Source organism: Vulpes vulpes, chromosome 2 (assembly GCF_048418805.1).
Source record: "Vulpes vulpes isolate BD-2025 chromosome 2, VulVul3, whole genome shotgun sequence".
Lineage (NCBI taxonomy): Eukaryota > Metazoa > Chordata > Mammalia > Carnivora > Canidae > Vulpes > Vulpes vulpes.
Window position 1 is genome coordinate 26,207,619 of NC_132781.1, and position 275,652 is coordinate 26,483,270.

A 275,652-nucleotide genomic window follows, 5' to 3' on the forward strand; every position below is an offset into this window, starting at 1 on the left:
TTATTCATGAGAGACACAGAGAGAGAGAGGCAGAGACACAGGCAGAGGGAGAAGCAGGCTCCGTGCAGGGAACTCGATGCGGGACTCGAACCCAGCATTCCAGGATCACGCCCTGGGCTGAAGGCAGGCACTAAACCGCTGAGCCACCCAGGGATCCCCAGAAGTCAAATTTTCTAAGGGCAACTGAGTCTGTTCAACCAGTGGTAGGTTGAAATAAAGAGACTCAGCCCTTGAGGATTGGAGCTCCCAAAGCACTTTTTAAGGCAAATGATCTCTCTATATGGTTTATTTATTTACATGGAGTTGCTTTAAATACTTACACAAATAGAGAGATATGCCATGTTGTTTACTGAATATCAGTCCATCCCAAAGTAAATTTTAAATTTAAAGCAATCACAATTAGAAATCCCAACAAGATTTTTGTTTTTAAAGCTGCATAGAAAAAAATAAAAAAATTAAAAAAATTTTTAAAAAAAGCTGGGTAAAAATGATCTGAAAATGCATATAACAGGGAAAAAATCAAAAAAAAAAAAAAAAACAGGGAAAAAATCAAATTCATATGGAAGGATAAACGTCCAGGCATTGCCAAGAACACGTCATGAGATTAAAAAAAAAATAGCCACAAAGGTCTTGTCCAACCAGATATTATAAAGCTCAAAACAGTAGAGCATTGTCATAGGCAGGTATCAATGGCACAAAATAGAGAGTCTGGAAACAAATGCAAACGTATGTGAGTCTTTTTTTTTAAGATTCTATTTATTTATTCATGAGGGACACAGAGAGAGAGAGAGAGAGAGAGAGAGAGAGACAGAGACAGAGGCACAAGCAGGCCCCATGCAGGGAGTCTGATGTGGGACTTGATCCCGGGATTCCAGGATCATGCCCTGGGCTGAAGGCAGGCACTAAACCACTGAGCCACCCGGGGATCCCCTTATATGAGTCTTTAATATATAGCCAACGTGGCATTTAACTTCAAGTCCATCAGGGGCACCTGGGTGGCTCAGTTGGTTAAACATCCACCTCTTGGTTTCAATTCAGGTCATGATCTCAGAGTCATGATATTGGGGTTTGAGATCAAGCCCCTAGTCAGGCTCCCTCTCAGCAGGGGGATCTGGTGGAGATTCTCTTCCCCTCTCTCTCTCTCTACCCCTCCAACTGCTGGGCACTCTCTCTCTCAAATAAATAAATCTTTTTTAAAAAAATAAAAATAAAGTCAAATCCATCAAAAGGGGAGTGGTTGAACTAAACGAGAGTGTATTTATGCAATGGAAACACTACTCCAGAACATTTTGCAGCATTAAAAAGAATGAATAAAACTATATGTATTGACCTGGAAAAAATGTTATATATGGTCAAGTAAAAAATGCAAATTGCTGAGTAAGATAGATGCAGGAAACAATCTCATTAATTTTTTTTTTACTTTGACATTATTTCAGACATAAAGAAAAGTTGCAAGGATAGAAGAAATAATTCTTGGATACCATTTACCCAGATTTCCTAACTCTTAACATGTTACTACAGAAATATAAACATATTTCTCAACTATTTGAGAATATGCTACAGACACGATGCCTTTTTATTTATAAATACATCAGCATGTACCTCCCACGTATGAGGAAATCTCTTACATAACTGTAAGACAATCATAATCTGGGAAAATCTTTAGAGAAAAAAACAATTATATCCATGTATAATCCGTAGACTTACTCAGATTTCATTAATTGCCCAACATGATCTCATATTTTGGAAAAGAAAATAGAGAGAGGGAGGTAATAAACACATATATATGTTTACATGTTTGGTTTTTTAAAATTTTTGTTTTTTAATTTTTTTAGAGATTTTATTTATTTACTCATGAGACACAGAGAGAGAGGCAGAGACACAGGCAGAGGGAGAAGCAGGCTCCATGCAGGGAGCCTGACGTGGGACTCCATCCCAGGTCTCCAGGATCACACCCTGGGCTGAAGGCAGCGCTAAACCACTGAGCCACCGGGCTGCCCGTGTACTTTGAATATTTGTATTCAAAGGTTCACTTATTACCTTTGTAATAAATTACAATGTAGAAAAATTTTAATATAAATAAACAACAGATGAATGAATAAAATTACCATATGTTGGAGAGAAACTTGAGATCAAATTCTTATTCTGCCAACTTTGGACTCATGACCTAATCTCTCCATCTCCAAGACTAGATGTCCTCAATCATAAATTTCTATCTATTGGGAAGCTATATATATTTTAAAGATTTTATTTATTTATTTGAGAGATAGCAACAGAGATAGTGAAAGAGAGCATGATCGGGGAGGAGAGGGAGAAGCAGACTCCCCACCAAGCAAGGAGATAGACTCAGAACTCGATCCCAGGATCCCAGGATATTCAATAAATGTCTGCAGAACCAATAAGTGAGTAAAGGAAGATAAATTTGATTTCGTCTGATAACACTACATCTTTATCCAAGACTTCACAGTTGATCTCAGTTCTTGACTTTGACCCAATAAGTTAAAAATTACATCATCCAAAAAAGACTTTTGCCCTCCGCTTCTTATGAAAGCAAGGCTTTCACAACCTTTGGCAGCTGCTAGGATTTTAGCTTGTTTAGCTTTTTTTTTCAATTTTGTGTTGCCAGTAGGAAAATTGTGATTGTTTTAAGGTTATATCTTCCTGTGTCTGCCATCAGTGATCACTTGTGATCAAAACAATGTTACTTTACGTGGCAGTTCAGAAGAAGTTCCCAATTTCTGCTTTCAGAAACAGCAATTTTTATCAGCCTTGTTCTTTGTTTTCTTGTTTTTGGTACTGGCTACCAGTTCTGACAAGGCAGAGTGTGAGCATTATGTTGTCCGAGGGCACTGCCATCCCTTCTTTCAAAATGAGAATCCAGAGGCACCTGGTAGAGGCATGACTCTTGATCTCAGAGTCATTCAAGCCCCACACTGGGCTTGGAGCCTACTTTAAAACACACATGCACTCATACACACATACACAAACGTGTGCACACACACACAAAATGAGAACACTTCCTCATCCTTCTCTTCCTTTTTCTTTGCCTGGGCTGCTAGCAGACTCTACTCCCCTCCTCTCCTTCTTAAGCACTGCATTTCTACCCAGACAGCTCCCACCTCAGACAAACAGTGAAGAAGATTCTTTAAAAGCGACATTTTTCATATACTATTTGGAAACAATCGATTACAACAGAGATGTATGAAAAATTATACCAGGGAAGAGAAATTTGCACAAGGTCATTGAAGAAAAGACAGCAGAACTGGATTTCTTCCCCAATCTGACTCCAGGGCTGATTGAACTGATTGCTTTGCTGTAAATAACAAACAAACAAAAAACAAACATATTAGTTCCTGTATATGATCTATGGTGCTCATCAAGAAGCCTGCTAGTAAAAATTTTTATTAAGGGGCGCCTGGGTAGTTCAGTTGATTTAGCATCCCACGCTTGATTGCAGCTCAGGTCATGATCTCAGAATCACAAGTTCCAGCCCTGAATGGGTCTCTGGGCTGGGCATGGAGCCTGATTAAGGTTCACTCTCTCCCTCTCCCTCTGACCCTCCCAACCCATGTACATGCACTTTCTCTCTCTCAAAAAATATTTTTTTTTTTTTTTTTTTTTTTTTAATTTATTCATGATAGTCACAGAGAGAGTGAGAGAGAGGCAGAGACACAGGCAGACGGAGAAGCAGGCTCCATGCACCGGGAGCCCGACGTGGGATTCGATCCCGGGTCTCCAGGATCGCGCCCTGGGCCAAAGGCAGGCGCTAAACCACTGCGCCACCCAGGGATCCCCTCAAAAAATATTTTTTAAAAAAATGAGTTAAAACATACAGAAGGCACCTGGCTGGATCAGTTGGTAGAGCATGTGACTCTTGATTTCAGAGTTGTAGGTTCAAGCCCCACATTGGGTGTAGAGATTACTTAAAAATAAATAAAATATAAAAGAACCAACCCAACATGTACCCTGTCTTAGGAAAATAAAACAAGAAAAAGGCTTTTCTTTTTTTTTAAACATTGATTCTCTACTCTGCTCTTCTCAGTCCCATGCTCCAAAAAGAACTTTTTTTATTATAACAAAATAGACATAAATAAAATTTACCATTTTATTTTAGCCATTTTTAAAAGATTTTATTATTTATTTATTTATTTATTTATTTATTTATTTATTTATTTATTTAAGAGAGAGCACACACCTGCACATGCACAGCACGAGGGAGTGGAGAGGTGCAGAGAGGGCGGGAGAGACACAAGCAGACACCCCGCTGAGCACAGAGCCCTACATGGGCTCAATTCCAGGACCCTGAGATCATGACCTGAGCAGAAGCCAAGATCGGACACTTAACAGACGAAGCCACCCAGGTGCCTCCTCATTTCAACCATATTTAAGTGTACAGTTCATGGCATTAAGTTCACTCATTGTTATGCAACCATCACCACCATCCATCTCCAGAACCTTTTCATCTTCCCAAATGAAAACTCTATACCCATTAAACACTAATTCCTCACTGCCCCTGCCCCCCCCCCACCCACCCCTATAAAATCATCCATAAAATCTCTTAAGAAGATTTTATTTATTTATTTATTCATAGAGACCCAGACTGAGAGAGACAGGTAGAGATACAGGTAGAGGGAGAAGCAGGCTCCTTGCAGGGATCCCGATGCGAGACTAAATCCCAGATCCCAGGATCACAACCTGAGCCAAAGGCAGACAACCAACGGCTGAGCCACCTAGGTGTCCCCTCATTGTGGTTTTGATTTGCATTTTCCTGATGACTACTTTCATTAAATGCCTTTTCATTTGCATTTTTGTGTTGAGCATCTTTCTATGTGCTTATTGGCCATTGTATATCTTCTTTGGAGAAATGTCTTTTCAAGTCCAAAGGGAATCATTTTGAATGATTTTAACCATTTATGCTTTGCCTTCTGTTATTTGCCTCTAAATGCTATATGTATTTGGCCATTTCTTGATTTTGTTTGATAGGGGAGGATTTGCATAGCCATGTCTCTTCCCCAAGACCTCCTAATACAACTTTATTGTTATTTTCATACATAGACTGGTTACCTGTGCAACTTTAAATAACATATTCCTTTATTTCATGTTCCATCATTGATAGATAGGATCTCTTGATGACTCAAATTAAGGTAAGGGTTTCTTCCTTCCCCCTCCATCTCCTACTTTTCCTTCTCAGCTTCTACCACATGTGACTTCCCAGGTATGTAGCATTTACCTTCTGTTCCCTATCTGCGATGAACTCTTCTGAACTTTACTTATAGGTTGATACTAAGAATTTTTTTAAAGATCAATAAATGGGGAGTGCCTTGGTGGCTCAGTTAGTTAAGTGACTCGTTGACCAATTTTGGTTTCAGCTCAGGTCATAATCTCAGGGTCATGAAATCAAGCCCAAGTTGGGCTCTGCGCTCAGCACAGAGTCTACTTGAGATTCTTGCTCCCTCTCCCTGCCCCTCCTGCTTGTGCTCGCTCTCTCTCTCTCAAATAAATAAATAAATAAATAAATAAATTAATTAATTAATTAATTAAAAAAAATAAATGGCATTTACATTTTGAGTGCATTTTTGAAGCACGGAAGGGGAGGATATGGCAAAGGGGAGGGACTAAGGATTTTCTTGGAGTTGCCAGTGGCCTGAGCAGAATCAGAGGCACCATAAACCATGCAAATCAGGTGCTGGGTTTGGGCAGAAAGCCCCTTGGGCAGCTGTGCAGAACTGAGTTGGCTGAAGGTAAAGGGAGGAAAGTTATAGGGACCAGTTGGCAATATGCCCTGCCCACCCCTCCCTCAAAGTGACCCAAGAATTCAGGTCAATAGACTCAGGAACCCCCACATTACATATCGTCACTTTGTTTCCTCCCAGATGTTCTCCCCTTTCACAGAAGGGTTTCATCTCTCAAGGATTTGTAGAGATGAAAAATAATTCTTCCTCCTAAAAAAGATTTGCAACACTGAACACAGAGGAAAATCTCAGAGTGTAGACACAAGAGGAAGGAGAAGATGGAGAGAGAAGCTAACAATCACCGAAAAAGGGTCGAGTACTAGTTTTGTGTCACCATACCCAATCCTTATCCCACCCCTCTGCATGCGGCTGGTATATAGTCCCCATTTTATTTTATTTATTTATTTTTAAAGATTTTATTTATTTATTTGAGAGAGAAAGAGAGAGCATGCATGAGCAAGGGCAGAGGGAGAGAGAGAAGCAGATTACCTACTGAACAGGGTGCCTGATGTGGGGCTTGACGTAGGGCTCGATCCCAGGACTCTGAGATCATTACCTGAGCTGAAGGCAGATGAAGCTTAACTGAGTGAGCCACCCAGACATCCCCTATTGTTCCTATTTTAAAGATGATGATGGAGGCTGGAGAGGCCCCATGATTTGCCCAAAGCTACCAAGTGAGTATGGCTTGAGTCTTGGCCTGTGCTCATTGTGTTCACCTTGACCTTGGGCGAGTAGCTAAACCTCCCTGGGTCTCAGTTTCCTTTTTCTTTCCTTTCTTTCTTTCTTTCTTTCTTTCTTTCTTTCTTTCTTTCTTTCTTTCTTTCTTTCTTTCTTCTCTTTTTAATTTTTAGGTCATCTCTATACCCAATTTGGGGCTTGAACTCACAATCCCAAGATCAAGAGTTGCATGTTCTACCATGGACTGAGCCAGCTGGCACCCCTCAATTTCTTCATCTATAAGAACAGTGACACATTCCAAGACATGCCTGTTCCTTGCAAGGTGATGGTGAAAGCCAGAGATAATGGCTTTGAAGAGTCTGCCTTGTGGAAGATATCCTGAAACTGGCAGCTGTTATTCTCTGGCTCTTCCATCTGAGAATTCAGGGAAACCTAAGTATGGAGAGCTGAGGCTAGAGCCAAGTTCAAAGAGGAATTCATCCTTCGCTTCTCCCACCCCAACCCCACCCCGGACTGATCCTCAAACTAGCAAGGAAACTAGAAGTGCCTGGGAGAGCCATATCCACCCACCACTTCACAAGCCCAGGGCCACCCGGCAAGGTACTGGCAGAGCTGATCCCCTGGACCAGGGATGTGTCCCAGGGCATTCCATTCCTAGGCCAGGCTTTCAGAGTCAGCGAGTGAATCTCATTAGGAAGGTGTGCCCTTGCAACCTCAGTTCCTCATAATTTCTCTGCTCCCCTATCTTCCTTCCTCCCCCACACAACCTGAAGTGTGAATACCATCCCCAGGAGCCTGGGGTTCAGGGAGATCTGAGGTCACTCTCAGGATCTAAGGAGGAGCAGCATAGTTCCCTTCTCAGGACCTCAGTTGAGAGAAAGCCAGACATTAGGACAGATCTTCTAGGGCCAGGCTCTGCCCCTAACCAACCTTTCTGCTTGGCCCAGATTTTCATTGCTGCCCCTGGGACAGGAAAGGGGAAATCTCTTTTTTTTAAAAAAAAAATTATTTTTTGTTGGTGTTCAATTTGCCAACATACAGAATAACACCCAGTGCTCATCCCATCAAGTGCCCCCCTCAGTGCCCGTCACCCATTCACCCCCACCCCCCGCCCTCCTCCCCTTCCACCACCCCTAGTTTGTTTCCCAGAGTTAGGAGTCTTTATGTTCTGTCTCCCTTTCTGATATTTCCTACCCATTTCTTCTCCCTTCCCTTCTATTCCCTTTCACTATTATTTATATTCCTCAAGTGAATGAGACCATATAATGTTTGTCCTTCGATTGACTCATTTCCCTCAGCATAATACCCTCCAGTTCCATCCACGTTGAAGCAAATGGTAGGTATTTGTCGTTTCTAATGGCTGAGTAATATTCCATTGTATACATAGACCACATATTCTTTATCCATTCATCTTTCGATGGACACTGAGGCTCCTTCCACAGTCTGGCTATTGTAGACATTATACTGCTATAAACATCGGGGTGCAGGTGTCCCGGCGTTTCATTGCATCTGTATCTTTGGGGTAAATCCCCAACAGTGCAATTGCTGGGTCGTAGGGCAGGTCTATTTTTAACTCTTTGAGGAACCTCCACACAGTTTTCCAGAGTGGCTGCACCAGTTCACATTCCCACCAACAGTGTAAGAGGGTTCCCTTTTCTCCGCATCCTCTCCAACATTTGTGGTTTCTTGCCTTGTTAATTTTCCCCATTCTCACTGGTGTGAGGTGGTATCTCATTGTGGTTTTGATTTGTATTTGGAAAGGGGAAATCTCTTGGCCAAGGCCTTCCTCCCATTGCTCTCCTCCTTCTCCTTTGGAGGAAATGGCAAGAGCGTGTGAAACTGACAGGTGTGCCACTCTCTGGTGCCAAGTGCCACCTTTCCTAGTCAGGACCAGAGCTGGAACAGGCACGGTGGATTGAGCCTCTGTACAGCTGCTTTGTATTCATGCCTCCGGCAGGGCATAGAATTGTGTCCTAGGCTGGAAATAGCTCTGGCAGGTGGGGGATGAGAAGCACAGGTTCCTGTACCCGATGCCACCTTACACGATGCACTGCAATGGGTCAGGGCAGAGGCCCAGGGTGGGAGGCTGCCCGTGGGAGACGGGGGTACGGACTAGCATCCCTTTAGCTGACTCCTGGCCCCGAGGGGGCTCGCCCACCGCACTCTTGTCCTGGCCACCTCCCCACCCACCGCGGGTCCTCTGCTCCATCTGGCACGCCTCGAGGACACTTTGTGCCGGCTCCCTTGGCTCCGGCTCGCAACCTGGGGAGGTAGAGGAAGCGGTCCATGGCCCGCGCGCTAAAGTGGCCTTGGGGGATGGACGCGTCCAAGCTTCACCTCCGGCCTGCAACCCCCCTCTACGAAATCAACAAACTGTTGGCGCCCTCAAACCTAGGCCCCTAGTGGTCGGGACGCGAGCCTGTCCTTGGACTGTGGCCGGGGCCTTCAGATCCGGAGGGAAACCCCCTGCACGTCTTGTGGGTGGGAGGGGAGGGCCGCGGGTACGAAGGGAAGGTGGCCCCGCGCGCGTAGCCGCTTCCTCCACGCCTCGCCCCGCCCCGCTCTGCCGGACAGAGTCCTCCGCACCCCATAGGCAGAGGCAACCCTCCCCGCCTCCCCGCCCGCTCGGCTCGCCCCGCCTCGGCTCACTTTAAAAGTTTCCTCGGGGCCGGGACGCGCGTAGAGAGCCCTGGTCATCTACGTCGGGATGCTGCGCCTCGGGAGGCTGTGTGCCGGGACCCCAGGGGTGCTGGGGGCCCGCACCGTCCTGGCCCGGGGTTGGCAGGAAGCGAGATTGCAGGGCGTCCGCCCCTTCAGGTAGGCTGCCCGGGGAAGAGGCGAACGACCCAGACTTAGCCACCCCTCCAGGGGAGTTTGGGGGAGGGAGGGGTCCTGCAGAGCTTGCCTAGGGGCCGATCCTACTCTGGCTGGCGGGCCGGAGGCTGCCGCACCTCTGGATGGCACGCGCTGGGGAGCAGATACTCCGCACCCAGCGCCTAGGCAACAGGAAATACTGGCCTGGCTCGTGCAGACTGAGGCTGCAGCTGGTGGCTGGCAGTGACCCTGCACTGACTCTGCGTTCAGATCCAGGACTCCTAGTCCTTGCCATTCATGAGCACACAGAGGACCAGGAATGTAGGCCTTTGGCGGTCTAGCCCAAGAAAGAGGGGCAGGGGTAAGGCTCTAGCTTCAGAACACTGTCTCTGAGCTGGACTCCCTTTAGGGATGCACTCACGCATCTTCGGCCTGTCTTGCAAGGCCGCTAAGCTTAGCGGTCTCCCCTCTCCTCGTTCCATGCTGACAAATTCTGCTTTCGAACCTTGGTACCTGCTGGGCCTATTTTCTTCTGTCCTCAGTGCAAAAAGTGGGATGGGGCCTGGCAGGTGCCCTTTCCCAGTAACTTTGCTGGCTCCTAGCAGTGCCGCTATCTCCCTATAAGATTGCAAATGTGAACATGTGCTGGTTGCTTAAACAGCTGGGCTCCCACTGATGTTATCTGTGATGGTTATCTTCAGCAGTCAGAGGGGGTAAGTCTGGGCACCACTGAACGTGCCCTGCCACCCAGATGGGCCAGGAATTAAGTGGGGAGGAGAACAAAGGGGCTTCTCCTCTGGAGAGAACTGTTTAGTTAACAAAAATAGGATGGGGTGGGGGATGGAATTGGAGGAAACTGCAAATTCCTCTTTTGGCTAAACTCCAAGATCACAACGTTTTGCAGTGTTTTGAACTTGCTAGTTCCCAAAAACTAGAATGCATGCAATGCTTTAAGATGGCTATGCCTGGTTTTCTGAGAAAACCTGGTGGCTCAAGGCTGATCAGTAGATGGGACTGTGCCTCCCTAGGCAAGTTCTGCAGTGGCTAACCTGGGCCTCCAAGCCCCACCTCTAGACTCCTCAGTGAGGGCCCTATTACAATGTGAGGATCCTTAGGAAAGTTACTCCTTTTTTTTTTTTTTTTCTTTTAGATTTTATTTATTTACTTGACACAGAGAGATTGAGAGAGCACAGGCAGGGGGAACAGCAGAGAGAGGGGGAGAAGCAGATTCCCCACTGAGCAAGGAGCCCAAAGACACGGGGCTCGATCCCAGGACCCGGGAATCATGACCTGAGCCAAAGGCTGTTGCTTAACCAACTGTGCCACCCAGGCGCCCCAGCGAAGTTACTCCTAAAAGCATCCATGTTTCATGATGCTAAATCAGGCCACTTCTGATCACATAGTGACATTCCTGACCTTTGACATCTTTGTGTGTAAACAGCAGGACCCGGTACAGGCCTACATACAATCTCAGGTTATGGGCACCAGGTCTCAGAGAAATTCTGCCTCTGTAACCAGGAGGAGATCTATCTATCCAGAGAGAAGGTTTCCTGAGCATTTGGCCTAATTCCTTCCCCATCCTTTCATTCCCTTGCGCTTGAACCCTTTTCTATTTGGCCTGATTTCACTCCTTTCCCCTTCAGAAACCCTCAAGAGTCTTAAGCATTCAACAGAATTCCTGAGCACCTATGTCATGTCAATTACCTGGTGGGTGCTATGGATATAGAAGCTGAAGAACCCAGTCTTCCAGAGACTTGAAGTCCCAGTGGGGGAAAAGAGAAGTCACATGATCACTACTCGTGTTCCAAGCATAATGATATGGAAAGCTCTTGGACTTCTGTTTTCTGCTTCTTCTGATCTAGTTACACATAAAGCCTGCTTCTCTGCCCTGTAGCGCCCCCCCAAACCCCCCTGCAGGCCTATTACATATTAGATCCCTAGTTTTGCCTGTTAGGAAAGAATAAGAACTTTGAAGCCAGACTGCTTTGGGGTAATTTTATAGCCTTGGATTCTCCACCTACTGACCATGTGACCTGGAGGGCATTACCTAACCCCTGAGCCTGGTGAGTTTGTCATTAATGCTACCTACTTGCTGGATTGACAGTCTTGGCTCTGTTCAGCCTTTCCTTTGGGGCTGGTCTGGTCCCTGAGACCTTCAAATGGTGTGTGGGTAGGAATTCCAACTGATTTAAAAGTAGAAGAGGAGAGCCTGGGTGGCTGGGTCAGTTAAGCATATGACTCTATTTCAGTTCAGGTCATGATCTCTGGGTCCTGGGAGAGAGCCCCACACCACAATCCTCCACTTTGGGCTCCATGCTAAGCAAGGAGTCTGCTTGAGGATTCTCTGCCTGTCTCCCTGCTCAGGTATATGTGTGCATGTGCATGCGTGTGAGCTCTCTATCTCTCAAATAAGTAAACAAACAAACAAACAAATAAAAAGGAGAGACTCCTTGTCAGTGGTTTCCTTCTTGTTCCCGGTTCTTCCTTTTATCCAGTTGCCAAGATGGTAGCCTCTGCCCAGCCACAAGTCCAGATCTGGGATCTGCCAGACATTTCCCTCTCCATCAAAGTTGGGGTTATTTAAAGCCTTTTTCCCCAGAAGGAAAGAAGAGGCTCTCTTATTGTTCACCAGATCTCCTGAACCACCAGCTCCTTCCCCTTGTCAACACATCCCCTTCCCCAAGGAAGATGGATGGGCTAGTCTAGGGCTTCAGGGAGTCTTGGACGGAAGATTCCTTGATGAACCTGAAGAGAGCCAGATTCCTCCAGACCACTGAAGCTGGCCTGGGGCTGCCTCACAGTTGCATCTTGGGTGTTGGGACCACTCAGAGCAGAGAAGGACAGAACATTGGCTTAAGCCTTCAGAATTAGGAATGATATTCAGAACTGGAGCTCCAGTGACTCCATGCTGATAGTAGGGCAAAGGGGTAATTAAACTTCATGGACAACCCTCTAGGTGAATGGCTATAATTAGGTGGGACGAGTATCAGAAAATATAAAATGTTTTCCCTATATGAGGGGATTGCATTAAGCCAAGAAGTGTTTTTGTTGGAAACCATAGTAATTAGAAAAAATAGACTCTTCCAGTAATTCCCCAAAGATGATTAACAAGCCATCTGGTAATAATATCCCTACACATTACACTGGGGATCCTCCAGTCTAAATGTAACAATGGAAAATAAACTACAAACTTGGATATTGTAACCAGTGAATGGTAAGCATCAGTTTTGGTTACCCTTTCCGCTTGCTGACTTCATGCAATAGATGTGCGGTCTCCTTTGGAGGCTAGAGAGGGAGTATAAAAATGAATGGCCTTGTTTTTACTGAGTTCTTTGCCTAAAACGGATCCACAGAGGAAGATTATAGACTCTCTCATACAAGGCAGAAAAGGTGCTGCAGTCCCTTGGAGGATGGCAATCAAAGCAGGGAAGAATCTAATTAGTGGAAATGGGACTGGGAAAGACTTTCTGATGAGGCTGGAGTTTGAAACTGATCCTATGGAGCCCATATCCTTGCATAAAACTGCCTGTACTTGAACTCTTTTGAATCCTGGGTATCAAGCCCTCCCAGCCTCCCCACATTTAATTTATTCGATCTATAGGCCGAAACTTTGAAGCCAAGCAGATTGGGTTCAAGTTTAGCTGGTAGCTTTGGGGGTTCATTTTAGCTGGTAGCTTTGGGGCTAAATTGAACCTGACCTTAATCCTATTTTTGAGAGTTTAATAAGGTGATGTTAAGAAAATTTTTAACTCAGGCAGTCCCAGTGGCTTAGCGGTTTAGCGCCGCCTTCAGCCCAGGGCCTGATCCTGGAGGCCTGGGATCAAGTCCTGTGTAGGGATCCCTGCATGGAGCCTGCTTCTCCCTCTGCCTGTGTCTCTGCCTCTCTCTCTCTTTCTCTGTGCTTCTCATGAATAAATAAATAAAAATCTTAAAAAAAAAACTTAAAAAAAGAAGAAAATTTTTAACTCAACAGCCTGATACGAAAGAGATCTTCAACTCATTGCAGTGATGAGCTAGTATTATACAGGTAGTGCTTGGCAACAATGGGTTTGTGCATTCCTGCAATGACTTTAAGGCCCACAGTTTAGTAACTTTGTATGGAGAGTAGGTGGGAGACAGTTCTGGCAGGGCAATTGCCTATACCTAGCTGGGCTGCTCCAGGTAGGTAACATGCCTGTGCTCACAATTTTTTTTTTTGGAACAATTTTTGTTTGTTTGTTTGTTTATCATATGTTGAGCAAACCAAGGTACAGGGCATGATTTCATCTCTTGAATAGGCCTTGCTAGGGGAGTGTCCTTATACATGACAGGTACCCCATAATTCTGCCCAATAAGATTTCTTGCTTCAGACATAAGCAAGCTGTGTTTCTAGCTTACAAATCCTGTCTTGTGAAACCTTGTTGGTGTGTATGTGTTTCTCACTGTGGGAATCAGATGACAAGAGAATGAATCCCAGCCCTACCACTTCCCATTCAGTAAGGCTTCAGGCAAGTCACTCAATCTCTCTGCCCCTTGGCTTGTTTGTAAAATAGGCCACTCGGACAAGAAGCACTCTACATTTCTGCAGACATTCTGTGATTCCTAAGGAGGCTGGGCTTTGAGCCTGATCTCCTAATTCAAGAGTGCTGTGATTGAAGTATGAAGCCTTCAGACTCACAGGAAGTCTCACTTGTGCTAGAACCATTACAAACTCCTCCTAACCGCCTGACACCTTGTAATTCTCTCTCATCCTCCAAGTGAACAGAAACATTGAGGGTTTTGTCTCTAGAAAGCTAAGGTCGTAAGCTAACCTCATAGGTAACTTTGTGATCCCGTCAAGGAGCAAATGTTCTGAATCAGCTCATACAAGCTATTTTCTTGAACAATAACTGTATGTTGTCACTGGTATAAATGTGTCAACTATCTAGGCAGGTACATAAAAATTTCAACTTTATTTTGGGACAAAACAGCTGTTACAGGTTCAAAGTTTTCCCCTCCTACCCTAGCATTGGCCGTCTCTACTCTCATGTATCAAGTGTCACTCCCAGATCAACCAACAGCCTAGGTCTTTGTACAAATTACAGAGAGGAGTGGAAACAGCCCAACCATGCGTGGATCCATGAGTGGTCCAGTGGGCTGGAAGAATGGTGTGTTGGATAGTTATCCTCTGAATCTTGGTGTACAAGGGGGACGGAAGAGGAGAAACTGCCTCTTCTCCACCACAAACTAGAAGATGCACTGGCACATTTCACTACAACTGTGTCTCCTACAAGAGGGAATGTGTTCACTATGGAAGGAGGCTTGCCTGTGAGTATAGCCCGTGAACTTCAGAGAGAGACCAGGGCTCTTTCTCATTGCATAAATGTTGGTCATGACCCAGCCTCTCACGTGATAGAACCATTGAGTCTCCCTCTCTCTATGGTGCATCATTTGAATGTTTGCATTCAAATGTTGCATCATATGAACTCCCAAGAAGGGCACCAAGAAGGAGTTCATCAACCCTCTTGTATTTTCCTTCTTTTTTTAAAGATTTTATTTATTTATTCATGAAAGACACAGAGAAAGAGAGAGAGGGAGAGGCAAAGGGAGAAGCAGGCTCCCTGTGGGGAGCCCAATGTGGCACTCGATCCTGGAACTCTGGGATCATGCCCTGAGCTGAAGGCAGATGCTCAACCGCTGAGCCACCCAGGCATCCCTTATACTTTCCTTCTTAAATATTTCATATGGAAAAAAAAATGAACCACAACCACAGGATAAAATAATGAACCCCTAGGTATCTACCACTCCAAATTAACATATAGCCATACTTGTTACAGAAAATTATAAGTAAGAGAAATAAAACAATAGGGATCAAGTTCAAGTCCCTTTTATAACCATCCTACAGTCTGACTGTCACTGAGAGCTAATGTCATAAATTGAATGCATGTCGTGTCTAAGTGGGTTTTTTGCTTTTAAGCTGAAGGCAGATGCTCAATCGCTGAGCCACCCAGGGGTCCCTCAATAGTACATTTTAAAGACCTATTTACACTGACACTATAGATCTATATTCTTTTTCCACCATATAACTATGTCTCTAGCAATGCAATTGCTGTGTTAAAGGGTTGCCATTTCCAGTTTTTTTGGAAATTATCCTGGAGAGAATGTGGCACGGTGACCACCAGTAGTCACCAAAAGTCTTGTGTCCCCACATCCTCGCAAATGCTCAGTGTTGCCGAGTGAACATTAAAACATTTGCTCCTCTGATAGAGGCCAAAGCGTACCTCACTGTGGGCTGAATGAACATTTCCCTGATTAACAGTGAGACTGGGCTCTTTTGCAATGTCTTCTGTGAATTTTCTGTTCATACTTCTTGGCCCATTTATTATGTTAGATCACTTTTCCTTATGGATTTGTGAGTTTGTTTGCTTTAAATCTGAGCTAAATATGAATCCTTGGTCTCTAACATACAAAATGAAAGTTGTAAACCAAGGCAGCTGCTTGTCATTTAGCTTTGTTGATGATTTATGTCTTTCTTAGGGCCCAGGGACCAGCCTGGCATCAAATGTCTGTGTGGGGGGGGGGGGTGGTAGGGGGGAAGGGCAGAGGCCAGTCCATGACTTGGAACAAAAACAGGCTATTGCTTTCAATTTCATTTCTAAAGCTTTCTTGCTGGCATTTCTTGCTGCCATGGCACCTTGCCCAGGAGAGCAGGGGTCTGCCTCAGCTTGAGGGGTATCCCTGCAGTTCCCTAGAGCCCTCATATCTTGTTATACTCCCTGCTTGGTGGCTTCTGAAAGGATTAAGAGTTTTGCCCAGGGTAACCTGGCTAATTCCTGCCCCCAGCAAGGACAGGATCCAGCTTCAAGCCTCTTGCTCACCTCCTCCCAGAAGGTAATGAATGAGTAATAGGAGGCAAGGGTTTCTTCCCCAAGTGGACTCTGCAGACCTGTTTACTCATATGCCCCAATTGTACCTGCCTCCACAGACTCCTCTAGGACCCAACTCTGACCCTGTCAGGACTGTGTGATCCTGGGTGCCTATGGTAGCCTCTAGCCCTGACTGTAGTCACCAGCCCTGGAATGTCTAGAATGCCATGGGAATTCCCCAAACCAGCCGGCGGGGCCAACACTGGGGCAGAAAGCTTTCCAGCTTGGTATCATCAAGAAACTGCCTCTACAGTTATGGGGCAAAGCCACTGTGGTTGGTGCCAGGAAGAGGGAGCTGGAACATGAGAACAGGTTGGTAAGATCAGAAGCAGTGAAGGTGAATCAGTTGCCACAAATAAATCACAGAAAAGGATCAGTGTGTGCTGGAGGTCTGGGAGGTGGGGGCCAAGTGGGGATACTTCTCCATGTACCTGTGGCATTCAGAGGGCCACAGGTTTGCTGCTTCTGACCCCATAGATCCCTCAGAGAAGGCCGTTTAAAAATACACATAGATAGGGGTCCAGGGTTTTCCACCAACCAGATTTGGAACCATGAGAAAATAAACCTCTTGCTTCTTCATTCATAAAAAAAGAATAATCCTTGTAAAGGTGCTCCAAGACTGATAGTCATCTAACACACATGTGGAAGCCGTCTTTGAGCCATAGGGCTCTACAGAGATTCACTTTGTATTGTATGGAGGCCTTGGAAGTCCTGGATTTGAATACCAGCTTGGCCATTTACTGGTATTTGAGTTTCATTCCCATGTGAAAGTGAGTATGTACTTTGGTCAGGGAGTGTCTCTGAAGATCACAAGAGATCATACGTGTGGAGAGTGTAGAAGAGAACCTGCATGAGGATACATCAGTAAATGTCAGTTCACATTGTCCTGAAATGTGCTTTTTACCTAAAATGTATCAGACATTTTCCATAGAGGTAAATATAGAGAGTATCTCCATTTTAAAAATTTTTTAATGGCATAGGGTTCCTTTGTACAGATGCCCTGTACTTTATCTAATCCCTTGCTTCTAGAAATAAAGTATTTTTCTCAATTCTTTGCTAAGCAGCAATTAATGTCTTTATTCATACCTTTAGACATTCGTTCGTTTTTTTGTTGCTTGTTTTTTAGGATGGAATGGCTGGCCAAAGGATATGCACATTCAAATGTTTTTTTTGTTGTTGTTTTATTTATTTATTTATTTATGATAGTCACACAGAGAGAGAGAGAGAGAGAGAGGCAGAGACACAGGCAGAGGGAGAAGCAGGCTCCACGCAGGGAGCCTGATGTGGGATTCGATCCCTGGTCTCCAGGATCACACCCTAGGCCAAAGGCAGGCGCCAAACCGCTGCGCCACCCAGGGATCCCATGCACATTCAAATGTTAATAGATATTACTAAGTCAGAAGGGATCCAGATTTGGGTGTTCTGAAGCTTGTATAATTTGGGGTGCCGTCTTTATAAAAAAAAGCCCACAAAATTACAAAAGCCAAATTTAATGCAAATTAGATATTAATGTGCGAAAAGAATTTGCGTGTACGAATTGCTGGGTCCTTGAAGATTCAGATCTTTTTCTTATGAGATTTCTTTAGGCAGTTTGCCAGAAATGCTGACACAGAAATGCCTCTTGATTTGCAATCAGCTTCCCTCTTTAACTCCCAGGAAGCCCCAGCTCTAGGGAGCGGCGAGGGATCCTGTAATATAAGCAATATTATGGGTTTTATCCTTACTACCCTTTAAAAACCTTGTGCCAATTTACACTCGGGCCCATTTCTTCACATCCTTGCCAACATTCTGTATTATCAATCATTCTTGCTTTCATGTTGAGATTAATAATCATGTTATTAATCTTCTCTAGTTAGGGAGCTTTATTTAGGCAATATTGAGGGTAGCGTTATAATCCATGGGCTCTCTGCTGAGTACCCCCTGGTCTTTATTCTGGGATAAGCTCCCATACTGGCTGCACAGAGCTGAGGATTCCACAAATTGGCTCCTGTGGCAGGGGTGAACTGCTTTCCAGAATTGCCTCGGAGTATTCTTTGAAAACAATACCTGTCATGGAATTTTGAAATTAGACTTAGACTCCTCTAGAAAGACAGCAATCTTTGGTTTGGGCAGATAACTGATTTGTTATATTTTGTCCTGTAATGACTTTGTTTATTACAGAATCAGACAGACTGAAAAAAAAAAAAAAATATATATATATGATTTTTGAAATAACAGCTCTTGGGGCCCGGTGGTATAATAATTCAGATGAATGACCAAAATGATTGAATTTGGAATACCAGATGCTTTCTTTTCAGAGGTCCTTCTTTTACTAGGTCCTTTTTCCATATCCACCCTTTCTCTTTCTATAAATACACACACATGCCACACACACACCACACACACCATGCCACACCCACACACTACACACACATGCAACGTACCACACACACACACCTCACAATGCAACACATACACATACACTACACCACACATACACCACATACACAAACACCAACATGCACATGCCAACCACACCACACATACCATACCACTTATACCCCCCACCCCTACACCATACACATATACCACATGCATATATCACACATACCACACACCAGACACACACACCAGCACATATGCACCACACACACGCCACACACACATACATGCCACATCACACCATACATACCACACCACTCACACCACACAACGCGCCACACACCACATGCCACATATACACACCATACACCACACACACCACATATCAGTCACATACACATCCCAAACACCAGACACATACTTCCAGACACATTCCAGGCACACACATACACCATACACCACACACTAGACACACACACACACACACACACACACACACACACACACACTCCATAGTTTTTTGCCACCACTTGCAGACATTATAATATCAGTGTTTTCCAGCTCTGCTGATCTCTTGGAAAACAAATGCCTCGTGGTTGTTTTGCTCTGATTTGTGATGCGGACATCTTTTCCTAGATCGTCCTTTGTCCTTGAGTTTGTGGCCGATTTGTGTTTCATGCATCAATGCCACTTGGTTTATTTCTGTAGAAATGCTCTTTGTGATTGAATGATGAGGCATTTTAATCAACTTGTATCGCAGCATCTTGGATAATTTGCTTAACCTCTCCCTCCTCCTATAAAACAGGGACGGAACAACTCAAGACAATTTCCTTGAGAAAACCAGCAAGACAGCCTTGCAAGGCGAGGTACTTGATGTTCTCCTTCTACCTTCAGGTCGCATACCCTGCAGGAGATATACCGTTACTGCCCTTTGCCACTTATAGTGCTCATCTTTTTCATAAATCAGAATCACCCCCACTCCTAACTCATCATTAAAGACATTCCTGAAAATGACATTGTAAGGCAGATGGTTATCCGGTGGCTCTGGTTTCCTGCTAGAGCATTAGTATTCCAGTTGGGGGCTGCCTACTGGATCACAGCCTTGCACCCAGGAAGCCATGTGTGTCATGCACTGTGTCATGAGCTGCTCTGTGCTCCTGAACCTGGGGAACATGCATCCATGTATGAAACAGGTTGGTTGGGCCAATAGTCACAGTGGGACCATGAATTGTACAGAGGACACATACACTGCTTTACCATCTGCTGGAGTTCTCAGGAAGAAAAATCCTGCTACATTCAAAAAAGAGATTCTTTCTTTGAGTAATTTCCGGGACAGGGATCTCAAACAGATGTTGTCTGGTTGACTTACCCAGCATTAGTTATTAATGTATGGATGGATTTTGCACAGAAATGGCACATGCTGCTTTTATTGTTGTGACAAAATGGTAAATAGATGCCACAATCTGTCACTAAATTTAGTTTATAAATTATGAGTATAGCAACACTAGCTTAATCCCTAGGAGAGGGATCCCTGGGTGGCGCAGCGGTTTGACGCCTGCCTTTGGCCCGGGGCGCGATCCTGGAGACCCGGGATCGAATCCCACGTCGGGCTCCCAGTGCATGGAGCCTGCTTCTCCCTCTGCCTGTGTCTCTGCCTCTCTCTCTCTGTGACTATCATAAATAAATAAAAATAAATCTTAAAAAAAGAAAATCATTAAAAAAAAATCCCTAGGAGAGTTTTCTTTTAAATTTTGCATTGAAGCATACCATAGGTTCAGAAAAGGACATATAGTTTAAGTGCTTTGTTGAATTTTTGATGAACTGTGCACACCCATATAACTAGCACCCATTTGGCTACTCTCCTGATTTCCAACAGCATAGATTAGTTTTGCCTGTTTTGTACATAGAAATGAAACCAGACAGTATATACCTTTTCCTTTTTGGCTTCTTTAATTTTTTTATGAGTTTCACTCATATTGTTGGGTATAATCATGATTTATTTGCTGTCATTACTATATAACATTGAAAATAACATATCACCATGTATTTATCCATTCTGCTGTTGAGGGGTTGAGTAGTTTCCATATTGAAGACAACACAAAAATCCTCATACCTGTCTTTTGGTGAGCACATGCATGAATTCTGTTGGATATAAACTTAGGAGTGAAATTATTCATTTTTTAACTGTACAATTAAATAGTTTTTAGTACAGTCATGGATATGTGCAACCATCACCATGGTCAATTTTAGAACATTTTCTTCACCTCAAAGAGAAACCCCACCCCCCTTAGTTATCACCTCTGTATCTTTCCCTCCCCTCAGCCCTAAGCAACCATGTAATCTACTTTCTAAATCTATAGATTTGCTTATTCTCAATATTTTATATGCATGGAATTATACCATATGTGTCTTTCTGTGTCTAGTTTCTTTAGCTTATAATATTTTCTTTTTTTAAAGATTTTATTTGTTTATTCATGAGAGATGCAGAGAAAGAGAGAGAGGCAGAGACACAGGTAGAGGGAGAAGCAGGCTCCATGCAGGGAGCCTGACATGGGACTCGATCCCAGGTCTCTAGGATCAGGCCCTGGGCTGAAGGCGGCACTAAACCACTGAACCACCGGGCTGCCCATTATTTTCAAGGTTCATCCATGTTATAGTTCATCCATGTTATAGTGCCCATTATTTTCAAGGTTCATCCATGTTATATATAGTTATGTCAATACTTCATTTCCTTTTTATGGCCAAATAATATTCCATTGTATGGATATTCCACATTTTGTTTACCCATTCATTAATTGCTGGAACTTATAGGTTGTTTTCATCTTTGGCTGTTGTAAATAGTACTGCTATGAACATTTATGTACAAGTCTGCATTGGAGCACCTGTTTTCAATTCTTTTGGGTAGCTACCTAGGAGCAGAATTGCTGGGTCATTGGTAACCTCTATGTTTAACTTTTTGGGGAAGCACCAAACTGGTTTCTACATTGGCTGCACCATTTTACATTCCCACCAGCAGTGCACAAGGGTTCCAGTTTCTCCACACGCTCACCAGCACTTGTTATTTTGGGTTTTTTGATTTGAGCCTTCCAAGTGAGTATGTATAATGTAGTAGCTCACTGTGGCTTTCATTTGCATTTCATGTGCTTGTTGACCACATATCTTCTTTGGAAAAAGTCTATTCAAGTGCTTCACTCATTTTTTAATTGGATTGTTACGTGCAATATTTATAATTCACTCATCTGGTTTTTCCACTGAGCACCTCTTATGTTCTAGGCTCCATGAAGCACTGGAGATAAAACCATGAACACATTAGTTGCCAACAATAAAAGGTCAAGAGAATTCTTTTTTTTTTTTTTTTTTTTTTTTTTTTAAGGTCAAGAGAATTCTTAAAAAAAAAAAAAAAAAAAAGGAGGGGCGAGGATGACTGGGTGGCTCAGCCAGTTAAGTGTCTGCCTTCAGCTCAGGTCATAATCTCAGGGATGGAACCCTGTGTTGTCTGGCTCCCTGCTCAGCAGGGAGTCTACTTCTCACTCTCCCTCTGCTCCTCCTCCCTCCTACATGTGCTCTTTCTCTCTCAAATAAATAAAATCTTAAAAAAAAAAAATCTTGTTTCCTGACAACAGAAGTGGGCCTGAATTCTCAAATGCCAACTCTCTGAGAGCACCTTGAGGTGGGGCTTTGTCTCCATTTCATCATGGCTCCCACCTGGCTGACTTAAGCACTTTAGGATGCCCAACCCATGTAGCTGGAGGCATCACTAAATGTTTACAATAGTCTCTCCTTATTCACAGGGGATACGTTCCAAGACTGCCAGTGGAGGCCTAAGATCACAACCAGTACCCAAGCCTATATATGCAAAGCTTTTTCCTATCCATATATACACCTATGATAAAGCTTAATTTATAAAGTAGGCACATAAAAGATTAATGACAACAGTAATAAAATAGGACAACTATAATAATATACTATAATAAAAATTACATGAATGTGGTCTCTCTCTCTTAAAATATTGTATGCTCCTATACTCACCCTTCTTGTAATGACATGAGAAAATAAAATGCCTTCATGATGAGAGAAAGCGAGGTAAATGACATAAGCATGTGATACTGTGTTAGGCTACTAGTGACTTTTTTTAAAATATTTTATTTATTTATTTGACAGAGGGAGAGAGAGAGAGAGAGAGAGAGAGAGCATAAGCAGGGACAGGGGGAGTGGGAGAGGGAGAAATGGGCTTCCCACTGAGCAGAGAGCCTGATGTGGGGCTGGATCCCAAGACCCTGAGATCATGACCTGAGCTGAAGGCAGACATTCAACTGACTGAGCCACCCAGGCACCCCATGACCTTCTGACTATATGTCAGAAGGAGGATCCTCTGCTTAGCCACAGGTAACTGCATATGAGGGGGGTACTTTTGGACTTTACTTCTTTGAGTTGGGAGCCATAGGGACTGCTGGTTCTCCTCCTCCTGCTCCTTAAGCTTCCCACTCAAATTAAAAAATAATAATAAGGGGCGCCTGAGTGGCTCAGTGGTTGAGCATCTGCCTTTGGCTCAGGGTGTGATCCCAGTCCGGGGATGGAGTCCCACGGCGGGCTCCCCGCAGGGAGCCTGCTTCTCCCTCTGCCTGTGTCTCTGCCTCTCTCTGTGTCTCTCATGAATAAATACATAAAATTTAAAAATAAAAATAAAAAAAATAATAATAACAAAGCCAGAACTTTTCCTCAAAGCAAATCTCTGTTGTCTTTTTCAGGATTAGTTGGAATGTATGCCACTTGGTTTAGTTACAGAAAAAGAAATGGCTGCCTCTTTCTGCCCAAGGCCTTTGGGGTGTGTTCGAGGAAGGAGGAAAGTAGAACCAACTGTTTGCCCTTGGGGTTTGGAACCAATGGGTGGTTCTTTCGTTTATGAACAAAGTGCATTCATCCACATTTCTAGGTCCCTTAAAGTCCTTTGGAGGAGCCGCCTCTTTCTACCTCAGTCCAGCCCTGCCCCAATCCTGATTAAGGTCAACCAGCAAACAGTTGTGGAAGAAATAAAATGGAGATTAGATAGTCTGGAGGATACATCCAAAGCCTAAGGAATAGAATTGGCTACCCACTTCTCCCTGATTTGTGGGGGTTGGGGGATGGGGGATGGTCATAGCTCTCCTTTGGGGGGCAGTTGTGTTGAGGTCTCCACTTCAGGTCCAACTACTACCAGCCGAGTGGGCCACTTGGTCTCTTTGTATTCTTGTTTCTTTACCCAGAGCATGGCAGTTCATGCTTCCTACCTGGACTTTTTAGGATTAACTTAGTGTGTCACAGAAACCCACTCTCACCAAGGCTTCAAGTGGTGGCGGCATGGTATGGTATGCCCCACTGTCAAGCTCCAGCCCAAGATGAGAGCTACAGTCTCTCCCTATAGCAGATGACATTCCACCCAGTGGAAAGGACCAAGAGATGATGCCCCTTCCTTTAAGGGAAGTGCACATAGTACCTCTCCCTGGCCAGACCACCTGCAAGGGAAGCTTGGGAATGTGGTCTGGATTCCATGTGTTCATGGTCAGCTAAACACCCCGAGTGAGGGTGGTTTATTAAGGACAAGGGCCTCCTGGGGACCTCTGTCGCAGCACCTATCAGAGCTGCCGTGAAGATAAGGGATGTAAATGTAACACATGTGACAACTGAAATGGATTTCGTTTGTCTTTTGTTTTGTTTTGGTATCTGTTTGTTTGCTGCACATAAATCAACCTGTTGATTTTCCAACTAGAATTTCCAGGAGGTGACTATCTGGTCTGAAATCCATAGCGAATGAGTAGAAGCACAGGTTCCAAACTAAATAGGACTCCTGGTCACTGTGAGAGTAAGAAGAAGTGTGTTGTCAGGTTCTGTTGACCACAAAACCATGAAAGTGTCTGAGATTTGCCCTTTGCTCCCTCCTGATTCTGCCCTGGGCTCCACGCTGATCGTGGAGCCTATTTTTTTAAAAAAAGAAAAGAAGAAAGAAAAGGTTAACCAGGCCATTTAGGTAATATCCCTTCCACTTGAGAATAACCAGTGATCCAGTCCTAAAACTATTCATATATGGGTGGGAAAGCTGAGGTCTAGAAAGGCGAAATCCTGTGTCTTTACTTGGATTCCCCCGAGAATGAGGACTACAGGTGGTTTGTAATGGTAGGAAGCAGGAGTGAGGAGAAAGAGCCTGGAAGAGAAGCTGGTATAGCGTGTGATATTGAAGTCACAGCCAAGGCAACCCCCAGGACCTCTGAGAAGGTCCAGATGCCTCCCAGATCTGTCCAGCTGCAGAAGGGGAGAATTGAAGCCCCCATGCAGATAGAATCTCCAGGGAATTGTCCCAGTAGCAGAAACCAGAGGTGCTCCATGGAGGTGACCTGGGACACCAAAGGTGTCTGCGGCAGTTGCCCACCCAGCCAGCAGCATACCTAGGATGAGATCTCAGACACCTCCTCCTCAGACCCTGTCCCTGATCCCAGCCTGGTGCTCACCTGCTCCCTACAGAGCTGTAGCGGGTGATTTCATGTGTGACTCCACATCCTCTCCCTGGTCCAAAGCAGCCACCAGTCCGGGTGGCCTCTCCATCCGCCTGCCTTGTGACCAGCCCTCCTGCAAGATGGCAGCAGGCTCCTTTCCCATTTATGGGGCCACCCAGTTTTGCTCCCCTCTGCCCTGCATACCTTGTTCTTCCCAGAAATTTTTCCCCCACAAGACCTAAGCAGTCAGACAACAGAAGATACACATGGTCTTTCTAGCATAGTAGCTGCAGCAGTGAATGGTCAGAATTGGCTTTCAGGCCCCACACTACACCCTCTCTGATGAGAACAGGGTCTCAGACCTGTTGCACTGAACCTTGTGCCCTGCCCCCACCCCCGTGAGGCCTCAGCAGGAGCCCAGCCCCTGTCACCCAGAGGAACAAGAGAGTGCATGCAGGCCTAAGCTCACCATGTGATACTTTTACTTCTGGAGGCCTATTTGTTTTTGTTTTTAAAATAATAGATTTTTGTTTGTTTGTTTGTTTGAGCACAGTTTTAGAGTGACATAAGAGCTGAACCTTTCTGTTGGGTCCTGATTCCTGCAGATGGGGCAGGGTCAGGCAGTTTCTGAGGTAGTGTTGTGAGCAACCTGCCTCCCAGCCAGGTGTGCCAACACTTGGTGCCAGAGAGGCCTGGCCTGGCCTAATGGAGTCTGTTGCCTGTCTCCCCACAGTTCTGGAGAAGCGGATCACACTGTCCTCCTGCCCACTGGAGGCCTCAGCTACATCCAGGGCCCCACCAGACATAGCCTTATCCACAAGACTGTAGGGCAGTGCCTGGAAGCCACAGCGCAGAGGATGCCTGACATAGAGGCTTTGGTCATCCCCCATGAAAACATCAGGGTGACCTTTGCCCAGCTCCAAGAGGAGGTGAGCCCTGCTCTTAAACCTTCAAAGCGGGCAAGTGCTACCCCCCAGCCTGTGCAGGCTTGGGGGAGCTGCAGGAGCCGTACCTGCTGTGGGACAGGGGGATGGGACTGCCTGAGGACCCCAAGGGATGGCAGGAGAATGGGACAGGGCAGAGACAGAAGGGGCCTGATGTCACCTGCATGGACCCCACCTGGGATACTTAGCCCCGGGCCCACTGAGGCCTGGGAATTGACCTGTTCCATGTTCCCAGGGTGTTTTGATATGAACCCCTGGGCGAAGGGCTGAGGTGGGAGTCACAGGCCCCTTCCTGCTTACCCGCATCTCACCCCTGTGCTCTGTCTGTTTACACCAGGTGGACAAGGCTGCTTCTGGGCTCCTGAGTATCGGTCTCTGCAAGGGCGACCGGCTGGGCATGTGGGGACCCAACTCCTATGCATGGGTGCTCCTACAGCTGGCCACCGCTCGGGCGGGCATCATTCTGGTGAGCAGGGGCTTGCCCGACACAGCTGGGTAGGTAGGGAGTCCACAATTCAGGGGGGAGTCCCCAGCTCCTTGGCCTCCAAACCATCAGTACCCAGCTGGTTTCACACAGGATGGTGCTTTCTCGTGAAGCCTACCAAGGAGGCCCAGAAGTATAGGACACTGCCTCTGATGACATGGCGTTTCTGTGCCCCCTAAGAATGGAGAGGCAGCGAGAGGGAAGGGGTCTAGCCGAGACACTGACCAACACACCCTCACTGTCTCCACTAGGTATCTGTGAACCCAGCCTATCAGGCTATGGAGCTAGAGTATGCTCTCAAGAAGGTAGGACCCCCTCCTAGGGAAGGGCCCTGGCCGGCACAGCCAGAGAGCTGATGGGAGGGAGGTTGGGGAGGGCATGCACAAGTGGGTGACACCCAGTGTCTGTCCTTCCTTGGGTCTGTATGGGTGGGAGGGGAGGGTGATTGGTCAGACACAAGGCTGGTGTGTGTGTTGAGGTGGTACACGTGTCTTTGAGGGTGGTAGTGCATGTGTGAGGTGGTGTGTATGTGTGAGAGAGCAACTGTTAGTGATGACTACCCTGGAGCTGCTGCCTGGGCTTCCTGCTAACTGTTTTGGGTGTGGGGGGGCTCCACCTCCACAGGTAGGTTGCAAAGCTCTCGCTTTCCCCAAGCAATTCAAGACTCAGCAATACTATAACATCTTGAAGCAGATCTGTCCAGAGTTGGAGAAGGCCCAGCCAGGGTCCTTGAAGAGTCAGAGGTGAGGGTGTCCCATATCGGAAAGGGTGCCTTGTGTGGCCCCTTGGTATCCCCCTGCCTCCAAGCCCAGGGATGAGGCTCCTATCAGCCTGGGCCCTGACTCTCACGACCCTCCCTAAACCCAGGCTCCCAGAACTGACCACACTCATCTCGGTGGACGACCCTTTGCCGGGGACCCTGCTCCTGGATGAGGTGGTGGAAACTGGAAGCAAAGAGCAGCATCTGGCCCAGCTCCGGTACACCCAGCAGTTCCTGTCCTGCCATGATCCCATCAACATCCAGTTTACCTCGGTAGGGCAGAGGTCTCCAGGCTCCACATGCAGGCTAGCATGCTAGCCCCTCCTCACCCCTGTGACCCTTCCACAAGAACGAGGAGATGACCGAGGAAGTCTGGAGTGCAGACACTCTTCTCCTGGGGCCAGCCCTAGCTATCCTCTCTGCCCTGGAAAACATTGGCCACTGGTGTCCTTGTCCCACACACACCACCCTCTTCCCTGGGTCCTGTAATCCTCAGCACAGGGGCAGATGCGCTGGGCCACCAAAACCAGAGCTGATAGATCCACCTCCTTATTTAGCGGATGAAGAAACTGAGGCCCAGAGTGGGAATCTGCTGGTGGGCCACAGAGTTCTCTGAGCCATATTTATGAGGGGCATAAGGACAGAGACCTTTTCTGCCACCTTTCTGGATCCTAATACCCGGCACGTGGTAAATGTTTGCGAGCACAGACTCGGAATGAATGGACCTGAGGCAGTAGTCTTGTCTCCTGCTGCCCAGTTCCAGGGCTCTCCCATACAGTGTCCCAGAGTGGGAAGGAGATGGGGAACAGGAGGCCAAGCATCACTTGCTTGTCTTCTCAGGGGACAACAGGCAATCCTAAGGGGGCCACCCTCTCCCACTACAACATTGTCAACAACTCCAACCTGATAGGAGATCGTCTGAAGATGCACCTGAAGGTGAGGGCGGCTAGCCCAGGCCCTGCTGGGGATGGGGAAACCGTGCAGGCTAGGGGCACTGGCTCCTGGGGCTTCTGGCTCCAGAACCAGCTTCCTGCCTCTATCTCCAGCCGCCAGAGGAGAAACGGATGATCCTGCCCAGCCCCTTGTACCACTGCCTGGGTTCTGTAGGGGGCACAATGGTGAGCGTGATGTATGGTACCACCTTAATCCTCTCTTCTCCGACCTTTAATGGCAAGAAAGCACTGGAGGCCATCAGCAAAGAGAGGTGAGCATCAGTGGGCAGCCCCCTGGGGGCTGATGAGCCCCTGATACTTTTCAGAGCCTCCCCCACCTTTAGCCCAGAGAAATGGAGACCAGGGGTAGTGGGGGACGCCCAGGGGAAGACCAGTCCCTGCCTCCAAAAAGTTCATCCTTCCTGTTTCCCACATGGGGGGTCTTGGCCCTTACTGCAGGTTCAGGGTGGGACAGGTGAGAGAACAGGGAGTTCCCTTCCCCTTCCGAGCCTGATTTTGAGATTCCTCCCCCACCTTACACAGAGGCTCCTTCCTGTATGGCACCCCCACAATGTTCGTGGACATTCTGAACCAGCCAGACTTCTCCAGTTATGACATCTCGACCATTCGTGGAGGTGGGATAGGGCCAAGGGTGGCCAGGCCAGGAGTGGCCTGGTGAGCTGAACATGTGCCCAATCTTTTATTTAGGGGGCAGTAAGATCCATAGAGAAGTGGGTGGGAGGGAGGCAGATCCTCAGTGTCCCTGGGCACTAGCCCAAGGCTAGCTGCCAGCTATAGCAACAAGGCCAGGGTCAGGGGTGAGAGGGAAATGTTCTTCCCTAGAAGGAGCTATAGGTGAATGGGGATCTGCTGGGCCTGGGAAGCTGGGAGCTGTGTCAGTCCTCTCTCTGATTCAGGTGTGATTGCTGGATCCCCTGCACCCCCAGAGCTGATCCGAACCATCATTGACAAGCTAAACATGAAGGATCTGGTGGTGAGTGGAAGGAAGCCGGGCTGGGGCTGTGGGCAGGGGGCAGGCCAGGCCGGGGTGAGAACAGACTGGTGGGTGTGCGATGAGCTCAGGCCGGAGATCTCCACAGAAGACCCTCTCGGCTGGCCCTCGTTCCAGAAAGCAGATGTGAGAAAATGCAGTCTGCCCTCCCATTAGCAGCTTGGCGAGCCATAGAAATAGGTGACAGGAGAGTAAATATTACACATACATACATTTATATTTATGAAAAATTGGGAAAGAAGTGCAGCACAGTAGGGTATGCGGCAAAGCACCAGTGTCCTGCTAGAGTGTCCTGGCAGGCGGCGGGAGGGGAGGAGGGCTGTCAGACTTGGGGTATGGGCTCAAGACCCTTTCTGGAAACAAGGGGTGGGGCAAGGATCTGATGTTTGTTTCCAAATGGCAAGGTCTGGGGAGCAGAGGAAAGGAGGATTATGGAAGGGTGGCCATCCTGATGGCCACCCTGTTCTGGTTCTGAAGGACTTGAGGTCTTGGCAACAGCTTCTCTGAGAGGAGCCATGGCAGTGGGGCCAGGGGTGATGGAGCTCTCACCATCAGGTGGAGCTGGGTCTGTGCCAGAGTGCCTGTGTCCCCCTGCCAGGACATGTCTAGAAGTGGACAGCTCTGTGCGCCAGCAGAGGCTGTGAGGAGAAGGTGGGGGTCAGAGGTGGGAAGGTCAGTAGTTTCTCCGGCAGAAGGCAGAGGCCGGTCACCAGGACCAGCTGGGTCAGGACCTGTGGAGAGGCAAGGTTCGGTGTCAGGATTCCAACTACCCAGACGAGGCTTGCAGAGAAGGATGGGAGTCCCCAGCACTGTCCATTACCACTTTAAAGGGAAGCCCTGGCCCTCCCTGGCCCTCCCTGTGCAGATGGAGGATCTGTATGCCCGTCTGTGGGGACACGGTATCCCGGGACACCCTCCTCCCTTGCTAGAATCTCCAGAGAGGGGAGTGGGGGACCCCCCCCCCCACCTGTTTAGTGGCGGCCGGCTTTCTTGGACCTCTTGGTGGGGAACTTGCAGCTGCGAAAGGCATCTGTGTCCCGGATATGCTGGCCTTTGAACTTGGCAGGTGAGGCACAAGTGGCATCAGGGCGGGAAGTCTTGGCTTCCAGCCACCTAGAGAGAGAGAGTTGCTGGGCTTGGGGAAGAGGTGTGGGAGTGCTGGGGGAGGGGCAATCGAGCCAGGGGGGTCAGGACGGACTTAGCTCTAGGACAGCCTGGAACCGTCATCTTCACGTCACAACCCCCTAGAGTCCCACCCCTATTAGGTAGCAGATCTAGGAATTATGCCCCTGCTGTGTTAGTGCAGGGCCAGTGCATCTCCACTCCATCACATGAGAGCGGGTTCTGGGAGGAAGTGTGGGGGTGCTCTCACCTCCGAAGACCCCGAAGCTGGCAGGTGCACTTCCAGGGGTTGTTGGTGAGGGTAAGGGTCTCTAGGCTGTCAAAGGGGAAGTTGGAAGGCAGCTGGTTCAGGCGGTTGTTCTCCAGATGGACATGTTTCAGTGTGGTCACGCCCAGGAAGGCACCGTCCGAGAACTGGAGAGTGAGGGGGACAGGAGTGAGTGCCCAGCCTCTCCCAGCTCTGTGGCCCCGGAGGGCAGGGTCCTTCCCTGGATAGAAGCAGCGGCTCCTCAAGGAGACTGAGTTCTCTCTGGTGATCTGATCTGTACATCTACATATTGAGATAGGTGGTGTCATTTCCAAAATGCAGATGTGAGGGGCAGTCAAGTCTCTTGCCCAGGGTCACACTAGCAAGTAAACAGTAGCGGCAGGACCACACCCAGCTCCTCTTCCCCCTGGCAGTGCACTCCCTGCACAAACACTGGGACCAGGGAGGCAGCCAGAATTTGGTTCCAGCGGCCCAAGTTGGCACACCATGAAGCTGGTCAGTGTTTGGTGGGATGGGCAATGGGCCCAGGCTCCCCGAAGCCCCAGGGTCCTAGGACTTCCCCTAGCTCTGTCCTCACTGCTCCCTCTCTTACTGCTTGCCAGCGGCTATTTGTGGAGCCTCCTTAGTGGAACCTTTGGCCAGGCTGGATGGCTCCAGAGGAAACATTCTATTGGTGCCCACATCTTGGCCCAGTCATCACAGTGCTGCCTGGCCTCCCCGGCCCCAGATCAGTCCCTGCTGCCTCCTCTGCTCCCTACTAAAAGGCCACTCTGGCACTGGTGGGCCACAGGGACCTCTGGCTTTATCTCTAGAGGGACCAGAGCTGAAGGAGGGTGGGCTCCATCCCCCCAGACAAAGATTGGCTGCCATCCAGGCATGATTCTGCCCTCAACTCTGTGCCCATGGATCAAGGAGGGGTGTGAAGTTCCCTGGAACCACACTGTTCTGATGATGGTCTTCTACACCTTGCCCTGGTCCCCGCCCAAACCTCCTGGCCAAAGCCCCAGTACCAGAGTGATTTTCCAGTTCCGAGAAGGGATCCTGCCCCAACCCAAGGCAGCCCCACTGGGTATCCTATAGGGCAGAAAGGACTAAGCAGGGATGCAGCCAGGTGACAGGTCTGGTCGACCAAGGTGGGCAAGGGGCAGTAAGTGGTCTGGGGGACAGTGAGGCACAGCCAGTCTTCCCTGCAGGGAAGACACCTGGAGTCTTGTGCCAAATGTTGACGATGGTATGTGGCTCTCGTCTTTGGCCCTTCATAGAGCCCATAGGTGTCTTCCCTGCAACCCGGGGAACGCCCTGGTTCCCGAGCCCCACTCAGTTGAAATGGACCAGGGAATGCAGTGGGGTGTGTACGTGGGTGAACTAGGGGAGAGGGAGAACATTCACCAGGACCTCCGGAGGACATGGAGGAGGTCTTCTTCCTCAGCTGTTTGCTTTCCCCTCACCCCCCAGTCCCCCACCCCACCTCAGCACACATGTACACCCCCCACCAAGAACAGGGTCTCTTTGTGGGCCTGATTTGCACAGCTCCTCAGGAAAGCTTCTCAATAAACAAACCTTCCTTTATGGGGTGGTAAGTTTACTGGAGACAGGAAAAAAACAGCAGAGGAGGGATGGAAGGTCCAACAGGAAGAGGTGGCTCCTGCCCACAGCAGGGGGTTTGGGAGCAGTGGACATGCCTCCTAGGGGCCATTGGCGGGGCCAGGGCAGCCCCAGCTCCGTCTATAAGTAGGAATCCGAGGACGGCAGTGGCTGAGACTAGGGACTGGGGCTGCAGGGCGGGATTTAGGGTGGGGATGAGGCAAGATGAGGGACAGAGTTGTCAGAGCTCTTTACCTTAGAGATAGCCAGAGAGACAGAAGCAATTTTAGAGGTGAAGGGATGGTGCCCAGCCTCGGCCCCGGATCCCCGGTCCTCTAGGCAGAAAAGGAGCCAGGACAGAGCTCTGCAGCCAGCAGCTCACCTTCTCCAGGTTGGTGTTGTCCAGCCAGAGGGTCTCCAGGTATCTGCCGAAAGACTGGAAGGCGTTGTCAGGAATGCTTTTCAGGGGGTTGTGGGACAACTTCAGCTCTTCCACCACCCGCAGCTTGCTTAGAGCAGCTGCGGGGTAGCTGGACAGCTGGTTCCTGTCCAGGTAGAACTTGGCCAGGTTCTCTACGTCGTCCAGAGCGCCGGGCTGCAGTGAAGTGAGCGCATTTTCCGACAGGTAGAGCCAGCGCAGGTCCTTGGCGCCCTGGAAGGCACCAGCGCGCAGTTCCCGAATCTTGTTGTTGTTGAGCTGCAGGATGAAGAGGTTGACGAGCGGGGAGAGCAGCCCCCGGGGCAGCTCAGTCACCTTGTTGTGGTCCAGGTAGAGGTAGGTGAGCTCGGTCAGGTCATCGAAGGCCCCGGCGCGCAGCACACGGATGTCGTTGTGGGACAGATACAGGTAGATGAGCTGCTTGAGGCCGCGGAAGGCGCCCGCAGCCACCTCGCGGATCTGGCAGTGCTGCAGATGCAGCGACACGAGGTTGGGCATGGCGCGAAACGAGTTGGCAGCCAGCACCGGGAAGTTGTTGCGCTGCAGGTTGAGCAGCTTGGTCTTCTCTGACACCTTGGGGATCTTCTGCAGCCCCACCTTGTCGCAGATGACGTGCTGCAGGTCGCCGTGGCAGTGGCAGTTCTGGGGGCACGCGGCCAGTGCCGGCAGCAGGCCGGCCAGGAGGCCGAGGACGAGCAAGAGCATCGGACGGGCCATGGCCGGGACGCCTGAGGCCGGGGCCGGGGTGGGGGGCGGCAGCGGCGGCGGGGCGCGGGCAGCGTCGAGTCCTCGGCACTCGGGTCTCCCGCCCTATTTATACGGCGGCCCTGACCGCAGCCGGCAGCCGGAGCCAGCTCCTACGTGGAGCATCCCGGCCACCGGGCTTAACTCCCTCCCGCCCGGAGATGCGCCCCCGCCCCCGACGGGGAGGGGCGGGGCCCTGCCCCCTGCCCCCTGCCCCCAGCTGGCGACCGCGCGGGGCTGGCGCCGACCCCCGAGCCCAGGCCCCCTCTCTCCCCGCGCTCCCATCCTGCCCCCCGCCCGCCCCCAGCCCCCCAAAACCTCCTCTCCCCATCCTTCGGGGACCGGGGGCACGGGTGCGTCCAGGGCCCCGAGTTCACACCGGAGAGAGGAGGCGTTCCCGAGCTTGTTTGTTTGCTCAGGTTCGCGCCCCCATGCCCCCGCGCCCCTCTCCACCCGCTCGGCGCGGCGCCCTGGCCCCGGGGAGGCAGGAAGCGGGGCCGGACAGCCGGACGCGAGTCTCGCCGCGGTCGGCCGGCCGGCGGCGCTTTAATGGCACTCTTGTGCGGCGCCGGCGGAGCGTGAGAGCCGCGCTGGCGGCGGGCTCCCCCTTCCGGCCGGACAGCCGGCCCACCCCAAGGCCGCGGGCGCTGCTGCCCCCCCCCCCCGCCCCCCCGGGCTGGTCTCCGCCCTCCCTCCCAGCGCAGGGCTTGAGTTCCGTCGGTCCCCTGCACTCCTGTCCCGTTGTTGCACGGCTGAGAGCTAACCAGCAATGTGGGAACGGGGAGGGGGGTGGGACGACCCACAGAATTCGCAGACACACCTGAAGACCGCAGGCATGGAGTGGGGACAACTGAACAGCAGTCTCACCGTTTCCCCCTTCCCACCTTCCCCCTCCTTAATCTCCCTAAAATATCTCCATCTCCTCACCCGCACCCCCAGTGGTCAGGACCTGCCCCTGAGGGGTCTCTCAGGGTGGCGGCCAGAGTGGCGCCAAGGTGTACTTGGCAGAGGCCACACCTGGGCAGTGGCCCCAGGACTCTGGGGGTGGGGGGGCGGGGTCAGGTTCTGGCTACCAGGGACGAGCCAAGGCAGGCTGGGGTCCTGTGGGCAAGCCCTGCCCCAGCCGACCAGGTCTCTGTGTGTCCACTTGCCAGCCACGGTGTCCGGATTCCTGTGGAAAGGGAAGGGGAGGCAGGCAGGGTCTGAGCTCTGCGCTGCCAGGTCCGGGTTGTTGTCTGTGTTTGAGAGGGGGAGGGGCCAGCCCCGAGCAGTGTGCCAGCTAACACAGAGGAAATTGGGGGTGGGGGTGGCGGGGGTGGGGGGGGGGGTGGGGTGGGGGTGGAGAATGGAGGATGAACAAAGGTCTGTTGTCTTTGCTGCTCAGGAGCCTAGAATACAGGGTAGCTAGCCTCTCTCCTAAGACCTTTCACCCATTGCCTCTAGAGGGGGGTCACAGTTGGCTCAGAACATTCCCTGGTGGTATTTAGGCTCCTCTAAGGCTGGCTTCTGGTTTTCTGTTGCTCAGAATGTTCCAACCACTAGAAGTGCTGGTGGTGAGGGTGCCACTGGCTTTTAGATCCTTGCTTTGGCTATATTTTAATTCTGATGGAAATAAATTTACAGGAAAAAGCTTGGGGATCACCCACCCCAAGGCCAGGCACTGACCCCAGGTTTCGGGTGGGTGGATGGGCAGGTTCTATCTGTGCAGTTCCCAGTTGGGCCGAGGCGGGCTGGCTTTCTAATCAAGTTTATGGGACCTTCAGTTTGGAAGGAAGGGGCAGGGGATGTTGTAGTCTGAAATCAGGAAGGGGGTGGTCAGACAGCCTGGGGGTGAAGGAGAGAAGGCTGGGGTATTGGTAATGCAGGGAACCACAGGCTCAGGCATATGGCTGCTCCAGGAAGCAGGGAAAGAGCTCTGGCTAGAAAAGAATGGCTTCCTTGCTCTCAATTTTAATTTAGACCTGGGGCCCCTGCCAGTTGAGCTAGTCTGCTGGGCATGCAGTGCCTCTGACCCCTGACCCCTGGCCTCTGCTCACATGCCTCTTTTCCCACCATTCAGCTGCCTTCTACTTTCTCCCGGGTTCCTTCTCATTCCCCTTCCCCCTGCATCCTAGGGTTCCCTCCAAACAACCCTTCCCCAATCCTCCAGGTGGCTTATGGAACCACGGAGAACAGTCCCGTGACCTTCATGAACTTCGAGGAGGACACTGTGGAGCAGAAGGCAGAAACTGTGGGCAGAATTCTGCCTCACACAGAGGTGAGCCCCAGCCCTGGCCCTCTGGACCCCACCTCCTATCATCCTATCACTCAACTAGGGTGCCTTTCCTGAGGACGGTTATCACCTTCAATTAAAAGAGCCATACACTCGCTCAAGGTGTGCAGAGCTGCCACCTCCCTCCCCCGCACCGCCCCCCAGCTGCAAGGTCCTCCTCTGGCCTGGCCTGGGGCTTCTTCTGTGGGCCGAGGCTGGAGAGGGAAGAGCTGGAGCAGTGGCTGTGAGCAGCTGCCAGCTGAACTCCGCACCCTCCCTTCCTGTCTGAGGTGTGTTTTTGCCAAGCCCCACTGTCTGTTTCAGGGCAGCCAGGACAGCCTCAAAGAGAAGCCAGAGCACAGAGATTTTTCCTACACAGCTCTTTCTCTCCCATATTTCTCCCCTTACTCCCCACCTTCTGCAGAGCTCCTCTGTTTGCTTGGCGTAAACACTTAATTTCCCAAGCAGCCTGTCCCTCCGAGGGCCCCTTACACCTTGAAGGCTGACCCAGAGCACCTCGCTCTGAAATTCCCAGCTGGGGTGTCTTTCCTGCGCCAACACTGGTGCTTCATGCCGGCCTGCACCACCACCACCACCCCCTGCCCTGTGGGGTCACTGCCAGTGTGTCCAAGCAGCCCTTCTCCAGAGGCTAACCACTATCCTCTGTGCAGACCTCTCCTGCCCTGCGCCAGGGAGTGAGTGTGCAGTGACATTAGCCCCTTCCCATGTGTCTGACAGTCTCACTGCTACTTGCTGGGATGCCCAGCTGCAAGGTAGACAGGGGCAAGCCAAATTCTCCCCATTTCACAGATGCAGACACCGAGGCACACAGACTAAGTTTTTCTTGCACGTTGGCTGTGGCTCCTTTCTCTACCAGGGCTTTCAAACTCTGCCTCTCTGCCTCCTCCTGTTCACATGTCTCTACCACACCACCTCTTTGGCTTCTTTATTTACTGCTTAATGGGAAATAAGAGGAGACTCCCTTCTCTTCTGCACAGTTTATAATTCGTCAGCTGGCCTGCCCCTCTGCGGCAGCTGCTTCGCCCTCTGCTTCCCCAGCACCTCCTTGCCTGGGTTGTTCTTCCAGCCCAGCTCAGGTGTCTAGCCGGTGATGGATCCACTCCAGTCTTTGTCTCTCCCTTCCCTGGATTGGGATGGGCAAAGCCAGAGGGTGGAAAGGCAAAGCTCTCCCCATCCCTGAGGGCCCCCTCATCTGAGGTGAGAGGGCAGGAGGCCCCAGACTGAAGCTACTTGGTCCCAGGCCCAGATTGTGAACATGAAGACAGGAAACCAAGTAGAGCTGAACACACCCGGAGAGCTGTTCATCCGAGGGTACTGTGTCATGCTGGGCTACTGGGGTGAGCCCGAGAAGACCAACGAAGCAATTGGACCAGACAAGTGGTATCGGACAGGGTGAGAAGGCAGCTTGGGCTGAGGAGAGGCCGGGGGGCGCGGTCTGAGGAGGGGAGGTCTGAGGCCAAGCTGGAAATATTAAACTAAAACAGGGAGAACAAAGGGGCACCTGGGTGGCTCAGTCGGTTAAACATCTGCCTTTGACTCAGGTCATGATCTCAGGGTCCTGGGATCCAGCCCCACTAAGGGCTCCCGGCTTAGTGGGGAACCTGCTTCTCCCTCTCCCCGTCCCCTGCTTGTGTTCTCTTTTGATACCTCTTTCTTTCAAATAAATAAATAAAATCTCCCCAATGGGTAAAATGGGGATGCTCATGCCCTCTGCACAGGGACCCTGAAAGGATCAAGCATAGTATGGATGAGAGTGCTCTGGACAGTGCTGTGGCCTACACCAGCGTCTGTAAAATCTGAGCCAAGGCTCACTCATCTGTCAATTGAACAAGTTCTTATGCACCTGTCATTTGCCAGCCCTGTCCTGGACGCTGGCCGTCTGAGGGAAGCCAAGATGAGGAGGGTCCTGCTCTTATTTTCCGCATGTCTAAATGCCATGAAAACAGTAAAGTAGGGTCAAAGAAAGTGGCAGTGGTGGAGAGGGGAGCTTCTCTTAGACTGGGGGGAGTCAGAGAAAGCCTCTTAGAGGTGGACATGCCTGAATTGAGACCTGAATGATAAAAAAATAAAAAAGCCAGCCACGAAAAGCATATATATAGAATGTCTTGTTCACGCTATATCCCCCAGACTCTAGTGCGAGACACACAGTAGGTGATCAATAAATGTTTGATGAATAAGGGACCAAGCCAGTTAGATGAAGCAGAGGTGAGAGGCCATTCCTGGGCTTTCCTTGCAGAGACATTGCCGTGATAGACAAACAGGGCTTCTGCAAGATCGTGGGCCGCTCCAAGGATATGATCATCCGGGGCGGGGAGAACATCTACCCCGCAGAGCTTGAGGACTTCTTTCACAAACACCCGCAGGTGCTGGAAGTGCAGGTGGGTCACCCAGCCCAGGTGAGCCAGGTGAGCCCCCAGGATCAGGAAATCGGGATGGGCATGGCCATATCTAAGATCTGTTTCTGGTGCTGGAAGGTGGTGGGAGTGAAGGACGCTCGGATGGGGGAGGAAATCTGTGCCTGCATTCGCCTGAAGAAGGGGGAGAAGACTACAGAGGAAGAGATCAAGGCTTTCTGCAAAGGGAAGGTGGGAACGAACCTCAATCCACCCCAAGCTGAAGTTGCTTCATTCTCCAACCCGCTCTCCCACCGTCCCTGTCCTCACCTGCACCCCGTCTCCCTAAACCTATGACCTCGCCCAGCCTCACACTTTATCTCCCTCTCGTCTGTAGATCTCCCACTTCAAGATTCCTCGATACATCGTGTTTGTCACAGAATACCCCCTCACCGTCTCAGGGAAGGTGTGTAACAGAGACCAGAGAGGGGCAGGGGAGGGGGGGGCAGGGGGCTGGGGTCCTAGGTTCCCAGAAGGCCAATTGGCCCCACCTATGCTTCCCTCAGTGATGGGCAGAAGTGTCTCTCCAGGCTAACAGTAGGGTGACCACACAGCTCATCCTGGTTTGCCCCAAACCTTCCTGGCTTTACCCTAAGAAACTCCCCAATCCCAGGCAAACCAAGCCAGTTGGTCACCATTGCTGGCAGAGGCCCCGAGCCTGGCTCTCACTCTGTTCTTTTTTACCCTAGATCCAGAAATTCAAACTTCGAGAGCAGATGGAACAACATTTAAACCTGTGAATAAGGGATTGAGGGGTCCTCACAAGCCCTCCCTGCCCTTCCCCCACATTCCCATCTGTCTTTGTGACTTGACATAAAGAGCTTCTCTGTTTTCTTTGGTTGGTCTCTTGCTGGCGTGCTCTCTTGGCAGCTGCTGTGGGATGGAGAAGGGATGAAGCACTTTCAGACCTCCCATTCCTTGTCACGATGGTGCTAAGCACTTTGGCGTTCATTATCTACTTAATTTAATCCTCACTCACTGGATCCCTTTGAGATACCCACCCAAATTTTTTAAAGGTATACTCATTGCTTTTTCACATTGTCAGATTACTCCAGCAAGAAGTATTCCCCCCCCCCCTTTTTTTTAAAGATTTTATTTATTTACTCATGAGAGACACAGAGAGAGAGTCAGAGACACAGGCAGAGGGAGAAGCAGGCTCCACGCAGGGAGCCGGGGTCAGGATCCTGGATCTCCAGGATCACGCCCTAGACTGAAGGTGGCGCTAAACCGCTGAGCCACCTGGGCTGCCCAAGAAGTATTCCCTTTAAAACAATAAAAGCTTTATTAAGATATAATTGCACATACCATCCAATTTACCCATTTAAAGTATCCCATTTAATGGTTTTTAGTATATTCATAGATACGTGCAGTCATCCCCAAAGTCAATTTTTTCATTGAAGCATAGTTGACACACAATGTTACATTTGCTTCCCAAAGTCAATTTTAAACATCTTCAACACCTTATAAAGAAACTCCAGGAGATCCCTGGGTGGCTCAGCGGTTTAGCGCCTGCCTTTGGCCCAGGGTGTGATCCTGGAGTCCTGGGATTGCGTCCCACCCACATCAGGCTCCCTGTGTGGAGCCTGCTTCTCCTTCTGCCTGTGTCTCTGTGTCTCTCATGAATAAATAAATAAAATCTTTAAAAAAAAAAAAAAAACTCCATACCCTATAGCTATCATCCCATATCCTGTTATTCCCCTACCCACCCCCCACCCCCAATTTTTTTTTAAATAGATGAACCTGGGGCTTCCTTGATGGGCTGGGCCAGATCAAGCACACTGGAGCTTGGCCCAAGAAATAAAAACAGCTGGGTTCCAAAAGGCCTATCAGTTTCCAGTTCATAGAGGCCAAAACTTTCCGGCTGCTTTCAATACTTACCTCCCAGTGTGTCTGTCCCTTCCAGCAGCAGCCTCTTTACTTTTTAGAAAATCCAGGGCCCTTTAGGATGTTCCTAGTGCCTGGCACTATGCTAGGTGCTTTCATAGGCATTTTCTCTACCATAGTCCCTACCAAGTAAGCACTAGCCCCATTTCACAAATGGTGAGACTGGAAACTCAGAGAGGTTCAGAGTCTTATCCAAGGCCACACAGCTTGTTTGGCTCCAAAGCCCATGGTCTTTCCACTTTATCAGACAGTTCTTCAGATGCCTGCTTTCCTGGCCTTTCTTTCCTCTGCACCGCATCTCTCTCGGACATACAGCATCTTTGAGTCTCCTCCCAGGTTGGCCTGACCCAGGAGATGACAGCTTACTCTCCTGGCCAAGCCGGCTGCCCCTGGGAATTTCTGCAACTTCGACACCCAGCCCAAGTGCCCTCTCCTTCTCCCCTGACTTCGCGGCCCTTGTAACTGCCCGGCCACACAGCACAGAGCACATTGCCTGGTATCCAGCAGATGCTGGGTATCTGTCGCCTGCCGTCTCTTCTTAGTTTGCCTCTCCCGTCTTAGGCACATGTACTGAGATCTGGTTCTATGCATCTACCTCCCCAGGGCTCAGCCCTGAGCCACGCACATAAAATGTGAAGGAACTGATTGAACGGACTGAGAATTCCTAGACGGGCCGGGGAAGTCGCCCTCTGACAGGGTGCAAAAGGGGGGCGGTTCCGCCCACAACCCCGGTGCCCTGCAGGGGCCCGCAGGCGGCTGCCGGGAGCGCGCCGGTGCCCAGCAGGTGGCGCCGCAGCGGCGAAGCCCCGGGCCCTGCCTGCCGGTCCGGGAGCCGCGGGGGCCCCTTCCTTCCGCCGCGGCGGTCCAGCCGGCCGGGCTCCGCGCGCTCCCGTGCGCCCCGGGCGCGTGTCCGCCGCGTCCCCCGGCGCCGTGGCGCTCCCCGGGGCCCGCGCCCGAGGCTGGGCGGCGGCGGCCAGAGCGGCCCGGAGGCGCCGCCGCGCGGAGGGCGCGCGAGGACCCCCGAGCTCGCGCGCGGCGCTTTACGTGCACGTGAGTGGGGCGGGGTGGGGCCGGGTGGGGGCGGGGCGGCGCCCACGTGGCGGCTGGCCGCGCAGTGAAGCCACCCGCGTGGGTCCCGGCGCGCAGCCGAGGTCTGGGACCGGACGCGGGGCCCTGGCAAGGAGATGCCGTGGTCCGGGGACCTGAAGTCTGGGGCGCTCCCCAGATCGGTGACCTTGACCCAGGGGCTTCCCTCCGAGTCTCAGTTTTCTCCTAGTGAAGTGGGGGCACAGTATTCCGTGTCCCATCTGCCGTGGGGAGCCGTGGGGAGCCGTGGGGAGCCGTGGGGCTTAGACGGCATAGCCACTCCTGAGGACTTGGGGGTGGGGTGGGTGCGACGGAACCCGGCAAGTGGCCAGGGCCACTGGGTCACCCCTGGCCCGGCTCGTCTACCCGTCCCCAGTGGCCCTACTGCGAGAAGCGCTGCAGTTACTGCAACTTCAACAAGTACATCCCCCGTGGCGTGGAGGAGGCCGCCGTGCGGAGCTGTCTGGTGACTGAGGCGCAGACTCTGCTGCGACTCAGCGGCGTGCGGAGGTCCGTGCTGGGCAGTAGGCTGAGGTCTTGGAAGTTGTTTCGGGGAGTAGCCAGGACCGGTGCAGGCATCCGGAGGGCTCCTCCAGGTCTCCTCTTCTCCGTCCTCTTTCCCCAGAGTGGAATCTGTGTTCTTTGGTGGGGGCACCCCCAGTCTGGCCAGTCCCAGCACCATAGCCGCTGTCCTGGAGGCGGTGGACCAGGCAGCTCACCTGCCTGCAGACTCGGAAGTCACATTGGAGGCCAACCCCACTTCGGCTCCAAGCTCCAGGCTGGCGGCTTTTGGGGCAGCAGGGGTCAACAGGTTGTCCATCGGCCTCCAGGTAACCCATCTCACACAGGGCACCCCAGAGCACCCAGGCCTTCAGTGCCATCTCTCCTCTGGGCACATTCATTAATTGGACAAACACGTATTGACTCCTCTGGGTGCCAGGGCCCAGTAGGCAGTGGAAGGTGTATGGTGAGGCTGCTTAATTGGTGCTGTGCTAGACCACAAGCTTCATGAGGCAGGAATCATGTGCGCCTTCTTTTTTTTTTTTTTTTTTTAATCATCGTATTCCAAGTACCCACCATAGTGTATGGCACATAGTAGACACTCAGAAAAATTCTTATTATGTGATTGGAGACACAGGAGGAAGCAGGCAGGTCATCAGATCCGTGCAGTATGGTAAAGGCTGCCAATAAAGGGGGTCTCAACAGAAGACTTTCAGAGTACAGCCTGAAGGGCATCTCAGTCTGATGAAACCCTGGAAACCGTCCTGGAGGAGGTGATCTTTGAATGAAAAGGAGGACTTCCACAGGAGAGAGGGTGTGGCAGGAAAAGACAGGATATTGAAGAGGCTTGCATATTCTGGGTAGCTATGCGTCATTCTGTCACTGGAGAGGTTGGAGGCAAGGCTGCACAGGAGAGCCCAAAAGCCTTGAGCATCATACTAGGGAGTTTGGGTTTTTGCCTAGTGGTAATAAGGGACCTGTTGAAGGTTTTGTAAGTAGGGGAGAAACACATTCTTTTCAGTTTGACTCCTGGTATTTCCATATCCAGTATTGTCAACCTTTCTAATATATCTACCACTTACCCTAGAGTTTGGAGTCAGGGCTTTGTCCTAATGGGATGTACTGAAAAGAGATATTCTGAGATATTCTGGCCTCAAATGCATATCTTAAATCTAATTGTGAGGAATCACCTGGAGAATCTAAATTAAAAGACTTTTTTGAGGGTGCCTGGCTGCGGTGTATGACTCTTGGTCTCAGGGTCGTGAGTTTGGGTCCCACAAGAGACATTACTTAAATAAACAAACTTTTTTAAGAAAGACCTTTTTTTTTTTTTTGTGCTAAGAACAAACAACGTGAGATCAGTCTACCCTCTTAACAAAATTTTTAGTGTACAATATATTATTAACTATAAGCACAGTGTTGTACAGTAAGTATCTAGAACTTATTAAGAGACATTTTAAAAACTGGTCTGTATTCTTCAAATATGTCATGTCATGAAAGACAAAGGCTGAGTATCTAGACTCAAAGAGACTAAAGAGGCAATGAGAGCTGAATGCAATGTGTGACCCAGATGGATCCTGGATTCGGGTGGGAAAGGGAAGTTACTACAATGAAAATTATTGGGACAACTTTGAATATGACTGTGTATTAGATAATGGTGTCATGTCACTCCTACATTTCCTGAACTCTATAATTGGATTGTGGTTATGTAAGAGATTGTCCTTATTCTTAGGAAATGCACACTTTAGTATTTAGGGGTACAGGGGTACAGTGTTTAAGTTAATTACATTTAGGCAACCACATTGCAAGTGCTCACTAGTATGTGGTCAGTGGCTAGCATATTCTGCTAAAATGTTCTATATCTGAAGTGACCTGTACAGTAGTCACTGACCACATGTCAGTAAACACTTAGAATATGATTATTGAAATTTAACTAACTTAAAATTAAATAGCCACATGTGGTTAGTGTCTACTATATTGGAGAGTGCGGATAGAGAACATCCCTGTCATCTCAGAAAATTCTTTTGGTCAGTGCTGGCCTATAACTTACTGTCAGATGATTCAACATTGTAATCACATACATGTATAATTAGAGACCAAGCAAATGTGGCAAAATGTTACTTGGTGAATCTAAATGAAGGTGTTTATTGTACTCTTTCGATTTTTGTAGAGGTTTGAAGCATTTCAAAAAAGCAAAATTTAAAAACACTCTTGGCTTTGGAATCAGTTTTAAATTCCAGGTCTGACTTTGCCATTGTATGACCTTGGGCAAGTTGTTTAACATTTCTTTTTGTTTTAAGATTTTATATATTTATTTCAAAGAGAGCACGAGGGCAGTCCCGGTGGCTCAGCGGTTTGGTGCTGCCTTTGGCCTGGGGCATGATCCTGGAGACCCGAGATCAAGTCCCATGTTGGGCCCCTGCATGGAGCCTGCTTCTCCCTCTGCCTGTGTCTCTGCCTCTCTCTCTCTCTCTCTCTCTCTGTTTCTCATGCATAAATAAATAAAATCTTAAAGAGAGAGAGAGAGAGAGAGAGAGAGAGAGGACAGCCCCAGTGGCGCAGCAGTTTAGCGCCGCCTGCAGCCCAGGGTGTGATACTGGGGACCCAGGATCAAGTCCCACATCAGGCTCCTTGCATGGAGCCTGCTTCTCCCTCTGCCTGTGTCTCAGCCTCTCTGTGTCTCTCATAAATAAATAAATAAAATCTTTAAAAAGAGAGAGAGAGAGAGAGAGCATGAGCTGCAGACAGGGTAAGGGGCAGAAGGAGAGGGAGAAGCAAACTCCCCGCTGAGCAAGGTCAACCCCCCCCCCCCCTTGCAGGGCTCCATCCCTGGACTCTGGGATTATGACCTGTGCTGAAGGCAGATGCTTAACTGACTGAGCCACCCAGGCATCCCTGTTTAACATTTCTAAACATCATTTTTTAAATCTATAAAGTAGAGCTAATGTCGGAGGGTTATAAGGATACATTAGACATTGCTTAAAAATGCTTTGCAAGGCTTGACCATGGCCTCCCAGCTTTCTGGTGTGTCCTTTGTATCTGTCCTCAGTAAGGTGGGTCACATGTGCCTGTCTGCCTCTCAGCTGGCCTCCGTGCTTATACCTGGCCCTCTTTCCTCAGTCCCTGGATGACACTGAGCTCCAGCTGCTGGGGCGAACACACTCATCCAGGGATGCTCTCCAGACACTGGCAGAGGCTCGGCGCCTCTTCCCCAGGCGTGTATCTGTGGACCTGATGCTGGGGTTGCCGGCGCAGCAGGTGGGGCCATGGCTCAGGCAGCTGCGGACACTGCTGGGCTGCTGTGATGATCACATCTCCCTCTACCAGCTGACTCTGGAGCGGGGCACTAAGCTCTTCACCCAGGTGCAACGGGGTACCCTTTCTGCCCCTGACCCTGAGCTCGCTGCTGAGATGTACCAGGAGGGACGGGCGCTGCTTCGAGACGCTGGCTTCCGCCAGTATGAGGTCTCCAACTTTGCCCGGAATGTATGTCCTGGGGCTGATGGTTGAAGCTGGGGAACAGGCGGGTGGGCTAATCCATGACTGGACAATTGTGGCCCTGTGGGGAGGGTGGTGGTTTCTGCTCCGTGCTCTTGAAGACTGAGCTAGGACATCCTAACCAGGTGCCCCTGACCTTCTTCACTCTGAACGGACTATTCCCTCCCTCCCCACAGGGGGCGCTTAGTACCCACAATTGGACCTACTGGCAGTGCGGTCAGTACCTTGGCGTGGGGCCAGGTGAGTCCCCTGTGAACCGTAAAAGGGATGACTCAGGAGCACAATGTCAAGGCTGTGTGATCTTGGGCCACTTATTAACCTCTCAAGGCTTCCGTTTCCTTATGCATAATGTGCAGCAAGGAAATAATATCTGCTTTGTAGAGCTGTTGAATATATATTTTGAGATGCTTGATGTAGTGCCTGGCACTGTAGTTCTCAATTGTTAGTGTGTATCAGAATTATCTGGAAGGCTTGTTCAAACTCCTGTCTCTGGGCCCCACATCCAGAATTTCTGATTGAACAGATTTTGTGGGAGGAGGACCCAAGGTTTTATATTTCTAGCATATAAGATGCTGTTTGTCCAGGGACCACATTTTGAGAGCCACTGATGCAACATCAGGCAAGCACACAGCATTCGGTACTACTAAAGTGGGGGTGGTGGTTGATGTTGCCAGGGGCCCATGGGCGATTTGCACCCCAGGGGGCCGGGGACCACACCCGAGAGGCTCGGATTCAGACCCTGGAGCCGGACAACTGGATGAAAGAAGTGATGCTGTTTGGGCATGGCACCCGGAGACGCATCCCCCTGAGCAAGCTGGAACTGTGAGCATCTGAAGGCGCAGGGCTCTTCACCCTAGGGTTTGCATGCACTCCTAGAGCCTTCCCCACATGCACGTCTTTGTTTTCCTGTCTTGCCCTGCCCCCTCCCTCACCATCCTGCTCTTCCTTGTATGTGTATCCCATATACACATCCCAGCATAGGGTTTTAAGAATTGGAGTAGGCCCAGGTCTCTAGGCCCAGGTCTCCTCTCCAATATGTACTGATGCTTTTTCTCTCAGGCTGGAGGAAGTTTTGGCCATGGGGCTACGTACAGACATAGGGATCACTCACCAGGTAAGGAATTGGGAGTTGTGGCACACTACTTCCTTCTCCTAAGTCTTGCAGAATCACTGTCCCCTTCTGTGTGCACACACAGATGCATACATCTTTCTCTGGGGCTGGCAACTGGAGGTTGGCCTCGGTCCAGCCAAGGCCTGATGGGCAGAAACAGTGGGCAGTGTGGTGAGAACCCTGGACTAGGGCCACAACCCCCCTCCTGCCCCCGCCAGGGACCGGACCCTCCCTTACCCTTCACTACACCCCCAGACCTCTGACCAGAGTAGCCTGGCCAGCTACCCTCCCCGCCACGGTCTCTGCACCTCTCACCTTTCTGGTTTCCCAGCACTGGCAGCAGTTTGAGCCCCAGCTGAGCCTATGGGACGTGTTTGGAGCAAGCCAGGAGGTGAAGGCTTTGCTGGCACAGGGCATCTTGCTGCTGGATCACAGGTGTGTTGCAGGGGTGGGTGTCAGGAAGCCCAGGGAGCCTTGATACAGATCCACAGGCCCAGGAGAAGTGAAAAAGACTGATGAGGAGGGGCCAGTGGGTGCCGGGGCTTCGTACTGGTGGAGGATGAGGATTGGAATTGGTAAGATGAGGCAGTCACGTCAGGCCTCTTGGTTTTCCAGGGGTCTTCGGTGTTCCTGGGAAGGTCTGGCTGTGCTAGACTCTCTGTTGCTGACCCTCCTGCCTCGACTCCAAGACGCCTGGCAGCAGAGAGCCCCTTCCCTTGTGCAAGGAGAATGACCAAACGTTCCTGTGTCCCGGTGCCATGCCAGGTGGGCTTTGGGGGCTGGACTGATGCTCTCCACTGGCAGGTGCCATTTCAGCTCCAGTCATTGCCCGGCCTTGGCATCCCCAGGGGCATGGCTAAAGTGAGGTGCCTGGAAGGACATTTCTAGTTTGGGAACTGGCATCAAGTCTGCCCACCACTGCCAGAGAAGGGAGTAATGGTTTCTGCAAGTGCCTCTCATTAGTGGGCTCTAAAGTGAATCCTGGCTGGCAAGAGATTCTGAGAACTCTAGCTCTCAGACTTCTAGCCCCTAAAGCACAGGGCAGGACATGGAGGGCCTGGCATGTGCTGGTGGACCTGCGCCTCTATCCAGCACAGTGGCCTGCTAGACTCTGAGGACAGTGAGAAGGATCAGAGCAAGCCTTACCCTTTCTCTTTTGGCAACCAGGTTATGTCTGGGGTGCCAGAGCCTCACAGACCCTCCTGGGTGCCCCCCTCCCCTCCCTGCTACAGTCCCTCTCTCAAGAGAGTAAAGGTGGGGCGAGCTTCACAGGGAAAGGGGAGGAGAGAAGAATTCAGGAAAGACTCAGAGTCTGGTAACTTTCCCCTGGCCTTTTACCTACAGAAGCGTTTGCCTGGTTTTATTTAAACAGCCTGGCAAATCCAGTGAGCCCGCCTTGACCTTGGTCTTCTCCTTTGTCCAGGCTCCTTCCCTGGAGCGTAGAATCCTGATTTGGGGGCCCGAGCCTTAGTCCAGGGCTGAGATTCCTTCCCCCACCGTACATTCCATTTTGAAAGATTTCAAGCCTACAGAAAAGTTAAAAGCATAGTTCAATGTAAAGCACATAGCCTTCGCTGCAGGGTGTTTGTACAGTCTGGAAAGAGGAAGTATTCATAATGTCACCAAGGACATCTTCGACCTGTAAAAAAAAGAAAAGAGCCATGTTTGCAGACTTTGTGCTCAGCCTGTCGAGTTACTGATTGCTAAATTTTGGCCACATTTACTTTACCTTTGAATAGCTAGCTCTTTCTTTCTTTTTCTTTGCTGCACCATTTGAAAGAAAGGTAGACATCAAACATTTTAGCTTGTATCTCCTAAGAAAAAGAACATTCTCCTCTATAGCACGGCACCATTATCAACCTAAGAAAGTGTATGCGCTAGTGTACAGTCCTTTTTCAAATTTCCCCAGGTGTCTCCAAAACACTATAAATTTCCTTGGGCTGGGTGGGAGAGAGGGGGAAAGGGGAGATACAGGCTCCAGTGAAGTTTTATGCTTTATTTTTGGCTGTTATGTCTGTTTGTTCTCTTTTATATTTATTTTATTTTTTGATGATTTTGACAGAGAGAGAGAGAGAGAGAGAGCACACGCACCAGCAGGAGGAGCAGCAGAGGGAGAGGGAGAAGCAAACTCCCTGCTGAGCAAGGAGCCCGATGCAGTGCTCAATCCCAGGACCCTGAAATCATGACCTGAGCTGAAGGCAGATGCCTAACAGACTGAGCCACCCAGGCGCCCTTGTTCTTTTTTTAAAAAGCCTCCTTCCTTTGTGTTCATTTTTATGACACTAGATTTTTGAGAGTCAAGACCATTGTCTTATAGAATGTCCCACGTTCTGGGTGTATCTGTTTGCTAATGACTGGGTTTAGGTAAAATATTTTTGGCAAGCATACATATAGATATTGTGTAGCTCAAGGTACATCCTGTCAGCTCAGCCCACTATCAATAATACTAATTTTGATTACTTGATTAAAGTGGTGGATGCCCAATCTGTCTGTCATGCAAGTACATTTTTCACTTTGAAATTGATAGATTATCAGTAGAGTGATACCTGGAAACCAAACAAATGCCCTGTTCCCTGACAAACATTGCTTCAGTAAGTTTAGTGTTTACTGATGATCCTTGCCTAAATCAGTGACTAGACTGGGAGGTGCAGAATGTTCAGTTGTGACTCTAATATACTGTCTACGTTTGTAACTGATACACTTCCATTAAAAAAAGGAGCTTTCCCTTTTTTGAAAGGGCTGAAACCCTTAACCTAGAAATTGTATGCAGGGTGTGTGTGTATGTGAGACAGACAGACAGGTGGGCGATGGGAGAGAGAAAGGGCATTTTCCTGTGAAGAGGCTCTCCGACTTTCTTACCTTATATCAAAGGGTCTTGTGATGTCAAAAGTAATTTAGTACTGGTGCTGATCCGGGCATGGTAAGCTCAGCCTCTAGCTGGGTGACTAAGGATGGGGTTCCTTCCGCCCCTCGGATGTATGAGCATGTGCATTCCCTGGGAGCCTAGTGGGTGTGAATATCAGCCCTTCTTTGACCCTGTGGTAACATGGGTAGTGTTACTACCTCTCCTTTATTCATGAAATATTCAGCAAGCACTAATGGTGTCCTCGGCATTGCTCAGGGCATGTAAGACCTGTCCCAGCCCTCGAGGAACTCACTGCCGTGTTGATAGATGTGTCGAGCGATAAATTCCAGGGTTATCAGTAAAGATGTGCAGGCAGGCTATAGAACCCTGCAGTGCATTTGGTTTTGAAGGGCTAGGAGCAGGAAAAGGGGAATATGTTTTTTAATATCTCCTCTGGCACTGGGGCAGCTTGCAGGGTGAGCTGTGCTGCTGAGGGGCAGGGGGGGAGCCTTTCTTCCTGAGCCTTCCCCTGTTCTTGATATTCAAGAAGTGAGCACAGGACCAGGGCAGGTGCACCATCAGATAACCTAGGTGCACTCAGGTTTCTCCCAGCTGCCAGGGCTCGTGCCACCCGAGATGTGTGGGCCCTCCCTTTTGGGGCACCTCATGAGGCCAGTGCAGGGCTTGGACAGGAGCCAGAGCCAGGTGGGGGTGGCATGGATCACCTGTGACTCGGCCTGGCCCCACCCTCACCAGCTGAATCAGAATCTCTGGGAGGCGGAGCCTGGGAAGCTAGTTTTTAAATGCTTCCTACATAGCTCTACCAAGCAGGCCAGTTTGGGAAGCCCTGACATCTCCTTTCTATCCTAAGAGGCTGAGGTCTAGAGGAACAAGGGGGGACATGGCTACTTCTCAATATGATACAGTGGAGTGGAGCCCATTCCTCTGCATCCCGGGCCTTCCATGGCTCACCCATCAGAGAGGTTTCCCTCCCTATGGAGGCTTTGGTTGTCATCTTTTCACCCACCCTAGTGAAAGCGCAGGAACACAAATAAAAGGGGAGATAAGCCACTTTGGGAACAGTGATGAGAGGAGCTGGGGAAATGTAATATGTGTAAGTATGTGGTTACAACATGAAGAACCAAACGTTCCATGTGCAAGAGCATTAAGTTTTAAAGCCTTAGACTGAGTTGTCCCACCCCCCACCAAGGAGTATGAAGTAGGCAAGATAGCTATTTTATTTTATTTTGTTTTATTTTATTTTATTTTATTTATTTTATTTATTTTATTTTATTTTATTTATTTTATCTTATTATTTTATTTTATTTATTTTTTTTTTTTATTATCTATCTAGTAGGCCCTGCATCCAGCATGGGGCTCGACCTTGAGACCTCAAGATCAAGAGCCACATTCTCTGCTGACTGAGCAAGCCAGGCGCCCCTATTTTAATTTCCGTTTTAGGGGATCCCTGGGTGGCGCAGTGGTTTAGCACCTGCCTTTGGCCCAGGGCGTGATCCTGGAGTCCCAGGATCAAGTCCCATGTTGGGTTCCCTGCATGGAGCCTGCTTCTCCCTCTGCCTATGTCTCTGCATCTCTCTCTTTCTCTCTTTGTGTCTCTCATGAATAAATAAATAAAATCTTAAAAAAAAAAAAAAGAATAAATAGCAGACCTGGCATAACAATTCAGGACATCCAGAACTTTCTGTCCTATCATCATTTTAGAACAGGTCAGTTAACCTGTCTCTTAAATTAGATTTCTGACCGCTTTCTGGCCCCTCTGCCTCAGGCTTGAAACTGCAGCGTCTGCCCCGTGCCAGGTAGCTTGGACTTGGTATCTCTGTTTTCCCTCCTGAAGAGGCTCCAACAGTGACCCCATCCACTTCCTGGGACAGGACTACATGCTGCAAAGGAAAGGACTGAAATAGATAGGATTGCTGTAGAGTTGGTGTTTGTGGCTCCCTACCCCCAGGAATTCATCACTGGAAACCTAATCCCCAAAGTGATGGTATTAGGAGGTTGGGACTTTTGGGCCGTGACTAGGTCATCAAGGCAGAGCCCTCATGAAAGGGATTAGGGCCTTTATAGAGGAGACGCCAGAGAACATGGAGAGAAGGTAGACATCTATGCACCAGGAAGTGGACCCTTGCCAGACACCGTATCTGCTGGCACCTTGTTCTTGAGCTTCCTCATCTCCAGAACCAAAAAGTCAAAGGTTATGGTTTAAGCCACCTGGTCTGTGGGATTTTTGTTAGAGCAGCCCAAATGGACTAAGATGAGGGTGAACTAACTTTCATGGCAGATTGTGTTATTGTTCAAAAGGTCTACTAGCCTTCCTTGAATGCCCCTCCCTGAGGACCTGTGGAAGAGCATATGCCTGCCCTGTTGGACCCGGGGCGGGGGGAGCGTGACAGTGGCCTGGCACCATCTGTAAGAGCCTGTGGGTGGGCCACTGTCTCTTCTCTCTACTCCAGAGACCTGCAGTGTTCAGGTGGAGATTGTCCATCTGGGTCCTGGAGTGAAGATGGGGGGCAGAGGAGCAGCCAACCACAACAGAAATAAGCAGGAGTGAGAAATTATCGCTTGTTGTTGGAAACTGGTAGGTTTTCGGGGCATCACTGCAGCGTAATTGAGACGACACTGGCTAATACCATGTTTAAACCCAACATTCAAAGAGTAATCATTGTCAGGATTCTGGTGCGTATTTGTAGAAATTCTTATAGGCAAATGAACGTGTTTACGTACATAATCTAGGTCTTGCTGTGGAAGCTTCTTGTATATATGTGGTGAGCATCTTTGCACATCTGATTTGTGTCTATACCCTGTTAGTGTAGCTCCATAGTGTACCACTGCATGGTTATGCCAAAATTCGGTTTACTAGTTCCTTTTTGATGAGACTGAGGGTTTAAATGTTAAATTATTATAAACTGTGATGAACATCTTATGTAAATATTTTTATGCACTGTCTTGACCATTTCCTTAGGTTTAGGATAAGTCCTAAGAAGTGGGATTGCTGAATCTGAGGAGTCCTTTGAATACACAGTGCCAAACTACCCTCTAGGAAGCCTGCTTGTTCACTCCCTGACCAGTGTTCATCTCTCTGTAATCTTGTCAATAGCAAGCATGATCGACTTGTCCAGATGATCCCAATCTGAAGAGCACTCAACCCTAGCTTCATTATCAGCTAACCGGCTGCCATCCTAACTTGGCAACTCTTCTGTCCATCAGATCACTCTCAAGTCCTGGTGTCAAGTGGATACAATCCCTGAGACGACCAGGTAGAAGGCCAAGCAGGAAATGTTGCCCCTGGATTTTAGATACCCTCTGGATTTCTCTTATGCAGAGCCCCTCCCTCCTATATTGCTCTCTCTGCTTTCCTTTCTTTTCCCTAAGGGGATTTTTAAAGCCACTTAAAAAAATATTACACAAACAACATCATAGAAACATTGGAATTCTAAATGAAAAAAAAAAATCCCCACCAATCAATGGCCCCAAGGAATTCAGTGTTTTTTATTGGCCTGTGTTCCTTTGCAACCCTCATCCAAATGCATGCAAGATTTTTGCCTGCACAGATCTCATTTTGCATCTGCCCCTTTGGCCTCCTGTTGGGTCATAAGCATCGTTCCACGTTGTTATATGGTCGTCCTCTTTCTCATTTTAATTGTTGTACAATGTTCCAATGGGTAAGTAATTTAATAATTATTAAAGTTAATAATTTAATTAACTTTTCCGTTTTCCTCTACTATAAATCATGCTGCAGCGCATGCTTTTATGAATTTAGCTTCTTTCATTTGAATTATTTCCTTAGGTCAATTCCCAAGAGTAAGGTAGTTGGGTCAAAGGTTGAGAATGCTCTAATGATTCTTGGTGTGAACTATTAGAGTTTTCCAGAAGAGTTTTCTTTTTTCTTTTCCTGCTCAAAAAATAATAATGCTCTTTTTCAACCATAGAGAAGAAAGCAAAAATTCTACTACCCAGAAGTTACCACTACTAACATTTGGACAACCAGCCCTCCAAACGTCTTGATGCATATGTATACATATAGATGTAGAAATAAAAATAATTTCTCACTAAAGGGATCATATTCATGCGCCAATTTTGCAAGCTGTTTTTTTTTTTTAATTCAACAACATGTCCTGGGTTTTTCTTATTGGTTCTGCCACCAAGAGTCCCTATATGGTGGCATTATGTAGTACAGTCCTAGCTCTAAGCCAGGCATGATGCCAAGAATTTTATCTGCATTAGCTCATTTAAGCTCCACACCGACCTAATGAGATAAGTTCTATTATAAGCATGTCCATTTTATAGATGAGGGAACAGGCTCAGAGAGTTAATTGACTGTCCAAGTCACCTAGGTAGGTAGTGGTGGGACTGGCACTCAATTTGCATTCTCTGGGGCTCCAAAACAAATGTGTATGTAAATAACACATGAATATGTTCTTATTGTAAAAAGTAATAATCAGTGCAGGCAATACCATAGCATAGAAAGCAAAGTATGGTAGTCCTATCAGTTAAGTTTAGGTTTAAGTGTGTAGGACAGAAAACCAAAGTAACATAAGCTTAAGCAAATGAATATATTTCTTTTTCTTCCATATAGAAGAGGTCTTGACAGAACATTTCAGGGCTGGTATGGTGTGCCTGTGATCATTGGCTATGAAGAACCCAAGCTTCTAACTTTATACTCCGTCCCCTCAGTTCCTAACTTCCATCCTAAAGGCTCCACATGGTCTAATACAGTCCCTGGAGTTCCAGCCATTAAGTCTGCATTCCCAGCAATAGGAAGCAGGGAGGCTGGAGGGGGGCATGGTGTTTCCTCCAGCTGAATCAGCGTCCTCTAAAGGGCTTCCTCCAAAGTCCCCCTGCCCTATGACCTCAGCTTGCTTCTAACTGGCCACCTTTATCCATAAAGGAGGCTGGAGAATATAATTTTTAGCCTGAGCATGTTGCTTCTTCCCCACCACCCCCCATAATAGAAGAGCTTGGTTAATTTAGAAAAAAACTGGGGGTGTGTGTGCAAATGGATATTAAGTGGCAGTCAGATAGCTCTACCACCATGCATATCCTTCTCAACCCTTTTCTACAAATGTGTATATATATATATATACATATATGTATATATATATGCACATCTAGTTTTAAATATTGTGTAAATTTAGTTTACATATTAAAGTTTACCAACCAGATTAAACATTTTCTATTAAATGTTTATTTACTAATGATTTTATGCATATTTAAGCTCTTTACTTATTTGGCCAGTTAACCCTTGGTTTCCTGCTTGAGTTGAATGCACTGTCTAGATAGACTATATATCATAACTATATATTGACTCTTTGTCTTATTTGCTATGAAATTGCTTCCAGTGGGCAGCCTGGGTGGCTCAGCAGTTTAGCGCCTGCCTTCAGCCCAGGGCCTGATCCTGGAGACCCAGATCGAGTCCCACATCGGGCTCCCTGCATGGAGCCTGCTTCTCCCTCTGCCTGTGTCTCTGCCTCTCTCTCCTCTCTCTCTCTCTCTCTCTCTCTCTCTCTCTGTGTCTCTCATGAATAAATAAATAAAATCTTAAAAAAAAAAATTGCTTCCGGTATACTGGATTTGTACTTTTTTTGGAAATAAGTTTTCTAGAAATGTCAAATATTTACATATTGAGTCCATCCTTTACCTTATGACTTATCTGTCAGTTCCATGCTCCAGAGATAGGGGCAAACTTTCTTTTTTTTTTTTTTTTTTTTTTTTAGGGGCAAACTTTCTATATTTATTTTTTTAATATTTTATTTGTTTATTCATGAGAGACACAGAGAGAGGCAGACACAGGCAGAAGGAGAAGCAGGCTCCATGCAGGAAGCCTGATGTGGGGACTCGATCCCAGAACCCCAGAATCACTCCCTGAGCCAAAGGTGGATGCTCAACTGCTAAGCCACCCAGGCGTCCCTAGGGGCAACTTTCAAGTTGGCTTCTCCTCCCAGAACATGCAGTCTGATGTTGGTGGCTAGGCCCACCTGGGCTGAATCTCTACTCTGCTGCTTCCCGCCTACATGACCATAGGAGGGGGGAGTGGGGAGGGGAGGAGGTGGGGACAGTTCCCTCATCTGAGATCCAGTGTTCATGATGGGATTTAGTGAAGGGGTTGGACCAGCTGCAGCTTCTCAAGGCTGGTGCTATATCGGAACCATCAGACATGCCATAAAATACACATTCCTGCCCTACCCACCCCCGCCCAATCTACAGAATCCAAATCTCTGTATCCAGGAATCTGTATTTTTTAAAAATTATTTATTTATTTATTCATGAGAGACACAGGGAGAGAGAAAGAGAGAGAGAGAGAGAGAGAGAGAGGCAGAGACACAGGCAGAGGGAGAAGCAAGCTCCATGCAGGGAACCCAATGTGGGACTCAATCCCAGGACTCTGGGATCACGCCCTGAGCCAAAGGTAGACACTCAACTGCTGAGCCACCCAGGCGTCCCAGGAATCTGTATTTTTAAATGTTCCCCGGTGAACCTAGTGCTCAGACATACTTCAGCACCACTGGGCCAGCCAATGTCTGAGATTATTTCCTGCACCGGGTGTCTGAGTATGGAGTTGGGGTGGGGACAGCAGCCCTTAGCCACTGTGACTGCTGCAGACAGCGTGTCCTGCCTCCTCTCCAATCAACAGCTCCCATTTCACATCCAACCTGAGCAGCAGCCTCTTCTCTCATCTTTGGAGCAGGGGATGGTAGGGTAGTTAGGCTCCTGGGGTGTGACCTGAGTGGCTGTCATAGCAATGCCTCTGGGAGGAGGCCAGTGTCACTTACTAGCTGGGTGACCTTAATTAAGCCATTCACTCTGTGAGTCTCCATTCCTTCACCTTTGAAGGCAAGGACTGTGCCTTTTTTGAGGTTATTGTAAGGTTGGGAGTGATGGATAGATGGATGGATAGATGAATGGATGGATGGGTAGATGGATGGATGGATGGATGGACAGCCCTTGTACCATTCCTAGCACAAAATGCACATTTGACAAATGCAGTAGTTATTACCATTAGTGTTTTCATTGTAATTTACAGTGCCCTGGGCATACTAACCCTAAGGAAGGCAGGTCCTGAACAGGAATTCCTGGTGCCTGACAAGGCACCTGCCATTTCTCTGTGATGCCGAAACTTGCCAGTAGATTGGCTTGGAAAAAATTTCTTCCCATTCTACTGTAGAACTTGCCACCTCCCAGGTGGCTGGGAGGGTGTGTGCCCACAGGACAGAGTCACAGCCTCTGGGCAGCATCACCCACAGTGGAAGGAAGGGCCCCTCACTAGCTGACTTTTTATACCAATGTTCCTTTCCATCTCCCAGCAGGTGGGACAGGAATGGCCCCATTCTTCAGGTGGCTGAGCCATGCAGACAGGTCTGCCTCCCAGACCCCTGATACCTGGGGCACATTCTCAGAGTGTGCCTTGCCTTTGCTCCCACCTTCTGATTAGTAGGTGTCTCATGGTGCCCATTGCCCCTCATTCTTCCCTAGACCTTGGGCCTCCTTACCTCCATTCCTGCTGTTCCTGACTCAGGCTGGGGCTTCCATTGCCCTAGAATCTGATCAACTTACACAAGCCTCACTTTCTTTGATGATCTTTCTTATTGTGATCAAGACCCCAGTGAGAGGCCAGATGCCTTTCTGAGGGTCTTGCAGCACCAGTGGAGGACAAGGTGGGCAAGGCCTCAGCTCCTGGAGGCTGCTTTAGATCACTGAGGAAACAAACACCCCTCCTCCAGGTCCCCACCCAGCACTGACGCTTCAGGCTAATTCATGAACAATACAAATAAATGATGTAAACTGTGAAGCAGGCAACCTTAATCTTGAACAAGGTCTGAGGTCTAGGGACAATTTAATTGGCTCAGGTCATGATCCTGGGGTCCTAGGGATCAAGCACCCCGCCTTCCCACCCACATGTACCCCATATCAGGCTCCATGCTAAGCAGGGAGTCTGCTTCTCCCTCTCCCTCTGCTCCTGCCCCCTGACTTGTTCTCTCTCTCTCTCTCTCTCTCTTTCTCTCGATCTCTATGCCCAATGCAGGGCCTGAATTCACAACCCTGAGATCAAGAGTCACACACTCCACCAACTAAGCCAGCCAGGCACCTCTTAATGGTGAATTCTATGTAGTGAAGTGTCATGTGAATTTTATCTCAAAAAATTTTTTTTTAAAGTCAGTGGAGCTGAAGTACTTAGAAGGCTACCCAGGCCATGGTGAGCTCTCAGTGCGGTTAGTTGACGTTTAGCTTGAACTCTGTGGGACCTGTAAGGTGGTCCTGATTGAGCTGATAGAAAAAATTCCTAAAAGGCATGTGACCTTTAGAGATTGAACTCACATTCTTAATAGATGTTAAATCATTCCTTGGAGCGGCTGGATGACTCAGTCTGTTAAGCACCTGACTCTTGATTTTAGCTCAAGTCAGGATCTTGGGGTCCTGCGGGTCGGACTTCCTACTCAGCGGAAAGTCTGCTTGTCCCCCTCTCCCTCTGCCTGTTCCCTTGCCCATGTGCTCTTTCTCTTTCAAATGAATAAATAAATCTTTCTTTTTTATAGCATTTCTTGGCATAGTTTTTTCTCCCACTTATTTTCATACTCAGTTTCAATTTTTACATACTTTATACACGTTTCTGTATACATACAATAGATATAAATATGTATTTGGTGTTTTAAAATTTGATTTTCATGGAGTACCTGGCTAGCTCAGTCAGTAGAGCATGTGACTCTTGGTCTCAGGGTCATGAGTTCAAGCCTCACACTTGGGAATAGAGATTACTTTAAAAAATAAAATTTGATTTTCGTGATAATTTTAGATATTTTTAAGATATGAGATGGGTTTCCAAGGCTCAAATTGCATTTGGTTTTGAAGCTCCATTGAGTTTTAAGTCCACAGCTGCTTTGTGGCTGAGCCAGTCTGCTCAAGTCCAGGTCCTTCACCCTATTCCTTACAAGCTATGTGACCTGGGACACAACTAAGGTAGCTAGATTTAGCAAATAAAAATACGGACACTCAGTTTCATTTGAATTTCAAACAAAACAATACATTTTTAGTGTATGCTCCAAGTATGAGAAATACTTGTGTGTGCGTATGTGTATATATATATATATATATATATATATACACATATTTATTTTATCTGAAATTCTAATTTAACTGGCCATTCTGTATTTTCTCTAGCAACTTGAACATGACCTTATTACCTGTGAAAAGAAAGAGGTGTTGTTTTTTTAAGATTTTATTTATTTATTCATGAAACACATAGAGAGGCTAAGACATAGGCAAAGGGAAAGAATCAGGCTCCCTATGGGGAACCTGATGTGGGACTTGATCCCAGGATCCCAGGATCACAACCTGAACCAAAGGCAGACGCTCAACCATTGAACCACCCAGGGCCCCAAGCGTTTTTGAATGGAATCATATTTAATTCTTACATCTCCCTATTTTTGCCACAGAACAGACTGGCTCAGAGAGGTCAAGCGACCTAGCTCAAAGTCACCCAACCAGAAAATTACTGAGCTGGGATTTGAACTTGGTTATGCAGAATTTGGATGCTCTGCTAAAATGGAATTTAAGACCAATAAGCAGTGATCCATCTTGGTACATGGAGTCATGAACTAACTTGGGAATGACACAACTTTTCATTGACTGAGAAGGAATACTGAAAAAGAATGTTAGAGAATCAAATTTGAAGCAGTGTCTATATGCCCCATCTATATTAATCTCCTACTGCTGCCACAACACATTGCCACAAACTTGGTGGCTTAAAACAACACAAATTTAGTATCCTACAGTTCTGGAAGTCAATAGTTGGAAATGGCTAAAATCCAGGTGTCAGCAGACCTGTGTTCCTCCTAGGGCTCTAGGAAAGAAGCTGCTACTTGCCTTTTCCAGCAGCTAAAGGCTATGGCCACATCACTCTGCCACTGTCTCTGCTATCACATCTCTTTCTCTGACTCTGATCTCCCTACCTCCTACCTCTCTTTCTCTTTCATTAAAAAAAAATATATATATTTATTCATTCATGAGAGACACAGAGACATAGGCAGAGAGAGAAGCAGGCTCCCTGTGGGGAGTCTGATGTGGGACTCGGTCCCAGGACCCCAGAATCCTGACCTGAACCAAAGGCAGATGCTCAACCACTGAGCCACCCAGGTGCCCCTCCCCTACCTCTCTCTTATAAGGACCCTGTGATTACACTGGGCCCATGGGATAATTCAGGATAATCTTCCCTTCTCAAAATTCTTATCTGTAAATCACATCTTTGAAGTCCTTTTTTGCTGTGTTAACAAATTCACAGCTTCTGGCAATGAGGATGTGGAAATCTTTGGGGAGCCATCATTCTGCCTACTACACAGTCTAAGAGAGAAATTATCTAGTGGACTGGAGTGCTCTGGGCCTTAACTATATAACCTCTTTCATCTGCAGTTTTCAGAGGACTTACACAGAATTTTTCTCCTTACACTGATTGTGGGAAGTAGATTAAGGAAGGCAGCATGGAGTCTATCCTGTAAGGGAAGCAGAAGAGGGGAGGCACAGTGCCTGAGTCACACAGCTAGAAAGAGACTCAGGCCCAGAGACTTTTCATCAGCATCTTCCTTCCCGGGTCCAGGCCCTGGGCCACTAAAATGGTGTTCTCACTGATGGAGTGGGGCAACTTGTCAGGTACCCCCACAGTCTAGTGGAGGAAGCCCTCTGGGTGAGCCAGCTCCCTTGGCCCTGGTTCTCCCCTCAACCAGCAGCCTTCTCCTGAACCAGGACCAGGAGGGAGGGAGGGAGAGAGGGGAGGAGAAGGCAGACAAGAACCTCCTTTTGGGGGAGAACCTCAGCATAGAGCCCAGACCGTGAAGTCCATTGGCCTCAGGCATGACCTTGACAGCCGCCCAGGCAGGTGGTCCCAGAGATTCCCACACCAGAGGCAAACTCTGATTTAAAAAGTCTTCCAGCAAAACTCCCAAGAATGTCACTGTGGTTTATGGTTTTGCCTTTGAGTACTGCTACATGGCGGCAGGCATGGGGTAGGCTCTCTCTGTGCCCCACAGATATTTAAAGGCATCTACCATGAACCTACTGATGCTTCTCCAGGCTTCCCCCCAACTCCCCATCCTTGTCGATGGCTTACATGCGCCATGCACTATTCCAGGAACTGGGATACAGCCACCGAGTTTGACTGGCAAGGTGCCTACTCCCCTGGCCCTCATGCTTCGGTGAGGGGAGACCAACAAACTACGTACAGAAGGACAGAGTAAGGATTCCGAGGATAGCAAAACAGGATGAGACGATGGAGGGTGACAGACAGTCGGGGATCAATGCTGTCCCCACTCCAACGAGGAGAGAAGTGGTTTAGGAAGGGCAATGTTGAGATGCAAACCAGTGGTTTACCCTCACTCTGTGCAGCCTCCTGAAAGTCTCCCCTTGTGTCCTTCTCCGGGGAGACGAAGGGCAATTTGAGCCTGGGGGTGGTGCCCAGAGTCTGCGCATCATCCCTGAGGCTGAAGTCAGTCCGTTCTGGGAACAGAGTCCAGCCGTGGCCTGACTTCAGGGCCCAGAAGAATCTAAGATGGCCACTGCATGCCAGCTGAGCCAGGTTCTAGTGAGGAGGCTGGTGGGGTGATCTGTCCCTTCAGAGTGGCAGCCAGATGAGAGGGGGGTGAGCCAGCCGTGTGGAGAGTGGGCCAGGTGTGTTTGTGGAAGTGAGGCTGAAGCAGTGGCCAGACCTGGGAGGAGAGAGCCAGAGGTGAGGGTGGATGATGCCAAGATATGAGGGACTGGAGAATAGGCTGCCCCAGCCTCGGGCCTGGGAGGGGTGGCTGTCCCTGGAAGGGGACCATGAAGCCTGTGGAGAAAACACAGTTTCTATTTCAGGAGGCTATTTAGCCTCTGCAAAGAGTGGCTGACGACATGCCCGGCACCTGGCTGGGTGGAAATAAACTGAGACACAAGGCAGTAATTGAGGTTATGCCCTCTGTCGACCCAGCCACCGCCTCTCCTCCCTGAGCTCCAGAGAGGTTGCTGGGGGCCAGGGTGGGGGGTGAATGGGAGGGTGGGGGTGGGGGAGGGGACTGCTCCAGCTAAATGATGCTGGTCCCTGCCCCACTCTCCACACCCAGAGCATTCTCCTATTGGGACCTCAGCTCCTGCTGTGTCCCCCCACAAGGAGGGCCTATCACCTGATCTGCCTTTTGACTTCTTACCTTCTGCACCTCACCTCAAATGCTACCTCCTCCCTGAAGGCTCCCCTGATGCATTTTGCTGTTCCCAGGTTCCCCTCTGAGCTCATATATTAGAGTTGGAAATCCACTTTGAGATGATTCAGCTCTGTCTAGAGCAAACTGACCTTAGTCTACTCCAGGGACACATGAGCAAACTCTAGGGAGTTCCTGGAATTGAATGCAAAATCACCTGCAAAACCAAAAGCATAGATGGTGGTTAAACAAAAGTGGCAGAGCCAAGTAAGGGAATATTATTCGGCCATAAAAAGGACTGGAGCAGTGACTCAGGCTATGACATGGATGAGCCTGGAAAACATTATGCTGAGTGAAAGCAGGCAGACATAAGAGGCCCAATAGTGTGTGATTCCACTTATGGGAAATATCCAGAATTGGCAAATCAATAAAAACAAGATCAGTGGCTGCCTGCAGCTCTGGAGAGGGGAATGGGGAGCGACTTGTGGGTACAAGGTTTCTTATTGGGATGATGAAAAGTTCTAGAACCAGATAGTGGTTATGGCTGCACAACATCATGAGTGCACCAAATGCCTCTAAATTGCAATTATTGAAATGGTGTATGTTACATGTATTTTACCACAATCATTTTTTTTAAAACCCAAATGCACATAACAGGGGAGAAACTCCCTAGCTTTGCTTAGATTTTCCAAAGGTTAAACTACTCTGATCTGGTCTGACACCTTCATGAAGCAGATGGTGATACTGAAGCACAGAGAGCAGAGGGGACCCATCCAAGGTCATTCAGGGGAGACAGGAGAGCCCAGCCAGGTTATGTAGCCACCTAACCAAGCACCTCTCCCACCCCTTTCTTCCCTCGTCCTTTAGCCTCTATGGAACCCTCCCTGAACGGCCGCCCAGGCCTCTGTCCCGGCTCCTAGCCAGGCTACCCACAAGCTCTGCAGCCTCCCAAAGTTAAAAGGCCTTCCAGAAGCTGGGCTCTTAGAATGAGTTTCATGAGTGTTTGTCTTTAGTTCTAGAGTGCACTCTGAGCACCCAGAGAGCAAGAGGGGATGTTTCTTATTTTCCTCCATATGTCACAGAGCTCCAGGCTACTTTCTTCAAGAAAGAAATCACTGTTCACCTGCAAGAAGTGCAGGTGGCAGACAGCCTCTAATGAACATTCTTTGCCCCAGAGGTCCACTACTCACTCTGAAGAATCTGCAACACCATCTGAGGCTTTCCCAGCCCAGTCCTGCTTCCTTCCCCTAAGGCTTTACCACACCCCCACTTTGCCCTGCAGTAAACATCTTGCACTCCTAAACACGTCTCCATGTCTGCTTCCTGGCAAGTCCAGATGACACAGTGATCGGCTTGATCTATCTTAAGTGCTCCGTAAATGTTCATGGAGTGAGCTAAACTGGGGACTCCCTTGTGGGGGGTAGGGTGGGTGGAAGGAGGCTAGTGGTTGGGCCCCCAAGAGCAAAAGAGAAGTTGTCTATGGAGGATGTTTCAGTAAGAAAGTGACCATATAGAGGGGCATGAAGAGGTGTCTGGGGAACACACAGGGAGCCGGGAGATTACCCCTACAGTCATCCTCCCTAGTTCCTCCCCTTGTCTAGGGCAGACTGAAGCAAAGCTCTGACATGGCCCAGAAGACAGGGCTCAAAGAGTTCTGGCCTTGGATTTGGGGGAACCAGGCTCAAACTGTACTTCCTGCTACTCAGGTGCCTTTACAGCCTCCTCTTATGTAGACCTCAGTTTTTTCATCTGTAAAATGGGTATAGAGCCCATCTCCCCAACCTTACCATGATTTTGAGAACTGAGAAGATTCTATGGCTTATGGAGATCTCTGTGGTGGGTACTTTTCATGCATATTCTCAATTATGCATCTCAAGTACTCAAGTACATATTCTCAATTATGATCTCAAGTGGCCTTGTGTGGGAGGCATCACCATCTTCATTTTATAAGTGAGAAAACTGTGGCTCAGAGACGTCAAGGGGTCTGGTCCAAGAACACACAGCTAGCAAGCAGGCAGTCTGGCTCCAAAGCCCCTTCATTATTCCACACACAGTTTGAGTGACTACAAAGTGCTAAACTGGGGTTGGAGTGGGGGTGGGGACAAGTGACAGGCCTGCCTTGCTCTTATGGAGGTTACATTCTCAAGAGAACTTGATAACAGGCACAGACACACACACACACCCGCCGCCTGCCCCAACAAACAGAATAATTCGAGAATGCCTTAGGGCTCTAGGGAAAAAATAAACAAACCAGGTGCAATTGTAAAGTTGAGACCACAGCGGGTCTACTTTAAATTCGGGGGTCAAGGGCAGCAGCATCTGCAGGGATTGAAACCAGCAGTACAAGGGGCGCCCAAGTCGGGGTAAAAGCCTGGTTTTTGGGGTAAGTGATGGAGAGCCTGTGGCGAGCGCGGGCGGGCGGAGGCCACAGGGGACGGGCAGGCGCCACCAGGTCACTGAAGCCCACGGGAAGCCGCGCAGGGGGGTTCGGCGGGGCGTGGAAGAAACCGCCTGAGGGAGGCGCAGAGGGAAGGCGGGAGCCGGGGCGATGCTGACTCACGCCCCCCGCCCACCTCGCCCCGCTCCCGGGGTCTCGCCCCGCCCCCGCCCCGCCGGGCGCTGACGTCACGGCGCTCGCCGGCTCCCTGTGACATCACGCCCCCGGCCGGCAGCTTCGCTCGGTTCGGCGCGCGGCGGGAGCGGCCCTCGGCGGGCGCGAGGGCGTGGCCGGATGAAGAAGGTGGCTGCCAAGCAGTCTCCGCCCAAGCTGATCGGTGGGTGCGCCCCCCCGCGCGAGGCGCTGGTTGCTATGGACGCCAAGGCGGCGGCGGGCGGGAGGGCGCGGGGTCGCCGGGGTGTCGCGCAGCCTCGTTGTCCCCGGTCCCGCGGCGCAGGGTCACGCTCTCAGCCCGGGCGGCACCATGAAGTCTCTAAAGAAGGAGTCCCGCCTCAAAATGTCTACACACAGATTCTTGGAGGCCGCAGAAGTCTTTAAAGGTTGGCGCTGGCTGCCTTGGGAGCTCAGGAGGACCCGAGAGGGGCTGGGGTTCTTGGATGGGATTCACGACACAGGGCCTGGAGGACGGGGGTGACACCAGGACAGAGGTAAAGATAACGGGGGAATGGGGTACGGAGCAAGGCGTACCCCAAACCTCAGGGCTGAAGGCAGCGACCCCTGAGGGGAGGGGGCCCAGTGCACTGGGCCTTGGGGATGGGGACGTAGAAAGGCCGGAGAGGCCTCAGAGTCAACTGCTGGGCAGATGGCCCTGGGCAGGAGGCCGCATCTTAGGGTGGGACTCCGCAGGCCCGAGCCCTCCGCTGGCGGGGGGTTCAGAAGAGTCAAGAAAGAGGTCTAGGAACCCCAGTCCTTGGGAAAAGAGATTCAGAAAAGAATGCACGAAACATGTTGAGGTGGTGAAACCAACAACCCCACCAGGGGGATTCTTTGAGGGTGTTCACGTAAGCCGCTGGCTGGAAAAACCCAGAAGAAATGCCCGACTTGGCCAGTTCTTCCCACCTCTTTCCACCACGTATGTCCTCTCGGGATGGATGACACTGGTCCCACTTGTTTAAACTGGAGACCGTCTCAGACATGACAGCGTCCTGGCCTCCTCTGGTTGCAGGTGGCAGAGTCCCAAGGTGTCTGACTGCACATTCACCCCTGTGGACGTGTTCCTATGTGCAACTCACCTCATCTCCATCTTTTGCCATTTCCGTTTATTGAGGGCCTGCTGCTGTGGGCAGGCACTGTGCTGGGCTGGGCAGCAACGGTGTCAGTATTGACTGTGTGACCCTGGTCCACAAGAAACTCAATCTAGTGAACTGCCAGAGGAGGAACCAGGCAAATATCAATGCTCAGATACAGGGATCCCTAGTTAAGGGGGCTCAGAGCCCTTGATCCCAGGCCTTAGATGCTAGAATTTTGGGGGAAAGTTTTCTGAAGAGGTGACATCTGTGGCTGACATCCCCTCCCCCACCTTCTGAAAAAAGGCAGTTTGCTTTCCCAGGTCTAGGGAGCAGGGAGCAGCATGAGCTGAAGCATGGAACTAGGACCTTGGTGGCCAGGGCAGAGGTGGTGAGTGTGGAGGAGAGGGAAGGAGCCAGACAGGGCTACATGGGTAGACGGGGACCAGACCACACCAGGGCCCTACTTGCTAGGTCAAAAAGTCTGTTCATGCTCTTGCAGGCCCTGAGGAGACCCAAAGCCAGCCTCAGAGCAGTGGTCAGCGTGAGGAGAGGGGCAGGTCTCCAGTCAGCAGAGGCCCCTGGGAGGCCTGCTTAGTCACTATGGCTGGCTTTATCCCTCTTCGTAGTATAAAAGTCTGATTTAGGCTGGGTTGAGATGTTGTTTCATGACATAATTTTTTTTTTTTTAAGGTTTGTTTATTTGAGAGAGAACACAAGCAGTGGGGAGGGACAGAGGGAGAAGCAGACTCTCTGCTGAGCAAGGAGCTTGATACAGGGCTCGATCCCAGGACTCGGAGATCATGACCTGAGTCCAAGGCAGAGACTTAACGAACTGAGCCACCCAGGTGTCCCTCATGATATAATTCTTAACAGTTAAGAGGGAAAGAAAAATAGCTGGGCCCCTTTCCCAAGGGCAGTCAAGGGCTTTCTTAGCCATTGCCTTCTGCACACCTAGTTTCTGGATCTTATCAGATTTGAACTTTCTACTGTAAACGAATCAAGGAAAGATTTATCACTACATATTTATTTTTTTAAGAAGGGGAAACGTAGTTTGTTAAATAGCCATTTGAGTTGGGAACATGCACCGGGGTGAGGAAGGATAAAGCCAGTGTTTAGTTTAGCATGCAAGATACCCCTTTCTTCCCCCTAAAATATCTCAGGGGATGTCAATAATGTAGTAGAAAAGTACTTTTTACACCCTCTCCCCCATATGATATAATTAATCAACAATATAATCTTGTGCTATGTTTCTCCACGTTCTCTGAATTATAAGCAAAAAGGCAAGCAAATAATGTGACTATAAATCTGTTTGGGGAAGTGAGCCCTTTTGACTTCCGTGTTTCTCCCTGCTTTTGTTAAGAAACCGGGAAGACTCCCAGCAGTACCAGATGCCCCTCGCCAATCAATGAAAGCTCAGCCCTGAACCCTAGGGACAGCCTCTCCCCTGGTTCTCCCAGTGCAACCCTGAAGTCAGAATTTCCCAAAGACCTTGGTCAACATTGAAAAAGAATAATGTTTAGATAACACGAGAAACAGAAAACTTGAGGCCAGGTTTCTTCTCCCTCCATAGTTTCTCCCCTTTCCCCCACCCCTACTTCATCTGAGCACCTTGCTTCTAGCTGCCTGGCCTAACACCAGCAGAAATGTTACCCAACTGCCCCATGTAAAGGGGCTGTCTCTGACCCCCTCACAGCTGCCAGGATCAAGGGAGAAATGCCAGCTATGGGACTCCCCAGAAGCCCCAGTCAGCTTGGGTTTCTAGACCAAAGAACAGGGAATAGCTGAGCCTCCATTAAGTTTAGTAGTAAGACATATCTTGATCCTGCTGAGTCCTCCCACAGGTCCTGAAATGACCCCCCTACACACAATAGTCCTTCCTCCCTGCTCTCCCCAACTTGCCTCTCCAAACCACCAACCTCCCCCGCCCAGCCCCCAGTCCACCTGGCTTACCCTCATTGGATGAATCACTCTGAAATGCTGCTTTTACCAACTCACTCTCCTGGACCAAACCTTCTTCCTGCCAGCAAGAAGACAGATGCTTCAGCCTTACTTTACCAAGCTGTCATGCCCTGATTTTTCTCTCATCCCCAATATCACCCCTACCTCCCCCAACAAGCCTTCTGTGTCACCATGCCTCACATACGTCATGCTCTGCCCTGCCTCCACCTTTGTTCTCTGACCTCACTTGGAACATTTTTGTTTGCTGCTCTGTCTGAAGGTTTCTGGTCCTTCAGGGCCTAACAGCCTCTGTTCCCTGCACCTGCTCTTCTGAACCTTTCTTTACAGCCCTAACCTGTATGATCCACATCCATCTGTTCCCTCTTTGATGTGTAACCAAACACCTTATCTGTGCCACTAAGTTAGGCCCCTATGTTATGCTGGTGCATGTTAGTGTCTGCTGCAGTTTTTCAGTTCCTCAAGAGAAGGAGCCATAGCTTAACCTTTTTTTTTTTTTTTTAAGATTTTATTTATTTAATCATGAGACACACAGAGAGAGGCAGAGACATTGGCAGAGGGAGAAGCAAGCTGCCTGAGGGAAGCCTTATGCAGGACTTGATCCCAGTACCCCAGGATCGTGACCTGAGCCCAAGGCAGACAGTCAACCACCTAGGTGCCCCATCTTCTCTGCAGTTTATAGCACACACAAAAAAAGTTGCTCAATGAATATTCTCTAGGGTGAGTTGAAGTTCCAAATGTATATATCATTTTTCTAAATACTTCATTAACTAGAACACAGTACTCCCTGACTATGCCATAACAGAGCATTAAACAGCATTCAGGATAACCTCAGAGAAATCTCAGAGCAGAGTTTCAGTATTTCAGAAATCTTTAGCAATGTTGAAGGTTTTTAAGTTTACGCATGGTAATTATACGCCTACCAGTAAAAAGCATACATCTGGAGATATTTAATCCCTTGGGAAGATGTAGACCCAGCTGAGGTGACAGACAGGAAGCAGAAGTCCTGGAAAATATAAATTCCAAAATAGTTATTTATGTAAAGTCTTTTTATTTATTTATTTAATCTCCACACCCCGTGTGGGGCTCCAACTCATGACCCCTAGATCAAAAGTTACATGCTCCTCTAACTGAGCCAGCCAGACATTCCCAAATTCCAAAATATTTATAAAAGCAGACTTTCAACTGCTACCAGTTCTCTTTTGGACTACCACCAACTTTGGTGGCTTTATGTACAAAGGAGAGAGGAATTGGAAATTAAGACCTAAGGCTGTACCTGCACGTACAGCAGCAGATGGGACCAGAACTCGGGGGTCAAGCCGTTCAGCCCTGTGTGTGTGTGTGTGTGTGTGTGTGTGTGTGCATGCACGTACGGGCACACAGCTCAGTGGTTTAACTGACAGATACTCCTGGGTTTCTGCTGACCTTATTGGCAGAGGAGAAGACTGACCAATAGGCTGCATTTAAAACTGTTGGAATGATTCTGGCGTGGGTTTTTCAGCCACTATGTGGGCATTTCCTAAAAACATTGGATTTTGGTAATCAAAACCCCTGCTTTGATGTTTTAGTGATATTGCCCCTTCAAAATTAGAGTACTCTGAGGAGCAGTGGACAAAACCAAGTTTTGTTTTAAAGTCTCTAAAAGGGGGCAGCCCCGGTGGCACAGCGGTTTAGTGCCGCCTGCAGCCCAAGGTGTGATCCTGGGGACCAGGGATCGAGTCCCACGTTGGGCTCCTTACATGGAGCCTGCTTCTCCCTCTGCCTGTGTCTCTGCCTCTCTCTCTCTCTGTGTCTCTCATGAATAAATAAATAAAATCTTAAAAAAAAAAAGCCAGTAGTTTAAAAATAAATAAATAAAGTCTCTAAAAGGCAGGACTTAGTCTTTCTGTTGATTATCCTGTGGTGGGCCTTACATCACATCACATCATTCTTTTTTTTTTTTTTTTTTTAAGATTTTACTTATTTATTCATGACAGACAGAGAGAGAGGCAGAGACACCGGCAGAGGGAGAAGCAGGCTCCATGCAGGGAGCCCAATGTGGGACTCAATCCCAGGTCTCCAGGATCATACCCTGCGCTGCAGGCGGCGCTGAACCGCTGAGCCAACGGGGCTGCCCACATCACATCATTCTAAACCAGGGGGCAGCAGACGGGAGGACCCTAGCCAGAGAAGCAAGATGCATTTGAAACTCTTAACCCACGTCTGTGGAAAGCAGACCGGGAATGTATTCTCACTGGAGAGTGACTCGCTCTAACCATGAGTTGTCAGAGCTGCGCTCCAGCCCCCGCACTTGAGAGAAATAGGCTCAGATCTCTCCACTTTCGTCCAGTCCCACGAGCCACTTTTGTCTCCAGTAGACTCATAAATAGTGTCCCGCTCCGTCTTGCACCCCCCCAATCTGTTCCTTGCTATATTGTAGCCCACGGGGCAAAGACCGAAGTTCTTTACACAGCTCACTAAGCTCTTCGCCATGTGGCGCCAACTTCCCTTCCCAGGCACTGCTTTCTACCCCCATCTTGCTGCACTCCAGCTATTTGAAAAATGTGCTCTGAGTTCCAGATGCCCACTTTGTTCTGTTGCCTCTAGGCCTCTTCCTGCTCTTCCCTTTGGAATGCCTATTCCCCAAGACTTTCTCACATCTAAGTTCTGTCATCTTCAGCTCTTGGGTTAAAAATTACCCCCGCAGGAAGCCCTCCCTGAGTGCCCCATGCACTGGGCTGGGGTCCCCCTCGATGCCCCCCATGGTGACCCTAGTTCAGTGACCCTGTTTGACAGTCTTGTCTCCCATGAGTTTGTGTTCTTGGAAACCTGAGACTCTGCCTGTATCCCCAGAGCCTAGCACAGTGTCTGGCTGGATGCTTAAACAGTATTTATTATATGAAAGAATGTGAAATAAATGCTCAGAGGTGAATGTTCTGCTTCCCTCAGAACATCTACATTTTAGCCAGTATCTTAGGAAACCTGGTGTCTTCACCTAGAACAATGCATGGTTTGCCAGCAAGAAGGGAGGCTGAGAAAGCATCTAGTCTGGTTGTCTCAAACCACTCAGCATCAGAACCACCTAGGGTGTTAAAAACAACAACAACAACAACAACAACAAACAGTTCCCCTGGCCCTGGCCCTACTCAGTATATGGGAAGCTATATATATATTTTTTTTATTTTTATTTTTTTATATATTTTAAATATTTTTACTTATTTATTTATTCATGAGAGACATACAGAGAGAGACAGAGAGAGAGAGAGGCAGAGGCACAGGCAGAGGGAGAAGCAGGCTCCATGCAGGGAGCCCGACGTTGGACTCAATCTCGGGACTCCAGGATCACGCCCTGGGCTGAAGGTGGCGTTAAACCGCTGAGCCACCCAGGGATCCCCTATTTATTTATTTTAAAGATTTATTTATTAGTGAGAGATACAGAGAGAAAGAGAGAGGGAGGCAGGGACACAGGCAGAGGGAGAAGCAAGCTCCATGGAGGGATCCCAATGTGGGACTCGATCCTGGGTATCCAAGATCACATCCTGGGTCTCCAGGATCACACCCTGGGTCAGAGGCAGGCGCTAAACCGCTGAGCCACCCAGGGATCCCTGGGAAGCTATATTTGTATAACTCTCCAGAAGATCCTCAGGCAGACATTTGACTAATATTTGGTAACCACTGATTTAGTCCAGCTTTCTCTTTTTACCAAAAGGAAGGCAGAGACCAGGAGAGGGTAAGTGATATACCCAAGATTGTATAGCTTCTAAGTAGCACAGCCTGGAATGGACTGTCTTCTGATCTCAACTCCAGCTCCAGAAGTCCCAGTCACTGTAGCAGGCCAAGGGGAACAGGTAGGGGGACCTTCCAGAGTAAACTGCAGACCATCTTAGCAGCCTCTGCTGTCTGTCTAGGTGTTGAGCTCTGCCTTCTACTATGAAACCTAATATAGATAGATATTACCTATCAGATAGTAGAATATATTACATATCTATTAGATATTAGAATATTTATTGTATATTAGAAATATATATATATACTTGTACCTTTGCTTCTCTTCAGAAAAGAAGCGGGCAAAGGTACCTGAGCAGCCCACACCCCCCATTCAGGAAGAACCAGAGTCTGTTAGCAATGTCCTACAAGGAGATGACATTCTTGCCTTAGCCATCAAGAAAGAAGACCTCAAGAAGGTAAGCATAAAGTCCAGGGATCCCTTACAGCAGGAACTTTTCTGGGCCAGTCTATGTGGTCTAAAACATCGACCATGTCTACATGTCTACTCTCTCTTCACCACCTTCCTACTCAGAGGGAAGGTCTTATTCCATGGAAAAATTGAACATGAATTTTTTTTTTTAGAGTTCTTTTAAATTTAAATTAAATTAATTAACATATAATGTATTATTGGTTTCAAAAGTACAGGTCAGTGATTCATTAGTCTTAATATAACACCCAGTGCTCATTACATCACACACTCTCCTTAATGCCCATCACCCAGTTACCACATCTCCTCTCCCCACTCCCTCCCCTCCAGCAACCCTCAGTTTGTTTCCTACGATTAAGTCTCTTATGGTTTGTCTCCCTCTCTGATTTTGTCTTGTTTTTTTTTCCTTTCTTCCCCATGACCCTCTGTTTTGTTTCTTAAATTCCACAGGAGTGAGATCATATGATAATTATCTTTCTCTGATTGACTTATTTCACTTAGCATAACATCCTCTAGTTGAACATGAATTCTTTGCACTTTTGCATCTAACAGAATTTACTATGTTGTTTTAACGTTTCTGAGAGTCCTATAGAACCCCAGGGAAATGAGATATTGAGGTATGTCTTGCTTCCCATAGAGGCAAGTACCCATCATCCCCATTTCACAGATGGGAAAATGAGTCTGAGAAGCACATTACAGATGTGGATATAGCTGCTAAACCCTAACCCCATGCTTTACCTGGGAGAGTCAGCCACTCCTCACCTGTACTATCTGGAGACACTAAATGTTAGTTTTTTCCTCCAGAACATTACTGAGCCTTATGTCTGTTGCATGGGCATTTCCTCGACAGAGCATATGGATAGAGCTGGAGCAACAGATTTGTCAGCCTTCAGGAATTCCACCAAGAATTAGGACAGAGGAGATGGGTGGTGTTTTTTCCTCCTCCTGATCTCAAGTGGAATTCTCCTCTGTTTTGTTTTGTTTTTAGCAACACATTCCTCGCCTTTTTGAGACACAAGATAGACCTGTCATTACCCAGAAATTTATCATCCGTAAACTCAAACCCAAGGATCCAAAGAGGAAGGTCTGCCACTTAGTAGCACATCCCGCAACTCCAGATGCAGCCACGAAGCCCCTGGACTACTCTGGTATGTCCGGCCTTGGCCCTGGCGTCACTGGTCTCTGAATTCATGGGACCAAGCTGGGTCGCCATCAGAAAGTAACCCCCTTGAAATGTTTCCATGAGGTAGTCCTTTCCCTCCTTTTCCCCACCAGGTCCAGGTGACAGCTTCCATGGCTGTGAACAGATCCTGTCTCACCACATCTTGGGAAGCCTCCAGGACTTTAAGAGAATTGCAGTTGCTCAAGGGAACACCCAGGTTGGTTTGTACAGAGCTGCTCGGATGAGAGAAGTCACTGAAGTCGTTCCAGCCTTAACCAGCTGGCAAAGTCCAGCAGGACTGGGGTTACAGAGACAGTTCAGTCTATGGGACCTGTGTCCGAAGTGCTAGCAACCCTTCCCCTGAAAGGGTGAAACCACCTTAAACTAGCTTCAGCTGAAGTCAGGAGTTCACAATAAAGATACAGAAGCTCCTCAAGGAACCCCAAAGCAAGAGTGTGTCCAGCTCCAGTTAGACTGGACTCCGACCCCAGGACTCAGAGTTCCCACTCCCTCCTTCCCTCCATTCCTCTATGCACCAGCTTCATTATCCCTCCTCCAAAGCCTGGCCCACTTCCTCTTTGGTCCACATGGTGGAAGAAGGTGGCTTCCTGAAGCTCCCAGGGCCACATGTCTGCCTGACTTTCCCAGGCATGGGGTGTTTTGCTCTCTCTTAGTTCCTTTGCTGTCCTGGCTCTAGGCAAAAATCTCTGGTCTGGTGCCAAGAGGCCTGGAGTCATATAAAAATGGCTCTGTGGCCCTGCAGATGAAGGTGTCAATTAGCATTAGTTGTGAGGGGGACCTATAGACTGAGTTGCCGACCACCGTCTCAGAGCAAAGGTTCCTATCTGAAAGAGAGGTCTCTGACAGGGGCTTCCAAGGCTCTCTGGGTCTGTCAGTCCCTATGTGAGGGTCCAGAACAGGAGGGCCTCTGAGCAGAAGGTCGCGAGGGTCGGGGGACAGCAGGGGGTGAAGCCTGGAGAAGCCTCTGCTTGACTCTGGCTCAGTACCTCCTTGCCACCCACATGCTTTCGGTGTACTTTGCAGCTGGCTGAGCTGATACACACCCCACCAGGCTTGGTGACCCTAATCTCAGCTAAAAAAGAACCAAAGCAGAAAGCCCCAGAAGAAAAGAAGGCACATCCCTGGGCCCCACCTCCTCAGCACAACTTTCTCAAAAACTGGCAGCGCAACATCAACTTGTGGAAGCAGCAGCAGGAAGTCCTCAGCGGTGAGCACAATGGATGGGGTTCCTGCTGGGCCTCATCTACCACCACCACCACCACCACCACCACCGAGGCTCTGCTGCTGTGTTTTTCTGTCCCTCCGCCCAGCCACAGCCTGGATACAGGCTGGTCCCATTTCCACCATCTACTCCCAAGTGCTCCTTGCTCTTAGCGGGTCCTGAAATCAGCCCAGCCATGGCGCTGACCAGTGTGCAGTACTGGAGCCTTTGTTCTGACTCAAGGAAGGCTTGACTCAAGGATTCTTGGCTTGCCCTTTCCAGAATGCCTGAAGAAGCCTGTGGGGGAGCTGCTGATGCACACTGGGGAGACCTACCGACAGATCCAGGAAGAACGGGAGCTCATTGACCGAATACTTCCAACACAGCATGATGGGAAGGTGAGGACAGAGTTCCCAAGTGCTCCATGAGAGGGAGTCTGGACCCAGGGATGGCTGCCTCAGGTCACACAATTAGGAACAACAACAAATCTGCTCATTGCAAGGCCTTGTTAAGCTCTGAAAGACTTTACTAAATCCTCTCATTGGTCCTGTTTTCAGATGCTTGGGGCTGCCTGGCTAGCTTGGTTACTCAGCCTGTGGTGGTCAGTGGTAGTCAATTTGAGGGGAAAGCTACTGGGTTCTTAGAATAGTCTCAGTGTTCTAAAAGCCAAGACTCCAGCTTTCAGGTGACCTGGGGCATCATCCTGTGCTCCGGTTTGTCAGTGCAGCCACCTATGTGGGCCCAAGCCACTCGACTGGGGCTACAGCAGGCCATCCCAGAAACAAAGTGGGTGCTTCTGTCCTGCTCTCGGGCAGCAGCGAGTCCCCCAGGGGGAGCATCTGAAGTCTGTGGCACTCTTGTTCCCCGGGGCCCTGGACCTCCACCACCCTCTCTCCAAAGCGTCCAAGTGATGTGACTCACATGTCCTTGCCAGAGCTGTGAGGAGACCACTGGGTTCTGGAGTCGCCTGGAATACTTGGGAGATGAAATGACGGGTCTGGCAATGACAAAGACAAAAGCTCAGCGTGGCATCCTGGAACCAATCACTCACGTCAGGAAGCCCCGCTGCATCCAGGTGGAGATGGGTGAGGAGCAGGTTGGAAGCACACTGGCAGCTTGCAACTGGCCTAGGATCGGGGGTGTGGGTGGGGGGCCAGCATGGCTCTGGAGTGAGAACTGCCTGGGATGGAGGCCCCTAAGCCCTAGAGGTCCAGCCCCCTGCAGTAGGTTAGTGAGAGAAGGGGACTGTGGGGCTGCTCTGGCTGTGCGGCTGCCATGGGCCCGGTAGTCATCAGGCACCTGGAATGTGGCTAGCATGGACTCAGGTGTGACTGCACACTGGTTTCAAAGATTAGTACTAGAAAAATACTTTAGTAATCATTTTTATATTGATTACATGTTGAAATGATACTAGTTTTGATCTGTTGGGTTCAACTATATTACTAAAGTTAATTTCACCTGTTTCTTTACACCTTTTCCGATGTGGCATCAGGGAATTTTAAATTACATTGGTGACCTGCATTTACGGTTTGCATGCTATTTTTATGTGGTGGCACTGCTTTAAAGGCTGCCAAAATTCCTGGGTTCAGCCCTTCCCCCCCACTCCCCGTGTTGGGTTTGCCAACTCCAGAGAGTTACTTAAGCTCTCTGGTCCTCAGTTTCCCCATCTGTAAAGTACTGTGGAATGTGAGAGTGTTAAATGAGACAGGATGTATAGTAAGAGATTTGGGCCAGTTGTTAAAGACTCAGTCAAACATAGCTGCTATTATGATTATAATCCAAAGGGCAGCCTGGGTGGCTCAGCGGTTTTGCACCGCCTTCAGCCCAGGGCATGATCCTGGGGACCTGGGATGGAGTCCCACATCGGGCTCTGTGCATGGAGCCTGCTTCTCCCTCTGCCTGTGTCCTGCCTCTTTCGGTCTCTGTGTCTCTCATGAATAAATAAAATCTTTATTTTTTTATTTTTTATTTTTTTAAATAAAATCTTTAAAAAAATGATTATAATCCAAAGGTTTGCAGGTTTGCAAACTGATCTTGCAGGATGTCCTGTACTGGGCTGCTGAGGTGGTAGGTTTGGGACAGGAGGACTGGAATCGGGCCTCACAGGGAAACTGTATTTTCTCCTTTTTCAGAAGTGGTGCTGCGGGGAGGGGGTGCTCGCAGAGCCCTTGAGAGTGAGTGGGTGGGGAAGAGGCCACCACAGCCAACTGTGCTGAGGACCTCTGGACCCTGCTGTTTTAGGACTGCCAGCCCAGAAGGAGGCTCGGTACCGCTACACCTGGGATCGGAGTCTGTTTCTGATCTACCGACGCAAGGAGCTGCAGAAGGTCATGGCAGAGCTGGATTTCAGCCAGCAGGTAGGTACACCTCTGTGCTGGGTCTGAAGCCCCTTCGTGATGCCCCCATCTTCAGTGAGCTAATCTTCCCTTTCTCGATCTCTCTGAGGATATTGATGGCCTGGAGGTGGTGGGCAGAGGGCATCCTTTTACGGCTGTTACGGTGGAAGACTATTCAGTATTTGATAGGAGCCAGGAAAGCTCCTCTGAAGACACTGTGTCCTTGTGAGTTGGCCTGGACCCTCAGGAGAGAGGTTGGAAAGAGTGGCTTTCCCCAGCATGCACAGTACAAGGGGCAGACAACCCCCTCTGAAACCCAAGTGCTTCCATCCCAGCTTGTCTCTGGGTCCCTTCCAACACCTGCGCCAGCTCTGCTATGACCATCTGCTCCCTTCCAGCAACCAGCCCCTAAAGGGGATTTCCCAGCCATTCCTTTGCTGGTAAATGCCATGCATGCCGAGTGGCCATGCATGAAGAATCTGTGTGTCCAGGAAGTGCCCACCTGTAGGAATAGAGCAGGACAAAGTGAAGCCGAGTGGAGCTGAGGGTCCTCCATCAGAGGCCAGAGCCAGGCACCTCTCCAGACTTCCTGGCAGCCATTTCCCTGGCCTCCCTGTGGCAAGACTGTGGTAGCTAGGGAAAATAAGTCATTGGTTTTTCTTACAGAGACTTGTTGGCCAATTACCCTGATGTGATCCCCATGCCTATTCTTGGCCCTTCTCTGCTGTTCTGTGGGAAGCCAGCTTGCTGGATCAGAGGCAGTAACCCACAGGACAAGGTAAAACTGCTTCCACTTTCACCCACTTGCTGGAAGGGCCTCCCTCAGGTGCAGTCACAAGGAGCTTGGACAGTCACCTATTTGCATTTTTATCTGGTCATGCATTCAGCATGTTTGAAAATGGTAACAGCAGTGCTAACTTACGCCAGAATAAAATCACAAGGCTGAAAAGAGACTGTCACAAGCCACCCAGTTTGTACCTAGCCCCCCCCCACCCAAGCATGTAAATAAGCAAACCTTCTCAAACAGGCTTCAAGAAGGTTCTAAAATATTCTTCAGGGGGTGCCTGGGTGTCTCACTCAGTTAAGCATCTGTCTCTTGATTTCAGCTTGGGTCATGATCTCAGGGTCGTGAGATGGAGCCCATGTGAGCTTCCATGCTGGGCATGGAGCCTGCTTAAGATTCTCTCTCCCCTTTTCCTCTGACCTTCCCCCCCCAACCCCACTGCCCCCCTTCCGGCTCATGGACATGCACCATCTCTCTCTCTCTCTCTCTCTCTCTCTTTCTTTTAATCTCTCTCTCTTAAAAAAAGAAAAAAAAAACCCTTCAGATCTGAGGAGCAGAACTGTTCATCAGATACAAAATCTGTTTTCTCTCCCCTTCTTGCTGTGGATGGCAACTTCAGAGACAGCCACTATCCTGGTCCAATGATAGACCTCAGAGCACCCAGGCATTGGAGGACTGGGACACAGGACTTTTGGTGTCAAACCCAGAAAAGTCCCTGGCACACCAGGATGAATTGGTCACCCTGGGCCAGAGCATCCCTCAAAGACGTTTCTCATAACTCCTCCTCCCCCAGAAGCATGTTGGAATTGCCGTCCGTTTGATCTTTGAAACTCTAGAAGGGGAGAAGACATCTTCAGAACTGACTGTAGTCAATAACGGGACAGTGGCCATTTGGTATGACTGGCGCCGGAGGTCCCAGCAGGACTCTTTCCAAGGCCTGAAGAGAAGCAGGATGCCGCGGTTTTATTTTAACAATCGGGAAGGTACCTAGCTGCACTGCTCCCTGGCTTTTGCCCTCGTTCTGTGAGGAGCCAGAGTTTGGCTGATGCTCCTGAAAGTTTGAGCCCCTCTCCCTGGCCTCATCCCTCCCATTTCTTCCATGAATTGTGTCCTCTCCCAACTGTCCATGTCTTTTGGTGGAACGGTCATACTCTTGAGATCACAGAGAGGAGAGTCACCAGGGAGCAAAAACTTTCTAGAGGTTCAGTTACCTATATGCTCAGACCTGAGGCTAGGAACCTTTAATCCCGGTTTGCCTGAGACTTCCCCAGTTTTTGCACAGAAAGTTGAAAGTCCTACATCCCAGGAGACCCCTTGGTTCTGGGCAAATCGGGATGGTGTCGGTCACTCTGCCTGGGGCTCAGTTAACTGTGTATGCAAAGGTTTAGGGTTCAGTTAACTTTATACACACAGGCTTCAGGCCTAGCTGACTCCTGTGTGGTGAAAACCTCTGTCTTGGTCCCTCTCAGGTGTGATCCTGCCTGGAGAAACGAAAACCTTTACCTTCTTCTTCAAGTCTTTGAATGCAGGGATCTTCAGGGAATGTTGGGAGTTTGGAACCCACCCCACCCTGTTAGGAGGTGCTCCCCTGCAGGTCAATCTCCATGCAGTCTCCCTGACCCAGGACATTTTCAAGGAAGAGAGGAAGTTACTGAAGGTAGGAGGCCCGGAATGTTGGCCCCATTGGACACCAGCTAGGTTCCCCTGGTCTTCTTCCTGGTACTACCTTCAGGGATCTTATTTCTCCCAGCTTAAGAGGTGAGTTTTTCGGAGTGGCGCAGCGGTTTAGCGCCGCCTGCAGCCTGGGGCGTGATCCTGGAGACCCTGGATCGAGTCCCACATCAGGCTCCCTGCATGGAGCCTGCTTCTCCCTCTGCCTGTGTCTCTGTCTCTCTTTCTCCCCCTCTCCATGTGTGTCTCTCATTAATAAATAAATAAAATCTTAAAAAAAAAAAAAAGGTGAATTTTTCACCAACAGGTAGCTGGTTTTGCTCAACCAGCACTCCCCAGGGCTTTGTGATGTAAAAGGTGGGTAGGCAGGTGAGAAGAGGAACAGTTTTCTGCCCCACCTGCAAGCAGACCTGCTGGAAGTTCTGTTCCTGCACTGTGGTCTGATGCTATCCGGTGGGGTCTGATTTAACTGGCAAGCCTTCTGAACCAGAGAGAACAACTTAACTAGTGGGGCTGACACCCGGGGAGAGATCGAGGTGGGCACCGGGAGTCTGCTGGCCCTGGCTCCAGTTGGTTCCAGAGCTGGCCAGCGGCTGTGCTTCCAGGTATTCTGTAGAAAGCTGCACTTTTTTTTTTTTTTTTTTTTTACTGTAGTCCCCAGATACAAGCCAACTACTTTAGCTGGGGGTCAGCCCCAGGTGAGCACAGGTAATTCTGATAAGTGCCATGTCTGCTTGACTTGCTGACTATAGGACCATCTCTCACATAAGATGCCCCTCCACTGTTCCTGCGACACCAACAGTGTGGCCAAGCCACACTGTAAACAGGGCCCAAACCATGGTGCCCCTACCCCTTGCCCTTCTTCCTAATCTGAGGGGAAAATGCTGACTGTATGACCTTCTGGCCCCACAAGGGAGCAATATCTCTGGGACTGGCTTCCCCTCCTATGCCCTTTCAGCCTCTTTTTTTTTTTTTTTTTTTAAGATTTTGTTTATTTATTCATGAGAGACACAGAGAGAGGCAGAGACACAGGCAGAGGGAGAAGCAGGCTCCCTGCAGGGAGCCCAATGCAGTACTTAATCACAGGACCCCCGGATCATACCCTGAGCCAAAGGCAGAGGCTCAAACACTGAGCCCTCCAGGCGTCCCCCTTTCAGCCTCTTTTAGGAAAGGATATTTGGTGATACCCAGGGGTTTTGACTGTGGGAACAGGAGTATGCATATGTGTGTGTGTGTGTGTGTTTAAGAGACAGACAGTGGCAGTAGCTTAACCCCTAGGAAGGCACAAAGCCCTGAGGGCTCTGACCCCCCTCAGGGCTGCAACATGGGTTTTGAAAGGCTGAGCTGCCATCTTGTCCCACCTTCCTTTCCCCAGCATAAGATGGCTGTCCGCGAAGCAGTCACCATCGTGGAGAGCGTGCTGCAGGAGCTGCTGAGTGGGATTCTGACCCCAGAGCGTGCACAGTCCCCCGTGGATGCCTGTCTCACAGAGGAGGACTTGTTCCACCATAGGAACCCCCGGGTACAGGCCCAGCGCCCACCCCTGCGCCCTCACCTGCGCCCCTGAGCATCTTCCATAAGTTACTCACTTTCTCCTCACAGCAGCCCGGTGCTGGGGGTACTATTTATATCCGTGCTTACAATGAGGAAACTGAGGCCCAGGGCAGTTAAACAATTTGCCCAAGATAACTTAGCAAGTAAGTGGATGCCTGGTCAGAATGGAGCTGCACAACCCCAGTCTTACTTGGAAATGCAAATTAAAAAAAGCTTTAAGTCAGAGATACTCAGGTGGAAGGGGAAGTGAGGAGCTGCTCTGGCCACAACAGCTCCTGCTGGCTTCCTCCCTGCAGCCTCCATCAGTGCTCTTGGAATGGGGAAGCCAGAGCAGGCTTGCTGGGACTCTGGGTTCTCACCTTGCCTCCCGCCCTCCCCATCACATGTCTACCCTTGCCTTTGCCGCAGCTGCATTACCAGCACCAAGTGGTCCAAAGCCTGCACAGCCTGTGGTGCCAGTACTTGACCCTGCCCCTCAAGGCCGAGGAGGCCAGGCCCAGTGAGGTGGAGTACCTCAGCCCCAAAGCCCAGGCTGCCACGCCACAGCCAGCCTATGTGAACCCGGAGCCTTCAGCACCCTCTAAGAGTCAAGGCTCAGAATCCCAACTGTTCCAGCAAGAGAGTGAGGCTCCCAAGGACTCCCAAGATGCTTTTTGGTCCCAGAAGCCTGGAGCAGGGGCCCAAGGTCCTCTGCGGAAGAGCATTATGGAGGAGATCCTGGTGGAGGAGAGCCCAGACCTGGGGAGTGCCAAGAGCCCCTGGGAGCCGGATGGCCTTCCCTCTCCTGAGTGGAACCTATGCTTGGAGGATTTCAGAAAGGTGCTCCCCTGACTCTGAAGGGGTGGGTAGAATGGTGGCCCTGGTGTAGGTGGCAGTACACTGAGGGAGGGCCCCAACAGACTCTCTGCCCCCATAAGCAAAGAAACAAACCCTGCTGAGAGCCCAGAGAAAGCAGTCTTTTGAGTCATCTCTTTTTGTCTTGGGTGCCCAGGTCACCATGGAGTGGGGTGGGACAGATCCCTCTCTGACCTAGGCACACCTTGGAGAAGGGGTTCATGGGTACATAGTTCTGGGGGAGGTCCCCTCTCCATGGCTGCATCTTCTCCTGGCCATCTGTCCTCGCCGCACCAGGCCCATCACTAGAAGATGTAGAGATCCCTGGTGTCCTGGGCAGGACAGCTGCCCATGGTACCTACAACTCTGCCAGGCAGTGATGGCACTCCCCGAGGAAAACCAGAGGGAAGATGCCCTCATCAGGCTCAACAAAGCAGCCCTGGAGCTGTGCCAGGAACAGAGGCCCCTGCAATCTGACTTCCGGCACCAGGTGTGGTAGGTGCCCCCATGGGAGAGCCGGCCCTGCCTCCCCACTGTGAAGTCCTGCCTGTGGTTCTGGGCTAAGCCCAGATGCAGAAAGGTGCCACAAACATTCTCTGCTCTGGCACCTGCCACAGCAGCCCCCTAGCCTGGAGCAGTTCCAGCAGATGGAGCTCCCCATCTCTTTCCCACCTTCCTGCCTGGTTACTTCTCAATGAGCAGACGAATGGGCCGAGGAGGAACCAGAGAGCAGTGAGAAGAGGAGCATAGTGGGGATCCCTGGGTGGCTCAGAGGTTTGGCGCCTGCCTTTGGCCCAGGGCGCAATCCTGGAGTCCCGGGATCGAGTCCCGCATCGGGCTCCCGGCATGGAGCCTGCTTCTCCCTCTCCCTCTGCCTGTGTCTCTGCCTCTCTCTCTCTCTCTCTCTGTCTATCATAAATAAATAAATCTTAAAAAAAAAAGAGGAGCATAGTGAGACCATGAAAAGCCTCACATCTCCTTTGGAACTTGCTTGGCTATGCATGGGTGCCTTCAGTTGGCGGGGGGTGGGGGGGTGCTTAGGGAATCGCAAGTTCCCCCACTTTTGTCTTGCTGCACCCAAGGCTAGCTAGGGTCTCAAGCTGGACCCTAGACTGACCTAACCCTCGTCCTAGGCCACTCTTTCCCGGCTGTTGTCCCAGGGAAGCCAGATCCGTATCCGAGCGCCAGCACAGGTGCTGGTGAGGCTGCTGGCTGGACTGGGCATGGCCTCTCTATGGCAGCCCCTGGGACCCATGTCTTAGAAGGGAAAGACCCATGCCTCCACATGTTCAAGGGCAAACGAGGGGTGACGGCTTTCTCCAGCATGCCTTGCTCTCTAGTTTGCAGCTGTGGCGGGATGTGATCGATGGCCTGGTGAGCCATTCCCTGTGGCTGAGGGCTCTGCTAGGTCTGCCCGAGAAAGAGACCATCTATTTGGACATGCCAGAAGAGCAAGGTCAGAATGCAGCCATGCACCACGTAGCTTCCCCACCCCTCCACCCAGCGGGCCGTGTGTTTCAGCCATCCACGCCCTTCTGGTGGGACCTCTGTCAGGTTGACCAATGGAGTAGGCCCCGCTACCCTTCTGTCTACTGCTAGGATTTGGGATCCAGAAGTGACCTGAGTGACCACCTTCATTCAGTGCCCTGGTTTTATAGGTGGAGTCTCAGAGAGGTTGAATGACTTACCTGTGCCATAGATGGGGCAGTGGTGGAGTGGGGACTGGAACCAGGCTTCGCACCCCTGCCCCACAGTCCTGTTCGTAACATCATGTGTCTCAGCCAGTGGCTTTTCACTTGTCTGGCTCTTCTGACCCTGCCTGTGGGGTCACTGAGGCCAGGTCATGCTGTCTTCCATTCACCTCCCTTAGATCAAAAGTCCCCTCCTTTTGTGGAAGCGAAAGCGACTGCCTTGAAACTTGGGAAGGAAGAGCGGAAAGGGACAGCCCAGGAAAAGAAGCAGCTGGGAATCAGAGAGAAAGAGGACAAAAAATCAGCCAAGTTGCCAGGGAAAGAGGCATGTGGGGACCTAATGTGGGCCTCAGGTGGGGCTGTGGCAGGTGGGTGGTCCTCTAGCATGATGTCCTGGCTCTCCCAGTAAGCTGTTCTGCAGAAAGCCTGGATTTCCCTGGACCTCCCCCAGGAGCTCCTGAAGGCTGTGTGTGTCTCTGGCTCTCTCAACAGGACCGTTCAAACAGTAAGAAGCACAAGGCAAAGGATGACAAGAAACCAATGAAATCTTCAAGTCGAGACAGGCTTTCCTTGGAAGACCCTGCCCCTGACAGCACTACCACTTCTCAGGAACCCATAGATCCCCTGGTCATGGAGAAATACACCAAGAGGCTGCACACAGAGGTGAGGGCACAAGCCCTGCACCCAGCCCTCCCCTTGCGCATGCCTGCTCTGCAGGCCTTCCTCCCCTCCCTCATTCATCCCACTTACTCCATGAACAATGAATGCCTGGTGTGCCATGATGGAAGATGGAAACAGAGCTGCCCTTGTGAAGGGCATCCTAGTGTACAAGACCTCATGCCTAAGTGACACGCCCGGTATGTTACAAGGCAAACACTCTGGGAGGAAGAGAGATAACCCAGGGCTGGGGGAGGAAGGGAGCAGGAAGGCTGGCTGGGGCAGGTGAACCTCACTGAGAAGGTGATATCAAACAGACTCGAAGGGAAGTGAGGGATGCCCATGTGGCCATCGAAGAAGAGTACCTTTGACAGAGGGGGCAGCTAATGCAGGGGAGAGAGTGGACCAGGAGGACAGAGGGCAGAGAGGCCACCAAAAGGGAGCAAGCTGCAGATCAGGTGGGGCTTTGCAGGCTATTGCAGGGACTTGAGGCTTTTCTGAGTCAAAAGGAGAAATCCACAGGGGTTTGAATTTTGAGGAGTGACATAGTCTGTGTTAGGCTTTGGAAGATCACTCTGGCTGTGGTTTGGAAAACAGACCAGAGGAACAGAGCAGAAGCCCCTCCTCCCTTCCTGCTGTTTCCACTTTCTCTGCATTAGGTGCATCTTGGCAAATGGGTCCCTTGGGGGAACCACCAAGTAGCGTTTTGGGCCACAGGGGAGAGACTTCATACTGGTATATTCTAAGCTGGAAGTCCTTAGAGATTCACCCAGGTATTGTTATTGCTTTGGAGGGAAGGTCCGCAAAGTCACATTCGATTGTCACCACGAGTAATGGCAGTGCTTCGTCTTCCTCTGGCGTTGGTGGCTAGGTAGCTGGGATTGCGTCATGTACATTGTGGTAACGCTCCAGATTGCGTTTGCTCAGATGTTCCATTTGCTGCTGGTGACATCATGGCGATTTCTAAAGGTCGATGGGGTTTAAAAAGTAATCCTAGGGCTCTCTGAAATGAAGAAGCAGCTTGCCAAGGCTCATGTGGTCCAGCCCACATGGTCCAGTCTCAGAGGGCATGGTCCCAGAGACATTTCAATATGTGGATCTGTGATCTTAACTGGAAGGAAATCTGGCCCTTGGATGGCCAGCGTGGAACTGGACTACCCCAAGGGGTAAATGGGCTCCAGAATTACCCCTTAACCACTCCAGGCTTTAGTGCCCCCACATGTCCAAGGGCCTGCTGCAGGATTATTTCTCCAAACTGTTGGAAAAATAAAACTATCTGTAAAAACAAAGGTTCTAAAAAATAAAAAAATAATTTAAAAAAAGGTTCTACAGACATTCTGCAGGTTTGGTTTGACCCCTTCTGTCCTGGTGTAAACATGTCCGCCCTCATAGCATGCTGTGTGCTCGCTGGTGTAGGTGCTTTCCATAGAGCAAACCTTTGCCTGTGATTTCATCCCATTCTTCCAGGTCTACGGGCTGCTGGACACCCTAGTGACTGACCTGATGGTCCTGGCTGATGATCTCAGACCCATAAAGAATGTCGAGGAGACTTTGCATCTTTGTACCTGACTCATGTGTCCAAGGGGCCTTCTGGGAAACTGGTTAATGAACAAATCAATAAAGAACCTTTAGGTTCCCACCGCTTCCTTTAGGCCTTCATGTCTTGAGTGTTGGATTTTGATCCTGCCTCAGATTCCCCTCCTCCAGTTCCTGGAGCCATCCCACAGGTGGAAGGAGAAACACGTTTACCTGAAAGGTGATGTGTAAGATGACGAGTAGAAAAACAGGTTGTTATCAGGACAAGGAATGAATCAGGTGACTGGACAGACATCAGCATCACCCTGCCTCTCACCTTTCTTGGCCCACAGTTTTGGGGTTACGCTTCCTGGAACCAGATCTTCCCCAGGTGTGATCACCAAGAATGACCAAGTGTGAGACCAGGAGAACTGGTCCCAATGGGGCCTGGCTCCCTGAGATCCTCGCACTTTGGCTGGGTCAAGGCCCAGTTGCAGTCCCTGGGGATCATGTTCACTACACTGTCAAACCCTAGAGGCCAGATCCCTGTGTCCTCGGCAGCCTGTCTCATCCCTTCCTCCTGTCAGACCAGCTGGCCCCCTTGGACCACTTTTTGCCTTAAAAACAGCTCTGGACATTATGCCCCCCCCTCCCCCCCCCCCCCCCCCCCCCCCCGCCGCTTAGAGAAATGGGAAGTGGACAAGGGGTGGCTCATGGAAAGGAAAGTACTGTCAGCTTAGACTTAGTACCTGAATGGCTTTCTGTCCAAAATCATCATTCAGGGCCAGACCTCGTGCCGAGTGGGCTCTAAGCTTCCAGAGTTTGAAGAGCAACTTTGCTAATGCTGGGCTCACCACCTTAAGTGCTAGTGGAGCAGAGGTGTGGGTGGGAGATGAGGTGGTGGCCACAACCTCCCACCTGCTTGGTTTTGTATTTGGTGCTTCAGATAAGCACCAAATGGGCCTCATGGGCCTCAGCATCCTCCAGTAGAGAGTGGGAAGAGTTTTGGAGAGAGCAGGTCACTCTGTTCCTCAGAGAGGCAGAGAGGGGCTATGCCTGGAGCCTGGATGCACCCTTCAGGGTGGCTGAGAGGGCCAGCTGGAGCCCACAGAAAGCAACTCCACCAAAGGGTCAGCCCCTGGGAATGGTCTTCCTGGCCCAGCAGAGATGGGTCCCCCCCACCCCCACCCTATTTCCTGTTGAGGCAGGGGAAGGGTTAACTCCCTGCTGGGTGGGAGTGGGCTAGCAGCCCTGGCTCTCAGAAAACGTATTTCCTGGGGAGAGCTAGCCAGTCAGCCAGCCAGCCAGCCGGCAGGCGTCCCCCCTGACGTTGCTGCCTGCCCAGCCAGCAGGAAGGGGTTAACAAGCCTTGCGCTTCCTCCTGTGTCCTGTTACTGCTGAGGCAGACCTGCCCGGCCAGCTGAGCAACTTTCCTCCGAGTGCTGCCTGCCTGCAGGCTGAGCTCTAAAAGACAAGCAAGCTAGAAGCAGAGCTGCAGCCCGTTCTGGGGACCCTGCTGCCACCCTTCCGAGGGGTCTGCACCTCCTGGGAGAGGGTGGGCATCTCCAGGACGAGGGTCCTTGGTGGATGGCTCTGGGGTCACTCTTGAGGCTGTACTGTCCCCCTGCCGCGCGGGTCGGAAGGTCACTGCAGAGGCTGCTCGTGGTCCCAGGGCTGGGGCCAAGGGAGCCTGCACCAGAGGTAAGCTGGCCCCTCCCTGGCAGCGGTGGTACCTCTCATGGAAGGCTTGGGGCTTAGTCTTCATCCCAGGTCCAAGGGAGAGGGGTGAGGAGGACAGTAGAGGATCCCAGAGGCTTCCTGCCTGCAGCCCCAGGGAAGCGGGACTCGGGGGGGCTGGCTCCCCACCCTGAAACCCGCATCTTTGGTGGCATCCCCCCACAGAGTCCCATCCTCCTCTGCCCCACCCGTCCTCCTTAGCCCCACCCCCCATTGCATCTCCAGCCTCAGGGCAACCCCCACCCCATTCCAGGACCCCAGGACACAGCCACCTCAGGGCTGACTTAAGCTTAGAGTTCTAGCTCACACTTGTCCCTGCGCCTCCCTCTGGCAAGAGTTACTCCCTCTCCCTCTGCCCCCTGCCCCGGGGCTCCCGCTGACCCCAATGGGGCAGAGGCTGGGGCTGCCTCAGCAGACCGGGGGCTCTGCAGGCTGGTGGCACACACACACTTTGGACAAACTCTTGCACGTGACAACATATCTAGGCTCTCTCCTTGTCCCTGAATCCCTACTCTAGGGATGCCATCTACTTTCTGAGCCCTGACAGTTTCCCTCCCCAGTCCTGGCGCCCATCTCTCCTTTCCCCCTCACCCCCTGAAAGTTCTCCTTGGCACCCTTTATAAAGGAGAGAGCGGATACTTGTGCCACATGGCCTGCCCCCCCCCCCCCGCCCGCCCCTCCCCACTCTGCCCCATACCCGTCTGCCTCCTCCTCCCCCATATCTCGGAATAAGCCTCTCAGGCTCTGCCTTCTCAGTGTCCTTCCCTCCACCTGACAGGGTCTGGCTCAAGGTCACTGCAGTAATTCCATACCCGCCCGCCCGGGCCTGCCGCTGCCGCCACTGGCTGCTGGGTTTCTGTTTCACTCCCTTTTATTTCTGGGCATATTGTGTTCGATAAAACCCTGGGCTTGTAACACCGCTGGCAGGGCTCCCAGCTGCTCCCTCCCGTGTTCCTTCCTTTTCTCCTCCCTCCCTTCAGAGCTCCCTGGGCCTCACCCTGCCCCCTCGTCCTCCCCACCTTGTCCCTTCTAACTTTAGGGGAGGGAAGTCCAGGCATCTCCCTGGGGCTTCTGATGCCTCCCTTCCCCCAGCTCCAGCGAAGGTGTGCAGAGAAGGCTCCTCTGCTCCCCCTCCTAGAAGGAAAGTCCAGGCAGGGCAGCAGGGTCCGCACGGAGGTCCCCTCCCACTACCCCAGGCTTGGCGGGAGGGCTGGGGAAGCCAGGCTCTGGCAGGGCGGCTGGTGGAGTCAGGATGCCTGACTGGTTCTGCTGGTTTCTGTGGCCAACAACTGGGAGGGCGGGCACTCCGGGCGGGCTGTGGGGCACAATTATTTCTCATCTTGATTCTTGCCACCCGCCAGCCCACCAGTTGGGGAGGTAAAGACAGATCTGAGTCACCAGTGAGGGGGAGGGCGGGAGTTAAACAAGCGTTGGCTGTGGTATCCCCACAGAAGGCCTCTCAGGCTGGACGGACAGACAGCAGACAGAAGGTAGGCAGCCTTTCAGCCAGCATTCCATCTCCCTGGAGTCCCATGGGATCACCTCCTCTGGGCCCAAGCTCTCCCAGGCACCTGGGCCCCGAAGAAGCCTGCCAAGGCCTGCTGGCTGCTTTGAACTGAGCCCAGGGTTGGCAGGGCTGGGTGGAGGGCAAGTCCAGATGGGGGAGGGCAGGACGAGCAGCTTCTGACTCCTGCTGAGGCCCAGGGCAGAGACCGGAGGCCAGGGGGAGGTGGTGGGGGGGGGGCGGGAGGCACAATCTCCATGGGTGGTGGTATTGGTGGGGGTTCACGGGTGGTGTGGAGGTTCTGGGGGGTCTAGCGTGTGTGTGTGTGTGTGTGTGTGTGTGTGTGTACCCATACCAGAGGAACAGCCATGGTAGGGGATTCTGGTGTTGGTTTCTGGTGGGGCCCTGGGAGAACCTTTTTCTGTCTTCAACCTGGGTTTGCCTTCCCCAGATGGTCTGGTCCTGAAGCTGTGGAGAGGCCAGCAGGCTGACTCTAGTTCCCCCTCAGATTTGGGGTGCTCAAACCGACCTTGCCTTCAGGGAGCTTACATTCTAGCTGAGATGGAACCAAAACAATAAAGCAATCAGATGAATTAACGACAAAACCAGTAACCCTGAAAATAAGTATCAGATTCATCTTCTGGAGACCTAGGTGTTTAGTCCCAGCTCGGCCACCTACACGCCATGTGACTGTGGGCAGGCTGCATCCCATCCCTGACTTCAGTGCTCTTGTGTGTACCACAGAGGTGGCGGGGGCTAGGTCTCTTCGAGAGGCAGGCCCTGCTTCCTGCCTCATACTCCTCTCTGGGCCTCTGGCCTCACCCAAGTATTCCCTTTGAGCTACCCTTCGTCACCCTGCAGCTTCATCTTCCCTTCAGATCTCTGGCCATCACCTCCACTGGGAAGTCTCCCCTGATTTTCCCAGCGTGGGTACTCCTGTACATGCCCATGCTTGACTGAATCGTCATCTGTGCCCCTGGAACTGGACTTGTGTGGGCCAGGACTTGTGCTCTGTGCTCAGCACAGTGTTGGGCTCAGAGAAGGCCCCAGGAGCTAGGTGTTGAATGAATGAAGGTGTACAAACTAACGCTGTGAGAAATGGGGAGAGTGGGGACCGAGGACCAGAAAGAATGGGTGCTACGCTAGATCCCAGTAACGAAGCAGGAGCAGGGTAAGCAGGCATCCCTGGGGGTCACTTTTGTGTCTCTTGCTAAGGGCAAGGTGGGTGTGTCCGAGGTAGCTCCTGGCTCACACCAGCTCCGTGAACCTCCCTTCCCCATCTCTGAACGGAGATAATGAGCTCATCTTTGTAGTGTGACTGTGACAAGCAGCACGCATGTGAGGCTAGACCTGCCTTCTGAATAATATGTAAAATAAGAAAAATACAAATAAGTGCCTGCCAGTGGTGGCTCCTGGCCGGTGGGGACCTGTGGCCAGGTCTTCTGTTGGTGGCTGAGTGGCTGTCAAGGAAGGCCACTGCCCCTGAGTTCTGTCCCTCTCTCCTGCAGACCCATGTGGAACCCGAGGACGCGGCCGCCCCACTGAGAGTGCGGGGGCCCACCCCTGGAGATCGTGACCTTGAGACGGTGGCCCTCGGCCCTCCACCTCCGGCGGGGGCAGGGGCCGCCCACCTCCAAGTCCCCAGCCATGACGACCTCCGCGCTGCGGCGCCAGGTGAAGAACATTGTGCACAACTACTCGGAGGCAGAGATTAAGGTGCGAGAGGCCACCAGCAATGACCCGTGGGGTCCTCCCAGCTCGCTCATGTCGGAAATCGCCGACCTGACCTTTAACACGGTGGCCTTTGCCGAGGTCATGGGCATGCTGTGGCGGCGGCTGAATGACAGTGGCAAGAACTGGCGGCACGTGTACAAGGCGCTGACGCTGCTGGACTACCTGCTCAAGACGGGCTCCGAGCGGGTGGCCCACCAGTGCCGCGAGAACCTCTACACCATCCAGACGCTCAAGGACTTCCAGTACATCGACCGCGACGGCAAGGACCAGGGCGTCAACGTGCGCGAGAAGGTCAAGCAGGTGATGGCCTTGCTCAAGGACGAGGAGCGCCTCCGGCAGGAGCGCACCCACGCCCTCAAGACCAAGGAGCGCATGGCGCTGGAGGGCACAGGCATTGGCAGCGGGCAGCTGGGACTCGGCCGCTCTCGAGGTTCCCCGTCCTCCTACAACTGTGAGTGAGCCCCAGGGCTGGGGGGGGTGCGGCCCTGAGTGCTGGGGGTCCCGAGCATTCAGGGAGATGAGGTGGGGAATGGAGCCCGGGAGGCACACCTGCTGGCAGAGTGGGCTGCAATTTGTGGGCCGCAAATTAGCGCAGACCACAGCGGGATCCTAAGTGCTCCTTGGGGAGCTGTCCAGCGGCAGGCCGGGTTCAGGGTGGCAGATGCACAGGCTCCACAGTCCCCCAGCGGGGTCGCCCTCGGCACCTTTCCAGCTGAGCAATCTAGACAGCCGCCTCTCTGAATCTCCGCTTCCTCATCTATGAAGTAGGGAAAATCTTATCTGCTCCAGTTGCTGGATGTGAGAATAATTAGGTGAGGCCAGGCCTAGGAATACCCTTAGCCCAGACACATGGCACAGGGCACTCCATCAGGGCATCCCTCGTGACTCCCTGCTCGAGGGCACTGTCCTTGAAAATGCGGGTGGCTGCAGAGCTCTTCTTGACTCTCCTCCTTGCCCCACTGTGGGCGTCCTGGAGCTGAGGGAATCTCAGGAGGGGCCTCAATTCATAAAGCCCTAGAGGGTGTGCTGGGGACCTTGAGAGCTGTGACCCTGACTGCCTGGAACCTCTCATGTTCCTACCTTACTTGATCCCCGGTAGGACGGGACCCCACTGGAAGAGTGCAGGAGCTGGAGTGCAGGAGCCAGGGGACCTGGCTTCAAGTCTTACCACAGGACCCTGGCCAGGCAACCCTGGGCTCTTGGCGTGTCTGTAAAGGAGGGACTGGAGACTCTACTGGGGGTGGAATGGGAAGACACACAAAGCACTGGGCAGCATGCTGCCTGGCCCCCTAGAGCCCTCAGCTGCCAGTTGTTTCCTTCCTCCTCTGTTTCCCTCTTTGAGCCTTAGCTTCCTGATGAGGCAGGGGGAGGGGAGTGGCACGGGCACCTCTGTGGTTAAAGAAGCCACAATGGTCGGTGGTCGTTGCAGCCTCCTCATCATCCCCCCGCTACACCTCCGACTTGGAGCAGGCCCGGCCCCAGACATCAGGAGAAGAGGAGCTGCAGCTGCAGCTGGCTCTAGCCATGAGCCGGGAGGAGGCTGAGAAGGTAAGGCACCTGGGGCACAGCTAGGCCTGGCACTGGGGGGGGTGAGGGGAGCCTGGAGGGAGGCAGGAAAGGTACCCTGATGCCCCACACCCTTGACTCCTAGGGTCCTCTCCTCTGGGCCCCCAGACCCCAGTCCAGCTCCCAAGGACAGCATAGGGCCTGTCCTTGTGCCCGCGAGTGTTTTGGCAGGGATTGCCTCCCTGCTTCCAGTCTCCTCTGGCTGGGCCTAGAAAGGGCAGTGAGTACCTAGTGGGTTGAGGGTATGTGTGTGTCTTCCAGGCGCACTGTGGGAAGTAGTGAGTGTGCTGGGAGACACCGAGATTCGCTGCCCCCACAACCCCTGCCACCAGCTGTCCTTCTAGGGGGCAGGGATAGCCCCTCTGACATCATCTTCTCTGCCATCACTTCTTTGGATCCATGTAGGATGGGCAGGAAGCAGCTGGGCCTCACACAGCAGGACATGGGGGCACTCAGGGGACCCAGAAGAAAAGGATTAATCTCCTGGATTTTGAAACTGGTCGCAAATCCAGGCAGGGAGAAAGCCACATTCACCTTGCTGCCTGGAAGCAGGCTGCTCACACCCACTAGCGTGGGCACTTCTCTCCCCTCGGGAGTGGGAGCACTGGGCCCTGTTCACTCCTGTCTTCCCCCCTCACAGCCGGTTCCCCCAGCCTCCCACAGGGATGAGGATCTGCAGCTGCAGCTGGCTCTGTGTCTGAGCCGGCAGGAGCATGAGAAGGTAGCGGCTGAGCCTCCTGTGCTGGTGCAGGTGTAGGTGCTGGTGCAGATGCTGGGACAGGTGCAGGTGCTAAGGCAGGTGCTGGTGCAGGTGTTGGTGCAGGTGCTGGTACAGGTGCTACATAGGCACTAACCAGGCTCCTCCTGCTTCGCCCAGTGGTCCTGCCATGCCTAACCTCTGTCACTCACTCTTCTCAACTCCAGCTCCAGTCCTCCCAAGTCCAGCCTGGGCCGCTCATGCTGTCCTTACTCCTCTTGCCTTTTGCAGGAGGTGAGGTCCTGGCGAGGAGATGACTCCCCTGTAGCCAATGGCGCTGGGGCCTCTGTCCACCGTTGGCAAGACAAAGAGACAGAGAGAGAAGAGAGAAAGGAGGAGGAGAAGCTGAAAACCAGCCAGGTAGGGAGGGGCTGCGGTGCATGGACTGAGCCTGTGACACGAACCAGATTGGTATCTATAGCGGTTAGAACCCCACTTTGTATATAATAAGCGCTGTTTAAGCATTTATTCAACAAGAATGGGAGTGGAGGGGGTGCGGTAGCCCCCAGTTCCAGACCACATGGGCTGATGCCTGAGCAAAGTGGGATGCAAAGAATCCTGATCTGAGGTCCCTGGACTTGGGTTCTGGATTTGCTGTCACTCTGACTTGGGCAGATCACTATGGCGGCCTCTGTTTCCTTTTGTTGGACAGCTCCACCTCTTGTATTCTAGGGTTATGTGATGCTGTGGATCTAGTTGAGGGGGAAGCGGGCTCAGGCACATGGTCCAGACAATATCTTGGGCTCATACACATACTTTCCAAAAATACCGGGGTGGGTAGCTACTTGGAACAAAGCCATCCTCCAAAGCAGTGCATGCTACCCCTAGGATGTCTCTGTCTCCTTTTTGCCATGTTCAACAGTGGCTAATTTCTGACCTAGGAAGGCAGACTTGTCATAAAATCTGTCTTCTACCACCAATGGGCGGAGGATCAGGACAACTGAGGAAGGGGTCAGGCAGGCCTGGGTTTATCCAGCTGTGCGACTTCATGCAAAGCATCTCCCCTCTCGGGGCCTCAGCTGATGCATCTGTAAAATGGGCACACCACTACCTGTACTATCTACTGCACAGGGTTGTTATGAAAGTCAGGTACTAAATGGATGAGGAAACATTTTATAAACTGCGAAGCACTGTACAGAGGCGAGGGATCATTAGCAGATGTTTGTAAATGAACAAAGGAGAGAATGAGCTGGACTGAGGAAGATAGGCCAGGGACCGCCCTTCCTCTGGTCTCACCCACTTCTGAGCCATGGCTGCCTCTCCCACTCCACAGTCCTCCATCCTGGACTTGGCAGACATCTTCGCACCCACCCCGGCCCCGCCCTCCACTCACTGCTCCGCTGACCCATGGGACATCCCAGGTGGGCACGCAGGGCTGCAAGAGGTTTCCAGGCTGGTCCCAGAAAGCCCCTTCCTTTCCACCACTTGCTGGCACCCCCTCCCCATAGCTAGGGGCCACTGGGCAAGTCACTTACCCCTCTGAACCTCAGCTTCCTCTGGGACATGGGGTTGTAGTAAGGGATGGGAGAGAATGTCTGAAGAGCCCAGCTCATGGAAAACACAAGAGATGTTCTCTCGTTTCCCCTGGTCACCTTGGCTTTCCTGTCCCAGCCCATCCCTGACTGGGAAGTGGCCTGATCTGCCCATGCCTAGGAGTCCATGCTCCTGGCACAACTTGCTCAATATGGGCTCCAGCTTGCTGGGTGGGTCCTGAATCAACATCCCATCTGTGAAATGGGACCCTTGCATCCCAACTTGGTCTGGGTAACTGGGAAGGGCCCTGGACTGGGTGTAAAGGTGGGCCTGAGGTCATGTCTGTGCTGTTCCTGTTTTAGGTCTCAGGCCGAACACAGAGCCCAGTGGCTCCTCCTGGGGACCTTCTGCAGACCCCTGGTCTCCTGTCCCTTCAGGAAGCACCCTGTCCAGAAGCCAGCCCTGGGACTTGCCCCCTATGCTCTCCTCCTCTGAGCCCTGGGGCCGGACCCCAGTGCTGCCTGCCAGACCCCCTTCCACAGACCTCTGGGCACAGAACTCCCCCCATCACAAACTCCCCAGCACTGGGGCTGACCCTTGGGGGGCCTCAGGGGAGATCTCCAGTGCACCTGGTAAGCAGAGGGCCAGACAGTGTGGGTGAGGCGCTGGAGGACTTCTGGGTCCCCTCCCTCCAGTGCCAAGGGGCAGCATGTCCTGTCTATGTTAAGAGGGCTGCTTGCCCGAAAGGGGTCAGACCAGTGACTGCACACCCACCTTTTTGCCAACCTACCTCCTCTCCCTCTTCCTCCTTGGCCAGCTCTAGGTGGTACCTCACCCTTTGACCCATTTGCCAAACCTCCAGGACCCACAGAGACCAAGGAGGCGCCAGAGTGTGCCCAGGCCCTGCCCTCTGGGAAGCCCAGCAGTCCTGTGGGTAAGCAGGAGGCAGGGGATGATACAGCTCTGGGGAATGAGGGGCCCACCCAGAGGTGACCTCTGTCCTCTCTTCCCACACAGTGACCATTCCCTCTCCCTACCAATGCGTTCTATCTCTGTTCCAGAGCTGGACCTGTTTGGAGACCCCATCCCCAGTTCCAAGCAAAATGGCACCAAGGAGCCAGACGCCTTTGACCTGGGTGCACTGGGGGAAGTGCTAACCCAGCCCAGCAAGGAGGCCCGAGCATGCCGGACCCCTGAGTCTTTCCTGGGCCCTTCAGCCTCCTCTTTGGTCAACCTTGATTCATTAGTCAAGGCGCCCCAGGCTGCAAAGACCCGAAACCCCTTCCTGACAGGTAGGACACTCCCGTGTCCCCGCTGGGTCTCCACACTGCGAGCCCCCTGCTTTTCTCCATCACTCCTTTCAGAGCCCAGCTCCTGCCCTAAAAATCTTCTCTAAAAATCTACTCTTCTCTATCCCTGAGACCCCAGATCTTGCCTCCCCCTCCATTTAGGGCCGTGCGCCCTGGCGCGCTCCAAGCTCCCCACCCGCTCTCGCCCCGCAGGTCTCAGCGCTCCATCCCCCACCAACCCGTTCGGCGGGGGCGAGCAGGGCAGGCCGACCCTGAATCAGATGCGCACCGGGTCGCCGGCGCTGGGCTTTCCCGCCAGCGGGCCAGTCGGGGCGCCCTTGGGCTCCATGACCTACAGCGCCTCCCTGCCCCTCCCGCTCAGCAGCGTGCCGGCCGGCGTGACCCTCCCCGCCTCGGTCAGCGTCTTCCCGCAGGCGGGAGCCTTCACGCCGCCGCCCGCCAGCCTGCCGCAGCCGCTGCTGCCCACGTCGGGCTCCGCGGGGCCGCTCCAGCCACCCCCGCAGGCCGGCGGCACCAACCCCTTCCTCTGAGCGCAGCCCCGCCCCGCACGCCCGGGCCGGCGCCTGCGCCTGCGCCTGCGCACGAGGACCCGCCCCCGGGGCGGGGCGGGGAGGGGCGGGGCTGCCACCCAGGCCCCGCCCCTGGGAGCCCGCCCCGGCTGAGGCTCCGCCCCCGGCCGGCCCGGGCGCCCCTCCCCTCCGCAGCTCCTGGAGCTTGAGACCGACGCCGTCCCGGGGCGAGACCACGCCCGCGTGGTAGGGACTGGAGCCCGCTTCCTCGGCTCCAGCAAGTGGACTTCTTGCGAGGCGTGGCGGCTGGACCAGGGCCACAGCGCGAATCGCCGGCTGCGGCCGAAACAAGTGCTCCACGGTGTGGGGCACAGAGATGCTCCCACTTGCCGTACATCCCACAGCCTGGCACCTTGGCTTCCAGACGCTCCCCAAGCTCTCACTCGTTCTCTCATTTCATCTTACCACGGATCAGCACTGGGGATGATCTAATGGCAGGGAACAATAGACAGTTGTTCCCATTCGTTGCCACTCATCTGTGCTAAGCACTTTAGACAGATTATTTAATTTAACTCTCGCAACAACCCTCTGAGGTAGATAATACTATTCCCACTCAAGACTGGCTACATAATTTGTGGGGCCTAGTGCGAAATGAAGAGGCGGGGCCCTTCTTCCAAATTAAGAACTTCAAAATGGAGGCAGCAGAGCATTAAACCAAGTGCATAGCCCTTGGTCCTGCTGTCATCTTATAGGTGAGGAAACAGGCTCAGAGAGGTTAAGTGGCATGCTCAAAGTCACAGAGCTAGCACGGATTGGGACTGGGATTCAGAAAATCTGACTCCACAGCCTTGTGCTCCCAGGCTGGGCCGCCGGTTTCATTTACCAATATTGACCTGCAGTGACCAAAGTGTTCCACTCACCGGGGAGGAATCCAAGAATTGCTAAGCCCACAACCTCCAGGAACTCAGAACTCAGTGGGGAGACAAAACCGGTACTGGAGCCCTCGTGCTCCTTTGTTTTACTGAGTCACTTTAAATCTGGCTCTACCCTTTCCCCGCCCCCTTCCTTCATTGCCAGGGCAAGAAATTCTATCTCAGGCCTGCTGAGAGAGCCTGACCCCTTCTGGGGGCTTATGTAGGGTCTGAGAAACAAAGGTAAGGGGGCAGGGCCCAGTACCTTATCCTAGGGCCACCATGGACCCTCCATTCCTTTTCTTCCACCACTGGACACTAATTTGTCCTCAGGGCTCAGACTCTGGCCCTGTAGTAGCCCTGCTCCCAGCCCCCACTCCCTTCTGGGTCACTGAGGGAAAATAGCCTTCTATAGAGCAGAAACGCCAACGTGGAGGGAGGATACGATGCTGTTCTCTTTCTTAAGTGGAAGGAGGATGTGGCAAAAGGAGCTACTTGGGTTTGGGTTGGTTTTTTTTTTTTTTTTTCTTTCCTTTTTTTTTTGGAAGGAGGGAGTCCTACTATGGCTGTTACAGGCAGGACCGACAAGAGCTCCTACTTAGGAATTAGACCAACAGAGCTCACAACTCTGCTCCAAGATTTGCACTCAATAATAATAATAATAATAATAATCACTTAGTAATAAGTGGTTATGCTCCCTGACCTTGAGTAAATTACTTAACCTCTCTATGACTCTGCCTCCATTTCCTTACTTGTCAAGTGGGAACAAGAGTTCCTTCCTTAGGAGGTTGCTATGTGGCTCCTCCCATGCAGTGTCCTTTTGGCCCAGGGCCCACCCTCTTCAGAGACTCCAGTGAGCAATGAGCCCGTCATACCCTCATTCCTGGTCTTGCCAGGCAGCACCCAGAGTCCAGCCCCCGTCTGTCTTCTGTCACACACACCTGGGAGGTTTCCATCCTTCCTGGTAGCTCACCCACCAGTCACCCCTCCCCTACCTGGGCCCTCCTCTTCTAAGCTGGCTCTCCCTTGTGGACTTTGATTTTCTGAGGACCCCCAAGGGATGCTGCTTGACCCCCACAAAGAAGACGTGGGTAGCCTTATTTCCCCATAGCTCCTTCTGGACCATTTTTCTCCTCTAAGAGCCTCCTTCTTGGAGGCTGGAGCTCCTGGGTTGTCCTGCCTCCTCTGCCTGGGGCTGTGCTCCACCTCATTCTCACCATGCTTGCCCTCTTGGCTCACAATCTCCTCACCCAGATCTTCCTTAATCCCACCTGACTCCATTAATCAGAAAGATGACCTTGACCTCTCAGCTACCCTTACCCATGGTCACACTTTTGGGTTCGTCATCACCCAAATTCCTTCACATTCCAGGCAGGCTTCCTGTTCTCTGATCTTAATCTCATTCCTTCCAGGGAGCATCTACCAGACCCTCTGGCCTGCTGACCTTTCTGCCACCACCCCAACCTTCTCAGAGATCTCTTCTCTCCTTGACGTCATCAATTGCTTTCTGTCAACCAAGTCCTTCTCCTTGATATTTATCATAATTAGCCTCATCTATCTTGAAAGTCTTTCCATCTTTCCCCTCACTTCAAGCACCCATGCCACCTCTCTCTATCCCCTTTCTTTCCCTTCCTCCTGACCCACTCCAGTTGGCTTCTGCTGTCAGCCCCACCTCACTTGAACACTGTCTGCCAAGCTCAGCCAATGACTCCGGTGTTGCTGAAGTCATTTGGCCTTTTTCTGTCCCATCTCACTTGGCTTTTCCAGAATCTGACCGTGAGGACCCTTCCTCTTTGCAACTCTCTGTCCGTTTGCCTTTGGGACACCACCCTCTCCTGGTGTTCCCTTGACCCTCTTGTGATTCTCTGTGTCTTTCATGGGTGCACTCCTGAGTTCCTTGAGCCCAGACCTGAGCTTGCTCCTCTCATTGCTCCCTGGATGGTCCCTGCCATGCCTGCACTGTCTATACACTGAACCCTCCCCGCTGCCCCAATTCCTCCTACAAACCTCTCCTCTGTTCCAGAGCCATGTTCTCCCCACACATATATCTCAAGGGCACCTCAAACCAACATATCCAAAAGTGACCTCTCGAACTCCCACCTGAGCCTCTCCATACCCCCTCCTCAGCAAATGGCCTCACCGTCCAGCATAAGCCCTACTCTGCAAACCAGTCTTGACATCTTCCTTTCCCTCACTGCCAATCCTGAGGATGTCTTCTCCTCTACAGGCCTCCAGACCCTTCTCACTACTTCCACTCCCACCTGGTGCAAACCTCCACCATCTCCTCTGGGTCCTGCTACAGCCTCCTAACCAATCCTGCTTCTTCCACTCTTGCCCCTTTCCAGCCCATTCTCCACTTAGAAGCCAGAGGGACCTTTCCAAAGTGCAGAGTCACTTCCCTGACCAAAGCCCTTGAACATCTTTGTTCTCTCATCAACAACCAAAACTCCTACTCACAGTTCATGAGTCCCTCCAGGACCTGGACAATTGCCCTCCTCCAAACTCACGTCATCTCCTATGTCTCTTTCCTTTGCTCTCTGCCCTGCAGCCATGCCTGCCTTCCGTAGTTCTTCAGCCCTGACTCACTGCTATGCCCAGGGCCTTTGCACATCAGTTCCACCTGCTTCCCCAGCACTCCCCCGACACCCTCTCTCAGGACCCCGTGCTCTCGTTCTTCCATGGCTGCTACACAAATGTGATTTCCTCAGGGAAGCCTCTCTTGCGTCGCCTCTCCCACCAGATCAGGTTCCTTGTTTTAGTCATGACACTTCTCACAGTGGGTGGTTGTACATTCGTGTGTGTGTGTGTGTGTGTGTGTGTGTGTGTCTGTCAGATTAAATTCTGTCTCCTTCAACAGACTGTGTGCAACACAGGGGCAGGAGCCTGGTCTCTCTCCACCCACCATTGTACCTAAGCAGAGCACCTGGCAGGCAGTAGGCACTCAATAAATATTGGCTGAATGTAGTAAATGAGATAAGTGTGGAAAGTATATGATAGGACACAGAGCTGGCTTGTCGTTATTATTCAGGGAAGCCTTCCTGGAGTGGGTGGGATGTGCCCAGGATCTTTAAATGGAAAGGCAGAGTCAAAGCTCTCTGGCTGGGTGGGCCTGGAGAATACATGCCTTCTGCTCGAGCCTCGCTTCTCTGTCTCTCTCTTAAAAAAAAAAAAAAAAAAATTATTTATTCATAAGAGACACTCACAGAGAGAGGCATAGACATAGGCTCCATGCAGGGAGCCCCATGCAGGACTGGATCCGAGGACCCCAGGATCACGCCCCGAGCAGAAGGCCGGCGCTCAACCACTGAGTCACCCAGGGGTCCCTCCAGCCTCATTTCTCATTTGTACAATGGTCAAGGGTTGGACAAAATGACCTAAGGCTCTGGCATCCAACGGCCCTGACATCCTCCCAGCCCTCCATGTTCTTCTCACGAGGCGTGACTGTCCCGCGGGCAGCCGGTTTAGGTCTAGCGGAGCCCAGCCGGCCCCTTCCGTGCCCTGCCCCGGGCCTCCCAAGGCCGCGCTGTCCGGCCTGCGATCCCACGCTCGGCCACCGGGCGGCGCGCGGAGACCAGCCACGCGGCGGCGGGAGGCCCGGCCGGTGGGTGCCCTGGCCCGCCCCTCGCAGCCTGTGGGCCTCCCTCCCGGTCCGCAGCGTCCGCGCCTTGGCCGCCAGCAGCCATGCTGGGTGCCCGGGCCTGGCTGGGCCGCGGCCTCCTGCTGCCCCGCGCCGCGCGGGGCCTCCCCACCAGCCGCCGGTAAGGGCCGGTGAGAGGGCCGAGCCGCTCGTCGCATCACGGTGCTGGTCCCCAGCACGCCCCGCCACCCTTACTGCTGCCGCGACCTGGCCCAGACTGCACCGCCCCCTCTTCCCCAACCCCTCATCCTCCTCATCCCCCATCCGACTCCCCCCCTTCCTGCTGCAGGGCCAGCTCCCCCGGAATTCTCCTGACACCACCTCTGGGAAGCCTTACTTGGACCCCAATGCCAGGCCATGTTCCTTATCCAGGGGCACCCTGGGCTGACCTGTCCCAATCCTTATGGGTGGAGGGGCCTGTCATTTAGGTCTGCCCTGCAGTGCCAGGTTCCCAGGCTGAGCCCCCTGAGATCTGAGCCAGTTTCTGACTCCCTGGGGGTGCTGGGGGGGTCTGGCCTTATGGAAGGGCCCAGGGGGTGAATGTTGAGTGAGAGGGCCCCCTGTATCGATTTTCCTGTCATTGCTCCTCCAGTTCTTGCCCTGTCCAGCCACCAGCAGCAGACAGCCTCCTGCCCAGGTCACTAACCCAGGCGGGCGGGAGAGACACCTGCCAGTGCAGACACCATGGGGAGGGGCCCCGTGAGGGGGAAAGAATGGAGACTGAAGTTCCATTCTGCCCATTGTGACTCACTCTGACCTCACAGTCATCATCCTTCCCACCGCCAGGTCCGAGAGGCTGGGGGAGACTAACCTGGCAGGGATCCCCCAATGAGCCACCTTTCTTCACCCCCCCAAAAACAAAAGGGGGAGCACAAAGGCCGCGGTCTCCCCCGTGGTTCAGAAAGGTGGGTTGGGCCTGGAGCAGGGGGCTCCAGGAGAGGGGCCAGGGGGCAGGGGGAGTGCTGTGGGCCTCCGTGGTGGGCCTGGGCTGGGGGGAGGTGGGTGGCAAGCTGTCACTGACCCACCTGACCACGCCAGGGGCAGCTCCTCCCGGGACAAGGACCGCAGTGTGACAGTCAGCAGTTCAGTACCCATGCCTATTGGAGGGAAGGGAAGCCGGACCAACTGCTCCCCATCTGTACCCCAGAAGGTCCCCAACCGCCTGATCAGTGAGAAGTCACCGTACCTCCTGCAACATGCCTACAACCCTGTGGACTGGTGAGTACCACTCCTGAAGCTCTTCCCTCCCTGACCTCCTAAACCTCCCTCTCCTTGCCCCCCTCCCTCTGGGGGTATCAGAGCTCTCAGCCCCTCCTACACCCCCCTACTCCTACCCCTCTCTCTCTCTGGGGGCAGCTGAGCTCTCAGCCCCTCCTACACCCCTTCTCCCCCACCCTCACCCCATCCTGGGGTCAGCCAGTGAAGCCCAACCCTGCCGGCCTAGGTACCCCTGGGGACAGGAAGCTTTTGACAAGGCCAGGAAAGAAAACAAGCCAATTTTCCTTTCAGGTAACATACCCCCCTTCCCTGGGATGGGAGAAAGGGGGTGGTAGTGGACAGGGGAAGGGTCCCCTGGGCCTGGAGCCTCCCAGGAAACCTCTAACCAATCACTGGTTATCACCACCACCACCACCACCGGTCCACCGTGGCCCCGTTCCAGTGGGGTACTCCACCTGTCACTGGTGCCACATGATGGAGGAGGAATCCTTCCAGAATGAGGAGATTGGCCGCCTGCTCAATGAGGACTTTGTCAGCGTGAAGGTAGACCGAGAGGAGAGGCCAGATGTGGACAAGGTGTACATGACCTTCGTGCAAGTAAGTAGTCTTCCCCATATGGGGGTGGGGGTGGTCTGAGCACAGGGGGCCACTCCCCTCACCCTCGTCCTCTCTCTGCCAGGCCACCAGCAGTGGTGGGGGCTGGCCGATGAATGTGTGGTTGACTCCCAACCTCCAGCCCTTTGTGGGGGGCACCTACTTTCCCCCCGAGGATGGCTTAACCCGAGTTGGCTTCCGCACAGTGTTGCTGAGGATACGGGAGCAGGTGAGTGTGCTCCCAGGGAGTGGAGATGTGTGGGGGACTGGGGGTCCAGGGCAAGGACCCCCCCACTGGATGCTGACCTCTGGGTCTGCCCCTGCCTCCTACAGTGGAAGCAGAACAAGAATACCCTGCTGGAGAACAGCCAGCGTGTCACCACAGCCCTCCTGGCCCGCTCAGAGATCAGCATGGGTGACCGGCAGGTGCCACCATCCGCCGCCACCATGAACAGCCGCTGCTTCCAACAGCTGGATGAGGGCTATGACGAGGAGTATGGTGGCTTTGCTGAGGCCCCCAAGTTCCCCACGCCGGGTCTGTGCCCCCCATGCCTGCCTTCCCCGCTCCCATCCCAGCCCTCCGATGCCTGTGATGCCTATCCGGGCCGATCTCTTCTGACCTCTGGCTTGGTCATTAACCACCTGCTCTGGCTGACCAGAGCTGCTCTGACTCACTCCCCACCCCTGCCTGCCAGGAGCTCTCTGGTGAAGTCCTAACTTCTGATCTGAGCAGCAGCCCTATGACACTGACCTGGAGAGCGATCCTCTGTTCTCTGTGTTGACCATTGACCTCCTAACCTCCAGCGTGTCCAGGGGGACAGCCTGTTGAGTGAACTCCTAACCCCAGCCTGGCCAAAGGCCTCCTGATCACCCAAATCTCTGCGCCCCCCCAAGTCCCCCATCCTCTCATGTGACTTTTCTTGATGCTCACAGTGATCCTGAACTTCCTGTTCTCCTACTGGCTCAGCCATCGACTAACCCAAGATGGCTCTCGGGCCCAACAGATGGCCTTGCACACCCTGAAAATGATGGCTAACGGGGGCATCCGAGACCATGTGGGACAGGTGAGGGGAGGCATTCCCTGGAGGGGGCAGCAGGAGGTAGTGGGGTGGGGGCAGAATCTGGGGTCAGCCTCTAGCCCCACGTCCTGCCTGGCACAGGGCTTCCATCGCTACTCCACGGACCGCCAGTGGCATATCCCCCACTTTGAGAAGATGCTGTATGACCAGGCACAGCTTGCAGTGGCCTATTCACAAGCCTTCCAGGTGACCCCTGAACCCAGCCTAGAGCAAAGACACTTAGCCTGTCCCCCTACCTCTGGCTGCCCTTCTAAGGCTTGGGGACTTGTAGCTGCCCCCTTGACTTCACCCTTAATCCCCTCCCGTATGCCCAGGCTCTCTCCCCACCCTCCTGGGAGAATGGTGACAGCCCTCTCTGTACCCAGGCCACCCGAGAGACCTCTGTTTACAGACCTCCCTCCTCCCACCTCAGATCTCTGGTGACGAGTTCTACTCCGATGTTGCCAAAGGCATCCTGCAGTACGTGGCTCGGAACCTGAGTCATCGGGTGTGTGTCCACTGAGGCAGGCGGGCCTGGCGGCAGGAGGGCTCGGGGCCTCAGCTGCCCTGAAGGCAGGGGCCAGCCAACTCTCCTCTTCCCACAGTCTGGAGGCTTCTACAGCGCTGAGGACGCAGACTCACCCCCAGAGCGGGGCATGCGGCCCAGAGAGGGGGCCTTCTATGTGTGGACGGTCAAGGAGGTCCAGAACCTCCTTCCTGAGCCTGTGCTGGGTGCCACCGAGCCCCTGACCTCGGGCCAGCTCCTCATGAAGCACTACGGGCTCACAGAGGCTGGCAACATCAGCCCCAGTCAGGTGAGGATGCGGGGCTGTCGGGGATGGAGAGGCCCTGAAGCCAGCAGGCCAGGTGACTCCCTCTCACCAGGGCTGTTTTCCTCAGGACCCCAAGGGGGAGCTGCAGGGCCAGAATGTGCTGACCGTCCGCTATTCGCTGGAACTGACCGCTGCCCGCTTTGGCCTGGATGTAGATGCCGTCCGGACCTTGCTCAATACGGGGTTGGAGAAGCTCTTTCAGGCCCGGAAACATCGGCCAAAGCCACACCTGGACAGCAAGATGCTGGCCGCCTGGAACGGTGGGGTGGCCATGTCTGCGGCCTGATCCTGTTGACAGATTTTATCCTTCAAGAGGCCCCTCCTATCTGTCAGGCACCTGCTAGATATCAGTTCTCCCTTTATCGGGTTTATCATTCCCAATTTACAAATGAGCCAATCGAGGCTTAAAGAGCCGAAGTGACCCACCCTAGGTCACACTCAGGAGCCAGGAGTTCTTACCCACTGCTCCAGAGAGGTGTCCGGGGCTTGGAGGGTCAGGGCGGACATACCTGGAAGGGTCCAGCTGGCTTCTCCTGAAGTGTCTAGTGTCTCCTCCCTCCAGGACTGATGGTGTCTGGCTATGCTGTGACTGGGGCTGTCCTGGGCCAGGAGAGGCTGATCAACTATGCCATCAATGGTGCCAAGTTCCTGAAGCGGCATATGTTTGATGTGGCCAGTGGGCGCCTGATGCGGACGTGCTATGCAGGCCCTGGGGGAACTGTGGAGCACAGGTCAGGGCCAGGACAGCTTGGGAAGGCTGGTCTCCCTGGGCATCGCGGGCCTATCTCCGTCCCGCTCCCTCCCTCCTGGTAGGCTCCAATCCCAGCTCTTCCATTTGCTGGCTATGAGCTCTTACCTTCCCTGAGCCCAGTTACTCATCCAGGAAGTGGGCTAAAGGTACCCACCAAGAGATAGATCTTGAGGGCTCAATGAAAGGGCAGGTAGAGGGCCTCCTCTGGGAAAGCCTCTCTCTCCCTCGGCCTGTCCGCAGCCCCTTCCCTAATGCCTGTCCCCACAGCAACCCACCCTGCTGGGGCTTTCTGGAGGACTATGCCTTTGTAGTGCGGGGCCTACTGGACCTGTACGAGGCTTCGCAGGAGAGCTCATGGCTCGAGTGGGCTCTGCGGCTGCAGGACACGCAGGACAGGCTTTTCTGGGACTCCCAAGGCGGTGGCTACTTCTGCAGTGAGGCTGAGCTAGGGGCTGGCCTGCCCCTGCGTCTGAAGGACGGTCAGTGGTGGGTGTGGGGCTGACCTCGACCCAGTTAGGGCTTGGGTTCCCTGGGGGAGGCATAAGTGCAGCGAGGTGGTAAAGAGCCAGCCTGGGTTCACATCTCCACCACTTATTTGTTCACCAACTGACTTGGAGTTGGTCTTATTATATTCCAGAGCCTCAGTTTCCTAATGCATGAAACAGAGCTAGCATTGTACTAACTTACAGGTGGATACAGAGATGGATCGAGCTATTCCACGAACACATTTAGCAGCAGTAACTGGGTGCTTGGATTCATAGATCATGCAAGGTTTACCCTCACAAAATACAATGTAGCAGGGGAAACAACTAATAAATAGTAATGACCACTACAAAAGTGCACGCACAGATGTGTAGTTACAACAGGAGCATCATAGAGTAGTAGGCGCCTGGCTCCTTGCATTTTAGTACTGCTCACCATTACCTGACACATCTGGTATGTTAATGGTCCTGCCCCCCCCCCCCCCAATGTACACCTCTTGGGAGCAAGACTTTTATTCTTTTCCTTCTGCATCATCCCCAGCGCCTAGCATAGGCCTGGTACATTAGCAGGTGCTCCACAAATGTTAGCTGAAGGAATGAAAGGACCCAGCTGGAGAACAACAGTGGGACCTAACTCAGTGAGGGGGATGGACTCAAACCCGGGACAAGCATCACTTAGCCAACAACTCTGAGAAGCCTGGAGGATGGGGGATGGGGCGGAGGCTAGCGGAGGGGAGGCGCCCTCTTAGGCCAAGCTGGGTCCCTGCAGGCTCTTATAGGCCTGGCAAGTAGTGAAAATCTCTGAAGGGTTTTAAGTAGGTTGTGGGCTGGTCCGGTGAGGTTCTAGGAATATCATTCTGACTGCAGGTGGACAAAAGGGCCTTCCGAAGGGGGGCAGGGGAAACTGGGTGACCAGTCAGGAGGCCATCAGTGGCATTCAGTCCCAGCGAGGGTGGGCAAATGCTGCAGAAAAGCTAGAAGTACAAGATGGGTAGAAGTGGTGAGATTTAGGTCTACTCTGGCCATGGACCCAGCAGACTCTGGGTGGATTAGAAGTGGGAGGTAGGGGAAAGGTGGGGAGCGGCAAGGATGATGGCACTCTGGCTTGAGCAGCTGTGTAGCTGGATTGAGGAGTCCATAGATGGGGGAGCTGGGGGACCAAATGTTCAGCCCCATGCCAAGTGGCTGAGAGAGCAAGAGGTCAGCAAGTGCTGGGCATCAGAGCTGGGGCAGGATTGGGCCGGGGTGGACTCTTTCCCATCCCATCCCCATCCGCCACCACTGTGGTCACTGTCCTGGGGCTGGGTCCCGGGACCCTGTGACTGACCCTTACCACCCCCTCCACCCTGCCCCCTGCAGACCAGGATGGCGCAGAGCCCAGTGCCAACTCTGTGTCGGCCCACAACCTGCTTCGGATGCATGGATTTACGGGTCACAAAGACTGGATGGACAAGTGTGTGTGTCTCTTGACTGCCTTCTCCGAGCGCATGCGCCGTGTCCCTGTGGCATTGCCAGAGATGGTCCGCGCCCTCTCAGCCCACCAGCAGACCCTCAAGCAGGTGTGGGGGGGTGAGGTCACTCATGCTAGGACCCGGGGGGGGGGGAGGAGGGGATCTGGGGCTGCAGTGGGGGCTGGGGGCATGGGGTGGGGCTCCTGGAGCTGTCCCCCAGAGCTCAGGTCTGTGAGTGTGTGGCCGTCGAGGAGTGTGTGCAGATATCTCCATGGGGATATCCATACGAGCTGCCCTAGGCGGTGGAGGTATCCAAGTGAGTGTGCATCTGAGGGGCCAGGCCTCTGGCCTGGGTAAGTGATTGTGTGAGCGCCTGCTACTGGGGTACTCAGAGCAGAGAGGGCAGGAGGCAGGGGCTAGAGATGGGTCCCTGTGGTTGGTGAAGTGTTTCTCTGTCTCTGTATCTGTGTGGTTGGGGCTGCCATTGTGTGGGCAGGCATGTGCTTATCTGTGTGCAAATCCCTATTTACATTATTGCTGGGTGAGCATGTCTAAATATGTGTGCCTCTGGAGGTGTGTGACTGTGCATCTGCATGCCCGCCGAGTGTGTGCTAGTGTGTTCACCAGTATGTATGTGCCATGTTCAGATTTGCCCTGATTATATTTGCATGTTTACCTGCACATCTCTGCTTCTATGTGTATGTGTGTGTGTGTTGTGTGCTGATGTCTGCACCTGTGGGTGCGTCTCCCTGGGTTTGTATCTCACTGCTGTGTAGGATACCATCATTTTATGTGTTCTTATGTACGTGCATCCATGTTCCCACTTGCTGAGCTTGAATCTGAGGCAGCCTCCTGGCAGCTGGTCTGGAGGATGCTCAGCCGCATCCCTGTTCCTTCCTGGGGCTATAGTGCAGAGTGGAGGGAGGACAGGGAACCCCTGGTAGGTCTGGGTCCAGCTCTGCACCCCTGCTCCTGGAGTTACCTCTCTGTTCTGGCCAGATCGTGATCTGTGGAGATCCCCAGGCCAAGGATACCAAGGCTCTGCTGCAGTGTGTCCACTCCATCTACATCCCTAACAAGGTTAGAGTTTGTGAGCCCTGCCCCAGCCTCCCAACTCTCCTGCCTGGGGGCCCCCCTGCCCCTCTGCAGCTCTCCACTATCCCCTCCTCTGGTGGCCCCAAGAGAGGAAAACCACCGTGGGCCCTGCCAGTGTCCCAGTACCCCCCAGGTGACTGTCTACTTTTCTGCTACCACAGGTGCTGATCCTGGCCAACGGGGAGCCCTCCAGTTTCCTGTCCCGCCAGCTGCCTTTCCTGAGTACCTTGCGGCGGCTGGAAGACCGGGCCACGGCCTACGTGTGTGAGGACCAAGCTTGCTCAATGCCCATCACGGAGCCCTGCGAGTTACGGAAACTGTTACACCAATGACTTCCTCGACCGTGTCAGGCAGGGGCAGGAGGCCGAGCTTCCCAGCTGGCCAGAGACTCAGGCCCGGTAGGGCCCTGTGCATGCTGTGGCCATCCCTGGGCGCCCTGTCACCAGACGCCCTCGGCCATCCTCACCATCCCCCCCATGGGCACCCACTCACCCTGGAATAAACCTAACAGCATCCTGCGGGAACCTTGGGGCCTCAGCCTTGCTTGTGTGTGTGTGTGTGGGGGGGGGGGGACCTCTAGCTGATGCCTCTGCCTTCTCCAATTCCTTCTTCACCTTCAGAGGTCTCTGGGCTGACACTGCCCCAGTCTGTGGTCATTGCAGCTTGAATGAAACTCAGGGTAGGGGGGCCTGTAATGCCTGCCAGGGCTGGGGGTTGGGGTGCAGCCTTGCCCTGGAGAGGGGATAGGCTAAGCCTGGCCTTCAGCGGGGTTAGGAAAGGATCCTGACCTCCCCTTACCCCTGTCTCCTGTTCTAAGCTGGGGAAAAGGAAGGGGATGTTTTATATGAGCGTTTATTTTTCATGAAATGATGACATTTGCATATGCTTCGGTACATCATGGGAGCTGCTGTTCTTTGGACCAGGGATGTTTATTTTGGGATGTCCATTTAGCTGCTCCCCCTTACCCCAGGATGGAACCAAGGCCCCCTGCAGGAGGTCATATCGTCCATGCCCCCGCTTTCATACCAACCAGTCTAAGGAGGGTTCTCTTTCATTTGGAACATATATTGGGTTGGAAGTTCTTCTCCAAATCTGAGTCCTTCCTGCTGGAGGGAAAGATGATACTCTTCTGTGTCCTCCTCCAGTCCCTTCAGATGCTCCCGAGCCCTGTCCTTGACCTCTGCATCTTCACAGACCCCCAGAAACCCCATCTAGCTTCCACGGCGGGGATGGCACTGGGAAGCGTGCTTTGGGAAGGGCAGGTGTAGTGGGATGGGGCTGACAGGCAGGGAAAGGGGAAGGAGCTGTCTCCCTCCCCGCACCCTTGAGGGATCTGCTGAGCCTGGGTACCCTTGAAGCCCCAGAGCCAAGCAGTACGGCCAGCCAGAAGAAGCTGCTAGAGATGACACCCAAATGGGGCCACTGCTTGTGGAGATGTCAGCAGTGGGCAGGAACAGGAGACTGGACTGTCCCTGCAAGTTCTGCACATGGTCACACACCGCCACACATGGTCAGGGGACCAGGCTCAGCTTTGACTGGGCAGCTGGGCCCTCGGTGCAAGCCACCGGCCCATCTGGAGAGGATTAGGGCTCCAGCCAACAAGGTCAGGTGGCCCTTTTCTGGCTGGAGCCTGCTCAGCCTCAGGCAGGAAGTCCAAGGCCTGGGCAAGTGGAGCCAGGTCTGGGGGGCGGCGAGGAGGGAGGGTGGAGCCGGGGAAGCACAGGTGGCCTTTTTGGCTGCCCCAGCCCTGGCTCTGGAAAACCTAGGCAGTCTGCAAAACCCTCTGTCTCTGTTTCATTGACCCTCAAGAATGAGGTGGCAAGACAGGTACCTCTGGCCTCCTATGGATGGATACTCAAGGCCCAGAGAGGTCAAAGACTGGCCTGAGACCACTCAGCATATCTGGTTCTTTCCGTGGTCTTCGGGGGACAATAAAAATCACTGAGCCTTCCTCTTCCCCCAGGAGGTAGAGGTGCGGCTATGAAAGGGGATGCATTTGGTGTCTCCTACCCCTCTAGCCAGTCTTCCTTCTGCTCTGTGTCCTCTTTCCCTTCCCCTGCTAAAGGAATTCTGTAATCAGTTCAAAGGAAGGAGTTAGGGCCTGAAAGAGTTAGGCTTGCGGGAGAGCTAGCATTTTCTGACTAGGGCAAAGCTGAACATCAGTCTTGCTCGGATAGGGGCTTTTACATCTGCCACCTCTCTTCCCTTGGCCAGTCCCTCTTGCGTGTGGTCCTTTCTCTGCCAGCAAGGCTGTCCTGGAGGGCCTGGGAGCTGGCGCCAGTGGAGATGGGACCTCACCGTTTGAGAAGTCCTACACCTAATTTCATCTCCCTGAGCCTCGGTCTTCTTATCTAAAAAATGGGACAACCACCACCCCACTGTGAGGCTGTGAGGTGACTATACGGGATGATGTATCATCGCTGAGCAGAGCGCCTCACAGATGGGAAGATTGTCTCAGTTCCTGAGGGAGCCAGCCAGGCTGTGCGGGAGGTGTAAAGGGGAGAGGGCTGGAGGGGGCTGGAGGGGCTGACAGAGCAGGTCCTATATGGAAGCTCTCCCCCAAACCCAGAGGAAATCTTAGACAAGGCTTTGGCCTAACTTCTTTGTTAGGAAACTGAGCCTCAAGAAATTTCCCGTCCCTCATTCTCCTCCCTGCCTGAGGTTACTCATTCATCTAACAAAGATTTACTAAGTACCCACTGCGTGCCAAACTGGAGCAGAGGAGGCTGTGGTGAGCAGAATGGACATAACCCTTGCCCTGAGGGAACAGAGATCCTAGAGGGGCAGACAATCATTTCCTTACATACAGCAACATGAAGAGCCATGAGGTTCCAGATTCTGGTCTGGCTTAGTACTGTGTCCTCAGCACCTTGGCACATGTAGCATCGCAGTACTTGCTGAAAAAGGCTGCTCTGGGGAGGTGATGGCAGAGCTGAGGCTGGAAGGGTGAGACTTAAAGATGGTTTCACCCCTTCTTTTGCCTTCTCTGTAGGTCCTGCCTCCCTCCTCCCCATCCCCCCACTCAGGTGAAGATAGCATCTCTAACTGGATGTCAGAGTCCCCTGCTGCCCCCAGCCCAGGGATCAGGATGCTTTTAGGTGGCAGGTCACCCCAGGCCCCGAGGCAAGGGAAGTAATGTGTATCTGCCCCACACCCTGTCCCCTTTCTGGGTATGTTCTAGAACAGAGTTCAGCCCAGAGACAGGGGTGGCCTGGATGAGGGATCTAGACATGAGGCCTGTGGACCACCAGGAAACCTGACCATTGGGCTGGGCCAGCCTCTCCGGGCTCATCATCCCCTTTGCAAAGCAGGGATGATTAAAGTCACTACCTCCCGGTGTCAGCCCTGGGGCTTCTTGACCCCATCGGGGAAGGGCAGGCCAGGCCGAGGAGGCAGACTGCAGACGAAGGTGTCAGACACGTGGAGTGAACCATAAATAGGCCCCTCTCCCAGAAGACCGCTGAGACTTCAAGCCTGGCACCGCACACACGCGGAATGAGAGCAGAGACTCCCGCCAGGAGGGAAAGGCACTTAAGGGATCTGCTCATTAGCATGAAATGCAAATGAGCTCGGCCTCATTTACACAACTCGGTGCTCGGATTTGGGGAAAGGGCAACCCGGGAGGCTGCAGCGGCCTGGCCCTCCCCGCCGCACTCCCTGCGAGCCGCCCGCGAGGGAGCTGAGACACTCGCCCCAGGCGGCTGGAGGCGCGCGGGGCCTGCGCGGGTGGCGGGTGGCGCAGCCTCGGGAGTCGGGGGGCGGGGGCGGGAGGTCACCCGGTCCATGCCCCTGCCTCTCCGCTGTGGCGTCAGCGACCCGAATATTTGGGACAGAGAATTGACTGACCTGCTTGGTTCCGCCGCGGCCGTGTCTACCTTCCCAGAGGTGGGAAGCGCTTCCCCAACGTCTGATGTTCGATGCCCTCCCCGCCCCACCTCACTCCAGCGCCCAGCTCTCCCGCGGCGCTCTGCTCCGGGCACCTGCAGCCCTGGGGGGGTGGGGGGGCGGCGGCGGCGGCGGCGGCGAGAGGGGGCTGGAGCTGGCTGAGCCCGTGAATCCGGGAGCAGGGGCGGGGCGAGGCCCGGGCTGTGCACGTGCGTGTGCGCGCGTGGAGAGCCGCAGAGCCTCGAGGACCCGCTCTGGGTAGAACAGAGGCATGCGAGGAGGGCGGCCACGCGGAGCTCCTGTCCTGCGGACGGCCCCCCAGCCATACTGGCACTCAGAGGGAAAAACTGAGGCACGGAGTGGGGGGCGGGGAGGGTTGGTGACACTTTGCAGGCCAAGACTCAGAAACCTCAGCTCCGTGTTTCCACCCCCTCCCGCACAGTCGAGGCCCCAGCGGGTCCCTTCGCAGGAGCCTCTCTCTGCATCCTCAGCTGCTCTGGGGGCCCTGGCCTCGACATGACCTGTCTGGGGCCACGTGTTCAAGCACTAAGCCCCTGAGAGAAATCCGTAGCCTTCAAAGGATTCCTAGGGGCTGGAGTGTTGACCTGAGGTTAGGGTCAGCGGGTCAGGATTAGAAGGTCAGGGTCAAAGTCGCAGAAGGGGTCTACAGGGCTGAGAGGCAGGTGGAAAGCACACGCAGACCTTGCTAGCCCCTGACTTCCCTCGGCTCCTCCCGGTTCCCCAAGACCATCCCCCCACCCCACCCCCAGCCTGAAGCCCTACCCCCTACATCCCTTACATCCTTCTCCGCTCCTCCTCTTCTTCGGTCCTGCTCCCCGGTTCGACTCCAGGGTGGGCGATCAATCAGGTGGGGATTTCCCTCCGGGACCCTGGTCACACCCCGCAGCCCGGCCGCCAGCCTCTCTTCTCCAGGCCCGCCCAGAGCTGAGCCCCACCCTTCGGCTGTGGTCCAATTCGGGGGTCGTGGACAAAGGATGCCCCGGGGCCGACGGCGCGATCCCAGGACCCGGCGCCGAGTCCTCTGCTTCCCCGGGGCTCCCTCGGGGGGAGTCCCAGAGACCCCAGCGGCCAATAGGAAAGTGGGTTCGGTCTGGGTAGCCGTCTAATTGGCTCTGGCCTTCGGGAGCGGACCCAGGGGCAAGGGGAGGGGAGAGGGGCGGTGCTGGGCTCCGGGGTGGGAACAGAATTCCAGCTGCGGTTCTCTCCCCGGCGGCCCCGCCCCCGCTGCCACGGCGGCCCGCCAATGGGCGCGCGGCTCGGAGCCGGCGGCGCGCGGCCATTGGCTGCGGGGCTGGCTGGGGAGAGGCGGGGCCGAGGCTTGAAGTTGGAGTGAGGGATCCAGCTGTGGTGTGCGCCGGGCTCCTCGCCGCCGCTTTCGCTCGCTCGCTCCGCGTCTCGGCCGGAGGAGGAGGCAGTGGCGCCGGCGACGGCTACGGCAGCGGCAGCCACCGCGGCGGCTGCTGCGGCGGCATCTCCGCCTCCACCCCCGCCCGGGACGGCCCCCCACCGTCTCCCCGCCCATCCCGGACCGTGAGCCCGCCGCGGGGCGGAGGAAAGAGCCGCCCCCCACCCCCTCCAAGCCCACCCTCCAAGAGAGCCCTCCTCCCCTCCCCCCGCCGCCGCTGGCGCGGAGCCGGGACGATGCCGACCCCTTAGATCCTGCTCCAGCTGCGCCGCGGGAAGAGGGGGCGCCCCTCCCCGGTACGCCCCGCTCTCCGACCCCCTTCTCTCTACCCCTCTCCCGGCCGCTTCTCCGAAGGTAGCGCCGAATCGGGCGACCGGAGCCTGGGCGCGAAGCGAAGAAGCCGGAACAAAGTGAGGGGGAGCCGGCCGGCTGGCCCGGGGGGGCCCCGGGAGCCCTGGGGAAGCGGGACTCGCGCCGGGCGGGGCTGCCCTGCGACCCGGCGCCCCGCGGGCAGCATGCCCCTGCGGGCAGGGGGAGCTGGGCTGAACTGGCCCTCCCGGGGGCTCAGCCTGCACCCTAGAGCCCCCCAGATGCGCCCCCGCCGGGGCCCCCCGGTGGCGTGAGGACACCTCCTCCGAGGGGCGCCGCTCGCCCCTCTCCAGACCGCCCGGGGCCCCGGCTGGCCAGAGGATGGACGAGGAGGAGGATGGAGCGGGCACCGAGGAGTCAGGACAGCCCCGGAGCTTCATGCGGCTCAACGATCTGTCGGGGGCCGGGGGCCGGCCGGGGCCGGGGTCGGCGGAGAAGGACCCGGGCAGCGCCGACTCCGAGGCGGAGGGGCTGCCCTACCCGGCGCTGGCCCCGGTGGTTTTCTTCTACTTGAGCCAGGACAGCCGCCCGCGGAGCTGGTGTCTCCGCACGGTCTGTAACCCATATCCTCCGGGGCACGACGGCCGGGCCGGGGGTCCGCAGGGGGGCGGGCCGCGCCGCGGGAGGGGACCGAAGGCCAGGTGAGTCGGAGAAGTGAGCCTGGAAGGTGGGCAGACGAGTGGGGCCGCTGAGGGAGGGAGGGGGCTTCCGAGTGGGAGCGCAGACGCGAGCAGGTTTGGCGGATACCCCAGACCAGCCCCACCTCGGTACACACACCTCGGTCCTCCTTGGGGGGCTGGGATCCGGGCCAGGAAAAGAGAGGAGACGTGCCCCGCTGGTTTGTAGCTGGATGCTCTCCAGATGTGGGCAGGGGAGGGTCGTCATCCTCCAGATGTGGGAAGCTTCGGGAGCCTGGGAGCTCTACTCCGCCCGCCGCGCGTTAGCGAGCTGGGTTGGGTTTCCGAGTTTGGGGGGTGGGGTGGGGAGGAAGCTGCGGGGACGGGGGAGGGGGGACTGCGATCTCCGGGGTTTCCCTCCTGCCCCCGCTGCAAAGTTTGAGGTGGATTCTAGGGTCTGATCCCCACCCCCGACCTGGTCCTTGCGGCCGAGGGGTTTTCACTGACCCAGAGGGAGATGTTGGGGGGCGGGGACCAGGTCCCAACTCCCCCACCCCCACCCGCGGGTTGGAGGCACAACAAGGAGATTCCGGCGGCGGCTGATGTCAGGGGCGCAGAATGAGAACAAGATGTGGTGGTGAAGGGGAAGCTGTCTGCCCCCAGAGCTGGAGTAGGGACCCTTTCAGCTGGAGCCCACTGGCTTGGAGTGCCTCCCTTTTCCCTAATTCTTCATTCAGCGCGGGGTGCTTTGTGTTGGGGTTGGGGAGTTTTGTGCTAGATTTTTTTTTTTTTCTTGTAGAGGGAAAGACTGTCGGGAGCTTTGCCCAGCGGGGGATGGGATTAAGCCGGTCCAAGTTACCCTGTCACAAATAGAGAGTGCTCCCGCCTGTCGGCAGAGCAGGTATGGGAGACCGCAGCCTCCAAGAAAGTATTGGGGGAACAGTGACGCTGTGAGCTGGTTGGCTAAGGAAGACTCGGGTCCAGCACCCCAAGGGCTACTCCTTGGCTGGGTTTGTGGAATGCAAGCCCCACATTCCAGGGAGATAGACTGGGCACTGCCCCTTCTCCTCTGTCTGGTCTGGGGTGATATGGGAGATCCTGGCCCCCTCAGCCCCATGGCCTCTCCCACTTAGCCCCTGGCACAAAGCGCTGCTTGGCTAATGCGGGGCTCCGGGTGGGTCCCATCACTGCCGGAAGGAAAGGGGGGTGCACTGCCATCCCAGGTCTTGACAGCTTCTCCTGACTCCTTTCTCCCAGCTCAGAGGCTCTTTTGAACCAGGGTGGGAGACCTCAGGTTTCCCTTGTAAACCCTGAGAGCCCAACCGGGACTCTGCTTTGGGGGAGGTGAGGGGAGCTTGGTGCCGCCCTCACTCTCTGCAGCTCTGCTGCCTCTAGTGCGCAAAGCGGGGATGTGAGCTTGGGTCGCCCCCCAACCCCCATCTTCTACACCCCGCAGGTCTTTAGGAAGCTCCCCTCATTACACCTTCTCTTCATCCTTTGCCCCATCTTCTTTTCTGTCTGAGCTGCAGAAAGAGAGAGGTAGGGGGTCTCAGAGGGCTCTGACTCCCCCTGCCACCTCTGCATCCCTACCCCCCCTGGCTCCTTTCTCCACAGTAGAGATGGACTTGGGGAAGAAATGTCTCTGAGAAGATGGGCCCTGGGCATCCCCCTCTCTACCTCTAACCACCTACCCTCTTCATAAATGGTAAAAAGCCCCATCCCCCACCCCTCCTCCTCAGGGGTCTAGGGGAGATAGAAATCTTCTCTCCCCTTTCTATCTCTGTGTAAAACAACCAGAACTCTGGGCCAGCATCTCCCCACCTGCCCTGTCTCTAGGTGCTAGTGGATGGTTCTGGGTGGAGGCAGGTTCCTTTCTTGAGGGGCTCTGGGAAGAAGCAAGTGGAGAGGCCTGGAATGAGGAAAGAGAGGTGGGACCCCAGTGCTCCTCTCAGGGATAGAGGAGCAGGCTTATGTCTGGAATGGTGGGAGTCTGGGGTGTGGGGCATTGGCATCACTAGGTCTAGACAAGTCACTGAGCCTGGGTTGGCTGAGGATGGGTTGAGAACAATTTCTTGGCTGCCCTAAGCTGTGCCCTACAAATCCCATCACACCTGAATGTCAAGGGAAACCTGTATTTTCATTGCCAGAGGGGCTCTGAGCTGACTTTTGGACCTCGATCTTTACCTTTCTCTCTTTTTGGGTATCAGTGAAGCTTCCCTTGCCTCCACAAGGTTCCCTGCTCTGTTGAGTCTCGGGGACATAGGGACACCTCCCCCACCAGCTGAAGCTAGTTAGACTTCTGTTGGCATTTTTCTCAGCCTCTCCCACTTTAGCCTCTAAGACACCAGGTTTCTTAGAGAGGAGATCTAGACCCAGGTAGGAAGTAGTGTGTGTGTGTGTGTGTGTGTGTGTGTGTGTGTGTGTGTTGGGGGAGGGGAGGGCAGCAGGAAGAAGAGAGGCTCAGAAGAGCATGTGCTGGTACTGGGAAGATCTGGGGCACTCACATCAGTAGCCCCCCCCCCCCCCCCCCAGTTATAGGGGAGTGAGTTGGACTTTCCAGTATGTGTTTCTTGAAGTGTGAGGGAGTGCGTCGCCCCTCCCGGGAAGGAGATCCTGAGCATTCCCTCTCCGGCTGTTGTGTCACATCTGGAAGTTTGTGTAGGAGTTTCTCCAAGCTCGGAGCCCAGCACAGCTTTTTCTCATTTGGAAATCACAGGCTGGCATTTGGGATGCCGAGAGGGGGAGTGGGAGGGGGGCCAGAGGGGGAGGTGGGAGCCTGCCAGGAGTAGGGGGAGGAGAGGGGGAGGCCCAAAAGGCAGGAGCCCTAATGGCTTCCAGAAGTGAGTGTGAGTGTGACTGCGTCACTGTGTGTGCGTCTGGAGAGGAGGGGGCCCAGAATTTCTGGAGTTTTCCTCGCCACTGTCCCAGTGCCCCCAAATCTGCCTCTTTCTCTTACCTAGGGAGGAATCTCCATTTTGGTCCTCAGAGGAAATGGGAGGGGGTGTTCTTCCTGTCTCCTCACCAATTCCCTCCTCTCATTTTAAAACTCCAGAGGGGATTCTGGGGAGGAGGGCTGGGGAATAGAACAGGACTGGGGGAATGGAGCACCCCCTGGCACTCCTTCTGCCCCAGGCCCACCTTCCTTCTGGGTCACACGCCCACGCTACTCCAGGAACTGTTGGAGGACTCCCCATCACCCATAGTGCCAGCTGGAGCCATTCCTGGGATTACCCCCACCACGCAACCCCCCCTCACCCCTCGCTCTCTCCCGCCCCAGCCCTCACCCCACCCTGCCTGCCTCAGCCAGGGTGGCGACAGACACAACTGCTCACACGTGTGTGTGCTCACACACACACACACACACACACACACACACACGAGTCACAGACGTTTGAATCAGATTTTTGGACTATTTCCCCTTCCAAAGATTCCAACAGGCCGGCTCTCTTGTGTCTCTGGGTCTCCGTCTCTGTCTCTGGGTGGGGCCGGCTGCCTTTCTTTGGGCTTCAGTTTTCAGTTCAGCTGGAAACCTCTCTCCCCACACGCCCACAGGCTGGAGCAGAGGAGACCACTGGGAAACAGGCTGTGGGAGTGGGGGCTTGGCCGGGGGAATCCCCCTTTCTGCCTGCCCGATGCCAGCCACACCGCTGAGCCCCTAGATCCCAGCCCCCCTTGGGGGATGCTGAAGCCCCCAGAGATGCCAGCTTCTGGGGGGGGGGCGGGCAAGACAAGGATCCCACCTTCCCAACTCATACTAGGAGGCAAGGATTCCTGGGTCCAGGCCCATTTCCTCCTGAGTGCTCCTTAGTCTCAGATTTCCAGGCTTCAGTTGGGGAGAGGGGCAACTGGGGGCACCTGCTTCCCTTCCCAGTCACACCCGAGGCCTCCCTACCCCCTGTGCCTCTGGAAGCCCCTGTCCTCCTCTCTCCTCCCCTCACCCCTTACAGCTGCCAGGCTAAGCAAGGGCTCTAGATAAAGCTCTAGAGGACTCAGTTGTACAGATAACATGCTCTAGTTCTCTCTCCTGGAGGGAGAAGAGGAGGAGGGATGGAAGTGGGTTTCCTCGCCCTGCCATTTCCTTTTTCTCTGCTTTTGATGGTGGGTTGTGGGGAGAAGAAAGAGCCTCCCCTCTCCTACCCACCTCCCCCTTTGGGATCCACTCCAGCCCGGACAGTTGCCATAGCAACAGTAGACATGTGACCGCACAGGTCTCTCATAGTCACTATGGCAACCAGTGTCCCCCGTTCCCTTGGTTGCCATGGGGATTTGTCACATGGTTTCCCCCCAACCTGATAACCTGTGGGTCTCCTGCTTTCCTTTCTCTGCATGAGGACAGGATGGCAGTCTGGTTAAGGGGAGTTCTTGTGTGAGGGGTCCCTTAAATTGCCATAGCAACAAATCCACACCACCTGGTGACACATCCTCCTGTTGTTATGGCAACAGAGGAACATCACACAGTGACATAAGGCCATGTTCCCAAGGAAACGAGCCCTACCCTGAGAAGGGTGAAAGACCCCCATCCTCATTAATTATTTCTCAGTTCAGATGGTCCCAAATTTCCCTGTGCCTTAGTGTCTTCCCTGTCCATTTATGCTCACCTTTTGGGAAAGGGGAAACGTAGACAGCAGATAGGCTGTACCTGGGAGTAAGCTAAATTGCCAAGGGGGCCCTTGAGAAGGGGTTTGCATGGTTAGAGCTGGGAATGGGTTATTTGGGGGCAGAATCTAGCTCTAAGAGGCCCTCATGTGAGCATGTCTAAAGTGAGCACAGAAGGAGTCCCAGCTCCTCTGTGGTGTTACTTCTGCCCCTCCCCCTCACAGCTATCAATGTATCACTGTTAATGCAAACAAGGCAGGAGAACATGAATGGGGAGACTCACAGGCTTCTAAGCAGGGCGATTGATTGATCAATTCATTCATTCATTCATCATTCATTCGTTCCCCCCATGTATTGATCATCGGCTACGTGCCAGGTACTACTGTCAACGTTGTAGGGGATGTGAACATGTATCAGAGTGTCCCTCCCTCAGCCAGGGAGATAAGACTAGTGCACAGATGGCATGGTGGAATCACTGCCATTAGAGGGGTCCAAACAGGTGTTTGGGAGCCCCTCTTCCTAGAGAACTACCCACGTTCCCTTTGTAAGATATCTGCTCAGATGGGTCCCTTCCTGCAGAGGAGAGGGGGCTAGCTTGGGGAAAGCCTACCAGTTCTTTAAGGTTAATCGAGTCTTTCCCCTTCCAGATAATCGCCCCAAGGGAGCTCCCTCCCTATCCTCCTTTTTCCAGGGTGACCCCTGGCTGACCCTCATTCTGGGGAGGCATCCATTGGGCTCTGACTCCACTCTGGAAAATAGCTCCATGGAAACAGAGCACTCTTTATTTCCCCCTTCCATATACTTACCCCAAAAACCTAGAACTATTTTTTTAAAAAAATTTTTACTCTTATTCTTGTGAGGGGGAGGTGGAGGCATGGGAAATTGCAGTGCCTCGGCCTGTTTGGGTGCCTGTTGGTGGGAAGGGATGTGAGGGCAAACGGCCTAGATGGCAGAGAGGCCGGGAGGGGATTGAGGGTGTCTCGGGCTGCTGTGGAGGGGGGTAGCCTGAGGTTCAGGCCAGAGATGGGGGGTTAGCTGGGACCAGCTGGGAGGAAAGTCCTGGGGTCCCCGTAGGAAGCCTTCTCACTGCAGAAGTGGGATTATGATGGAAGATTCCAGCTGCTCTAGGCACTCTGCGCCCCACAGTCCAGCTTGGCTGGTCATGCTGTGGGCCTCCATGGCACCATCCCTGATGCCCCTCCTTTGCCCAGGCTCCACTCTGCTCCTTTCTATCTTCTTTGTTCTCCCCACCTCATATTTTCTTTAAGAAAAATAGGATGCTGGGTCACTTATCTGTGAGTCCAGTGTGCAGAACCTTCAAAGGTCCAGAGGCCACTCTGTACATTCTCCTGTTGATGGGCTGGTAGTGAACCCCTTAATAAAATCCACTCTGTGGAAAGACTTGGGGTCTGTGTGTGCAGAGCACTGTCTACTCTGCGTGAGTTGGGGGACTTACATCTACCACAGGACCTGGTATGTAGCAGGTCCTCATAGTTAAATGTGTGAGTGTGTTTGGAGGCCATCTAGGCCTTTGAGAGGCCAAGGGGCTGGTGGGTGGTGGGAGAGGCGGCATCTGGCTCCAGTGCTGTGGTGAAGGAGCCGCTATAGCCGTGGACCTCTGGGCCGCCTCTGCCTGTCTGTCTGGTGCCAGCACAGTCCTCACAGCCCCTCCCCTGCATGCCTGAGCAACTGTGGAAAGAACTGTCCCAGATCAGGAGCCTGGGCACTTCATTCTCATCCTGGCTGCTCCCATGACCTTCAGCGCGTGACTTTGGCTCTCTGGGCCTCAGTGTGCTTGGGTTCTGGGGAAGAACATGATCTACCCGGGCTCCTTCACAGGGCTGTTGTGAGCATCAGATGTGGCGTGGCGTGAAAGCGCTTGGTAAACTGTAAAGCAGGCATAATCCGACTTTAGGTTTGTGTCACACATTCAATACATTCTCTCATTTGCTTCTCACATCTTCCCTGGGAGGTAGGGAGAATGGGATTCAGATTCAGCAGCACACTCTTGGTGTCTGGCATTTCCACAGGCACGATCGATTTTATCCCCCAAATGGTTTGTGCAAATAGTCAGGGTATTTGTGGCTTTTCCTACTTTACGGCTGAGGAAGCTGAGTCCAGAGAGGTGATGGCAAGGTGGGCCCGGGCCTGGAGTCGGTCAGACACATGGGCCCCTCCCGTTGGACCTGGCTGCGTCTCAGATGGGGGTGGGAGGACGAGAAGCAGGAGGCAAGAGGGAGGGCTGGGGGGCGCGGGCTCCGCTCCAGCCCTGGCCCGCTGTTTCCTTGACCGTCCGGATACCTGGTTTGAGCGCATCAGCATGTTGGTCATCCTTCTCAATTGTGTGACCCTGGGCATGTTCCGGCCCTGTGAGGACATCGCCTGTGACTCCCAGCGCTGCCGGATCCTGCAGGTGAGTGTGCGTGTTGTGTGGGGAGGAGCAGCTCCTGAGCGGAGTAACTGAGAAGCCCTGACCCCTGCTGGTGGGGGAGGGAGTGGGGGGTTGTTCCTCCTCCCCCCCCTCTCAGTTTCAAAAGCCTCTCGTCCCCACATCAGGCCTTTGATGACTTCATCTTTGCCTTCTTCGCTGTGGAGATGGTGGTGAAGATGGTGGCCTTGGGCATCTTCGGGAAAAAATGTTACCTGGGAGACACTTGGAACCGGCTTGACTTTTTCATCGTCATTGCAGGGTGAGGGCCTGGGCTGGAGGTGGGAGAGCAATGACCGGATCAGGCCCTGCCCCAGCACTGCCCCCACACCGCCACCCCCCTGCCCAGCCCACCTCCAGTGATGCTGTCTCCCCATGATCCCCTTGGGGTCTGAGTCTGTCCTGCCTGTAATGCTCAAGCCTGTGCTCCTGAATTCCATGGTCCCTGCCTCTGCACCCTCCTCTGTTCATTCTCTGATGGGGGTCTGTCCTTGACTTGGGGGTGGCCTTGCCCCCAGAGAGCCGGCTTTTCGGGGTCCCTTGGTAGAGGAGGGGGAAGAGTCAGAGATTGTGTCTCCCCACTGCAGCAGGATTCCTCATTGACCTCTTTTGACCCCCATGGCGGCCTCAGACTCAAAGGGCCTCCCTTTGGGCCCCTCCCTGCAGGATGCTGGAGTATTCGCTGGACCTGCAGAACGTCAGCTTCTCAGCTGTCAGGACAGTCCGTGTGCTGCGACCGCTCAGGGCCATTAACCGGGTGCCCAGTGAGTGACCCCTTGGCCCTCAGCCCCTGGATGGAGAGCCCCCAGGGGAAATATGAAAATCCCAGATCCCACCCCTACCTCCTCACCAAGGCCTGGCAGTCAGGGCCTGGCACTCCCAGGCAGACCTCATCAGAGAAGGGCTCAGGAGGAGTTGGGGCCACCAGAGCCACATGGAGATCCCACACCTGGCTGTGACACTGTGGGAGTTACCTGGAAAGACTCTCCCCCTTATTTTAGCCTGATATGGGTCAGAGTCACAGACAAGTCTCAGATGACCCCTGCCTTTCAGTTAGAAGACGCCTCCCGGCAGGGGGAACAGGGGTGAGTGGGAATGGGGTGGAGAGGCTGGTAGGCCAAGAGGGGTGGGTGGAAGGTTATAATGGCCTCTTCCAGCTAGAACAGCTTCTCATGCAGTCTGGCTGTCATTGGTGAGATCATGCTAGCCACACTGAGTATGACTTTTCTCCAGATGAGGCCACTCCATGTCTCATCCTCTGCCTGTGTCCCCTTCCTCCTTCCCACCCCCTTCCAACCTGCTGCCGCAACTGACTGCGGGACCATTATCTAAATTAAACTGCATTGGTTTCCCGAGCCAGCCAGGCTTTGGCAGCTCTAGCTCCCCCTCCATCCTGCCCCGCCACCCTTGCTCAGGCCCCCTTTGCGACTCCCCCAAACTACACAAGCTGCAAATGGTCTCCATGGCAGTCCCAGGAGTCAGGGGTAGGGACATGTTTCTGGGGCTCTGGGCCCAATGTAGTGGCAGCCCCCTCTGCTGTGTGTGCATGTGTGTGTGCGTGCATGTGTGTGTGTGTGTGTGTGTGTGTGTGTGTGTATGAGATGCAGGTGGTCAGAGCTGCTCAGTGCATCCTCTGGGTGTTGAGGTGTTAGTGTTAACAGGAGCTCCAGACAAGGGGCATGCTATCTCCTCCTCTCCCCGCTGCCCCAGGTGATGGCTGGCAGATTTATAGACCTCTGTCTAACCACTGGTGTAATTCCCTTAATGCAAACCCTGAGGAATTGATCTCAGTTGGAGCACAGACGAACTGAAGGAGGATGGGGCTGGGGGGGCGGGTGAGGGACTCAGTGAGAAGGCTGGGCTGGAAAGGCAGGATGGCTGCAGGCACCAGGAGGGTTAATTAGCTGGTGCTTAGAAACCTTTTCCCTGGAGGGCCAGGGGGCCATGAGTGGCACTTCTGGAGTCAAAACCAGCCATTACAGAGGTCTGGATGCTTAACAAGGGCTTGGTGGCTTTGGGGGGGGGGGGCATATTTCAGACCCTGTGGGGTGATTGAGTCCTGAACCTGGAGTGGAGAGGGAGGTCAGTGTCTCCAACAGGGCTTGTTGGGATGGGGGTATGGTGACTTTCCCTGCAGAGGGACTTGTTAATTGACGGCCACTTGAGAAGATGGTCTTGGGTCTCCTCACATCTGATGTGAGGATCTGTATCAACAGAGAATGCACTCAGGGCAGGGGGCTCCGAACCCTGGTGAAGCTCAGGGCATCTGGACCCTTGTGAAGGCCTGGTTCTCAAAGTGAGATTCCTTCCTTGCTGACATTCCTCCTGGAGTTCCCCGCCTTGGTTTCCCCAATGCCTGCAGTGGTGATAACTGATAACTTAGAAAGGTCAGCTGACTGTGTTGGGTGAGAGAAGGAAGTAGGAGTGGAGTGTGTGCGTGTGTGTGTGTGTGTGTGTGTGTGTGTGTGTATTTTGGGAGGTGGGATCCAGAAGCAGAGCTCTGGGCAGCTCTGTGATACTGGACAAGTCATTTCAGTCCTCTGAGCCTCCTCGATCCTCATCTGTAAACCGAGTTAGGTGGGGTGCAGTACAGGGGAGAGCTTTGGAAACCTTGATCACTCTGGCTCCTCCTTGGTGGTACTGTGCACTGATTAATGTGAATGGGCCAAGAGGGCTAGTGGGCAGGATCTAGGGGCTGCCAGGCCTGCCCGTGGAGTTAGAGGTGTCTATTGGTCTCCCCTCCAGCTTGAGCCAGGCAATTTAGCCCCGGAAACCCCGATGCGCCCCCTCTGGGAGTGCTGCCAGGCCTGTGGCAGCCAGCCTAGCCTGGCCAGCCTGGCAACCCCAGCGTGGCTTCTGCCCCCACAGGCATGCGCATCCTTGTCACACTGCTGCTGGACACACTACCCATGCTGGGCAACGTCCTGCTGCTCTGCTTCTTCGTCTTCTTCATCTTCGGCATCGTTGGCGTCCAGCTGTGGGCAGGGCTGCTTCGTAACCGATGCTTCCTGCCGGAGAATTTCAGCCTGTGAGTGTTGCCTGGGATGGGGGTGACCTGGGAGTGGCTGTGGGGCTGGGACCTATCTCAGTCTCTGCTGCTGTTGACATTTCTGTTTTCACATTGGTGACATGTCTGGTTCTCAAACTTGGCTACACACTGGAGTCATCTGGGGAATTGCAAAAAAATTCCAGAAGCCTGGGTCGCCTGAAGACTGATTTCCTTGGTCTAGGGTTCAGCATAGGCATGGGATCCTCACAAGCCCCGATATGAATCTGATGTGCAGCCACATTGGAAAGCCATCACTCTAAGACGTAACCTTCTGTCATCCTTGCTCTGGAATTTCACACTTAGTCCTCACACCCCTGGTGCCCTCCAACCCACACCAACAAGTCCCTGCCCCTGCCCGGTGTCTGCCTGGTTCTGGTCTGTGCCCTGTGTACCTTGCAGATCTCTGTGGGCTCACACCCCTTGTCCTTCCTGGGACCTCTCCCCAGAGATCCCCGCTCCCAGCTCCTTCCTGTTCCCCCTGCAGCCCCCTGAGTGTGGACCTGGAGCGCTATTACCAGACCGAGAACGAGGATGAGAACCCCTTCATCTGCTCCCAGCCGCGGGAGAACGGCATGCGCTCATGCAGGAGTGTGCCCACGCTGCGCGGGGAGGGCGGTGGCGGCCCCCCCTGCGGCCTGGACTATGAGGCCTACAACAGCTCCAGCAACACCACCTGCGTCAACTGGAACCAGTATTACACCAACTGCTCCGCAGGGGAGCACAACCCCTTCAAGGGCGCCATCAACTTCGACAACATTGGCTATGCCTGGATTGCCATCTTCCAGGTAGGACAGCCTGGGCGCCTGAAGGTTCCCCAGAATGCAAGTGCCAGGACACAGTCCGGCCTCAAAGCGGTTGTCCTCAGGGCCGGGCTGGGGTTGGAGCCTCCGAGGAGACTGCAGGAGGCTGTAGGGGGCCCTAAGTGAGTCGTCCTGTCCCTCTGCCCCCTCCCCAGGTCATCACGCTGGAGGGCTGGGTCGACATCATGTACTTCGTGATGGATGCTCATTCCTTCTACAATTTCATCTACTTCATCCTCCTCATCATCGTGAGTGGTTCCTTGGGCCCTCTTGGGAAGGGTGATCCTGGGGAAGCAGGTGCAGGGAGTCCAGAGAGAGGAAGGCTGGCTTGGTCTCAGGACAGGTCCCACAGAGAATCAAGCAGAGAGGGTACCCGTCATGAGGAGTCAGGGAAATTCAAGGTCAAGGCTTGGTTCTATTGCTTAGTACCACTTATAACCCTGGGCAAGTCATTCCCCATGAGGTCCCCACCCCCACCCTAGGCCTCTGCTTCTTCATGAGTAAAATGGGTGATTTTCAACCCAGGGGGCATTTGGAAATAGCAAAGGGTGGCCCTGTTTTTCATGAGGTCTAGGAGAGCACTACTGGCATTTGGCTGGGGGGTTGGAGAGAGATGGTAAACATCCTGAAATGACAGCCTTGCAAACAAAGAATTGTACCACCCAGACTTTCCATCATTCAGCGTTGAGAAACACTGCACGACCTCTTGTTCCTTCCAGCTCATAAGCTCCAAGGCTTCACGAGAGCAGAAGACAGAGGCAAGAGTAGCAATGTTTAATAGTTGTAATCACTACCATTCCTGCTTCATAATTGAACTGCTACTAGTTACAGCTAATATTTATTGAGCACTTACTATGCGCCAGTCCTGCTGTAAGCACTTTTTATGTGCTGGTGCATTTAATCCTCACCATGATCCCATTATCATCTCCATTTCACAGAGAGGAAACACACGTTTCCTCGTTTGTCTGACCCCATCACGGGCCCAGCGTGTGCCGTGGATTGATCTGGCTGGGCGGGCGTTGCTGCTGATGTGTGCTGCGACATCTGCTGCCTGCTTAATCCTTACAGTCCCCTGTGAGGTGGGGTGGGTAGGCAGTGTAGCACCGACTCCTAAACAAGAACTCTGGGCTTCAGAGGGGCTGATCACTAGGCTAAGGAAATGGCCAGGCTGAGAATTCAACCCCAGGCTATGGGGGTTCCAAGTCCAGCCAAGAGACAATGACAGAGAGCCAGAGAGAGGGACAGATATGATAGAAAGAGAATAAGACAGAGATTAAGATCTACTCAGGACCTCAGGCAAACTCCTGGGAGAAGTGGAGACAGAATAAGGCAGCTCTCGGTGAAAGGCAGAGCCTAGGTCCTGAGAAAAAACAAGTCCTCCGGGCCACCCCCTCCTGCCTCTACATGTGGCAGACGGGCCAGGTTTGGGACCTGTTCCCATCCCCCACCATCACCTGGGGTGCCAGGCCAACACTTCTGGGAAACGTGGTCTTTTCAGTATGCTTCTCTCCCTAGGTTTAGGGGAGGGGAAGGAAGCAGACAGGGTGGTAAGGGGCCTAGTTTCCACCCACACACCCCGTGAAAAATCTTCCAAACAGCTCTCTGGAATCATACTAGTGAAGTTAATTATCATAATTACTAGGACACAATCTAGAAAAAAGATCTGCTTTGTCACCATAAATATTCATTTCCTTCATTCTGGTTTATCGTCCCAGCAATGGCCATCCTGGAGTCGTGGAGAAACTGAAGCATGGAGACAGAGACGAGGGAGGGTAGGCAAGACAGGGTAGCAGCTTGGCTAGTCTGCAGGGATCAGAATTCAGCCCATCACCCGCTGGGGGAGGAGAGAGGTGCAGGGAAAGAAGGTACAGGCAAGGCCAACGATCAGAAGGAGAGAGAGGTCCCATGGTTGAGTGTCACACCCAAAGGCATGCAGCTAGAAGTGGGATTAGACACAGGACTCTTGCAAACAGTGTTTTTGCCAAGACCTCAAAGTCTCAATCCAGTGTGAAAACCCCATGTCCCCAAGATGGCATTCATCTCTACAGCCTTCTCTACCCCTAATGGGAACTAGGGAAGGGTGCTCAGAATCTCCATGAATGGGGCTGGTTAGAGGCAGGGAGTTTGGGAGAAATCCTTGTAGGGGGCAGCCCTGGTGGCTCAGCGGTTTAGCGCCACCTTCAGCCCAGGATGGGATCCTGGAGACCAGGGATCAAGTCCCATGTCAGGCTCCTCCTGCATGGAGTGGAGCCTGCTTCTCCCTCTGCCTGTGTCTCTGCCTCTCTCTCTCTCTCTCTCTCTCTCTCTCTCTCTCTGTCTCTCATGCATAAATAAATAAAATCTTAAAAAAAGAAAGAAAGAAAGAAAGAAAGAAAGAAAGAAAGAAAGAAAGAAAGAAAGAAAGAAAGAAATCCTTGTAGGATACTATCATGATCAATAGCAGTGCCTTGGAATTCCATAGAGCTTGGTTCAAGTCTCAGCTTTGCTGTGCATTAGCTGACCTCTCTCAGCCTATTTCTTCACCTGTCAGATGGAGGTTATAAAAGTGTCACCTCTTGAGACTGTCATGAGAATAAAATGAAATCATGCTTGGATACTTACTGAGCCCAGCTCCTGGTGTGTAGAAAGTGCTTGGTATGCAGTGACTGGCATTGTGGTTCCCTTTTCTTCAGGACATCTCCTCTTCCTGTCCCCACCCCAACAGGTGGGCTCCTTCTTCATGATCAACCTGTGCCTGGTGGTGATCGCCACGCAGTTCTCAGAAACCAAGCAGCGGGAAAGCCAGCTGATGCGAGAGCAACGTGTGCGGTTCCTGTCCAACGCCAGCACCCTGGCCAGCTTCTCTGAGCCGGGCAGCTGCTACGAGGAGCTGCTCAAGTACCTGGTGTACATCCTCCGTAAAGCAGCCCGCAGGCTGGCCCAGGTCTCCCGGGCGGCGGGCGTGCGGGTCGGCCTGCTGAGCAGCCCAGTGCCCCGTGGAGGCCAGGAGCCCCAGTCTGGCGGCAGCTGCTCTCGCTCCCACCGCCGTCCATCCGTCCACCATCTGGTGCACCACCACCACCACCATCACCACCACTACCATCTGGGCAATGGGACGCTGAGGGCCCCCCGGGCCAGCCCGGAGATTCAGGACAAGGATGCCAGTGGGTCCCGCCGGCTCATGCTGCCACCACCCTCGACGCCAGCCCTCTCTGGGGGCCCTCCGGGGGGTGCAGAATCTGTGCACAGCTTCTACCATGCCGACTGCCACCTGGAGCCGGTCCGCTGCCAGGCACCCCCTCCCAGGTCACCATCTGAGGCGTCGGGCAGGACTGTGGGCAGCGGGAAGGTGTACCCCACTGTGCACACCAGCCCTCCACCAGAGATGCTGAAGGAGAAAGCGCTAGTGGAGGTGGCCCCCACTTCTGGACCCCCCACCCTCACCAGCCTCAACATCCCGCCTGGGCCCTACAGCTCCATGCACAAGCTACTAGAGACACAGAGCACAGGTGAGAACTCTGGGTGGGGCCTGCTGTGCCCCTTGCCTAGGGGCCCCATGGTATCCCAGAGAGGACTGGTGTCAGAAGGTCCAGCCCTTGATTCCCACTCTGCCACTCAAGGCCTTGTCACTCTCAGCCAGTTCCATCCCCTCTTGAAGTCCTAATTTGCTCAACCCTTAAAATGGGAATCTTAACTCTTGTGTTGTAATGAGAGCGATAACTATCATGTGATGAGCACCTGCTGTATGCTCTGCTCTGTGCTGTTTGAAAGAATACTTAACAGTTGGCGACCGACTATTATGTGCCTGTCATGTGCTTTGCAGGCAGAATTCCATTGGGTCCCCTCAATAGTTTAGATGATAAGCTTTCCTTCTTTCTTTTAAAGATGTCATTCGTTTATTTGAGACAGACAGAGAGAGCACAAGCAGGGAGGAGGGTCAGAGGGAGAGGGAGAAGCAGACTCCCAGCTCAGAAGGGAGCCCGATGTGGGACTCGGCCCGTGACCCCAGGATCATGACCCGAGCTGAAGGCAGATGCTCAACCACTGAGCCACTCAGGTGCCCCAATGATAAGCTTTCCTATTGTCCCCATTTTACTGATGAGGGGAAGGAGGCTCGGAGAGGTCGCTTGATTTGCCTGCCCAAGGTTGTGCCATTGGTGAGGGATGCGCTCAGGCCTGGCTGACGTGGAGACCGACATGCTGCACTGCAAGGCCCAGAGGGGAAATGGTGTGTGACTGTGGCCGGCATCATGCACCACAATAAGGAGCCTCTTGTAAACATGAGTTTCATTGGCTCCCCAGGGGGAAACTGGAGACCAACAGCAGCAAGTCCTCAGGGGGCTGCTAGTCTGGTGGGAGGAACAGCCCGTGTCACAGGGGAAGTGAGACACTCATGCCTGTGGGTGTCCCCCACCCCACCACTGCTGGCAGACAGGGTGGCAAGCCCTCCCCTGAAGACAGACTCACTGTAGCCGAACCCCAGGGCCTACGTTTCAGGAAGGATGTAGCACGGGGAAGCAGTGGGATATGTGTGGGCTGTCATGTGGGAATGTGGGCTGGGACAGGAAGGTGTCGTCACAGAATGCCACGCGAGGGGCTCCTGTGCCAGCTTTCCCGCCACCCTGTCGTGGGATGTAAGCCAATCACGCGCACGCATGTTTCCGTTCCCTCCTCTGTAGAAGGCAGGGCTGGGACCATGGTCGTTGCCAGTGAGCCCTCCTGTGTGCAGGCAGAAAGGGAAACGTTGTTGGATGCTTATTGGGGGGCTGGCCCTGAGCGAGGTGCCTGTGCTTCACAGACGTGCTTTCCCTGGGTGCTTTCCGAGGTTCCCTCTGGCTCTCAGCTTCTGTGATCGAAGCTCATTTAAATGGACATTGGTGTCTTGGGATAGGTCACTGTGCGTATGATCATGTGCATCCTGGTGTGTATGTATGTGCATATGTGTGCACGAAGGTGTCCAATGTATGTGTGTGTGCCTATGCACGCACATTTTGGTGTTCATGTGTACGTTGTGTGTCTGATGTGTGCAGCTGAAGGTGTGCACACACGGGTGGTACTCTGGTCTGTGCATGCTCATGTGTGCACATGCCTAGCACATGTGCATTATATAGCATGTGTGTGTCTGTGCACACTTATTTGGCTGTGCAGATATGCATGGTTTGTAAACGGTATGTATGTGCACATAGTACATGTGTGCATGTGTATGTTCACATGTGTGTGTGTCTGGGAGTGTATGCATATGAACACAGATCTGTGAGTGTGTGTCTTAAGGATCCCTTGGAAAATGCTACTCGGAGTAGTGTTGATGCAGGGCTGGCTTCCTGGGAGGAGAGCTGGTCTAGGCTCCTTGCTAAAGGCTTCTCGGATGGGGGAGCTGCCCAGGATCTCAGGGAACAATGAGGCCAAACCCTAGGACAGCCAGCAGTGACTGTCAGTGGAATGCTAATAGCATTTGGGGGCATTCCGGCTTAAGACTGCCCACACTGCAGGGCATTCAGTGCCTCTGACCCACTAAGTGCCTAGCACCCCTGTCATTGAAAGAGCCCCAACTCATTTTATTTTTATTTTTTTAAATATTTTTATTTATTTATTCATAGAGACACACACACACACAGAGGGAGAGGCAAAGACACAGGCAGAGGAAGAAGCAGGGTCCACGCAGGGAACCCCATGTGGGACTTGATCCCGGGTCTCCAGGATCATACCCCGGGCTGCAGGCGGCGCTGAACCACTGCACCACCGAGGCTGCCCTCCCAACTCATTTTATATTCACTTTGAGGGGAGGGCCACCCCAAGTAAGAAACCCTGGAGCCTCTAATCTCTTCCCTCCTGTCCTAGGCGCCTGCCAAAGCTCTTGCAAGATCTCCAGCCCTTGCCTGAAGGCAGACAGTGGAGCCGGTGGCCCAGACAGCTGCCCCTACTGTGCCCGGGCGGGGGCAGGGCAGGTGGAGCTCGCGGGCCACGAGATGCCTGACTCAGACAGCGAGGCAGTTTATGAGCTCACACAAGACGTCCACCACGGTGATCTCCGGGACCCCCACAGCCGGCACCGCCAGAGCCTGGGGCTGGACGTGGAGCCCAACTCTGTGCTGGCCTTCTGGAGGCTGATCTGTGACACTTTCCGGAAGATTGTGGACAGCAAGTACTTTGGTCGGGGAATCATGATTGCTATCCTGGTCAACACGCTCAGCATGGGCATCGAGTACCATGAACAGGTAAGGGCCTGTGCAAGGGCATGGTCCCTGGGGCTGGGGACCCTCTGCCTTCTTCCCTTCCCACCCCGGTTTCCAGTTTCTTCTCCATGCCATGACCTTATGGCAGGGAGGAGGCCAGGCAAGAGATTTACCAATCTGTGGGGACTCTGGAGGGTAAAAACCAGTGAATGTCACACAGTCTCTGTGTATGGAGGCTGCCTGAGGCAGGCAGGGTCTGAGCTGGGTGTGTTCTATCTGGGAAGGCTTCTCAGAGGAGGTGGGTTTTGAAGGATGAGTGAGGGGCGAACATCAGGGATAGGGCCTCTCTGGAGGGACAAGTCATTGGAAGAGATTTGTTCCGGTCTTTGGAGAAGGTACAGAGGGGAGAGAAGGTGTTGGGGAATCCCTCAGCCCAGTACTGGACCCCCCAGCATTCACCTGACTCAGTAACTGGGGGCATGACTGGTTAGAGGTGGGTAGGGGCAAGGGGGAAAGGGTTGGTGGCTGCGCCTGGGTGTTGCTGAGGCCCGTCCGGTAGGGAGGGAGGCCATCTGCTCCCAGCCTCCATTCCAGGAGCCTTGCTGTGAGTGGGGTGGCTGGGTGGATGAGAACGCCCAGCATGGTGAAGAGACTTGAAACTGTCGCGTTTGAGGAATCGTTCTAAGAACCGGGATGTTTAGTCAGGAGAAGAGGAGGCTCAGCAGGAACAGGCGAGCTGTCTTCAAATATTTGAAGGGCTGTCATGTGGAAGAGGGAATAGGCTTGTTTTGTGGGGCTGATGGCTGCAAGCAATAGGATCTGGGCTGAATGGGAGGAGGCTGTTCTCACTCCTAGAGCTGTGCAAGGACACAAAGGGTGGCCTGGGGACCCCACTGCCCCCAACCTCCCCCCTTCACACACACACTGATTGGGGGTAGGAGCAAGCCCCATGGGGCCTCCCAGAACGGCTCTTTCCAGAAGACAGCCCTTTGCCCCAGTTTGGTCTTCTAGGTCACCCCCTTGGCTGATTCTTGGAAAGGGGGGGGGCAGCCAGTAAGTGCTACCAGCACAGGCCCTCCTGTTCTTTCCTGGGTGTCCCTGCCTCCCTGAGGCTCAGGCAGGGGACTGGGGTGCCAGAACTTGACCTTTCCTGGTAGAGAACTGAGGTGAGGGCAGCCCCGGTGGTGCAGCGGTTTAGCACCGCCTGCAGCCCAGGGTGTGATCCTGGAGACCCGGGATCGAGTCCCACATCAGGCTCCTTGCGTGGAGCCTGCTTCTCCCCCTGCCTGTGTCTCTGCCTCCCCCCCCCTCTCTGTGTGTGTTTCTTATGAATAAATAAATAAATAATTCTTAAAAAAAAAAAAAAGAACTGAGGTGATATTAGAGATGTGGAGGGCCTGGGGAGAAGGGGCTGGCAACAGGGGATAGGTGGTACCTGTGGGGGAAGGTCTCGGTTGAGCCCCCGGGGGCACAGGTCCAAGCCAGAGCTGGAGCTGATGTGAGATGGTCACTTTTCAGAGGGCTCAGGGCCCCCTCTCCCACCCTGCTGACCTCCATGCCCCTCCTGTCGTGCACACTCAGCTCCTAACCCAGCTGCACTGTCCGGCCCAGCCCCTCCGCCATCACCACCGCACCATGGACGGGGTAGGACAGAACAAGTGCTTCCTCTTGCTCGACACTCTCCCCACCAGGTGGCTATGCCCCGTTCCCTCTTGTTGGAGGTGAGGTGCAGGGAGGGGACAGGACACCAGCTGCAGTGCCAGCAGGTGGGGAGTATGGCACTGTGGTGAGCGTGTTGTGTCTGGGCGCCTGGGGCGTGGGTGTGTGTGCACACGCCCGCCCAGCCAGCCTCCTGGGGAGAGGTGCTCCACTGTGCCAGGCTGGTGGGGGCAGCATGTTCCGCTGTGGGGACCCAGGCCGTGGCAGCCCTAACCTCCCATTACCCTGGCTCTACGAGCCTGAACCGCAGCCTCCTCTGGCTCACCTCAGTTCTGGCCTTGGTCAGATGCCCCTCCCCTGGGGGGTGCTGAACCCCACAATCTGCCCTGGCGGAGGCTGCTGGTGGAGGCTTTAGCTATGTGGGGAAGGAGCTGAGTCACAGACTGAGGGCTGATGGAGCTGCAGCAAGAAGCCTCTCAGTTAGACGTCAAGAAGGACACCCCCTTGGGGAGGAAGTGAAAGGGATCCATCAGGGGTCCCCTTGCCTGAGGTCCTGAGGAAAGCAGGGAACAGCCCCCCACCAAACCTCCCTCAGCAGCAGGGAGCCCCCACTTGGCGCTACACGGTCTGCTCTGGAGAGGGGTAGTTTGTCCCAGGACCTGGCTGCTGAAGGCGCCACCAGGGTGAGTGGGAGTCCCCAGCAGGCCGGCCAGATGCCCGACTGCTGCCGGGCAGGCTCGGGGCCAGGGGTGGTAAGAAGTCCCAGAAGCAGCCACGGCCCTGTGCTTGCAGCCACTGCGGCGTGAACGTCCTGCCATCTGCGCCTCGGAATCTGAACAGGCTGGGGGGGGGGGGTGACAGGGGAGTGAGGAGATGCGGGGGCAGAGGAGGGACAGAGCCATGGAGGGGGAGACAGAGACACAGAGGGAGGTGGAGACCAGGAGAAGGGGTCCCAGTGGGCAAGACGCCGGCCTGTGGGGATAGAGGCAGCCATAAAGGGGGGGAGGACTGCGAGGCAGGGACAGGAGGAATAGAGACAGGGAGGGGCAGATGGACACTTGGGGAGGGGATGGAGACAGGCGGAGGCAGAGAGACACAGGGGTGACAGAGACAGAGAGATATGGAGAGAGAGAGCTGAAGACGGAGAATGAGACCCAGTGGCAGATGAGGACACATGGGCAGGGCTGGAGACACAGACTTGGATGGAGCCTCCCAGACAGGGGAGGGGGAGCCAGGGAAGGAAGAGAGCCAGAGGAGATCCAAGGGAGAGAGACAGCCACGTGCCAAAAGAGGTGAGGACCTAGAGGCTCAGGGTGTCCCTGTAGTGTCCTGAACGAGGAGATCGTGTCCATCCATCCTGGTATTGTGTCTTTCCCCAGCGAGGAGCCCAGCGCCCTTTCCTGCCCATTCCTGCTGCCCTCCCCAGGCCTGTCCTCTCCCATTGTCACCTTCCTTACCCCTCGATTTTCCTGCAGGGGATGGTGACACCCCCATGCCACTCTCTACCAACAGAGGAAGCACTCGTTTTGTCATACCCAACCCTACCCCAGGAAGATCCCATGTTGTCCACACCCTCCTGCCTCCCCCACTCCTTAACCCACTGGCTGGTGAGAACTAACAGGATTGTTTCTCCCAGAGGGACTAATGAGGAGGACAAGGACACAGGACACTGGGGAGGGAGCGACTCAAGAACAGAGATGTGATCTGATGGAGGAGAAGCATGTGTGTGCCCCCTATCCATGAGGGGGCAGAACCTGGATCAAGGATCTTGCTGTGATTTATCCATCCCTCTCTCTCTCCTTCCATCCATCCATCCATTCATCCATCCATCCATCCATCCATCCATCATCCATTCAACCATCCATCCATCCAACCATCATCCATTCAACCATCCATCCATCCATCCATCCATCCATCCATCCATCATCCATTCAACCATCCATCCATCCAACCATCATCCATTCAACCATCCATCCATCCATCCATCCATCCATCCATCCATCCATCCCACACACATTTCCTGCCCATTGGAATTGGGGGGAAAACTTCCTGATTTGTGGTGTTTATAGCATTTGTTAATTGCCATGGTATAAATGCTGTCATCAAGCTAGCAACGTGGTGCCACTGAATGGGGTTGGGAAGAGGGGTGCACACATTGGGCCCAAGGCACCGCATCCTTCCTTTCAGAGAGGTCACCAACAAGTTGAACAGGCACATTTATTTGATGTGGTATGCACTCAGAGAGGGCTATGTGGAGTAGTCTGGGATCTAGACAGGGAGAGATTCAGGGAGAGCTTCATGCAGGATGTGATTTGGGAGTTGAATCTGAAGGAAGAGTGAGATCTAGCCAGTGAAGGGTGGGGTGTAGGGCACAATATGAGGGAGGGTCAGTGGCACCAACCACCAAACACCAAAACTGAGAGATTTATAAGGAGTTCGGAGTGAGTGAGTGAGGTGCTGGGTTGGGGCTGGGATGAACAGGTGACAAGAGACTAGTTTGGAAAAAATTCAGGGCCAGGTCCTGAGAGGCACAGGAAGGAGTTTGGAATTTTTCCTGAAGGTGATAAATTCCCAGAAAATGTTTTAAGCAGGTCAGTGATACAAGCTGGCATGGGTTCTATCAAAAGTCTGCTGGAGTCAAGGACGGGAGACAGGAGGCAGGGAGGCCAACAAGAGGGCTATTGCAGGGGTCCAGATGGTTCATACATTTCTGCTCCTGGAAGTGGAGGGAAGGGGGTGCTGGGGAGAATGGGCAGAGGGCTGAATTTGCAGGACTCCACACCAGTTGGAGATTTGGGGGAAGGACCCAACAAGGATGAGACCAAGTTCCTGCTTGGGGTGGGAACACTGGGCCTTGAGCAGATTGGGACTGCAGGATATTTGAGACAAGGCACCCATGGGACATCCGGGCCTAGCTAGCAGGTTGCTGGGGCTCAGAAGAGATGCTGCCTCTGCCTGGGTCTGCCCTGGGTCCAGGCTGCTCCAGGAGGAGGGAAGGGTACAGAGAGGGGGTCTTGGTGTCACCAGGGCTTCCTAACCAACCCTTCCTGCCTCTGGGGTGCCGAGGACAGAGGCTAACTTCACATTCTAGAGGAGGGATGACAGAGAGTGGTGGAGGAGGGTCATGTGGCCCAGTGGTCTCCTGGGCTGCTGATGAGAGAGAGAGGCAGGGTCCCGAGCAGACTGCTGTTCAGGCCAGCAGAGGACAGGGCAGGTGATGATTCTGCTCATTGCTCAGATTCTGGATCCATCCTGTCACTCTAGATCCATGTCCAGGGAGGGTTTCTATTTATAAGTGAGTGAGGTCAGCTGTTCAAGGCGGGGGAAGCTGGGGGTGGAGTGGGGTGGGGCGTGGGGGAGAATCCAGATGTGGCAGGTCTTCCCTTTGAGAGCATTCACAGACTTCTTTGGGATCCTGCTGAAAACTGGGGACTCTGTCCCCAGAAAATACACACATGCATGGACATCCCAAATGTGGCCTTTGAGGCCTTTGTGGGTTTACGGACACCTCCCACCCCAAGCCTGTCCCTTGGGCCTTCCATGAATTCTTGGTCTCCAGACAGAGGAGCCTTGGCTCAAGAACTGACATGGTGGCCAAGCAGGATATTGGGGAATGATCCTTTTAGAGCTGCCCTGGCCCCAGATTTCTAAAGTCTCTCCAGATGTGGGGCGGGGGGCAATGGATGCCGTTTTGGAGATGGCTGGCTAACGGGGTGCTCACATTCCTTCAAGCATCCTGTGGCTCTAGGCTCCTCCAGTTCAGCAAACACCTCCTCCTGTGCACAGCACGCTGCTAGAATAGAAGAACAGAATGGCAGGGGGCGGGGGACGGAGCCAGAAGCACCGGAGAGATTTAGGTTCTAGCTGAAAAGTTCTGCTTCATGGACGATTATGCCAAATGTTGTAAAGGAGGCTTCTGGGGACAGAGGAGAGAGGCTCACACCCAGGTGGGGGCTTGAAAGAGCTTCACAAAGGAGGTGGCTTTCGAGAGCTGTCCTTGAAAGATAGGTGGGATTGGCAGCTGGGGCAAGGGGCAGCGAGGCCTCCGCGGGAGGATAAAGGGGAATTCTGACAGCCCAGCCTGGAAGTGCACAGGGTGGCACGGGACACTCTGAAGGACAGTCATTGCCTCCCTGCCCCCATCCCCACCCAAGGTGTCTGAGCAGGAGCCCCTGTGAGTCCAGCAGCATTGAAGGAAGCCTGAGAGTCCCGCGGGTATGGGCTGCGTTGAGGGAGGGGCCCAGAAGCTATTCCTGTCCCTCAGGTCAGAGGCAGAGGGTCCCCAGGATGGTGGGGCGAACTCGGGGGGAAGGGCCAGCACTGCCATTGGCAGGGTCTATAGGCCTGGCACCTGCTGCTGGAGGGATGAGGGCCCCTGTGAATCCTAGATAATTCCCAGTTTCTGAGACAGAATTCTGGAGGGTGATGTCCCGGAAGGGTCAGGTTTGGAAGAGGGGGTGAGCAGGTTTGTTTTGGATGTGCTGCATTTGAGCTGGACGCGGGCCATTCCGGGAATGCTATTGGGCAGGTTGGCTCTCTGGGTGAGGAGCCAAGGGTTTGCAGGGAGATTGTTCAGTATCATCCACACCCCAGTGACAGGTCGGAAGGGGGGTGGATTCTAGGAGCTGGGGGCAAGGGGAGGGAGAGGATTCTGACTGAACTCAGGGAGGAAAGGGGGCGGTGGGAGAGGAGCTCTTGGAGGGCAGGAGGTGGCACTGGTACCAGGTCAGGGAAGTCAGGGGCACTGGCAAGTGCAGCTGGCAGCAGACTCAGGTGCTGCCCTGGCATCCACTAAGGGGTGGTTGGAAGAGAGTCTGGAGAGAGCTGGGGTGCTGGGGCAGGGTTTGGGGGGACTGGGCCTGCACTCACAGAGTCCAGGAAAGGAGATTGGAGGAGGGAGGGAAATAGGAGTAAGTGATGGATGAGAATGGGTCCTGGGGGTCCCAGGGAGTGGGGTATGTGTGGAGGGGGATGGAGGTGCAGGGGGAGGAGGGGAGGAGGGAGGAGCAGAGGAGAAATAGCAGGTCACAGAGCTGTTTGTGGGGAGGGAAGTAGAGGCCCCCTTAAGCGGGATTGGTGGGGGTGGGGAGGGCAGGTTGGAGGTGGGGACAGAGGTGGGGTAAGGAGTGGGGAGGGTTTGGATTAGCCCCAGCAGAGGAGGGGGAGGTGGAGTCCCAGCAGCAGAGGATGGTGAGGGAAGGCAGAGAGCAGCCGTGAGGCCCCCAGCTGGCATTGCCCTGTCCAGTCAGCACAGTTTCGTGACAGAGCAGCGATTCCACGGCCCAGGCAGAGATGGAGGGGGTGGGGACTCACCTGGGCTGGGGCCAGCCCAGCAGGAGCCCTCTGAGGTCTGGGGCGGGAGGGCAGCCTTGAAATGGTCCACGCGGGCTCCAGACTGAGAGGTTGTTCTGGCAGGTGGGGGCTTTGGGTTGGCTGTCTCCGAGCTGAGTGCTGTGGGTGCCCTGGACCTACTTTGCTTGTGTGTTTCCTTGGGGCAGCTTTGAGGAGCTGGCAGGAGATTGTGGGGAGAGGCTAAGGCCACCCCTGGTTAGGGGGCACTGGGCCCAGTGGGCACGAGCGGCTGGAAGGAGATCTGCCCAGGGAGGCGAAGTTCCAAGTGGTAGAAATCCCAGGGGTCTCGGAAGGGCAAGGCCATGATCTATACGGTGAAGCCCGTGGGGTTTCCTGGAAACCAGCTGCCGCTCAGGTGTCTCCTGACTTCCCTTAGAGGAGGAGGAGGGAGGGGGTCCCAGTGACCCTTATCCCATCACCGTGGCCCACCTGGACTGCCCCCTCCTGGGTGTGGGGGTGCAGCAGACAGGGCTGCCAAAAGCAGAGGTGAAGTGAGCCAAGGAGTCAGAATCAGGGAGTAGAGATTTCCAGGTCAGTGGAGCTGTGGGAGCTGAGGAGAGTGGGGTGGAGGGGTGACCTGTGCAAGCCTCTGCTCAGTGGTCACCCCGCTCGGCTGTCCTTCTCGCCTTCCCCATGTGCCGGAGCCAGCTCCCAGGCCTCCCGCCTGGACCACTGCAGTATCCCCCTAATTGGTCTCCATCTCTCCGTCTCTCCAAGCCATCAGCATGCTGCCACTACTGCAGCCAGATTAATCTTCTTAATACACCGCTCTGCACATCTCTTCCCTCCCCCTAGAAGCCCCAGTGGCAGCGTCGTGGGCAGAGGCAAGTCCAGCCGGGTGGTGGAGCAGAGTCAAGGCCATCCTGCCCAGGCCCTGCCGACCTTGCAGCCACATCCGCCAAGGGCCCCTCCCACCCTCTGACCTGGGAGAACTGCTTGATTCTTGGTCCCCGTGCATTCCTTCCTCTGCACCTTTGCTCGTGCTGCCCTCAGCCGGGGATGCCCTCCACGGGGTTCTCCACCTGCCACCTCTGCCTCACTGACACTGGCCCCAGCTGGCTCTGAGCTCCTGGGGTGCTCCCACTGTTTGCCCCCAGCGTGGTGCCTAGTGCAGCCTTCCAGGCATTCTATCCTGCCACGTGTGAGGCCTGCTTCCACTGTCAGCGCCCACAGGGCTGCCTGAGCGTGGCTCTGGGCTGGGTGTCCGCACAGTCTTTAACTCCTGTGTTCTGCAGAGCAGCTGGTCATGAGGTGATGCTACCCTGTTTAACAGAAGAGGCCACTGGGGAACAGCAAGGTTAAGGGACCTGTCCAAGGTCGTACAGGTAGAGAGTCTCAGAGTTGACAGGCCTCCCACACTCTGGTTTCACCCCCACGCTTTGATCGCCAGTGTTCTGTGCACAGGGAACCCATTAGGAGTTGGTCAATAGAGGTGCTTTGGGTTTCAGGGGAGTCCTGGTGCTGAGAGGTCTGGAGCAGCTCATGGAAGGCTACAGTTGCTCCAGTGTGACAGGCTGAGGGGAGGTAAAGTGTTGGGAGATGGGGCATTTACAGTTAGCATTTTCCCAGAGAAGAGCCTGGGTCCCCCGGGTGGGAGAAGCTCAGGCTGCCTGGCCTCAACTTCCTGAAGACTCCAAGGGGCCTTGATGTCTGTGAACAGAAGGGAGGATAGGTCTAGACCTGAGAAGGGACTTGCTGGCAGCAGGAAAGAGTTGGGGAGCAGGCTGGTGCCCAGCTGACAGGCCTTTGTGCAGCTGCGTGGCTTCTCTCCCTGCAGGGGAGGGGTGTGCAGCTCGGAAGATGCAAGGGAAAGTGCAGGCAGCCCTTGCTCTGCACCTTCCTAAGCCAGCTTCGGGGCACCACACCTCTTGGAGCCTCAGTTTCCCTGGCTGCCTCGGAGGCCGGGAGGAAATGAAATCCTGGGAGGGAGGGATCAGCCAGTGCCATGCTGGGGAAGGCAGGAGCAGAAATTGGCTCCCTCCCCTCCGCTTTGCTGCTGCAGTGGCTGTGATCATGGCTCTAGTCCCTGGGGCAACCGTGTTGCTAAGATTGTGTCTCTGTGTCCTCGTCCTGCGTTTGCAGAACATTCCCAGCCTCCAATTTAGTAACTTGGGCAGACCCATCTTGGGGACGAGTGCCTTTTCCCATGGATCATGAAGGGATACTGGGGCCCCAGGAGGAAATAGGCATCGCCCTTAAGTGTGTGCAGCAAGAGGGTGCAAGAAATGGAGGACGGGCTGAGGGACAGTGCCCGGTTCTTTCGCCCTGCTGCTCCAGTCCCAAAGCTGCCTGGAGGGGTGAGGCAGGAGCTCCAGCCTTTGCTGCCATCCTCCTCAACCGCATGGACAATGTGGGCCGGTGTGCAGGCATCCAGGAGCCATGAGCCATCGGGCAGACTGTTGAGACCCCCATGGATGACATCTGGAACTGCTGAGAATCCCCTCTCGTGCCAAATGCTAGTTGTGCTTTTAAGTTTCACTGATGGAGTCAATACAAGATACCAAAAACTATTGTGCTTTCAGCTACTTTTTTATTAATTTTTTATGTTTGGCAGCTTCTTTTAAGGCATCGTTTATATGCCATAAAATTCACCCATTGTAAGGGCACCTCAGCTGTGTTTTCAGATCAACTTGTTTTTTATTCATACATCTAAGTTCATGTGAGATATAATTTTATATATTTTGGAAGGAAAATTATGAATTCAGTCCATCCGTGTGTATGGATGCACGGGCCCCTTGCTGGCACCTGGGGTGGGTTTGAAGCCTGACCACCTAGTGTTATCAGGGTCAGAACGAGATAGGATTGGGTCCCACTCTTGGGTTGTCCCTGCCCTGTGACTTTGAACCAGGTGCTCACCATCTCTTGACCTTTCTGCCCCTCTGTAAAACAAGGGTGCCAGGGCTATTCTATGGATGACATGAGGTAAGACCCAGGGAGAGCCTTGTAACTCACAAAGCATTGCACTTGTGTGGTCTGTGCTTTTCACCTTTATCCAATCCAAGGATGGACAGCTGGGCAGGTGGCAGAGCAACAGGGAGGCAGTCTTGCTGACCATGGCTCCCTGGCAGACTGGACTTGGGAGCACAGAGTTGGGGATCCACTTTGTTGCGAGGGCTCTGCGCCCTGAGATTTATCTGTCCTGACAGTGGCCTCTTCCCTACCACATTTACTGCACCAATCCTGGAGGGATCTAAGGTCCTGTCTCTCGGTGACCTCATTCACTAGGTCAGGTGGCAGGGCCCCCCTCTTGCCTCCACTTGTAGTCTTGTGAGCAAGGACTTGTTCGAGTTGTGCTGGACCCATGGGCTCCTTGCCACCCTGGCCCCCATAGCTGACTCTTGGCCATACTGGCTGAGCCTGGTTCTGCCCCCCAGGCCTGTCTTTGGAAAGAATGCATGTGTACAGGCTGAGCGCTTCTCACTTTCCGAGTAGCTGTTCACATCCAAACACTCCTCACCTGCCAGTCAGGAGGCCCTTCCTTCTAGGTCTCCCCACCTCCTACCTAGGCTGGCTATACAAAGTCAGGCCATTAGGACACATTTGGTGGTGCCCAGGCCCAGCTCCATGCTTGGGTGATCTCCCTGGGCAGCCAGCCAAATGAGGCAGCTGGATAAACAGGGGAGGGTGTCTGATGGACTTAGGGCTTCATCTGGCTGTATGTTTTCACTCAAACTTCTTGAACTGCTTTTGAAACTTGGGCTCTTGGGTGATCAGGACATCCCACTAGGTGGGGAGTGGGCTCCATTGAGCCAATCATGTCTCACCCTGCATCTCCAGCCCTCAGCCCAGCCCTGCCCCTCTCTTGGCCCCCAGACATGGCTCATTCCTGTGCTCCCCCCTGTGATGCCTTCTGTGCCCCTCTCCCTGGGGAGACTCCATTTATCCTTCAGAGTTTGTTTCAAGGGCTGCCTCCTAAGGCTTTCCCAGTGTGTTCCTCTCTCACCGATTCTTCCCTAGACTCTTGGATTTACCGTCCGGATAATTTATTTTGGCACCTAAGTATCTAAGGCCTCTTGTGGTTATTCAGCTATTTTGTGTACGACCTGTTTCCAGCGAGACTCTGGGCTCCCGGGAGGCAGGAAGCATGGTGGGCATGTTTTTGCAGCTCCTTTAATGTCTGATGCATTGCTAGGCATACAGTAGATGCTTAATCCTGACAGAAGGGAGGGAGAGAGGTGACGAGTGAGCTGGAACAGCAGAAGTTTGTCATTTCTGATGACCTCTCTAGGATGTGCCCCTGCTCCCAGTCCCAGACCCTGGGTAGAAGCATGGAAATAATTATCTCCAGTGTTTTATGTTTGGCCAGAGAGGTTGAGAATTTTGCTGAAGGCCACACAGTGAGTTGACAGGATAGGCTGGAAATTAACCCAGGCGTCCTAGTCTCAGGTAGCAGCTCCAGGTACCTCCTTGCCTATGACAACCCTTCTTGGAGTCTCCCTTCTGCCCATCGGCATGTGGGCATGCGCGTGCGTGCATGTATGTGCATGTGTCTGCGTGCACGTGTTTGTGTGTGCAGTGTGAGGGGGTGTGCAGTGTATGCATGTGTCTGGAAGGAAGCAGCATAGCCAACAGTTGTCCAGGAGAAGGCTGCCAAGTCCACAGAGTAATTGTAGAGCACGTGTGACTTTGCGTGTGGCTGGGTGTCTGGGTACGCATTGTGGGGCCTTAGCGATCACCCTCTGACATCAGCCAGCATCGTTGTGCTGCTGGCCATGGCCTGCCGAGCTGACATGGCAGCACAGGACAGGATGGGTCTCGGAGGTCCTAGCAGGAGGTGGGCAGGACCTACAGCACGGGCTTCCCACCAGCCTGTGGCCCTGGGATTTGAGACCCAGAGCTGGGATTTTGGGTGGTGGCTGCCCCTAAGTGCCTTACCTCATGGACTGTCTGGGGGAGGATCCTCCCCAGGAGCCTGAGCTTCCTGCACCACCGTGGGCCCCCACTGCCTGCCCAGCCCCAGCTTGCTACTCTTGCTGCTCCTTTCCCCGTGGCCCCCTGCTAGGGAGGACGGGCCGAGGGGCTCAGGGATGAGCCTTGGCTGCTTCTTACTCCATCCTGCCCTCCAGCCCGAGGAGCTGACCAACGCCCTAGAAATTAGCAACATCGTCTTCACCAGCCTCTTTGCCCTGGAGATGCTGCTGAAGCTGCTGGTGTACGGTCCCTTTGGCTACATCAAGAACCCCTACAATATCTTCGATGGCGTCATTGTTGTCATCAGGTATAGCTGCCCCTCCACCGCCTCTCATCTGAAGAACGCCCGTTGGTAGGGTGGAGGGGAGCTTGGGAGCAAAGCCACACAGCCTATTCCTCTGCAGTAGAGGGCCCCTTGACCCACAGGCCCTGCCACTCCCTCAGTGGAGGGTGATCCACTCCAGCCTCTCTCAGCTCTACCTCGCTCAGGCTGAACTTGGCCTTGCATCTCCATTGGCCGGACCCCTGTGCAGTGTCCTCTGTCCTCTCTTTACTTCTTGCCCTTGACCCCGTGCAGGCCTGGGGTGAGTGAGGATTGGGGATCAGACTTTGCAGAGGAGTTGCAGGAGGTGTGAGGCCTGGCAGCTGTCCCTGCTTGCAAAGTGCTTGGAAACCATCTCAGACACCCGCAACTTACTTTAGGGTTTCCAAGACCCTAGGAAAGTGCTCCGTGCCCCTAGGCCTGGGGCCAGGAGAGCTGCTTTATTGCTTTCTGGAATTGGCTTTAGATTTCATTAGAAGAGAACAAAGCAGATATTCCATAACTGGATGCCGTTGCACTGGCCAGGATTTGGGAGCGGGCTCTCCGCTGCCAGGATGTGATTTCAGACCTTGGAGGGTGGAGAGGGCTGGAGCTGTCACCTACATCCATCTCAGGGGCTCCTGTCTGGAGGCCCAGGGACCCACCTGTGCCCTACTTCCTCATGCTGTGCTGGCTCTTCCGGGCCCCCAGGGGCAGCCAGTCCCTCTCAAAGGCAGGGATGGGGGAGGGTGAGCACGCAGGGGCTCAGGCTCCCTGCCCTCCTTGCAGCGTGTGGGAGATCGTGGGCCAGCAGGGGGGTGGCCTGTCGGTGCTGCGGACCTTCCGCCTGATGCGGGTGCTGAAGCTGGTGCGCTTCCTGCCGGCACTGCAGCGGCAGCTCGTGGTGCTCATGAAGACCATGGACAACGTGGCCACCTTCTGCATGCTACTCATGCTCTTCATCTTCATCTTCAGGTGAGGGCAGGTGCGGCATCCGTGCCGGTTGGGAGGAGGGCCTGAGGGGCAAAGGGGTGCTGCTGCCCTGATCCCCATCTTGTGGTTCCTTGTGTCTTCAGCATCCTGGGCATGCATCTCTTTGGCTGCAAATTTGCATCTGAGCGGGACGGGGACACGCTGCCGGACCGGAAGAATTTTGACTCCTTGCTCTGGGCCATCGTCACCGTCTTTCAGGTGCCAGGGTAACCAGGCAGGGGTGTATGGGGGTGGGGGAGGTGCCCGGGTAAAAGCCCTGACTCCCGGCCTCTGCCCGCAGATCCTGACCCAGGAGGACTGGAACAAGGTGCTCTACAATGGAATGGCCTCCACGTCATCCTGGGCCGCTCTTTATTTCATTGCCCTCATGACCTTTGGCAACTACGTGCTCTTTAATCTGCTTGTCGCCATTCTGGTGGAGGGCTTCCAGGCGGAGGTAACCCCCTGCCCTCAGCATTCAGCTGTGGTGGGCTGGGAGGTCTTGAAAAAAATGCCTGTCAGGCTGGTGGTGGAGGTGGGGCCGTCTAGGGCAGAAGGCTCCAGGTCTCAGGCAGCCCCTCAGCACTGGGGAGACAGGGAGGTTGTGGGGGTTCCCTGGGGCCAAGATTAACTGCCGAGTGGGTTTCGGCATCAAAGTTGGCTAGACCCTTCCCCAGGGAGCTGGAGAGGTTGGTACAAGATGCAGCTGGATCCCGGACACAGGTGCTCTCGGGGACATCGGGAGGGGACCCATCTGAGCCGAGGGGTGGGGGAAGCATGTGTGCAAATCATCTGAGCTCCAGCTGAGCTGATGAGGATGCCACCAGGGCCTGGGCAGGGCTAAGCTGCCCAGGGTGAGAAATGAGCCCAATTAGCTGCAGGCATGGCAGAGATGAGCGTCCTATTTCCAGCCCAGGCTCCATCACCTTCGTCACAGGCAGCATCATCAATTAATATTGATTCGCATTGATCCTGCCCCTGCTGTGCCTGGGCTCAGCTTCTGCCTGATGAGTGGTGCCCCGTTCCTCTCTCTCGGCTCGGCCCCTCGCCCCGCCGAGCTCCAGACCGGCCCAGCCTCCAGGCATCTTTCACAGGCAGGTTGACCCAACCTAGAAATGCTCCAGGTTGGGCGTAGAGAAGCTCTTGGTCCAGTTCTCTCTGGGTGACCCGGATGGAAACTCCCGCTGCGGCCTGGTCTATAAATACTCAGCACACGGTGGAAAAACAAAAATCTATTTTCCAACTCTTTCCCAGCCTTGCGAGGGAGGGCTGTTCCCCGTAGGCCAGCTGGGCTGGTGGGGTGCGAGTGCATCTGTCCCATACCGGCCTTCCCCTGCTGTCAGCCGCGCAGTCTGTAGTGATCCGTGATGGGGTTTCCTCCCGCAGGGTGGCAGTGAAGGCAGCAATGGGGGAGGCGGGCCCTGCCTTTGGGGATGGCTGGCCCTCTGGTGCACAGGGGATGAGGCACTTATTTGGGGGTCCTCTGGGGCCTGAAAAGTTAAACGATACCATCATTCTTTCATAAGAGCCAGAGTCTCCGTGGATACCCACCACTCTCAGCTTGTGGGAAGAGGAGCTGAGTGGGGATGGGGTTCCTGCAGCCCCTTCCAAACCGTCGTCGTTCCTGACGGTTCAGATGTCCTCAAAGAAATTCCTTTGAAATTCCAAGGAAGGAAATGGAAGAGACCCCAGCCTATCCCTCTCCCCTTGGCTGGCCCTGGCTGGCCATTCGGGAACAGACAGCCCCCTTCCCGCCGCCGCCCCTTTCCACAAACACTTTGTTAAATCCAGTGCTGCCAGCCGGCCTGGTTGCTAGGCAGCAGTGAAGTCTGCTGCTGGGAAGGAAGGCAGGTCACTCTGGCCCTGCTGGGGGCCTGTGGCTGCCCCAGCCTGATGGGGGCAGTTAGGGCCCGGGGCCACAGCCTCCTCCACTGGCAGAACACAGGTGTCTGTAGAGGAGGGTCCCACTCAGCACTTGGTGCTTCAGGTCTGGGGTGGGATGGAGAACAGATTTCCAGATCAATCCTGGTCCAGGGCGGGGAGGCAGTGGCATGGCCCTGGAGTGCCCTCACCAGCTACCCTCTGTCCTACGTGTGAAAGCCAACACCTGGGTGGTGGGGGAGGGCCAGTCACTCAATGCCAGTGACCTGGACTCTTCCAGAAGCACCTGCCCTCTCTTGTACAAGTTTCAGGGGGTTGCACATGTAGCTTTGGGGGAGCTCCACAATCTGGCAGGAGAGGCTGCTTTTTAACTCTCGTGATGTCTGGCTTTTTTACCAACGAGGCAAGCCACCTCAGGAGAGGAAGTGGTGGCCCCCATTTTGTTGGGCATCACTAGCAGGAGGGCTCAAGGGTAGCCCCTGCCTGGCCTTGCCACCCTGCCAAGAGGTAAGAGGGAGGAGGCCCAGGGGACTGACTGGTTCAGCTATTGGTTTCCTGACTTGCGGGGAGCAGTGCCCTGAATCCCTGTATATTTATCATCCACACACTTAATTAAATGAACAGGCGGCAAGCCCTGTGTGAGGCCATTAATTGATATTAAACAACATCATAGCTGTCATCCCAGTGTTACTTGTCATATCCCATCCCAGTCGGAGCAGCTGGCCCTGGTCTGTTTTGGAGGGACCAGGCCGAGTGGGTGGGCCTGGGGAGGCCTGTTCCAGCTCCCGGCCTTCAGCCTCCTCCCAGCTTTTGGCTCCATCCTGTCCTCCTTCCCACCTTCCCTATCCACTCCCCTCAAGCCCCCTGCCAGTGCTGGAAGGTGAAAGGTGAGCTGAAGACTCAGGTGCAAGGCCCAGATGGACCCCTACTCTCTGCATGCCTTGGGGCAGTGCTCTTAGCTTCTCCAAACCTCAGGTACCTCTTCTCAGATGGCACCGGTGCTTCCTTCCCAGCTTGCGAGAGGCGAGCCGGTACTAATAAAGCAGTTTCAGGAGGGCTGGCACTCCTGCAGTGAATGGTAGCTGTGTTCTAGGATTATTGGGGGGTTCAGTCTCCTCCCCTGCCCTTTTGCCCATCTTCATGGCCTCTGCCCTCCACCCTTCAGATTCATTCTGGCCTGAGGGCCTGTGGTTGAATTCTGGAAGGCCGTTATGTTCCCTTTCTCCTGTGCCCCTCCCCCCAGTGTCTCGTCCCTCTCCCACCCCTGCCCGGTTTGCACTATCCTTTTCTTCATCCTCTTTCGACACTGCTGATGTCTGAAAGCCCGAGCGCCTGTGACCAGCGCCCGTCCCCTGCCTCCCCGTCTCCCTGTAGGAAATCAGCAAACGGGAAGATGCGAGTGGACAGTTAAGCTGTATTCAGCTGCCTGTCGACTCCCAGGGGGTAGGTACGCAATCATGAGTCGGCATGCCTCCCCTCTCCGTGCCCTGTGTCCCCTCCACCCTGCCTCTGCGTCTCTGTGCTCGTGTTCACGCTCAGCTGCTGTGCAACTGTGGTAGCTGTGGTGGTCATTGGTGTTGTGAGGTTTGCTTCGATTTTAAGTCCCTTCCCCACCCCCCACCCAGGACATTGAGAGGAAGAGCCTCCTCACCTCTGGGCCCATCAGCCTGCAAAGGGCACAGTTACTGTCCCCCGCTGGACCGGTGGAGGGGCGGGAGAAGGAAGGGACTTAGAATCCTCTGTGTGCACGTATGTGGGACACCGCGTGTGCGTGTCTACACTGAGGTCCCTGAGGAGTCCGAGTCATCAGGCTTCAGTGGACTCAGGTTCCGTGGCCGCAGACCGTGCTCCACCATCTCTCTCCCCTCCCCCTTGCCCTGAGCCCCTATTGGAGACCCCACAAGCTGCCTCAGCTCAGGACAAGTCTTTGGAGGATGTGAGGGTGGAGATGCCTCTTGCCAGAATGTACCAGATTTTTAGTCCACTTCCAAGTCTCTGGCCCCTTGACCACCTGGGAGGTCCAGCAGGTATCCGGGGCAGGGGGTAGGGGCACGTTCCTCCTCTGGCTCCCAAGCCAGAGCCTGTGCTCTGCCGTTCCCTACACTGGCACTGGAATTTCGGGCCGAAGCCAGGATTCCTGCGGGACCCCACGGTGCTGTGCATCCCGAGCAGCCCCCTGGAGATCCTGCGAGATAATTAAAGGCCTCGTTAGGGATGTAAACTGAGTTAATGAAAATGATCCCCTGAGATGCCAATTACGCAATATTTATGTCCTTATCAAAAGTAGCAATCAAGTATTTCTTAATAACTTCTTAAGGAGAAGTGTGTAATTACTGAGGAACCTACTGACCTGCTAAGAAGGAAAAAGTACCCCTGAGACAGGGACAGAGGTACAAATGGGGACAGGGGAAGGGGCGGGGTCTTGGGGAAGACGAGAGGAAGAAGCAAAGGGCCTGAAATGTCCTCCTTGGGCTGAGCTGCTCTGTCTGGGGTCTTTCAATCACCTTCTGGGGCCCTCAGGTCTGAGGCTCGGGGGAGGGCAGCCATGGAAGGAAAGCGGAGGGTACAAGTGGCCTTTGGGATTCAGGCTATAGTGACCATTTCACTTAGGTCCCCAGCTCCCTCTGACCTATGCCACCCACCTGCCCAGCTCACTCTCCCTTCTCCCCTCAGCCCTTCCTGGAGCCAGTCCCAGCCAGGCTGGTTGTGACGTGGGCTCTGGGGTTAGCTGTGGCCTTCTCTGAGGTGTGGCTGGTGGGAGTCAGAGGTGTTGGGGGCCCTGGGAGGGCTCTGGGCCCCACGCCTGGGTGGTCTGGCCTGCGCCAGTGCATGCCTCGTGCCGTAGTTGCTGGTTCCCATAGCCTCTATGTGGTGTGTGCGTGTGGAGACAGGGAAACCTCCATCCATCCCACTAACCCCTGTGCGGTGGGGTCCCTGATGGCCTTTGCTCCCCCACCCTAGGGAGATGCCACCAAGTCTGAATCGGAGCCAGATTTCTTCTCACCCAGCCTGGAGGGCAATGGGGACAGGAAGAAGCGCTTGGCCTGTGAGTATCTATCCTGGGGGTGCGGCTCCTGTCCCTGGCCCAGCCTCTAGTAGACTCGGGGTCTCTCCCTCTCTCCCCCCAGCAGTGGTGTCCCTGGGAGAGCACCCAGAGCTGCGGAGGAACCTGCTGCCACCTCTTATCATCCACACGGCGGCCACACCCATGTCGCTCCCCAAGAGTTCCAGCACTGGCCTGGCCGAGGTGCTGGGCCCCGCCTCCCGCCGCACCAGCAGCAGCGGGTCTGCTGAGCCAGGGGCGGCCCATGAGATGAAGTCACCGGTATGGGGTGCATGTGGGTGCCGGACAGTGGGAGATGTACAGATGTCAGGAGGGAAGAGAGGATGGAAGTGGACAAGCCCAAGGAGACAGCCGCTGAGCCATAGCCTGGACAAGCCCCTGGGCAGTCAGCAGGGCTAGTAGCACAGCCAGGTGGAGAGCCCTGGGCTTGGGGGCAGAAGCCGTGTTCTAATCCTACTCCAAGGTTTCTAAACTCAGTGGCCTTGTGTGAAACTCAGCCTCTGCGTTGCATATTGGAAGGGAGGGGGCCCTTATCTTCTTAATACTTCATCTTAATAATAGCAAACCCCATGCAGTTAGTGATACTGTACGAGGCACTATTCTAGAAACACTGCTCAGAAATGTTCTAATGCATTGAATCCTCATCACAGCCCTGTGATGGGGATAAGGTAGGCATCCCCTGTGATGGGCATAAGGTGGGTATCATCCTTATCCCCATTTTAGAGATGGGGTCCTGAGTCTTAGATTGCCAAACTGATTTGTGGGAGGCTCTTCAGTGAGCAGGTGACAGAGCCAGCAGTTTAATCCAGGAGCCAACATCAGGGCCCATGCTCCTGCCATCATCTTATACAGCTAGTCAACTAAATGAGGAATAGGTACTAGTGTCATGTCTCTTATACAGACAAGGAACTGAGGCACAGAGAGGTTTAGTAACTTGCCCAGGGTCATACAGCTGGTTGGAGTAAGTGATCTGAACCCAGGTGTCTGGTCCAGGGCTCCTGCTCACACTTTCATACCTGATGTGATGCTGGGGAGCCTCACAGGAGACAGGGTGCATGTGAGGGGGTGCAGGACTGTGCGGTCTCAGTTGCGACCACCCTCTTCTTGGCTTGCCCCCCAGCCGAGCGCCCGCAGCACTCCGCACAGCCCCTGGAGTGCAGCAAGCAGCTGGACCAGCAGGCGCTCCAGCCGGAACAGCCTGGGCCGAGCCCCCAGCCTGAAGCGGAGGAGCCCGAGTGGGGAGCGGCGGTCCCTGTTGTCTGGCGAGGGTCAGGAGAGCCAGGATGAGGAGGAGAGCTCTGAAGAGGAGCGAGCCAGCCCAGCGGGCAGCGACCGGCGCCGTGGAGGCTCCCTGGAGCGGGAGGCCAAGAGCTCCTTCGACCTGCCGGACACGCTGCAAGTGCCCGGACTGCACCGCACGGCCAGTGGCCGAAGCTCAGCCTCTGAGCACCAGGACTGCAACGGCAAGTCGGCCTCAGGGCGCCTGGCCCGGGCCCTGCGGCCCGACGACCCCCCACTGGATGGGGATGATGGCGATGACGAGGGCAACCTGGTGAGGCCCCTGCGGGCACAGTGACCTCTCACCCCTGACCCTGAGCGAGCCGAGCTGTGCCTGACCTGGCACCGGGCTGGACAACCCCTTCCCAGTTCTGTGGGGTTCAGGGAGTTGCCATCATGCCCCAGGGATCTCAAGGGGGTGCCAGCCCTGTAGCTGAGCTCCAAATGGCCTTTCCTCCTGATGCCCGTCCCCTGAGCCCCAGATCCTCGTCATCCGTGGGGCGGCAGGGCTGCGGTTCTGCGGTCCTTAGTGGATATGGATGGTTTCGGGCAGATGTGTATGAATCTTTCATGGGCCTCCCCCTATGACTCAGAAATACCCATCACTCATCTCTCCAAACTGATCCCCTCCCCTGTCCCCCTCTGTCATCTTGACCTCATTACAAGCCTTGATCACACCCGCCATTACCCAGTCACCCCTCCCCCGGGCTCCGCACACCACCCCCTTTAGCCCTGGCGGTTGGTCACAGGGACCTAGGTCCCTGGGGTTAGCATGTGAGGAGAAAGGGCCAGGGTCCCCCGGTTCTGGGTGTCTTGGAACTGTGATGGGGACAATGTTTGATAATTGATATGGTTTCCAAGCTCAGTCAGGAGGGTGGGAGGGACTGGGCAGGAGACAGAGAGGTAAGAGCAGAGAGCCTGGGGCGCCTGGGTGGCTCAGCCAGTTAAGCATCTTGCCTTTGGCTCAGGTCATGATCCTTGGGTTCTGGTATCAAGTCCCCACATCAGGCTCCCTGCCCAGCAGAGAGCTTGCTTCTCCCCCCTCTCTCTGCTCTCTCTTTCTCTCTCACTGTGCACTCTCTCTCAAATAAATAAAATCTAAAAAAAAACAAAAAAAAAGCTGAGAGCATGGAAGATGGGGTGCAGGGGAAGAGGGAGGAGATGAACAAAGTGAGGGATACTTGGGGCAGGAGGGAGGATAGGGGGAGATGAGGGTCTCAGGAATAAAGAGAAGCCTGGCAGAGGGCTGAGCCAAGTGGAAGGGGCTGGACAGGCTGTGAGGACCATGGAGCTGCTGACGAGGGGCAGGCAGGTTCAGGGAACTGAGGGACCTGGCCCTGCACACCAGTCCTGTGATGTTTCTACAGAGCAGAGGGGAGCGGATAAGAGTGTGGATCCGAGCCCGGCTGCCTGCCTGCTGCCGCGAGCGTGATTCCTGGTCCGCGTACATCTTCCCTCCTCAGTCCAGGTGAGAAGGGGTCCCTGACCTCGCCTCCATGACACCATCCCGGGGATGCTACAAGTGTCCCCTGGCGTAGGGGCATGTGAGAGAGGGGCCCCAGGCGGCAAGGGCCCAGGAGGGGTAGGGGCTACGGGGCCGGGACTCTCACTATGGCCCTGCTTGCCTCCTGCCCAGCCTTTGCTTGTCTTCGAGCAGGTTCCGCCTCTTATGTCACCGAATCATCACCCACAAGATGTTTGACCATGTGGTCCTTGTCATCATCTTCCTCAACTGCATCACCATCGCCATGGAGCGTCCCAAGATCGACCCCCACAGTGCTGTGAGTCACCAAAGACTAAACTCGGTGGCTGTTGAGTGCCTGCTCAGTGCCAGCCCCCTCCTGGGTTAGCACTCATAGGGCCAGCAAGCCAGGCGAGGAGGCCCAGAGAGACATGGAGGGAGGGAACCAGGAACTTCCTTTAGGCCTCCCTGGCACCTGGCACCCTGAGCTGCCTCCTGTGACCCTCCCCAGCCTCTGCCTCCATTTCCCTTCTGTGATATAGCAGCCCAGCAAAGCCCAGCTGGGGGAGTGGGCCCTGCTCCTTACCTGGGTAAAAAGTGAGCCCTGTTGCATCCCAGCTATTTGCAGACAGCACATTCTTAGGAGCCTAAGACCTGTGGGGCCCAGGTGTGTTTTCGTGAGTGTTGGGGTGATACGAATAGCAAGAGTGGCCCCAGCTGGGCTAAGTGGTATTGCTTCCCCTGCTCCCTGCAAAGGGTCTGGGTTTTGCCCATGACCTCTGCGCTGATGGAGGAGATGCCCTGCCCAGTCTACACCACGGACAATGTAGAGTGGGGGAGAGGGAGCTGCCCTTTGCTTCTCTTGGTTCTGCTGGGTCACAGACAAGTAGGTTTTTAGGGGCGTGAGTGGGGACATTGGTCTCTTCTGCTTGGTTGTGAACCTGTTAGTCTGTCTTAGAAGGAGAGGAAGAGCCAGAGGCCTGAGTATCTGGACATGCTCCCCAGGGTCCAACCTCTTTGAAATGGACCCAACTGGTTTTGGCAGCTGTCTCTCCCAAGCCGGGTACCATAGTTCCTACCCCAGGCAATGTTTGCCCCACATAGCATCTTGCCTCACTTGCCTGGAATGGCCCCCTACCCCTCCTTGCTGCCCCCACACTGCTGTTCAGGTTTCAGTGCTCCTAGATTTCTATTCTTCAGTAGAGTGGGCTCCAGCCAGGCCAGGGTGAGGGGATGGAGTGACTCTTTTGAATGGAAGGCCAGCCTGGGAATAGGTGGGTGAAGGGATCCCCACCTCCAGGGCTTGTGTGGGGTAGAGGAAGGGTGGCTGGTCACATTGCCTCCCCACCCTGTGTCTGCCATCTGCCTGAGGCCTTGCCTCAGGGCCCCACCACTGTCACCATATCTTTTCCCCAGTCTTTCCCTCAGTTCCTCACTTTTTTTAAAAAGATTTTTTAAAAATTTATTTATTCATGAGAGACACACACAGAGAGAGAGAGAGAGAGGCAGAGACACAGGCAGAGGGAGAAGCAGGCTCCATGCAGGGAGCCCGACATGGGACTCGATCCCGGGCCTCCCAGATCACACCCTGGGCCAAAGGCAGGCGCTAAACCACTGAGCCACCCATGTGCCTGCTTCTCTCTCTCCCTTCCTCTGTTTCTCTCTCTGACACACTCTGTCTGTTACCTCTCCAGACCTCTCCACCTGCTCTCTTGGCCACCGAGGGATGGGCCCAGTCTACAGACATCAGGGGACTGGGTCACCTCCTTTCCTGCCCCGCCCCAACCCATAACTATGGTGCCAGGGGATGCAGAGCCTGGACTCAGGCTCGTCGTGTGCCCTGTGGCTGCATTTCTGGGCCACACAGCAGGACAGCAAGTGTTGGCAGAAGGGCAGAGAGTAGGATGAGGGGGATCAGGGATCAAGGTAAACCCTGCTCCAGTTTCGAGAAGGGAATCAGGAGAGGGCCTGAGATATGGGACTCAGATGACAGCACTGTTGGGGGAACGTTTCTCCTTCCAGGCCATGCGGGGGGCGGGAGGCAGTGCTGTTCAGGAGCAAGGGTGAGACTGTCCACAGATCTGCAAGTGAGTCAGGGGGCCTGGGCACTGGCTGTGTGTTTGTGTGTGTGTGTGTGTGTGTGTGTGTGTGAGAGAGAGAGAGAGAGAGAGAGAGAGAAAGAGAGGAAGAAAGAGGTCTGAGGAGAGGAGATTGTCTGCCTTTTTGGGGAAGGTGGGGGTCATTTTGCTGAGTCAAATGTTGGAGGTGGTTTCTAGCTTCTGTGTGCAGAGCAGCCCTGGCCCATGAAAGGGGGTCCTAGTGGGTGATACCTGCCTGCCGTCTCTTGCAGGAGCGCATCTTCCTGACCCTCTCCAATTACATCTTTACCGCAGTCTTTCTGGCAGAGATGACCGTGAAGGTGATGGGGGGGTCGGTGTTGCTTTGGGGCTCTCTGGTTCCTGGAGGGTGGTGGCTGGAGAGATTGACCCCTGTTGGAAGACAGGGCTGGGTACCGCAGGGAGGCGGCGGTGACAGTGATGCAGCGGGCGTCCCCAGGTGGTAGCGCTGGGCTGGTGCTTCGGGGAGCAGGCGTACCTGCGTAGCAGCTGGAACGTTCTCGACGGGCTGCTGGTGCTCATCTCCATCATCGACATCCTGGTGTCCATGGTCTCCGACAGCGGCACCAAGATCCTGGGCATGTTGAGGGTGCTGCGGCTGCTACGGACCCTGCGCCCACTCAGGTGTGCCCCAGCTGAGTGTCATCCTCAGAGGCACCCCCAACAAGCCCACAGTGGAGTGCAAGCCCCACGAGCCCCTGTGTCCTGCCTGTGACCCCCACAGGGAACCCTGGCATCACTTGGCTTAAACCATGGCCCCAGAATTTCGCTCCTTGGGCACATCCCCTCCGCCACATGCCCCTGACCTTGGGCAGGCCACCACATAAGAGGGCACAGGCAGGGCCCCCATATTCTTCAGTGGGAGCTCTCCCTTGAGTGGTACTGTTCGGGGTGACAGTCCTCCCTGATGAGATAACAGACTCCTTTCCCCATCTTTGCACACCTCTTAGGGACCACCCACCGGGTAACATTCCTAGCAGGGAATCTACTCTCTCAGGGGACCCTCCCTCAATCACCCCTCGCCCCTCCCTACTCATGTCACAGATGACAATACTGACTAGTGACACCTCCCTGGCTGGGGGGCCTGGTGTCACCTCCTGCCTCCTTCCTCTCCTTGCCTGCACCCTATATGTCCCCTCCAAGTTGACCTCCCTGTCCCCACAACACATTGCATCCCAGGGTTCTACTTCCCTTGAGTGGAGTCCTCACCCTAGCTCTATCAGGTCATAGTTTGACATCTGGGAGGGGAGGGGAAGGTGGGGGAGGTGGGAGTGTCTGCATCCTGTTTTGAAAGATTAGGGGTCACAATCCCCATGTCAGTCAGTGATCCCGTGTAAGAAGTGCTCTGCACGTGGAGCCCAGAAAGCCAGAGTCCAGGGTGGGGACCAGAGAGCCAGATGGGGGGCCAGGGCCAGCAGGGCAAGGAACAAGGGAGCTTCTGAGCTGAGGTGCCCCCTCTTGTTCTGCTCCCTCCCTCCCTAGGGTCATTAGCCGAGCCCAGGGGCTGAAGCTGGTAGTGGAAACGCTGATGTCCTCACTGAAGCCCATCGGCAACATCGTGGTCATCTGTTGTGCCTTCTTCATCATATTTGGCATCCTGGGGGTGCAGGTTTGTGGGGATCTGGGGGCCCCGTGTTGGTGGAAACCCGGGGAGTGGCCTCCCTCTTGGCCCTTAGCTACTGAGGCTTGAGCTGCTGCGGCTGTAGTTTTTATTCCAGAAAGGAATAAACAGGGACACCTCCCTCGAGGCCCTAGGCCTCAGGCCCTTTTGCCTCTTGGGCGTTTTGCAGAAAGCTAGGAGCCTAGAAGAGGTCCCCAAAGGGGCCGAGGGCCTCTGAGAGGCTGCTGGCCTGCGGCAGCTGCAGACTGCTGTTCCCGCCTGCTCACACCCTGCACTCTGGAGTGCAGACGCTGCCCTGGCCCAGGCTGCCCCGGAATCCCCTCCCCTCCTTCCCTGCCTGAGCTGAGTGGGCCCCAGGCCAGGCCGGGGGATCCAAGGCCCAGACAGCTGGGCCAGGTTAGCGGCGGCGAGCTGGCAGGCAGGAGGGTGCAGACCCCAGACGAGGCAGGAAGTGGGGGCTGCTCAGGAAACTGGGCCTCTGGCCCAGGGAAGAAAAAAGATCAGGAGCTGCCTGCAGGATTTAGCAGGCGCCCCCAGGAGCCGGGGAGCCCCTTCAGCCCAGCCTTCCAGAACCCTCTGGCTCCAGCTGTTTCAGCTTCAGAGTAGACAGCCGGCTGTCTGGGCAGCGGCAACAGGGGAACTCCTGGGTGGCTACTGCCCCTCCCGCGTCCCTTGGCTTCCTGGAGTGTCCTCTTTGCCCTGGGGAGAGGGCTGTTCCCAGTTTCCTAGAATTCTCTAGCCCCAGGGACCAGGCTGGGGTACTTTTGCCAAAGCTGTGTGGTGCCTCTTGGCATGCCCAGGGCCCCTTCCCCTTCTCTCACGTCTAGCCAGCTTGGATGAACAGAGGGAACCATTGGGAGCCCAGTCCTGGGCTTTTCCATGGACTTAGGTCCATCCTCAGAGGTTTACCCAGGGCTCCTGGTACTCCTGATCCTCCCACACCTTCCCCATCTATGGTCATAGCCCGGTCTGTTCTGGAATGAGGGTGAGCTTTCTAGTCAGAAATACCTGAGTTCAAGCCCCCTTTCTGCCACCTACTGGTTATTCAACCTTAGTGAGTGAATTTACTCCTGTAAAGTGGAGTTGATAATACCTAGCCTGCCCCCACCATTAAACCAGGACACCTGGCCTCTTCCCCAGAGCGTCTAATACAGTGGGTCTAGCGTGGGCCCGAGAATTTGTATTTCTAGCATGTTCCCAGATGATGCCAATGCTCCTGGTCTAGGGACCACACTTGGAGAACCAGTAGCCTTACCCTTGGTTGAAAATCAATGGCCATTCCCCTCCCTCTGTCCTTCCCCAGCACCTGCCCTGCTGACCTTTCCTCCTTCCCTAGGGTCCCTGCTCCCGGGAGCCCAGAGGAAGGAGTATTTGCAGGGGTGGTACCTGTTAGCGTTCCCCTGACTGGACGGCGCACCCTGTTCTCACCCAGAGGTGTGCCTGGAGATCTTAGGCCCCAGGGCTTGTGTGGGAGTGGTGGGGCTGACGAGTTCAGGGCTCCCTGCGGCCGCAGCTCACTTGCTCCATCTCTGCACACGTGTGTGTCTAGCTCTTCAAAGGGAAGTTCTTCGTGTGCCAGGGCGAGGACACCAGGAACATCACCAACAAGTCTGACTGCGCCGAGGCCAGTTACCGGTGGGTCCGGCACAAGTACAATTTTGACAACCTCGGCCAGGTGAGCTCCATGCTCCCAGGTGGGGGTGGGGCTGGCGGCAGCAAGAGTCTGGAGAGGACACGAGTCCCTGCATGATGATGCATGCAGGGCAGCTCACTTGCCAGGGCCTCAGCTTCGTCAACAGTGAATGGGCCATCCTGGCATTTCTGTGGAGGGTCGTGTCAGGGCACAATGAGATGATGTATGTGTCTGCTTAGTGAGGGACGGGGCACATGTATCTTGTCGAGGCAGCACCTTCTCTTCCTCCATATCTGCCAACGCAGAGCAATGTAGAACATGACATCGTTCACTTGCTTTTGCTAGTTTGTTTCCCAGACCCAGAGTGGTTTTGCTCTCTGGATTTCCAGGGCTCGAGTGTTCCTTGCTCCGCTTGGCCAGGGTCAGAGGGCTTGATCGTCTTCTATGGCTCCTCTGGCTTCACACCAGCCACAGAGCCCTGGGGCAGAGAGCTCTTGTAAGGGCCTGGAGTGTGACTCAGCCCTGAGCTCTGAAAGGCTAGGGTCCCCTGAGCTGCTGTCAGGAGGTGCTTTGGGGACAGGTGGTGGGTGCTTTGGCCACACATCCTAGGTTTCAGATGGTTTCTCCTCCTCCCCTCTCCCAAGGCCTTGATGTCCCTGTTCGTACTGGCCTCCAAGGACGGCTGGGTAGACATCATGTACGACGGGCTGGACGCCGTGGGTGTGGACCAACAGGTAGGGCCGGGGTGGGCACGATCCACCTTTGGACTTAGGTCTCTCTAGGCATAACAGGGTACAGGCACTGGACAGGGAGAGGGTGGGGCTAGCTGCAAAATGCCATCAAAGAGGCATCACCCCGTATAGCAGAGGCTTTGACTTGTAGCCTGAGAGCCAAATCCCGGTGTGTTTTATTGGATTGCCACATGTTTACACTTTTTTGAGTAGTGGCAAACATTTAAAAAAATTGGTGGATTGCATGTGATAATCCAGAACTGGGCCTGCTCAGGATTAGTCAAAGGATCTGGGAACATAGGGCTTGCATTCCTTCAGGGCAGGGGTTACTGGAACAAGGAAGCAGCTGCCCCTTTGGGAGACAATACCTACTCTCCATTTTGCCACAGTTGCTACCCCTCCCTACTGCCTAACACCAAACCCACATTCCTCATTTATATCACCCGCTGGGGCCCTGTAGCTGACTAAGTCTACAGACCATGTCGGAGGGAACCAGGCTGTGGGGCAGCACCTGAGACAGTTGGGTCTTCTGCCTCTTCGGGCTGATGCCTCCTCCCCTTGTCCTTCCTGGTCCCCACCAGCCCATCATGAACCACAACCCCTGGATGCTGCTGTACTTCATCTCGTTCCTGCTCATTGTGGCCTTCTTTGTCCTGAACATGTTTGTGGGTGTGGTGGTGGAGAACTTTCACAAGTGTCGGCAGCACCAGGAGGAGGAGGAAGCCCGGCGGCGAGAGGAGAAACGTCTGCGGAGACTGGAAAAAAAGAGAAGGAGTAAGGAGAAGCAGATGGCTGGTCGGTAGTCTTTCCACATCTCTCTGAGTCGTGCTTGACCTTGGCCTTGTGACTGCAGGGGACCAGGGGCTGGGGCTGGGGGCAGGGAGAAGATGCTCCCACCCCCCTCCCCACCTCCTTCCCCTAAAAGCATGTCAGCCTTTAGAGCACGCATGAAGCAGACCAGTTCAGCTCCGTGGGCGAGGGGGGCGACCCCACCCCACGGGGCTCCCCAGGTCTCAGCATCATACTCCTCGGATGATGCCAGGTGGAAGTTGATGCATGACCTCTCCCAGCTGGCCTCTCAGAGGAGCTCATGGGATGAGAATCATGCTACTTTGCCACTTGGCGGTGTCCAGAGACCCAGGAACTGGCCCAGGTGCCAGACTCACCTGCCCCCCCAGGATTGGGGAGCAAGGATCTTGAACCTGTGCCTGCCTAGTGTCCGTAGCTGCTGAGCAAGGGCCTCAGCAGAGTCTACAAATCAACAAGTGGCATGAGAGAACCCCAGACCCAGTCTCTCTCCCTATCTCCAGCAAAAGTCCCTAGCTTCCTGGCTATCTTTTTTTTTTTTTTTTTTGCCAAGCCGGTGGGGTGTGGGGGGGAAGATCTCTCAGGGAAGGTATGAAGTTATAGGAACTCTAAGCTCAGGACTCTCTGGCCTTAGCCCCCTCACCTGGGATCTCCAACATCTCATGGCCTTGGTTGGGGGAGGCCGCCCCATCCTAACTTCCTCATGCTCATATGCCAGGGGTGGGCCAAGACTAAGGGAAAAGACACAGATTCCAGGAAGGATGCAAGAGGAGGAACAGGTTTTGTATCTCCAGGTGTGTCTGCACCTGTCTCCCTGTCTTCAGGATCCCTGTCTGTCTGTCTGGTACTCAGTACTCTCTGAGACTCTCAATTACTGCCCACGTCTTGCTGAGTACTTCCTGTGTGGGTTTCTCTGAGCCTTTGTGTGTCTGTCTCTGTTTGGTCTACGGGGTTCCCTTCTCTCTACCCTTTCACAAACCGTCTTCTTCACGCCAATAAGATGTGTGCAGTGCTCTGAGTTTTCCCTTTGGTTTGTTGAAATGTGAGTACCAACAAATGGGTTAGGGGCCGCGGTGCCCTTCTTTCCGCTCTGCCCCTGCTCCATCTCCTGCTACCTGTGGGGGGCACCTGGAGCGAGGGGGGGATGGCCGGAGAGGGGTTGGGGTGGACAGAGCCTGTGCTCCCTGTGCCAGGGGATGTGGGGTAGGACCTCAGGACGGATGGCAAGGAGATACTGGCCTCTGGGTAACGGTGGGTGCTGTTCTCCATATCCCACATCCTCAACGCCTGCACCCCAGGCCCTCTGCTCAACTCTGGGGTAGGGGCCCCATCTGGGCTCTCCCTGTGGATGTCTGAAGCTAAGCAGGCGCACTACCCCCAGCAGCCACGCTCCCACCCCTGCTCCATCCGCCCCACCCCTTCTTACAGTCTGCCTTCTCGGCCGGGGCCTCTCCAGATGGAATTCTTTTGGCAGGAGGCACTTGTGGCCCTGCCTGACCAGCTGGCTCCCCTTCTGGGGTCTGGAGCTATCTCAGGTGCTGCCCAGGCCCAGGCGCGGGTAGGAGTGGACATCTGTTCTGATGACAGGCTGCCTGCCCCTCCCCAAGCCTCCATCTCCCTGTCCCTGTGACCCTGATGAGCTGGCCCAATTACTCATCTTCCTCAAGTGCCCTGGGCCCTGAGTTTGGGGCTGGACACTCAGGACTAGCCACCCATGCTCAGGGCACCCCACTCAAAGGCGGAGTGAGGGTTGGAGCCGAGGGGGAGCGAGCTGCTTAGAGGGGGGCCCTGCCCAGCCCACCTGGTCCGGCCAGTGACCAATGTCGTGTTTCGTTCTTTTAGATCTAATGCTGGACGATGTAATTGCTTCCGGCAGCTCATCCAGCGCGGCGCCAGGTACTGCGTCTGGGGTTATGGGTTCCAGGGCGAGGCCCGGGGGCAGTCACGCCCTACCTGCCCCCAGGCCCGCCTCATGCGTGCTGGGATGTCCTCTTTGCTCTCCCCTCCTTGGCTCATTGATTCCATCCTCTTGGGGTGAGGGAGTGAGGGTCCCTGGGGCGCCAGGCTCTGTGTCACCCTCTAGGCCTATGCTACGCCAGACGGGAGGTGAGGGCCTTGCAAACCCCTTCCTCCCGCACCTCATGGAGGACCTTCCTTCTCGCACAGGGCTTCCAAGGGCCAAGCTGCCCATCCCCCTGCTGCCTGTTCCCACTCCTCCGTGTCACACCGTTCAATTATTAGAGCTGCAAATCTCTCCCGTCTCCTTTTGTCTGAAGGGGAGACTTTGATCCAAGCAAGTGGGATGAGAGGAGCAGAGAGGAAAAGGATTTGTTTTAAAAATGTAACAATGAATAATTGAACAGGTTCATTAATAGTCAAGTAATCGCGGTGGCCACGTCATCGCTACAAACAGCAGGGCTGGGGATCGAAGGCCTGAGTTAGCCACAAGCTTCTCCCCACAAAAAGCCAAAGATTTGGGGGTGAGTTGGGTCCTTGTCTTTGAGAGCCGTGTCCCTGCAAAGGCTCTGGTCCTGCTCGTCCTCCCCTGGTCCTCTGGCCGCTGCTCCCCCAACACGGCCCCCAGGCAGAGGGTCCGAGGCTCAGGGAGCCTGTGACAGGGCTGTGGGGCCTCATTCCACCCTCCGATGGCTTGGCCAGGTAGTTTCCAATCTGTTCGTCCCCAAGGGCACCCCTTATCGTTTCCTCCAGCAGACCCCACATTCTAAGAGCCGGCCTTTGAAGTAATGACTTTGTTTCACTGCTTTTGCTAATCAAAGGCACATCTAATTGCTAACCAGAGCTTCTGAGCTGCAGAAGGTTTCACACAGAATGGTAGCAAAGAAAGACCATTTTGCCATTAAATTAGTCTGTGGGGTCTTAATGTAGGCATGGGTATGATTTCTTTACACTTTTAGAAATATTGAAAAGAACCTCAGGACCCCCACATGGCTGCCTTCTTAGGCTGCAGAGGACTTGGGACTTGAGGCTGGGAACCACTGGGCTGTACCTTTCCCCGCTAATCTGGGCTCCCCCAGAAGCCAGACTCCTTCAGACACTGCCTTCTAGGGGTTGGGCTGTCTGACCCGTGGGGGCTCAGGGAACCCCTGAGCCTCAGTATGGGGGGCCATCCCTGAGGATCGATGTCTCTTGTCCCCATGGTGCTGAGCTATGGTGTTTGGAGAGACCATCTGTCTGGGGGCTCAGGAAGCTCCAGCTGGTTCATGTCTGGATTGCCTGGGTCCCATGTCTCTGTGTCAGGCTGTACTGTAAATTCCTGATGTGTTAGGGATGAGGCGAGGGTAGGAGGAAGTAGCTTCAGCTTTTCCCTTATGGGGTCACCTGGTCTGTTGACTGAAGTGTCCTCACATACACATTTACCCCAATATCACCCTAGCATAGGGATGGCCCATAGAGGCTTCTCCACACCAGGAATTAACACACTAAGACTCTCTTGGCCACAAGATCTCCTCCCAATACACCCACTCAATGCCCAACATCTTTATTACCTTCACACCGCATCCCCATTCTGGGCACATTCCACCATGCTCCCATTGGCACAAACGGACATGTACCCTGATGACAATTTTGGGTCTTACCTTTTCAGCAGGTAATAAAGACTCAGAGACCCCTAACAGGAGCTTATACCATTCCATATCTCTCTTTCCCAAACCTGGTGTTCTGTGTGGTCTGTAGTAGAGCTTTTCAAACTTCTGTGTGCATAATAATCACCTGAAAAACAGTAAAACACAGATTCCTGAGCACTGCCCTAGAAATTCTCATGGAATGGTCTGTGGTAGGACCTAAAAGGTAGGACCTGAACATCTGCATTTCCAATTAGTTGCCAGGGGATGGCGATGATGATGCATGGTCTACCCAACCGTTTGATGGGTATGAAGTCACACCCCCTAGTCTGGGGCAGCTAGAATCAACTCCCCCCACCCCTGCCCCTGCATCACACCTCCACGCCAGCACCACTCCCACTCTGTGCTACTCCCAGAGGAGGGGGCCAGCCAGACCCCAGGGAAAGGCAGAAGGGAAGAGTCAGTGGATATCGGGAATGGCCTGACCGGACACCTGGGTCCAGCCCAGCTTCCAGGTAAAGAGAGGGATGGGGTCACTGGCAGATCAGGTCAGCACCAAGGGACTGCTCAGCCTCCCGTACCCCCTGTGCTCCTGTCGACCACCTGTGGAGCCTATGTCCACTAACCCTCTCTAGTTCCACCGGGACCCAGTGATCAGCCTGGCCACAGCAGCTGAAGGTGTGGCCTCTGCCATGGGGGCCAGTAGTCCCAGGGGAGTGACCCCTGCCTTCCGCTTACTCCCTGTCACTCTTCTTTGCAAACCCTCTGCCCTGGCTGTGCCTTGGGCTCTACTAACTTCCCAAACCTGCTGGCTAACTCACTCACAGCTGTGCTGCCCCCTGTTCCTCTCCTGGATCTTACCCCTGATAAGGAGCTGGGCAGTCCTGGGGGTGCCCTTCCCCCTACTGTCCAGCTCTGCCATTTTTTTCCTCCTAAGGCATCTCATACTGGTGGGGGCAGGGAGATGGGCTATGGCCGGAGCTCTCAGAGCAGCAGACTTGTCCAACAGTACCCCAGGAGGTCTCAACTTCTTCGAGCACAGGTGCTTGCCTATGGAACCCAAGCCTGGGGAGCAACAGGGGGTGGCATCATCCAAAGCAAGAGACTTTGGGCAAAATCTCTGAGGGACCCTGTGGGGCAAGGCCCCAAGGCCTTGTGCTTAAAACTACCAGGCAGCTGGCGAGATATCTGAGCTGGGAGTTCAGGTCCTGGCTCCATCATGGCCTCACAATGTGTGGAAGCTCACTTGCGCTGGGCCTCGTTCTCATCCTCTGTAAAACAAAAGGATTGGCTAGGACATGCTGATCAGATTGGCCCTGGGACTCTTTGGACCTGTGCTCCCAAGGGGGATTTCTGGCAGCTTCGGCACCTGCTGGTCTGGGGGGGTGGGGTGCTGGAAGGGCAGACCTCAAGGGCCTGGCACCTGTCACTGTTAACAGATGCCCTGCCTCAGCCCTGTCACCACCTTTCCTCTGGGCTGCTTGGAGGAGGGTCCCAGGCTAATCCCAGCCCGCCTGCCCTCAGATAGCTAGAGCAAGGCCAGCAGGCAGAGGTGGTGGCCGCAGCTCTGATGGGGCTGCCTACGCAGTCAGACGAGGGGGACGGGGGAGGGGAGGCTCTCTCCACCTCTCCTCTGCGTTATCTCAGCTAATAATGGGGCTAATAAGGAGCCACTTTTTCTAACCTAATTGTATTCAAACATTTTAGTTAATTCTCCATTCATATTTTAGCATAATGGGATCGGGTGCTCTCGGCACTTATGGAGATTAATGCAGAGACAGTGTTCCAGCTGCTAAGGCAACGCAGGGCGACTAGCGCCCTCTGGTTCTTGTGGGTACCGAAGGAAGGAAGGAAGAGGCCCCGCTCGCCTGGTCCACCCTCCACAATCGCAGTGTGGATGACCCGTGGCCTCATGTTGTCTTCTGTCCTGAGCCTCTCTACCCACCCTCCCTTCCTGGGATCCAGGGCCATCTGAGCTACCAAAGCCAGAGTTGGCTGGCCCAGCTCTGAGAATTAAATGATGGCCTCTATGCACTCTATGGTGCCTGCCCCAGAACATTCTAGATTTTCTGCCTCTTGGTTATCCACACCTCAAGGCCGATGCTGGAGAGTGGCATCGGGTGAGGCGGAACGTACAGCTCTTGGGCACTCTTCTTCCTTCGGCCTTTGGTGGGGGCCCACCCCAGGCCACTCCCTACCTCAGTTTACCTCTCTGTTAAACAGTCCTCTGCATGGGGAAGGACACTTCTATCTGAGCTGGCCTGGACCCAAAGCTTTCTGCTGCCCCTGAGCCAGCCACCCCTGGCACAGGCCTCAGAGGCTGCAGCCCTTGCTGGCTGGCTTCCGCCCTAGACTTTCTGGGGGGGAAGGGCTGTCTGGGACCTGAGGTTGCCCCACACCTCCCCGTGGGGAGCCTCTTCTTTCTTTGTGACTGCCTAGGAGACCAATCTGTCAACCGCCTCCAGCTGACATCCATGCCCAACTTGGCCTGGCCTTTCCTCAGCACCTGGAGGAGGGGCCCCCTGCAATCTCCTGCCCCCAGATTCATTCTGCCTGCTTAGCAGGCCAACCTTCTGGCACCATGATTTTATAACTAAGTGGTTCACTAATTACAAGAGAAATATGCCTCTGACAGATCTCAGACAGTGCTTCCAGCCCAGCCTGTAGTCTGATGCTGCCCTGACGCCCAGGAGCAGGCGGGGCATGGCCTCATTAGAAACTGGGTGAGTCCTTCAGGTGGAGCCACCCCCAGACGACTCTGGGAAGAGCAGAGCCTGTGGCCTCCCCTCTGTACCCCGCCCCTCATGAGGGCACGGGGGACCTAGGCCCTGCCCCTCCAGGGGCCCTTAGGTGGGTCAGTGTGGCCAGTCAAGAAGATGTCTGATTTCTGATCTCTGGTTATTCCCGAACCCCAGCTCTGTGTAATCTGCTTTGCTCCCCTCGAGGGGCTGAGCGTGGTGAAGGAGCAAGGGCCTTTGCCTCTCTGTCGATGCAGCTTCCTTCCTCTAAGCTTGATAAGACCGGTTGGTTTCCATCTTATCGATCTGGCCTTACTGCAGAACACCAAGTCAAGGGCATTACAAGGGGCTGGTGAATTTTGGAGGCAGCCTTGGGGAGGGGGCTCACCTGGTGTCTAATGTGGGTGGGAGCTCTGCATGTCCTGACCCCTTCTGCACCCAACTGTAGTCAGTAGAACAGACGCTTGGGGGGCAGACGCCGAGGGAGCTCCCTTGCCCCCCCAAGAAAGGCAGTGTGTGGAGGGCGAGGACGCAGATGAAACTGGAATGTTGCAGCTCTGGCGTTAGAGGCTGGCGCCTGTGAGGGACTTGGGTGGTGGGGCCTCCGTGGGCAGGGGCCCAATGGTTGCTCTGCTCTCCCCTCTGCTCCCCCCAGAGGCCCAGTGTAAACCCTACTACTCAGACTACTCCCGATTCCGGCTCCTCGTCCACCACTTGTGTACCAGCCACTATCTGGACCTCTTCATCACGGGTGTCATTGGTCTGAATGTGGTCACCATGGCCATGGAGCACTACCAGCAGCCCCAGGTAAGAGTGAGTAATTGGCACTCCGGGCCCTGCCTCCAGCTGTGGGACTGCAGGGTAAGGCGAATCCAACCTGTGCTGGGGACCTTGGGCAAGTGCTGGGCACCCTACACGACTTCTCTGTGTATACCTTGTAGTGACCCTTGGAAGTGGGTATCATCTTGGTTTTACAGATGAGGACACGGAGGCTCAGTGAGGTTACATGACCAGACCAAGGTCCTATAGCTAGGAAGTGGAGGACCTGATTTCTTCATCCAACAAATATTTATTGAGTGTCTGCCATGTGTTTCTTTACCCTTTGAAGGTACAGAAGGCAGACCAGTAAAAACTGGTATCTGAAAAAAAAAAAAAAAAAACTGGTATCTGCCCTTCTGGGGTTTGGATTCTAGTGACTATCCAGCTCCAAACTCACCAGTGATCTTGTCACTCCTCAGATCAGCCTCTGTCAGCCTTCAGTCTCCCCATCTGTAAAATGGGGATGCTGAATTAGTAACACACAAGGTCCCTTCCAGGTTCTAGCCTTCTGTGCCTTCCAACACATTCTCATGTGGTCTCCTCACCATCCCTCAAGGAGAAAGATCCTTTAGCACAAAGTTTGAATCATGCGTGTGAATGAGGACCTTCTTCTATCCTGGTGTGGCGGCCAGTGGTCGACCACCATGGCAGAGACAGAAAAGAAAGGGCCCCCTTAGACTCACTTGTTTCCCAAATCTAGGAGTGTGATGGAGGGGGAGGGGCAGGCATCCCCCCTGGGCTTTAGGAGGCCCTGCATAGACCCCCCCGGCCCATCCCTGCCAGATCCTGGACGAGGCCTTGAAGATCTGCAACTATATCTTCACCGTCATCTTTGTCTTGGAGTCAGTTTTTAAACTCGTGGCCTTTGGCTTCCGTCGGTTCTTCCAGGACAGGTAACTGAGAGGGGTGGGGTTATGGGAGTGGGGAAAGGACCCATCTCCCCGGGGAAATACCTGAAAACCTTTCTGGACTCCTGAAAGGTTCAGCCTCCACTCTAGGGCTATCGATGGCAAGGGGGAACAGGGGGCCTGGGGGATGCTAGCAGCTGGAAATCCATGTGGCCCAGACTGGGGCTTATGAGCACAGAGCCTGGAGCCAGACTGCCTGGACCAGATTCGGATCCTGGCTCCACCACTTAGAAACTGGGGACCTTGGGTAAGTTACTTAACTGTTCTGTGCGTTGGTTTCCTGATCTATCAAAGGAGAAAGAATGCTGTGACAATTATGAGTTCCTATTTGTAAAGCCCCTAAAAGAGTGCTTAGTAAAAGCACTCTTTTTTTATACTGTTTACTAGGTGCCCTAAAAGAGGCACCTAGTAAACAGTATAAAAGTGCCAAATTAAAAAAAAAAAAAAAAAAAAAGAATGGATACAAATGCAAAGTAGAGGTCTTGAGCTAAAGACTTGGTTCTACCTGTGTGGCCAGCTGGCGGTGTGAGGTGTGACCGGAGTCAAGCCACCGCTTCTCCGCAGGATGGAGAGGTGGGACTGACTGACCTCCACCCCCCTTTCTGTCATCACTTGTATTGCCACAACTGCCCCCTCCTCTGCGGTGCCCCACACACACAGACTCAGGGAGCCGTATCCTGGGCTTTCCAGGTGGAACCAGCTGGACCTGGCCATCGTGCTGCTGTCCATCATGGGCATCACGCTGGAGGAGATTGAGGTCAATGCCTCGCTGCCCATCAACCCCACCATCATCCGCATCATGAGAGTGCTGCGCATTGCCCGAGGTCAGTGCCCGGGTGCTCAGCCACCACCCACCCGTCCAGGCTGGCCGGGGACTTCATGCGTGTGTGTTCCCACGGGGGCTCTCTCCCAGCCCCAGCCTCTGTCAAAGAGGAGGGCTAGGGGCTGGGCTGAGGGCGAGGGTGGAGCCCTGGCAGCCTGGCTGGCCGCCCCGCCAAGCCAGCAGCCCCGCCCCTGCCCTGGCCGGCCATCCAGCTGTGTGACCGGGGAGCCAGCCCCGGGGGCCAGGCTCACTGCTCTGTCCTGTTCCGCAGTGCTGAAGCTGCTGAAGATGGCTGTGGGCATGCGGGCGCTGCTGGACACAGTCATGCAGGCCCTGCCTCAGGTAGCTGGAGGGAGGGGGTGGGCGGAAGGGCTCCTCTTCGGGAGGAGGGGGTGATTTCCGAAGGGACGGGCAGTACGGGGAGCTCGGGGAAGCTGGCTGGGAGACCCAGTGGCACCTTTCCCATTTCTTTTCCTCTCTTCCAGGTGGGGAACCTGGGACTTCTCTTCATGTTGTTGTTTTTCATCTTTGCAGCTCTGGGTGTGGAGCTCTTTGGAGACCTGGGTGAGTTGGGGTGGGCAGGACAGAGGGGCCAGGGCTGGAGGCCCCGGGGCTCCTGCGCTAACTCCCGCCTCTCTCTCCTGCCCCCCCCTCCAGAGTGTGATGAGACGCACCCCTGCGAGGGGCTGGGCCGGCATGCCACCTTTCGGAACTTTGGCATGGCCTTCCTGACCCTCTTCCGAGTGTCCACAGGTGACAACTGGAACGGCATTATGAAGGTGAGCCCACACGGCAGTGGGGGCTGTCCCAGGGCTGGCCCTGACCCCAGGAGGCACTTCCACTCCTTGAGCCCAGATTCCTTGGCGAGATGAGGGGCCATGAATAAAAGCATGTGATTCTCCACGCAGAAACACTCTAGAACCCCCTCTCCCCAGCATACACTCTGACTCCCTCTCCCCAGGACAAAGCGTGTAATGCTTTTTCCACCCCCAGGACACCCTCCGGGACTGTGACCAGGAGTCCACCTGCTACAATACAGTCATCTCCCCCATCTACTTCGTGTCTTTCGTGCTGACGGCCCAGTTTGTGCTGGTCAACGTGGTGATCGCTGTGCTGATGAAGCACCTGGAGGAAAGCAACAAGGAGGCCAAAGAGGAGGCCGAGCTGGAGGCTGAGCTGGAGCTGGAGATGAAGACGCTCAGCCCACAGCCCCACTCGCCATTGGGCAGCCCCTTCCTCTGGCCGGGGGTCGAGGGCCCCGACAGCCCCGATAGCCCCAAGCTCGGGGCCCCGCACACCACGGCCCACACGGGAGCAGCCTCGAGCTTCTCCCTGGAACACCCCACGGTGAGCAAACAGCCACCCCTGCCGAGAAGGGTGTGGGACCAGTGGCCAGTGGCTGGGGGTGGTGTACAAGGAATCGGCAGTGTGGCGGGCCCCAGAGCCCTGCCCAGATCCTCCTGCCCCTCCTGCCTGGATGCTGAGGGGTGAGTGGTCCCCCCTCCCACCCATCCCCAGAGATGGCTGCTGCACCCGCAGCACAGGGCCACCCCAGCAAGCCACCAGCACGTGTGTGGCTCATCCACGCCCTGCACCTGCAGCCCAGCCGGCCTCCCCTTCTTGGCTCTTAGGTTCAAGGCTAAGTTTTCTGTTTCCTTCCTGTTTCTTTCTTACCCTTGCCCGATGACCAAACCTCTTTCCTTCCCACCTTTCAACCTCCCTGATTCCATCTCTCAATCCTTTCCTTATCTTTGCTTTCCTGCTCCCTCTCTCCCTGTGAACTCTTCTTGTCTCTGGCTCCTATTCTCCTTCTTCCCATACCTCTCTCCTCTGTCCTATCCCCTCCTCTTTCTCCTGTCTCTTTGTTGCCGGGGTGTGCATGTGTGTGTGTGTGGGTGTGTGTGTGTGTGTGTGTGACCTCCTCCTCCTCCTTCTCTCTCTCTCTCTCTCTCTCTTTCTGTGTCTCTCTGTCAATCCCCTGCCACGACACTTCCCCTCGTTGCCCCTCTGCACCCTCTCCCCTGACTCTCTGGCTCCCTCATGGGCTGGTCCTCCCCAGGACAGACAGCTGTTTGACACCATATCCCTGCTGATCCAGGGCTCCCTGGAAGGGGAGCTGAAGCTGATGGACGAGCTGGCAGGCCCAGGGGGCCAGCCCTCTGCCTTTCCTCCCGCCCGCAGCCTGGGCGGCTCCGACCCACAGGTTACTGTGCCCCCCGTGCTGTGCCGGGCTGTGCCATGCTGTGCCGTGCTTCTGGGGAGGCGGGGGTGTTTCCTGCCCACTGGGTTTCTGGAGAAAGAACAGCCTCAGGGCCTCAGTTGAGCTTTGGGCTTGGCAGGAGGGAGCTGGGGTTCTTACAAGCTGAGATCAACCCTTGGAACACATTCTTGGAAGGTAGGGATGCTGAGGTTGTAACTTCCAGGGAAGGATGAATGGAGGAGAGGTTTACAGAGGGCATTTGTCAGAAAACACCTGGACAAGAAAAAGAGAATGGAAGGGAAGACAAGTTGGCAGTGGGACCTTAGTGGGTGGAGGAAGTGAGGTACCAAAGCCGGGGGAGAGGGCTTTTGGGGACAGTGCAGGTGGCCAGGGGACCCACTGAGGGATATGTCTTCAGGCATAGTCTGCTTCTTCCCTATGTCCAGCATCCATCCCCAAAGTCTCTGTTTGGTGGCTTTTTTAGCCATGAAGCCCACTAGACATGATGAGTGCTCTCAGTAGCCAGTGCTTTCTGTCCCGAGAGGGAATGGAAGGTTCCAGCTGAGAGTGGATTCTGGAGACCTCGCTGTGAAATAAGACTGGGTGTCCCCCGTAAGCCCAGTCCCTTTCCATAGTTTTGTATGTTTTTCTCCTCCAGTCCCATCTAAAATCAGCTCTTCTGCTTTCTGGGGTTCTCCTACCCTCCTCTTCCCCACTTGTGACCTATCTGGCTGCCCTTGCCCCCTCTGTTTGGCAGAGCCCCCTGCCACCCCTCCTAGGTCAGGTACTGCAGGGAAGCCCCCGATAGACCTGGAGTGGAGGCAAGGAGACAGGTGTCAGTGGGAAAGAGAAAATCCTAGTGTTCCACTGGCCCTGCCAGGTGGAAGGGAAGGAAAGCAGGTTCCCAGGACCTGGGACATCTGTATCCTGATCCAAAGAAATAGACAGCAATGCTCACTTAGGAAGGGACTCTGGCCCTAGGGTTCCTGACCTCTTGAATGCCCTCTAGGGATTATTCAGCCTCAGATAGGCCATCAGGACTGCAATCTGGCAGTGACCTAGAATGATCAGTGAGAGAGCACATCCCTTCTCAAGGCCTCCCATCCTGAAGGAGGCTCCTGGGGAAAGGTGCAGGGAGAGAAGGGGACACGATGGCGATGGCGTGATCAGGCAGGTGGCTCACCTGAGATGGAGGGCCCTCCCCTCCCTCAGGGTGCTGGAGACACTGAAGTCTCCCTGCAGATCCCTGCAGAGCCAGCCAGTTGGGAGGCGGCCCACCCGGGTGCGCTCAACTCAGAATGGCGGCAGGAGGAGAGCATCCCCCAGAACCCAAGCTAGAGGGCGGGCAAGCTGCCGGCAGGCGGAGGAGGGCCCAGGAGGGGCGAAGCCAGAATCTGGGGGCAGGCCAAGTCCTGCCAGGCTTTTGGAAGCAGAGAGAATAGGCAGAAAAGAGTCATCAGATTGGCGGCTTTGTCCCCAGCGCCCCCCCACGCTGCTCTGTCTGTGGCGAGAGAGCGGAGAGGCGCTTTGCTGGCCTTTCTTCGTTCTTTTTTTTTTTTTTTTTTGGTTTTTGTTTTTGTTTTGTTTTTTTTTTCTGGTATCATCTTTATGAGAATCGAAAGCCGTCCCTGCTCCCCGCTTCCTCCCTGGGTGGTGGTAGTGTGGGAGGGGGCCGGTAAGGTTCCTGGGGTATCTTTAGAATAAGTTTCTGCTTCTCCTGCTTTGTCGGTGTTTGCTCTGGCTCCCTGGTGCCTGCTGCAGCCTCTCTGATCAGAGGGGGGGCTGGAAGTGGGGTGGGGGAGGTGCCGGCAGCTTACTTGGGAGAAGGGTGGGGAGAGAGGAGAGAGGAGAGAGGCCTTCCCCCCCATCGTGCTTCGTGAAAAGGGGGAAGGGGGGCTCTGTGTGTGCGCACGCGTGTGTGCGCGTGTGCATGTGTCCTGGTTTCTTACGCCTGATCATCTCTCTCCCTGTCTAGATCCCTCTAGCTGAGATGGAGGCTCTGTCTCTGACGTCAGAGATTGTGTCTGAACCGTCCCACTCTCTAGCTCTGACGGATGACTCTTTGCCTGATGACACTCACACACTCTTACCTAGTGCCCTGGACAGCAATGTACTTACACATGGCCCCTCACTGCTCCCCCAGCCTCCCCAGGGGCTGGGCTGGCTGCAGGGCTCCAGATCCCCCCCACTCCTCTCTCTTGGCCACCAGGCCCCACCCAGAGGCATCACCCAGCAGGCGCTTGGTGCCCAAGGCTTCGCTAGGTCTTTCCCAGTTCCCCACTGTGGGCAAAGAAATTAGATAATATTAAATTGGGGCCTCGAGAGCCCAGGGGCACAGTTAAGAAAGAGTGAATCCAGACATCCAGGAGTAACACAGCCCAAAACAGAGGTGGCATCAGGCAGCTGACCTGATGCAGAGTCAGTCTCTGTATTTGGAGCCTGTGCCAGCCAGCCCTTCCCCTCCCCGCCCCCCTCCTTCCCACCTCCCTGCAACATGAGCCATTCCCCTCTATGGAGTGGGTGAAAGCCACATCTCTGCTGCTACCACCGTGCCCTTCTGCCTGGGGGGTGGGGGGTGGTGCTGTCCCTGTCTCCTCTGTGACTGTCCCTGTGTGTCCCCATGTCGCGGGAGGTGGGTGGTTCTTTGTGTTTGGGACAGCTTCTCCTCCCTTGCCCAGCTCCCCTTCCCCTACAGACTACGAGCAGCCCCCTCCTCCCTGCCTTCCCCCTCCTCTTAGGACTTAAGAGACAGGGTCCCCTTCCTCATAGCAGGGTTCAGCTGAGGTAGGGGCTTGACCACAGACTGGGAGGTCCCTCAGGGTCTTGGGGTGGCTGGCAGAAATGGAGCCTGGGCTCAGAGAGGAAGCAAAAGATGTAGACTCTTCCAACAGGCCCAATCTGGGGCTGCTTAACTGGCTGGGCCTGCATGGGAACAAGAACCCTCCAGCCTCTCTGAGAACTAGGAATGGAGGGTACAAGGGACCCCAAAGAGGAAGGGGGTCACAGGGAGATGGAGAAGTCTTTGGGGAACAAACCTTGGCTCCCTCCAGCTGAGGTCAAAGCCTGATTACTCCTTTCCTTTGAAACAAACTCAAAAAAACTCACTCTCAACCCCAATCTGTCCAGTAAGGGAGGTCCTGAGTCCACAGTACTTAGGCCTTGTGCCCCACCTCCCATTTGCTACCTGCCGGAGTCATTGAGATATTAAAAGGTGGGGGAAGCCAGGCAGGTAAGCCAGCTGACATTCCCCACTGGTCACCTGTCATCAAACCCACATTAACCCAGGTCATGTGCAATGCTGGGTCCTGGGGCTGTCTTAAAACATTGGGTGGTGAGGCAGGCCCTGCTCACTGGGTGGGTCCTCCTCACTCTCCACCCCACCCCCCAGCCCCAGCACAGGGATAGGGGAGCGCTTTTAGCTTTTCATCCTCTGCCCTCCACTGTGATGCTTCAGAGCCTCTTAATGGGGCCCTGGGAACCATCTCTTGAACCACTTGCTGGGCCGGGCCTGGGGGCTGCTCTCCCTTTTTTGAACACCTTCTCACTCCTCCACTCTCCCCACCTGGAGGCTCTGAAGTGATGCGGTACTGGATAGCTTTCTGGGGCAGGGACTCCTCCCACCTGCTTCCCTGCTGTGCTAGAGGGCTCATCCGTGTGCTCTGCCCTCTCTTCCCCTATCAACTAACTCATCCCATTACTGCCCTGCGGTGGGGAGGGGATGGGACCAGAGCCCGGGTGGGGAAGCTTCTGGTTTCTGTTTTCCAGCTCTGCCTCAGTTAGACAATCCGGATGCCCCCCTCTTTCCCCCACCTCCCGCCCCTGCTCCTTTTGCAGATGGAGCCCCACCCCGAGGAGATGTCCCTTGCACTGGGACTGGACCTGCTGACTGTGAGGAAGTCTGGGGTCAGCCGGACGCACTCCCTGCCCAATGACAGCTACATGTTCCGGGACGGAGGCACTGCCGAGGGGTCCCTAGGATGCAGAAGCTGGGGGCTCCCCAAAGCTCAGTCAGGTAGCAGGGCTCAAGCAGGCCAGCTTGGCTCACACAGGGAGACCCTATCCTTGCCTACGCCCCGTCCTGACCTGGGCAGGGGGGCCACTGAGGCAGCAAGAGAGGTCTCTGCCCTCCAGGGGGCCCCCAACCTGTGAAGAGTGGCTTTCAATCCAGGGTGAGAGGTCTGGGGTGAGGGTGGAGGCCCTAGTGGGTGAAGGAGCAAGGAGGGAAGGGACTTAGGTGAGAGCCAGACCACTGACCTTCCTGCTCTCCTCTCTCCTCCTCCCTACTCTGCTCGCAGGCTCTGTCTTATCTGTCCACTCGCAGCCAGCAGACACCAGCTACATCCTGCAGCTTCCCAAAGACACACCCCACCTGCTCCAGCCCCACAGCGCTCCCACCTGGGGCACCATTCCCAAACTGCCCCCACCAGGCCGCTCCCCCTTGGCTCAGAGGCCACTCAGGCGCCAGGTGAGCAGGTGTGGACAGGTGGGCCTGGGCCCGGGGCTGGCCTCTCTGCTGGGAACCCTCGGCTGTTGGTGATGGCCAGGGTTGCCACTTCCATTCTTTCAGCAGACGTTCATTGTGCACTGACCATGTGTCAGAGACAGTTCTAGGTCCTTGGGACACAGTACTGGGCACAGCAGAAGTGGTCTGTGCCCTTTGAGTGTTTATATTCCCCTCCTTTCTTTCACTGAGGAGGCCTGGAGACCAGGCCAGAGACACAGGTCCACTTGGCAGGAGAACCCACATCTCTGAATTCCCTTTCCCTGGCCCAGAGGCGACTCCCAATTATTCTCTGGGATTCTAGACTTAGCTAAGGGACACACGGCACATTTTAGGTACCTCTGCCTTTGGCCAAACCTGGGGCCCACCTTCCAGGGGCACAGAGCTGAGGCTCAGGCAGGTAGGTGAGACTGGTCTGCCCCTACTGTGACAAGGCCGCAGCCTGTGCCCTGTGTGCCCTTATGTGTGATCATGGCCACATGAGAATCTGCTCGATGCTGCACACTTGACCCAGGCCCAGTCCCCATCCATTTTACAAAGATTCACAGAGCAGCTTCCCTGTGCTGGGCACTGGGGGCGCAGCCCCTGCCCTCTGGAACTCACAATCTAACTGGAGATGTAAATGCCAGCAGACCATTGCAACAACAGGCCACAGCTGCTGGGATGCTCCTGTGTCATGGTGCATCAGGGAGCAAAGAGGAGGAAGGGGTTAGTTTTCAGGTAGAGATTGTCAGGCGCTGTGTCAGAGAGATCTGAGCCTGTAAATTTGAGGGGTATTTGTCATTTGAGAAGGGTCTTCTAGGCCAAAGAAACTGCCTATGCACAGCATGGGAGCCAAGCCAGGCCAGTGCTTTCTTGTGTCCCAGGGGCTGGGAGCTTCAGAGAGTGATTCCTGCAGGCGTCGGGGAAGGACAGGACAGCAGGCATGGTGGGCAGCAGAAGCCAGGCTGCACATATGTAGCCCCTGTCTCCCAGCAAGAGCAAATACTGACATTCCTGCTTAGGGTGGGCCTGTAGGGGGAGGGGGGGGTTATCTGGTTTGACCAGGATGGAGTGGGGGGAGGGGAGGATGACAGTCCATGGGAGAGTAGAAGCCCCTGGGCTGAGCCCTCCTCCCACCTCCCATAGGCAGCAATAAGGACTGATTCTCTGGACGTTCAGGGCCTGGGCAGCCGGGAAGACCTGCTGTCCGAGGTGAGTGGGCCCTCCCCACCTCTGGCCCGGGCCTCCTCCTTCTGGGGCCACTTGGGCACCCAGATGCAGCAGCATCCCCACCGCCAGAGCAAGATCTCGAAGCACATGCCCCCGCCAGCCCCCTGCCCAGGCTCAGAAACCACCTGGAGCAAAGACCCACCAGAGACCAGAAGCAGCTTAGAGCTGGACACGGAGCTGAGCTGGATTTCAGGAGACCTCCTGACCGTGGGCAGCCAGGAGGAGCCCCCGTCCCCACGGGACCTGAAGAAGTGTTACAGTGTGGAGGCCCAGAGCTGCCGGCGCAGGCCTGCGTCCTGGCTGGACGAACAGAGGAGGCACTCCATTGCGGTCAGCTGCCTGGACAGCGGCTCCCAACCCAGCCTGGGCGCCGACCCCTCTAGCCTTGGCGGCCAGCCTCTTGGGGGACCTGGAAGCCGGCCCAAGAAAAAACTCAGCCCACCTAGTATCTCCATAGACCCCCCAGAGAGTCAGGGCCCTCGGCCCCCACCCAGCCCCGGCGTCTGCCTCCGGCGGAGGGCTCCGTCCAGCGACTCCAAGGATCCCTCGGCCTCCGGCCCCCCTGACAGCATGGCTGCCTCGCCCCCCCCAAAGAAAGACGTGCTGAGTCTCTCTGGTTTAGCCTCTGACCCAGCAGACCTGGACCCCTGAATCCTGCCCCACTCCCCTTTCTCCACTGGGTGCCAAATCCTAGCTCCTCCTCCTGGGCTATGTTCCTGAAAAACGTTGCATATGGACTCCAAGGAGGCGCCCCTCCCCGCCTCAGTGGGGCTGGGAACCAGCGAGCCGACTTTCCAGAGCGTTAAAAGCAGCAGCCCTGGCCACCTGGCTCCAGGCAGAGAGAGGCCCAGTGCAGCTGAGGTTCCCAACACCAGGAGCTACTGGGAGAAAGCAATACGTTTGTGCAGAATCTCTATGTATATTCTATTTTATTAAATTAATTGAATCTAGTATATGCGGGATGTACGGCATTTTGTGACTGAAGAGACTTGTTTCCTTCTACTTGTATGTGTCTCAGAATATTTTTGAGGCGAAGGCGTCTGTCTCTTGGCTATTTTAACCCAAAATAACCAGTCTAGTTATATTCCCTCTTCTTGCAAAGCACAAGCTGGGACCGAGAGTGCATTACAGCCCTGCCCGGGTGGCCCATCTTCAGCGGAGAGCGAGAACCACTTCGGAAACTGTAATGTAACTTATTTTCTCCTTTAACCTCGCCATCATTTTCTGTAGGAAAAAAAAAAAGAGAGAGAGAAAAAGAGAAAAATAAGATTTTACAAATGAAATGGAACCTTTTTATATATATATATATATATACATACATACATATCTATATCTATATCTATAATAAAGTAATTTTCCAAAATAAAAAGTTAATCACGGTCCAGAGTAAAAGCAAAAGGGACAGAGTTAGGCTTTTCCAGGTGGCGCTGGAGAAAAGACCCCTGGAGCTGGGGAGTGGGCAGAGGGCAAGGAGTGGGGTCAGAGCTGCCTCAGTGTGCTTGAGTGTGTGTGTGGTGTCTGTCCATCCGTCCGTCTGTTGGCCGGGAGAGAGACAAGAACCTAACCCTCTCCCGGGAGGGCTGCACCCTTGCAGCCTCACGTCCCCCGGGGCCAGGGAGGAGGGAAGCCCCTCTGCTGGCTGGAAGGCTAGGCAAGCAGGGTTCACTGCTTCTACCAAAGCTTTATCGCTTCCTCTTAGCCAGGCAGCTCTGTGAATGTAATTCCAGATTAACTCTTATTTCTGCTGACAGCTATCAGCCGCACATTGAAAGCTGGAAATTGGCATAATGAAGCTGTTTTGGTTAATGGGGCCGACTGAGACTGGGGGAGGCGGCCTCAGCTGCTGCCAAGGGGATCTGTGGGTTGGTGGGGGAAGGGCCGGCGCTTCTGGACTTTCCTTCCTCGGTGCCCCGACCTGGGAAGTCTGGGCTTTAGCCTCCCTCCTCAGGGGTCCTGCTGACTGGCACTGTGGGTACTGCTCCATCAAGCTGGCAATGGGATTAAGCTGTGCACACAGAGAGGGCTGCTCCCTCCTGAGATCCAGGGGGCCGCACATGGAGAGGGCTGCTCCCTCCTGAGATCCAGGGGGCTGCCAGGCCAAAGGTGACCTCCCGGTGGAGTCGGTCTGGCCCAGCGACCAGGCTGCAGAGTGTGGAGTTGGCCCCCTGGGGGGTGATGAATGAGCTCCATCTAGGTGTTTACATGGTCTGCTGCTGCCTGCTCAGTGGGAGCCAGTGGGAGGAGGAAGGGGGTGAAGGCTGGCACAGGAGGGATGGGGTGGGGGGAGGAGGAGGAGGGGAGGAGGGAGAGGGGAGGATGGGCTACTGGTGTGGCCCAGAACCTCCTTTCTGGTGCTACCTTGTCAATATTCTTGTCTGAAACCCTGGTGCCAAGAGGCAGTGCCACAGGCCTCAACCACAGGCTCAGCCAGCCTGTTCCCCTGCCAGCCACCTCAAACATCCACCCCAACCCCACTCCCTTGAACATCCTTACCTCCTCATTCCCAGGGCCCTTGAAACCTAAAGGCTGCTCCAGGGGGCTGGCAGGCCCCTACTCTGCCCCCCTCTGAACTTGGGATGAGTTTGGGATGGGGGGATGCCGGGCTGCAGGGGCACACGGACCTGGAGGCTTTGTCCCATCTTGTTTCCTAAGCTGATGAAAGTATTTCTGATTGCTCTTCTGGACAGAAATGATACTACTCCTTGAAGCAAACACCTGGTTTTATCCTCTTGGAGTGTAGAGTGGAACTTTTTTTCCTCTGGCCTCTTTGGGTGGAGAGAGGGGGGTGCTTGTAGGAGCTACCTTTATTTTTTTTTAAAGCATAGCTGTACAAAATTCCTAGAGTTTTGTCCACCTGGGTCTGCAGATTAAGCTTTTATATTTTTGTAGAATTCTGTAGCTGTCCATTCTCTAATGAGGGTGTGAGAGTTGGGGAGAGGGCTCTGGGGTCTTTTGTTCTTCTAATGGTTGGAGGATTCTGGGTCAAGATGAAGCCAGAGAGCTTGGCTTCTACATCTCAGGCTTCTCCCCTATCCCTGCCTCCAGGAACCCCCGGAGTCAACGTGGATATTTCATGTAGCAGAATCTTGGCCTCTCTCCCAGCAATCTCCCCCAACAATGTAAAATCTTTACCAATGGTAAAGGTTGTGTCTTATTAAAAGTGGAAATAGGGGGGACGCCTGGGTGGCTCAGTGGTTGGGCATCTGCCAGTTTAGTGCCTGCCTTCAGCCCAGGGTGTGGTCCTGGAGACCCGGGATCGAGTCCCATGTCGGGCTCCCTGCATGGAGCCTGCTTCTCCCTCTGCCTGTGTTTCTGCCTCTCTCTCTCTCTCTCTGTCTCATGAATAAATAAATAAAATATTTTAAAATAAATAAAATCTTTTTTAAAAATAATAAATAAATAAATAATCTTAAAACAAAGTGGAAATAGGGGCACCTGCGTGGCTCAGTTGATGAAGCGTCTGACTCTTGGTTTCTGCTCAGGTCCTGATCTCAGGGTGGTGGGATGGAGCACCAGGTCTGGTCTGTGCTCAGCGGGGACTCTGCTTCCGATTCTCTCTCTCCCTCTGCCCCTCCCCCCACTTATATGCAGTCTGTCTCTCTCAAGTGAATAAATAAATCTCAAAAAAATAAAAGTGGAAAAACAACACTGCTGAATCTTATTAACAGTAGTAATAATGATGATGCAAACCTCATGACATTTGTCTGGATGGCTGTGTCTGCTCTAGGGTACATGAGGGAGTGGAGGAGCCTGAAGGAGGCTGGGAGGGGGAGGGGCTGGTGGTGGCAAAGTAGGTCTTGGATTAAGGCCTCCAGGGACAGGGTTGGAACTGGCCAGGAGCTTCAGGTGTGTGGGGGCCTTTGGAGGTAAGAACATGCATCCTGGTACTTCTGCTCTCAGCCTTCTCCTTGGGGGTTCAGAGGAAATTGTGTCAACAGCTGCAGGCCCCCACCTCGGGCTTGTCTGCTTCTGCTTCCTCCACCCCAAGACTCCAGGAAAAGGTCTGCCTGGGGGTGGGGGGTGGGGACTAGGAAGAGTAGAGCTGAGCTGGTGCTAAAAACAAATCTGAAGCTCCTCTGCAATCTCTCACTTACTCCTCACGACACCCTAACCAGGAGGATACCATTGCTTCCATTTTTTCATGAGGCAATGGGTTCAGAGATGTTTAGTAACCTGCCCAAGATCACACAGGGGAAACCACAGAGTTGGGATTTCATCCTAGGTCTGGCCAACCTCTAGCCCACTGGCTTCACATAACCCAGCCTCTTCTCATTGTAGAGGGAGTGGGACGACGACGTGGTGCAAAGAATCCTGGTCACGAAACAACTTGCCCGGGAGGCATTTTCCAAGGCAGTCACATTTGTGACTGTGTTCATAGAAATGGGCTCCCAGCTTGGCATACTCGGAAGCTTAAAGGAGCCCACACCTTGCGCGAGGAGAGAGGTTTAACCACAAGAGAAGCCGTTCCCTCAGCTCCAGGTGCGCTCGTCCAAGGGCTAGCCACGGCTGGCTCTGTGATCACCCAGTTTCCCAGGCACCTTTTCTCTGGCCTTATGCTGCCCTTGAACCACAGAGCGCTGGCTCCCCTTCCCCACCTCCCATCCCTTTGTCCTTCTTGTCTTCTCCCCGTGCCCCTCCCAGGCCTCTCCCACTTTCCAAACAGCTTTTTCCTCCATCATCACCCTTAGTCCCCACCCATCATAACCTAGTGCCCCATGACCTCCTCTCCCCTTCCTGGGTCAGCTGAGCAACCAGACCTGGAGGGCTGGCCATGGTGGTGCAGTGAGGACCTCAGACACCAGGTGGCAGCACAAGGTATCTTCCCCTGGGGCCACTATGCGCCTCTTCTGTAGAGGGACCTGACTAGGGAGAGGACACCACACTGACATACACCTTCTACAGACGGGGGCTCTGCATAGCCCCCCAAAGGAGGAAACATGCTCCCGGGCCCAATGAAGGACTCGTCTGTGCATAGGGAATCCAAGCAATGGGAGTGCTGAGCCCACAGTGCCCAGTGACCCCTGCCTGGGGCCAGGGGACCCAGGACTAACCTGCGACAGTGGCTGCCAAGAGCCAGTTGAGTTGTGGGCCGGCCCTCCACTCTGAGGACAGAGCAAGGCAGGTCAAGGTGGTGGCAGCTCTAGCAAACACCCAGGAGGGAAATCTGCTAAGAACTTCAGAACTCTGACTGAGCCCCGGTCCAGGTGCGGGAGCTGCTGACTGTGGCCCACGGAGCTAATTAATTCCTGCTTTGAAAACTCCTGAACCGGGCACAGCAGCCAGCGCTCACACGCATGCCAAATCAGATCAAGTGCGGGTTGCTGAGCCCATGAGGGGCGTCTGTGTGGGGCCCCACCAGGCAGGATCGGACAAAACAAGGTCTGCCCCACCACCTGGGAGGAGAGAAGGGGGAGGCTGGAGTCTGGGAGCTGGATCTGGTTTGGGGGTGCTCCAGGCCTTCAAGGAACCACAACGGGCTCAAAAGACTAGGGCAGTGAGTGAAGGAGAGAACTAGAATAACCTTTTCTATTCCACGCCCCTCCCTGCTCTAGTTCCCACCTGGCTCCCTTCCCCCCACAACCTTCACAACATTTCCTGTCCCTCGGTCTCCCTGTCCCCACCTTGCTTTGCTTTCTTCTTCTCTGCTGTCATTCCTGCTCAGAGCTGTACCTTGCAATTATCTTTCCATCTCCCTGCCAGAAAATCTCTGCTGGGTTCCCCTGGGATGCGCACCAGTGGGGGAGGCGCAGCACACACACACTCTGTCCATCCCTTCTGGAGCTGCAGTCAGTTGAAGCGGAGGATGGGGCCGGGGTAGCAAAGCTGGGGGAGGTGCAGCCCCTGTTTCTGCTGCAGCCCAACCCACAGATCTCTATTCCTCCTCTCAGAAGCTTCCGGATGGAAACATCTTGGTTTTGGAAAGTCCAAAGCAGAGTGGACGGTGCCCATTGCTGGGACTCTAGCTGAGACCACAGTAGCCTCACCACTTATAACTTCTTCTAAGGACATGAGATGCTTGGTTAGTCAGTCAACAAACATTTCCTGAGGCTCAGCTTTGCCAGGCACTGTCCCGGGTGCTGAGGATATGGCAATAAATAAGTGTGTTTGGTCTCTATTCTGAAGGTATGCACAGTCCCCTGGGAGAGGTGAGCAACAGGATCAGCGAGTATAATGAGGGCAGGAGGGAGATGGTGTGGAGAAGGGCCTCTAGCCCAGGGGTGAGGGAGGTTCACAGGAGGCTTTGGGGAGGCTGTGGGACTTGAACACAATCTCCAGGGATGGGTAGAGTTTGCCAGGTGCAGAAAGAGAGCTGAGGTGTAGGGAGGAGACTGTGCCCAGCACCCTGAAGGTGGGCTGAGGGGCACAAGTGCAAAAGCTAAAGACACCAGAAATGCATCCTGCCCGAGCAGCCACATGGAGACAGCCCCGCACTGGGGAGACAGGGAGCTCATCCCACCTCTGCCAGGATAAGACATCTCAGGGCCTATGTTTTCTTGCTCTGGTGAAGCCAAAACTATCACATCCTAGGAGTTTTATGGCTATTATTCAAGGGCCATGTGAAACAGATCCCATTCCAAGAGAGGCCAGAAATGGCAGGACCCAGTGAATAATACCTCAAGAGAGACGAGAGAGGTTGAGGACGGCAAAGGTCCCCTCCCGTGATCTTGGAGGCTCCCACCCAATGCCATGAGCTCGGAGACAGCTCTCCCATGGCAAGACGGGACGGCGCTTCAACCCCAACGCTGAAGATGGAAACTGAAGGTCCTGGCCCCAAACTAGAGGAAGAGTTGAAGGAGGAACCCCAATTGCTCACCACAGAAGCCTGGATCACCAGGGCTGGGAGAGACCTTAGATGGCATTCTGTCCAAGTTGTTCAAGAAACCAAGTACCAGAGACCTCAAGGGCCTTGTTGAGGTCACACAGCATACAAAAGTTACTGCCCGAGGCAGGGAGGGGGTTTGGAGGTGACTCCGTCAATCCCTGCCCTTGGGGACCTCAGACTGGCAGGGAAGACAGACTCTTCACAACTAAATATAATCCAAGACACTCTGTGACAAGATGTGAAAGCTCTGGAAAGTCTTGGGCTCAGAGATGGGGGCGGGGCGAAGGGCAACTGGGTCAGTGGAGGGGAGGGGGGCAGACAAAGGGCTGAGAGGGCTTGCCTGGTGGAGGGGAAGCTGCCCCCCCCCATCCCTCTGCCTGGGGTGGGGGGAGCCTTGTCCACCCTGCTCTTTCCAGTGCAGCTCAGATCTCTGTTCCCATAGCTCACGGCATAGACTTCCTTCTGGTCACTTCCTGCCAGCCCAGAAGGACAGGCGCTGGCTGGCTACTTCTGTATTATATTGCTGGCCACCCACGCCTGCTGCTAAGCAGCCAAGGAGGGAAACACCTCTTGAGAACAAGTGCCAGAGAAGGGATCACCAGGGTGAACCCGGCAGACCCAGAAGACAGCACCAAGCTTGACCACAGGGTTGGGGAGGTGAGGCCAGGAGAGAGATGGGGCAGAGGTGGAGGGTGGAGGGTGGGGAGGGCATGGGTGGGGATTCCTTCTCAGCCCCAATAAGGTGAATTGGCTTCTGTTGGGGGAATGAGAGATAGAAGGATGGAGGGGATACAACGTGGCCAAGCTGGGCCAACCAAGAGAAGACCACTGAGCCCAAATCCCATTTTCCAGATGGAGAATGTGAAGACTCAGCCCTAGCAGTGTGCTAACGTGGAGATCTTTCTGGGGCCTCACCTGCTGGTCCCTCGCCCTGACCAGGGCCAGAGTGGAGGAAATTAACCCACGCCAGGGGCCGACTAGTGTGCCAGGCAACATGCTTGATGCTTTACATACCTTTGCTAGGTACTCCCCAGAGTAAGCCTGTGAACTAGGATTATCCCTGTTTTTCAGAAACAAAAGTAGAGGCACAGAGTGACACTGCAGCAACAGGCACAAGATCAGGGAGCCACAGAACCTCAGGAAGACAGCAATTTGAGAGGACCACGGGAAGGCACCATCTCTTTGATGCTAGGCGCCCCCCACACCCCCTGTCCTCAGGCACACAGGCCCCCCAGCTCTTCATGTGCTGTTTCTGCTAGTCCCCAGGTAACTCATGGGCAGAGAGGTAGACTCCCCAGGCGTCTGCACATGTAAGCAGTCCCATTTCACAGATGAGAAGACTGTGGTCCAGAGATGACCGAGACCTCATCAAGGATTTATTCACGGAGGGCGTCCTGCTAAGTCACCTTCCACAGCTCCATGACTCACCTGCCCGGCGGAGTTGGTGGGGTGGGAGCAGGTGTGTGCGCCTTGGGCACAGATCCTGCCCCAGCCCCATCAGCCTCAGTGTTAGGAGGGGCATCTCTCCGGCACCGCCCACTGGCCAATCGACAGGGTTGTCACCGTGTCAGTGCCTCCCCACCCCTGACCCAAAGTCCTTCCGGGACCCGCAGTCTGGCAGTCTCAGGGAGGCTCTGTTGCAATTGGCCGGAACAGGCGATTTGACCCAAAGAGCCGAGGGCAGGGCCTAGCGGGGTGGGCGGGGCGGAGCCCGGGGAGGGTGGGTGGCAGCGGAGGAGGAGGAGGCTCAGGGTGTTGCTGGGTCCTCGCCTGGCCAGGCTGCCGCACTCGCCTTCCTGGCCGCAGCGGCTCGGCCCCATGGACGCCCTGTGCGGCTCCAAGTTCTGGGTAAGGAGGCATCCCCGGACCGAGGGCGCACACCTGACAGCCCCTGCGAGGGCCCTGGGGCGGGGGGACAATGTGACCCCGGGAGGAGCTCTGGCCTTGCTGCCCTGAGCCGGGGGGCCCGGGGCTTCCCGGATCTGCCCTCCCTGCTGCAGAAAGAGCCTGGGAAAGCGAGGCACACGAATCCGAAGGTGCCCCCACGTGGACTGGAGCTCGTTGTCCACTTTTACACCTGGCGCCTTCCCCTGTCCTGCATCCAGAGTGCCTGCCTACTCAGCTAGGTAGTTTGGGAAGCTGGCTCTGCTTTCCTTCTTGGAAAGCATTCCTGCCACCGTCTTCTGTCTGGTGTTAGGAGCCCCTAGGGAACAGGAAGTCCCCCTCCAACCCTCTCCTTTTATAGATGGAGAAAGGGATGCCCAGGAAGAGAAAAGGACTTGCTCAAAGTCACCTGCTTAGAAGAGCTGGGATAGAAAAGCAAGCCTTTGACTCATGTCAAATCCATTTCTAAGATGTCAGGCTACTTTATCGGGCTGCTGATTCCAGATCCCTTGCACAGTTCACGTGCATTAAATGTAGGCAGCCCAAGAGCTTTTTATAGCCTCCAAAACCTATGGACAGCAGCTCCCTTGGTCTTCACTGCAGCTCTGGGAGGCAGGTGGCGGTGTGTCTCCATTCTACAGGTGGTCTCAGATTCAAGGGGTTTGTCCATGGTCGTGGAGGGGATGCCCAGCCTAAGCTGGACTCAAACCCAGGACCTCTGATTTTTAATCCCTTGAGTCTTTTTCCCATTTCAAGTATCCGTACCTATATGCTCGATGTGTGTGTGCCTCGTGTGTGTGATCCATGGGTGTGTCCTGTGCAGGTATGCATGCATGTGTGCGCATGTTTGTGTACATAGTGTGTGTATCCAATCAGAAACCCTGTTCGTGGGCTGTATTTGGCATGGGCGGAAGGGAGTGGTACATGGCTTTTTGAAACTTGGGACCTATAAAATAGAGTATCTATAAAATCGTATCTTTGAGCATCTCTTTTTCCCTCTGGGTCACTAATCAAAGATGGTGCAACCATCTTGCCCATCGACACAGAAACCCCCATCCATCATCCAACTTGAACTAATCACTGATCCACAAGTCCAGAGGTTGTACCTGTTGTGGCCCATGAGTAAACTTTGCTTCGTAGCTCACTGGAGTGTGGCCGACATGGCCCATGGCATGGTCACGATGTCTCCAGTAGCCAGGTAGAGGACATGCAAATCAAAGGGGCACATGCGCCTGGACCTCAAGTACAAAGGCTCCTTGTGGCTGGCCGGACAGTTAACCCCAAGAGCTTAGGACTGCCCAGAGACAGGCTTTGAGGAAGCGGAGGTAAAGATTGCCTGACTCCCTTATTGTTCCAAGCTTAGATATCCTTTGACTCTATCATTCCAAGATATTGCAGAATCCAAGAGAACCCACAGAACTTGGGGCTTGAAGCAGCTAGCGCAGCCCCTTACTGCCAGGTTCAGGAAACTGACAGCCAGGGAGGGAACGCACTGGCCAAGGTCATACATCAGTAAGTTGCCAAGCTCTGGAATGGAATGCAGGACCCCTAAGATATGGCTCCAACTTGGCCACTGCCTGATGGTGCATCCTTGGGCTTCTGGAACCCTTGTCCCTACACTTCTTGCTGCTCGTGAGGACCTCAACGTCTATGGGAGTCAGATGAATCCCTTGTGGTGCTGTCTGCTTGGATATCTTAAAGGACAGGAAATCACTCCTCTTCCCCATCCCAGTCTAAACACCTTCCATCTTCCACATGACCTCCTGGCTCCTGAAAGTCATGCCAGGCTGCACCCAGCATGGTGGGAGTCAAGAGGCAGGGTGGGGAGAAAGCGAGAAGGCTCCCAGCTACTCCTCTGGAAGTTTGCAGAGCTGCGACAAGGGAGGGCCTGAGGCCCTGAGTTCTGGGTGACATTCATGGTGGGCTAGTTTGCATCTCATTTGGATTATATATTATTCAGGCATACTTACCCCTGAATCTTTGATCTCAGAGGCCTGCAGGTGACCCATCTTGTGGGAAGTAGTTCAGGGCAGCGGGGCAGTACCTGAGCCAGGAGTAAAGAGGCAGGGGTGGGGGCCCCCAACATGGTTCAGGACTGTTGGGCTGCTTGCTTTCCAAGCCTTCGCTAGCTTCCCTGCACAGCCTCAGTTACTCCACCTGTGAAACGGGGGAATAACCCATCTCCTAACCACCTCACAAGATTGCCGTGGAGATCACATGAGTAGGGGATGTGAAAGTTTTGAGAACTACAAAACTTTCTGTGGGTGACTGACAGGTCCTAATGTTCCTGGAAACAAGGGAAGTGAAAGAGTAATGAAGTTGGAAGCCGGAGTTTGGTCTGGAAAGGCCTAGAAGAAAGGGGCTGACAGGGCTCCTGGGCCAGGGGCTCCTATTTCAGCTCTTGGCTGGGGATTGTGTGGCTCAATCCATCAGCCTCAGCCCCAGCTGAGTCAGAGGGCAGGAGATTCGAGGGGGGTCTGTGAGCCCATGGACATGTGCACACACACCTGGGTACTCTCACACAGAATGCCCTGGGTGAACCATCTGTCTCTGTCTTCAACTCTCTCTCTTTTTTTAAAGATTTTATTTATTCATGAGAGACACACACAGAGAGAGAGAGAGAGAGAGAGAGAAGCAGAGATACATGCAGAAGGAGAAGAAGGCTCCACGCAGGGAACCTGATGCGGGACTCGATCCTGGGACTCCAGGATCACGCCCTGGGCCAAAGGCAGGTGCTAAACCGCTGAGCCACCCAAGGATCCCCTTCAACTCTCACGTCTGCCACTTTGGGGTAGATCACCAGCATCTCTGAGTGCGCCTTGGGATTTTTTGCGAAATAAATCCCAAATGACTGAATTGTAACAAGTGCCCAGGGCTAATGAGGCCAAAGCAGAGATGCCTCTCGATTGAAGAGGCGGTAGTGTTCCTTTGTTGGCCCGTTGCCTCCTACATGGAGAATTACCTTCTGTTATGAGCACTAGAAACAGGGAAGCACTCATGTGGTAAAGATAATACAAGTGCTTTCAGGAGGTCTTGACCTATTTGCAGAATTAGCCTAGATGTGATGTCCCAGGAAGCTCTTGGGAGGCTGATGTTGGCTCACATTCTGACCGTGAGAACAGTCCAAAGATGGCACAGAGTGCTTGAAAAGTAGTGAGCTCCCCAACACTGAGGGTATGCAAGCATATGGCAAGTGACCACTTGGTAGGGATGCTGGAGAGAGGATTCAAGCCAAGGAAGGAGTTGTGGTCCTACCCTGAAATTTTGTGACCAACTAGGATGAGGGAAGTTGTGACCACGGCCAGATTCACAGGTTCTTTCTCTGAACTTTCCTGACCTTTCTTCCCCTGGCTCTCACTCCACTTTGGACGTAGAGTTTGCGCAACAGCACCTCTTGGTAGAGACCTATGAGTCTGCCCTGGTCAGGCACAGCACCTTCACTGTTCCCTTGGCCATCTGCCCACCCGCGGCTGCCTGTCCACCCGGCAAAGCCCTCATCCTGTGGAGGCTCAGCATCCTGTGTCTGCCACTCCAGCCCAGCTAGTTCTATCCTGTCACTCACTAGCTCTGTGACTTATGGCAAATCGCTCACCCTCTCTGGGCTCCAGCTGAACTTAGGTGGGCTCCGGGGGTCCCCTTCAAGTCCAGTTTCCCAGTGCTGATTCTGTGAGGCTGATCTTTAGCCTCACAGCCCGGGCCATGATGAGAGCCCTCCAAATATTAGGGTATTAGAGTCTCTGGCTTGCTTCTGGGTCTTTGCCCAACCCAGCAGGTGGCTACTGGGACATAGGAGTAATGGACTCTGATTTCAATGTACTTTGACTCTCAAATAAAGATAATGACTTGCAAAGGTGTGGGGAGACTGGCAAAAGCAAGGCTGTGAGGTAGGCAGGTGGGTGGGATGTGGGTACCCCTCAGCCTAGTGAGCACCAGCATTTCCCCTTGAGAACCCAGTCCTCCCTGCCCCATGGGGGCCTCTAGCATCCCCTCCCTCCATCCCAGCTGCTGGGGCTAGACCACTTGGAGCTCCCTAAGCTCCTGGCTCCTGTGGGAGGATCTGCGCTCCCTTGTGGCCCTAGGCTGGCTCCTCCCCAGCCCTGTTATTCCCCAGACAGCCCCTGGACCTAAGTCTTGAGGGCCAGAGATTTAGGGAAGGAAGTGAGTCAGAAGTAGCATTTGGGAGGGAACTTTGGCACGCACTGTCTGCTGGCCCCCAGACTGAGCACAGGGCTGCCCTCCCCAGGGAGAGAGCACCCAGCAGGGCCTGCCAGCTGACTCACACAGGAGACAGGATCAGAGCACCTGGGTCTTGTCTCCTTGGTGGGGTTGTCCCGGGCAACAGGTGGACAGGCTCCCTGAGAGGGGGGGTGACACTTAGGTGTGCCACTGCTGGGGGACTGGGCCTCTCCCTGCCCCCTCACCCCCTATCTTGGAGTTGTTCCTGTTTCCTGAAACTGGGTATTGTTCCGAAGGGCCTAACCCTCGGATAGTATCTCTCCTTCTCGCTGGGTGTTCAGGCTTCTAGCCCAGTGGCTCCCAGAGCCACAGCTAGCCTGTTGCCCTATGATGGCAGCTCCTTCCCCTCAGCTCTGTGAGAAGAGCCGCAGCAAGGGAGTGGATTCGGAGGTGGGCTACATTCGAGGAAAGGAGATTTTTAACATTTCAGGTGATCTGGACACCTGTGGGATGTCATGTCAGAGCCCATAGGGTGTAGAGGAGGTGCCGTAGGGCTGGGCCTGGGAGAGTCCAAGTCCCGGTGCCAGCCCATGGGAACCAGGGCAGTCACTCCCAACCAGCCATGGGCCTCAGCTGTTGTGAATAGGAGGTGATAATCCTGGGGCACCAGGTGCTCAAATAACCAAAGTGGCTGGTGGCAGCCAGGGCCCCCTTCAGCAGTGGCAGAGGCTGCTCCCCCCACCCCCCACAGGTCGGCTTCACCCCCACCCTGAGGCCCTGGTGAAGGCTGCTCTTGCAGCCACAGTAGGGCAGTGACTGAGAACTGGGATCGGAGCTGGCCCTTGCCCCTTCTGCACCTCCATTTCTGCGGAGATAAAAGAACTTGTCAGTTGATCCCCCCCTCCCCCCCCACAGGATTAAGGAAGTAATTACTCTTCCCACCACAGAGGCTGTCAACAAGCCTGGGGCCTCGAGGGGGAAGGGGTTGGGAGTAGTGGGGGAGGGTGCTGGATTGTCCCTGACAGAGCTGTGACTCATCTGGGGCCATGCCCCCGCCCACCTGTCCCCTGCTTGGGTCTCCAGGGATTTCAGCGCCTATGCCCAGGGAGGGGCCTTTCCCCCCATGTGGTCCATTCTGGGTGTCAGACCTTATCAGACCTGTCCAGCTGTTGAATCACATTATTAAGGAAGCTATTGTCACCATGGAAACTGTGTGGTGACAGCGAGGGAGGGGCTGCGGGCCCCGTGTTCCCAGCCCAGCCCAGCCCAGCCCAGCTCAGCCAGAGCTCATCTTCCCAATGAGAATGGCTGAGTGGTAGTAGCTTGAGAGGGGATCATCCATCCTGCCCAGCGGGACTGCAGGGGGCTTCATAGGATCTAGGAATGACCTCCACCAACCCTGTCCTTTGACTTTGGGTCAGAGACTCGGTTGGGTACCAGGAGCTGTGGCCTTGGTGTCAGAGAGGAAGCATACTGTACTCCTGGGGCTCAGCTGCAGACAGAGCTTCAGAGGGCGCCTCATTCCTTTGTCCACTCACTCATTCTTTTGTTCACCAAATGCATAGGAGGGCCTTCTCTGTGCCAAGCACTGTTCTGGGCGGTGGGGAAAACCCCGGTCCTCATGGAGCATATGTTCCAGGGGGAGCAGACGGAAAAGCAATAAACACAATAAATCACTCGATTCTATAGTATGCTGGAAGGGGATCAGGGCTGCAGGGAAAATGGGACAGGCTAAGAAGGATGGGGTGCAGGACAGTGCCGGGGTGGGGGGGAGTTACAACTTTAATTAGGAAGGTCAGGGTCGGGCTCCTCCTCTGCTTGGGCTCAGTGGTTTAGCGCCTGCCTTCGGCCCAGGGCATGATCCTGGAGTCCAAGGATCGAGTCCCACATCGTGCTCCCCGTATGGAGCCTGCTTCTCCCTCTGCCTGTGTCTCTGCCTCTCTCTCTCTCTCTGTCTCTCATGAATAAATAAATAATTTTTTTTTTTAAAGGAAGGTCAGGGTGGACCCCGATGGGAAGGAGCACTCACAGGTGTTGAGGGCATGAGGCATAGTGTTGCCAGCTTGAGGGCAGAGTGAGAGGGCAGTGGTGGACATGAAGCCAGAGATGGGGAGGCAGGCCAGAGGGTCGTGAGGGCCACATAGGACTTTGGCTTTCACACTGAGTGACATGGAGAGTCTTCACCACCAGAGTGACATGGTAACGTGGTCTGACTTGGATATTATAAACATCTGCCTCTGGCTACCATGCTGGAAAAGTCTGCCAGGACTAGCAGCAGCGACGGGAGCAGGAAGACCAGGGCAATAATCCAGGCGAGGAAGAGGGGTGTAGACAAGTGGTTGGGTTCTGGACACATCAGGGAGAGCCAGAAGAAGTTGCCATTTTGTTGGTAGAAGTATTCAAATAGGGGTGCCTGGGTGGCTCAGTTGGTTGGGCTCCTTTGGCTCAGCTCATGATCCCAGGGTCCTGGGATCGAATCCTGTGTCAGGCTTCCTGCTCGGCTGGGAGCCTGTTTCTCCCTCTGCCTCTGCCCCTGCCCCTCCCCTGCTTGTGCTCTCTGGCTGTCTCTGTCTATAGTCAAATAGAGCATTTCCATCTAGTTCAGCCTAGTGATTTGAAGTGAAGTGGACAGAATTTACTCAAAGGTTGGTTGTAAAGTATGAGAGGAAGAGAAGAATCAAGGAAGACCCCAAGGATTTTGACCTGAGAGGGGGGAAGCAGTGGCTACCCATCAGGGTGGGCAGGCTTCTGAGGAGCAGAAGGGCAGGAGTTCAGTCCTAGACGTGTCGTCTATGACCTGTCCCATGGATGGCCTAGCAATGGCTCTGGGATAAATAGTGTAGGAGCACAGGCATGGAGGGTGCCCGCTGCCCCTGGAGAGGGCTCTGCCAAGGTGGGGAAAGGGAAAGGAGCCCAGGCTGGATATCCCAGTGGGTCAAAGCCACCCTCTGGGGCTTCACACTCCCGAGATCTCTTGATGTTTGCTGCAGTGCAGCTTGTCTGTGAAACCAAATAAGGTCCCAAACAGCCTCTTGCTCCAGCACCTGTCTCTCAAGTGCTGCCCCGTGAGACCCAGGGTCATCTGCTCATTCACTCCCCGTGGGGAGCTGGCTGAGATGTTGTCATCACTCCTAGTACTCACGCTGGAGGCTGAGCCTCAGAGAGATGAAGGAGCCTGTCCCCACTTCCATGGCTCAGGAGTGGTAGCTCATACAGGGTCCTCTGCATCAGGGTTTGTAGCCGCTTCCCACCTGCCTCAAAAAGCCATGCCACCCACTTGCACATTCATATTATGGTTATTCCCTGTCATGACCTCGAACTCAGGTTCCATCTGGGCTACATACGCACTCCTTTGCCAGTCACCACCCAGCCCATATCTGGGCTGCTCCTGTGCACCCAGCTCTGTGCTGGGGGCTGGGGGTCAGGGTTGGCGGCTGGGGCCAGAAAGGAAAAGAAGAGAAGCAGGGCTGAGTGTCTGTCGTCTGGGGTTCACGTTGCTGTAGATGAGAAATGTTCACAGGTGCAGGTGCATGTAGCAGAGGTAGGGGGAAACCCAGGTCGGGTGTCATGAGGCCTGGGTGTCTGTCCTGGCTCTCTACTGCCCAGTCCTTGGACCTGTCTCCAGAGCAGGTGAAACCTGCTTTCTCTTTCATGAGCCAGGCCTGATACTGTTTCTCCTCTCTGCTTCTGGAAGTTGTTCTGAAACAGTGATCAGATAGTGACTATGTAAGTGCTGTAATAAAAGGCCACTGGGGCATAGGGAGCCTTTATCCCTCTCAGGGAACAGTCACTTACCTGGCTGCTAAGACCATGCAGAATAAAGCAAGGGCAAATCCTTCAGAGGTAGAAGTTGCCCCAGAAAGGCTTCCTAGAGGAGGGGAAGCTCAGGCTGGACCCAGTGACGTGGGAAATGCACTCCAGGCCTAGAAACCTGATGGTCTGAGTTAGGGGTGGCCTTGGGCCGGCTATCCAGATGGTGACTAAGTGGGTGGATCTAACAGACTCGCTAGGTTTAAACCAGGGTGGGGCTGCCCATTGGCCACAGAATGGATAAATACATCATATCTATCCGAATGGACCACCATGCAGAAAGGAGGAGAAACAATCCCCACTCACACTCGACCCCAAGGATGACACCCACAAACCCCGAGTTGTATGAAGGAGGCCAGGCATGAAAGAGCCCTACTGTATAATTTCCTTTATAGGAAGATCTCAATTGGGCAAAAGTAGTCTGTGTTGCTAGAAGCCTGGACAGCATTCCTCTGCAGGGACTGGTGGCTGGGAGGGAACACGAGGAGGGGGCATCTAGGTGCCAGAAATGTCTCGTTTCTTGATTTGGGTGCTGGTTACACAGATGTGTTCAGTGTATGAATATCCATCGAGGTGTATACTTAAAATGTGTGCGCTTTTCTGTAAGTTTATACTGACTATTCTGTAAGTCGAGTGTTTTAAAGATTTATTTGACAGAGAGAGAGTATGTGCATGTGTAAGCAGTGGTGAGAGGCAGAGGGAGAGGGAGAAGCAGACTCCCTGCTGAGCGCGGAGCCCAGATGCAGGGCTCCATCTCCTGACCCTTGGATCATGACCTGAGCTGAAACTAAGAATTGGACCCTTAACTGACTGAGATACCCAGGCGCCCCAAGAAGTGTTTTTAAAAGGGGAAAGGGCTGGATTTACTGTCTGCCTCCTCTCCCCCTGGGGTGCCTGACCAGGTCTAGGGGGTACCCAGCTCTGTGACCCATATACCCAGCCCTGGGCCAGCATGACGGCTGCTCATCAAGAGTTCATGGATCCTTAGTACACATTGCTTGAGGCACTACTGGATGCAGGGCTCTAGAATACAAGAGGTACATGGTATGAACTTCCCCACCAAGGTTTGGATAGCATACCCCAAGGCAGCATGTCCCTGGACCTCATGCTCCCCAAAGGCAGGGACGGGTCTGCCGTGGGTGCACCTAGCCCCATGTCTGACTCATAGCATACTCTCAACTCATCGAGGGGAAAACGGATGCTCCAGAAAGGTGGGTCCCTCATTGGGTGCTGACTTCAGAGGAAGAAGGGTGTTCAAGATGGGAAACATGGCTCCTAAACCTGGCTCACCACCCCTGTAGTTATTGGGATTTTGACAGGTGGAAGGGAGAGAAAGCAGGTTGAGCAAAGGTATAGGAGTCAGATCCTCAGAGCAGATTTAGAGTGAAGTAATCTGGCAGCAGGGGAAAGAGGTGCTTGGATTTGGCTCCGTGAGCAGCAGGAAGCACTGCAGGTTCATGGGTATGAAGCAAGGGGCACAGAGATGCCTTTCAGGAAGAGTCCTCTCTTGGCTGTGGGCAGGGACATCAGAGGGCAGAGGGCTGACCTAGATGGAATTCAAGACTAGAAGGGGAGCTGAGGAAGAGGAAACAGGGTGTGCAGACCACTCCATGAATATTTTCTTAAGGTAGGAGAACTCAAAGCACCTAGATAGTTCAGTAGTTCACATGGACAGATGATTCAAGGCCAGCTGGGAGCCTAGAATGCCATAGTAACATGCTTGGACTTTGTCTTCTAGGCTTTATGGCACTGCTGACAGTTTAAGGGGAAGATAGAAGATTATCCTTTTGTTTATTCATGCATTTATTCAACAAATATTTCATTTAATTTACTTAACCACGTTTTGTTCTGAGCACCGGCTATGTGCTTGGCATTGTTCTAAGTACTTAGGACACATCAATAAATGAAGTGAAGATTACATGCCATCAGGAAGAGATGAGAGAAAACATAATAGACCAGTGACTTATATCACATGTAGAGGTGACAGGTGCTATAGAGAAAAGAAAGAACAGAGAAGGTAAGGAGAGTCACTGGCGTGTAAAAGGGACCAGAAGGGATGGCTAGGGCAGGGGGCAAGGGAATAGCAGGGGGATGTGCAGGTGGAGAAGAGGGAGGAATAGCCCTGTGGCACTCCTACATCAAGAGTGGGTATCAGCCAGGAGACCAGGAAGGAAAGACCAGGAGGAAAGGAAAGATTCTTTGTGTGGTCAGGGATCTGGGCCCCTAGGGCATGGAAGGGAAGAGACCAGAACCCCATGGAAATTGCTCAGAAAGAAGTGAGGACCTGGGTTGGTATGACACCTGAGGGGACAGGATGGAAGGAACTAGAGGGAGAGATGGTTATCATCCCAACATTACTCTCAAAGAAACCAAGGCCCATAGAGGCCAAGTTTAAGCATGTTGCCCAACGTCACATGGCTTGAAAGTCATAGAGCCTGCTATAGTGAACATTGAGAGAGTCAAAAAAAGTGTTAGCTCTGAATATTTATTTAACAAAAGCCTGTGGTGTTGCTACGCTGGAAGGATGAGGACACTCAAACAGGAAGGACAAGGCAGGTGCAACCTCAATATCAAACAATTAGTAAATCAAACAATAAGAGCAAGAACAAATTGCTTTAAACTATGGAAGTAGATGCCAGGACAAAGTTAACAAATTTGGACATATTTACTCTTGAAAAATGAACTTGGGGTGGGAAGTGATGAGGCAAGATACTGTTTTCTTTTTTAATGGTTTGACTTTTTAAGTTGTGTGAAGGTATAATGAGTACAAAAATAAGAATGACAAGTATTTAAATTGACAATTAGGAAGTAGGGAGTTTTATACCCTCCCGTGTTAACCATCGTCTCGTGTTGATGAGATTGTGGGTGCACTTTTTTGTTACTTGCTTATATTTTCTGAGCTTTCTGGAAAGCACAGCTAATGCTTTTGAGAGGGGAATAGAAGATCAGTTTATGTGTGGCCTTGGAAGAAACAATCTCACCAAAATGTATGTCTGAATGTATGCCCCCGTCTCCTCCTGAAAGGCTGGAGTTATATTCAAAGACAGGGGTGGGTCTTGTCTAGAACCAGTGGTTCCCCAGGACATGAGACTTTGAGTGCTCAAACCAGGACAGTGCCAAACTGGGATGGTGGCTTGGTTACTCGAGGCTTTGTGATTTACAAACTCTCTTTATCCCATTGCTCCTTTGAGCTCACAGCTAGCAGGGAGGTAGGTGGGGTGATGGATGGTCTTCCTGAATTTAAAAGAGAAGCACATAAAGCTCAGAAAGGCTCCCTATCTCTTCCCTGGGAGAGGCTTAGAGAAGTGGGCTCTTCAACCATTTGCATATACTGATTGTATCAATAAAATAAAACAATTTTTTTTAAAAAAGTGGAAATCTAGAATGAGAAAGCAGAGCAGTGGTTGCCTGGGAGGGATGGGCTGCAAAGAGGTTCAAGGGAACTCGCGGATGATGGAAATACTCTGTCTCTTTACCATGGCAGAGGCTTTGCCAGTGCGTACACCTGCCAAACCCCTTGGATTGTGCACTTCACGTGGGAACAGTTTATTGTATTTAAATTATACCTCCATCAGAGAGAGAGGGAAATGAGGAAACAGGGACGACCAGGGCCTCATAGGAGAGTGTGCATGCTGCCAGCACCTGCTCGTTTGCACATTGACAGTCGTGTCTTCACGCACCTCTGACCCCCAGAGCTCATGGAGTGCCTCTGGCAGGGTAGGGCGGGGGGCCCCCCCGCCTTTCTCGAGGGAGGGCCCATTCTGCAGCAGGCTGCCACAGCACTGAGTTGTTCTCTCCATCCTCCAGGACTCCAATCTGTCTGTGCACACCGACAATCCGGACCTCACTCCCTGCTTCCAGAACTCCCTGCTGGCCTGGGTTCCCTGCATCTACCTGTGGGCAGCCCTGCCCTGCTACTTGTTCTACCTGCGGCGCCATAACCGAGGCTACATTGTCCTCTCCCACCTCTCCAGACTCAAGACGGTCAGGGGCTCAGGGATCTCCTGCGGAGGGGTTGGCACCTGGAAGGTTCTCCTTTTCACGGTTCTCCTCCCCACCCCACCAAAGTCAGCATCAGGGGTTGGACAGAGTTTCCTAGTTACACCTGCCCGGCAGCTCAGGGTCATGGCAGCCTGCCAACTGGGTCTACAGTCAGATGAGATATTCTCTGCTTGTGGAAGTTCAACAAAGTTCTCTGGCAATATTCTCCTCACCCTTGGGAAGTTTCTGGCCTGTGCCCAGCCTAGCTTCCCGGGCCAGACCCTGCACAGGTCTGGTGGTTTCAGAATAAAAGGCCCTTTCCCAGTGGGAAATACCCCTACTTTTGAAGGTGAAGTCTCCAATATGTCCCCTGTTTGTAGGCCTTGGGCGTCCTGCTGTGGTGTGTCTCCTGGGCTGAACTCTTCTACTCCTTCCATGGCCTGGTCCACGGCTGGGCCCCTGCCCCCATCTCCTTTGTCACCCCCTTGTTGGTGGGGGTCACCATGGTCAGTGTTGGACCCTGAAAGCTAATGCGGGAAGGTCTCCAGTGGGTTGTGGGATTGTGATGCGGGACCAGTGAGCTCTTGAGAGGCGGCTGGGTGCCTTTGCAGTGGGAAGAGGGTGGGGTGATCCCCCCAAACATCCTGCCGTGTGGGGTGGGGAGGACAGAGGCAGGCCCAGATGTGGGTGCTCTGGCCCAGCCTTCCTTGCCCTCCCTGCACAGCTATTGGCTACCCTGCTGATCCAATATGAGCGGCTGCGGGGGGTACAGTCCTCGGGGGTCCTCATCATCTTCTGGTTTCTGTGTGTGGTCTGTGCCATCGTCCCCTTCCGCTCCAAGATCCTTGCAGCCACAGCAAAGGTAAGGGGAGAGAGAGAAACCTGCCAGGGGCAACCCTGTCCAGGGCATGGCCTCAGGGCTCAAAGTCCCTGCGGGGTCTCAGGCTGCCCCTCCCCTGCTGTCGGGACCTCCGCTTGCATTCAGTCCTCTCCGTGTTGTCCCCTACTTGCCACATCTCTACCGGGAGCGAGGACCAGTGTAACACGGGGGGAAGCGGCAGGACACAGCCACTGTGGGATGCTCGTGGGAGTGCAAGGGGCCATTCTGCAGCCACCACCACCACTGCCAAGTGGGGTGTCTGATGGGGTGCCTGCCAGCATCTTGCAATGAAACATGGGAGCGACACACATGAACCGCACTGTCCTGCCTGCAAGCCCCATGATCTCAGTTCTCTGGGCTTCCTCCTGACCTTTGCTGAGATGATGGGGTGGGGTGCTTCTCCGTTCCTCATAGGGAGGGTTGGACAGGTGAGGTAAGTGGGGTGCTTAGCACGTCCTCACTGAACAGCGGCCCCCTGTGTCCCTTCCCTAACTCTCAGAACCCTCTGGATGGGAGACCCGGGCGCTGCCTCCTATCCCAGAGGCGCCTGATGTCCCGGAGGACCCCTCAGGGCAGGACTGCGGGCCCCGGTTTCCCCACGCCTCTGATGTCCCTCCGCGCTCTCCCTCCAGGGCGAGATCTCAGACCCCTTCCACTTCACCACCTTCTACATCTACTTCGCCCTGGTGCTCTTTGCTCTCATCCTGTCCTGCTTCCGGGAGAAGCCACCATTTTTCTCCCCACAGAATGTCGACCCTGTGAGTGTTCCACAGAGGCCGGGTGGTAGTGGGGGTTCCGTGGCCCGCTCCTCAGCCTGGCCCTTACCAGCAGCCCCCATCCCTTCTCCTTCCTTCCATCCCCAAGTCCTCTTCACAACTGGGGCTTGGGGCAGGAAAGAACGAGGACTCCTGTTCCCTCTACTCTGCTTTGAGATGATTCTTCTTATCCTACCCTCTCATCTTCTAGAATCCCTGCCCAGAAGTCAGCGCTGGCTTCCTCTCCCGCCTGTCTTTCTGGTGGTTCACAAAGTGAGTTGGCTCTTCCTCCAGCCTGGGCCAGAGGGAGGAGGAGATGGGAGGTAGGAGGAAGGAGAGCAGGCCAGAGTGGAGTCTGGCTTTTCCCCCACCCCAAGCCCTGACCAGAGGGCATGGGGTGGGTGGGGAAACCTAGGGGCTGGGGACTGAGTGCAGAGGCCCGGCTGGCACAGCTCCCATCTCAGGCCGTACGCCAGCCCTGCATCTGGCACATCACAGGAACAGGCCTAGGGGGCTAGGGGGGAACCGTAATTAGTTCCGAGCCCTTCCATCTGGGATAAGCTTGCAGCTTGTCATTTCCTTGGCCGCCCCTCAGAGTGGCTTGAGCAGGATAATTGTGTCTGTGACCCCGGGTGACAGCTCATTATCCATACCACATGAGGAGGCACCTGAGTCTGGGACTCGATCCACCCAGCCTTGTCATCTCCCAGAGGGCCCAGTCAGTATGAATTTCATCACCGGGGCCCAAGGGTCACCCGGGGCATCTGGGGAGGAGAGGAGGGGCTGAGGTAAGAACTTAAGATGGGAGGCAATGACCTCCAACCTGTTCCCTGGTGGAATAGAGGACACACCACTCTTGGCCACAGCACCTTAGGGAGACCCTCCTCTGGGGACCCTAGGAGCTCCGGAGACCCTGGTCCCAGCTCCAGGCTGCTAACTGCCCCTGTGGGGGCTGCTGCCCATCCCCAGGATGGCCATCCTTGGCTACCGGCGACCCCTGGAGGAGCAGGACCTCTGGTCTCTGAAAGAGGACGACTGCTCTCAGAAGGTGGTGAACAGGCTACTGGAAGCATGGAAGAAGCTTCAGAAGCAGGCAGTGGGGTGAGGCCCTCTCGGGGTCCCCACACCACTCCACCCCACTTCAGATACCCCAAGTCTCCTGCAGGGGAAGCTGCTAGACCTAAGGCAATCACAGGGGTGGGGGTGGGGGGAAGAGCAGGTGCATGTGGGTCCTGAAGTGGGACACTCAGGCCTGAGTAGGGCCAGCTGTCCTCAGCTCTACTGACTCCAGAGAATGGCTGACACTTTTGTAGCACCCAGTCTGTCCCAGGCATGGTCCTAAACATGTAGATTAACTCAATCTCTAACAGCCTTGCAGGGTAGGCTCTATTGTCTACATGTTACAAATGGGGACACTGAGGAAGGAAGGTTTAACAATGCACCCGAGGTCCCCTAGTTGGTAGTGGCAGACCTGGCACCCACACCCAGATGCCTGGGCCTGCTGCTCTTAACGGCTGCACTACCCTGCCCATCTTGAAAGGTAGTTTCCAGAAAGGGAAGGGGCTAGGGGAAGAAGGTTGAAGCCAGTCTCTCCTTTCAATCCTGCCTCCTGTTTGGAGGCAAGGGCTGGAGGAAATGACCCTCTGACTGAAGGGGCTTCCCACTGAGGACACAGGAACCTGTCTGGCTACTGCTCAACTGAGAGAGCTGGAGCTCAGAGCTTCCCTCCCCATTTCTGACCCCAGGACTGAACCCTCTCCCCTCCTGCCATAGCCGGGGGCCCAGGACTTCAGCGCTTGCTCAGCCCAGAGCCCTTAATTGGCAACTGGCTGGTGGAGGAGCCAGGGACTTGGGCTTGATCCTCAGTGTCTTGGCTTCCCTGGCTTGGAGCTTCGGGGGAGACACGGCCCCCCAGTGTGCATGCCGCACCCCCTCTCATCCTCTCCATGCCACGTCTTCCCCCTCCCTGCTCAGCTACCTAGGGACTAGGTCACCCTCCATCCCTGCCCATGTGTCCCTTCCCTGTCAGCATCCTCCCTGGAGCCGCCCTGTGGAGGTGGAGAGAGGGCCGCCAATTGCTGGAGTTCTAGTCCTTGGGGTAGCAGTGAGGGCAGCCTGTGACTATCCTCAAGCACCTGAAGACAGAGTCACTTGGGGAATTCTCACCTGGAAGGCCATGCTGTCCATCCCTCTCCCAGTCCCGAGGGCCAAGAAGGCAGCTCCTCCTGCCCCCTGCTCCTTGCCAGCCACAGCTGGTGCCTGGCTCTGGGGCACATGTGTCCATTCCTACCCACGGCTCTTTCCTCCCTGGACCAGGCCTGAGGCGGCGGCGGCCTCTGGGAAGAAAGCGTCCGGTGAGGATGAGGTGCTGCTGGGGGGCCAGCCCAGGTCCCGGCAGCCCTCCTTCCTTTGGGCCCTACTGGCTACCTTTGGTCCCAGCATCCTCATCAGCATGTGCTTCAAGGTGGTCCAGGATCTGCTCTCCTTCATCAATCCACAACTGCTCAGGTCTGACTACTCGCTCCATCGCCCTCCCCTGGGTGGGGGGTGTTGCTGGCTGGCTGGTTGTCCCTGAGGACTCAGTCCAAAGGAACAACATGTAGTGAAATGAATCCTAGGCCAGGACCAAAGAGCCTCTCCCTGCTCGCTGTGTGACCTTGGGCAAACATCAATGTCCTTGCACCTGTTTCCTGGTTCACATTAACAAACCCTCTGTCCCTAAATCCTACACCGCCCCCCCCCACCATGATCCTATGGAGAGGTGTGTCTACTCCCATTTTACAAGAGAGAAAGCAAGAAAACTAAAAGGAAAACCAAACAAACAGGAAGCAGAAATTCAGAGAGGTACACTGGCCCCAGGGCGCACAGCTGGTCCAGAGGGTTGGGAGTCCAGGGCTCTGCGCTCCGGCTCCAGTGCTCTTCCCAGTTGGTAGACCCTGTCATCTGCCGCATGAGTGGCTTGGGCTGGAAGGAGCTCTCAGATGATAGGGTAAGGAGAGCTGCCTAGCAGCTTAGCACCCCCTCCCCACATCTTGTCACTGCATTCATGCACACATCCATTCTCATTCAAAAAACACTGATTGGGCCTCCAGTGTACTGGAATGGTGCTAGATGCTAGGGATACAGACACATAAGACGCATAAGACAAGGTGTCAAAGTCTTGCAAGAGAAACCAGCGTGTAAACCCATTAGAGGCAGAGGTGTGCTCGGGTGTCTGGAAATCCCAGGGAGGAGCAGGGAAGCCAGCCTGGGAAGGACTGGAAGCAGGTAGCCAGGGGGGTCATCAAGTTTGCTGGATAGGCAGTTGTTGGTTGGCTAGGTGAGGAAGGAGGGGAGAATGCAAAATCAAGGCCTCAGTGGGCATGACTCAAGAACTCCAAGTATTTCTGAATTCTGGAGGAAAGGGCCATCAGAAGGAGGGGGAGAGAAGGGGAGCTAAGGAAGTCCTTGAAAGATTTGAAGCCAAGGAGGGGCCTCTGGTTTGCATTTCAGAAGGTTCTCCCTGCAAGTTGTGTGGGGGATGTAGGACAGGATGGCTGGCTGGGAAGGGGCCCACCAGGTGAGAGGAGAGTCCAGGCCAGGAATGAGATAGGATTCAGGAGCTTCTGGGGAATGAGTGTGTGCCAGGGAGAAGGAGGGGGTCATGGCCTCCTGGGCTCTGATCTGGATAATTGGAGGGTGACAGATCTCTTTCACTGGGATGATGAATGTAATGGGAGGGAGGGGCTGGGCACTGGGCAAGGTGGTGAGCTGAATTTTGGCTACATTGGGTCCAAGCTGTGGGGAGGTCCCCAAGGAGACATTCCCAGCTAGCTGGAGACCACATTTTCAGAGACATCGGTTGGAAGGCCAGGGTCCAGTATCTGTGGCTGGGCTCACCCAGAGAGCTCATGTCCAGGATCCCAGACAGAGATCTAGGGAATTATGACAGGTAAGGAGTGAGCAGAAGACTGGCTTGAAAGGACCAGAGCTAGGGAAAGAACCAATCATGGAGCAGAGCACAGCGAATGCTTCTGGGACAAGGGCTCACCTCCAGTGCTACAAGCTGCCCAGTAAAATGGAGCCTGAAGAAGGCGACTTGGAGTTTCTTAGTGAGCGCTAAGAATGGAGGCTGAGACAGAGGGGAAGGGCCTGGAGCAGGAGCCGTGGAGGTCTAGAAACATCCTGTAAAGAGGATGTATTCATTTTCGGCAGCTGCCGTAACAAATCGCCACAAACTGGGTGGCTTAAAACAACAGAGATATATTCTCTCACAGTTTTGGGGGCCAGAGGTCTGAAATCAAGTTGGCAGGGTTGGCTCCTAGACATTCTGAATGAGAATCTGTACCATGCCCCCTAGTTTCTGATGGTTGCTGGCAGTCCTTGGCAGTCCTAGGCTTGGAGACATGTCACTCCAATCTTTGCCTCCACATGCTCCCCTGTGTGTGTGTGTGTGTGTGTGTGTGTGTGTGTACATGAGCATGTACACACATCCGTGTCTCTGTGTGCAAACTCCCTTCTTCTTTTATAAAGACACCAGTCACTGGATTAGAACCCACCCTCTTCCAGTACAACCTCATTGTAACTTGATTATACCTGCAAAGACCCTATCTTCAAATAAGGTCACACTCGCAGGTACCAGAGGTTAGCACTTGAACATCTTTTTGGGAGACGTAGTCAACACACAGCAGAAGGAGAGGCCTGGCTACTACTATGGGGGTAGCTCCATGGGGTCGAGGGGAGGTTTGTCCCAACACGGAAGAGACCTGGTCATGCCAATAGGGTAAAGGTACAAAGCCGCCAGCAGAAATAACTATATCGACGACCAGGAAGAAGCAAACATTGATGGAGCGCGTTCCTAAGCAGGTGGATGGGGGTCAGGGTGCAGTGGGACAGGACCAGGCTTGGAAAGCCAGACGGACACCTGCTCTCCTGAGGCAGAGGAAAAAGAGAGCAAGTGCTTGGAGGGAAGTTTGTGGTTGGCAGGGAGTTCTCACTGGGTGGTTATGTGGCAAGACATAAGTTGGTAGCTCCTGAACGGGGTGGGGAGTGGGGGCAGTGAGAAGGTAAGAGGAAAGAGGTGAAGAGAGCTGGGGAGGAGAGGTCTGGAGAAGTTCCCCAGGCAGCACTGGGGGCTGCTGATGTTGGAGAGGGCGGATTTTGGATTTGACGGGGACAGTCTGTGGGGTCACGTGATAGGCTCTAGGGCCCTCAGTAGCCAAGGAGAAGGTGCAGGAAAGACTCATCTATGGACATGTGGCATTGCTTCCTGCCATGTGGTCCAAAGGCAAGAAAAGCAGCCAGGTAGGCTGACAGTGAGCAATGGAAGGGGGGGGGGGGACAGTGGGGCCACGGCAGGTAGGAAAAGAGGGGAGGACAGAAGGGAAGAATATAGGAGGGTCACGGTCTTGAGGCAGCACTGGACTTAGTCTGGACATGGGGGTGGTGTGGCTGGGGGTGTGGAGGCCCAGCAGCACCTGCCTGGGAGGTTTCAGAGGCTGCCCAGAGTGGAGGCTGAGGGCAGAAGGGAAGGGCGGCAGGAGAGGAAGCAGACTGGGGATCCCTCCCCGCGCTCATGACTCGCACCTCTCCTTGCAGCATCCTGATCAGGTTTATATCAAACCCCACGGCCCCCACCTGGTGGGGCTTCCTGGTGGCTGGGCTGATGTTTCTGTGCTCCATGGTGCAGACTCTGGTCTTACACCAGTATTTCCACTGCATCTTTGAGATGGCGTTGAGACTTCGTACAGCCATCACAGGTGTCATCTATAGGAAGGTCAGGTGGAACAGGGCGGGCTGTGGGGTGGCGGTAGGGGTGGGGGTGGGGGAGAGGCCCTAGAGCCAGCCTGGAGAGCACTGAAGAGGCTCGCAGGTCCAGTCCATCACCCCGCTGTCGTCCCCCTGCAGGCTCTGGTTATCACCAATTCAGCCAAACGTGAGTCCACCGTGGGAGAAATTGTCAACCTCATGTCTGTGGATGCCCAGCGCTTCATGGACCTTGCTCCCTTCCTCAACCTGGTGTGGTCCGCACCCCTGCAGATCATCCTGGCGATCTACTTCCTCTGGCAGGTGACTCTTGAGCTCTGGCCTCTGCCTCCTTCCTCTGACCTTGACTTTGTTGAGAAAGGACAAGAGAGGACAAACCTGGGTCAGCAGAGGGCCGCATAATGGACCCAGAGCCTCCCTAGATATTTGGGTCAGGAACAGGACTATGAGGATGCTGGTGTCTGCAACTGAATCTTTCCAAGTGGGCAGTTAGCTTTCTCAGAGATCCCAGGGGAGGAAAGAGGGACTTGGAGGCAGGGTGCATGCGAGTCTGGCTGTCATTGTCTGTATGTCCATATTTGCCTTCCTGTGCGTTGCGTCTGGACACCCTTCTGTGTTTGCCTGTTTGTTCCTGCCTGTTGTCATTATCCGATGGCTGGCAGCTTCCGCACTTGTTTTCAGCATTTGGGCTTTTTCTGTATGTCTTCCTTTCACTATCTGTTTGGCTGACTACCATCCTTTGCTTCCTGCCCAGCTCCATGCTTCCGGTCAATAGGCTTCTGTCTGTCTGTGGGATTCTGTGCAGGTACTTTAGTTAATTGTCTTATCAATCCACCCACATGCCTCCTCAGAACCTGGGTCCCTCCATCTTGGCTGGGGTGGCTTTCATGGTCTTGCTGATCCCACTCAATGGAGCTGTGGCAGTGAAGATGCGTGCTTTCCAGGTGAGTGCTATCATGGGTCTGTTGCCCCTGCCTGGAGCACCTGGCCATGTACCAGGGTGAGGGTATCCACTAACCTGGGGCCCCCCGCTTACTAAGGATGGCTGTAGGCTACTTCCACAAACCTTAGCTCACTCTATCCTCACAACAACCCTGAGAGGGTTTTAGCAACATTCTTATTTTGGAGCTGAGCAACCAAAGCCCAGAGAGATGAGGGCAGTCCAGAATCAGGCTGAGCTGGAACTCAAACCTGTGTCTTCTGGTCTAATGAGGGTCTCCTCCCACCACACTGTGCCCAGTGTGAATAGCCAGTCATCCAGTCCTTTGTTTGCAAATATTTATCGAAGTCTTCAGTATCTTCCCACTGTATGTAGAATAAATGACAAACTTCCTATGACCACCCAGCAGACCCCTGCTCACCGCAAGCTCTCACCCCATAGGGTATAGCCAAGTGGCAGCCACTCTGGCCTTCTTTTCTTTTCCAAAGCGCCAAGATATGCATATCTCTGGGCCACCACACACAGTGTTCCCTGGAACTCACCTCATCCCTTCCTTGCTTGCTCACTCTTCCCCTCTCCCCCAGCATAAACTCTGATTTCCCAGTCCCCACCTCATTACTCTCTCACAGAATCCTGGTGTTTTGCTTCAGAATACCCATACAGAGGCACCTGAGCAGCTCACTCAATTAAGTGTCAACTCTTGATATCAGCTCAGGTCATGATCTCAGGGTCATACAGGCATACAGCTCAGGTCATGATCTCAGGGTCCTGGGTTGGAGCCACATAGGTTGGGCTCCTCTTCACTCAGCAGGGAATCTGCTGGAGACTCTCTTTCCCTCTCCCTCTTGTCTCACCCATCCAGGGCCCTCTCTCTCTTTCTCTCTCTCTCTCTCTCTCTGTCTCAAATAAATAAATCTTTAAAAAAATATATGCCTACTGATTTATTAAGCATTCACTCAGGTAACTGTTTCCTATCTGCCTCCCCCATCAGACTATCAGCTTCATGATGGCTGGGCCTTGTTTGAGTTGTTCATCATTATCTGCTTCATGTCTAATATGTGGCGTGGCACATAGTATGTGTGTGCTGTGCCCTGGGTTAGGGTCTGAGGAAACAGAAATACGTGATATGCACCCCTCAGGAGGCTCCCAGTCTAATTGTGGAGTCATGCATGCACAGGGAGGGGTCTGCACAGAAACGATAGGAAAGAACATGGTTAAGAAACCCAGGGAAAGTGGCAGAGGATGCCACTTGGAAGGGTCAGTGATGGAGGTGCTCAGGTTGGAGCTGGACTTTGTGCGCAGAGGAGAAAGGGAGGCTGGGCAGGGCATCCGGGGCTGAGGGGCAACACTGACCCGGCAGGAGGAGGGAGGAGGAACAGGCGCTGTCTGAAGGGCTGCGGTGCATTTTAAGTGTGTGGAAAGTATGAGCCCCTGTGGGTAGAGATCTGGGAAGGGGAGCAGGGCACCCCACTGCCGCTCTCTCCACAGGTAGAACAAATGAAGTTCAAGGACTCACGCATCAAGCTGATGAGTGAGATCCTGGGTGGCATCAAAGTGCTAAAGCTGTATGCCTGGGAGCCCAGTTTCTTGGAGAAGGTGGAGGGTATCCGGGAGGATGAGCTGCGACTGCTGCGCAAGTCTGCTTACCTCCAAGCCATATCCACCTTCACCTGGGTCTGCACCCCCTTCCTGGTGAGGGTCTCCCCCTGGGGCTGGTCTTCCACCTCCACCCTGGGCAGCCCAGGCCCCTGGCCCCCACAGACTCCATCTGACACCCACCCTCCACCCCTTCCCAGGTGACCCTGACCACCCTTGGTGTATACGTGTCCGTGGACCAAAACAACGTGCTAGATGCTGAGAAGGCCTTTGTGTCTGTGTCCCTGTTCAATCTTTTAAAGATTCCCCTCAACATGCTGCCCCAGTTAATCAGCAACCTGATCCAGGTAAGGCCAGGTAGGGCTGGGCATTCCCGGAGTTAGGGGAAGTCATTAGTGTCAGGGAATAATCAAGGAATCGAGGGTGTGGGTATTTGGCATGAAGCTATTAGAACCATGTGTGATTTGGCATCAGAGGAGGACATGTGAGGTCCCTAGAAACCTGAGCTCTGAAGACCACCTCCTCTTACCAACCTAGATCCTAACTTTGGCAGTGGGAACCAGAGAAAACTCAGTCATGGGAGGAGCCCCAGCACCCCATCTGGGCCCTTAGGACTCCCTGCCTCTCCCAGGAAGTAGGGGGGCGGGGGAGCAGGCTGGAGGAGGAGGTGGGGGAAGGAGGAGCACAGCTTCCAGGGCTGACTCACTCTCCTGCAGACCAGCGTGTCTCTGAAACGGATCCAGCATTTCCTGAGCCAAGATGAGCTTGATCCCCAGTGTGTGGAAAGAAAGACCATCACCCCAGGTCCAGACACCCTCTAGCCAGGCTGCCCTTGCCCCGGCCCCTGCTCCAAAAGATCTTCTGTTCCATGCTTCCAACTTATCTCTTGTGACTGTCTTTTCCTCTTCCTCTTTCCCACCAGCGCCACCTTCTCCCGCTTCTGGGCTCTTCTGGCAGTCTACTTCATCCCTCCCCCAGGCCTCCCCCACTTTTCTTCCTTGTCTAGGGCTCCCTGCCCATGTCCCAGGACTTCCTGCCCTTCTCCCTCCTCCTCCCCCAAGCTTTCCTGCCTTCTCCCTTTCCCCCCACCCCAGGCACCCTCCCCACCTTGCCCTGGACCCCCTGACCCTGACCCTGTACACCTTGGTCCTCCCAGGCTATGCTGTCACCATAGACAATGGCACGTTCACCTGGGCCCCGGACCTGCCCCCTACCCTGCACAGGTACCAGCTTCTCCTGTCCCATCGCAGCTACCTGAAGTGGGCCAAAGTTCAGATCCATAACAGAACCCAGTTCCCCGCCCCCCACCACACACACACAGCCCCGGCCCCCATCTTTGGCCTGGAAAGCTGAGAAAGGCTCAGCTTGTCACGGTACTGTCTGAAAGGGAGGAGGGCTTGGGTCTCAAGGTGGAAGGTTGGGGTACCAAGATCCTGATCCCTATCTCTGATTGGGCTCCTGGACTCCTTGCCCTCAGCCTAGACATCCAGGTGCCAAAAGGGGCACTGGTGGCCGTGGTGGGGCCCGTGGGCTGTGGGAAGTCCTCTCTGGTGTCTGCCCTGCTGGGAGAGATGGAGAAACTGGAAGGCACAGTGTGTGTGAAGGTGAGAGGGTAGAACTCCTGGGAAGGGACGCTTGGCCCCACCCTGGGCAGATCCCGAGGTAACTTCTCTCCGGCCAGGGCTCCGTGGCCTATGTGCCTCAAGCGGCATGGATCCAGAACTGTACTCTTCAGGAGAACATACTGTTTGGCCAAGCTCTGGACCCCAAGCGCTACCAACAGGCTCTGAAAACGTGTGCCTTGCTAGCTGACCTGGAGATGCTGCCCGGCGGGGACCAGACAGAGATTGGAGAGAAGGTACTGGGCCCCCTCCCATCCTCTAGGTGGTTGGCACCTACAGCCGCCCAGCTCAGCCCAGCTCAGGTCTATATATGCCTGCCTGCCTTCCTTCCTTCCTTCCTTCCTTCCTTCCTTCCTTCCTTCCTCCTTCCATGTGAATCACTCAGCTCTGTGCTCAGCACTAGGAAAATGGATCTATGACTAGGAGAGGCCAACTTATGAGCAGGTGGGGGTTGTAGAATGCCATGGGGTCTGGGCTAGAAGCCTGTGCAGGGGACAAGGAGAGCAGTGAGGGCAGAGATGCATAAGGAAAGGCATCACTTTTTTTTAAGGTTTTATTTACTTATTCATGAGAGACACAGAGAGAGGAGCAGAGGGAGAAGCAGGCTCCCCATGGGAAACCTGATGTGGGACTCAATCTTAGGACCCCGGGATCACGACCTGAGCCAAAGGCAGACACTCAACCACTGAGCCATCCAGGTGCTCCCCTTTGCTCATTTGTAATCCAGTTGTTTGTTTTTTGTTGTTGTTGACTTGTAGGAGTTCCTTATATATACTGGATATTTATCCCTTATCAGATATACGAGTTGCAAATATTTTATCCTATTCTAAAGGTTGCCTTTTCACTCTGTTGATACTGTCCTTTATGTACAAAAGTTTTCAAATTTGGGGCGCCTGGTTGGCTTAGATGAAAGAACGTGTGACTCTTGATCTTGGGGTGTGAGTTTGAGTCTCATACTGGGTGTAGAGACTACTTAAAAATAAAATCTTAAAAAAAAAAAAAAGCTTTCAGTTTTGATGTGATTCAATCTTTTTGTTGTTGTTGTTGCCTGTGCACTTAGTGTCATATCCAAAAAAATCTTTGCCAAATACGATGAAACTTTCCCCTATGTTTTCTTCTAAGAGTTTTATTGTTTTAGCTCTTTGGGGTTCTTTTTTTTTTTTTTACACTAATGACTTTGATGCATATTCCCTCAAAACAGGCATTCTCTATATAACTATAGCCAAATTATCAAAATCAAGAAATTTAACATTGATACAATATTATTATTTAATTCACTGTTTGTATTCACATGTCATCGTTTGTTCCAGTAAATGTCTTTTTTAGCTATTTTCTTTTCTGGGCGAGGATCCAATCCAGGATCATGAGTTGCAGTTAGTTGTCACATTTCTTTATTCTCTGTCAATCTGAATAATTCCTCAGGCTTTGTCTTTGAGGACCTTGACACTTTTGAAGAGTACAGGCCAGCTATTTTGCAGAATGTCTCTCCATTTGAACACAATTAGGTTAGATTATATGTTTTGGAGGGGCAGGAAGAACCAAAGAAGTAACATTGTGTCCTTCTTGGTACATTGTACCAGGAGACACATGTCAGTTCATGCCTTATTGACAATGTTAACTTTGATCACTTGATTGAGTTTGGTGTCTATCACTGGTGATTTCATTTCATAACTTCGATTGATAATTCTTGCCTGAGTCAGTGTTTACTGTGATATATGCCAAATGGTGATGTCCTAAACCCATTGTTTCTGTGGTTATTAGCTATCATTCTACTCTTTTTTAAAATATTTTATTTATTTATTCATGAGAGACACACACACACAGAGAGAGAGAGAGAGAGAGAGAGAGAGAGAGATGCATAGACACAGGCAGAGGAAGAAGCAGGCTCCATGCAGGGAGCCTGACATGGGACTCGATCCCAGGTCTCCAGGATCACACTCCGGGCTGCAGTCGGCACTAAACTGCTGCGCCACTGGGGTTGCCCTCATTCTACTTTTTTAAAAAAACTTCCCTCTCCTTCCCCTTCTTTACTTATTAATCTCTTTATATCAATATGGACTCAAGGATTCTTACTTGATTCAATGGATTAGAATCTACTATCATCATTATTTATCTTGGTGTGTGACTTGTCCATGGAGGGTTTTAAGTAGGGACATGAATTGCATTTTGAAAAGCTTCCCTGACTGCAGTGTGAAGGGACCCAAAGGCACAGGAACCAGTGAGGAGGCTCTCAATGGTGGTCTGGAGAAGTGTTGAGGATCTGAACCTGGCAGTGGGGATGGGAGTCAGAGGTTATAGGAACCCAGAGAAGACCTCCCCATTTATGACATAACCCATCCTTCTCTTCTCTCTTGGAGGTACATACTAACCTCAAACACAAATAAACCTAATTTAGTGCCCAACACATAGTAGGCACTCAAGAAAGATTGGTTGGTTGAATGCAGACATTTTCACATGCCTTAGTCACTACAGCTACACGTCCATCCCCTGCTTCTCCCCAGAAGCTCCAGCTCCCATCCCACACTTGCTTACCCTCCACCCCCACACCAGGGTCAGTTTCTCAGGGTACCTGAGAAATCTGAGCCCTGTTCTAGAGGGAATGCCATATCCCTGCTGCTATGTGCATTAGTTTCCCTATCATGGGCTTAAGGAAAGAGCTTACCTCTTCTGTGGCTCCTGAACAATCGCAGAGTTGACAAATTTGGGGGTTGGTGCTGGGTTTCCATTCTTGCTTCTGCCCTGAATAGTTCAGGACCTTGGACAAAGTCATTAATGTCTTGGGCTCTAATTTCTTCACCTAGAAAGTGGGGCTGACGATACCTCCCTGAAAGGACAGACAGGAGGATCAAATGGGATCACTGTTATGAAAGTCATCTGAAAATTGTATGGGTGATGGGAGATTAAAAGGTCTATTAAGGATCCCCTGGGGATTTCCAGCCTTTCAGAGTATAAAGGCAGCAGGCAGGGAAACCAGCTGGGCAGGGTAGTGGAGCAAAGGGGGCAGGCTGTCCTCACCTGCCCTGAGTGGACTCTTGAGAGCCACCACCTCTTCCTCTGTGGCCTCAGAGCTTCACAGGGACAAAACCAGGCATATCAAATGAGAATTTAGAGGTCTGCTTTGTTGAATGACAGTGACAGGGCCCTTGTCCCCTTGTGCCTGTCTGACTCCCTTCTACCTAATACACACCTCCCCACCTCTCTCCTCCATCTAGGGCATTAACCTGTCTGGGGGCCAGCGACAGCGGGTCAGTCTGGCCCGAGCTGTTTACAGTGAAGCTGATCTTTTTTTGCTGGATGACCCCCTGTCAGCTGTGGACTCTCATGTGGCCAAGCATATCTTTGACCAAGTCATTGGGCCAGAAGGTGTGCTGGCAGGCAAGGTGAGGCCTCCAGGAGGTTGGGGGGGCTAAGGTGAGATCTAGAACCCTAGGAGAGAACTGGTGGGAGACCAAGGGGTTTGGAGGAGACCTGGAGGAGGTGGCAGGCTTGAGAAGCAGGAATTTTGGCTGGGTGGCAGGGGAAACCCATAGAGGTCCTAGCCCAGAGGTGCTGAACCAGCTGTAGTGAGCATGGGGTGAGCCACTGATGTGGTTGTTCATGCTCCTTGGCATGCAGGCACCTCACACTCACCCTGTGGCCCTGTGCCTGGGCCAGGGGTATGTGCTAAGGATGGTGGAAATGGTAGCCTGCTGTCTTCTCCCTAGACACGGGTGCTGGTGACACACAGCATCAGCTTCCTGCCCCAGATGGACTTCATCATAGTGCTGGCTGACGGGCAGGTTTCTGAGGTGGGCTCCTACCCAGCCCTGCTGCAGCGCAATGGCTCCTTTGCCAACTTCCTCTCCAACTATGCTCCTGATGAGGACGAGGAGAACATGAAAGACAACAGAACTGGTATGCACCATCCTTGATCCTTCATATTCCTGTGCCCTCCCAGCATTTCCCCTGTCTTGGGGGTCTCTGAGTGTCTCTGGATGGGCCCAGTGTCATACAAGGGAGTTCCGAGGAATCTGGACCATGTGTGGGACACTGTCAAGAGGGAAAGCACACTGAATGTAGTCCAGTGCCTTCCCTCCTCTTCCCTAACTGTGTGACCTTGTCAGCAGCTCAGGTGTCAAGGCCCCACTCTTCCCATGTGTCCAAAGGGCATAAGGGCCCAGGCCCTGCCTGTACGGTGAGATCGCTTGACAGATAAGTCATTTGGTAAATAATGCAAGTGCTTGGAAAAGTCATTTTGTTAGCAACCAAGATTGACTGAGTCATTACTATGTTCTAGCACTACTCTTGGCACTGAGAGATGGCAGTGAACGAATGGAAAATTCTCAGTCCTCGTGGAGCATTTGGAAGTCTCTGGGCCCCTAAGATCCCCCCTTGTTGTTCAGTCGTGGCTCCCCAACCCCAAACTCTGGCTCACAGACCTTTTCCTGAGTCTTCTTGCCTACCACTGTCTATACGGCCATCATGTCTTGAACATGTACTAGTGCTGTGCCCTTTGCTAAGCACCTGACACACATTCTTTCCTTTAATCCTCAATGACAATGACACCGTGAAGTGGGGACTATTATTATCCTCATTGTACATGCCCGCCTAAAGCCATGCAGTGAGGAAGTGGCATCTGAGCTCAGCCAATCAGCCTCCAGAGCCCAAGCTCCTGACCTTTATATTTGAGAGCTTCCCCATAGTCCCTGATGGGAAGTTTTTCCCCCTCGCCTAACCTAAGTCTTTCTTGCTGCCTTTCCCCCTACCCCCCAGCGCAAAACTGGTAATATATTTTTGTTCTTGTTCTTGCTGCTCTTTCATGCCTCTCATGTTCTCCCCTGCGTGTCCATTCTGGAGTCTTCCCTGGTGTGGGGCCTGGGGAACACCAGCAGCTTGCAGGGCGAGCTAGCCCACCGTTTCTGCTTTCTCCCACCCTGCTGCAGCCTTGGAGGACATAGAGGATCAGGAGGTGATGCTGATTGAAGACACGCTGAGCAATCACACAGACCTGACGGATAACGAGCCAGTCATGTATGAGGTCCAGAAGCAGTTTATGAGGTGAGCTCCTGAGACTACTCAGCACCCTCCCTAAGCCCCGCCAGGTGGGGCATGGGTGGGCAATCTCCCTGCCGCTCACACCCTGAGCCTTGGGCTACAGCCTGAACCCCCTGGGGGTTCTGTCCTATGGGTTTGTTGGAGGCCACCTCTCTGGGCCTGACCAGCCACCTCCACAGACAGCTGAGTGTCATGTCCTCGGAAGGCGAGGGCCAGGGTTGGCCTGTTCCCCGGAGATGCCTGGGTTCAGCAGGGAAGGAAGTGCATACAGCAGAGGCAAAGGCGAGCGGGGCGCTGATCCAGGAGGAAAAGGCAGAGATGGGCACTGTGAGTAGGATGGACAAGGAAGGGTGGACAGGGTGGGCAGGCCTGGGGCTCATGAGCGTCCTCTGTCCTTGACCGCCATGGCATGCAGGTGAAGCTGAGTGTATTCTGGGATTACGCCAAGGCCATGGGGCTCTATAGCACGGTGGCCATCTGTCTTCTATACCCGGGTCAAAGTGCAGCTTCCATTGGGGCCAACGTGTGGCTCAGTGCCTGGACCAATGAGGCTATGACGGAGAGCCAACAGAATAACACCTCCATGAGGCTGGGTGTCTACGCTGCCTTGGGAATTCTGCAAGGTGAGCGGCAGACATTGCTGGAAGGTGTTTTCCTCCCATCTGGGCTGCTGGATCCTCCAAACCACACCCTTGCCCCTGTGTCTTCCTCCACCATCACAGCCATTGCCCTGCCCCGGTGCTTCCCTAACCCCCCCCCCCCCCCCCCCCCCCCCCGGCAGCCCACCTGCCTCCGGGCACCTCGAGTTCATCCCCGCGGCGCTCTGCCTCTTAGGCTGCCAGCCACCACCGCCATCCCCTGTCTCCTAACCTACCCCTGCATGCCTGCCATGCAGCCCCCAGGACCGAACATCCCCCTGCCTCCTCCAACAGGGCTTCTGGTGATGCTGTCAGCCATCACGCTGACGGTGGGCAGCGTCCAGGCTGCACGCTTCCTGCACCAGGCGCTGCTGCACAACAAGATGCGCTCGCCACAGTCCTTCTTTGATACGACGCCCTCAGGCCGGATCCTCAACCGTTTCTCCAAGGACATCTACGTCATTGATGAGGTTCTGGCCCCCACTATCCTCATGCTGCTGAATTCCTTCTACAACTCTGTCGCCACCCTCGTGGTCATCGTGGCCAGCACGCCGCTCTTCACAGTGGTCGCCCTGCCCCTGGCCGTCTTCTATGTCTTGGTGCAGGTCAGCAGCCAGTGGGTGTGCGGGGCTCTCTGCAGGCCTGGGGCTGGTGTGGGCGGGGCTCTTGGGGCCTGAGGAGGTCAGACCGTGGTTCACAGCTAGGTTGGGTTAGGGACAGTAGTTACTACATTTATTTGGGTTTTTTGTTTTTTTTTAAGATTTTATTTATTTATTCATGAGACAGATCCAGAGAGAGAGAGAGAGAGAGAGAGAGAGGGAGAAGCAGGCTCCATGCAGGGAGCCTGATGCGGGACTCGATCCCAGGTCTCCAGGATCACACCCTGGGCCAAAGGCAAGCTCGACTGAGCCATCCAGGGTCCCCTATTTGTTTTTTTGTTTTTTTTTTAAGACTTTACTTATTTGTTAGAGAGAGAGAGCTGGAGACAGCACGAGCAGGGGGAGGGGCAGGGGGAGAGGGAGAAGCAGACTCCCCACTTCCCCACTGAACGTGGGGCTGGGTTCCCAGGACCCAGAGATCATGACCCGAGAGCAAAAAGCAGACACTTAACCGATTGAGCCACCCAGGTGCCCCTACTTCACTTCTTTGAAATTCATTTTCCTCACCTGTAAAATAGAATCATAGACCCTACCCCATAGGGTTGTTGCTAGGATAAAATGAAATCTTTGTAAAATGTGGCTGACCCTGGAACTCCTTCCTGCCGTGCATATATATATATATATATATTACATATATATATATATGGATTTTATTTTTTTATTCATGAGAGACAGAGAGGCAGAGACATAGGCAGAGGGAGAGGCAGGCTCCCCATGCGGAGCCGGATGCGAGACTTGATCCCAGGGCCCTGGGATCATGACCTGAACCAGAGGCAGATGCTCAACCACTGAGCCACCCACGTGCCCTCCCCCCTCTGCCCCACCACCTATTTTTAAATAAAATGTCATTAACGGTGTGTGAAACATATTATCCTTCCCTTCTTTTATACATATCTAAACATATATGTACATATATGTTTTTAACATTGATGACTTGGTAACATTCAGACACAGCTGATGGTAAAGGGCATTTGTCTTGCAGAGCCCCTGTCCTGCCATGAGTTTAATCAGTTGCTAAACATAATCCACAAGGTGGCTGGAAGCTCAGGTGATCTGGGCTGTGCTCTGTGCAGGGACACTGGACTCTCAGATACCCATCCTGTAAGGCCCTGGACATCTTGGGGCCTACAGGCTAGAGGATGGAAGCTGGAAGCAGAATTGTGTTTTAGTGGGGCTGAAGTTTAAACAACTGGCAGTGAGGTAGGGAGAGGCTTTTTAAGAAGAAGAAGACAAAATTATCTTATCTTTTGCGAATTTTGTGATATTCTGACTATGTGAGCACATTGCTGGGACCCCTCAGAGGAGACAGGCATATTTACTGATTTAGGAGGCCAAGCAAAGTCAGTACTGTAATCCAGGGGGTAAGGGGTTCAGGTGCTGAGAGGGAATCAGGAAAGGCTTCGTGGAGGAAGCTGCCTGGAAGATGGAGCAGAGCTGGCCAGGGGTGAAGGGCAATATGAGTTCATGGAGTCACATCAGGTAGGGAAAGGAAGCAAAGTCTTCTGGGGGAGTGGGGTTGGCTGGGAGGAGGCCCAGACCGGTTCAGAAGGAATGCAAGACGGAGTTAGGGGTCCCATGGTGCTGCCCTCAAGCTCTTTCTCCATCCTCTGCCAGCGCTTCTATGTGGCTACATCACGGCAACTGAAGAGGCTAGAATCCATAAGTCGTTCCCCCATTTACTCCCACTTTTCGGAGACAGTGACTGGCTCCAGTGTCATTCGGGCCTATGGCCGCAGCCAAGACTTCAAGGCCGTCAGTGATGCTAAGGTGGATGCCAACCAGAGGAGCTGTTACCCCTACATTGCCTCCAACAGGTCAGCAGCCTCCTCCCTCACCCTCTGCTCCTCCAGGAGTTAGCACCAGGCTCTCTGCAGGAGAGAGCGTGGAGTTCTGGGTCCTAGTTCCTCCTTCCTACACCTGCCCTACTTCCTCCTTGTCTTGTCCCCACAGGTGGCTGGGGATCCGAGTGGAGTTCGTGGGGAACTGTGTTGTGCTCTTTGCTGCACTCTTTGCTGTGATTGGCAGAAACAGCCTGAGTCCAGGGCTGGTGGGCCTTTCTGTGTCCTATGCACTACAGGTACAGAGGGGTCTGGGCCCCAGGACAGGGCCACAGCTAGGGCAGAGGATATGCAGGTGTCACAAGCATCTCCTGAGCATTTGCCCAGTTTGGGAACCAGCCACAGGTTCTGCTCATACCAGGACTGTGAGCTCACAGGCAAGCACAGAGAGACAGTCCCACCGACAGAGGATTGTAATGCAGGGTGAACAGGTGTTAGTGGAGGAAGGAACAAAATGTGGTAAGAAGCTGGAGGAGATCCTCTACCTTGGGTGCTAGTTTTGGAGAAATTATCTTGGCGCTTGGCCCCAAAAGACAAATGGAACTTGCCTTGACTGAGCACAAGATTTAGAAGGTCAACTCTCAAAGCAGTCCTGGGATGGGAAGTATAGGGCTGGAATATACCTCATTTCACAGGCCTGCAGAGAAAGTAGAGAGAGAAGGTGACTGGAGCCTGGGCTGGAGGGCAGGCCAGTCACTCTGATATCAGCCTATATTGTCAAGGTTTAGATAACTACACATGGCATTTTTATGACTCAGATCACATTTTCAATGCCACAGAGGGCTCAAGCCTTAAATGCAAAGGATAATCAAGACAATGAATCTTCTCAGACCTTCCTGTGCTATGAATCAACTGGAGATCTTAAAATGTGGATTCTGATATGGCAGGGCTCGGATGGGGCTCAGGGTTCTGCATGTCTTATCAAGGCCCCTTGGTGCACAGTGTAGTCCAGGGACCGTTTGCATCAATATCACCTGGAAACTTATTAAAAATGAAGACTCTTGAGTCCCATCACAGACCTACTGAATCAGAAGCCACATTTTAACAAGATTCTCTAGGAATTTTTTTAAGAGTTTATTTATTCACGAGAGATACAAAGAGAAAGGCAGAGACATAGCCAGAGGTAGAAGGAGGCTCCCCGCAGGGAGTACAATGTGGGACTGTATCCCAGGACCTCCGGATCACGAGGGTCAAAGGCAGATGCTCAACCACTGGGCCACTCAGGTGCCTTCTGGGAAGTCTTTCATAAGTGTATTAAAATTTGAGAGACACGGGGCTAGGTGGCCCTTGGTCCATTCTGCAAGGTCACTGCCGGAAATACTTATAATTAGAGCCCCAGGTGGCATACCTATGGGCTTGCCCAGGCCCACCTGGGTTGTAGAGGCAAGGAGCATAATCAGGGAGTCAGAACTCCTCCCACAGCTGTTGTGGGAGGAGGGGAGACCACCATATCCATGACCCAGTCCCTTTGGCCAGATAACATTGACTCTGAACTGGATGATCCGAATGATGTCAGACTTGGAGTCTAACATTGTGGCTGTGGAGAGAGTCAAGGAGTACTCCAAGACGGAGACCGAGGTGAGTACTGGCATGAGCCTGGGGCAGGGTGATTCTGGAATAGCTGGATGGGGAAGGGTGCTTAGTGATCCATCCTCCCCGTGTTCCAAGGCCAGCTCTTCATTTGGGGGGACTCTTCATTCATCCATCCATCCACTTAACCCTTAGTGAGCATTAGCCAGAGAGGTCTGTGCCAGGAGGCATAGAGGGTCCAGAGTTGAGCAAGGCAGGGTCTATCCTCAAGCAGATTCTGATGTCATGGGTGAGGTAAGACAGGGCTGTGCCCTGGAACACCAGAGCTCTGGGGTTATGCATCCAAAGAAAGCAAATGAGGGCGAATCATTCAGCTAGGGTGATCAGGAGGGTGAGAATTCCAGCCAAAGATCAGCCTGGTCAAAGGAGCAGGGGTGGGGTAGCATGCTCTTAGTTGGGGAAAGGGAGTATCCCCCAGTGAGGGAGGCGGTGTAGACTTTTGTGCACTTCTTCCCATGGTCACACCCAGACCTCTTCAAGCCTAGAAGCTGCACCATCTCTGAGGTCGCAAGTCAAGCTTTCAGACCACCCTTCCCAGGCCTCCTGGCTCATGTGCCCCAAACCATCTGCTATCCCAGAACTTTTGCCCCAGTCCCGTGACCTACCTTTGTCCCTTCGTCCACTAGCTCATCCAGCCTGGATTCTGTGCTTCACTTTTGTCAATGCTCCTGATTCCTTACCCTCCCCTCTCTCACTGGTCAAAACCCCTCCCTGGCGAGCCCCTCTGTCTACCTTCTGCATGCCAGGACCCAGCAGCTAAGACACGGCTGGAGAAAAATCACTGATTTTGCTTCAAGTTTATGACCATACCCCACCCCTGGGTATTCTCCTTTTGCTTTGCCGCTTCCAGAAAGATCTGTTTTGAACCTTCTTTCCTCAAACCTCACATCCCCTCCCCTTTGCTCAGCCGTGGACCTTGCTTAACTTGCCAGTGAGAAAACCGGGTATCAGTGATAAACTCCCTCAATCTCCCTGCCTCCAGACTTTCAACTGCCCATGTGGCCCATTCACCTCCTTCCTTCCTCTTTTAGCAGGAAGCATCCCTCCTCCGATCAAAACCCACCCCTTCAGACTTCACCTCCCTGCCTTCACCTCCCTAAGGACACCTTCTGCTCCTACAGCCTCCTCTATGTGGTGGATGATTCCCATCCATGGACAAACATTAAGCTCTCGTAGCTTCCATTCTAGACACACAAACCAACCTCCCTTCCCCCTATATCCTACCACCCCCGTTCTCTGCTCTCCTTTGTCACAAAGCTTGTTTTAAAACCCACACACTCTCCCCACTTCCCTATCACCCTTTATCACATCTGCCTCCTGCAGTCTGGTTTCTGGCCCTGTCACTCTACTGATGATCTGCTGGGTTCCAAACCCAGGGGACAGTTTTCTGTTCTCATCTAATTCAATCTCTCAGCAACATTCAGATAAAATGACTCCTGCCTTCTTCTTGGAAGGGCCTCCCTCCTGACTTCTGTGACCCAGGATCAGTCTCCATTGAGCCCCTAGCCTGCCTGTTCCTCCCAGTCTGGCCTCTCCTGCCCCCACGCCACTCCTCAGCTTCCCCTTGCTTTTCCAGGACATCTCCTATCACCTCCCTCACCCCCCACTGTCTGAGATCTTCAAACTCACCCTCTTTGTGTCTAGAGTTTCCATTTCCCTTTGTCCATACACATGATCCTGTCTCCAGAGCCTGAGAAGTTCTGCCCCCAACCCCACTGTCCATTCTTTTGACACCTGCTCGAGAGAATGGTCTATACGGATTGCTTTGCTTTTTGAGCTGTGACAGTCTGGCTTCTCCTGTGTCAAAGCAGGGCTGGCCTCATGCCACCTGCACAGTCACATAGGTCCCCACACTTAGAAAGGCCTTATACTTGGTTTAATATTCTGCTGTCACCAATTGGACATTCTTAATTATTGAACAAGAGACCCCACATTTTCAGTTTACACCGGGCCTCCCAAAGCCTCCCAAGGTGTAGCTGTTCCTGTCTCAAAGCCACCATCATCTTAGGCCCAATTTATTTTAAGACTAACCTCCTCACTAGCTTCCCTGGTTTTCATCATCCCCTCCCCCTTCTCCTCATAGCTGCCGGGGGGATCCTTTAAAAACACATCAAGTCATGTCATTGCTCATTGCTCTGTGCACAGCCCTCTGATGTCTGCACCTTAGAATAAAAATACCTATAAAAAAAAATCTTATGGGCAGCCCTGGTGGCTCCACAGTTTAACACCACCTTCGGCTCAGGGCGTGGTCCTGGAGACCCAGGATCGAGTCCCATGTCGGGCTCCCTGCATGGAGCCTGCTTCTCCCTCTGCCTGTGTCTCTGCCTCTGTCTCTGTGTGCCCCTCATTAATTAAAAAAAAAAAAAAAAAAAAACAAAACAACAACAACAAAAAAAACATAGTCCTTAAAATGGCCTGCAGAATCCTTCATGATGGGGTCACCCATTGTCTGTCTCCTACCAGTCAGCTTTGTCCTAGGGCTCCAGAACACACCTGGGCAGGCACTTGTACTTTCTGTTCCCCCTGCCTGACATGCCCTTCCCCCCAGATATTTACTTGGCTTGTTGCCTCACCACCTTTGGGTCTTTATTTAAATATCACCTCCTCCAGGAAGCCTTCCCTGGTCATCCTGTACTTCTACAACACTAAGCATTTCTCAGCACTCATCACTTGCTTATATGATGTAGATTTACTTATTGGTTGATGGTATGTACCACCATCACCTCTGCCCACATTCAGTGTAAGCCTTACGGGGGCAAATACTTTGTCTTCTTCACAGATATGATCAGTACCTGTCACAGTAGCCACTCAGTGGATGGCTAAAGAGGGAGCTAGGGCGGGCAGGGAGGGGCAGGGAGGAGCTCCGAGGAGAGAGTGGGAGAGGCCAGGATAGGTAAGGTTTCAGAGCTCTGTAGGGAATAAAGCCAGAGAGAGAAAGGATTCTTTGAGCCATAAGGATGGGCCGCAGGGACTCTCCTCCAGGGCCCCTGATGGATGAGGATGGAGGGGGCCTCAGGAGAGAGGCAGACAGGAAATGGGGAGGGGGCCAGGCTGGGGAAGGGGTGCCACCCTGATGCAGACCCATCCATCCCCTGCGGGCCAGGCCCCCTGGGTGGTGGAGGGCAGCCGCCCTCCGGCAGGCTGGCCCCTGCAGGGCGAGGTGGAGTTCCGCAACTACTCCGTGCGCTACCGGCCTGGCCTGGAGCTCGTGCTGAAGAAGCTGAGTCTGCACGTGCACGGGGGTGAGAAGGTGCGTGAGACGTGGGTTTGTGGGTGGGAGTGGACGTAGGCTATGGACTAGCAGGTGCGGCAGCCCAGATGTCTGGGAGCCTTAGAGATCCATCCTCCCCCCACCCCCCTCAGTGACTCCTCCCAACCCCCGCCCCCCCATGTCCCCCCTCACTCCCTCCAGGTGGGGATCGTGGGCCGCACGGGGGCCGGCAAATCGTCCATGACCCTCTGCCTGTTCCGTATCCTGGAGGCGGCCGAGGGTGAAATCCGCATCGATGGCCTCAATGTGGCAGACATCGGCCTCCACGACCTGCGTTCTCAGCTGACCATCATTCCCCAGGTGGGAGCCTGACATGGACCTGCCCCGCTGCCCAACAGCCCTGGGGGGCAGGCCCAGCTCTGCTCTGTTGCTGGGGGTCCAGACCTGGGACTTGTGACCCGAAGAGTCCCACAACAGGTGCAGAGCCACAGAGCAGCCAGCCACCTCTCACGGATCCAATAGGGTCAGACGTGTCCTGGCCCAATCAGCCTCTGCCCTCCAACCACCTGGGCCACCGGTTGAGACCCAGATCACAGGATCCTTCTAGCACCCCACCCTCTGGGACACTCTGTCCTGGTCTCCTTGCTCCACAGTTTGGAATTGCATATCACTTTTTCTGGTTCCTCTGGGTTGTTGTTTTTTTTTTTTTTTTTTTTTTTTTTTGCTGACTGGACACTCTGGAGTCAGATTAGCGGCTCCGCTTTCTGCTTTGACAGAGGACTTTGTGATTGGCAAAGCTGAGGTTTATCACCTTCCCACAGGCATTTATCTGGCTGCTGCCTCCCTCCTGGAGGGCTGGGGACAGAATGGGAGTGCTGCCACCTAATCCCTTGCTTTTTCCCTGGCCCTGGGGCCCATGGCTCCTCATGGGGCCTGAGCTCCCCTCTGCTGAGGCCTTGTCATGTCCCCAGGACCCCATCCTGTTCTCTGCGTCCCTGCGTATGAACCTGGACCCCTTTGGGTATTACTCAGAGGAAGATCTATGGCGAGCCCTGGAGCTATCCCACCTGCACACCTTTGTGAGCTCACAGCCGGCGGGCCTGGACTTCCAGTGCTCCGAGGGAGGGGAGAATCTCAGGTAAGGGAGCTGGGATTGGGGGATGTCAGGAACAGCACCCTGAGGAGCTAGAGGATCTAGCATCAAATGACACAGAGTCATTTGAGGCCAGCCCCCTCCGGCCCTCCCTACTCCCATCTCAGCTTGGGTGTGCTTAGTGGGGGTCTTTTCGTATTGAACATATTCTGTGTGCCAGGCATGGTGCACTATCTCAGTGACTCCTCACACAAGCCCTAGATTTGGTGATCGTCCCATTTTGCAGATGAGGAAACTGAGGCAGAACCAAAGTCACCTAGCTGGGAGAAGGTATGCCTGGGATTAGAATCAGGTCTGGGAGATTCCAAAGCCCTATTCGGTCCTGTCCTGTGAGGTTGTCAGTGCTATGCTTGGCCTGGGGTGGGGGGAGTCTGTACTCAAACTGTGGATCAGGTAAGAGGCAATCTCTCATGCGTTGGGGAGATCACAGATATTTCCCAAGATGGCTCTGCAATCTCATCTGTAGCTTAGGAGTGAGCAAAGTGAGCTCTCCAAGCCCTTCTTCACTCTCTTATAGCCCCAGTGTTATATCCCCAGCTCCTGGGCTGTGCAATAGGGAGGGCCAGAAGTTATATCTTACTAAGTCTAAAGGCTTAAGATTCCCCTGGCTGTGTTAGCTGTGTGACTTGGGGCAAGTTGCTTAACCTCTCTGTTGTGCTTCTCCGTTCACTTTAAAAGGGGGACAGCAGGATCCCTGGGTGGGGCAGCGGTTTGGCGCCTGCCTTTGGCCCAGGGCGCGATCCTGGAGACCCGGGATCGAATCCCATGTCGGGCTCCCGGTGCATGGAGCCTGCTTCTCCCTCTGCCTATGTCTCTGCCTCTCTCTCTCTCTCTCTCTCTCTCTCTCTCTGTGACTATCATAAATAAATAAAAATTTAAAAAAATCAATAAAAAAAGGGGGACAGCAACAGCCCCCTACCTCTTTGCATTAAATAGTTTATTTAATTACACGTATGTCATTAAATTTTTTTCCAGTAGCCATATTAAAAAGGAAAAAGAGGGCAGCCCGGGTGGCTCAGTGATTTAGCACTGCCTTCAGTCCGGGGTGTGATCCTGGAGATCCGGGATCGAGTCCCGTGTCGGGCTCCCTGCATGAAGCCTGCTTCTCCCTCTACCTGTGTCTCTGCTTCTCTCTCTCACTCTCTGTGTCTCTCATGAATAAATAAATAAAATCTTTTTTAAAAAAAGCAGGTGAAATAAATTTGAATAGTGTACCTATTTTATTTATCCCAATATATCTAAAATATTATCATCTCTACAAGTAATTGATATAAAATTATTAGGGATATTTTGCTTTTTTTTCACACTAAGTTTGAACTCTCGTGTGTATTTTCACATTTACTGTACATCCTTATTTAGACTAGCCGCATTTCAAGTGTTCAGTAGCCACATGTGGCCAGTGGCTATCGTTGGGACAGAGCAGTCTTTAGGTCATAATGATGAAATAGAAAGCACTTAGCCTGGATACACTCCTGTTATATTTAGCTATTCTTATTTGTATTATTCTGCTCAGTCCACACCCATGGACTCTCTCCAGACCTCAGAAGCAAAAACAAAAACCTTTACATTTGCTCAGCACTTAATAGTGTTCAAAGCACTTTGGCATCCACTATCCTGTTTAATCTTTGCTGCAGTCCTGTGGGCCAGAAATGAGGCTCTGAAGTATAAAATTATTGCCCAAAGCTGCTCAACTAGCAAGGGGAGGGGCAGGGGTTCAGAGAGTGGGGGTCTTTGCCTCCAACCCTTCCTCACTGCATCACAGCCTGGTGGGTGGACACCCCTGCCCCTACTCTGGCCCCAAGGCAGTCCTGGGATTCTGAGTATGCCCATCAGCTGGATTTCACTTATAGAGCCATGTTGGGGTGGTTCCTGACCCTGTACCCCGTAGCTGATTTTGCTCCATCTTCCTACCCCTGTTTGCTATCAGCACCTATCCTAGAGCATTCCCTCCATCCCCACATCTGCCAGGGTCTGAAATGGGGCAGCTCTCCTCCTCCCTCACAAAGCTTGTAGCCACTTTAATAAGCATAACCTGCATCCTGTGCCAGTCCTACCATAAATCAGCCTCGAGTTCTAGCTGGAGGCTCACTTCGCTGCCAAAACCTTCATTAGCTGCGGGAATGGGCCAGGGAGAGAGCCTGGCCTTCACTTGGGCTATGGTGACTCACCCCTTTGGGAAAGGCTGAGGTATTTGTCCTTGGGTGTGGGGGTACAGCTCTGTGGTTGGGAACACAGCCTTGCTTGGTTCACTAGCTCTGGCTTCCAAGGCAAGGGGTTGACGGTATGCACCCCACCTCCCCTCCACTTCCCCACTGACCAGACTTGGAATCCCCATGTCCTCCCTGCCCTGCCCCTTCCTGTTCCCACCACAGAGCCCTGTCCTGCATTCCCCCATGGGGCTGGGAAATGACTGTCTGAAGTAGTGATATTAAGCATATTAAGCGCAGCAAGACGGCCTAATGAGTGCAAATATCCATCAAGTTCCATTTAGGTGTGTACTTTCTAGAGTGTACATGACTGATAGGGTAAAGCAGAGAAGCATCACAGAACTAGTTGAGGAGTGAGGACAGGGAAAATGGAGAAAGAGGAGGCCTGGGGTGCCAGAGACAGACTGGATTTCACAGTGTTGTTGAGCACTGGCTCCACCCCAGACCCTCATCATCCGGTGGGGTCCAGACATCGATGACTCCATGTTCTGGGAGGACTGCGTTGAGGCAGAAATGGGAGGAGTTAGAGAGCCAGTCTGGGGCCATTGGGAAGGCATGGAGACAAAAGCAGTCCAGGGAGCAAGGCCTGGGCTGGGGGTGGGGCGGGTGGGGGTACCCAGCTCGAGATGCCTGCCTTCCCCCTTCCAGCGTGGGCCAGCGCCAGCTCGTATGCCTGGCCCGAGCCCTGCTCCGCAAGAGCCGAATCCTGGTTTTAGACGAGGCCACGGCAGCCATCGACCTGGAGACTGACAACTTCATCCAGGCCACCATCCGCACCCAGTTCGAGAGCTGCACAGTGCTGACCATCGCACACCGGCTCAACACCATCATGGACTACACCAGGTGGGACACCAGACCCCGCCAGCGGGGGGCCTGGTGGGGCTATCTAGGCTACCAGAAAGGGGCAGGCAGGTTAAGGTGATCCGGACACAGGAGAGCTCGTGGGATTGTCTAGGGCATGGGGGGCAGTGCAGGACTTCCCAAGTTATGGCTAACGGGTAGGAGAGAGTGGAGTCATTTGCACACAGGGGGCACAGTGACATTTTCTGAGACACAAGGTGACACTTGCAGGTCACCAGCATGTAGGGAAGGGGCACGCTGGGGCTCTCTAGGCATTGTGAATTGTGCCCCGGCCACCTCCCTCCAGCCTTCTGCGAATGCTGTGACGTGGAACTGGGTCCTTTGTGACAAAACACTCACTCCCTGAGCACTGATGCTTAGAGCACCCACACGGCCATCCCTTCGTTTGTACCTTGCTCTCACAGTCTGGGCTGGGTGTATAGATGAGGAAGCCACTGAAAGAAGTGTGTGATGCTCAGGTCCCTGCCTTGGTGGGCTGGACCCTGATCGCACCGTGTGGAGCAGTGCTCTGAGGTGAGAGAGCAGAGGGCTGAGTCCCAGGCCCCGCAGCCGCTGGCTGCCATATGACCTCAGCCAATGTGCCGAACCTCTCTTGGGGTGGTTGTAAAGAGTCAATGAAATGAAGTGTTTCGAGTGCAGGTGATCCTGGGAAGTGTTTGTTTGCTCCCCAGCCCCTTTCTGTAATGCTCTCTGGCACCAGTTCTTCATCTAAGGATTAGGGAAGGGGCCTTGCCCTTGAGATCTTATGCCTTCCCTAGGGAGGCGGCCACTCAGCCCAAAGGAAAATCTGGGACCGATTCCCTCATTGTGTCCAATGTTAAGGTGTGGTGCCAGAGGACAGGTGAGGGCCTGGGTGGCTCCGAAGCCTCACTGAAGTGACCTGGTGCTGGCCTGGCAGACTGGCCCCTTCAGGGACGTGGGAGCTCAAAGGAGTGATGAGAAGGAAGTTGCAGCCAATCTGTTGAAGGAGTGTGGCAGGAGCACATCTCATCAGGCCATCATTCACAAAATAAACACCTACGGGCCTGGGGACATGGGGAGGATGCCGTGGACAGGGCAATGGGGGAGACCTTGCCCCTGTCTTAGAAGTGTCCCCATGCAGACCCCAGGGACTTGGGAACCACGCTGAGAATGCCCGATGCTGCCATCTGTCTGTTCCAGCCCTACCCCAGCACCCCACTAGACAAGAGAGGGTGGACAGGAGGTGCTAGGCCCTGCATCCAGAAAAGGGACAAGGATGGGCTGAGAGGATCATTTCCCAGGCTAACTGAACGTGATGTTTGCCAGCAGCCCCGAGGGTAGAAGGCTCAAACCAACCTTGGGGGCTGGGAGTTCATTCATTCTAGTGGGACCAGTGGAAATTAATCAGATCATCATGCTATTGGACGTATTAGTAGAGCCTGCAGGAAGGAAGCAGGGGTCCATGTGTGTAGACCAGAGGAAGCCAGTCCACACTGGGCAGCGGGGACACTATCTCTCCTAAGAAAAGGAAGTACTAGCCAGGCCCTAAAGGACGAATAAGAGCTGGGGAGTGGGTGAGGAAATGGGATACGGATGCAAATTTCAGGCAAAGGATGCAACACATGCAAAGGCCCTGAGGTAGGAGGGCACGTGAGACTGGAGTACAAAGGATGAAGGGGGCAGTAGAACCAAAATGAGGAGAGAGAGGGACAGGCCCTACTATGCTGCACTTTGAGGACTGTGGTAAAGCAGCCAGTCCTTACCCTAAGAACAGTGAGAAGCCACTGAAGGGAGGAGAGGCCATCTTCTGGGCTCCAGTTCAGGCAGTGGCCAGGCAGAGATGTGCAGAGACACACACCTCCCCAGGACACGTTCCCAGGAGCCCTGGAGGTAAGGAAACAGAGTACGGCCACCTCCTCCCATCAAAGGGGCATCTCATCTCCCCTGGCACAGGAGAGCCCTTTCCGCTCCTGCCTTACCCTGGGAGCCAGGCTGGTGACTCTGCCCCAGGGGCACTCTGTGCTTAATTGGCAGGGGATTCGAATCCCAGGCCCAGGCCTGACTGTGTGTGTGTGTGTGTGTGTGTGTGTAGATCCATCCATCAGCAGCAACCAGATTTGCAGCCAAAGTCCCAGATTCCAGTGTCAGGCCTCCCAGCAGCCTGCTTTCCTGCCGTGTGCCTTTGTGAGTTGGCACAAAGCAGATGGAAGCGCACAGGGCCCAGCGCACAGGCCCGTGGCTCCCTGGGCACAGTCCTGTGACCCCGGTGAGGGAAGGGCTCATTAGGAAAGGTTTTCAGAGCCCCGACTAGCAGAGATGAATAGGAACCTTGTGTTTGATCCCAGAAACCGCCTCATCTGCCAGGAGAGCAAACGGAACGGCTAAAATAACCAGCCTTGCAAGCGTGCACATGTGGCAGAGCGGCTGTATTGGGTGGGTCGCCTGAAGTAGGAGGGTTGGCATGTCACCGCTGGGTCTGAGCAGTCAGTACCCAGAAGGGAGGGGTGGAGTAGAAGGCCAGGTCTAGGTTGATGGAAATCTGACCACTTCTTTTCTTTGGCTAGGGTCCTTGTCCTGGACAAAGGGATGATAGCTGAATTTGATTCTCCAGCCAACCTCATTGCAGCCAGAGGCATCTTCTACAGGATGGCCAGAGACGCTGGACTTGCCTAAAATACATTCCTGGGACTTCCTCCTAGCCACCCATCCTCAGGAAAGAGGACGACACCAAGCACATCTGCAGGATGGACCTGATGACAGATGCGGGGACATTTGTTGGATTTTTGCCTTCAGGCACAGCTAGTTTAAGGCAGAGCCCAGACTGCTGCCTGGGTCTCCTGATTCCCAAGTTAGTGTTATTTCCACACTGTGCTGTTTTCAATCATTTCATGGAGTGACCTTTCTACTCTGTATGATTTTTCATATTTTCTACTCTGAAGTCGTTGGGGTTTTGTTTTTTTTTTTTTTTAAATAAAGCTTTTTCCTCCTGGAACAGCAGACTGCCAGGTCAGGCCGTCCTCAGGAACAGAGTCCTGTACTCTGGGGTGCTGGCCTGAATCCATTAAAAACGGGGCACTGATGAAATCAAGCTATGTGGTCAACAATACATATAGCCCGACGTAGCCTCTCTCTGCCTGTTCACAAGGTTTGGGGTTAGGACCTTTGGGGGAGGCAGGGAGAGAGGTAGAAGTGGACTTTATACACATCCACATGGCTGGAATTATCTGAAAACTTCAGACTCGAGAGCTTTTGGCTAGAAAAATTGTCTTCACAGCCAAAATTCACTGGGTAATTGCCAGTACTTCCTGCTCTGCTGTGCAGATACTGTAAAAAGGCGAGAAATAAAGCCCTTGAAATTTGATTCGAGGCCTCCTGGGAAGGCTGCTGTGAGCACCTTCACAGTTTATGTCGTCCCTCAGACCTCCACGCCTGCTTCTCCAGTGGCTGAGATGAGCAGGGTGCTTCCTTTCCTTGCTTCTTTAGAAGTCTATTCCAGACAGGTCCCCACCACCAGTGAGGCCTCCGAGCCATTCATCTTTCTCAGTCTGGCCAAAGCTCGATGTGGGAACAAAGAGGGGCCCAGGGGCCACCCCCCACCCTGCAAGTCCAGGCTGGTAAACACATCTTGAGGGGGTTAATTAAATTTCTTGTTGAGCAAGCCAAAACAATGCTCATTTTCTGCAGGTCAGAGTCCATCTGGCACAAGGCCTTACATTTGGGATGGATCTCTCCTCTTTGTTACCTTAGAAGTTTTCTGATCTCTGACTCTCTCACTTCCTTGACCTTTCTGCTCGATGTGATGGGACTAGTGGGAGAGGATGGTTTGTCTTTCTTCCCTAAATGGTTTGTGGTAGGTGCAGAGATGGCTCCTTTGATCTGGTTTTCCTCTACGTATTGGGTCAGCCTGTGCTGCGGGACCATTTGTTAAAGGTTAATCACATTTTTTTTTGGCAGCCTGTTTCTGCCCAGGATGTTTATGAGTGTATGGAAGAAGACTTCCATCCTTGTGATAAAGCGAGTATGAAAGCACAAATGCCCAAATTATTCTGCTTCTCCTTGGTGCTAAGAAAAGGTCTCTGCTGTGCTCCCTGATTTATTAGGCCAATTTGGCATGACGTCTGCTTTGTGAGGCTCCGGCCGCCCTAAACCAACAGAAACGCAGATTCATTCGGCATCGTGCTCGGCTGAAGATCTGAAGGTGCAAGGCTGTATGTATTTCCTCTTCTGCCTCGGGAGTTTGCTTCTGAGCTCATAGAGGCCCTGACAGGTGCTGACAGCCCAAAGGAAAGGCTCAGTTGCATAAAGTAAATAGGATAATCAAAAACTGTGGTTAATAGAGGATGACCTCCATCTAACTGGCTCAGCTCCTCCAGGGAAATGAAGCTGACTGCTGTGAGCCAGGAGAAAAGGCACTGCACAACATATCTGTCTCTAGGTGCCAAGTGACAGGGCCTGAGAACCCAGCAGCCACAGGACAGAGGTGCCTCAGGTGGGGGCAACGGTCCCTTCTATTTTTTCCTCCAGAGCACTACGTCCCTTGGGCTGTCCAGGAATCTGAAAACTGCACCCCCCACCAAGGTTAGAAGGGCAGTACTGCTTAGGAGCCAAAATTAAAGGATATGGGCTCAGTCTGTTAATATTTTATTTTAATGATACTTGTTATGAACAGTCGGCAATGCACAAGGAATAAAGTCTTCAGTGAATGTTTACACATAGTGTGAACACATGCTTTAAATATGCAGTGGAGGAGGGGTGAATTCACAGTTAACAAAGCTAAAAAAAAAGTCCTTGTTATAAATTACACAAAGCATATAAAAATATTTCTCTGAATGCATAGATTAAGACTTTAAACTCACCTACCATCAACTGTGCAGTCTCATCCCACCGCCAGACGCAGGAGTCAGTTGACCACAGAAGACTTTTTAAAGGAGAAGAGAGGCCAGCGGAGGGCTCAGCCCCCACCGGAGCCACCAAGCCCCACCCTTGCCCTCACCTTCAGTAGGGTCTCCCTGTCTCCCTTGCTAACCTCTGTTTCTAAGCCCGGCAAATGCCCTGGAGCTACTCCTCCCGTAGGACCGCCTCCGGGCAGGGACCTCCACTGCTTCTGAGTCTCTAATTGATCTAGATGGCTAGAAGAGTTTAACCCCAGTGATTTACACATAAATTAATACTGGACTTATTTCCTTCAGGATGGAACTAGCCTTCATGTTATCAGTAGGTTATTAACTTTTTCCAAAGGGAAGGAAAAAAGGTTAGTGTGTTTAGGTAAACTAGCTTCTGGTTGCTTGAAACACAAGGGAGGTTTCCTCTTCAAAGCCTTTCAGAGAAGGGATGATAAGTAACCTTTCCTCGGTGATGCCAATACCATGCAAGGGTAAGTCACCATCGGGTAATTGGTGGAGGATGGTGAAGTCACAGAACAGAGTGACTCCAGGAAGTTGGCCTTGAAAACACCTCCACCTCAGCTCAGCACTGAGGCAACCGCAGGAGGCCATTAGCTTAGCACAACATTCTCTTCCGTTGACGCCTTCTGTGTGTTCTCGCTCCATCGGTTGCAGTGTTCCAATAAAATTAACACAGTTAGGAAGTTAAGTCTCTTTGGAAACTATAGGCACTATGGGGAAAACGCTTCTTAAGACAGCAGGGATGCTCTTCAACAGCTGGCTTCGAACCCCTGCCCTCCTGTTCGTCTAAGTGTGCTCGTTCTTATTTCTAAAGTTAAGCTGTTTATTTCAACAAGACAGTGGCTCCTCTAACATTAATGACACCGAGGAAAAGGAAAAGAATTCTTGAATGCACTCTTTAAAAAAAAAAAAAAAACTCGTAGGCCAGGCTCAAGAGTCTTCATCAGGTGTCTTCCTGAACAAAGCCTGGTAAGCTCACAACTGACTTTGTGAAGTGGACCTGTGGTGGTGGTGGTGGGGAAATACTTTGTTTACAAAAGCAACAGATTTCAGGATTGTGTAAAAATCCTGATAATTTCAAAATAACCTTTATCTTTGATATAAAAATAAAGATGCTAACTCCCTTAGGTCAGGTTTCCCACAATAACCTTAAAAACAGCAACAGGCTCGGTTTCAAAAAATGCTCTTCATTTCTGGTGGGAAATGAAAGTGGAGAATACGGACCTGGTGATGTTTGTGCTCTTCTCAGACAGTGTGATGAAAACATGGAGAGGACAGGAACCACTTCAGAGATTGAAAGGAAAAAAAAGAAAAAAAAGGAAAAAAAAAAAAAATAGCAGTTGTTCTTCTGGAAAGCATCAGAGAGCCCTCTAGTGGCCACATAGTTAATGCAGCGATGACTGTCCAGGCAATGGTGGACTAGAGAAGCCGGTGAGCACTCAAAAAAGGATTAAAGGGGTAGCGGGGGTAGGGGCAGCTCTTTTGGTTAACAGCGGACTTACAACTAGGTAACTGTATTCTTAAATACTTTGAACCTGAGTAACGTGTATAAATATGTTATGTGAAACTTCACAGCCACTAGTCACACAAAAAGTCTCTGCCCGGTACCTGCGCTTTCCCCAGTTTCCTCTGCAACCGGCCCAGGGTGCAGAGGCACAAGGGTGCACCACCCATAGAGCAGGCCCAGGCCCGCCCTGCAGGTGCACTGGCCACAGGCGTGGCTGTAAGAGGCCTGCTCTGCTCTCTCTCATCTGCTGGGACCACTCACTTACTCGGGGCACATGAGACAGGGGATTCAGAACTGCCAGCTTCTGCCTCTCCAGACCACTTCTCAGCTGTTTGCAGCTTCAAGCAATCGGTTTATTGTGCACCAAGAGGCTTGGAGGAGTGGCACCGCTGCTGGGGGGTGGGGTGGGTGTCAGGGGCTTCCTACCTTGGCAGAACCATGTTAGTGTACACTACAAGGTGGCACCGGGGCCCTCCCGGGAGCCCAAGGCATTCAGATCCATGGCTTGGCCTTGGCCCAGAGGTGCTGCACACTGTCACAGTACTCAGCGATAGTCCCCACTGTGTCAGTAAGTCAGTTTGGAAGCCCTCCTGTTGTAGCAAGGTCTTTCAGTCAGTGTGGATGCAGCATTTCTGAACAGAAAATTGTTTTCACTTATCATTAGAACCAGTTCCAGCTCCTGAAAGTCTTGGAGTCGAGCGACATCTTTGTCCTAAAACAAAATAGATTAAACAGATTAGGAGTCATCACTTGTCTCTGTGTGTTTGGTGTGTTGTGTCCATACCAGTATCTCAGCTCATTTTAAAGCCCCAAAGGCGGCTTACTAGTATAAGGAGCAAGAGTAGGAAGAGGAGGAGGGGGAGGAGGAGGAAGAGGAGGGGAAAGGGAGAGGTGGGAGGACAGAGAGGAAGGAAGAGGAAGAGGGGGAGGAGGAAGAGAAAGGGGAGAAATGGGGAAGGAGAAGGGAGGAGAGGGGAGGAGAGGGAGATGGGGGAAGGAGGAGGGGAGGAGGCAAAGGAAGTGGGGGACGAGGGTGGGGGGAAGAGGAGGAAGAAGAGGAAGGAGAAGAAGACCCCTATGGCACAATGTCACTGAGAGTATAGATAGTGCAGGAAGTTCCCCAGGGGTGTGAGTTGGGTCGGCAGGGCGCAGGAGCCCTTAACAGCAGCTGCCCTAGGATAAGCACCCCCCGAAGTGAGAGGCCATTTAGATCAGTTTTCCCAGGTGCCCTGAAAAACCACAGATGTTGGCAGGCCCACACATGTATCCATGTGGGTTTGCCCTATAATTTAACCAGGTTCTTAATATCTGCTGGTACACTAAGTAATCCTTACATGTCACTACACAAACAACCAAAAATAGGTACATGTGAGTGGCAGCTCAGGAAATTCTCTCGGGCACCTACAACTTTCAAAAATGTCATGTCCGAGTAGACCTAGTAGAGGGAAAGAAAAGCTCAGTGATAGTGTCTGGAAAACCACCCTTTGCTCCTTTTCTGGTCTCTTTTCAGTTCTCAACTATGATTCATACAGCTAAGGAGGAAACTGGCTATTTTCCAAAATGCAAAAAAGCTACCAACCACACATGCTTAACAGACCGTTCTTACCTTTCTTACCAGGGTATTGGGTAACTTTCTGATCTTCTCCACTTGGTCTGGATTAACCCCCAGCTCACAGCAGCTCACTCTGAGCAATTCTTGATAGGTGAGCTCCTGCCGGTCCAGTTCAATTTCAATGAAATCATTTTCTCGAAGAGATGGGTTCTGAATCCTCACCTTGAGTACCAGCTCTAGAAAAAAGGAGAGAGAAATGCTAATGGATGGTTCCTACACAGTCAGCCAATGTAATTTAAGATCTTTTCCAGAAGATGATCATACATAATCATGCCCTGTGCCGAAGGCTGTACCTCTCAATGAGAAAACCCAGCTCCTTCAGTGGGGGTGAGCTCAACCCCATTTCTGGCTCTGCCAGCGGCTTCCTGCACTGTCTTCCCTATGGCAAAGACAGGGTTCACAGAATAAAAGGGGGTTGTGTAAGGGCAGGGGCTGGGAGAGACAACCATCCAGTGTGTAGAAGGACAATTTGCTTCTGCTGCTGGAGCTGACATAAAGGCACACGAATGGATTTGAGAATCAAACCACACATGAGCAGGGAATGGGAAGAGAGCTGAAGAAAAGGCACACATAAGATATGGGAGAGGAGTGACTCTATGAGAACGTAATGACTGTGACTCTAAGTGCATTTATGAAAGATGAACCTCCTGGCAGTAAATACAGTGAGAGAGCAGAAAGATAACTTACTAGTATGAAAAAGACACTCTAGGGCAGCCCTGGTGGCTCAGCGGTTTAGCGTTGCTTCAGCCCAGGGCCTGATCCTGGAGACCCGGGATCGAGTCCCATGTCAGGCTCCCTGTGTGGAACCTGCTTCTCCTCCCTCTGCCTGTGTCTCTGCCTCTCTCTCTCTCTCTGTGTCTCTCATGAATAAATAAAATCTTAAAAAAGAAAAGAAAAGAAAAGAAAAAAACAGTCTATGATCTGAATGCAGGATACCTCAACACGGAAGCAATCTGTGCACTTCATTCAGGGTCTGGGATCTAAGCAGTCTGCCCCTAAATTCTGAGCCTGGCTGCCAAGATGGCCCAAGCTAAGTGCCTAGGTGGGTTTGGTGGTTCTGTTTTGCTCCTTATGTACAAGTCCCTCATAGCATGCCTAGGCCACTGTCACCAGCGTCTAGAGTAGCAGGTCCTTCAAACCAGAAAAGGACGAAGTGACTTATGTGGAAAAAGTGAAGGTAAGACTGGCCTGTATCTTGTGGTGTCTGATAGAATTGGAGGTATCTGGATGAACTTATGTCTTTTAATATTTTTATAAAGATAGATACAGGACAAAAAAAATAAAAATAAAAAATAAAAAATAAAAAAAAGATAGATACAGGACGCCTAAATGGCTCAACAGTTGAGCATCTGCCTTTGGCTCAGTGAGCCCGGGAGCTGGAATCGAATCTCACATGGGGCTCCCTGCATGGAGCCCGCTTCTCCCTCTGCCTATGTCTCTGCCTCTCTCTCTCTCTCTCTCTCTCTCTGTGTCTCTCGTGAATAAATACATAAATAAATAAAATCTTAAAAAAAAAAGATAAATAGATACCGAAATGTAGGGAAAAGTGTATATATGAATGTGCATGTATGTTTGTTTGCTTTTTTCTTCCTTTCTTTCCTGGCTCTGTCCTCCATGTAGACCTAGAAGACATGACACACCTGGACTTTAAGTGTACCCAGTGTCCAGATCCTAGTACCTGAACACCACTCTCATCTGAAAGAACAGGACTTCTTAGAGAAATGGCTGACTCCAGGGCTGGGGCGAGGGAGGTAACAGTAGGAGCCTGGACCCTCTTCCTGGATTAGAAAGTCAGGAAATGCTCCAAGAATGATGGGACACGTCCAAGCGACATGGGAAGTGGCTTGAAGGGGTTCCCTCTGGACAGATCTGGCATAATTTGAACATCAAGATAATGACAGTAATGCGGGTGCCTGGGGGGCTCAGTTGGTTAAGTCTTCAGCTCAGGTCAAGATCCCAGGGTCCTGGAATCGAGCCTTGCATTAGGCTTTCTGCTCAGCAGGGGAGTCTGCTTCTCCCTCTCCCTCTCTCCCGGCTGTGTTCTCTCACTCATGCTCTCTTTCAGATAAATAAATAAAATCTTAAAAAAAAAAAGATAAAGATAATAATGCATTATAACCTAATGTAAAGAATCTATGAGGGGCACCTGGGTGGCTCAGTGGTTGGCTAGGATCAAGTCCCGCATTGGGCTCCTCAGAGGGAGCTTGTTTCTCCCTCTGCACCTCTCTGTGTGTCTCTCATGAATAAACAAAATCTTAAAAAAAAAAAAAATCTACAAGAATCTACAAGTTCATACTGATATACATGGAGGAGAAGGAGAAGGGGAGGCCCCTGTTTACAGTAGAATACCAACTAGTATATAGAGAAAAGTGATAGAGGATCATATTCTACACAATACCTGGACTGGACTCTTCAAAACTAGAGGTCCAAAATTATAGAGAAAGGCTGAGAAACCTTCCAGGTGAAAGGAGAAGGGAACAATAGGATAGCTAAATGCAACGGGTAACCCCAGGAGGGGCTGGGGGCTGGGGGCAGGAGGCAGGGGTAGAGGCAGTGCAGAGAGCACCATGGAGACAACTGACAATATCTAAAAATGGCCTGGATTGGAGAATGGTATTATAGCAAGGTTACATTTCCTAAATTTGATCATTGGACTGTGGTTATGTAAGAGAGACCATCCTTGTTCTTAGGAAATATACACTTAACTATTTCAAAGCAAAAGGGCAAAAAGTAAACAATTTGTGAATCAAAGAGAGCTCCTCATACAAGTCTTGCAAAATTTCTGTAAGATTGTGAATAGATTTCTGTACATAAATAAATCCCACCCTACCGACACTACCCAACACCCTCCTCCCCACCACCACCCAGGAGGTACAGCAGGAAACCTCTGGACAGCCGCAGACTGCAGCAGGCTTACCTTGCATGTTAAATGGAAATGCCCCTGTGAAGAAGAATGGCTGGAATGCTGGCATCGGGCCTGTGTAGGTCCCATTTTGAGGCTCCAGAGACACTGGCGGCTTGGACGGGACAGAAGAGAACAGCGAGCGGCTCTGACTCACTGGTGGCTGACAGACAGGACCCGGTTTTGTGCTTTCTGGTGTTCTGAGTATGGCAGAGGGGGCAGACACATCCCGGTTCTGAACCAGAGCCAAAGAGGTGTGGTCCCGTGGAAAGGCCCCCGCCGGGGGAGCCTCCCCCGTGGGGAGCAATGGAGGAGAGCCATCTGCAGGGGGTGATGCCGGCGGTGTGGAGGGGCCCCCATTCTGTAGCTGGCCTGGATCCTCTGCCGCAGGGGTGTAGATAAAAGGGAAGGCTGGGTTGGCCAAGTAGTTGGGAACAAAGGGCAGTTCTGACTCCTTCTTTAGCTGGGGGAGGCAGTCGGCACCATCGTCTTCTTCCACTTACAAAGAAGAGAACACAGAGCATTTACACGGCCCTTTAAAGATCACCCAGAAAAGAGTGTCTTGTGAAAGCTAGTGTTCTTTGGTATATGACATATTTTGTTCAGTGTTCACTGCCTCTTCAAATCAGAAGAGAAAGGACTGTTTCATCAAAGTTTGTGATTACCATTTTTGCCACCTTAAGTCTCACAGATTAAAAATATAAAACCTGAAAATGCCCACCTGCCTGGAAACCACATGGAATTACTGTCTTGGCACAGTAATATTACTTTTGCTTTTAAAAATGTATTTGTATCATAAAGAAATAAAGAAAAAATAAAGAAAAATAAATTTTAAAAAATGTATTTGTGGTTTGACTGCCATCAAGAGTGTAGCCAGTAGGGGGCCTGGATGGCTCAGTCGGTTCAGCGTCTGCCTTGGGCTGAGGTCATAATCCGGGAGTCCTGGAATCGAGTCCCATATGGGGCTCCCTGCTCAGTGGGGAGTCTACTCCTTCCTCTGCCCTCCCCTTAATCATGCTCTCTCACTCTCACTCTCTCAAATAAATAAATAAAATCTTAAAGAAAAAAAAAGAACACAGCCAATAATACTGCAAGTCTGAAATTAGTTTGACAAAATCAAAAGTTGCCCCCAAACACAGACTCACCTCCCATGATCTTCCTAATTTCCCTCCTTGATGTCAGTTGGACTGGCATTTCTCCTTTTGTTGTAAGAATCTCTTTGTCAGCTCCTGATTGTAGTAAGTAAGAGACCACCTGACCATGATTGCGTTTACATGCCCAGTGTAAACAGGTCCTGTCCGCAGAAAAGAAAAAAAAAAGAAAAACAGAGTTAACCAAGGAGAGGTGGTTTGGGATTTCAAATTCCATATGCTAGTCAAGAAATATACGCAAGCCCATTAAGAGTTCAGCCAGAACCAGGAAGCCAGGCTGGCAACCTCAGCTTTTCTTTTCAGAAAGCAGATGATCAAAATATTTAGTATGCTTGAAATTTATTTCTAAATTTCTTTCCAGGCCCTTGGGAAAAACCAATTTATTCAAGGTGCTTTTGTTTCAATGGCTTCCAGGGGGCTTCACTGGCCAGCTACCTCTACTGGTACTGCTGAGTGGTTTTCCATCAGTAATGTTCATTAGATTGTCCCAGTCTCCTTAAAATGTTTTTATTTTTAGAGTGCCACATTCCTTTTCAGGAACAATAGTAACTTGCTCCATATGCATCAAATGACACGCGAAGATTAAATATCATCAGGCTAATAATCATCTACAGCTTGCTCTGCTGCTGAAATTATTATTGCTATAGTAGATATTCTCAGATGAATCTCAGTTGCTCACTCTTTGCCTTTTCTTTCCTTCACACACACACACACATACACACACAAGGTTTTGAAATTTCCATTTTTGAAAAAGTTGGCTCCTCTAGTCCCTCCAGAAGGCTCATCTGCTTAAGCGTAAGGCACGGCACACAGACTTTAATTCCTAAGGCGCTTGAAAAATGTACATCAATGACCAAAATTTTCAAGAACAAGCTCTTCTAACATATTAGACTCATTTAAGTAAAACTAATTATTTACTATTGTATACATAGGAAGGAATTATGTGCACTCTGAAGGGCTATTATTTTAACACTGCATAGCAATGTAATTAGCATGCTGGTTAAAAACTCCATCTTAACAGAAATGAAAGGATTCAAAGTTACTAAATTCATCCCCAGTTGCCAAAGCTGAACCATTATTGTAGAAGGAAAGTATTTTTCCCCTCTGTTCTGAAATGTCCTCACTCATCAATTCTCTAACGGAGGTAGTATCTTCAGTTTATGGTCAAACACAATATAGTAAAGAACAGAATGATGTGTTCAGTACTGAGGGATAGGTCACCAACCTGGAAGTCTTAACTATCCAGAAAGTTCATTTGGTTCCAAGGAGACGTCGATTTGCCCTGGCCTCCTAAACATTTCTGACTTACAGAAAGCGAGCCTGTCTGGCTGGCTGGGAACCACTCCACTGATACTTCAGAGTGATATTCCACACTATTATTCATTAGAATTAGGTTACCCGGGTACCTTTAAGGTAAACTGTATGAAGAAAAGATTGCCAATTTGGGAGAAATAAGAGGCTTGATCTCAATTTCTGAAATACAAGCTCACGAAGATAAGGAAGTGTCTGCTTGGACATATAGGTACTGAATCGCTGAACAAATGAACCAAGAACAAGGTGGACATTGCTCAGAGTGGAAGGATCCAAACATCCTTGATTGTGGGCAAACTGCAGCTGAGAGAGAGACAGAGCGAAAGAGTACGTGTGTGTGTGTGTGTGTGTGTGTGTATCTGTGGCACAGGCTTGAAAAGTGAATAATTATAATGATAAGCTAGCATTCAAAAATGAATGGATCATGATGAGAAAAGTATGTTCCCTTTTGGAAATAAAGTACTCACTCGCTGGTAGTAAATCACTTGTTCATGATAAGCTTGAGACTGAAGAAGGTAATTTACTGCCAGCGGGTCTGAGACACTCTGGGAAAACCAACTAGCTAAAGCATCACCATGTAAAGTGGGGTTAAGTCAACACGGAATGATCTCCACAACCCCACGCCCTGAGTGATCATCATTTACAGCCCAGACCTGTGTGGCTCTGGGCAGCCATAACTCAGCCAGGAAGCATTTTCAACTTCTTCACCAGCCATTATACTTGTTTCTTAAAGCCAAGGGGTTTGCACACACTTGAATTACAACTGATGTGGGAATTCTATCTCTGAACTTCAACTCTTCAGGCTTTAAATTTGCAATCAGTATATCCAGTTAGCCTTGGGAAGTATTTCAGACCAGAGGCACTGGGTATCATTCATCAGTGCTGAAATTGTGGTTATTGAGCAACTACAGATTGAAAGCAGTAACCATTCCGCTTATCTATGCTAGAGATTAAATTTGAGGGTAACCTTTGTATCCCATTAGCTAGCGCACTGCTTAATAATAATAATAATTAACACAGATATGATGCTTTTTTACACGGGGGACACTGTTCTAAAGGCTTCACATACATTAACTCATTCAATCTCTGAAAAGCCCATGAGTTAATGTTATTTTCAATATTCCTCCCATTTTATGGAAGAGGAAACAGAGACAGTCAGTAAATAAATAAGCCAAACCAATAGTATGCCAGGTGGTGATTAAGCATTACACAGACAATAAAGCAAGGGAAGGGACTTGGGAATGCTAGAGGCAGGGCAGGGGCATGGTGCCATCTTAAATCAAGGGTCCAGGAAAGGCTCACCAACCTATCTACACTAAGACCTAAAGGAGGTGAGGGAGTAAAAGCATTTTAGACTTAAGAGGGAAGAAAAACCACGGAGGCCTTGAATCAGGATGGTGCCTGGTGTTCCAAGAAAAGCCAGGAGGCCAGGGGAGCAAGGAGGCAAACACAGAGATGAGACATAGGGGTAAGGAGGGAGAGCGGTAGGGACAGGAAGTAGAAACTCCAGTACTGCAGGCTTTTCCTCAGAGTGGGATGGTGACCACTAGAGGGTTCTGAGCAGAATGAAAGGATCCGACTTACGATTTATGTTTTATGTCAGGATCCCTCTGGTTGCTGTACTGAGAAGATTGCAGGGTGGAAGGGTAGAAGCAAGGAGACTAGTCGGGGGGCTGCAGCGAGAATCCAAGCAACAGGACGATGGTGGCTGTGTACCAGAGGTGTAGAGGTAGAGCTAATGAGAAGTGTTACGATTCTAACTACAGCTGTAGATGAGGCTGACAGAATTAGCTGACTGGCTGGATGTGGAATATGAGGGAGACAGGAGGCAAGGACACCATCAGGGCACCATCGGCTCTGGTCTGAGCACCCCAGATGCCGAGTTGAGTAGGCCTCAGAGGAGCAGGCCTGGGGCAATTAGGGGGATGAGGGGAGATCACGAATGCAAGCTTGAACCTCCAACATGAGGTGCCTAACAGACATCTTCTCCCATTGAGGAGAAGCCTCTTCAGGTTGCTTCAGATTCAACTTACAAATACCAAACACCTACTGCAACGTGGCAGGCATTGTGGTTAGGAAAGTAGGGTCTGGAGTCAGATGCTGGCTTCCTTTTCAGTAAATCCTATGACCTTGGGGAAATTACTTAATCTTGCCGGGCCTCGGTTTCCCCATCCATACAGCAGAGAGAGTAACATCTCTGTTCTTGAGTAGTTGTGAATGAGATAAGGCTCAGCTCTCAGAGCCTTGTTTATGTCAAGAGCAAACTCAATACATGTTAGCGATTCATACTATGCTTCTTCTCCTTCCTTGCTCACAACACTCTTCTCAAATGACTGGGAAATGAAGTTACCCAGGCAAGGTTGTATTAGCTAAAGCAGGGAAGGGTGAAGAACCTGCTGGAAAGACTGGACTCCTTCTACACAACACTGCCTCCCACTGCCAAAACAGTGAGTCACAGCTTGTAAACCACAGAGCAAGGCTCAGAAAAGGTACGCACAGAGCAGCAAGCTTGTTTGCAAACACTTTTAAGGAAAACAAAATCAAAAGGCAGCAGGCCACTGTTTCCTGGCCTTCTGGATAGCTATCTCGGCTGTTTTCCTTAGGAGGTAGGTAAGTCTACAAGCGAGTCAGGAAACCATGGTTGTGGTTCTGGTTAGCCTGTCCATAGCTGTGTGACCTTAGTTAGGGCAGGTTATTATTCTCTGCAGTTGGAGCCATCTCCGATGTCCCTCTCCATTCCAAAATGTAGGATTCCACTTTTAAAAAATAAAACCTTTCCAAACTCACTTTAAGCTAGCAAAAACAGGCCTAAGGTTAAGCACGACTTGGCTCAAATAAAACTCCAAAAATGAAGTGTGAAGAGGACAGAATAACACCACATTCGGTAACTTAACACTAAAAATTTGACCAGCACATCCGAAGATGGGGACTCCTTTAGTTGGGAAGGACTCAGTCTGCAGGCAAACATCGAGAGTCTGGATTCAAATTCTATATGTAAAATTGTAATAAGGAAATAAAGCAAAAACACTCCGGGGGACCGAGTAGGTCTGCCCTCCACAGGCAGCTGCAAATCACTGGTGCAGTGAGACCACAGAGAGAGAGACACAAGAGTGATGCGAGTGATTTTTTTTTTTCTTCCGGTCTTGGGAAAAGAAACCGTGCTAATTTATAAGATTCATAGTTGCTCGGTTGCTTAAATGCTTTTTTTTTTTTTTTTCTGCTGTGCACAGGTGTGTTCTCCAGAAGCTCCTACGGCAAAATAATTCAACCCCCGGAACTGGGGTGCGCGCCATACGAACGAGCGTGCGGGATCAATCGAATCGCAGCCGGCAGGGCTCCCTCCGGCCCGGCGAGCCAGCGGGGTGCGGAGAGGAGGGTGGCCAGGCCCGGCGGGGGGCGGGGGGTGGGGGGTGGGGGGCGCTGCCCCGGGAGGCCCACGTGGGCGGGGGCTGGGAGGGCCGCGCGGGCGGCGGCACCGCGCAGGGGGGCGGCGGGGAGGGGGAGCCCGGGCTGGCCTCGCGAGCGCAGGCCTCCGAGCCCCGGCGCCCGGCCACGCCTCCGCGGGCGTCCGCGGGCAGCGCCGGGCCTCGGCGGCAGGGGCGCCCCTCCCCCCGGCCCGCTGCTCTGACCTGGGCCTCCCCCGCTCCCCACTTACCAGCCGTTGACCTCATTTTGGGAGTTCACATCCACCCCGCTCTCCACCAGTTTCTGCACCTCCCGAATGTCCCCCAAGGCCGCGGCCTCCCGCAGCCTCTCCTGCTGCTCCTTCTGCTCTAGGAGCGCGCTCATCTTCCCCTCGGGCCCAGGCCCCCGCCCGGCCGCCCCGCCCCGCCCCGCCCCGGGCCCGTCAGCGCCGCCGCCGCCGCGGCCCGCTCCCCGCCATGCGGAGAGCGCGGGGCTCGCCCGCCCTGCTTGGCGCCCGGCCCGGGGCTGCTGCTCCCGCCCGCCGCCGCCGCCCCCCGGCTGCTCCCGGCCGCGGGCCCCAGCCTCCGCCCCGGCCGCGCCTCCTGCCGGCCGCCTCCGGGGGACCCAATTCGCAGTGACAACCCCGACCCAGATGGTTTCCGTTCCTACCCTGGGCCGCGGCGCCCGGCCGGCTGTTTATGTAACCGCCGCACCGACCGGCCCCGCCGTGATTCATGCGCTATTCTTAGCGCTGCCCGCCCCGCGGCTGGGGGAGGAGGGCGGCGCGCGGAGGGCACAGCCGGGCGGGGCGCCGGAGAAGCCTCATCCCTGCGCAGGCTGCTGGCCGAGGCCTCAAAGATAATAATAATAACAACAACAACAACAACAACAACTGGTGTTTTTCACCACCCAAGTCTGCTGGGCTCTTTTTCCCTATCTGAGCCGACTCCTGCCCAGCAGGATGGGGAAACGGCCTGAAAACGATGCTCCCAGCATCCGCCCGCAGTTGCGGAGACTTTACACTGCTCCTTCTTCTCTTGACAGTGCCGGGGACCATCGGCTTCGAATATCGCTGTTGTTTTACGGCTCATTTTAGAGAGGTCTTCTAATTATGGCTTTCAGGGAAATATTTATATTGTGCCTGGGAGTCTATAGGCTGTAATTTCCTACTGCTTGTACATGATTAAGGACTCTTCGTGAAGGCCATGTAAGGATAGAAGAGCGTAAAGAAAAGCACCCACGGAGGCGGTATATACACAGCATTTTGCCCGACTCCTGCATGACGACCTCAGAGCCTGGGCTGGCACTGGTTTGCGCCCCCCCCCCCCCACACACACACACCGTGGGAGGAAAACAGAATATTGTTTTGCTGAGCCCAGGTGCCTCGGAGAGATCTTCCAGTGCTGCACAGGATGGAACCTTGCAGATGGAGTCGGGAGGACTAAGGAAACCACCCTGGGGTGGATAGGAGAAAGGCCTGAACAAAGGGAGGAGATGAACTAGGAAGGGACGAATGTAGGCATGGACTTTTCATTTCCCTCTCTTGGGGCTGCCCAGGGTCTGCATGACAAGCATTTTTCTTGCTACTGTTTAAGAAAAACCCATGTCTGTTTATTCTGACACAGTCATTCGCACAGTACTCAGTGCACACCAGGTGGTGCCAACTATAAACCGACTGCGCACTTCCATTGACCCCCAAGCAAATTGGAACTCAGCTTGAGCTTACATTTTTATATGTCCCCCAATTTAAATTTTAATTCTCAGATCCAGCGTGATACTGCACCTGAGGCTGACGTGCTGCGCACTGGAATTGGGTCCTTTAACATAATTTGAGTGACACGGGAGTAGGTAGTGGCCTCTTTTTTAAAAAAGCAGTTTTAAAAAATTGGTAGTGACTGCACGACAAAGTCTGTGAAGCCTTCCTTAAAAGGATTACAGCGTGAGCCCTAAAATAACTGTTAAATCAGTGGATGTTAATATCTTCTTAAACTGGACCTCTGCTTATCTTTGACTCCAGTCTTTTTGTTATCCTCACATTAAAACACACACAAACAACAACAACAAAAGCTTTCTCTGCAAACAAAACCTCTAACCCTGGCCATAACTGAATGCAACCTGATGGCTATTCTTTTACCTCATTTGTTTATACTTCCTTTGGTCTCTAACTCACTGGGTATTATTCTAGGCACTATTCTAGTCACTGAAGGTGTTGCTGCAAACAAAAGTCCCTGATTTCAAAGAATACAGTCTGGCAGGGGAGAGAGGCAAACAATAGAAGGTGATAAGTATTACAATAGAAGTAGTACAGACATATGGCACAGTATTCGTGAGCATGAAGATTAAAACCAGACTGCATGGATTTGCATCCCAGCTTTTGGCACTCATATCTTCTTAGGTAAGTTACTTAACCTTTCTGTGCCTCAAATTCTGCATCTGCAAAATAGAAGTGATAATATTAGCACCTACTTTGCTGGGTTGTTCTACGGATTGAACGAATGTGTAAGGTCCGGACATGGGAAAGGCTCAATAGATCGTAGGTATGTGATGGCAAAGTCCAGTCAAGGAAGAGCCCCCAATAGACTGGGAAGGCAGTGTGATCATGAAGGATAACACCCAGGTCTCTGGCTGGGGAGATAATGGTGCCATTCACTGAGATTTGAGTCAAAGAAGGAAGAACAGGTTTCAAGTTTGGTGATGAATTCACTTTTGATTCTGCTGAGCTGAGCCTTCTGAAGACCTTTAATTAATTAATTGACTCATTGCCAGGTACTACGCTAAGTGTTGTACCTGGATTATCTCATTTAATTCTCCCAATGACCCCATGAGTTAGAACCATCGTTATTATCTGAGGCACAGAGAGGTAACTTGCCCAACACCATACAGCTTAGTTAGTAATAGAGCAAGGCTTTGAACTCAAGCAGTTTGATTCCATAGCCCATGCTTCTTTTCTGATTTTCCTGTTAAGTAGAGATGCCCATAAAGAGCTGTGTATATGGGTATGGCATTTAGAAAGTAGTTCTTGACTGGTGATTTGAATTTGGTAGTCATCAGTAAAAGGTGCTAGCTGAAGTCATGGGAACAGAGGGGACAGCCCCACCAGAGTGTGTTGAGTACCAAGAGAAGACAGCCAAGTACAGAACCCCAAAGAACACCCAACGTTTTAATGATGGACAGAAAAAATCCACAAATGAGCTTGAAAAGGAGCAGCTGAAATAGTAGGAGGAAAAAGAAAGGAATGGGGAACATTTGGAGCAAAGAGAATGACCCACAGTGTCAAATCCTGCAGAAAGAGCAAGAAAGGATTGACAAGTGTAGAATGGATTTAGCCACAAGGTGGTGCTGCTGGTGACCTTGGAGAAGGAAGCTGCCATGGAGCAGTAGGGGTGGCGTCCAGACTGTCTTTCATGTGGTTAGGAGTGAATAGGAGCTATTCCCTACATATATAGTGTGCAGGAATCTGGGAATACAGGGATGAATAAGACATGGCATATGACCGAAAAAACTTTCATTTTAAAGGGAAAGACTCGGGCAGCCCTGGTGGCCCAGCGGTTTAGCACCACTTTCAGCCCTGGGTGTGATCCTGGGGACCCGGGATCGAGTCCCACATCAGGCTCCCTGAATGAAATGGAGCCTGCTTCTCCCTCTGCCTGTGTCTCTGCTTCTCTCTCTCTCTCTCTGTCATGAAAAAATAAATAAAATCTTTAAAAAAAATAAATAAAGGGAAAGACTCATATTTGCAATATAGTGTGGTCGACCCCAGAACGTGCAAATCTGTTTAAGGTAAAATCATGGCACAAAAAGAGGATGTTTGGTTGTGTGTGGCAGGTGGACAAGGAGGGTCCAGGTTGGCTTCATAGAGCTGAGAAATATGGGTGGTAGTTGGTGGAGTGAGGGAAGAGCATCCCATGCCTGGAGCAGCAGGACATAGTGTATGGTGGTAGTAAACAGGGGCTTACACGGTGTGGGGAACCAGTAGCAGATGAAGTTAGAGGCAGGTCAGATCACGGGTGACCTTGTGGTTTTTGAATTTTAGACTGGGGGTGATGGGGAGCCATTGAAGGGTTTCGAGCAGGAAAGAGATACGACCAGATTTACATTTATCAAAATGACTGAGGCAGCAAAGCAGATGGAGGATGGAGTCATGGAAACTGGAAGCAGTTAGGAGACCTATAGTAATTGTGATCTCTTTCTTTCTTTTTCTTTTTTAAGATTTTTATTTATTCATGTGAGACACACAGAGAGAGGCAGAGGGAGAAGCAGGCTCCCTCTTGGGAACCTCATGTAAGACTTCATCCCAGGACCCCAGGATCAGGACTTGAGCCAAAGGCAGACGCTCAACCACTGAGCCACCCAGGTGTCCCTATGATTTCTTTTTCTATGTTAGCTTGCTAGAGCTGCCGTAATGAAATACCACAGACTGGGTGGTTTAAACAACAGAAATGTATTTTCTTATAGTTCTGGAAGTGAAAAGTCCCAGATCAAGGTGTCGATGGGTTTGGTTTCTCCTGAGGCCTCCATCCTTGGCTTGCAGGTAGCCCTCTTCCCTCCATGTCCTGGCATGGTCCTCCCTCTGTGTGCATACCTCCCTGGTGTCTCTTTGTGTGTCCAAATCTTTTCTTATAAGGACACCAGTTATATCAGTTTGCCCATGCTTCTGTTCCCCAGTAGCCTCATTTTAACTTAATCATCTTTTTTTTTAAGTCCAGTTTAAGATGAGATCAAGACCCTAGCTGAGATCAAGAATTGGATGCTTAACCATTTGAGCCACCCAGGTGATTCATTACCACTTTAAAGGCCCTATCTCAGGGATGCCTGGGTGGCTCAGTGGTTGAGCGCCTGTCTGCCTTTGGCTCAGGGTGAGATCCTGGAGTCTCGGGAGGGAGTCCCACATCGGGCTCCCTGCATGGAGCCTGCCTGTTCCTCTGCCTGTGTCTTTGCCTCTCTCTCTCTGTGTCTCATAAATAAATAAAATCTTAAAAAAAAAAATGAAGGGCCTATCTCCAAATATAGTCACATTCTGAGATACTGAGGATTAGAATTTCAACATATGAATTTGAGCGGGGAGGGGACACAATTCAGTCAGTTAGTACTTTCCATCAGTAACATGTATGGAATGGGGTCTGGAGACCACTGGCTGATAAGATTAAGTTGCTTTTGCTTGTCTTCTCATCATTAGGAAACAACCAACTCATATAATCTGTAGAAGTTAATGGTAAACTAGGCATTGTGATGTTAATAAAGACTACTTTCATTTCTCAGTCCCTGATGCCCAGCAGAGTCTGAAAACAGATGACACTGGTGCTGGTTGAATTAATGTAGGATAGATGAATGAATCCATTATCTGTAGTTGTAATACACATGGAATTGTGTCTGCCCTTGAGTCTAGGGAAAGGAGACTTGTAGTGTAAGTCTTGCTGAGGGTGTGACTGGATAAGATTCAAAAGCATTTAGTATTTTCACTTCATTTCAAGTTATTGTTCCTTTTTTTTTCTTCCATTGATCAGGAGCTCCGTGGGAGAAGGGTCTTATACAACTGTCTTAGCATTCCCAGCCACTAATCCAATTCCTGGCACAGAGTACAGTTCCTGGCATGGAGCACATATACCAGTAAAGTTTGTGGAATGAATGAGGGAATTAGATTTAAAAGTTTTAGTGAGTAGAAGCTGTAACATTGCATTCAGGTTTTATAAGAACTCTGGTTCGAGATGTATACTTTCTCCCCCTTTTTGGTGGTTGTGGCACTGGTGAATCTTCAAAAAATGCTTCATTGAGGGGACACCTGGGTGGCTCAGCGGTTGAGCATCTGTCTGCCTTCAACTCAGAGTGTGATCCCAGAGTTCTGCTTCTCCCTCTGCCTGTATGTCTGCCTCTCTCTCTCTCTCTGTGTGTGTGTGTTTCTCATGAATAAATAAAATCTGTAAGAAAAAGTGCTTCATTGAGCAAAGAGTAGCCATCAGCTGAGAAAACTTTTATCTCACTGTTGTATCTACAAACTGATGTGTCTTTTTGTCTTTCTTGTTTCAGAAGAGAAAGGTCCTTTCTTGTAGCAAAGGCCAATAGCTACAAATATGCTCTGAAGCTTATACAACCATTATCTTCTTCTTCCTCCTCTTCTTTTTTATTTTTCCTTTTTAAAAAATAATAAAGCTTGGGGCACCTGGGTGGCTCAGTTGGTTAAGCGTCTGCCTTCAGCTCAGGTCATGATCTCGGTGTCTGGGTATCAAGCCCTGGTGTCTGGGTATCAAGCCCTGCATCAGGCTCCCTGCAGAGCAGGGAGCCTGCTTCTCCCCCTCCCTCTGCCCCTCCTGCTTGTACTCTCTCCTTCCCTCTCTCTCTCAAATAATTAAAATCTTAAATAATAATAATAAAGCTTGACTACCCTATGTTCTCCTACAAATGGACCTTGAGAACTTGCTTGGGAGGTTCCAACAGGGGAGCACAGCTACTCATATAACCTTTATCTTTTTTTTAAAGATTTATTTATTCATGAGAGACACACAGAGAGAGAGGCAGAGACACAGGCAGAGGGAGAAGCAGGCTCCGTGCAGGGAGCCTGATGTAGGACTTGATTCTGGATCCCAGGATCATGCCCTGAGCCAAAGGCAGATGCTCAAACTCTGAGCCACTCAGGCATCCCTCTACTCATATAACTTTGACAGAAACATGGTCCTCCTCTATTGGGGAAGGCTTTCCTCTTTGACCAAGCTTTTAACTTTTGAGAGTGGGGAGATGCACAAGGAGTGGTGAGGGTGAGGCAGATAGGTAACACCCACCTAGCCGGCCAGATCAGCTGGCAATCAACCCTGGCAATCAATGTGGTGACAGATGTTGCAGCCAGATCACCCTTCCATCCTTCTTTTTTATGTTTGAAGATCTGGGGCGCCTGGGTGGCTCAGTCAGTTGAGTATCTGCCTTCAGCTCAGGTTGTGTGTGATCTCAGCGTTCTGGGATCCTGCTCAGAGAGAAGTCTGCTTCTCCCTTTCCCTTTGCTCCTCCCCTTGTTCGTGCTCTCTCTAATAAATAAATAAAATCTTAAAAAAAAAATTTGAAGATCTATTCGGCTTTATTAAATGACTCATGAATCGGGTAGCATCCCATCAGGCAGACAGAGGAGCTCTACTACCACCTTCTTAAAAACTTACAACTTTTGGGGCACCCAGCTGGCTCAGTTGAAAAAGCATGTGACTCTTGGGTCTCAGGGTTGAGAGTTCAAGCCCCACACTGGATGTAGAGATTACTTAAATAAAAATAAAACTTGAAAAATAACCACCGTACACCTTTCATCTTCCACCTCTTCCTCTGACATTAAACATATCCTAATTTCCCTTTAAACAAAAGCCTCCCTTGAGGCACCTGGGTGGCTCTGTCGGTTGGTTAAGTGTCTACCTTTGCCTAAGGTCATGATCCCAGGCTCCTGGTATTTTAACCTGCATCAGGCTCTCTTCTTAGTGAGGAGCCTGCTTCTCCCTCTCCCTCTGCCTGCCAGTCTGCCTATTTGTGCCCTCTCTGTGTGTCAAATAAATAAATAAGTTCTTAAAAAGAAAAAGCTTCCTTTGACCCATACCTCATTTTAGTTTTCATCTCATTTCATTCCTTCCCTTCTTTTATATTTTTTAATGATTTATTTTAGAGAGAGAGAGAGAGAACGAGCACATCAAAAAGGAGAAATCTCAAGCAAACTCCCCGCTCAGCTCAGAGCGCAACTCAGGGCTCCAATTTTATGACCGTAATTTCAGGTAAGCCCTGAAATCATGACCTGAGCTGAAATAGTCAGGCACTTAACTGATGGAGCCACCCAGGTGCCCCTCAGTCCTTTCCTTCTTTTTTTTTTTTTTTTAAGATTTTATTCATTTATTCATGAGAGACACACACACACAAAGAGAGAGAGACACACACACACACAAAGACACAGGCAGAGGGAGAAGCAGGCTCCATGCAGGGAGCCTAATGTGGGACTCCAGGACCACACCCTGGGCTGAAGGCAGGTGCCAAACCACTGAGCCACCCAGGGATCCCCACACTCCTTCCCTTCTTAAGATGAGTTGTCCAATCACCATTTAATTTCCCAATTCCCCTTTCATTCTCCAATCCATTCCAATCTAGCTTCTTCTTTTTTTTCTAGATTTTATTTGAGAGAGAGAGAGAGAGAGAGTGATAGAGCATGAATGAGGTGGAGGGGCAAAGGGAGAGGGAGAAGTAGACTCCCCACTGTGCAGGGAGCCCAAAAGGAGGGCTCAATCCCAGGACCCCCGGATCATGACCTGAGCTGAACTAGTCACCCAGGCGCCCCTCCAATCTGGCTTCTGACTCTAAGAGCCAATGGATACTTTGGGTCTTTTCATACTAGACCTTCTACAGTCTTCTGCAATCTTCTTGAAACAGTTGTTTGTTTTTTAAAGATTTTATTTATTTATTTATTTATTTATTTATTTATTTATTTATTTATTTATTTATTCATGAAAGACAGAGAGAGAGGCAGAGACACAGGCAGAAGGAGAAGCAGGCTCCATGCAGGGAGCCTGATGTGGGACTCAATCCTGGGACTCCAGGGTCACACCCTGAGCTGAAGGCAGCACAAAACCACTGAGCCACCCAGGGATCCCCAAAACAATTTCTATTTTTGTTGTTTATTTGTTTTACCATCCCTGACTCTATGGTCTTCAGATTTTCCTTTTACCTCTTCGGCTTCCCTTTCACAGTATCTTTTGCTGGTTCCTTCTCTACCTAAGTCAAAAGCAGAGTTTCTTGAATGTTTGGCATCCTCAGGCCATCTAACAGGCATCCTGCATACCCAGGACCTGTAGTCTTATGTATATATGAAATAATGATGAACACTGTTTCATATGACATGGCCTTCATATATGCTACGCTCCCTGCCTTGAATTCTTTTCTCTTCACTTTGCTTGGTTGAATCCTTCTTTTAGGTCTAAAGTAATTTCCAGAGTCCTCTCTGTTACACTTCAACAGAACCCTGTTCCCCCCCCCCCCCTTATTATAACAAATGATTAAATGAACTTAAAATATGTTGGGCCTGTTCTACATGCCATACATTGTATCAATTAATTTAATCTTCACAATAACACCCTGTGCAGGGGACTGTTAAAAAAAAAAAAATTCAAGTAGTAAACTCCCATCCAGCAAGTAGACAACTCTGAGGTGCTATACAAAATGAAAGGATTTTGTAGGTAGAAGAATGATGGGACAAAGAAGTTAAGACTGGACTGTTTCAGGCAAGTTACCTCACTAGTGCTGATCAGGAAATTCCAGATTTATTGGTTTATTTTTAAAAATATTTTATTTTATTTTATTTTTTATTATTATTATTATTATTTATTTATTTATTCATGATAGTCACAGAGAGAGAGAGAGAGAGGCAGAGACACAGGCAGAGGGAGAAGCAGGCTCCATGCACCGGGAGCCCGACGTGGGATTCGATTCCAGGTCTCCAGGATCGCGCCCTGGGCCAAAGGCAGGCGCCAAACCGCTGCGCCACCCAGGGATCCCCAATTTACTGGTTTAAATTCTTCTCCTGGGAGAGGCTAAAACTGCAATTAGGTTACATATTAAGTCGTAATGGGGGGGTTCTTTTTTTTCTTCTTCTAAGATTTTATTTATTCATGAGAGACACAGAGAGGCAGAGACACAGGCAGAGGGAGAAGCAGGCTCCATGCAGGGAGCCCGACGTGGGACTGGATCCCGGTCTCCACGATCACGCCCTGGGCTGAAGGCAGACGCTCAACCGCTGAGCCACCCAGGCGTCCCTGTAGTGGGGTTTTTTCAACAGTGACTTCAATCTGGGCCCTGTTATTTCTTTTTATCGGGGCCACTATTGTAAGTTCCATTTTCTAGATGGGAAAAAAAAGGCACAGAGAGGCAGAGCCAGGATTATCACCAAAGCAGGCTGATCTGGCTTTAGAGTCCATACCCTTCACTGTGATGGAGAACTTAACCACAATTTATATGGATAGATTTCATTTTCTTTACCGACTGTCTCCGTCAAGAATCCTCAAGGTCTGGGGCGCAAGGACTTAGCTTCAACCTTCAAGGGCTTACCTGGCACACGGTAAATACTCAATTGTTCAACAGACGAATAGCTGAAAAACAAACTGGGTGGCTCAGCGGTTGAGCGTCTGCGTTTGGCGCAGGTCGTGGTCCCAGGGTCCTGGGATCGAGTCCCGCATCGGGCTCCCCAGAGGGAGCCTGCTTCTCCCTCTGCCTGTGTCTCCGCCTCTCTCTCGGGGTCTGTCATTAATAAATAAAATGTTAGACAAAAAGCTCGATTAATTCGAGTAAGTACAAAAAAAAAAAAAAGGATCTCTCTCTTCCCGCTCCATCTCCCACCCAGTGAATCAGGGGGCCTGGGAGGGGAGGAGCGCCCGGCAGGAGAGGGAGGAGGCGTGATCAGACACAGGAGTGTGCACACGGGCTTCAGCTTCCTCCCCGGGGAGACGGTACCGACCGCACCGCGGGGTGCCAAAGGCTACCCTACCCCCTTTCCTCATCTCAGCACGGACGCTCGCATCGTCCCGCGTGAAGGAACGCGGAGGCGGCGCGCGCCGGGCAAGGCAGGCGCGCAGCGTCACGGAACCGCGCGGCCCTCGGCGCAGCCCAGCGCGGAGGAGGGCGGTGCCACTCGGCAGGGGCGGGATCCCAGCCCGGCGGCGACGGGCCCCGCCCCCGGGCCGGCGGAAGCGGGGCTCGAGCTCACCTCCCAGACCTGGGCGTGTCCCCGCGGGCGCACGCGCGCGCACGGCATGCTGGGAAGGCGCCCGCGCGGCGGCCATTTTGTCTTATCGGCTCCTCATTAGAGGAGGCTTTTGGGCCTGCGAGCGGGCTGAAGGGGTAGGCGACCGTGTCGCCGGCGTTTCCTTTGGCGGGTGCCAGGGCTGGTGGGAGCAGCCGCCCGAGAAAAGCACCATGATTTCGGCCGCGCAACTGTTGGATGAGTTAATGGGCCGGGACCGAAACCTCGCCCCGGACGAGAAGCGCAGCAACGTGCGGTGGGACCACGAGAGTGTAAGTCCCGCGGGCCTTGGGTCTGTGCCCGGGCGCCGTGGGGGAGGGGAGCGGCGCGGGCTGGGGCCCGGCCGGCCGGCGGCGCGGTGTGGGGCGCGGGCCGCGCGGGGTCGACTGTCTGATCCTGTGGCGGCGAGGGAGGAGCCCGCCCGGGTCCGGGGAGGAGGATGATTTGTTGTTGTTGTTTTAGTGTTGGGGAAGTCCAGGAGGGCCCTTGGCACGCTCGAAGAGCACCTTAACGAGGCAGGGAAACGCGGGAAAGGAATTTATTACATTTTAGAGGCTCTAGAGTTTTCGCCTCGTTATGAAACAGGGGGGGAAAAAAAAAGACAAATTCTTCCGTTATTTGGGTGGAGCGTCGTATTGAGAGCGAAATTTCTGGCCAGGGTTGCTGGTAAAAATCGCGGCACCCTATTTATCCCTTCAGTAATGGTTCGATTTCGACGCTTCTGTGAGGAAATTTAGGTTTTTAAGAGGTCATGGAACGTGAAGGTAAGGTTTCCCGTGATGATTTTACAGATACTGTCGGGGCGGGGGGGTGCAGGACGTTTTAGGAAGCCCTTCATGTAGATGGTTGTCAAGGGTTTTTTCTTTCACGTAAAACACTCCTTCGATAAGAGTACACGTATCTTGATGAGCACTGAGAAACGTAAGAATTGTTGAATCACTGTATTGTACACCTGAGACTAACAAAAGTGTTCGTTATACTTGGATAGAGCAAAACTCACTTGGTCCTTCTTTACCTTTTGAATAGGGGTAAATAGAAACCCGGTTTCACAGGTGAGACTTGAGAGGCTGCCCAAGGTCTCTTGGCAAGTTAAGTGGCAGAACTAAACCCAATATTTGTAGTCTTGTTCACCTTCCACAATTCTGTCGAACTGACTCTCTGCGGATGCCAGTGTCTTTCAAGTGTTTTGAATATGGAGCGTTATGTTTATGTTAAGTCTCAACTTGAAGAACAGGCGTAGATTTTTAATTTTATTGAGCTTGCGGTTATAATCAAACAGCATGGTAATTTAAAGGCAGTTACTAATCAAAATATATATACTACAGATAGGCTTTTTTAAAAGGCTAGTTGCTTACTCTTTTTTTTTTTTTTTTTTTTAAAATGTAGGTTTTGGTCAGAGTAAAATTTCTCTTTTGCAATGCAGGAAAATAAGCAGGTGCTACATGAGTCCTTTCCGTGTCTTAACAAATAGTGGCTAAAGCTGTATTGGAGTGTTGCTTGATTCCAAAGTAGCGTGAAGGATTATGGTAGAATTTATTGTGTGCGGTCAAATTCACACATCTGTCACTGACCTCAAGAGGGGAAGCTTTTGGAAAGCCTGCCTGCCTTTCTTTCCTGTTTTGTTTTTTTGTTTTTTTTTTTTTTGGTTTTGTTTTTTGACATTGGGTTTTTTCTCCCTGCTTGTTAAAATAGGAAGATGAGTAACTTTGTTGCTTGTTTTGACCCTCTTTCTAGGCATTTGTCAGAATGAAGTCAGTTTTGTTTTGTTTTGTTTTGTTTTGTTTTTTACTACTTAGGAATCTTTCCATCTTGCCTTGCAAAGAAAAGAACATTATAATTTAGGACATTTGGATTAGAGAGAAAATTGCTTTTGATTGCCTGGTCATCAATTGGAGTAGTCTAACATCTATGCCTCCTTGGTTTTGAACACGTGTTGTGGAGAAACTTTGTTTTCCTGATTGTATTTTATTGCCACATTGCTCTCTATACCTGGGTTTATAGTTAGCAGTGGAGCTGTGGAATAGCAACTTGGTCTTATATCATTTGAGCTACAATCCTTCTCTTATGCCTTTAATGGTAGGTTGGACTTCATTCTCTATTCAAGTATTTGAAAAAATCAATTACCGATTTCAGATTCATGTCTGTAGGGGTGGGGGTGGGGTGGCGGGAGGAGGTTGGTGTTGACCTGGAACAAAGCACATGGCCTAGTCTAACTATAACTGAATGACTCCAGGGTATAATAAAGCTGTGGAAGCTCACGGCATCATTTCCGGGTTATTTGCATAGTCTTATGCTGTTGGTTGTTAGTGGTAAAAATCCTGGAGGAATGGACAACCCTAGCATATACTGTAAAGGTTTCAGGATCACTGCAACCTGATATTACCAAATATTTTTACATTCCTATTCTAATCTTGAAAAATTTCCTTGCTGCATTTGCACTAGATGGGAAAAGCTGTTTCGGCTGGGTGGAGTTCTTTTGTTTAACAATTGAAATGGAAACTTTACCTTAGTGGTAAAGGTACTTTTTGGAAGTCTGTGACTGACTTGTGGAATTTGTTTTAAATGCAGATTTCTGTACCTCATCCATAAGAGATTATGATCTGTAGGTCTGAGGGAAAGCTCCGGAAATCAGGATTTTCTTTAAATGGCCTCTTATGCATTCTAAAGCTTGTGCACTACAGTTTCCTGACACACCTGGGTTTTTAGTTGTGAGCTAGTAGCACTTGAGGCTTCATTTTAAGTAAAGGATGCTTCGGTGATGCTAATTATTGGTTTTTCCTTTGTTTGTAATGGTGTATATACGGAACCACTATCCCGGTTGAATCTTGGAAAGTGCTTTACTGGGGTTTTACAGGCCTTTCCAGCCAGATTTGAGAGGAAGTTTTCAGCTAAAGTCAAATTACTTTTATTTTATTTTTTAAGGTTTTGTTTATCTGTTCATGAGACACAGGGAGGGAGAGAGGCAGAGACACAGGCAGAGGGAGAAGGAGGCTCCATGCAGGGAGCCCGACGTGGGACTTGATCCCTGGTCTCCAGGATCATGCTCTGGGCCGAAAGCAGCGCTAAACCGCTGAGCCACCTGGGCTGCCCTTAAAGTCAAATTACTTTTAATACTATTGCAAGGATTCATTCATATATCTTACTGCCTTGTTTATTAATATTTTACATTTCCTTGAGATTAATATTTTTGCATAAAGCAGTTTATTTGCTCTGTCCACAGCAAGGAAGAAACCATGTGATTTTTAACTACCTATTGTGAGTACCTTTCAGTTAGTGTCCACTTGGGGATATTTCAATGTTTGCCAGAGAAGGCATGAATAAATAGCTTTCACATTAGCTGAATAGATTGTAGGGAATTTCTCCCTCAAAAAATTATGAGAGGAGGGAGGGGCAGAGGAGGGGAGAGAGAATCTTAAGCAGGCTCCATGCCCAGCACTGAGCGCAGCACAGAACTCCGTCTCACGACCCTAAGATCTTGACCTGAGCTAAAATCAAGAATTGGACACTTAACCCACTGAGCCACCCAGGTGCCCCCTATTTTTAATTCTTTGCAGGGGACTTTATTTATTTATTAGATTTATTTATTTATTCATTCAGAGAGAGCGAGAGAGGGGCAGACACACAGGCAGATGGAGAAGCAGGCTCCATGCAGGAAGCCCGATGTGGTACTGGATCCCGGGTCTCCAGGATCACACCCCGGGCTGCAGGCGGCGCTAAACCGCCACCAGAGCTGCCCTGCAGGGTACTTTAAAGTTTGGTATAGAATCTTCATTATCTTTTGTATAATATAACAGGAACTTTGTACTTCAAAAAGAGGTTTTTACATTGTAAATCTCAACCCAGAAATGAAATTATTTAACTGTTGACTTACCTCTGATTCTGATAATATCCAAAATGAGATTTCTTTTATAATTTATCAAATTCAAGTATGCCCCCCCCTCCCCGTTTGGTGAAGATTTAGTAATTTAGGAAGGTAATTGAACTAAATGTTCCTTTCTAAAATCTTCAGGATGTTAACAAATATTTTCATCGACACTGAAAACTATTTGGAAAAGAAAAGCTAAAGCTCTGTCCACATTTTTACTTGTAAACTTTGAAAATTGGTAATTATAGTGCATGACATCTAAGTATTTCACTAGATTTAATTCAGAGTCACCAAAATATTCTGTCAGAAATGTAGGCATTTCTGGTCGTATTCTGTAGTACATGTTAAGTGTTGGGCTTCTTCAAATTGGCACCAGTCTATGTGTTGTATGTGTATGTAACTGTTGTTTGCTTTTTCTTCCCAAAACATATACAAAAGTAGAGTGAATATTATAATGAATTCTCTATGTAACCATACCCAATGCAACATTATCAACACATTGCCAGTATTGTCTCTATATTCCTTATCCTTTCCTTTTTTGAAGCAAATCTATCATTTAAGCTTTAAAGACATCATCATACATCTCTAAAATACAAGGATTTCAAGAAGGCATAACCACAATACTATCATCACATTGAAAATATTAAGGTATTTCTTTAATATTTGTTTGATTCCTTTAAGAAAAATGTGTGTCATTAGAGTTGATTTCTTCACAAAGGGAGAGAGTAGCTTAAGTTAGTAATAATAGTGCTTCATTGTTTTATGAAATATGTTTAATTTTTTCATCATTTCTCTTTTTTTAAGATTTGTTTGGAGGGGAGGGATGGAGGGAGACTCTTAAGTAGACTCTGTGGCAAGGGGTCACAGGGCTCCATCTCATGACACTGAGATCACCACCTGAGCAGAAACCAAGAGTCGGCTGCTTAACTGACTGTAGCATCCAGGTGCCCCCCCCAGTTTTCTCATCATTTCTTAGTTGTAACTTGGGGAAATTTATTGTATTCGTTTATTCAACGAAAATGTAGCACTATAATAACATAGGTAGGCATTTGGCTTAAGAACATCATCAATCTGGTGGCAGATATAAAGGAGTAAACTTGCTTTTGTAAACAATGTGGCACATGCCACAGTAGGACATGTATAGGGTCTAGAAAAGCACACATTAGAGGGGCATCTAATAATCTAGACTGGCGTATGTACTTGGGAAAGGCCTCTTACAGTGACCCTTAAGTACTGGGACCTGAAGGATTGGTAGGAATGACCCCAGGGAATGGGAGAGAAGACAGATGTTACTAGAGGCTGGAGAAAATCTTAGGCCTGAAAAATTGAATAGTGTTACAACGGAGTCATTGTTTTTGTTGGAGGAGAGGACGTGTGGATAGATGGTCAGGAATCTGTGTTTGAGTGCTTTTTATAAGCCTTGTTCAAAGTTGGAACGACTAAATTACATTGGGAAACAATTGAAGACTTCTAAGCAGGAGGTTGAATATCAGATTGACTGTTGTCAGCATGATGAATTTTTAGATAACCTGATGTAGAAATTGAATAAATAATTCTGTTGATGATTTGTTTATAAAATGGAACTTGTTATCTCATGGAACCAAAAATATATCCACGATTGTTAGTAACTTAGAATACCAGAGAAACTCTCAAAGACATTCACAGACAGTATTTTAGCTAGGGGCCTGTATTATAGTTCTGTTAGAGCATATTACAGTTGTAAAGACATTTATATGTCCTTTAATGATTTGAAGGCTTTACGATCTGTAATAACAACTATCTGGCCTGACTGTTGGGTGAGAAACAACTAGGAATTCAACTGACTTGGGAAAGCACTTTAACAAAAATAATGCAGGCGGCATTGAAAATATTTGATTAGCTCAAGGGAGAACTGTTTGATTCAGGTGGGTGTAGAAAGACAAAAATCAATGTTTTTCTTATTTTTAAAACATTTCAGTGTAACTGTGCTTACAGAAATATACTTATATTGGTTAATAGAATGCAATTTAAGTTTAACTTATCCTACACAATTTGGACCAAAAATTGGTACATGGCTTAGGCTTTAAAAGAATTTGCAGTCTGATTTGTTTTTCATCTTACAAATGTATATAAAAGATCAATAAGGTATTCTTCAGGTACTTTTGTTATCAGAAGTGGTCTAAATCGATGACCAGAATGGATTGTGCCTTGAAGAATTGAAGAGTAAATGCTTAAAAAAAAAAAAGGTTTGTTACGGTGGAAGTCTCAAAAAAAAAAAAAAAAAAAAAAAAAAAGGAAGTCTCAGCAATATTCTGAGTTTTCTGAGTTACTTATGCTTGCTTAAGTTTTCCAGTGTGTGTGTTAAGTCCTCTTTACATTAAATAATAGTTAAAGATTGATTCCATTAACATATTGGGAGGGAATTGATTTTATTATGTTTTCCTTTGAGTTTAGCATCATTAAAATTATTATTACTTTTAAAGATTTTATTTATTTGATAGTGAGAGCCAGAGAGCACAAGTGGGGGGGGCAGCAGGAGTGGGAGAAGCAGGCACCCCTAAAATTATTTTTCACCAGAGGAGACATACTTACTGTGAAAAATTAAAATTTAACTTAGAAATAAACTGCCCCATGCTGGGTGTAGAGATTACTTAAATGAATTTTTAAAAAAATAATCTTAAAAAAATAAAGTGGAATTTATTTTAAGTGACTTTTTTTTTAAGTGACATTTTAATTTTAAAAAGTAGAATCCCCTCCCAATAACAAATTCCCTTGGAAAACTTAAAAAAATGGTATGTGTCTGAGCCTGTCCTGATAACTTACAGACATATACCTATGTATATATATGTGTGTGTGGGGGGTATATATATATGTATATATACCTGAAAACTATAGGTAGCTCAATATAATATTATGTAATACATAAACGTTTAACAATTTTCATTTTTATTGTGGCATGTTTCCTTGTTGGTACATAGAAATCTACCTTAGTTGGGGTACCTGACTTGTTTAGTTTGTACAATGTGTGACTCTTGATCTTGGGATCTCGGGGTTGTGAGTTTGAGCCCCACATCGGGTGTAGAGATTACGTTAAAAAAAAAACTTAAAAAAAACTTTCATTAATTTTTTTTTTCTTCACTGGTAGTAAATTCACTAAAGGATGATATTGAGATTGAACTCTTCTCATCAGTGGTGCTACCTTAGATTTATCAGGAGATAAATGACAAGAATTTTGGCTATCCCACTCCCTTGGTACCTATTACCCCTTCCACCTTGGTTATCCGATTGTTAGCTCCATGATGGATATTTAGTGAAGACTTGCTGACTAAAAGATTGTTAGTATTTTTAGTTAAAGATCTTAGTGGGGGATCCCTGGGTGGCTCAGCGGTTTAGCGCCACCTTCGGCCCAGGGCATGATCCTGGGGACCCGGGATTGAGTCCCACATGGGGCTCCCTGCATGGAGCCTGCTTCTCCCTCTGCCTGTCTGCCTTTGTGTGTGTGTGTGTGATGAATAAATAAATATTTAATAAATAAATAAATTTATTTAGTATATAAATAAAATCTTAAAAAAAATATCTTAGTGGGATGTCTGGGTGGCTGTGGTTAAATGCCTGCCTTTGGCCCAGGGTGTGGTCCTGGGGTCCCGGGATCGAGTTGCATATCAGGCTCCCTGCATGGAACCTGCTTATGTCTCTGCCTTTCTCTCTCTCTCTCTCTCTGTCTCTGTCTCTCATGAATAAATAAATAAAAATCTTTAAAAAAAAGAAAAAGAGAGAGAGAGTGATCCTTAGTCCCTGGGGTGGGTTAAAAGAGGCAGTCTAGGGGTGTCTGGGTGGTTCAGTTGGTTAAGTGTCTGCCTTTGGCTCAAGTCATCATGATCCCAGGGTCATGGGATCAAGTCCCACATGGGGCTCCCTGCTCAGCTGAGAGCCTGCTTCTCCCTTTTCCTCTGCAGCTCCCCCTGCTTGTGCTGTCAGATAAATAAATAAAATCTTAAATAAAAAAAGCAATCTAATTAACTAGAGTTTAATGAATAGAGTAACATTTTGATGTGCTTACAGTAGTATCTTAACTTAAGGAGTGTTGAAGAATGGAAAGAACATACAGAACCTGATTAGAAAAGTGGGTTCTAATCTGGATTCTGTAAATAGCTAGATGGCTTTAGGGCAGGTTGAATGGTTGATCTCCCTGGTCTCACATGGGGTGATCAGACTAAGTTGTAAGTAGCACCTGGTTAGCCCGCTGGCAGGCATGTCTTACCTGGTGTATATAGTGCCTAAAACCATTTTTTAAAAAGTAACTGAAGTATTGTAAAAATCAGACAAATTGCCCATCTCTCCCAGTGTAACAAACATGTAATTTAAAGTGTTATAATCTCCTGTGAAATAGTCTCCTTTTTTAAGTATGAGGAAACCAAGGCAGAGTTAAAGTCTGTAGTTCACAGTGGGTGTCAGCCCGGATTGAAACTCTGCACTTTGTTGTCTATATATATGTTTACCCATGCCCATTTCATACTGTTACTTTTTTCACATACTGTTTTTGTTTTTCTTATGACTAGAATGTCTTGCAGTCTTTTTACTTCTGAATCTAAGTACCAGTTCAGGCTTTACCACCTGATGACCAGACATTCCTGACTAAAATCACTTCTGTACCTGGTGTTGCATATATATTCTAGTATATTGTATTTTTTGTTTTTGATTGTCTTCATTAGACTGATCTTGAGTGGGGCTTACTCATTCTTGGATTTCCTGAATTGTTTTTAGCACATAGTATTTATTAAGTGATTGTTGAAGTGCCATTTTTTACTTGTTAAAATTAAACTGTCACTTAAAGGCCACTTTATTTTTTTTTTAAATTTATTTAAGTAATCTCTATACCCAGCATGGGGCTCAAATTCACAACCCCAAGATCAAGAGTTGCATGCTCCACTGACTTGAGTCAGCTGGGTGCCCCTCTTGTTTTCGTGATGAGCCATTTTTGAGGATCCTAGAGATTGACACAGTTTAAACAAAGGAATAGTAGTCTTATATTAGTTATGATGATAAATAGGAACGCTATTAAAAATAAAATCAAAATAAGATGCACAATAGTAAAGTTTCATACCTATGAGTGCTGTATACTAAATTTAATTTTAAACTATATTACCATACAATTTTTAGATGTAAATAATGGTAAATGCTGGCAGTAGCTATTACTAAGCTCTTATATGTAATTATTACAGTTATTGGAAATTTGTTAATTTTTGAGCCCTTGAAACCAGGGTTAATAGTCTGAAAGATAAATGGCATACCTTGTCTCTTTCCTCCCTCCCTCAAATAAAAGAGATGCCTAAATATTTTTTAAATTGAGTATTGGCATTGGTATTTTATTGTGATACACTTAATGTGGATGCCAAGTGTAACAAATCAGACTCTTTGATAATTGGGAAAGTATATAGCATTTTTATTTTTTAATTTTTTTAACTAATTTATTTTTAAAGATTTTATTTATTCATGAGAGACAGAGGTGGGGGGGCAGAGACATAGGCAGAGAGAGAAGCAGGCTCCATGCAGGGAGCCCAATGTGGGACTCGATCCCAGGACTCTAGGATCCTGCCCTGGGCTGAAGGCAGACGCTTGACCACTGAGCCACCCAGGCATCCCAGTATATAGCATTTTTAAATGTTACATGGACACTGAAAGTTTGGAAATAATTTGAAAGAACATTAACTATTTGGGCATTTAGGAATCTTTTTAATAATTTATAAGAATACTGTTTACGTTCCAAATAATAATTAAAAAAAAAACAGTATTTAGAAGAACTGCTAAAGAAAAGAAAATGATACAAAGATACTCTTGACATATGGCTATGTATAACAGGATAATATTAATATAAAACTAAATCTGCTGTTTAGATATGATTTTTTAAATATTTTTTTTTAAGATTTTATTTATTTGAGAGAAAGCAGGAGGAGGGAGAAGCAGACTCCTTATTGAGCAGGGAACCTGTTGTGGGGCTTCATCCTAGTAGGACCCTGAAATCATGACCTGAGCTGACAAGCCACCCGGGCACCCCTGATTTTTGAATCTTTGTTCTTTACGACCTTAATTCTTCTGGACACAGTTTATGGAACCATATTCAAGTGTGAAACAGTTGACCTTTGGGGTGCTTGATTGGCTCAGTCAGTAGAGCATGCGACTCTTGATCTTGAGGTTGTGGGTTTGATCTCCACAATGGGCGTAGAGATGATTTGTAATCTCTGCTCCCAGTGATTTAAAAGTAATTTCTATGCCCAACATGAGGCTCAGACTCACAACCCTGAGATCAAGGGTTGCATGTTCTACTGAGTCAGCCAGGTTCCCCATGGAGATTGCTTTAAAAAAGAAAAAAAAGAGTTGATCTTTAAGGAAGAATATAATTTCAAATTTAACATCCAGTCCTAACATCCAATCCTCAACAATGAAGTATTATAAGAAAGAGACACTTTGGAATTGTGCTTAACAGTTTTTGGTTTCTAGTATATAGAATTAAATATCAACTAGAGCAGTCTTGAGATGGATCTGAAGAAGTTTCAAAAGTACTGATGGAGAGAATTAGAAGTTGGTTTCCTGATTATAGTCTGCTCATACTGTAGGAGCCTGAGCCCATCAGGAGTTGCTCAGTAAAGTGCTGGTGTATGTGACAATATCCAGTACATTGTAGTTAGTTGAAGTCTGGATCTTGGGCAGCCCGGGTGGCTCAGTGGTTTAGCGCCACCTTCAGCCCAGGGCATGATCCTGGAGACTCGGGATCGAGTCCCACGTCAGGCTCCCTGCATGGAGCATGCTTCTCCCTCTGCCTGTATCTCTCTCTCTCTCTCTCTCTCTCTCTTTCTGTCTCTGTCTCATGAATAAATAAATAAAATATTAAAAAAAAGAAGTCTGGATCTTATATTGATCCAGATTGCTCTAAATAAATGTTTTTTTTTTTTTTAAATAAATTGTTTATTTATACACAGAGAGAGAGAGGTGCAGAGACACAGGCAGAGGGAGAAGCAGGCTCCATGAAGGGAGCCCGATGTGGGACTCGATCCCAGGACTCCAGGATCACACCTCGGGCCAAAGGCAGGCACTAAACCGCTGAGCCACCCAGGGATCCCCCTGTTATTTGTAATTTAGATAGTGATTTCCAAATCCTAATCTGTAAATTGGTTCTGGTCTTTAATAAATTTAGAACAATAATAACAGTGTAGGTTTTTTTTTATTTTAATAAAATTTGGTCTCTGGGTATCTTTTCCATATTTGTTGTTGCTATGTGGGGAGAGCAGTGATCAAAAGTAGATAGTAGAAAATATTAGTAACTCTTTGTCCATCCTGCACATTTTTTACTAAAATCTGGGAATTTGAAAGTCCCTAAATTAATGTCTTTTAACAAATGAAATCGTTCTTATTTGGTTAAAAGATAAAAGCTTAAGAAATGAGACAATAGTAATTTGGCACCCTTTTCCAATATACTTCTAAAGCTGAACAATTTTTAAAAGTTAAGTACTTTTGTTTTTCTTCACTAGGTTTGTAAATATTATCTCTGTGGTTTTTGTCCTGCGGAATTGTTCACAAACACTCGTTCTGATCTTGGTAAGTGAATTTTCTGTGTAGCCTTTATCAAAGTATGATGTAAAATAAAAATTAGTACTTTATAAATTTTGAAAAGTTTTTTCTTATATATAAGGTTTGTTGATAAAATGATTTTCTTCCTGGCTTAGATTTTTGAACATATTAATAAATGCCAGTCTAGTTAAACATGGTGGCTTAAGTGAACATACATGTCTATTTCCATTCCTTCCCAAAACCCTCCACTAAAATGAAAATTTAAAAACAAAAAAGGTATAAACAGAAGAGGAGATAACATTAGAGATATCAACACATTTTTTGGAAGATGACAAGCGGATGGAAGAGTAGCAGCAGATTCAACAGAGCAGAGAAACCTGTACTCTAAAAGCCTGCAGAAGGGGATAATAAAAGGAAGTGAGTGAGTGATCAGCAGAACCCTGGACAGGCTCAGCATTTGGAGGCACCAGGTACCATAGCAGTCAGAGTTGAATCATGGGGCTGAAAATGAAAAATTAGTCTAGTTTAGGATCTCTCAACCTTGACATTTGATATTTTGAACTGGATAATTTTGTTTTAGGGGGGCTGACGTTTAGTAGCATTTCTGGCCCCACTAGATGCCAATAATACCTCTCAACTGTGAGAACCAAAAACCTCTCCCAACTAAAAAGGCAGTGCCAGATGTCCTTGGAGGGACTCTTTATACCTGTGCATCTGGTGATTATACCTCTCCTACCCTTGCCCCTGAGAAGACACTAGGAGGTGTTTTTCTATAGAAATTGGACCGAGACTGTAGTTCATCTGAACCACAGAAAGAAAAAAAAATTGAATTTTCTTCTCCCAAGGATGGTACATAATTAGTATCATTCTAGAAATATAAAAGAGAAGTTAATTCATTAAGCATGGTGCTTGCTCTAGAGCATCAGAAGCCCATTAGGGCTGGACGAATTTAGATATTGGGATTCCAGACACAGCACAGGGCAGTAATGAGTAAAATGAGACTTATTAAGAGAGTTAAGTCTATATTCTTAATAGTGGGGTTTTCCCATTCCCTTCCTCTGCCCTGTTCCTAGAAGGATACAGCCAGATGTTTTTCCCCAGGCAGAAGAGAAGAGGATTCTTTAGAGAAAGTGAACAGTTCCAGAGAAGTGATCTACAGGTACTGACCCTTGGGGAATCTAAAAGAATTTTGCTGCTGATTTTCCTGTGGTAAAGCCCATAATAGTTGACAAACCCTGCCTGTGCATACCAACTTCCAGTTAGATTTTGGAAGTGATTTGCCAGCCAAGGAATACCAGTTAGACATTTGAAGGAAACCTTCAAATAATAGATTAGCCAAAATCAACAGGGGAGGGGGGAAGTTTAGTGGAATTAGAGATGATAGGGAAAGTAGAAGAAAAGATACTGAATTTTTTTTTTTTTTAAAGTAACCTCTATACCCAACATGGGAACGCCTGGCCCTGAGATCAGGAGTTGCATGTTCTATCTACTGAGCCAGCCAGGTGCCCTAAGATACTAAGTCTTAACTAAATTTAGTATCTTTGGAGAAATAAGAGAGGATATCAGGAATAGGGTGTTATTATAAAAAGAGAACTTTTGAAAAACCAGAAAGAGCTCTTGGAAAATAGGACTGAAGAGTGAAATAAAGTCAGTGTAAAAGTTTGAGAATAAAATCAAAGAAATTTGCTGGAATATTGGGTGATCCGACAGAAAAAAACTAAAATTTGAAGAAATTCTATTAGTACAACACTAATTAGGAGTTCTAGAGAAAGCAGAAGGAAGGACATTAAAAATTTTGCAATACTGAAGGACATTAGATTGAGTGTGTCCTTAAATGCTCAGCACAAAGGATGAAAAATGATCCATCCCAAGACATACCACTGAAATTTCAGGGTGGTGGGGGTGGGACAGGGACACATAGGATTATAAATCAGCATGGCCTCAGATTTGTCAGTAACAACACTGGAAGCTTGAAGACTTTGGAGAAACACCTTCAGGATTTTGAGCGAAAAAATATTCCTAGGTTAGCTATATAGCCAAACATTCAAAGTATGAGAGTGAAAAAAGACATTTTCAGACATGCAAGATCTCAACAAATTAATCTCCCATGATTCTTTTCTCTGGAAACTCCACCAACACATGGGTATAAAACCAAGGAGAAAAACGAGATCCAGTAAACTTCATCCAATACAGACCAGAAAAGGAACCTCTCAGGATGACAACTCTTACTAGTGAGTTTAGAAAATACAGAGACCAGATCAAAGCAGAATAGAAAGCTCAGGGGCAAAACTGAAGCTGGTTATCTGATAGATTTGGAATCTTGAGAGAATGTAGCTGACTTTAAAGTGTTTGAGAAGAGTTCAGAATTACAAAAAACTAATAAACGAAAAGAATTCCAACAGAAATATGAAGTATATCCTAAGTCGTCATAATGCCCCTTTTGTTTGGCTCAGCGGGTAACAGTACTTGCACAGTCAAAATATAAAGTGTTTATTTAATCTAAAAACTTTTTTGACATAAAATTTCGATGTCTAAGATATACCAAGAAAAAAACTGAATAGTTTAGAAATGTGGAAGTATATTCCAGAAGGCATAGGTGACATGAATGAAATTGCCTTCTGGAAATAGGAAGGAGTAGGGCTCAAACATCCTTGTACTTATTTGGCTTCATTTGTGGATGCCCCAAATTAGTAAAAGATGAGTGGTAGACCATTGGTTCACCCTCATCACGGTTTTTTCAGGTGACAGTGGGTACAATTTCTTTCCTCCCATTACCTCGTTTTTCTTCTCTTTTCTTAACCATATAGTTGCTCTCCATTATACTGATCTTAAAGATTAAGGAGAGCAATTTTCACGTGTTTACTAGGGCACATTGTTTTGTGGCTCAATTTAGGTAATACAGACCATTCTGTGATAAAATGGGTCTCTCTCTCTCTCTCTCTCTCTCTCTCTCTCTCTCTAAGAACTTCTTGTTTTGGTGCGAGAAAAGGTTAACATCACCAATAACTTCTACAATCATATTTCTCATTCTCCCCTCCCCCCGCCCCCCCGCCAGGTCCTTGTGAAAAAATTCATGATGAAAACCTTCGAAAACAGTAAGTTATCTTTTTTTGGTCATTTCCCCTTACTTAGTAGTTCTTTGTTTTTTTGTTTTGTTTTTTAAAGACTTTATTTATTTATTCATGAGATACACACAGAGAGAGGCAGAAACACAGGCAGAGGGAGAAGCAGGCTCCATGCAGGGAACCCGATGCAGGACTTGATCCCGGGATTCCAGGATCACGCCCCGGGCCGAAGGGAGGCACTAAACTGCTGAGCCACCCAGGCATCCCCAAAGGCAGACTCTCAACCATTGAGCCACCTAGGTGCCCCTGTTCTTTGGTTTAAAGGGGACAAGGATTGAAGAAGTAACTAGAATTAGTATAAAATCAATGTCTTGCTGAGGTTATTATACATTAGGTGGGGTGGTAGAAAGTCATAGTTACAAAAGTGATACAATCATTTTTTAATATGAGTACCATAATAATATGTACCTAATATGTACCATATGAGTACATATTATATGTGTAAGTTCTGCTGAATGTTAAGCTTTTTGTCTGTATCATGTTTGTTTTTTATCAGTCCTGATTTTAGAAATAAAACTTGTCCTGGGGCTAGGGTCACAGATCCAGTATTGTGATAGAGCTGGTGTTGGTGTTCAAGCACCTAGATTTTCCATATTTTAAAATCCGTGCTCTTAACCACACATAATACTAAGTACTGCCTTCCCTTTATGAGGTTGGATAAGGGACTAGAAATGGAACTTTTTTTTTTTTTTTTTTTTTAAGATTTTATTTATTTATTCGTGAGAGATACAGGGAGCCTGACGCGGGACTCGATCCTGGGTCTCCAGGATCCCGTGCTGGGCTGAAGGCAGCACTAAACCACTAAGCCACCCAGGCTGCCCAAGAAGTCCATTTCTAGGGATGCCTGGGTGGCTCAGCAGTTGAGCATCTGCCTTTGGCTCAGGGTGTGATCCCAGAGTCCTGGGATCAAGTCCCACAGTGAGCTTCCTGCATGGAGTCTGCTTCTCCCCTCTGCCTATGTCTCTGCCTCTCTCTGTGTCTCTCATGAATAAATAAAATCTTGAAAAAAAAAAATAGAAATGGACTTCTTATGCACCCGGTTTACTCTTCAGAGTAAATGCAACAGTCTCTATAAGACTAGTTAAGATAGAATATGTGAGTTGTAATGGATAAAGATTTGGAAAGAAAGAAATTCTGTTTGTTCTTAACCAGGTATGAGAAGAGTTCTCGTTTTATGAAGGTTGGCTATGAGAGAGATTTTCTGCGATACCTACAGAGCTTACTTGCAGAAGTAGAACGTAGAATTAGACGGGGCCATGCTCGTTTGGCATTATCTCAAAACCAGCAGTCCTCTGGGGTGAGTATGAAATTAATTTGTAGTCTTTGTAAAGTGTCTTTGTTCTTTGGAGACCCAGAGACCTCCCTAATATTGAAACTTGTGGTCAGGTTCAATAATTTGTGCTCTAGAATGACATAAACTTAAAAGTAACTCATTTTTTCCAGTCTTTATTAGTAGTACTCATTTTGCTACTCATTTAGATTTTTCTCCTAATTATCAGCAACTGATAAAATATGTAATTGAGTACCAGAAAATGAAGGTGACTGGGTTACTATCCTTGTGACACAACATTTTAACTTTTTTTTTTTTAAAGATTTATTTATTCATGAGAGACACAGAGAAAGAGGCAGAGACATAAGCAGAGGGAGAAGTAGGCTTCATGCAGGGAGCCCAATATTTGTTTTTTATTTATGATAATACATTTTATTATCTCTTCAATAGGCAGCTGGCCCAACAGGCAAAAATGAAGAAAAAATTCAGGTTCTAACAGATAAAATTGATGTACTCCTGCAACAGGTAAGAATTGTGTTACATGAACAACAAAATATTTGGAATAGACACTTAACCAAAGAAGTTAAAGGGCTGTCAAATACATATATGTAAAGATGCTCAAAGTCATTAGTCTTTAGGAAAATATAAATTAAAGCCACAATGAGATATTTATTGTATCTCTGTCAGAATGGCTAAAATTAAAAAGATCATTCCAAGTGTTAATGAAGATGTGGCCAAACCGGAACAGTCCTACACTGCTGGTGGGATGTAAGATGGCATAACCACTTTGGAAAAAGAGTAGGTTTCTTAAAAAGTTAAAAAAGATCCACCATGAATCATTCCAGTCCTAGATATTGATCCAAAAGAAACAAAAGCATATATTTACAGACTTGTATATCAATGTTCATAGCATCTTTGTTCATAATTGGCAAAATCCCTAAACTGGAACCAGCTCAAATGTTTGTCAGTAGGTGAATGGATAAATGCTATGATGTATAGTAGAATAGTGCTCATTAATAAAAATGAATCAACTACATGTAATACTGAGGGTAAATTTTAAGATAATTAGGCTGAGCGAAAGAAACCAGACTTAAAAAAAAAAGAAATAAGTACATAATTCCATTTTTTCCCATAATTCCATTTATATAAAATTCTAGAAAAGGGAAACATCTATAGTGACAGCAGATCAGTAGTTGCTCAAGGAAGAGGTGTACTACAAAGATTTGGGGTGATGCATGTGTTCATTATCTAGATGAAGGGGTTAGTTTCATGGTTGTCAAAAGTTATCAGATTGTGCACCTTAAAAATATGTAGTTATTGCATGTCAAATACACTTTATTAATGCTGTAAAAAAAAAAAAGTTGATTTAACCCAAAGATACTTCAATAAACAAAACCAAATGAGAGACCCAAAACAACTCGAAAGGCTAATGAAGTTTGGGGAAGAACAGAAAAATACTTGAATAGTTGGTTAGAAAGGAGTCTTGACCGCTTTGCCTTTCTTTTTTTTAAATTCCCTTAGATTGAAGAATTAGGATCTGAAGGAAAAGTAGAAGAAGCCCAGGGAATGATGAAATTAGTTGAACAGTTAAAAGAAGAGAGAGAATTGCTTAGGTCCACAACCTCGGTGAGTAGCAACCTCATTTTGATTTATCCCGGCTGTTTAGCTGTGAATTACTAGGACCTCTTCCTATTTGACAGTCTTAGTAAACAGTTTTCTAATGTTCTAAATCAAGAGCTGCAAATTGTATCTTGAAGGGCCACACAGTAAATAACTAAGTTTGTAGTCCACAGGGTCCCTAGCAGCTACCAAGCTCTGGCTTTATATTATGAAAGTAGCTTTGAATAAGCATAAACATTTGAATGTGGCTGTGTTCCAATAAAACTTTATTTACAAAAGCAAGCTTCTAGCTGCTACATGCCAACCCATGGCTTAGATCATGACTATTCATTGGGGCCTGGGTTGGTCTTTCTCTCTCTTTTTTAAAGATACATTTATTTTTAGAGTGTATGCGTGCAAGTGGGGAAAGAAGGAAAGGAAAAGAAGCAGACTCCTCACTGAGTGGGGAGCCCACCATGACCCTGAGATCATGACCCAAGCTGAAATCGAGTCGGTTGCTAGACTGAGCCACCCAGGCGCCCCTTAATTTTCTTGTTAAAATAAATTACCCCATACATACTTACCTTAGCTCAAAATTGGTATACTCAAAGTATTTTCTACTTTTTTGTATTAATTAGAGAATGTAATATGTATGTTTTGGATATTGATGGTAGGATATAATTGGCCAATGGTTCCTAGATATTGAATAGGATATGTACAGATTATGCTTAGTGAATTCAGTTTCCTAAGCATTTTAGGGGGAAACAATTTTTTTTTTAAGATTTTATTTATTTATTCATGATATATGTATATATAGAGAGATGAGGCAGAAAGGCAGAGGGAGAAGCAGGCTCCATGCAGGGAGCCTGACATGGGACTCAATCCTGGGTCTCCAGGATCAGGCCCTGGGCTGAAGGCAGTGCTAAACCGCTGAGCCCCCTTGGCTGCCCCAATTTTTTTTTTTTTTTTTTTTTTTTTTTAAGTAAGCTCTATCCCCATTGTAGGCTTGAACTCACAACCCTGAGATCAAGAGCCACATGCTCTACTGACTTAGAGCACATCTTTAGCCTTTTAAACCTAAGAAATGAATTTGGACTAGAATAGGTACCTTTCTGAAAGACAGTTAACCTTTTTCAAGGTGGTGTGAGCAATTCATTTGTTACAATTGAGTGATGGGGTCTCAACACTTCTTTTTAGTATAGAAAGTTGGTTGCTGTTGCCTTGCTTCCTTGCTCTAAAAGTTGATTAGTTGCTGCTCAATATTAGAGTTTTGGAGAAATACATGGAATTAGAAATCTATTCTAGATTTTAAGTACTATTTTGGATTTTGTTCTCTCTTCCTCAGATACTCTTCTAATAAACTGATTTATCATTTTAGACGATTGAAAGTTTTGCTGCCCAAGAAAAACAAATGGAAGTTTGTGAAGTATGTGGAGCCTTTTTGATAGTAGGAGATGCCCAGTCCCGGGTAGATGACCATTTGATGGGAAAACAGCACATGGGCTATGCCAAAATTAAAGCTACTGTAGAAGAATTAAAAGTAAGTTTCTTTCAAGCATGCACTTTAGCCACAGCTAATACTCTGTTTTAGGAGGGCTAAAAGTTGATCACATAGAGACATAGGCCTCTTGTTGATATTTTGCTTCTGTGTCTTACTTGAAACCGATGATCCCTATAAAATTTTAGTGTCCATCAGATTATCAGAGCACTTTATTTTCTTCATGCTCTTGTGTCAGGAATTTGGGAGACTATCCCTAAGGACTTAGTCAAGTAATAACATCTTGCATACAAACATGGTGTTGGAATTTCTGCATTTTTCTTTTAGGGTGTGAAATTCCGTAAGTTGATCTACACATGCTTTACATTAGGTAACCATTATTTGATAGTGTTTTTAAGGGTATTCTATAAAAATCAAACTTGTTTTCTTTCAGGAAAAGTTAAGAAAAAGAACTGAAGAACCTGATCGTGATGAGCGTTTAAAAAAGGAGAAACAAGAACGAGAAGAAAGAGAAAAAGAGCGGGAGAGAGAAAGAGAAGAAAGAGAAAGGAAAAGACGGAGAGAAGAGGAGGAAAGAGAGAAAGAAAGGGCAAGAGACAGAGAAAGAAGAAAGAGAAGTCGTTCACGAAGTCGGCATTCAAGCCGAACTTCAGACCGAAGGTGCAGCAGGTCTCGGGACCACAAGAGATCGCGAAGTAGAGAAAGAAGGCGAAGCAGGTATATAGAGCATGCAAGACGGTGCCTAGTGTGTAACGAGTAAGCCCTGAACAGTAGCAATTGCCAGTGTTATCTTTGTGGTCCTTGGGAAGTTCTTAAGTATTGTCAGGCATTAGGATGGAGTGGAGTATGAGAGTAGAATCAGTAAGCCAGTCTATCTTCAAGGCAACTTCTTTTTACTTCCCACCAGTCGGAAGAGGTTTGATGCACTCTTCCTAGGAAGTACATGTTACCAGATGGTCTCTTTAAGTGATTCTATTCTCACTGATTCTAAGAAGACATTTAAATTATTATAAGTCACTTTGGTAAAGTTACCTACTTTTGCTTTGGATGACATCATGCAGAACATAACTAAAATGTTTTGTAATTCTTTAAAAATATGGAAAATGAAATCCATTTTACTGTTTGTAAGAGTTGGGATTGAAGAGTTTTAAAAAGCACAATGATAGGGGTGCCTGGGTGGCTCTGTCGGTTAAGCGTCTGACTCTTGATTTCAGCTCAGGTCATGAGATAAAGCACCACATCGGGCTCTCTATGTTCAGCATGGAGCCTGCTAAAGACTCTCTCCCTCTCTCCTCCCCACCTGTGTGCTTGCCCTCTCTTTCTCAAAAAAAAAAAAAAAAAAAAGATTAAGTACTATTTGAGAAATTAAAGTTAGATTTTCATTCATTTTCAATTCTTAAGATTTCTACTGTAAATATGTATTAGTGGACTCTGCCTTTTAAGGATACTTGATCTTGTTAATGAATGGCGTATAATTGTCAAGATTTTTTTTTCTCATTGTAACGTCAGCTGAAGTTGTTTTTCTTTTGTTTTCAATTGTGAAGAAGTAGAGATCGACGAAGAAGCAGAAGCCATGATAGATCAGAAAGAAAGCATAGATCTCGTAGTCGGGATCGAAGAAGATCAAAAAGTCGGGATCGAAAGTCCTATAAGCATAGGAGCAAAAGTCGGGACAGAGAACAAGATAGAAAATCCAAGGAGAAAGGTTAGTTTATGTGAGAATTTAATTTATTAATAAGAGACTACTTCACACTCTTTTGTCCCCACTCACATTTCTTTGGGCATAGGCAGAGTTCCATTTCAAACCGTATTCTTCTTTATACTTACCACAAGCACCATTCAGTAGGAAACAGGCATTATTTTCCCCTTTTCTGCTCTGATTTGTGTGAATGATAGTTGACCTGATGTTTCCTTAGAACACGTTAAAACCACATCCTTCATTTGTTAACTTGAAGGTTTATTATCCCTATTTTTCCAAGTATTGCATTACCTTTCAGGGTTATTAGACTATAGAAATTATTAGCTTGTTTATTGGCAACCTTTTTTTTATCTGCTGTGTGTTCCATAGTATGTCTTGCAGAGTAAGTGTGCTGTGTTGCATTGATCCTCATGTGCAGCCTTCATTTAACTCTGTAATTAACTTCTGAGTTTGCAGAAGTTGAATACCTTACCTATGTCTTAACCGTGGTTTCTATTGAAACAACATGCTCTTTCCCTTCTACTTTTCCCTTTGGTTTTCTGTGGCATTCCGATGGCTGGAATGCACTATTCACTGCACTGTTAATGGACTTTTTCATTTTGTCTTCGGCATGTTTTCACATGGATATTCTCATCTTTTAGCTTAGTCTTCACTGAAAGATAATTATTTTAATCATCAGGATCTCCTTTCTGTATTTTCTTTAGATTCTTTGAGCATCTTTCATTTTGTATTGACTGGGCCGTTCTGCTTTGCATGGTTTTTAGGAATGAGAGCAAGGGCCTATTTCTAATTTTCTTGGCTCTGCTTGTTCCATCCTGTTCTGCTCTCTGTGTCCATGTTCAATCACCCAACATATGTGCTGCTGTGTTTTGAGTTTATTAAACTGGACTTTTATGTGACACCCATTTCTTAATTTCTTTTATGGAACTATTCTATGGTTTTTGTTTTTTTGTGGGTTTTTTTGGGGGGGCAGACATAGGTTTTTGTTAGACTGAGTTAGAGAACTAGTAGCACAAACATTGGACACTTTTGGTCGTACACTTTCATTCTTCCTCAAATAGGTATACCTTTTCTTTTAAAAATATTTACATATATTTGGATTTTTCTGCAACATGGAGCCAATTAAACTTACTGTCATGAGCTTTAAGATTAGAACTTAATTCTGTGATTCAACACACAGTTGCTACAAATGATTAACTGATTTGACATTAGTCCTAAGAAAGTTTCACCCAGCCTTTTTTAAAGACTTTTTTAATATAATGTATCTTTTGGGTGAAGGGTCTAATCTCAAGATCCAGACAGTGAATGTCAGAGATCAAATTAATCATTTGTCTTTGAGAACTAAAGCTCTTTGCTATATCATACTTCATGTCACTTAAAATAGTTGGATTTGTTCTCGGGAACAAAAGCTAGCTAGCCTTCATAACTGTGATCAACGATGAGCAGTAAATGGCTCTGGCCTGACTAAAAACAGACATGTTTGTGTCATTTCTGGATAGAGCACAAAGATGTCCTGAATTGTTGAGCTATAATAAAATCCTAATTGTAATAATGACATCATAGAAATACTAAAACACTTGCTTAAGTAAAGAAGCTGCACTGTGTTTGGTTTATGGAGAAACAGAGATTATTCCTGGTGAGGTACAGAGGAAGGAGAGAAGATTTAATTTGGAGAAAAGCTCTGCATCAGGTCCACCTTGAAAGATTGGGAATGCATTATAGATTTGTCTTAAACTTGGGGATCTCTTTTAGAAATGATACAATTTATTGACTTTTGAAAATGCCATGTGGGCATTCAGGCTCTCCTAGGTATATAAATGACGGAAGGCCTGAACTCTGCAGGAACAGCATTTGATAATGGCACAAGAGGTGGAGTTCACTACTCCAGGTGCTGTGATGGAAGCACTTCAACTCCACAGTGAAAAGTGGTTTCTTCCACAGACCTATATTTCTTAACACCAACCAATTTAGAGTTCTCTCTGTCAAGAGAGTTTCCTTTTTTAATCTGTAGCCCTGAAATCCACCGTACTTTGTGGATGTCCTTAGGACTATTAAGATCTACCATATCTACATAGGGCAGAAGATAAGATTATTGGACTGACTACTAGTCCTCTACGGGGCAACAAGACGACTCTTCTTCATTGAAGCTACCTGTGCACCGGAGAAGCCCATAAGGCACAAAGGGAGGACTTTCCCACAAGGTCAGTTAGAGCACACTGTACTGGCACAGTTCTCATAAGTCGACGGACAGACATGGAGCAAGTCCTGCAGTCAGCCACTTGGACTTTGCTTCGTGTGCATTTTGCAAGTCTTATGGACTGAATATGCTCCTTCACATAAGTTCTTCAGTTCTTCCATTCTTTGAATGAGTGCCCCCTGCCACCACCATATTTTGTTTTCATTACCATCCCTCTCCCAGTTACATGCTGTTGTGTCTTAACAACTTTGTCTAGAATCTGTAGAGGGTTGTGCTTCTCTTAAAACGTCTTTCTGTCTATGAACTACTCTGCTAGACCAGCTATTCTTAATGTAATTTTAAGGGGAAAAATAATTTTTCCACAAAGTTTGTAGTTTGCATTAACATTTTCTGTAGAAATCATTTGTTAGGCAATACTTGGAACTGAAAAGGCTGGATATACTTGCTCCGTGTACCACTTTTTGCCCCTAGTCTGAGGTTTACCATTCCAAGGAAAACAGTGGGAGAAAAAGTTGAGATTTACTTTTTCCATTCTTTATTTACAGCTGAGTTGAATTTTATTTTTCTTCTTTTGGAAAAACAACTCTGAGATGGCATATATATTACTTTTCTTAGCAAAGCACTAAAGTTCAGTACTTGGATTGAGATCTGAGATCCACTTTCTTTCATTGGGCTTGTTCCTTTTAGGTGTTCAAATATGTACATATGTAAGTAATCTTTTGTATTAAAAAATCTATAGTTGGAGAAACATGCCCATTTAAGTGTTCAGCTTTTCACCTTTTGCAGTTACTGTTTTTACTTTTTTACCTTCATAATTTATTTCATGTGAACAGTTTTTGTGTACTATCTTCCATACCTTTCCCATTGCGTTTTGATGTTCCTTACGCAAATTGAAACTTACTTAAATCTTAGATCCTGCAGTCATTTGGAGTTGCTCGTACTTAATAGCTTTTCACCAGTTGGACAGAATTTGCCTCCTGTTTACCTTTTGCTTTCTCTTAATTCCCAGTTCAGCCCTCTCCCTGTTTCATAAATTACAAATTTTATCCCTTTAATAGATTGACCAAACTGTGTTACTTGCAGTCTGTGGGAAATAATTGTCTTTTCTCTCTCAATTGTTTCACTTTTCAAAATGTCATGTATGTATTGTATTTTACTTTAAAATCCACGATCAATGTCTTCTTTTATGGCAGAAAAGAGGGGATCT

The 275,652-nt window shown here is 51.7% G+C and overlaps 10 protein-coding genes across 51 annotated transcripts in view; 8 read left to right on the forward strand and 2 right to left on the reverse strand.

Annotated features, from left to right (window-relative positions):
• Window positions 1-8,857: 8,857 nt before the first annotated feature.
• On the forward strand, window positions 8,858-38,728 carry ACSF2 (acyl-CoA synthetase family member 2). The gene is made up of 16 exons (XM_025995875.2): window positions 8,858-9,227; window positions 25,670-25,865; window positions 26,218-26,346; window positions 26,616-26,669; window positions 26,989-27,107; window positions 27,232-27,397; window positions 27,965-28,060; window positions 28,171-28,328; window positions 28,600-28,691; window positions 28,974-29,050; window positions 35,375-35,482; window positions 36,738-36,889; window positions 37,734-37,875; window positions 37,972-38,082; window positions 38,228-38,296; window positions 38,580-38,728. Exons 1-16 carry the CDS (start codon window positions 9,118-9,120, stop codon window positions 38,628-38,630), a joined length of 1,830 nt encoding a protein of 609 aa, XP_025851660.1. The 5' UTR covers window positions 8,858-9,117; the 3' UTR covers window positions 38,631-38,728.
• CHAD (chondroadherin) lies at window positions 29,265-33,426 on the reverse strand. The gene is made up of 4 exons (XM_025995876.2): window positions 32,425-33,426; window positions 30,441-30,604; window positions 30,036-30,181; window positions 29,265-29,799 (listed from the first exon to the last, which is right to left on the reverse strand). Exons 1-3 carry the CDS (start codon window positions 33,196-33,198, stop codon window positions 30,040-30,042), a joined length of 1,080 nt encoding a protein of 359 aa, XP_025851661.1. The 5' UTR covers window positions 33,199-33,426; the 3' UTR covers window positions 29,265-29,799; window positions 30,036-30,039.
• Window positions 38,729-39,856: 1,128 nt separating the features above from the next.
• Window positions 39,857-52,090, forward strand: RSAD1 (radical S-adenosyl methionine domain containing 1). Its single transcript, XM_072744610.1, has 12 exons — window positions 39,857-39,903; window positions 40,154-40,232; window positions 40,471-40,824; window positions 41,237-41,370; window positions 41,486-41,690; window positions 44,482-44,847; window positions 45,036-45,099; window positions 45,534-45,681; window positions 45,919-45,973; window positions 46,302-46,405; window positions 46,586-46,735; window positions 51,931-52,090. Exons 1-11 carry the CDS (start codon window positions 39,857-39,859, stop codon window positions 46,701-46,703), a joined length of 1,674 nt encoding a protein of 557 aa, XP_072600711.1. The 3' UTR covers window positions 46,704-46,735; window positions 51,931-52,090.
• An 11,513-nt stretch (window positions 52,091-63,603) lies between these two features.
• On the forward strand, window positions 63,604-84,370 carry MYCBPAP (MYCBP associated protein). 6 transcript variants are annotated; one of them, XM_072747474.1, is made up of 19 exons: window positions 63,607-63,765; window positions 70,670-70,797; window positions 71,797-71,956; window positions 72,084-72,187; window positions 73,015-73,198; window positions 73,475-73,590; window positions 74,127-74,277; window positions 75,434-75,549; window positions 75,638-75,753; window positions 76,195-76,306; window positions 77,106-77,295; window positions 77,782-77,969; window positions 79,359-79,505; window positions 79,946-80,356; window positions 80,745-80,866; window positions 81,712-81,827; window positions 82,242-82,387; window positions 82,555-82,725; window positions 84,187-84,370. In XM_072747474.1, exons 1-19 carry the CDS (start codon window positions 63,723-63,725, stop codon window positions 84,286-84,288), a joined length of 2,823 nt encoding a protein of 940 aa, XP_072603575.1. In that variant the 5' UTR covers window positions 63,607-63,722; the 3' UTR covers window positions 84,289-84,370. The 6 variants fall into 6 exon arrangements, 5 of the variants coding, with proteins under 5 accessions (XP_072603574.1, XP_072603575.1, XP_025851662.2 ...); XM_025995877.2 differs by having other exon boundaries at window positions 63,721-63,988; XM_072747473.1 differs by lacking the exon at window positions 84,187-84,370 and having other exon boundaries at window positions 63,604-63,765; window positions 82,555-84,041.
• A 1,254-nt stretch (window positions 84,371-85,624) lies between these two features.
• On the forward strand, window positions 85,625-95,213 carry EPN3 (epsin 3). 3 transcript variants are annotated; one of them, XM_072747463.1, is made up of 10 exons: window positions 85,679-85,935; window positions 88,984-89,660; window positions 90,639-90,757; window positions 91,416-91,496; window positions 91,764-91,892; window positions 92,806-92,893; window positions 93,368-93,637; window positions 93,823-93,939; window positions 94,067-94,297; window positions 94,508-95,213. In XM_072747463.1, the coding sequence occupies exons 2-10, from the start codon at window positions 89,123-89,125 to the stop codon at window positions 94,843-94,845; spliced, it is 1,911 nt and encodes a 636-aa protein (XP_072603564.1). In that variant the 5' UTR covers window positions 85,679-85,935; window positions 88,984-89,122; the 3' UTR covers window positions 94,846-95,213. The 3 variants fall into 3 exon arrangements, with proteins under 3 accessions (XP_072603566.1, XP_072603564.1, XP_072603565.1); XM_072747464.1 differs by lacking the exon at window positions 85,679-85,935 and adding an exon at window positions 87,375-87,461; XM_072747465.1 differs by lacking the exon at window positions 91,416-91,496 and having other exon boundaries at window positions 85,625-85,935.
• Window positions 95,214-99,301: 4,088 nt separating this feature from the next.
• SPATA20 (spermatogenesis associated 20) lies at window positions 99,302-107,378 on the forward strand. Of its 9 annotated transcripts, XM_025995878.2 has the most exons (17): window positions 99,302-99,493; window positions 100,159-100,277; window positions 100,411-100,590; window positions 100,817-100,881; window positions 101,033-101,187; window positions 101,270-101,413; window positions 101,518-101,719; window positions 102,118-102,248; window positions 102,345-102,449; window positions 102,676-102,750; window positions 102,848-103,057; window positions 103,143-103,335; window positions 103,638-103,806; window positions 104,094-104,305; window positions 105,668-105,867; window positions 106,759-106,839; window positions 107,016-107,378. In XM_025995878.2, exons 2-17 carry the CDS (start codon window positions 100,201-100,203, stop codon window positions 107,184-107,186), a joined length of 2,370 nt encoding a protein of 789 aa, XP_025851663.1. In that variant the 5' UTR covers window positions 99,302-99,493; window positions 100,159-100,200; the 3' UTR covers window positions 107,187-107,378. The 9 variants fall into 9 exon arrangements, with proteins under 9 accessions (XP_025851663.1, XP_025851667.1, XP_025851666.1 ...); XM_025995882.2 differs by lacking the exon at window positions 104,094-104,305; XM_025995879.2 differs by lacking the exon at window positions 100,159-100,277 and having other exon boundaries at window positions 99,333-99,493.
• A 5,216-nt stretch (window positions 107,379-112,594) lies between these two features.
• CACNA1G (calcium voltage-gated channel subunit alpha1 G) lies at window positions 112,595-175,700 on the forward strand. 19 transcript variants are annotated; one of them, XM_025995883.2, is made up of 38 exons: window positions 112,595-113,097; window positions 120,049-120,160; window positions 120,304-120,437; window positions 120,842-120,939; window positions 123,044-123,203; window positions 123,709-124,009; window positions 124,180-124,272; window positions 126,729-127,512; window positions 129,842-130,218; window positions 142,254-142,405; window positions 143,189-143,374; window positions 143,476-143,590; window positions 143,673-143,828; window positions 146,627-146,695; window positions 148,214-148,298; window positions 148,381-148,577; window positions 149,437-149,868; window positions 150,962-151,062; window positions 151,252-151,375; window positions 153,407-153,475; window positions 153,613-153,797; window positions 154,656-154,782; window positions 156,344-156,469; window positions 157,072-157,161; window positions 157,740-157,953; window positions 159,808-159,861; window positions 164,940-165,091; window positions 165,887-165,996; window positions 166,702-166,835; window positions 167,106-167,176; window positions 167,320-167,398; window positions 167,492-167,613; window positions 167,828-168,181; window positions 168,894-169,037; window positions 171,010-171,144; window positions 172,869-173,046; window positions 173,330-173,499; window positions 174,664-175,700. In XM_025995883.2, exons 1-38 carry the CDS (start codon window positions 112,856-112,858, stop codon window positions 175,396-175,398), a joined length of 7,167 nt encoding a protein of 2,388 aa, XP_025851668.2. In that variant the 5' UTR covers window positions 112,595-112,855; the 3' UTR covers window positions 175,399-175,700. The 19 variants fall into 19 exon arrangements, with proteins under 19 accessions (XP_025851668.2, XP_025851671.2, XP_025851674.2 ...); XM_025995886.2 differs by having other exon boundaries at window positions 148,384-148,577; window positions 157,740-157,932; XM_025995889.2 differs by lacking the exon at window positions 159,808-159,861 and having other exon boundaries at window positions 148,384-148,577.
• A 7,565-nt stretch (window positions 175,701-183,265) lies between these two features.
• Window positions 183,266-227,472, forward strand: ABCC3 (ATP binding cassette subfamily C member 3). Of its 3 annotated transcripts, XM_025995918.2 has the most exons (31): window positions 183,266-183,418; window positions 195,248-195,424; window positions 195,802-195,927; window positions 196,146-196,283; window positions 196,934-197,059; window positions 197,268-197,329; window positions 198,026-198,157; window positions 199,373-199,564; window positions 202,634-202,811; window positions 202,943-203,104; window positions 203,653-203,745; window positions 205,230-205,433; window positions 205,538-205,684; window positions 206,054-206,141; window positions 206,494-206,560; window positions 206,815-206,941; window positions 207,019-207,195; window positions 210,172-210,339; window positions 210,664-210,853; window positions 211,882-211,996; window positions 212,173-212,320; window positions 212,409-212,616; window positions 212,926-213,236; window positions 214,905-215,104; window positions 215,241-215,367; window positions 216,605-216,706; window positions 219,822-219,968; window positions 220,131-220,289; window positions 220,901-221,067; window positions 223,938-224,132; window positions 226,676-227,472. In XM_025995918.2, exons 1-31 carry the CDS (start codon window positions 183,389-183,391, stop codon window positions 226,782-226,784), a joined length of 4,572 nt encoding a protein of 1,523 aa, XP_025851703.2. In that variant the 5' UTR covers window positions 183,266-183,388; the 3' UTR covers window positions 226,785-227,472. The 3 variants fall into 3 exon arrangements, with proteins under 3 accessions (XP_025851703.2, XP_072603579.1, XP_072603580.1); XM_072747478.1 differs by lacking the exon at window positions 195,802-195,927 and having other exon boundaries at window positions 183,290-183,418; window positions 195,248-195,469; XM_072747479.1 differs by lacking the exon at window positions 205,230-205,433 and having other exon boundaries at window positions 183,290-183,418.
• A 1,264-nt stretch (window positions 227,473-228,736) lies between these two features.
• Window positions 228,737-241,395, reverse strand: ANKRD40 (ankyrin repeat domain 40). The gene is made up of 5 exons (XM_025995919.2): window positions 241,154-241,395; window positions 236,182-236,330; window positions 235,052-235,534; window positions 232,129-232,310; window positions 228,737-231,234 (listed from the first exon to the last, which is right to left on the reverse strand). The coding sequence occupies exons 1-5, from the start codon at window positions 241,285-241,287 to the stop codon at window positions 231,088-231,090; spliced, it is 1,095 nt and encodes a 364-aa protein (XP_025851704.2). The 5' UTR covers window positions 241,288-241,395; the 3' UTR covers window positions 228,737-231,087.
• Window positions 241,396-251,613: 10,218 nt separating this feature from the next.
• Window positions 251,614-275,652, forward strand: part of LUC7L3 (LUC7 like 3 pre-mRNA splicing factor) — a 26,269-nt gene continuing 2,230 nt past the window's right edge. For 2 of the 7 annotated variants that reach the window (XM_025995924.2, XM_025995921.2), the window contains exons 1-10: window positions 251,615-251,919; window positions 263,018-263,084; window positions 266,113-266,152; window positions 267,335-267,479; window positions 267,903-267,977; window positions 268,974-269,078; window positions 270,430-270,591; window positions 270,983-271,266; window positions 272,094-272,254; window positions 275,639-275,652. The exon at window positions 275,639-275,652 is cut by the window's right edge. In XM_025995924.2, the coding sequence (XP_025851709.1) occupies window positions 251,821-251,919; window positions 263,018-263,084; window positions 266,113-266,152; window positions 267,335-267,479; window positions 267,903-267,977; window positions 268,974-269,078; window positions 270,430-270,591; window positions 270,983-271,266; window positions 272,094-272,254; window positions 275,639-275,652 (1,152 nt within the window). In that variant the 5' untranslated portion in view covers window positions 251,615-251,820. Of the gene's footprint in view, window positions 251,920-263,017; window positions 263,085-266,112; window positions 266,153-267,334; window positions 267,480-267,902; window positions 267,978-268,973; window positions 269,079-270,429; window positions 270,592-270,982; window positions 271,267-272,093; window positions 272,255-274,323; window positions 274,450-275,638 lie in introns of all 7 variants that reach the window. The other 5 variants (XM_025995922.2, XM_072747480.1, XR_011999702.1 and 2 more) reach the window with 4 other exon arrangements.

Excerpts from the sequence above, each read along its gene's own strand:
- ACSF2 (XM_025995875.2), top strand. The coding sequence starts at position 9,118 with ATGCTGCGCCTCGGGAGGCTGTGTGCCGGGACCCCAGGGGTGCTGGGG. Across the intron at positions 9,228-25,669 it reads CAGGGCGTCCGCCCCTTCAG|TTCTGGAGAAGCGGATCACA; the intron begins GTAGGCTGCCCG and ends GTCTCCCCACAG. Across the intron at positions 38,297-38,579 it reads CCCTCACCGTCTCAGGGAAG|ATCCAGAAATTCAAACTTCG; the intron begins GTGTGTAACAGA and ends TTTTTACCCTAG.
- CHAD (XM_025995876.2), bottom strand. The coding sequence starts at position 33,198 with ATGGCCCGTCCGATGCTCTTGCTCGTCCTCGGCCTCCTGGCCGGCCTG. Across the intron at positions 30,605-32,424 it reads ACAACACCAACCTGGAGAAG|TTCTCGGACGGTGCCTTCCT; the intron begins GTGAGCTGCTGG and ends CTCACTCTCCAG. Across the intron at positions 30,182-30,440 it reads CAGCTTCGGGGTCTTCGGAG|GTGGCTGGAAGCCAAGACTT; the intron begins GTGAGAGCACCC and ends CTCTCTCTCTAG.
- RSAD1 (XM_072744610.1), top strand. The coding sequence starts at position 39,857 with ATGCTAGGTGCTTTCATAGGCATTTTCTCTACCATAGTCCCTACCAA. Across the intron at positions 39,904-40,153 it reads TCTACCATAGTCCCTACCAA|CCGGCTGCCCCTGGGAATTT; the intron begins GTAAGCACTAGC and ends CTCCTGGCCAAG. Across the intron at positions 45,974-46,301 it reads ACATAGGGATCACTCACCAG|CACTGGCAGCAGTTTGAGCC; the intron begins GTAAGGAATTGG and ends CTGGTTTCCCAG.
- MYCBPAP (XM_072747472.1), top strand. The coding sequence starts at position 63,913 with ATGAAGTCTCTAAAGAAGGAGTCCCGCCTCAAAATGTCTACACACAGA. Across the intron at positions 70,798-71,796 it reads AGAAAGAAGACCTCAAGAAG|CAACACATTCCTCGCCTTTT; the intron begins GTAAGCATAAAG and ends TTTTGTTTTTAG. Across the intron at positions 75,754-76,194 it reads TCTGAAGACACTGTGTCCTT|AGACTTGTTGGCCAATTACC; the intron begins GTGAGTTGGCCT and ends TTTTTCTTACAG.
- EPN3 (XM_072747463.1), top strand. The coding sequence starts at position 89,123 with ATGACGACCTCCGCGCTGCGGCGCCAGGTGAAGAACATTGTGCACAAC. Across the intron at positions 91,497-91,763 it reads GCCGGCAGGAGCATGAGAAG|GAGGTGAGGTCCTGGCGAGG; the intron begins GTAGCGGCTGAG and ends TGCCTTTTGCAG. Across the intron at positions 93,638-93,822 it reads GGAGATCTCCAGTGCACCTG|CTCTAGGTGGTACCTCACCC; the intron begins GTAAGCAGAGGG and ends CTCCTTGGCCAG.
- SPATA20 (XM_025995878.2), top strand. The coding sequence starts at position 100,201 with ATGAGCCACCTTTCTTCACCCCCCCAAAAACAAAAGGGGGAGCACAAA. Across the intron at positions 101,188-101,269 it reads TGTACATGACCTTCGTGCAA|GCCACCAGCAGTGGTGGGGG; the intron begins GTAAGTAGTCTT and ends TCTCTCTGCCAG. Across the intron at positions 104,306-105,667 it reads GCCCCTGCGTCTGAAGGACG|ACCAGGATGGCGCAGAGCCC; the intron begins GTCAGTGGTGGG and ends TGCCCCCTGCAG.
- CACNA1G (XM_025995883.2), top strand. The coding sequence starts at position 112,856 with ATGGACGAGGAGGAGGATGGAGCGGGCACCGAGGAGTCAGGACAGCCC. Across the intron at positions 168,182-168,893 it reads TCTCCCTGGAACACCCCACG|GACAGACAGCTGTTTGACAC; the intron begins GTGAGCAAACAG and ends GGTCCTCCCCAG. Across the intron at positions 173,500-174,663 it reads AGAGGCCACTCAGGCGCCAG|GCAGCAATAAGGACTGATTC; the intron begins GTGAGCAGGTGT and ends CACCTCCCATAG.
- ABCC3 (XM_025995918.2), top strand. The coding sequence starts at position 183,389 with ATGGACGCCCTGTGCGGCTCCAAGTTCTGG. Across the intron at positions 195,425-195,801 it reads ACCTCTCCAGACTCAAGACG|GCCTTGGGCGTCCTGCTGTG; the intron begins GTCAGGGGCTCA and ends CCCTGTTTGTAG. Across the intron at positions 197,060-197,267 it reads CCCCACAGAATGTCGACCCT|AATCCCTGCCCAGAAGTCAG; the intron begins GTGAGTGTTCCA and ends CTCATCTTCTAG.
- ANKRD40 (XM_025995919.2), bottom strand. The coding sequence starts at position 241,287 with ATGAGCGCGCTCCTAGAGCAGAAGGAGCAGCAGGAGAGGCTGCGGGAG. Across the intron at positions 236,331-241,153 it reads CAAAATGAGGTCAACGGCTG|GACCTGTTTACACTGGGCAT; the intron begins GTAAGTGGGGAG and ends TTCTGCGGACAG. Across the intron at positions 235,535-236,181 it reads AATTAGGAAGATCATGGGAG|TGGAAGAAGACGATGGTGCC; the intron begins GTGAGTCTGTGT and ends CTTCTTTGTAAG.